This window comes from Bactrocera neohumeralis, chromosome 6 (assembly GCF_024586455.1).
Source record: "Bactrocera neohumeralis isolate Rockhampton chromosome 6, APGP_CSIRO_Bneo_wtdbg2-racon-allhic-juicebox.fasta_v2, whole genome shotgun sequence".
Lineage (NCBI taxonomy): Eukaryota > Metazoa > Arthropoda > Insecta > Diptera > Tephritidae > Bactrocera > Bactrocera neohumeralis.
In genome coordinates, this window is record NC_065923.1 from 32,374,310 (window position 1) to 32,662,667 (window position 288,358).

Consider the following 288,358-nt stretch of genomic DNA (forward strand, 5'->3'; position numbering starts at 1 on the left):
CTACTTGAATACCCAAATCAAATATTACGTATACGCAGTGTTGGCCTCTTGTTTGTTTGCCCTTCGCTGATTGCCTTTAGTGTATTTGTAATGTCGTAGACACACATAGGCGTAACTGAAGTTAAAAATGTATGCATTTATGTAAGTTATAAAGCTATCGCTATCATCATCATGTTTAATAATGGCACTGGGGCAGCAAAATAAAATTTATTACTCATACGCCGTGTACACCGCACGCTCTTATTTCACATCGATTCGTTTGTATGTGCGAAATTAAAAAAACAAAAACGAAATAACTTAATTATGCATAAATCTACTTAGAAACACTTAATTAAAATACATTTACTGCCTTAGCATTATGTACATACATACACTATTGTATAAGTAATGTATAAATTATTATTGTTTAGTTAGTGTCATTTTAAATTATATTGTAATTAAATGTATTGTATTGTATACCGTAATGTATCAAATTTCTATGCTTAAAGACTTAAGTGCGAACGATACAATATTAAATTAAGTATCTATAGCAACAAAATAAATCACAACACAATGAAGATAAAATATATGTATATGTATGTAAATGTGTTAATGTAAGTCAAAAGAGAATAAACGAAAAAAATAAATAAATTTAAATAAAAGCAAGACGGCGAATTCTTATGTATTTCCACACTTTTCACTTTCGACTTTTCGCTTTCATTTACTCCAAATTTCAATTTCAATGCAATTTGAGGAAATTAAACTTAATTTGCATAAGCCGCACCGAAATTCCAATTGGAAAAGTTGTCAGCAAATGACGGTAAAGAGGAAAAGGCATGAGAAAGCAACCAAAGCATAAAACCAACAGAAGGAAAAGCTACACAACAACAACAAGTATTTCATGCTTGTAGCAACTGCAAAAAACAACAACAAGGATTTAATAACAGCACAAATAATAACAACAACAACAATAGCAGCACTGAGAAAGTAAAAACACAACAACACAAATAACAACAGCAACACTACACTACAACAACAACAAATATTTTACGCGTGTAACAACTGAAAACAACAACACAAATAACAACAGCAACACTACACTACAACAACAACAACAACAAAATATTTTACGCTTGTGGCAAATGTAAGAACAAATGACAACAACAAAAATAACAACACTATAATAACAACAAATATTTTCCGCTCGCTTCATTGCTGAAAGCGAAGAAGAAGAACAACAGCAAACATTTTGCACTTGTAACCGCGCTGACAGCAATTGAAAATAGCGAGTTTGCACAGGAAACGCAACAGCAGTGAAAGCACAGCACGCTGTTGCTGTTGCCGTAAGAAAAATCTATAGATCTCAAGCACTTGCAACCGCAAGCGCCACGGCAACGGAGTTGACAACAAGTGAAAAGCAGCCTTAACCGCAAAAAGTCACGATTTGTAGAATATGCAAAAAAACAACAATAAAAAATACAAAATATTTGCATTCCAACCATATCACAGGAACTACACCCACACCAGCATCCAACACATATACATGCATATGTACATATATGTAAATGTCAACAATGTGAACTCTTGCCACACGGCATTCACCAACTATTTTATTTCGCATATTTATGCTGCTTATTTCTATTGTTACCTGTCCTTTCTGCGCCACTTTCACTTCCCAAGCATTCAATTATGTGCGCCCCATCCTCATTGACATGCACTCGAACCCAACACAACTAACAACAAGGTGAACAACTACTTGCTTATAAATGTGTGTATGTATGTATAGTTAACGGTATGTGTTGCTTGGATGCTTTGCCGGCGTGCTCGCATACAAAAGTCGTTAGGGATTGAGCGGTAAACGACGAGGATAAACACTTTTTTAATCTCCCTAACAACGTGCAACGTACAAACAACAATGAAAAGAAAACCTCAGAACAGCAGCCTGACCCATGACAACAACATCCATAACCATAACAACTAAACAAGCATTGTAACAATAATAAAATTCGCCACAATGACCATTTGCCTCCCGAGGGTCAGGCTATCACAGCGCACACCATACTCTGTTACTCACACACACTCAACCAAAGAGTCTCAAATACAAACAACTGATTAAATATATGTGTATATGTATATACTTGCATATATATGTATATATTTACTATATATTTGTACGTATGTGTGTATGTATGTAGGATGCCTTCAGTTGTGTTACGCGTCCGGCATCTCTCAAAAATGTGTCGAACGACAGTTGACGTCTCGAAAATGTTAATCTTCTGTAATGAATGCCATGCACATTTTGGCAAAGGATCAGCCCAAAAATACACTAACTCATAGCGGCTACAATTGTGATATGCGCCAAGTAAGGGTCCGCATATAAACTATACACAAGCTCACAGACAAAAAAAAAAAAATATATATATATATATTAATATATGTATAGCCATATGTATCCACTAAGTATTTAGTAGAGTTCCAAAGTGGAGCATTAAGAGTGCTATCACCACTGCCGCTGTTTGCTGCCTTCAACGCCGAAGCCGACGCCAACACCGCTCACAACGCAAAGCATGTGTTCGCGCATATAAACTTGTCGACTTTTTGGAAAAGAGATTTTTACAACAACTTTGCTGTTGTTGTTGTGATTTCTGCCTTTATTTATCTTTCTTTTATTCACCTTGTTGTTTGTTTTTGTTCTTGCGGGCGAAAGATGCACTGAAAGGATCTGACAGCGCAGCGTCAAATTGTATATACAAACATACATCATTGCATACATACATACATCATTACATACACACATACACACACACATGTAGCTATGTAGCATCCGAAAGCATGAAAACATTGCATCAAATTAGTGAGCAACATTTAAATTGGAGAGTTCCTATGCACTGACATACACGCACACCCTTTTTGTTATTGTTGCTTGAATTCTGTTCCATGTACGCTCTCAGTTTGAGACTTTTTGTTTGCAATTCATACTGCGCATGTTCTATTTTGAAACATATAAAGCATGAATGGGGAGATATGTAGCTAGAGACGCTCTTTATTTGGGAAACAGTGGGATGTTCCGCAAGAAGATGAAAGAAAAATATTTCGAAAATACATGAGGGGTTCAGAAAGTCCAAAAATAAAGTTTAATTTAATTTATATATATTTTATACATACACAATATTTTATTTGCATGTATATTTTGCATGTACATGTAAGCATTATCCCAAGCGGAAATCAAGAAAGAACTCGACATTACTTACAGGCCCGATGAAAGGGAGGGGCCGTTCATGATTCCACTTGCCTGAGACTTCTCGAAGTGACCAGTATTTTCAAAACAATGAAGTGAGTAGTTAAAAACAGATTGTTTTTGATAGGTGATTAATCTGAACATTTATTTAAACATTGCGATTTCCGATTGTAGATTCTGATGACAAAACCGACAAAATATTGCCGCTTTTAATGCGAAACAACTGCTAGAACCGATGTCGTCGTTGCTATTAGCGAAAAATCTTCGCGGATTGATAAAAGCTTTGAAAGAAATTAAAAAAAAATTCAATCTTACGGCAGAAGCTCATCGAGAAGTTGAACGAATTTTGAAATAAATTAGCTAATGTGAAGGCGTTTTGATGAACTTCATATGGTTTAAAATCCCGCAGTCAATCAATGAGAGAAATTTGGTTTTTCAAGAAATCAATGCGACCATCGACGCTGAAGTTAGAAATGTATAAAGAGCTTTCTTGTGGATTTGGAATCTCTGCGCGACCGGATGAATAATGAATATAAGATTGCTGCAAATGAAATTCTAACGAGACACTTTCTACATCATACTTGCCAGCATTTTCTGTGTGATGAAGAAAAGTTTCACCGCAAAATAGTTAGTTATTCATGTATATTTATTTCGTCGCCTTCAGAGTAATCCCCCAGATGTAATACACTTATGCTAATGATTTTTCCAGTTCTCGAAACACTTTTCATAAGCACTTTTTGAAATGGTCTTCAGCTCCTTCAATGAATTTCGTTCTATCTCTTCGATCGAAACGAGGCGAAAACGGATTCCATTGCTATGATTTTTGACTTTTTTGCATGTCAAACTGATAAAGCCATGTCTAATCGGTCATTTGTAATGCTCTCCTTGATTGTGGGATTGGAATTCATCCAATCAAGTATTTCCAAAGAGATCTGTTTAAGGTACTGATATTGAAAAAAAAATACAGCGTTATCGGGACGAGTCGAGCAAGAAGAAGAAATCATTCGAGCGGAATCTGGAGAGATGTCCAGCTCTCTTCCCATCTCTCTAACTAACACTTGGCTGACGATTTCCAAGCACCATATTCTTCACTTTTTTAATATTTTCCTCAGAACGAGACATGTCCTCAACGAACTCTCGAACGTCTTTGAAGTCTAGTGTACCACTTGTAGGCTAGTGCTTCTGATAAAACTGAATTACCATAGGCCTTTTCCAATATTTGCATTATATTTGATTCTGCACATGAAATATGGTTAAAAATACAAAATTTGAGATAAATTCTTTGTTCGTTACTTTTATCCATTGTAAAAATAGCAACGCACTACTGAGATGTACCGACTTAAGCTCGAGCGCTGCTGGTTGATTGACGTAAGCCTTTGATTTAACATACTCTCAGAGAAAATAATCCAAAAAAGGTAAATCACATGATCTTAGCAGCCAAAGTTGCCAAACATTTCCCGTGATGTCTTTATGTTTAGACGTAAAACACAAGGCGGCGCACCGTCTTGTTGTTGTTGAAATAAGCAGTCAACATCGTGTTATAACCTTCGCTCTTGATAATAACGAAATTTCCTGTCCTACATATTTGGAAACAATAAGGCCCGATGATACCGCCATACCAATTATTCGCAACAATTATGTGTTTTGACGAGGTCTTTCAACCAGAAATTGGCCTCATCTAAGAAGATAGTTTTTCAATGATGTGACTCTTACAGCAGCCACTGGACAGTAATAATCTTCGACAATTTCCAAGCGTTTTAACAAAGTGAAACGTGACTTGAAGAAACGACGGACCTTACTGAACACCGAGACAGAATTAGACACAATTCTGTAAACAACTATGGTCACCAAGAGCTGTCAAAATCACATCATCCCTACTTATAGGGATTATTAGTCTGCCAACGTTCTGAATCCGATCGAAACTGCAGAAATAACTGGCAAGTTTCTAGTGATGTTTCATTTAATCAACATTCAAGTCGAATTAAGGATACTTATTTAAGAAACACTTTCTTTTACAAACTTTATCATTTATCAATCAGTTTTCATGACAGCTATATTCGGAAATTCTAGCATTGCCTTGTACAATAATGTAGTCTAATTTCTTGAAGATATCTGGTCAAGTAAAAAAATTTTCCATACAAGAACTTATACTTGATCATTGAGTTTGTATAGCAGCTATATGCTTAAGTGCTCCAATATCGGCGGATACAACAAATACGCACCTTTTTGCGGAGTAAAAAACGAGTTCAGTTCAATACCTCAAAAACTGAATGACTAGTTCGCGTATATAATACTCAGACAGAGCGACCAACGGACAGATGTACGGAGAGATACAAAATATGGCTAAATCGGAACAACTCCTTGCACATATTTTATACTTGTAGGGTATGTGAAGCTTCATTCTGGATGTTAGAAACTTCGTGGCAAATTTAATATTTATTTTTCAGGGTATAATAAATAACTAAAGATAGGTTTGGTAAATTGGCTGATCTTCAAGAAAGAATCTTGGATTAGTATACCAATACGTCCTTCTTGCAGAAATTAAAAGAACCCCTGTAATTCGATCTTATAAGCCCACAAAAATCTTTCAGAATATTATAAATATCTTTATTTCTATTCCCACCAACTCCCTGGATCTCCGAAAGTATGAGTTTCGAGGTGTTGAACCCTGATCTCGCGAAAGTAAGAAAATTAAGTAGGACTGTTGGGATAGTTTTACTTTGCCTTCTTTCAAATAACTTCTATAACGGCATCCTATATATACCCAGAGGGCAGCCACCAATGACACTTACAACTAGAAAACGTTACGATAATGGAAGAACTAATGCTAGCCCAGATCTAGGTAAGTTTTCGTGAAGCACAGTGAAGGTGAGACCTTTTCGCATTCTATTGATAACGAGATTATAGAACGAAATGCATTCATGCTTTTGATTTTAACCATAATTTGATTAGCCTTGAACGCAGAGCTAGGGAGCTACCTCAAGGCTGGTTTTTGTTCGACCTACTATCAGAGTAGACAGTCTCTGTGTTATTCGCAGCAATTTCTGCTTCAAGTCTGGAAGCCTGAAATTAATGTTGGTGAATAAATGCGGTCTCTGCCATCAACTTTCCCCAAGCTTTCACCGGTCCGAGTAATTATCAGTTCCATTACAATAAACAAATACACAGTCATAACTCAGCTCCAACTAAAGTCAACGAAGATTCTAACAACAATCGCCATTCGGTAGGTGATTTCAAACCTCCTTCATTAAAATGTAGGTCTTCCCATATGGCGAAGTTTACACGGATTATGAAAATGTCCGTATAGTAGAAAAGTTTGAAAGCCATAGCATTGTTTTCAATTTAGAATATTTAAGAAAAAAATATTTTTTTTGGAATCTAATATTTATAACCTCCACTGTACCCACTTGGGTCTGTCGGCTGTTAGCATCCCTTATTCAAAGCAACTCTCTTACCCAAGAGAGCATTGCTTAAAGCACATGGCACAACATTGAGTGGACAGAATCGAACGCGTATTAGGCGTCAGCTGCTCGCTGTACTATTTGACCGAGCGTGAAAACTCTCTGTGTACAACCGCCGCACGCATATTTCATATCAAACATGCACCGCCCCGCCCGCACAAAGAAGGTCGGAAGCACTCGTATTGTCAACAGCAACCCCAGCAATGGCAAACCAACGCTTTTTGCCTACCCAAACAGAAAAGCTGGCAGGCTGGGTGGCGCGTTGCCTGATTCACTCCTACGTGCAAATATCTTTTCGCTTTTCTTCTTCTTCTTTTCCCATAGTATATGTGCATATGTATGCCAGTTGTCGGTCAGAGAATGGCTAGAACCGAATTTTCTGTCGCTCATCGCATCAGTTTTTTGTAGACATTTTTACTTTACGGACGTGTTGGCGGATGCAGACAAATGCAGAACGGCATTAGCGGAACACGACCGAACCTTTTCCGTTTACCTAATTTCTAGCAAGCAATAGAAAACTGATTTTCTCACGTTTTAATTTCGCATTCAACTCGAAGAAAGAAGTGAAAAAAATAAATTTTCGTTTTAATTTTGTAAGAAAATAATTTTCAAATTATATAAAAGCCAGTGAATTGTGTGGAAGAAATGGTGAAAGAGTGAATATTCCCTTGAAGGTAAATGTGCGAAAGTGTAGATATGTATGTATGTACATGCGAGAATGTGCAAAAAGTGAGTGTCGAAATGAAAGCAAGCAAAGTAGAGCTCGGTTGAAGAGCAGTAAAATCGAAAGCGATAGTCCGCAGTGGAAATTGGGACGACGAGGACAGTAACGGAAGGAAATTCGCATTCTGTGTATGTGTATAAAAACAAAAACAACAACAACAACAAGAGTGGCTACCTACGCACTGTGACTGCTGCCAGCGCCTAATTAGTGCATTGGGCGGATACTCGATGCAGGCAAAAGTCGTTGCCAACACCAACAACAACAACAATTGCCGCAATAACGGCAACAACAATGTGAAGCTTTAACGAAGTCATTCAGTAAGTGCGTGCGCGTGTGTGTATTGGGCGTATGTGTGCGCTCTCGCATCAAGTAAGTGCCAAATAACAAATGCGTTTGCCAAGTGGGCGCGAAGTGCGTGTTGCAAGTACGGCCAATAAAAATTTAAATCGATTTACTTCATTGCGGTAATAAATTTTGTAAATTCAAGCAGGCGATTTGAAGCATTAGCACATAAATTGTGGTAATTAGTGTTTGTAAAGTTGTTGAAAGCTCATTAAATATAAAATCTATCAAATTTGTATTGCGTGCTAATAAAATTGATTGAAATGTGCTTGTGTTAAACGGTAAAAGTGCTAAACAAAAAGTCTTCAATCTGTAGTAAAATGAAAAATCCAAAATAAATACATACATATGTATATAATAAATATATGTACGTATGTACCATATATTTCAAAAATATTATGTATTTCCTCATCTGGAAATGAAAGCTATATACCATATATAGGAATATTAAAAATTTCGCTAAAAAGTGTTGAAATATAAAACAAAACTTCTTGCGTCCGAGTGAGATCGGTATAATCTAACAACATAGTATTTTACCGGAATATATAGCTGCTACATTTAAAGAAAAATAGTTAAAAGAAGGCTTAAACATATGATAAGAAAGGCATGGTCACTTAAGATGAACTCTATAAGGCATTATGTGACTTGTGGACTCATAATTAATATGTTTTAAAACTTCATATCTTCCTTCTGTTCGAGATCCCATGATGCGAATTTGTTAACCATTAAGTAAACACTATTATACTTTTAATTTATATTATTTATACATATTTTACCTATAGCCAAATGTAGCCAAAAGTCCTGATTAGAAGTATCAAAACCTTTCAAGACTCGTAGCTTCAAATAATTACTTCGCCGCTAATCGTCCGATAAAAATATATTCAAGGGGCAACGTTTAGAACCACATCAAAACAAGAAAAAACGATAATTTTGTTTGCAGCGAAGCACCCTTCACAAATACGAAAGATTCCTTACAAAAACTTGATTTCTATCGGTCAGTTTGTATGACAGCTGTATGCTATGCTGAGCTGAACAATTCGTTGGGATTCAATATCTCAAAAACTGAGGGACTAGTACATATATACAGACAGACAGTCCGTTCCCACGACAGTCGGGTCTACATAACCGAAATTCTGCCGCCACAACAACACAACGAACATGTTTAAATCGACTCACCTTATCACGCTGATCATTTGATATAGATTTTATTGGGTTTCCAACATTCCCTTCTGATTGTGATATTCTTCACGGTAAACTTAATATACCAGGATATAATTACGGTGGAATATGGAAGCAAATTTCGTTTCCAAAATATCCTAATAAAATACGTTTCCTAGCTGATAATGTCAAATTGCACATATTCACGTCCAGATATCTGTCATATTTCAAGGCTCTTTCACTTCAATTCATATCTAATATCAGCTTCAGAAAATTAAAAAAATATAAAAAATATATGTTTTTTAATACAATTTCGAACGAGGAACAAATTTATAATAATACTTTTTTATACAAAAATACAAACAAATTGAGCAACTGCTTTAGAAATGCAATATAATATATTTTCAAATAAGATATTTCCTTTAGTACTCAAATTATTACTAGGTATGGATAACTACTAGATCACAGTGGAATCGCCGTAAACTATAAAGCCGTGAGCTTACAGAAGATGGCACCTTTATTCCAATTCCATTAGATTGGCAACGAGTCAGTACTCAGTTGTCCACTTACACTCTTTCGTTGGATCTTTGAACCTGCTGATAGTCAACAACCAAAACGTATACTGCTGCGAAATTCTTCTGGCTCAAAGTGAAAGCCAGAGGTTCTATGAACTATGAACTATGGTACTTGCTTTTAAAACGGCTTGTCTCGCCGCCATGGCAGGTGTTTTGTCTGTGAGTTTACGTATGTATCTTGTCGGATAGAAATTGGTAAAGCAGTGTGGAAATAGGCGAGGTGGAACTTTTTTCTCAACTCTCCAGCTTTTGCTAGATTGAGTCTGAAACTTCTCGATTTTCGGCGAACCTGGCGAAATGCCTAGAACTTTAATAAATACATATTTGGTAGACTTATAACACATCGTCGTTCTATAAGGGTCTTGCATTCCAAGAGATTATGAAAATCACAAAGATCTATCGTTTACCGCTGTCCAAGTGGCATATTGCGTAACCTTTTTACGAGTTATCAGTCCTACGTCGTACCCTTACCTAACAGCGTCAACTGTTTGCTTAAGAAATGGTATTTGTTATAATTTTTTACAATTTTAATGGGTTCACTCGGTGTTAAACGTTAGTTAGTTTTAAAATCCAGCCAGCTGTTGAAGACGTAAATTCAAATATGTTAAAAATTAAGCATTAGAAATAATTTTGAAAAATTTTCTTAAAAGTTTAATTAAAAAAATAATATTTTTCAGTCCTATGCCTACAGCAAAGCCAAATGAATGATAATAATACCGTCTGAGATCACTTTTCAGTATAAATACAATTCGCTTTACCATCCTTAACATATATTTCCTGTATTTAAGTATGGGATAAATTCACCTCATAAATATTATTAGTATTCGAGGCAAATATAGCATGATACGAAGCTCTCTAAATATTATTTAAAATGCGTTTTCCGATTTTGTAAGTGAAGTTGGCAATAACATACATGCACGTGCATAGGAAAATAATGCAAATAGCTTAAATGTAAGAAGCAAATATTGTTTTGTACTTTACTGGCGAAAAAAACCAATAATCTTAAAACCGACAGCACTCTTATAAGACCAAAAGTTGTGGATCATGTTATCCTTAATCAAGGCTCCAAAGGGAGACTTCATGACTCAGAGCCCACTGAGCTCTGATAGATCACATATCGGAGGAGTGAAGAAATGATTCAAAGTATCCTCAAATACAAGGATGTAACATAGTCAAGACTAAAAATGTGGGAGATTTAATTTTACTAAGATAATAAGGGATAAGAGTTGTAATAATTTACTTTTTTTAACACTTAAGTAATTGATATTTTCTTCTTGCATTCAAATTTCTTCCAAAACCTTCCTAAATTGTTTGAATGAGTTATTCGATAATTAATATTCCTATACCTTGAACTGGGTATATTATGTTTTTCACGATGTTTTTAAAATATCGAAGACTCTATAAAGTATTTATATCAAAGATCAACATGACAAGCTGAGTCGATACACATGATCGTTTGTCTGTCCTTTTGGAAAGGGTAATCCATTTCTGATTCGCAGATATCGAACAACTTTAGCATATATAATATGTAGTGGCCATACAAACTAAGCTCTCGGAATCAAGTAAGGAAAACCTTTTAATTTGACAAGATATTCACAAAATTTGGCACAGACTATTACGTAGAACATCGCTACAATCTCCGAACAAATTGTTTAGATCCGATCAATACAGCTTATAGCTACCATAAAAACTAACCGGTCAATATCAAGTTCTTTAAGAAATCTTTTAAATTTTTAAGGGTATTAAATCTTCAACCAAACATATGAACACTTTTTGTTTCTGCAAAAACAAAAATGTTCTGGCTGTAAAATGTTAGAAATTTTTAAAATATTCAATATTCAAAGTTTCAAGATCACACTCTGTTTATGCTTTCTCTGTAGACAGTAAATATTTTTGCGTGCTTTAAATCAGCCATTCACAGCATGATAGACACGTAGCAATTCCCTGGGCGGTGTTAGCCACCTAATAAAATAATTTAATAACAATTGTCACCTTGAAATTTCACTGTGGCAGCATTAGCGCGAGAATTTATGTAAAATTTAATATGCAACGAGATGCCTTCTTCAATTTAAGTTCATTTAAGTGCTTGAGGATAATGTACTGAAGCATCTTTAATAAGTATGTATATATCTATATGCTGATACATACATACATACATATAAATTTCTCAGTCTGCCGCTGACAGCAATTTTTCGAAGATTTAAACACTTTGGCAATGACCAGCACAACGATGGCCATCGCCCTACGCAAAAATTAAAACAAAATACATATACATACATATTCATATATGCATGGGCCAGAGCCAGCAGAATTTTGTATATAAATAATTTTGAGAACACCGAACAAAAAAACGTCTGCTATATGTAAATATGTATTTACGTGTGAAAATTATAAACATATAGGTATACAAGTGTGTGTATGCTGTGCGCATAGTTTGAATACTCTCTGGTCCAGAATGCGTGTCAGGGTTCTCGGTGGCCCTAAGTGTGCAAAAATAAATCAAATAATTTTGAAGTGCAAAATAAAATTAAAGACCATACAATTTTAATTATGCAGCACAGAAAGCAGAACGTAGAAAAACTGTACAAATTTATATGGTATGTATGTATGTATTTGCAAATGAAATTTGCGCAAAAAAAGTTGTGAAAGTGCTTTTAGAACACAACATGTCTGCTGCCCTTAGAGAGCGCGTAAAAGCATTTCTTCTGCGCCATCCGCATAAAGTATACACACGCTTATATATACATATATATATATATATATATATATGCTATATATATTTTTAGTGGCTTTAAAACGCTTGCTTTTATGCTAATATTTTTTATTGCACAGCGCCGACAGACAGACGCGAATGGCTTGTATGGTGATAATAACATTGCCGGGGGCGTATGCGACAAGTAAGAGCAACGTTTGAGTGTTTGCTTGTTGGTCGCTTGGAAAGTACTAGACGGGGCCAGTATATTAAAGGCTTTACAAAGCGTTTCCTTCTGTCATTGCTGCCCTGTAGGAAAATGTATTGCTTCACTATTGTTTTGGCGCCTTATTGTATAATTAAGGGGTGCGTTATGACGGTTGAGGAAACTGAACAAGAATATATATGGAGTGTACCACGCCGCGATAATCAAAGAAAACTGTCGACATAACCTTGATTTTTGACCTGCTTTGACGGGGTTTTGCGACTTTGACTCACCTTGGCCACAATATTCGGCCGATTGATTGTCTTTCTCCGGGGCGTAAGCATAGCTCCAAGACCAGCGATAATACTTTTCATTACATCCTGGTTGTATTTCGAAAACATTGAGTGATTTTGAAACCAACCATACTTATACTTTTCTTCAGCCTAAATTAAAATTAAAAATTGAAAGTTAATTAAATTAAAAAATGTATCCTTTCGATATTCCAACGTTGCTAGTAAGATCTCTAACTAATAAATAATCGTCAATTCTCAAGCACCAGTTCCTTTATTTTATTGACGTGTTGATCATCAGTTGATGTTGATGGCCGTCCAGGACGTGGTTCGTCGTCAACGCGTTCTAGACCTTCTTTGCTAATTTGTAGCAATCAAAAACACTTGCACGTGAAAAACAATTAACACCGAAAGCCTTTTCCAACATTCTGAATGTTTCGGCACGAGAAATTTGATTCCGCATACTTAAATTTAATTGTGTCCAATACAAGGTAAATCATTTAATTTCTATTCCCACCAGTTCAGTGGAATATCTAACGGTGGTAGCTTCAAGTGTTTAATCCTTCATCTCACAAACTCGCAAGAATCAAGAGGGTAGTGTGGAGATGCTTCCTCCACGCTTTCTTCCACACAGTTTCTGATTCTGAAGATTCTCAACCTTACAGCATGGACGCCGATAAAATGCCCAACTAGAGAGAGGCTAGCCTTAACAAAAAGCTCACTGAGCCAAAACAACCTTACGACAGGGCACGACTTTTCTATTGATACATAGTGGGGCTATGGTGCCTTGCCTTGCCTGATGGTCAGCTTTACAGTTACCTACAGTAGCGCTATGGACTAGCACCCATACTAGTTTTATCACAAAGTGACTCGATGTCATTGATAACGAGGTTTAGCATGCCTTAACTATTTCTGAATGCACGGTTAGTGAGCGCAAGACTAATATCGCCGCCATGATACTCTGAAATATTGCACATAATCTTTTTTCCTAGAGACAGCTTAATGTCATATGTTTATACAAATTTATGGCGTAAGGAAAACTGTTTCATTTGGCGAGATATTTTCACAAAATTCGGCATGGATTATTGCCCAGGAAATGGTCAAATATTTGAACAAATTTTTTTATGAGACCATCTACCATACAGCTGATAAAAATCAAGTTTTAGTATAGAACCTTTTTTATTTGTGAAGAGTAACATAGCTTCGGGGTAAACGAAGTTAACGTTTTCCCTGTTTTTGTTCTGGAATTCTAATTACTACACATATAATTTCAATAGGGTATATTTCAAGATCTCTACTATCCAACACAACGTTTAAGGCCGCTCACTTCTTAAGCTCCGATCGCTTATATCAGAAACATTCATAAACTAATTTAGTAGCTCAATATGGACCAAATTTTGAGTATTCTTTGAATGCTCACAAATAAAATTCCGACACTTTCGTACACATATATGTATATAATATACATATATATAAAATATGTATGTTATATATTAAATTCAAGGCATTTTTGTTGGGTCAATATAAAATGGCCTAATACATCCAAGCGCTGAAAAAGTATTTTTTCCAGCAGAGTCTCTACTGCCTCCTTCTCACACCCACATCTATGACTACACAATTTGCTTGTTTAAGGGTTACGTTGGCGACTCTCCTGCGACATTTGCTATCGCCATCCGCGCACGATTGTGCCCCTGCCACAACATAACCACAAACACTTGCAGCATTTACAGTGAAAACCTTAGGTTTGTATGTATGTATGTATGTACAGCATATAAACCACCTTTGGCCATCACAAACAATTCTGAGTTGCCCCTGTCGCAGCGTAAAAACACGACTGCTTCTTGCATGTGATATTTAACAGATATTTTTATACATTGCACCCCTACACCAACAACGTCTGGGTAGCGCAACCTCCAACTTGATCTCACACAGCTGCAATCAAACGACATTATTTAAGGGTGTGTATATTCATACCACATCTTCATTTCGTCCACCTTCTACGGCATGTATCATAGGCAGGTGGTAACTTGATTCAAACGTGAAAAGTGCACAGTCGACCGTCACAAGTTCGTCAATGTAAATTGAAAACGACTTTCGGCAAACTTACAGCAAAATGTTGCACAATCAGCAATAATAGCTTTGCAAATATGTATGTTTAGTTATGAAGGGTTTTTCATATTTCATTTTTGCTATTGTTTTGTATGCTTCCGCTTGCCTTTTTGTTGGCCTTGATGGCATGTCGTTTTGCGCCAATATTTTTCGTCTCCCACTAAACATACACTCGGTGATAGATTCGCATATCATCGCTGGGTAAGGCTATTTGAGAATGTGACATCTAAAAATAAATAATGTTTTGGCAAATAATAGTGATTTTACTATATTTTCTGGCATCATATTTCCACTCAGGCAGTGTTGCTCGTGAGATATTAGCAAAAAAGTATGAGTGTCTTAAAGATTAAGAAAAAGAATTTTCGATAGCGAACAAAGCTAGCGAGACATATTGCTTAGTACTGAGTTTAACTTCGGGAAATATTATCGTCATATCCTTGAAAATCTGATTTAGATGGTAATTCATTCAGCAGGCTGGAGAAGTGCTCCCACCATAATTTCAGTATGCTCTGGGCATCAGTCACTAAATCAACTTGGGGGGGTTGTACAAGAGTATGCCATGAGCCATCGCAATCTGCAAATATTTGCTTGTGACTCTCAACTGTCTTACTAAAAGTATGCTTAACTGCATATTTAGCACTAAATTGAACATGATACCTTTTTCCCTTACCTCAAAATATTCAAATTCAGCAAAAACAACTAGCAGACAGCTGGCGAACTCCTCCAAGCGCCAAATAGTTGATTATTCTGTCTGTGCTTCTTCTGCTCTGCTATGCATGCACCTATGTGTTTTGGTAGTTCAATGGTGTAGCTGTCATGAAACATGTATAGTTACTCAAAGTAAGGTAAGAACCGAAAATTATAAGCTTCAACCTTGAGTTTGCCCCTGTATTTGTTTGTGATATTGATATTGACAGTATGGTGCAAGTTTGCATGTTGCAAGGACGAAAAGAATGGCTTTCCTTACATATTTATTAAGTTTTCATAACATGAAGCAGCCGAAGCTTGTAATTAACTTTCCCTCTACCATACCTCTATGGGTATGTTTTGGGAAATTGAACAAGTACTCGTTTTAGAGCCGATAAAGGATGTACATACATACATGTATGAGCAGTAATTGGTTTTCCAAAAGAACATAATATCTATATAGGTATTATTTAAGTCTTGGTGGCGGTAGATTGTTTTTTCGGGGTTTGGAAATATATTCCATTACATTCTTTGATACATATGTACAGGGGAAATGGTATGTATATGAAGGAATTTTACTAAATTTAAACGCAATTGTGGCCTTAGAAAGAATTTATTAAACATGCATAAGCGAGATGTGCTAGAGAAATATTAATAATACCACATACTCGTGCCTAGTATAGTATAATGAGTATTTGAAAGACGTCGAAGCTATATTTCTTTCAATTTTTTGTTACCACTTTTGAGGTATCATTGACCTTTTGCTTCAAAATAAGCCTCAATATCGGAGAATGCCTCTTCACTGTCGTTAAATTACTTTCAAGCAGGTATTGACCTTTAGCTACAAAATAAGACTCAGTATCGGAGAATGCCTCTTCACTGTCGTTAAATTACTTTCAAGCAAGTACTTTGTTGAGGGCTGAGCCAGAAAAAAGCCGTTGAGGACCAGATCTGTAAAGTTCGGTCAAGGAATCATTTCTAAAGCCAATTCATTAAACTTCTCCATCGTTTTCATTGTGAACCGGTTCTTCTGATTCAGCTCTAAACATACTCTTGCAACCAGTTGCTACAGAGTATTATAGTTTTGTTCATAACGGTTGTACATATCACCTAAAACTAAGCGAGATAGATATACAGTAGGATTATATACATATATATAAATGATCAGGATGATCAAAAAAAGTTGAAATCCAGATGACTGTTTGTCTGTCCGTCTATCCGTACAAGCTGTAACTTGAGTAAAAATTGAGATATCTCGATGAAACTTGGTAGGTGAGTTCCATAGTACAAAAAAAAATTCGAGTTCGTAGATGGGCGTAATCGGACCACTGTCCGTCCACAAATCGCCATTAACCGAAAACTGTTAAACTGTACTGTTAAAAACTATTAAAAGCGAGATAAATCAGTAACTAAATACGCTAGAGACATTAAATTTTACCATCTAGATAGTATGAGAGAGCCTTATGGGAGCTGGTTGTGAACGAAATCGAACAACAAGCACGCCTACTTCCCATATAGCACAATTTTAAATTCGAATGTGTTTAAATCCAACAAAAATATTTCAAACATCTAGGTACCGAATATTTAGGCCACGGTACCTATAGTTGACTTTTGTTCGAAAATGTCGGTCAATGCATGAAATATATAACTTAAATTAAGGAATTATCTTTCTCTTATAATGGTATGTCTGTATGTCAAAAATTGTTTGAATCGGACTAATACTTCCCTTAGCCACCATATACTTAAAATAAAAATTTTCGAACATCTGGATGACTTTGTACCGCATATATCGGCCAATATGTGAATTATCTCAATGAAAATGAGAGAGCGTGTGTTACACATATCAGTGTATCCTCGTGCCTAAAATAGGTAAGTTTGAGCAAAAACTTGACTTACCCCCCATATAACTAATATCAGGATTTTCGGACCTTCGGTTGACTTTACTCTATATGATTTGCTTTACACCTTAAAATATTTAACTGGCTTTGATCCTTGCAAATTGCAAGAGTATAAAATGTTCGGTTGCATCCGAAGGGCTAACTCTACCATGCTTGTTGGTTCTGCCTTTGTTACATGCCGTTTTAAATTTTTTCAATCTTCCAGCGTTACAATAACGGTATGCAAAATCAATGCTGATAGTTTTTGCACTTTTCAAGATTACTGAAACATTTCCCCGTGCAACCAAAAATAGAGACGCCAGTACTCTACAGCCGACTATTATGGCTGACTCCGATGACCATTGTTTGTACTCTCAAGTTAAACTATAGGGACACGAATGGTTGATTCCTTTTTTCTACGATTGCATGCTCGAACGGCATCCACACTGAATTCATGAACCATAACACGTTTCTCTTAACTCTGATCCAAACAGAAAACAAAGATAGAAGCAAATGTTGGTACGTTCACAATGCCAAATACCAGAGCTAATTCTCTCCCTAGTATGGCCGAAATCGATTTCAGTTTTTTTCCAGCCTGTTTTATCGAATTAAATGAGTTGGATTCTTCCAATTAATTTCACTCCCTGTTATCGGTCATAATATATAGAGATGATATGATTTCTAATTGCCGTTTCGGCGACTTTGAATATGTCATGACACTTAGCAATGTTAACGATTTCATCATGGAGAGATATACGCCTGAAGGACGTTTACAAATTATACAATTTTATTATCCACATAATCGTCCTGAGGTCGCTATTCGACGAATTGTTGAAAATTTCGAGTGTACGTTTTCTTTACGTAATGTTCAAGTGCCAAAGAGATAAAGAACCTCTTGAAGTAATGAAAATATTATTGCCGTTCAGAAAGTGTTTCTAAAGACCGCAATTTGTCAAATTACAACCAGGCTGATTGTATAATTTGTTCTCACTCAAACACTAAAGCCATTAGACCAACGTGAATTTGCCAACAAATCGTGAATTTGCTGATTTTTTCTTGGAAAAACTTGAAAACGACAACGATTTTTTTGAGCAAATAACCTTTTCCGATAAGGCGACCTAAACTGTCAGTTTGCTGTGGTTTTTGGTCTGGTTTTGGTCTGGTGAAATCATCGGCCCATATTTCATTCGAAATGCAGCTATATATAGATCGATGATAACCAACTTTTTATGGCCGCAATTGGAAGATCTACGAAAGTAAAATTTTTGCAAAAATTTCTTGAGATTTTTTAAAGGATATCTCCATTATACATTTCCTCACTTTTTGATACTTATCAACCGCCATAAATATATGTGGTTTTATAACGCTGTATCTCTAAATTATTTTGAGTTATTATACCAAATCTGTGAAATGAAATATGTGTATGCATTACGCCCGCAGATTTCCTTCCACTTAACGCAGGGATAATCTTTTAAGTAGTTTAGCAGCGATTTGTGATTTGAATCATCGCATCACGCCATCACTAAGTACACAACGAAACCGCAAAATCGCAAAACACCACCCACAATGTCACAACAACTCTGACAGCCGTTTTCGATTTAGCCCTCGTCGTCATCGTCGTTGACACCACTAACTTTTCATTTCATTTGACATAAAATTAAGGACCTTATCGCAGCACAACTACAAGGGAAATACCAAATAGGATACATATTGTTGTAGTTAATGCTATTGTTGCTAGGTTGGGTTTTTATTTTTTGGTTTTGTTTACTTTAGTCTTATCGTTCGCTTTGTTGGTTATGAACTGGTTGTGTATCAACTTTTCTGTGTACTTAAATACTAGTAAATATATGTTACAAGTGTGTATATTTTCACGAAATACTTGCTGTTGTTGCTGCTTTGACATTTCATTTAATATATTTGTAAGTTATTTATGTAAATTAAAAGCATTAAAATCTATTATTCCAGCCTAAACTCGACGATTTCAAACGAGTCCCGCATGTCAAGTTCGTTATGTCGCTTTGGAAGTTCGAAACGCTAAGTGAAATAAGGTCACACACCATTTAATCTTTCTAAAGCAATTGTTGCTTTTCTCAACCACAATTAACAATATTTGGTAATGAATTGAATTATTTCACTGCCGGCAACTATGGAAGACGCGTGAGTAGTGACTTTAGGTTGCATATAAGATTGCTTTATGGGGCAGTGATCTCAAAATATATACAAGTGACTATACTCCCACGAAGAAAATTTTCCAGCTGAATTTAGTGTGATAGTTTGCCAGCAAAAATGGTATAATTATCATATATTATATATACATATAATTTATACCAGCTGATGTTTGATGCGGCATTATGCCTAGTTTAACAGCTTTTATAAATTTCGATAACTCATTTGTCAAGATATATTACAACTATGTGTTATAAATAGTAAGACTTTGCTCCTAATTCTAAAATTCTTCAAAATCTCTTTCATCCCCCTCAAATCCCCCTTGGTCCCAATACACTTTTGCCGACAATTTTCCCAATCCTCGAAGTAATTCTCAAAGTCAGTTTCCGGAATAGCCTTCAATGCGAGTAAGGACTCACGATTGATGCCCTCAATTGACTCAAAACAGTTTCCCCGGAGCGGTCGTTTGAGTTTGCTGAATAGCCACGGAGCTAAATCAGGCGAATACGGTGGTAGGGCTCGATATTGGTTGAAAATTTGGCGAAAAAATCACGAAGAATCAATGCAGTGTGTGACGGTGCACTATCGTGGTGCAAAATCCACAGTTGCCGGCCCATAATTCCTGCCTCTTTTTCCGAATACGACGCAAAACACTCGAATAGTAGGCTTTGTTGAAGGTTTGGCCGGTCGGTTCAGCTCGGGTCGGTTCAGAGTGCACCACACCTTGATAATTGAAGAAAACTGTCAACATACCGTTGATTTTTGACCTGCTTTGACGTGATTTTTCGGCTTCGGCTCACCTTTGTCACGATATTCGACCGCTTGGATCAAGGTTGTAAGTATGGACTCAAGACTTATCGTCAGTAATAATGCGTTTCATGGTATCCTGATAGTCAACATTGTTTCACAGACGTTAACGTGATATTGATGTTCTAAAAATTTTGGTGATTTGACCAATCGTGCTTTCACTTTTCTTATGCCCAAATAATATTTCAAAAAAGTTTTCACTTATCCTTCCGATATTTCAACGTTGCCAGTAACATCTATGAGTGTTAATCGTCGATTTTTAAGCACACATTTTTTTATTTTATTCACTTATTGATTATCAGTTTCTGTTGATGGCCGTCCTGGGCGTAGTTCGTCGTTAAAGCGTTCTCGAGTAAAATAATTTTCCAAATAATCCCGAAATGAATAACTTGTACCACTTAAAAGCACTTGCTCGTAACAAACAATTATCACCGAAGTCCTTTTCCAACATTTTGAACGTTTCGGCGCCAGATATTTGTTTCCGCACCCAAAATTTAATGGAACGTCTTTGTTGAATAGTTTTACTCATCGTAAAAATCGCCGAATGCACTTTATGTTCTTTAGAAAGACAAGCATATACAAAACACTAATGATTATTTTGATGTGACATTTGGTGCAGATGTCACTGACAGCCATATCAACTAGAACCAAAATATTTCAACTATTGGGTTTCACGCAATATTTTAATTAAAAGGTCTTACTATTTTTGCACACAGTAGTACGTATATTATTTTAATAGTAGCTAAATCTACTTCACGATAGAGCGTTCGTTTTAAGTTGCTTCTGTTCTACATGAATAATAATATATACTTGTAATAATATAATCCTAAAAACTTCTAGCGTAGGTAGGTTGAGTGGCTCTCTGACGACGCATCTAGACCTTTAGGATTCCCATTGTGAAATCACCTGGACTAAACTACCCTCACTCTATTGTCTCCCCTCTGAACCAAACTATACTTCTATTGTATATTGTTCAAAAACTTGTATCTGTTCAACTTCTTAAACCCCAAACCGATAGTCTATATAGATTTATAAAGATTTCTATATAAAGTCTTGCATTCAGATCAAGGCATTCTTTCGGTAGCTGTGACGAGTCCCTTAAATATTTTAGTAGTTTTAAAACCGCTTGGCTGTCTGTATATATAAATATTTTCTTTATTGTGAGCACATTCCTTGTCAGAACAAGAAAGCTTTCTTGACTGGTCGTTTTCCAAAGAAAAGAAGACAATATTTGGAATCGAATTTAGGTCCAATTCTTTATGATTTCGAATAACCGTGGTATTGGGTAGTAATGTTAGTATCATAGATTACCGTTATTACAGCTGTCTAATACGGAGAACTCCCTCAGAGCTGACTTCGATGCCTTTTTTACAGTCTCTTGGCAGTAAATGTTAAATGATTTGGCTATAATATATTCGAGCTACAAAAAATACTCAAATTGTTCCACCAAAAAATGTATTTCTTGTTTTATAAACAAAATAAAATTCAAAAGAACACATTTTCTTGAATTGTTCCCAATACGAACTCGGTCTGTTTAAAAAATTTTACTTCTCCACTTTCGTTTGAGCCCATGCTAGTCCATTTGAATAAGGTCCTTTTTTGATTTCTCACTTCACAGTCGCAATCTGCCTCCTGCAACATTCCTGATTAGATTTCTCTTTTTTTTTTGCACATTCAATTTGATATTCATACACCATATGTTGATAGTCCTATTTATCAAAAAGAAGGCAAAATTGAAAAAAAGAATCGCTTTGAATGGGAAAAGTGAAAATGGCTACCAAAAGCAACAAACCATGGCAAGGACACCGAAGCACCAGTGCGCGCACCGCCCCGTGGCGAACACCCACACATTTGAGTGACGGCACGTGCTGATGTGGGTGCGTCTACACTACTTTAGGTATACATAGTCTCACATATATATGTATGTACATTTGTAAATGTGTGCTACGTGCTGTATTCTAACTAACTGTCTGTTTGTATTTCCATCGCAGGAGTTTACGCCTTTTGGCCTTAACTTGTTGTTATTTTATTCGTGTACAATTCTACGAACATTTGAATAGAGGTGTTTATTGGAGCGAATGTTTGCATATCCTGCTTATATTTCTACAAAATTACACGAAGGAAATACAGTCGCTGTAATAGTGGTGTAGTTGCTAATATTTCCGCTCACATATTTACGTGAATTGCCTTATGAATTCAATAGGGGAAGACTGGGGGATGTAAATTAAACTTTAGTTTGAATTGTTTGTTTAACTAATGAAGAAAACTTCTTGGATGACGAATTCGAATTTGTAGTTGTTCAATGCTTTTTGTATATGATTCACGTTTGGCTGCACCCTTAAGTTAAAGAATAGTTTTAAGTAGAACCGAGAATTTGTAGGCTGTGCTAATTAGGGATCTAGTTAAGCCCTCTGTCACCACAGTCATTTACAAATAACTTAATGATAAATATTCAAACAAAGTCTTGCGGGAATGAGCTGCCTCATATGATTATATACTCAGAAATTATTTAAAAATTGTAGAGAGCACGAAAATAATACTAAGAATTATTTATTTTAAAATTTACTTTGTGCTACCATTGAGCATACTGGAAGTATTTGACAGCTTTCTCTCAAGCCTCCACCCTTTTGTGGACATTGTAGTTATAATTTCTGAATAATTTTCTAATATAGCAATAAGTCTGCATGACTCCTTAATTGATCCATATCTTAATAACGTACACTTAGAAAATAAATTAAATACAATATATAATACAAGATTAGACCTAAAAATAACCGAAATCTTTGGCTATAGAATAGACTGCCAATTATACTATATTTGAGTGCCATTATTTACTCACAACCTGGTTCCATTAGACTTAATACAAAGATGAAAATGATTTTCTTCAGAACCTCGGTTACGGCTGCTTGAATGGCTAGTCTCTCATCATAAAATAATCCTTTCCTGCTCCGTTCCGACGACAGTCGACAGTTTTCTGACGCTGCAACAACAATAACTACTTTCCTGTTAGTTTTCATTTTTATACTCTTGCAGCATGTCACTACAGATTATAAAAGTTTTTTCACCTAACGGTTGCACGTATCGCCTAAAACTAAGCGAAATAGGTATAGACTTATATATAAATCATCAAAATGACGAGATGAATTAAAATTTGTGCAATTTATGGACCCGAAATCCCCATTTAACGTTATGAGTCAAAAATTCATTTCAATTTCAATAAGAATTAAAAAAATTCAATAAAAGTACCGCAAGACTTTTTTGACAACCCATTATAAATCATCAAATGACGAGATGAATTGAAATCCACATTTAACGTTAGTGATAAAAACTACTAAAAATGCTATAAAGCAATAACTAAATATGCTATCGACATTAATTTTTACTCCCGGGGTGGTATGAGAGAGCTTAAATGGAGCCGGAGTCAAAATTGGACAATAGGCCTGGCACCGCTCATTTTAGGTGAAATCACATATCGCGAAACCCGCCTGACCGATTTCAACCAAATTTGGTATGTGACATTCACTCATGTATTTAACTGACATTTTTATGTCACTGTATGAAAATGAGCGAAATCGGACTACAGCCTCGCCTATTTCCCCTATAACACATTTTTAAATTCCATTCGAATCATTCACTTTCCAGTATACAAATCAAGAACGAATTAATATATCACGATAAAACTTTCCACGAATAGGGCCTTCAAGATGTGCCACCTTATGTTTAATAATTGCGTAAGTCGAACAAAAACTGTTCAAGCTCCTAGGTAGGGAATGTGTGGACCCCAGTATCTATAGTTGACTTATGACCGAAAATATCGGCCAATGTGTGAGATATATAATTGAAATTCTGAGAGAATCCTTTTCTAAGAGTATTATGTCTGTGTGCTACAAATGTGTTGAATCGAGTCAATATATCTCTTTCCGCCCACATACCTAATATAAGGATTTTCGAACTTCCGAGTGACATTATACCGCATATATCGGCCAATATGTGAATTAACTTAATAAAATTGAGAGGGCATGTTTTCCTTATAATCTCTCCAAGAGGAGAGTTTTCCCCAATTCACATATGCAAGCATACTACAACTATTTTCAAAAAGTTGGCAGGGATAACATATTCTTTCATGGACTCTTAAACACTTCAGGAAAGGTTAGTTTCATAAGAGAAAATACGTCATTATTCAAAAGAAAGGTTTCTATAGGATTTTGGGTCACTACTCTATTATTTATAAGGCAAAGATCTTATAAAATAAGAAAAAACGTCTTCTTCGACTGCATCAAAGCTATATTAACCTTCACAAGTGCATTTTATTTACATCATAAAAGCCTATAAAAAGCTTTAGCTTAATTTCGATCGGTCAGTTTGTATGGCAGCTATATGATATAGTTGTCCGCGCCTGTTTAGAGTCGAAGAGAGCTGTAGGGATAGGTGTATAAATAAAGAGCTCGAAATAATATACTTAGAAAAATTGCTTTTATTTGAAGTGAAACACTATTAAACTTTGAAAGCTCGATGACAGCGATAAATAATGCTGTTTTAAATTAATTCAAAATGTTACTCATACGACATGTCACACAAATACTTTTTATCTCTTCTATAAAATATTCGTAACAAATTTATCATACAAATGATTTCCTTCCGAGTTTACAAAATATTTCTAATAAAAGACCATTTCCTTGGAAAAGTTTGGCTAGCTACCCTTATCTGACCATTACTGTACATTTATTATTGCACGCACTTGTATCCAATATGTATCACATTTTCTCTAACCATGTGCGGATATCTGCAGTCTGTCTCGTAAATAGTTTGTGAACGTATGCGTTTTAATAGACAATTTATTATAAAACCCCCTGTGTCATTTATATTCTCTCAGCACCAATTTAATTCCACACGCTTGGCTACATTTCAATATTGCCCGACTACTTTGCGCCATTTCCTTGCTGCTGCCTCCCACTACATACAATATATACGTACATATGTTGGCATTCTCAACACTCCGCAACCGGAAAAGTTTAGTTGCCATTAGGAGGGTATAGCCGATAATCATTTGAACTGCGTAAGGAATGGCATGTGAAGTATGGGAAATAAGGCATATCCAGCAGGAGCTAAAGGAAATGATAAAAGTGAAAATATCGTAATAGTAATGACGTAGAAAACTAAGGAAATGACATAGCAGCAAACCTAACTGGCAAACTACATCAACGATGCGAGAATGAAGGCAACCATATATCGGGTGATTTTTTAAGAGCTTGAAACTATTTTAAAAAAAAACGGAGGCATAAAATTTGCAAAATCTCATCGGTTCTTTATTTGAAACGTTAAATTTGAGTTAAAATAACATTTGTGATAGGCGGGCTTTTTAGATTAGATAATTTCATTTAAATGTTGACTCATGTGGTTTCAACAAGATGGCGATATACATGCCACACAGCTCGCGATTCTATGGCCATTTTGAGGGATTCAAAGAAAATTCATAAACAATGGACCCGTAATATATAAATTTAGATATAAGATATAACGCCTTTAGTCGAAATTTTTAAAGGGGCTACGTCAAGTCTAAAGTCTACAGAAATAAGCCAGCAACTATTCCAGCTTTGGAAGAAGTTTTTTGTACATTTCCGAAACTACTAAATTCGGGCTATTCCGGCCGAAATGCATTTCTATATACAGTTCAAAAATGGAAGAATGGACCATAAGACGCAGCCGCAAAGGTTAACATGTAAATGAAAATATCTAAAAGTAAATGTTGAACCAACTAACGTTTCAAATAAAGAACCGATGACATTTTGCAAATTTTATGGAAGAAAAGTTATCAAGAAAAAATCACCCGATATTTAAAATATATTTACGTATTTACGCAAAAGTGTTTACAAACTATTAAGTGGTCGTCTTATATGGCGGAGGCTTACTTTCAGACTAATTTTCTATATTTTATACCTAGGCATACAAAGATAAGTTTATTGCGGAAAAATATTGAGTAATAAAATAAAACAAACTTTGTGATAACCATTTATGTAGGCAGGCTTACTTAGACTAGTTGAAAGTTATGTTAAACTCCCCAAGGGTTGATTGATCCACTTCTTAATTGAACGATATGTAAACTGTTGCAAATACTCTTGCATGGTAAATAAGGGGAGATTCAAATAGAAATGGTAAACAATGGGCAAATATATAAATTTAGGTGTATAAGTATATATTTTTTTGTAGTCGAAAAAGACTTTTCGTTTTTCTAAACAAACTTCAACTAATTTTTTTATATTTATACTAATAAATAAATAAATAAATATGTACCATTTTGGTCGAACACTTTTTGCAATTTTTCCGCTGGAGACATTATTCCATCAGTGTAAAACTTTCATCAGTGTAAATCGAATTTTCCAGAACGGATCGAGCGAACCATCATTGTGCTACGCAATTTAAAATGTAACGAATTTCTTCATTATTTTCACTAACTTTTGAACAGCTGTAACTTTTTTTCAACTTCCCAAAACCAAACTATTTTTTGGTTAAATGATGCTTAAAATCTCACCTTTCCAACACTATATAGTATGACAAAATTTGATTGCTAGCACTGGAGATATACGACTGCAATGACATCTATAGACAAAATACGAAAAGACCTATTCGACTACCCAATACATTTTATTGTAGAAGGAATTAAAACAAGGAAACCAACTCAGCAAAGCATACCGACCAAAGAAATGTTCGGATACTTTACTGTCATGTATACTACTTCGAGAGCTGATGGTGAGGTTTGAAGACCGATCATCGAAATAGAGACTGTATTTTGTAGGATCTTTGCCAAATACTCTTAAGTATTATCTCTTATTCTATCATATCCTCATATATAAAGCTCTTGCGCTCATTGTAAATCAACTTTGGCGATCGGTGTCGATTTTCAAATGGTTAAGATATGAGATCCAAGGTGTTTCAGCATAAGTCTCGCAAATATGGGACACCGAAAAAAAATACTAACATTATTCTAAATATTCTTCTCTAAATACTTCCGTAATTACAATAAAATTAGAATACCATAAGCTATGATTAAGTTGAGCCGGTATAAATTTAAAATCTCTCGAATGCTGAAAACTCAAATCGAATCTTAAAATTTGAAGTTTCTTTGATTGGTAGTTACGGAAGCGGGATTTTTCTGTAGCAATCCATACGGAGGAGGTAACTTCACACTAAACTAAAATTCAGTCTTTCAGAATTTAAATTCTTAAAATTGTTGGCTTAACAAAAGGCGCCAAGTGGGCTTCTGCTTTAGCCAGCAAGTTCGTTAAACTTCTACAAGCGGCGTTGAGAACATCTCTTGCGCCTACACTAAGTCTCATTACATAAGATTATGCAAAATGGTCGTAACTACATTCTCAGTGGTAAAACCGAAAAAAATCAACTGGATAGCTAGTCATACAGAAATAAGAGGTAATAACAGACAGTCGGGATGTCATTTCCATAAGCTGCCCTAGACCATTCATTTCATTTAGAGAAACACCACAAACATTAGCAACACAGAGCATTCTACAAAGCTACTTTGGGACCGTGTTAATGTTGAACAAGCCAAAAACCACTACTTATAAGCAAGAAGGAACTAAATAACATTTTAGGAGTTATCACAGGACATCCTACTTCTATATCCCACTATTCACAAAATTGGTATAGTGGAATCGGCGAAACGCAAAGCATACGCGTAGTATGATAAGCTTTTTGCCTAGATATATTCCATGGCTCCAAGTTTTCCAACTTAAAAGATATTGAAAGGAAAAAATCCGATATTCCATCAAATCCATTGAGTTTGTGGATAAGACTTAATTGCTCATTACTTGGGAGCTCAATGCGCCTGATGATGACCAAGGTGCGGCCCCTTCGGTTTGGCGCAAGTTTGAAAGTGGAGAAACTGAAAAAACTTGAATGTCTTATTGCGCTATAAGAACCTAAATACCAAATTCTGAAGCTCTTATGTACCACAGGCGGAAGGTTGAGAAAAAGTAATAACCTTGGATATAGTATTTAATAGAGAGTTTTCCCAGACTAAAACTATTGAAGCCATCAGATAACGAATATGGGAAAGCCAGTTCCTTCTTCTTCTTCTTTATTAGCGTAGACACTGCCGAGTTTACAACAGCGCGTCAGACGTTCTTCCCTTTCTCTATTTGCGCCAATGTGATATTCCAAGTGTAACCAAGTCCTTCTCCACCTGGTCCATCCAACGGAGTGGAGGTCTACCTCTTCCTCTGTTTCCACCGGTGGGTACTGTGTCGAATATTTTCAGAGCTGAAGTATTTTCATCCATTCGGACAACATTACCTACCCAACGCAGCCTCTTAATTCGCTGAACTATGTCAATTTCATCTTATATTTCGTACAGCTCATCGTTCCATTGACTGCGGTATTTACCGTTGCCAAGGGGCAATGAAGATACATCTTCCGCAAAACATTTCTCTCAAACACTCCTAAGCCGCCTCTCAGCAGGACCGGAATGATGAGCGACTTGTTTAAGGTGGTTTTTGTTCATCGAGAGAGGACTTTACTTTTCACTTGCCTACTCAATCCAAAGTAGCACTTGTTGGCAGTGCAGTGATTCTGCGTTGGATTTCAAGGCTGAACTTAGAACTAACAGCCCTGATGCAACGGGTTTTTCAATAGGGACGCTACAAAAGTAGACCGATGAAACGACGCCATATTCTTTCCCGCTCTTTTGGCATTTCTCTTCATTAAGGTTTCGGAGACAGTGGCCTCAACTTTAACAGTGCTACGTCCAATTTAGGGTCGTGATAATCGTCCCGTCAGATCAATAATTGGGCGTCTAGTGGAAAAACTTAAATCTACAGGCACAGTACAAAATGTTCCTGTGTCAGTGAGACAAAGAAGTGCCCGTTGTGTCCATAATTATGCTGCTGCTAGCGCATCAATTAAGAAAGACCCAAATCAGCCTCTCTCACGTCGTTCTCAAGCGTTGGGCATCTCTGTGACGTCGTTGTGGCGAATTTTGCGTAAAGATCTTGTTCTACATCCTAACAAGATGAAATTGATGTAAGAATTGAAGCCGCTTGACCACCAGAATTGTCATATGTTCGTGAATTGGGCTGAGCAACAACTTGAAAGTGATCCATGTTTTCATCGAAAAATCATATTCAGCGATGAGGCTCATTTCTGGCTGAGTGACTTCATCAATAAGCAAAATATGCGTTATTGGTCAGGCAGGAATCCACACGTACACCATGAGTCACCATTGCATCCCGAAAAAATTACGGTTAGGTGCGGTTTATGGGCCGACGGCTTCATTGGGCCGTACTTCTTCCGTGATCATGAACTGTCAATGGAAATCGCTACCGCTCAATGATAACCGAATAGTTTTTGCCCGAAATGGATAATATGGACTTGGAAAATATGTGGTTCCACCAGGACGGCACCACAAGCCACACTGCGAATGTCACAATAGATTTAGTGAAAACTAAGTTTGGTGAACATGTTATCTCACGAAATGGCCCAGTCAACTGGCCGCTTCGGTCGTGCGATTTGACGCCGTTAGACTATTTCCTGTAGGGCTATATGAAGTCTACGGCCTATACCAACAAGCCAGCAACGATTGAGGAACGGCAGCAGTAGCGGCCGATTTATATATCGGTATCGGCCGATTTATATATGCATAAAAACCGTCGAACATTGGGTTCAGCGTCTGATGTACTTGCACAGGAATAAAGAATTTCATTGATATCCTAAACCGTTTTTGGTTTATTTAAAAACAAAACCTTTGTAGCGCTCTTATTGAAAAATCTGTTGCCTGAAGGTACTTCCCTAGCTTTAATCCTTGCAAGTTGCAAGAGCATTCATGTTCACCGATACTGTCATATCTTACTACGGCAAAACCGAGTCGCCCGATTTGTGAACTCTACCGTGAGATTGTATACCTATTTAATACATTTATATTTATTATCTCAAATCCATAATCCATCATCGGTTACGATAACTTCCTTGCTCATTGCTTTCTCACACAATAGCGCAGCACTTAGCGGAATCACAGTTGATTCAACCGATTGCTATTTACAAACTATCTAAACTACTATCAAGGCTATACATTTCCACAGCGCTATATACATACATACATAATAGCGTGCAAAGCTTGCACTAAAACGATGATGATGAAGTGCTTTCCCACATTCCTATATATGTATGTATGTATGCAAGTGTGTTTGTACACCCATACTCAATGAGGAAGCGCTGTACGTAGGCCCTGAAACAATGTGATATCCGTGCATAGTACAAAACCAATAAAGCACGCGATTATCCCTTCGTGTGTTGACCTAACCCAAATTTGGTTGTGTGCGACGCAGCGACGCATGCACTTTGATGTCGTACATAAATTATAACGCATTATCCCATTGCCTGTCAGTTTTGTGTGTGTTGTTGTCACATATTCGAAAACAATACATAACATAAACGAAGCCACGATAGGGCTAAACGATTACATGAGTGCGGAAGTGAAAGCAGTGTTGCCACAATGAGAGTCTTTGAAGACACGTCCAGTGCTTTGTACTCGCAACGACCATTCCTAAATAGGTTGACGGGCGGTCGGGACACTTTGTGCGCCTGATGTGTTCGTAGATTTACCGCAACGAAAGTGACAGCAACAACAACAACTAGTATAAAAAATGGAACGTTCCACTTAATCTGCACGCCCACATAATTTCATGTGCATGTCACTTAAAAATCATCGTTATGTGCGAGCATATGAGTACATACATAGGTATGTGCACACGCTTTCAGTTAAGCTGCTCTGAATTAGAGTAGTTTTCAAAGTGCTTAAGCTCGTGTTACCATGTTTGTGTATATCTGTGTGTGTGGTGTGTGTTGAACTGGCAGCGTCATCACTTTCACTTGACTGTCAGTGGCACGAATTGTTTTCTAGCACATATCCACCTGCAGCGGTGCTGAGGTGTTGCCTACACACGTACGCGACAATATGGGTGACCTACCACCGCAGCTGTCATTTCGCTGGCGTTCACCTTGTTTTTTCGGTTTCTTGTTTTCTTTTTTTTTTTTGGTGCACTGTGGCCTCTTGTCTGTTCATTATTGCTGCTTTAATGGCACGAACAGTAAAAAGGAAAAAAAAGAGCAACTAAAGCACTTTTCCAACTCTCTGTAATGGTACGAGGGTTGTTTGATATGTCCATGGATAAAATTTTATATTTTTTGGTCACAAGGTATTATTCACATTACTCGGACTCACAAACTCTTTACAAAATTTAGCTAAAGTCTTTTTTACCTCAAAAACATATTTGGTTTGTAACTATGCGATTTGTTCCTTCAAAATTTTAATGTTTATATAAGAAAAGCATTTAAAATAATAGTAATCGCCTCATCACATGGTCATATGAGGCTAAAACATTTGTCAATCTTTCTGACAATTTGGCGAAAGAACCATCCCGGCTTGGCCTTCTGTCTAGTCGTGAATTCCAGGCGTTTTCGAGCAATCGTTCGTTTCAACTTGATGAGTTGCTGTCGGTATCATCCGCCATTAAAGGTTTCACCCGGATTCAGAAGCTCATAATACAGCATGCCCTTCTAATACCACCAAATATGGGACTGTAAGGTGGCGTCATGAAGTCATCAGGTTTCACATATGCGCTTAGAGTTGTCATAATAAGCCCATTTTTCTTTACCAATCACAATCCAATGCAAAAACAACCATGCACAACATAACGATGATTTTTTTTTTGTAGTGTTCAAGCATCATTTCTGGTATCAAAATCTCTTGGCTCCCATTCATCCAATTTCACTTTTTAATGTATTTGACTTTTCGAAATGCCCACATCATTGAGTAATAATACCAGTTCTTCATCTAAGATAAGGTTCAACCGTACAATTTTCTATTCCCAAAGATTATTTACACTCTACGAAAAACTGCACTTAAATATTCGTCACATATGTATGCAGCTCTTTGGCCTGACCGATAGGTCGAGCTACGAATACAAAATCTTTCCTCCTGTCTTAGAGTATTAATCTTAACCAAACTACTGTAAAGTTTCATGACATTTCATCCAATTGCTCTCAAGATATTGATCACAAAGAGAGACTTCCTATGCTATTTTGGTTTAAAAAAGAGAAAAGAGAGAGAGCATTTAGTGTTTTGGCAAAACATTGTTTTTTTACATTAATTGATTTACGTCCCCAGCAAATACGAGAGTTAAAGAGTAGTTTTGCTGAACTTCGTTTGGAACCTTTATAGCACAAATGATGAACCCTGTTCAGCCAGACTATAACAAAGCCAGAAAACATCGCGAATATTCATGAAATGGAGCTGACGTTCTTACGAACTAACGATCAAAAATCTAACGTTCAAAAGACAATATAGCACTGAACAAAACGAAAAGAACAGTCTTCTGTATAGTTGGTTTTTAGTGAAAGTCGTCCATAATTTCCAAAACCGTAACATTATCGACTGCCTCCCATTGCGCGTTGTTGGATCGATTGGATGTTAAGATCAAAGTCAAGCACTCTTTCAAGAAGAATAAATTTATTTTCCCTAAATCAACCTTCCTTCTTATCCAACTTGTGATACAACCGAAGAATTTAAAAAATTATTTCTTGCAAACACTAAAAGGTAGACATTTAATTTAATTTAAATTTAGAAAATTTAATTTAAAAGATGAGGAGGTAATTGAAAGCTGCTAAAAAGCAAAGCAAAAAAGCAAAAAAGTCGAGTTTTGTCCAGTAAATAGGACAAAACTTTTATTCAACATAGTTCCCTTCACTGTTTATAGCGAACCTTCAACTTTTCGCTACCATTTTTGTAGTACGATTTGTTCTTTGCTTCAAAATAGGCCTCAGATTCGGTTATCACCTCTTCATTCGACGAAAGCTTTTTCCCAGCTTCATTCATTTGAGATTTGAAAACAAGAAACAGTCCCTGGCGACCGGAACTGGAGAATATGATGTATGTATTTGTAGAAGCAAATCGAAGCCCAACTCATTGATTTTTGCCATGGTTTTTACAGACTTGTGATTCGGTGCCTTGTCTTGGTGAAACAGCACTTCCCTTTTCTTCTTTCTTTCGGCGATTTCGTCAAACGGCCCCATAACGCTATGCATTAGTTGCTGTTGATGGTTTTCCCTTTTCAAGGTTATCAATAAAAGTTATTCCATGCTCAGCCCAAAATACAGACGCCATAACCTTGTCAGCCGACCGTTGCGATTGTCCACGCTTTGGAGCGTGTTCATTGTGTGCATTCCACTCGGATGACAGTGGATTGAACTTCTGAATGAAATAGTGGATTCATGTTTTGAACATCTTCAAACACTGGTCCGAATCATCAACTCGTCTTTGATTTTGATCAAAAGTGAGCTCGCGCGAAACCCACTTTGCACAGAGCTTTCTCATACCCAAATATTAGCGAATGATATGATGTACACGTTCAGTTAATATCTATAGAGTGCCTGCTATCTCGAACAACTTCACTTTACGGTCATCCAAAATTATTTTGTGAACTTTTTTGATGTTCTCATCAGTTGCAACCACTTTTAGGCGACCACTATGTTCGTTGTCTTCGTTGCTCATTTCACAACTCTTAAACTTAGGATACCAATACTAGAATGGTTGATTTTCCTTGGGCAGTGTCCGGAAAGTCATCATCGGGCCAAACTTTCGCTTCTACTGTATTTTTTTCCTTCAAAAAGCAATAGTTAATCAACGCGTGAAATTACTTTTTATACATTTTTTTTTCACAATAAAAAAAGTTGCTTTCCTCAAAATGATATAATTAACAGACTAGTGATCCGTCTGCTTCAAAATGTATTTTACTTCTAACATTTGCTTTAAAATTTAATAATAAAAATCAAGTTAATAATTCAAAAATTCATTGACTTATCAAGCCTAAATGCTACACCATATGTAATATGTAAATATGTAGATAAAGTCTACGTAAAATACTAACCACTGTGGTACAGGCTCCAACTGCCCTCCATACGTCGCGCGGCTCCTTCAACTTCCTTCCTTCCTACTTAACATTTCAATCATTTTATTGTGTCAACAAGCTGCGCTCACTAAGCCATCATCAACACCAGCCAGCCAACAACACCAACAATCGCGCGTCCAAGCAGGTTGCATTAACTATCTGCTCCGCGCCGCTTGTGCTCCATTCTAACATATATTTATGCTTCTCCCCATTATAAACATAATTTCAGCGCTCATTTATTTAGCCTGGCGTTGGCGCCACACAACGCAGGCCAAGTCCACGATATGCGAACTAACGACAATGCTGAGCTGGTATTAATCATTGTTGTGCTTTTTTTTACATACTTGCAGAAGGCGGAGGTGGGTTGGAAAAATGTTTGCTTTTATGTACCTTAGTAGGTGCCAGAAATACATACATATATGCAAAATTACATAAATATATATGACATCTATACAGTTTCATATATACTATATGTGTATATATTTGTGTGGCGATTAAAAGTTTTATCCACTGAAGCCACTTGGCCTCATTCCGGCTGAGCTTGACGCTCTGTTAGAACAAATGCTTTATATTTACACTTAGCTTGCATTCACTTATGTAGTATGTAAGTATATATGTGAATATATATGTATGCAATCATATACCTTAAACACACAATGAAACCTTAGCTGGCTTTTGTTGTTACCTGAGCTATAATGTAGTAATAACGCAACGTAATAGCCTCAGGATGAATAATAATCAGAGATTTTTCCTCAATTTTCAGCGGGATAATAAACTTTGTTTTGTACATATGAGGGAACAAATTTATTTATGCGTGTTTACCTATATTTCATCTTTGCAAGTCAAGCTTCGACGGTTCTTAAATGAAAAGTAATAAGTATATAAGATAAAAGGTTGGAGAGTGCAGAGCTCGCACCTAAGCTTTTGCCTGTTCGTGAGCGACACCTGTTAGCTTAACTTTGAATTCATTGTTCAAAATTTTCTCGAAAATAAGCAAAATTAATGTCCTAGCGCTCTTAAGTAAATCAAAACTTTTTTCAAAGTAAAGCTTTTACTACTTGTAATATGAATAATGTTGATAATTTCTTTAACGTTTTCCTCTTTCCGCAATTTTTTAGATCTTCATTTTGACATATGACCTATCCTCATGAGTCCGCAGCAAATTTTTGACATTTCTTATTTTGTAAGAAAACGAAGGAATCACTGTTGAGAGCACATTCAGGCAGTCGTCCATCGAAATTTATTTAAAAGTCTCAGAAATCTTTATTTAAAAAATTGCAGTTATTGTAAATAATTGTTGATTTTCATGATACTGTAAATGGATCACCTTTCCAAATTTCCTACTCTCTTTTTTAAAGAGAAAACACAGAAACTTAAAATTTAATGGGGAATGTTTATTATCATTCGAAAGAATATTCTTTGGTATTTATTTTTTGAAGAATATCTCTTTCAAATTTTGGTTGCGGCTCCGTAGCGGATGGCCAATCCTTTGAGTCCAATTTTCGATTACTCGTTCGAGCATTTCGACTGTTAACTGGCGAAAGACGCGAGTGATGTTTTGCCAAGGCCTGAATCGAAGCGGGACTTTACATATCTTGGTGGCCAATCGACCGGCCCAAAACGTGAAATTATCTGCTCACCGAAGTGTTCTATCAATAAATTCATTAATTGATACAATGTGTGGGAAGTGACGTCGTCTTGTTGAAACGAAATCTCACCGAGATCACGAGCTTCCAATTCGGGCATCAAATAGTCGGTTATCATGGCGCGATGACAGTCGCCATTGACGGTTATGTTCTCACCGTCATCATTGTTGAATAAATATAGATCGATGATTCCACCGGACCACTAATCTCACCAAACCGTTGTTTTTTTCTGTATAAAATGGCAGCTGTTGAGCCTCTTCAGGTTGCTTTTTGTTTCGAATGCGGCAATTTTGCCACATTCATTGACCGAAAAGTGGGCCTCATAGCTGCAAAAAATTTTTCTCTAAAATGTCTGCCTTCTAGACGTGTTATATTCGGTCGAATATTATCCAATAATGAATGCTGGGTCTGAAGATGCGTGATGGTGTTGCGAATAGTATGCTCATTAACCCGATTATGTTGACCATTCAAACGATTTTTAAGCGAATTCAGGCGTAAGTCTTTCCATGATGAAATATCAAACAAAACTGAACCAAAATAACATGGCAGCTTGACACGACTCACGCGTGATCTGTCAAAAAAAAAATATTGGAAAAAGTATCTCTACTTGGCTCTGCCGTTATATTGAAAAGACAAGTCATACAAGTATATTGCTATAGAAGTTTTTTGGAAAGACCCTAAATTCAGAATATTTCTTACCTGTCGCATCACCAAAACAATTTCCATTTTAAAGTAATGGATATTGTTGTAATTAAAATTGTTTGATTATTGTTTAATCCTTAAACCGCCCAGATAATTAACTGAAGTTTTCTCGATTTCCAGTTTTTTGTGATAGCTTTTCGATAGTTCTTCTTATAATTATTAATATAATAAAAGTATATATTTGAGAGAAAATCCTTCATATACCAATTTTATAAAGTATATTAATGTATCTGGAAACTCGATAACCAGTCAATACTCTCATATATCCCAGAATGCAAAAACTAATACTATAGTTCAAAAAATAATGGGGAGACCTCAGGAGGAATAATCTATAACTCTTATCCTTGCTCCTTAAGATTACCTTTCATAAAATATGTACTTACTAAATTTTTGTGTAAATCTTATAAAAATCTTACTAGGTTTCGATTAGTCGCAAAACAGTTCTACATCCTATCCTATGAAAATTGCTAACTCAAATACATATTAATCCTGAAAAATATGTGCGAGTATAATTTTGGTAATCACGGTCATATATAAAGCAAAAGTAAAACCCTCTTCCAGGTTCCAATAGAACGCCATATATTTGGGAGGATCACGCGTTGTATAAGAGCGATTGAGTTACGCTATATGGCGTTGTAAAGATAAAACTTTTAACTAAAAATTATCTTCTCCGAATCCAACTTTTTGTTGGAGCACGCGCTACAGATAAACAGTAGTAAGGAGTTTAAAATGGGGTTTTCAATACGGACGCTACATAATTAGACCGATAGGGAGAGCAAACGACACCATATTTTTCCCGCTCTTTCGACATTTCTCTTCAGTAATGTTGACCATTTCATCATGGAAAGATATACGATCCAAGACACAGTCGAAAGTATTAAAATTTACTACCGAAATTTGGATTTAGTGGTCTCAATTTTAAGAGCTAAATCGCATTTTATAATTTTTCTCAATAAATCCGAAAATATTGGCCCACTCTAAAAGCCATCCCTTAGACATAAAATTGCCAAAAAGTCTTACATTGTCATACAATTTATATAAAATGACACACTGATTGAGTACTGACAGATATTGGAAAAGTAAGGATATAAAAATATGAAAAAATTATTTGTAGTTTTATTGCTTCGATATTTGTTCTACACATCTACAATTTTAGGTGTTTATTTCAGAGATTTGAATGTCGAGCGCTGAGAAAAACGAGATTCCTTATTTTAGGATGATCGTAAAATGTTTTTGAAAATTACTTGCTTTTCTTTCTAGTCACTTAAGCCGTTAGGTAAATGATCTCAAACCAAACCAAAGTTACTCAAAAGTGCCAACAGTTATGCGGAGATAGCTTAAGTATTCTTGATTTGCCTGATATAATCAAATTAACATTACGAAAGAGAAAATAATGTCAGACAAATATTAAAAACTAAATATAAGTTATAGCTTAATATCCGCCTTGTACTACCCGTACATGTGTATCGTATGTAGTCTCTTCGAACCTAAGAACAATTTATTTTATTTTCTGTGAAATATCTTAGAGCCCAGAGAACGACATTCCTTATGGCTCAGAGAAGAATATTCCAAAATCTTCTCGCACTTTCACTGTACCCCTAATACCTTGGACCCCTGCTACCTACTCCTAGCGGCATTTTCTCCGCGCATTTTCCTCCGATAAATATGTGGGTCAAGGGAAGATTGGAGGGAAAATTTCTGCCGGGAGCTCTCAATCAACTCTTGTTTCAGTCTGCCAGACTACTGTAGTGTCTTTCACACAGAAGTGACAGCCAGCAGATGTACTTCCCTAGAGTGTAACTTCTTTTAGCTAGGTATGCATTCACACCGATAGAAGAGTTGCGGTTCAGGTCTTAAACAGTGCTAACAGTGAAGCTTTGCCCGAACTTAGCAAGCGGTGGTCAACATACAGCACTGGTGGAGTAGCGAAAGCCGTTTTTGGTCCAAAACATTGAAATGCTAGCTCTTAGCAAGACTTACTAAAGATTTTGGAAGGCGCAACTTTTTAAAATTCTAATGAGGAAGATGAGGAGGAAGCATCGATACACTTTTTCCTTCACTGTTCAGCTTTTGGAGGCTAAGGCTGAAGCATCTCGGTTGCCATACTTTTTACGAACGCGGCGGATTGGGAGAAATCGATATTAGCCGTCTCAGTTAATTCGTGGCAGACTCTAATCGGTTTGTCGATAGATGACAATCTTTTTGACCCATATCTAGGATATCTAGGAGTTCTGGACATCACAATGGACAGGCTTCTCCGGCCAAGTGGGATTATTAGTGACCTCATTGATAAACGAGGAATGTACCGCGACCTTAGGTTTAATGTGCCCTCTCCTAAATCACAAAGACTCACCTTGCGCCAGCATGTTGATAAAGTCCAATGTACTGCTAGGTGCTAGCGAAACGATATGATTCTTATTTGGCAACATGGATCCAAGGGCCTTCAACCAGCGCCTGCAAACTGCTGTGCACTGTATTAGCAGATGTGGTTCTGGTATTTCAGGCTCCCTGTCGCAGAACTCGTGGCCTCACGAGAATTATTTACCCAACCTAACCCACCTTATAAAAAATATTGACTGTAATTCACACCCATCACCTGTTAAAGGTATACACCATTTGACCTAATCAACGGATATTATTTTGTTGCATTCGCATTTACCTTCTTTTATCGAGTTCGCATTTAGGTGCTTTTGTGTTATTTGTTCTCACATTCTAGTACGCGGTACTTCTTCCTTTTTTTTCTACTTCATACACTCCAACAGTATTGGTATTCGTATTGACCTCATAACCTCGGCCGAGTGGGCAAAAAAACCCATAAAGCGTCCGAACAGTGCCAAACCTCCGACCATTTACGCTGCTCAAGCACCACACTTCAAACGGACGCAGTCGCTTGGACGCCCATCGATTGTTATTTACCCAATTTATGGGTTGCTTTATGTGTTGTTGTTTACTTTTAGACGTTGTCTACGCATACATACAAGTGTGTATAACGGCACATTGTGTGTCAGGTCCAAGTAAGCACGCGGTCTAGTCGCTTAGTTGGGTGCTGCGGTCGTTGGACGGTCATTAGCCTCGCATATTATGACGCATTGATCCAATTATTTGCAAAAATTTGTAGCCAATTTTATTGACTCACGCGCTCGTGAGCCGGCGTAACTAATTTCGTGTGCTTAGTACGGTCGAAGTTAGCAGTTCGTGAGCATCGCGCGACAACGTAATGCCATTAAAGGCGAAAAGGCACGAGACGCAGCACAAAACAGGCTCGTAAATTGTGTTTCTAACATTAGCGCGTGCTGATATTAGCCTATCGCGTTCTAGCCATCAATAAATAATAAGCTTTTTAAGTGAATGACTTCGTTAAAGTTTTAATAAAGTGAACTTTTGTAGGAATTGTACACAAATTCAAATCTTTTTGCAGTTTCTTTTCGCCAGCAATGCACTTCAGAGCGTTCTCCAATCAAAGGATGAACTCGAAATCAACGAGAATGACTTGCGCTGCCGCTAAGTCAGCGAGAAAGTCAAAGCCAGAGTAGGCGTACGCTATTATAAAAAAGGAATTGAAAGCATATACCGTTATATGTGTTTGTATGAGAAGGGGAGAATGTCAAGTAGTAGAAAGCTTGTAAAAAGTACGCCTTGCATTATTAAAATTCCTTTCGTGCGCAGTCAAGAGGAAAACATGACACAAATTGCGGAACTCAAACCCCACAATACGAAGCGCTACCGAAATCAGCAACAACAACAACAACAATAGCAGCAACAGCTAAAGCAGCAACACGGGCGGCAGCAACTTTTAAATACAGCAACCGAGACCAAAAAAAACCAACAACAAAGTAATAGCAAAAAGGCAGACCGAACTGCGCTCAAGCACGCCAACTTGGAAACTTAAGGAAATTCGCAAACACACACACACACTCATGTATGCACACACAAATACGTAAATACGTAATCATAGCAGAAGCTCGCGTCTCACTTTAAAATCGCCTTCAATGCACAACACTCGCTAATAGTGACTGCCAAGCTGAAGTGGGACCTTAGCAGTCGTTCTTTGCGATTTATGTTAAGGACAAGTGGCGCCATTTGTTCAGTGCCTCCATACTCGAGTCACAACTGGCGACGACAACAACACAAGCACAACAGTAGCCAGTGAGCGTACCACAAATGCGGTAAGGCGGCACGGCAACGGCGGTACAAGCGGTTTGTAAACAAACGCAGCCGCAACGATTAACAAGGATTCTTAGTTGCATTGCCAGCCCCCCATCTTGGGCTTGGCGTTTGGTACATCATACTCGCTACGTCATAGCAACGTTTACTACGTCAGCAGGAAAAAATAGTGCCGTAGGTGTTTAGCACAATAGCACAGACGACGACTACGACAACGAAAACGGCAACGAGGACGTCGAGGACGTTGAGGACGACTCGGTACTTGAGGACAGTGACGCTGTGGCATTCGGCTCGGCATGGGTGACCTGCAAGCAACAATTGAATTTTCCGTTGAGCTCTATAAATTCTTCAATGTTGACTTATTTCAAAGAGGGTAAGTTCAAGATGTGTTCTCATTTTCCATTCTTATTCCCATTTCCATTTACATTCTTATTCCCATTAGCATTACTTACTGTCGAAAAAATGTGTGAAGTATACCAGTTATATATGGTATGTGTGAGTACATAACATAACAAGGTGTGGTGTGGGGTAAGCAGTGGACAATAAAGTGGCGGTGTCACATTAAATCAGAATACGCATTGTGCGCACAGTCGTCATGACATTAACATTTGCGCATGTTAATTATATTGCAGTTATACATACATACATACATAAGTTTTATTAATCTTCGCTTGAAAAATAGAAACGGCCAAAGCTCTTTGAAACACTCGAGTATTCGTTTTTAATTGCCCTCGACAGGAACTCGACTAGGAATTTTTATACTCTCGCAACAAAGTTGCTGAGGAGAGTATTATAGTTTTGTTCACACAACGGTTGTTTGTAAGTCCTAAAACTAAAAGAGTCAGATATAGGGTTATATATACCAAAGTGATCAGGGTGACGAGTAGAGTTGAAATCCGGATGTCTGTCTGTCCGTCCGTCCGTCTGTCCGTCCGTCAGTGCAAGCTGTAACTTGAGTAAAAATTGAGATATCATTATGAAACTTGGTACACGTATTTCTTGGCTCCATAAGAAGGTTAAGTTCGAAGATGGGCGAAATCGGCCCACTGCCACGCCCACAAAATGGCGAAAACCGAAAAACCTATAAAGTGTCATAACTAAGCCATAAATAAAGATATTAAAGTGAAATTTGGCACAAAGGATCGCATTAAGGAGGGGCATATTTGGACGTAATTTTTTTGGAAAAGTGGGCGTGGCCCCGCCTCCTACTAAGTTTTTTGTACATATCTCGGAAACTACTATAGCTATGTTAACCAAACTCTATAGAGTCGTTTCCTTCAGGCATTTCCATATACAGTTCAAAAATGGGAAAAATCGGATAATAACCACGCCCACCTCCCATACAAAGGTTATGTTGAAAATCACTAAAACACTAAATTTTACGGAAGAAATGGCAGAAAGAAGCTGCACCCAGGCTTTTTTTTTAATTTAAAATGGGCGTGGCGTCGCCCACTTATGGACCAAAAACCATATCTCAGGAACTACTATTCTAATTAATTTTACAGCAAAATAAAAAAATATGTAAATGACGGATAATGAAATCTCGATTATCACTTTATCATGCGAGAGTATAATATGTTCGGTGACACCCGAACTTAGCCCTTCCTTACTTGTTGTATTTGTAAAAGTGATTTAATGATGATTTTGCTTTGTTGTTCGAACAATAAAATGGCTATAAGTATAATAGAATTACATATTTTTACGTGGATGTACTTCTGTACGAATAACTTATAAAGCAGGAACATGAACTTTAATATGATTTAATATAAAGAGTGCTATTGCAAAAATCTTGGGAAAACGGCTCCTCTCCAGATAAAATACGCATTTCTCACAAAATACTTCAGCAATCGCACTCAATTTACCAACAACAATACTTTTCAGCATTGGTCTATGCTATCAAGCCTAGAATTTAATTGATTAAAGTTCTCTATAACGGCATTTCTCAAATGACTAAAAAGGTAGGGTTGAGGTTCGTTCAAAAAATTGTCGTGAATTTTGTATTTCATAAGAAAGTGTTTATAGTATTCATTAATATCCATTTTATCCCCCTCAAAGTATCACCTTCAGATATATCGCACTTCTGCTAGCGTTATTTCCTATTCTCAAAATCCTGTTTTGTGATCGTGTTTAGCTCCTTCTTCAATGCAGTTTTTATTTCCTCAATCGTAGCGTAGCGACGTCCTTTCATTGATCTTTTTAGTTTTGGAAACAAAAAATTTTACAGGCCATGTCTGGGGAACACTGTGATGCATAACGAGCCGGCTGTTGAAGAAAATTGTTAGTAAAATCTTCACATTCGATGATATTGATATTATTGGCTTCAACAACAGTACCGTTAGTTCTGCTTTCTCCAGACTGGATAAGGAAGCTTTGCGTATGGGTCTGGTTGTTAACGAGAACAAGACGAAATATCTCCAAATAGTCATCGCATTAGCGACTTGGCTTGCACGTCACTATTAGCAGTCTTAACTTTGTAGTTGTAGACAATTTCGTCCATCTTGGAACCAGCATCAACACCAACAACAGTATCAGCCTTGAAATCTAACACACAATCACTCTTGCCAACAGTTGCTACAGTGAACTGAGTAGGTAATTGAGAATTAAAGTCCTCTCTCGACGGAAAAAGATCAAATTCTACAAGTCACTCCTCATCCACGTCCTGCTATATGGTGCAGTGGCGTAGACGATGATAACATCTGATGAGTCGACGTTTACGAGTTTTCGAGAGAAAGGTTTTGGGAAAGATTTATGCTATTTTGCGCATTGGCAACGGCGAATACCGCAGTTGATGAAACGATTACCTGTACGAGATAGACGGCGACATTCTCATACTTCTGCAAATCAAGAGACAGCGGCTGCGCTAGCTAGGTCATGTTGTCCGGATGGAAGGAAACACTCTAGCTTTGAAGGTTTTCGATTCAGTACCCGCCGTGCGAAGCAAAAAAAAGAAGACCTCCACTCCATTAGAGAGATCAGTTGGAGAAGGACCTAGCTACTTGGTATCTCGAACTGGCGCTAAATTGCGAAAAGAACGACTGGCGCGATGTTGTTAACTCGGCTACATTTGTCCAATGAATTGAGCCGGAAGTGCCAGAAGTAATTGATATTTTCGGTAAGACATATGCCATGAGCACTGCAGGTGCTAGGGTGTACCGATTTCGATTATTTTTTGACTTGAGATGGAAGACCTTAATGCCAATATTTGTGAAAAGTTTTATTAAAATAGCTTCATTGAAAGAAGCATATTGAATTAAGGATTGTGATATACAAGCTTTGTCCGGAGTGTAAAAGGATTGAGTCGATTTAAATAAATTTGTTGAACCAATCGTTGTAATTCTTTAAAAACTTTTAAAATAGTCTCCTTCTGCGTCGATGCAGCGCTGACAGCGCAATTTCCAAGCACTGAAGGCGTCACGGAAGGCATTCTCCAGAATAGCTTTGAGAGCCGATATGCATGGTTCTCCTCTGTCGTCTCAAAATTCTTGCCTTTCATCGGCCTTTTCAGGCAAGGAAACTGAAAAGTCCGGGGGCTACATTTAGGCGTTGGAATCACGAACTTGGTTATGTAACTGTTCACAAGAAAGACGGTGTGAGCCGAAGCGTTGTCGTGGTGCAACTTCTCATCGGCTGCGATGTCTTGTCGGGTCCGATTGACCCTTCGTTTGAGTCAATTGAGGACTTCCACGTAAAACTTTATTTTTTTTTTGATAATACTTTTTAATATATAATGCTTAGCCGACGGTCCAAGTTCAAAACTTTGCGCACACGAGTCACATTGTCGGTGTTTGTCGAAGTCGCAGGTCTCTCAGCACGGTATTCATCAGCAAGGCCTGGTTTCCCGAATCACACTACTCTTGCTAAAGCAACATCTGGGTAAGCCTGATCTCTTAACTGATCCAAGTCTCTTAAAGTTATAAGCTATAACAATTCGAAAACATAGCATTGAGAATTGTAAATGTGTACTCATTTTTGTATGAAATCCAACAACAATTTTTTTAAACAAGTGTAAAAATTTATAATTTTACGATGCTTTACGACGGGTTGTGAGTACCCCATATATATTTTAGAATTTTTATTGTTACAAACATACACTAGAAACATACAAAGAAGTTCTGAAATTTTTGAAAAAAAAAAATTTAAACTGTGACGCCATTTTGGTGACCCTTCGGAATGATCATCTAAAGTGAAAAAACTTTTTTTAGTTAAAATCTTAATTTAGAACTTAGACAAAGGAAAAAAACTCAAAATTGGATTTCTGGCAGACAATTCTACAAAAAAATTAAAATTTCAATTTGTAATCGAGAAAAAATCCGTCGTCCGAGTCTTTAAGAATTGTATCTCAGAGTCCTGCATAAAATTTCATGAAGATCCGTTCAGCAGTTCTCGAGAAATCTTGCTAAACGACTTCAAAAACACAGTTTCGAAAAAAACGTGTTTAAACGCGGCGCACTATGTCTAGCTAGCCTCGACACACAAGTTCTCAAGGCTGTATCTTCGAAACTACTTGCATTACTCAGATCAATTTAAAAAGTACAGACAATATGTATTATAAAGGTGTTGTAGAATTTAATAAGACAATAAAAAATTCGATTTTTGAAACCCGTAAACCCATGTACCCCTTAAGGGCTGTCGTTTTACAAAATAGATGAAAATCACTGAAGAAGCTAAAGGCTATCTCAAAAATCAAGTTTGAAATTGGAAGAAGCGTTGTCGTAAGTGCATATTATGAAATGGGGATTGCATTAAAGGCGACAACAATAAAACTCTCACAAAAATGCATATTAAAAAAAAACAATATTTTTATTTTGGTATAGATAGATTCTTATTTCAAGCATAGTTTTTTGTTACTAAAATGTTTATATTGTTGACTCATTATTTAAATATAAAATATTTTTTTACCTGTTTTCTCATATGGTATTTCACACGTAAATCCATTTTTGCACTGTATGGTATGTGAATAAAGAAATTATTTTTTCATAAAAAAAAAACAAAATATTTTAATACAAGTTGAATCGTAAATGAACGCCAATAATAATAATACCTGGTATTTATTAATAACTATTCTTTGTATCATCACGTATGTATGTGTGTACCTAACAAAAACAAATAAATTATACATATTCCGTTTTTATTATTGAAGTTTTTTGTTGATTGCCAATAAAAGCTAAATTTAGAAACGCTTTGAGCACAACTACAATCCAACAGATAAAGAAATAAATAAATAACTGTATTTAAGCGTATGAATGAAGGGCGAGTACACGCAACGGCCTTTCAAATAATACTCGCATGAAATACCTTGGTGTACATATTTGTATACAAATTAATTATTTATTGAGCTATTTCGTGTTCTAAAAATAAACACTTACAAAAAGTGGAAAGCGTTAAAGCGTCAGACTTACATAGGAAAAAATTGCTAGCGGTTGGCTTTGAATTTATGGCAGGTGGAAAAGGTGTACTGATTTTTATACTTCCGCAACATGTTGCACAGAGTAGAATAGTTTACTTCGGTTCTTTGTAGAATCAATAAAATTTGTAAAATTTGAGATATCTTGATAAAACTTTGAATATGTGTATCTTGGCACACTGAGGAGTGCGGTATAAGGGAAGCGTAAAATCGGAACATAAGATTGAGATAACTAAGTCACAAATGATGCAAAAATTAATTTAATACACATGCTTGACACGTCACAGTATCTTCAAAACCGCTAAAGCTATGTCGACGATAAAAAATAGTTTAAATTGGATTATAACCATGTCGATATCCAATACAAGGTTATGTTAAAAATTAGTAAAAGTGTGGAAACTCTCTAAAGAACAAGAAAAAACGTTAACTTCGGCTGCACCGAAGCTAATACACCCTTCACAAGTTAATTTCTTTTAGTAACAATGTGTTCAGTTTGTATGGAAGCTATATGCTATAGTAATCTGATCCAAGCAATATTGCCGGAGATTATATTATTACCTTAAGCAGCAATACATGTAAAATTTCGTAAAGATACCACGTCAAATGCGAAAGTTTTCCATACAAGCTCTTGATTGCGATAGTTCGGTTTGTATGACAGCTATATGCTATATTAATCGGTTCTGAACAATTTTTCCGATATTACATTATTTCTATGAACAATAACTCACACCGAATTTCGTGAAGATATATTGTCAAATGAAGAAGTTTCCCAAGCAAGCAGTTGATTCCGATCATTCAATTTGTATGGCAGCTATATGCTATAGTTAACTGATCTGAACAATTTCTTCGGAGATAACACTATTATTTTAGAAAATAACCTGTGCCATCTTTTGTGAAGATACATTGTCAAATGTGAAAGAAAGTTTTCCATACAAAAACTTAATTCCGATCGTTCAGTTTGTATGTTAGCTATACGTTATAGTGGTCCGATATCGACAGTTCCGACAAATGAGTAGTTTCTTGAAGAAAAAATGGCGTTTTCAAAATTTCAAAACGATATCTTAAAAACTGAGGGACTAGTTCGTATATATGTATACAGACGAACAAACAGACAGACAGACGGACATGGCTAAATCGACTCAGCTCAACATACTGATCATTTATATACAAGTATATACTTTATAGGGTCTGCGACGCTTTCTTCTGGGTGTTACAAATTTCGTGGCAAACTTAATGTACCCGGTTCAGGGTATAAAAATGACAGAAGCATACGATTTCCCATAAATTCAATAGATATCGTAAGTTTGCATGAGAATTAGTAAAAAATTGGACAATAAGCGTGCCACGATCCACTCTTAAGTAAAACCTCATATCTCATTAATGGATTTGAGTTAAATTTGGTACATAACATTGCCTAGACATTCTTCTGTTACAGCAACGAAATCGTCAAATATACAAAATCTGACTACAACCACACCTACTAGACATACGACTCCATTTTTAAATCCACCAGATTATGTGCCTTTTCGTTCGATAATATGTTTCCATCTAGACGGCAAGAACTCGGACAATCACTTTTCACAAGCCTCTTTTGAGTTCAACTTTACACCAACAAGGACATTCGCCATGGACAGGAACAAGTGGTAATCACTTGGCGCTATGTCCGGGCTATATGGTGGAGCCGATAAAACCTCCCATTCGAGCTCCCGTAGCTTCTGACGAGTCATCAACGAAGTGTGGTCCGGCGTTATCCTGCTGGAACATTACACCCTTCCTGTTGGCCAATTCTGGACGCTTCTGGTCGATCGCCTGCTTCAAGCCCAGAAGGTTTTTTTGCGTCAAATCATGCGGCACCCAAACATCAAGCTTTCTTGTGTATCCAGCCTTCTGCAGATGGTTTAAAATGGTTTGGTGGCTAACTCCCATCTTATGGGCGATGTCACGAGATGCCACAAGCCGGTCTAACTCGATGTTTCCCATTATTTGATCGGTATTCGCCGTCAGAGGTCTTCCGCCGGCTGGCTTATCCATGGTGTCGTTTTCACCCGCTCTGAATAGTCGAAATCATTACTCCGCAGTTCGAAGTGTTAGAGTACCATCCCCCAAAACACCATTAATCTCACGGAACGTTTCTCTAACGGATTTGCCTTTAACGAAGGAAAACTTTAAAATAACGCGAATTTCGGCGTTAGTGAACTCCATGTTAACACGTTTATAACTGTTGAACGCAATATCCAAACTAATCATGCATAGCGTCGTTTTGTAGACCTTTAAAAGATGTATAGTATTGCCAAATATGAGCTCTATAGAGCTTTATACATAGCCGCAAAATTTAAAAGACAAAAAGGCGGAAGGGAGATATTTAACAACTTAATATATCCATTTAATAATTATTTCAAAAATTCAGTTAAAAATATATTTCAGCCTGATACTTAAATACTTTTAGTACTGAACAGCTCAAATAAAAAGTATTACAAATATAACAATCGCATTTTGCCGCCAAAATTTCCGGTGCACTTTAGAACACTGATTTCCTTAATTTCAAAGCGAACACTGTTAATTTCCTCAATCTTTTCGATTTCAAAAATAATCCATTAATGTTTAAGGACACTTCGTGCGACGCTAACGAGTATGCCAGCTGCAGGCAATGTCGCTCAAAACTGCTGACAGCGATTTTAACATTCCAGTGACAAACACATAAACTGCCTTATAAAATTAAAAATTAATTAAAGCCAACAAGGAAATTCTTGCGTCACTTTCCTGCCTTCTCCCGCTCACTTTTGTCGGCGTAAGCGACGTTGCACGCTTGTTTGGATTTTCCCACGATGCCAAAACGTTTAATTTTAGCCCATTTCATTTGACATTTACGTGCTTGAACGCTATTTAAAAACAAAAAGCAATAACAACAGTAAATTAAATGGCAGCCAACGCAAGCATAGTGGCTGAGCATCGAACATTAAGTGGAGGCAGCCGTTAGGCGTATGTGTGTGGCATGTACATATACACACGCAATCAGCTGTGCGCTTCACACGTTCACCGCACACCAGCAACACCAGCAGCGAGGCGGCTAAGCACTCAGCAAATCACTTGCTTGTTTATGAAATACACATGTCAGCAACAGCAACCATAACAAATAATTTGACATTTGCAGTTCCCACTCAATGAGTATTGTTGTTGTTGTTATTGTGGTTTTTTTGTGTCTTTACGAAAAGTACACACAGTCGACTGGCTAAGAATGTTTTTCCGGCACAACAGTAGAGTGATTACATACATACATGTGCACACACACACACATATATCTACTCAGTTTGAAATAGGTATATTTGTATGTTGCTCATACGCCATGTACCATCGTCCATCTGTCTACTTATCAGCTGCGCTGTCGTTTCGTTTGACTTTTCGCCGCCTCCGACTGACTGGCAGTCTATTTGTCGGGATCAACGGCGAGTGCTTATGTGGGATTTGCACATCTGACGCGCAGCGACAACATTGCGTTGATGAGATTAAAAACGAAAGCATGTTTTCCGCCGTTAAAAGGCCAAAAATAATCGTAACTCATGCGAGCGCTGAGGGCGTTGAACAGCCAATTGACAAATACGCGACGATTTAAGCGCGCCGTTGCTGATGGCAGATAGAATGGCGCAGAAATTAATGTATGCTGCGGTTAATTCATTCTTATCCACTGGTAGCTGCTTGCCACACACATGTACACACACACACACACCAAAGAGAAAACTCATTTTGAAATACTTGCTTCCACCAATATATATTTTATATATATAAATTTCGCATATAAATTCCTGTTTACTTATATGTTTTGTATTAATTTACGACTCTTCCGCAGACTCTATCAGGTGCGCTGCGGTCTACGTGTTTCTCCACGGCTCCCCGTGCAGGTGGAGACCAGCATAGCAGACACACCGCAGAACAATGCACACACGGCGGAAATACACACACAGGCGCCAGCAACCACAAATGGTTGCAATGGTGGCGATAGCAGTGGCGGTGATGGCGGCGGCGGCGGCGGCGGCAGCAGCGATGGCGATGTGTTGCAAGAGCCGCGTGAACAGCAACAGGATGCATTGCCAAGCATGTTGCAGAACGGCGGCAGCCTATTGTCGGGATCTGCATGCATAATTAACGGTTGTGGCGCATCGCGCGTCTTTCAGATCCTCTACCGGAATGAGGAAGTGACGCTGCGCGATGTTATACACTTTCGCACACACTTGTTGGGTGAGTGATAATTTAAGATTTATTACCATACGGCATGCGGCATGTGCACTTGCAGAGTTTTGATGCCTGTGAAAGGAAATAATTAGGAACTTTATATGGGTATACGCTTGCTATGTAATCAGTGCTATATTCAGCATAAAAATTTCAAATTACAATTTTAATAATGCAAGACTTTATTGTTGATGTATGTGTGTATGAACTATTACTTACTGACAAGGTACCGAATTAATTACACTATGCGACAAATTCTGAGTGTTGAACCAAACCAGTTTTTCGAGAGATTCAGTCATAGGTAAACAACTAAGCACTCAAGTTTTCGAAGTTAAGTTCAGAAAAAGCAATATTTCTTTGGAATTTTAAAATTGGGGTTATTGAAAAACATTATTATTAATTCTGGTGAGAAGTTATTAAAAACGAAAAACAAGAAAAAACGTTGATGCCGATTGCACCGAAATTAGAATACTCTTCACAAATAATAAAGTTTCTAACCAAGAAGTTGATGTGATCGGCTAATTTGAACGGTAGCTATATGCTATAATGCTCCGATTTCGGCGGTTCCGATAAAGGGAGCTTGTTGGAGAGAAAATGAGGTGCGCAAAACTTCAGAACAATATCTCCAAAACTGGGAGACTGGAGACTGACAGACAGACAGACGCGCCGGCGAATATGGCAAGTTTCACAGCAGCCGGTTGTACGTTACCGGAATTGACTCGGTTCTTTTTTTTGTCGTTCTAACTCCGTTTGGATCTGTGAGTTTAGATTAAGTTTGTCATCACTGGAGCAACTCCTTGCAGCAGGGTTGCTTTGCCTCTTACTGGCGTACGAGTATTGAGTCCTACCCGTGCCCGGTGGGCTTTTTCAGCTGCGTTTACGCTAAAAGACTCTATCCAAACTTCATCTCGGCTAGGTAAGGTATCTTAATACCTTTTTGGGCCTAAGGCACATCAAGAAAAAAAGTTACGCATCCCCATGTTGCCAACTCAAAACTGCGACATTCGCCTGAACGGCTTTGCAATATGAACCAAGTTCGGACACTTCGCCACCACTCCATCCGAGTGGCCAACAAAGAACCCTACGGTCAATAGAAGTTCAAACAGGCAACATTGCTCTCCGCCTCCTAGGAATATCAAGAAGAATTTTCTTAACTACGTCGACATAAAACAGTACGCAGTCCAAACTTCGGTCGCAACAAACTTCAGACAAGCGCTGACCGCCATTCATAGTATAGCCACTCTACTAAGTGAATGGAGTACTTGGTGTCAAACCACCACCCATTGCAAACGACGAGTCCGAGTTGCCGCGAGAATCTAGAGTGACCATTGCGCAACTTTGTTCTGGATACTGTAGCAGGATAAACTACTACTTATTCAGAGTCTATCCTGACTTCTTCTTCTTCTTAATTGGCGTAGACACCGCTTACGCGATTATAGCCGAGATAACAACAGCGCGCCAGTCGTTTCTCCTTTTCGCTACGTGGCGCCAATTGGATATTCCAAGCGTAGCCAGGTCCTTCTCCACTTGGTCCTTCCAACGGAGTGGAGGTCTTCCTCTTCCTCTGCATCCCCCGGCGGGTACAGCGTCGAATACTTTCAGAGCTGGAGTGTTTTCGCCCATTCGGACAACATGACCTAGCCAGCGTAGCCGCTGTCGTTTAATTCGCTGAACTATGTCAATGTCGTCGTATATCTCGTACAGCTCATCGTTCTATCGAATGCGATATTCGCCGTGGCCAACGCGCAAAGGACCATAAATCTTTCGCAGAACTTTTCTCTCGAAAACTCGCAACGTCGACTCATCAGTTGTTGACATCGTCCAAGCCTCTGCACCACATAGCAGGACGGGAATTATGAGTGACTTATAGAGTTTGGTTTTTGTTTGTCGAGAGAGGACCTTGCTTCTCAATTGCCTACTCAGTCCAAAGTAGCACCTGTTGACAAGAGTTATCCTGCGTTGGATTTCCAGACTGACATTGTTGGTGGTGTTTACGCTGGTTCCAAGATAGACGAAATTATCTACGACTTCAAAGTTATGACTGTCAACAGTGACGTGAGTGCCAAGTCGCGAGTGCGACGACTGTTTGTTTGATGACAGGAGATATTTCGTCTTGCCCTCGTTCACTGCCAGACCCATTTCTTTTGCTTCCTTGTCCAGTCTGGAGAAAGCAGAACTAACGGCGCGGGTGTTAAGGCCGATGATATCAATATCATCGGCATACGCCAGCAGCTGTACACTCTTATAAAAGATGGTACCTTCTCTATTTAGTTCTGCAGCTCGAACTATTTTCTCCAGAAGAGAATCACCTTGTCTGAAACCTCGTTTGGTATCGAACGGCTCGGAGAGGTCCTTCCCGATTCTGACGGAGCTTTTCGTGTTACTCAACGTCAGTTTACACAGCCGTATTAGTTTTGCGGGGATACCAAATTCAGACATCGTGGCATAAAGGCAGCTCCTTTTCGTGCTGTCGAAAGCAGCTTTGAAATCGACGAAGAGGTGGTGTATGTCTATTCTTCTTTCACGGGTCTTTTCCAAGATTTGGCGCATGGTGAATATCTGGTCGGTTGTTGATTTTCCAGGTCTAAAGCCACACTGATAAGGTCCAATCAGTTTGTTGACGGTGGGCTTTAATCTTTCACACAATACGCTCGATAGAACCTTATATGCGATGTTGAGGAGGCTAATCCCACGGTAGTTGGCGCAGATTGTGGGGTCTCCTTTTTTATGGATTGGGCATAGCACACTCAAATTCCAATCGTTGGGCATGCTTTCGTCCGACCATATTTTACAAAGAAGCTGATGCATGCTCCCTATCAGTTCTTCGCCGCCGTGTTTGAATAGCTCGGCGGGCAATCCGTCGGCCCCTGCTGCTTTGTAGTTCTTCAGGCGGGCAATTGATATTCGAACTTCTTCATGGTCGGGTAATGGAACGTCTGCTCCATCGTCATCGATTGGGGAATTGGGTTCGCCTCTCCTGGTGTTGTGCGTTCACTGCCATTCAGCAGGCTGGAGAAGTGTTCCCTCCATAATTTAATTATGCTCTGGGCATCAGTGACTAGATCACCTTTGGGGATTCTACAAGAGTATGCTGCGGTCTTGAAACCTTCTGTAAGCCGCCGCATTTTTTCGTAAAATTTTCGAGCATTACCCCTGTTGGCCAGCGCATCAAGCTCTTCGTACTCACGCATTTCGGCCTCTTTCTTCTTCTGTTTACAAATGCGTCTCGCTTCCCTCTTCAACTCTCGGTATCTAACCCATCCCGCACGTGTAGTGGTCGATCGTAACGTTGCGAGGTAGGCAGCCTGTTTTCTCTCCGCTGCGACACGGCACTCCTCGTCGTACCAGCTGTTCTTTTGCACTTTCCGAAAACCAATGGTTTAAAAAGTTTAAAAGAAAAATATAATACTATTTGAATGTGACTATGAAATTCCTCGAAGAAAAATTAGGGATCTGTTAATACAAACGTTCCAATCAAAAATCCTTAGAGCTATAACAGGTTCACCATGTATATTCGTCAAGAAAATGTTCACAAAGATCTTGGTATTGCTATAATCCATAATCAAGCCCCTTTATGAAGAAAGACATACCAGCCTTTTAAAAGTATCACAAAGCCGGCTCAACTAAAACCTTGAGGTTTTAAATATACTTGTATTTAAGGATTTTATTACTAATTGGCAGTCTTTGAACAATCAGACTCAATAAATAAAGATATAGTAACTAAAAAAAAGCTGTTCTGGAACTTTCATAGTAGAAGAAATCCGAAGGTATTTAGAAGGTTATCACATAGAAATATTCCGATTATTTTCTTTATAGTTTAGCATGTACGGACGCAGACCACTTACAAGACTTAAGAGTGATCTAAATAGAGAAATTTACGCTTTTTCTGGCAAGGCTTTGGGTCCATCATAAATCGATCCTTCATTGTCATCTGTAACTGTGTGACTCTGACAGGATTCGAACTAAATCTAGGTGAACGTAAAAATAACTAAAGCACCACGCTAATAAAGGAAATGTGTTACAATTGTATCATCTTAAGTGTGTAGACCATTTGATGGGCTTTTGTAACATTATAAATCAACTGAACCAAATTAAATTTAGTCAAAAGCAAACAGGCCCCACACTTAAAGGTGCTCACATACATGTATGTAAATTGGCCGTATGTATATTTTAGCATTTAATAGCATTAAATGTGTGCCAGCAGCGCCGCGTGTGCTGGCACTATATTCAATTTTTCGCCGCCTTTCCGCTGAGGCATGCAGGCATGAGGCAGCAACTTGCAGTGCGTGCCAACTGCCGCATTATTGAAATTACTGCGTCTGACATTCGGCTGTCAAAGCACTGCAGGCTGCCGATTGACGCAGCGAGGCATAAGGGCGTGTGTGCGCGACTTCTGCACTGACTTCGAGCTACAGTGAAATAAGGTGGCAAGCGCCGGCAAGTATATGCAAATTTAATGAATTAAATGATTTGTTGCAAATACGCGCAGCGAAATTTCATCTAATTTTAATTACAAAGAAAGCGAGTTTGTTTTCAAGTACTCGGATTTAATTGTATTTAAATTAGTAAACTGTAAATGACTCTTTAGTAACAGATTGCACACAAAAAGTGTGCGACAAAATTGTCAGCTGAAGGGAATGGAATATTTATATTATATTAAAGAATTCTTATATTACATACCACTGTCAGTGACATCTGTGCCTAACGTCACATCAAAATAATTATTAGCGCTTAGTATACGCTTGTCTTTCTAAAGAACATAAAGTGCATTCGACGATTTTTACCATGAGTGAAATTACTCAACAAAACTATTCCATTTTTTGTGTGCGGAATCAAATTTCTGGTGCTAAAACGTTCACTATGTTGGAAAAGGCCTTCGGTGATAACTGTTTGTCGCATGCAGGTATTTTTGATTGGTACAAATTATTCAAAGAGGGTCGATAACGCGTTGACGACAAACCACGTCCAGCACAGCATTTAACATCAGCTCATGATCAACACGTCAATAAAATAAAGAAATTGGTGCTTGAGAATCGACGATTAACAGTCAGAGATCTTACTGGAATTGTTGGAATATCGGAAAGATTAGTGGAAACCATTTTGAAAGAAGATTTGGGCCTAAGAAAAGTAAATCGAAAAAATGACTCAATTTTTTCGAAAAAACGGCGTCGCGTGAACATCTGTGAAAGAATCCAGTTGTCGATAACTTGTTTTCTTTTGACTTTTGCTTCTGCCGTCAATGGCACTGCCAGTGAACAGCTTTTGCATCTATCTATCAAAAAGTCAATAAGATTTTCCATTTCTTTGATTTTCAAAGCACATACTTTTTTGGAAGCAGCAAACACAGTTGAAATCCATCCAATACTTTTCTAGTAAAGCGCGTCTTCAAATCTTCGCCGATTGTATTCAACAGAGAAATGTACACTGAGAGTACTGAGTATTCTTCACAAGTTCTCACACAGAAATTTTCGCGTTTGGTTTGTCGGCTGCAGATTCTTGGTGGTTTTTCGTAAACTTTCAGTTCTGCCGTAATTTTTTTCGTGTCTGAATAAATGGACCAAAAATGTTCCTCAACTTTTTCTCGATCATTTCGGAACGTTACAACTAGTTTATCTATCATATTTGATGCCTTTGCCTGAACCTTCGATTGTTTCTGAATGTGTTGTGAATGTGTTAGAGATAGAATATCACATAGGCAAAAAATCCCAATTATAAACGCTGGGATGAGTATCGTTGCTTTTCCCTATTTTTCCAGTGACTAATTTTTGTCAGAGCTTTGACGATCAACGACAATTTTGCGGCAAATTGAATAACTGCATCGTGTCATTGCCCCATTTTGTTTCACATAACTGGATAAGGTTGTAGTGCCAAGTATTTTTCCCAATGCGGTCGATGTTCCCCATTTTTCTCCTTTGAATACGCCACTGATACTACTATTACCCTACACCAAGTAATAGATGTGGTTAGAACCGTGATGTGTTTCTACAAAGGTTGAGGTCTTTCTCAGCACTATCTAGTACATGAAATTAAATAAAATTATTTCGTCAACTTAAATAAAATATAAAAATAATTGATATCATTTTATTCATTTTAATTTTATAAACAAATGGCCAACCGTTTTCAAAAATATTATAAACTCAAACATTTCCTCTCTCTTCAGTTCGGGATGCTTCGTTTTCCAATCTTCTGCTTCATATATATTTTTTTACTTGAACATCTTAAACAGGTGGCCTCCCTCTTCAACAAATGCTCTCAATTTTGAACGTTCTTAAACTTCTACAGTTTGTAATGTCTTCTCTTTATACCCTGAACAGGGTATATTAAGCTTGTCACAAAGTTCGTAACACCCAGAATGAAGCGCCGGAGACCCTACGACATCCATATATGTATATAAATGATCAAATTGACCAACTAAGTCGATTTAGCCATGTCTTTCTGTCTCTCTGGATATACGGGAATTACTCCCTCAGTTTTTGAGATGTCGATCTGAAATTTTACAGCTATAATTTTTTTTCATTAAGAAGCTACTCATTTGTCGAAACGGTCAATATTGGACCATTATCAAAATAAAGTGTTTGCATGGAGAACTTTTTCATTTGACGAGATATCTTCACGAAATTTTTATTTTCTACGATAACGGTGCAGTCTGCAAATAATTTTTTTAGATCGGTTTATATGCAAAGCTATGCAGCTGCCATACAAACTGAACGGTCGAAAACAAGATGAATGATTTTTTATAACCTTGCTTTAAAAAATGTACCTGTGAAGGGTATTATAGCTACGGTGCAGCTAAAGTTAACGTTTTTTTTTGTTTTATATTCCTTTTTTACAAGAAAGTTCCAAAAAGTTGGCAACTTTCTAATAATTTCACTTTAAAATATTCGAGTACTATAACGAACAATCACTAAAATATTCAAAACCTTTTATCTTCACTAAGATTGCGCGTGTCAGCGTGACGGAATTTTGTTGCGTTACACGATTTTATTGCATTCGAACAATTCTACTGCCGCAGTTTCACTTTATAAAGTAAAGTCTGAAATATTAAATCATAAAATCTTAAAATCATACAAATCATAAAATGCCTAGCTTCAGAGCATCCAGTCACTAATCACACCACTTTTACAGACCGAAGAAAATCAGTAGATACTCAGACAAGATTTTACAACAGCAACACATTCATAAACATTACTAAAAGTGCTACAAAATTTAATAGGTACTCGCAATGATAACAATATATTCTACATCCACTCACACTGCAATTTAGCAACTCGACCGTAAGTATCAAGAGATACTTCGTCTAACGTTTTTATGCGCTCATAAAATATTAATGGTCATTTCCTCCATTTTCCTTTTTATGCATTTAAAAGCAAGTGAAGGCTTTATGTGAGCGACTTGTGTCTATGGAAGCGAAAAATACGCAAAATTCAAAGTGGCTCAAGTCTTGATTTCATTTGAGGGTACTTATGTTTGAAAACGTTTGACGTGAAGGACCTTAGAATAAGTTTTGCCGACATGAAATGTATAAAAAACGGCGTCGAAATAAAATACTTTTTAATGTGCCACATTTTTAAGTACAACAACAATCATAATTGTAAATTAATACGCAACACGTGCTTTGTAAAAGTGGCATATTTGGGCAAGTGGATTTGGGGCACCTTTTCCGCTAGCACACATTTCATTTCGTATACTTACATTCAACAAGTGCCAGCAAATTTTATTACCTTTGCCCATTTCATCTTTATGGTTGTTATGTATTTGATTTTTTGAGTAAAGTATATATACTTAGTACAATGAAGAAGCAATTTAAATAAGGAACTATTTGATCAGTTGGGAATACTTTGACTATTTCTGACTAATATTTTTGAATCTAGCTTCAGTTATAAAAATTTCATGGTCGCTAATATGATTTTATTCAAATGCGAAAAATCCATAACACAAACATTGCAAAACTAAAATCTCATCAATTACCCTTTATTGAACAACAGCTGGGACACCGACCAACTTTAGGCGAAATCTAATGATTCAGAACGTAAACGAACATATTCAACAAAATTTGGTGATTAATACACTACATTTTTATATTAAATTATAAGAGTTGGCGTTATTGGAATAAAACCACGCCGAGTTCTCTTATAACGCAACTCTAATTTTTCAAACCCGGAATATGTATTCCGAATGCCTATGGATGGCTTTTTGAAGCTGTGAGATCTACGTATTGAAATAGAAAGAATTTCAAATGCAGACCTTCCTCTTAAGACCCATATATCTAATATAATGATTTCCCTCTGATTCACTTTGCTTCAATATTCCATATATTAAGTTTTGTCCCTTTAAGTTGAGTTTATGAAATTTGTTATTTAAAATTTAAACAAATTAGGTTGATTTAAATATGTATACTTATCTCGGCAACGAAGCAAAATTTGGTAAAGCAACTAAATTAGTCTATGACCTATAATATACTACTATGAGCAAATCATAGTAAGCCTTTATTCATGATTTTAAAATTCTTAATTTATTTTCAAAAATCTTTGTCGTGCCCCTCAAAGTAATCTCCATTGATACCAATACACTTGTACCAACGTCTTTTCCAATCCTCGAAACAGTTGTAAATTTCCGGAATAGCCAGAAGTCACCCGGATCTAAATCAGGCGAATACCGTGGTTGTGGTACGTTATTCGTTGAAAATTTGCCAAAAAAAAACTCACGAAGATTCAAGAGTGCGACGGAAAGAGTGCGGTATCACCACCTCGATAATTGAAGGAAACTGTCAACATAATCTTGATATTTGACTAGGTTGATTGATCATCTGTTTCTCGGTCGTTAGCATAGATCCAAGGCTCATCGCCAGTAATAATACGTTTAATGACATCCTGGTGGTTGAAAAGCATTGTTTCCCAGACGTTAATGCGACGATGTTTTTCGAAAAAAATTTAGTGATTTTGGAACCAATCTGCAAATAAATATTTGAAAAAACTCTTGACATTCACTGGTTTCAACAAACAACATGCCTTGTCTCGCTGCGAGACTGTAACAAAAACTCCCTAACGTCTGCTGTCAAAGAGATGTGACATTGGCACAGTTCTCCTCAAAGATTCCCTTCTTGCTTTCCGTTGCCGTCGTCTGACCATTGACGAGCGCAAGAAAAATATTTGTACCAAGCTCATTACTATACTACCCGAGATGGCCGTAAGATTATTTAAAGTGTTACAAACCAGGCTAATTTTTTAAAGAACAACTTGCTCGATTTAAATCAAACGCAAATACCAATCAAACCAGGAACCAGTGTAACAAACGGTATTTTATTAAGTTTGCTACGAAGCTTGTAACACCCCGAAGCAAAAGTCGGAGACCTTATAAAATATGTATATGTCTAAATAATTAGTAGGATGAGCTGAATCGATTTAGCCATGTCCGTCTGTCTGTTTGTATATACGCGAATTTTTCCCTCAGTTTTCGAGATATCGATCTGAAATATTACACACATCTTTTTCTGCCCGGAATCGCTGATATTGGAGCATATAGCTGCCGAATACAACGAAGTTAGTTTTTTCTTTAGTTTTTTTCTAATATGTATTCAACGTTTACATACCGACGATGACACTCAGTATATCTCAAAAGCAAATATATATATAGCTCCTATGCACAGTGCACTGAAATTGCAAAATTTGCATTTACATACAATTATTTGTATAGGTATGTTGGCAACTCCTCTCGAGAAGTGGTTAATTTGTCGTAAACGCTGTAATGTTCGAGTAGAAAGAAAGTTGTACTTAAATTATATGCACTTTGTAGGGGAAACATTAAATGAATTTCATATATTGCAAAACTCATGTGGTACTTGGGCATAACAAGTGCCACCAACTGACTTAAGTGTTGTTACTATTGTTGTTGCACTTCTTATTGCTATTGTGCGAATACAATAGTTGCATGGAATTGTTTGTGACTGCGGTTGATAGCACCGTCCGCACGTTGCCACAGCGCAACGCAATAACATGCTTGTCATAATATATATTTATGTATTATACTAGCATGTGTGTTCTTGTATTATTTGAAGTATAAAATACTCCTTTCTGAGACGCACAGACCGTTTGACAGACAGACACTTTTCATGCAAGTGGCATTTTTCACTTTTTCATCCGCCATTCTAACTTGGAGATTTATTTTCTATACAAATATTTTCCAGCAAACGCACACAGTCGGTTTTATACATATATATATATGTAGATATATAATGCAAAAATGAATTTATTTGAGTACTCTAATGCACATATGAGTGCAGAAATTTGATGCCAGTGCGACGCATTCTTCTTTAAAACATGCGTGGGTGTTCGGATAAGTCCTTAGCCAACTAAAGAAAAAAGAAAATTTTCATGAAAGAAAAATGGTTATTCAAAGCTTTTAGTTCGATCACTTTACCCAGCGATACTTCTTAAACACGTCAGTGTAAGCTTCGTTGCGATCTACAAAGTAGGCTTATAACCTTCAAATTCGATTCAATTTTTGGCCGGCGAGGTAGTTTTTCAGGTTTGAAGGGAAAAAGTCACACGAGGCCATATCTAGAGAATACGGTAGATAAGGTGGAAGTTCGTAACCTAGTTAGGCCAATTTGGAAGTGAAAACAGCGGCACAACAACCGCCAATCTGTTGTCATGTTGGAAGAGTAATTTTCTTTGCCAAATGAGACTGTTTTTTCTATAATTCCGACATCGAATTGAACCAATAATTCGGCAAAGCAAAACTCTGTGACAGTTTTACCAACAACCGTGGAAAGCAACCAGAAAAATACTTTATTTTTGCCAATTAGTACTGTTTTCTCTGTAATTCGGCGTCGAATCGGTGCAATAATTCGTCATAAAGAACGCTATGACAATTTTTTCCTTCTTCAAGTAGTCAGTATGAACCATACCCTTTGAATCTCAGGAAACGGTATTTATCATCTTTCCAGCCGATTTTTACTGTGTTCCTTGGTCTCTGGTGTGTATAAATGGATCCCTGATCCTATGACAGTTCCGAAATGAAGCAGGAGTTCTTTCAAATCGAACTTAAACAGCTTCAAACATTGCGGTGAAGTGATCGCACGGTTGCGCTTGTTGTTCGGAATAAAACACGCGGCACTAAACGCGCCCATCGTTATCATACATTCTCATGTCCAACATATGAAATATGCAAGTAGTTCTTTCTCCTGATTCCTATTTTTGACCGTCCCCACCGAAGGAGATAAGCCATTTTATATGACATCGAAGCGGTTTTTGATTTTACTACGACATTTCCTTTTCAAAAATGAAATTCTAAGCGATCGTTATTGTTCATTCTCAATTTTTGAAATCTGTTGAGGCGTCTGGTTTTGTACGCAGTCAAAATAAAACTTCAGGTCCGATTCGCTTTTACGATATAATAATAAGTAAAGCTAAGTACTTATCGGACCGCTCTCGTACGCATCTCATACACATGCGCGTGGGTGTTGTCTTTGTTCAACTGTGCATAAGTTCGCAAATAACAAATTTATGCATACGGAATATACTGTATATCACATACACACATACATATATACTTGTATTCCGTATAGGGCCTTTATTTAGCTCACCGTGAATGCGCAGTTAAGTGGACTCACATCGTGGTGTGTTGACGTTGCCAAGACAAATCTGTGCAAACCAAATAGTACATTACCCTGAATTGAATGAAATAAAAAATGTGGAAAGACAACTTAAGTCGTCTACAATGCTTCAGTTTCACCAGCCGAAATGAGAACGCTGTTATAAATATTGAAATGTACATTTAAAGTATTTGAGTATTTGCTGAAAGCACTGGGACAATTTCATGGGGATTTAGAGCTTATTTGCATTGGCAAAACCATCAATTTTTTCAAAGAACTTGAATTTTTCTTGAGAAGTGCCTGAAAGTAACATATTTTTCGGAAGAATGCATTTTCATACTGAACAAAAACTAATAGTTTTCATACAAGAATGTAGCCATGATCACGGCCGCGGCGGCATATTTAGTCACTCGCTAATCCATAATTAAAACTTATAGAGAATCTGACTTTAAATGTAGATTAGGATTAGGACTTAGCAGCTACTAAAGTTAGACGTGTTTTTATTGCTTGGCCAAAAACAATACTATAACGATGCCCCAGCCTTCATGTTCGCCAAACATGGCTCCGTCTGACTTTTCCCTACTTCCAAAACTTAAGATAACCTTAAATGGACGTCGTTTTACAAGCATTGGAATTTAAGTATGTCTAATCCACAAAAAAGGACACCAACAATCTGCGCCAACTACCGTGGTATTAGCCTCCTCAACATCGCATATAAGGTTCTATCGAGCGTATTGTGTGAAAGATTAAAGCCCACCGTCAACAAACTGATTGGGCCTTATCAGTGTGGCTTTAGGCCTAGAAAATCAACAACGAACCAGATATTCACCATGCGCCAAATCTTGGAAAACACCCATGAAAAGAGGATCGACACACACCAATTCTTCGTCGATTTTAAAGCCTCCTTCGACGGCACGAAAAGGAACTGCCGCTATGTCTGAATTTGGTATCCCCGCAAAACTTATACGGCTGTGTAAACTGACGTTGAGTAACACGAAAAGCTCCATCAGGATCGGGAAGGACGTCTCCGAGCCGTTCGATACTAAACGAGGTTTCAGACAAGGTGATTCCCTATCGTGCGATTTCTTCAACCTGATTCTGGAGAAAATAGTTCGAGCTGCAGAACTAAATAGAGAAGGTACCATCTTTTGTAAGAGTGTACAGCTGCTGGCGTATTCCGATGACATCGATATCATTGGCCATAACAAGTCTGACTTCTCCATCATTAGCATCCAGCATTAACAACAACAACAACGACAGCATCGAAATCCAACGCAGGATAACTCTTTCCAACAGGTGCTACTTCGGGCTGAGTGGGCAATTGAGAAGTAAAGTCCTCTCTCGACGAACAAAGACTAAACTCTACAACTAACTCGTACCCGTCCTGCTATATTATGCAGAGGCCTGGACGATGACAACTTCTGATGAGTCGACGTTTAAATAAAGGTTCTGCGGAAGATTTGTGGTCCTCTGCGCATTGGCAACGGCAAATACCGCAGTCGATGGAACAATGAGCTGCACGAGATATACGACGTCATTGACATAGTTTAGCGAATTAAGAGACAGCGTCTACGCTGCCTAGGTCACGTCATCCGAATGGATGAAAACACTCCAGTTCTGAGAGTATCCAACGCAGTAACTGCTGAGGGAAGCAGTGGAATAGGAAGACCACCACTCCGTTGAAAAGACCAGGTGGTACACTTGGAATATTCCATTGGCGCCCAACAGCAAAAAGCAAGCAAAGAAGGAAGAACCTCGTAAGCAATATCTACGCCTAAAATTAAGAACGTAATCAACAAGGTTTCAATAGAAAGGATGGAGAACTTTTTATTACAGGTATATGCTCTCCAGCAATATCTGATCTTCATATGCAAACAGTTCTGTATGGTGCCATCGACGGAACTTGAAGTTAGCCGAGGATCTTTTGTTGATATAGCTTTCCAAATGAAGATATCAATCCTAAATGGGCTTTAACGTTAACTGATGCATTTTATTTAGGAAGTTTGCTAGCTATGAGTGCAATAGATCCGGAAATCAATATGACTTGACGTCGACACATAAAAATTCGTTTATATAGCGAGTTAAATCACGTGTGCCAGATATACCTTTGCAATAATTTTCTCCCCACTGTCGTTAAGACGTTAGGTTGTGATATATAGTCAAGTCTTTCACCGCATGAAGAAACATATAAATTAATTTCTATATTAATCAAATGTCATTTGAAGTTTTTGATTTCAGTTGAGTACAACAGCTCTCAGTGTTAAGAAGCTTGTAAATCTAATTCCTCAATTACTGTTAATTACCTCAAAGAAAAAGCATAATTAATTTACTTATAAGCAGCAATACCTTTTCGCATGCAAATCCGCTTTTCTCTTTAGTAAGCATTTAATTTTCGATTTTCTCATTTCTCTTTTGCTCACTTCACTTTTTTCCAGTTGACAGCCGTCACTTGAAGGAATCCATTGAACGTGCGGAATTCTCATTGCAATTGGAGTTGTGGTTTGGCGAACAAAACGGCACCAGCGCATTATCATTGGCCTCCACACGCACCTTACAGCTGAATTTCCATCCAGGTCGAGGGCTCCATTACCATCTGCCGGTGCTGTTCGATTACTTCCACTTGGCCGCCATTAGCGTTGGCATCCACGCCAGTTTAGTGGCTTTGCATCAGCCCTACATAAAGTGAGTATTGCATGGAGTCCGTGTGTGAATGTGTTGAATGTGAAAGCTGGGAGGCAGACTCCTGATCCGGCGGGCTGAAGCGGGGCATGTTGAAGGGTCATGAAAAAAAGAGGTTAAAGGGCAAAACCACGCACATTCCGGTTGTGGCATTAACACACATGCTGCTATGTTTGTTTGAAAATGCGGCAGCTTTTGGCCACATACAAGATCATTATACTCTCTAAACGACCATGCTTGTCGTGGCTGCATACCGCGCACAAACCGCACCGCTGATGGCTGCGAATGAGGCATTTGTGGCTGCATTGCTGCTGACTTGTGCACATTTGCTCATGCACCTGCGTTGTACTTCATGCCTCTTCATATTTATGGATAAATTATGCAAATGAGGTAGATCGAAAAGCTGGATTTAGAAATAATTTGATAAGAGTTGGGAATTGGAATTTCGAATTTCTATAATATAGTTTTTTTCGTACTCCAATCAGGTTTCTATGAGGATAAGAACCACATATTTTTGCAGAAAGCTCGAAAACTTACTAAATTTTTAAAAATATATAGTAGTAGTTTAGTCAGGCTTTCTGAGATAGTTTTTATTTTATAACAGTATGTATATTGGTAAATTCGAAGAATGAAAACACAGTAAATACCGTGCTATCAATCAAAAATATGGCAACATTTCATTAATTTGGCTCCGTATTCCCCGGATGTAGTCCGCAGCGTCTTGTTCCTGCCTTCAGATTCAAGAAATTACACGCTAGAATGAAATTCTGCGAAAAAGAGGAGTTCATCGCCTAACCTATTTTTAAGTGAATATGTATTTTTCTACAAAAATGGTATCGAAAAGTTAGAACATAACTAAAAGCGGATCACTACCCTTGATGGCATCGAAGTTAAATAATAAAATCCAATTTCATAATAAAAATATGTTTTTGTTTAAGGCGAAACAAAGTTTTCAGTCTGTCTGAAACACTGTCCATCTATCTTCCACCACGGCCGCCAAAGAAACATTGCGCCCTAAATTGCAAAGGCCCCCCAATCCCTTGAAAACACTGTGGTCAACGTTTTCCTGTTAGAAATATCTCACTACCGAACAGAGAGCTCTTCTTTATCAGATTAGTTTAGAATTATATCGTATGGTTGATCTAAAATAGATGGATCTTACTTGGACAGATATTTGACCTTTGTGTTACCCTTAAACTCCTAAAAGTTGACGACTAGAACCCCATAAGTCGACAAAGTGTTAATATCAATCCCAGCTATTTCGTTAGGTGTATCTACCGAGATATTGCAATCACAGTGTGGAAAAAGCCGAGCAATAAAGAAGGTAGTGACAAAATGATTCCACTTCACATTCCTCCACACAGCTTTGAAAAAGAGCGTCTGACAGCCACCGACCGATGTTTAGCCGCACCCCATGTAAATCTTTGAAAAGTGTCCAGTCAGGATACCAACACTTGGGACGACATTGGCTTTGCTAAGAGCCAGCAGTTTAGAGGGCCTCTTACGGTTCGCTCTGGGTCAAATTCTGGTTGTTGTTGACCAGCGCTTGCTGAGCACACTGCACGTCCAAAGATCCAACGCCAAACAAGAAGATATCGCTTCCAATCGAATGAAATAGGGGACAGGGTGCCATGCCTAGCAATCTTTGTAGTTTCCGGCGATTTCGCTGTGACCGGGCTCCTATACAAGTCTAATGTGGAAGAAGCTTGAAGCTATTGCTAATGGCGTTATGCACTCCTTGACTAACGCAAGGTCAGCGAGGTCAAAACCAGTATAGCGGCCCGGCTATCGGAGTTAATACGCACCTCTCTGAAGGAAGCTGCATTTCGGAGCAGTACATCTACTGCTACTGTGATGGCAGCCACCTTCGTGTGAAAGACGCTACATTGATCCGGTAGACTGAAACTAGAGTTGATGGAGATCTCCCAACAGATGACACCCCCTCCTACTCTCCCTCTTAACTTCGATTTACCTGTGAAAAAACTCACCCCTTCTTCAACGCAGTCTCTCACAGGAATGTGAGCTTCTTTATCAAGATATCGGCCATTCTCTACATACTTTTATATGATCAAATCAAAGATCTTATAACTTTAACAATTCAGAACTCGGAACGTTCAGTTTTACTTGAACAATACTGTAATGGATTTTCGAACAGAATACCCCGGAGTGACTTTTACAAACCTTTCAGCATTGATCCAAAACTCAACACGTCGTTTCATACAAGTTTTGCCCATCCGATCCAATATAATGCCATACCAAACCTTAAAAGGAATATATTTAATATGCAAAACTATAATCCCGAACATTCTCCAGAAGTCACCTGCAATTGTAAAAATATAATGTTACCAAGCATATAACGGGTGTTTCAATAAGAGCACTACAAAAATTCCTGTGAAAGTACATTCGATGCCATTATGTATGGAACTCGATTTCTTTTGCATGGCCACCACGGCCACGCTTGCAGAAGTCCAGACGCTGAACCCAATTTTCGACGGTTTTCATGCATAAATCGACCGATAATGCTGCATTCTCACGTTCGACATTCGTACGAAGTTCATCAATCGTCACTGGCTTATTGGCATAGACCATAAACTTGACGTAGCTCCACAGGGAATACTTTCAGTTTAACGGCGTCAAATCGCACGACCGAGGCGGCCTATTGACTGGGCCATTTCGTTAGATAACACGTTCACCAAATTGGTTTTCAATAAATCGATTGTGACTGTGTTTCGCTGCTGTGTGGCTATTGAAACCACATATTGTCCAAGCCCATATCATCCAACGAACATACGATGATTCCTGTGGTGAAGCGGCTTCAGTTCTTGCGTCAATTTGATTTTGTAAGGGTGTAGGCCAAGATTTTCTCGCAAAACTTGCCAGAACGATGTCACAGGATCCCCAACATTTGAGAACGACGACGTGTGAGAGACTGATTTGGGTCTTCCTGATGATTATGACGGCCATGAATTAGACGTAGCGCTCTTAAGGTTGAGGCCACTGACTCCGAATTTCGTTAGTAAATTTTTATATTTCGACTCGTTGTTGGATCGTATATCCTTCCATGATGAAATTCACACCTTACTGAAAAGAAATGTCAAAGGTGCGGGTAAAATATGGCGTCGCTGTTCTCCCTTCGGCCTACTTTTGTAGTTCCCTATTGAAAACCCCTTTATATGGTATTTGCATACATGTATGTTCGTTCATCAACATCGAAGATATGTATGTATGTTCATATATATAAGTATAATCCTCCCCACACGTCGGTGACGGCACGTGCACTTATAAAAAATTAACATTCATGCCATGAATGAATTCAAGTGCCGGCTGTTGTGTCTCATCTTATCATCATATACTTATGATCATGAAAAACAGTGCGAGCTAGTGCACGAATGACTGAATGAAGGCTAACAACGCAAAAAAATGGAATAGCGAAGGCATTTGCAACTCATTAAAGCGTTTACACACACGTTTGCCTTGCCATGTGCCACGCATTGACGTTCATTAGCAACGCATGAAGAATGAGCGGCGCATTGCCACAACAGCAAACGTGTCACCACCCACTATCACGTACCACCACCCCTAGTGAGTGGGCAGCTCTCACAGTCGCAGACTCACTTGTAATTTGCAACATGTGTCTACAACTTTCTAACCGAGCATGAATGGCAAGGCGCATCCTTGGCGACGCTCGTGTCCCTAGTCACTTAGCCTCCTCGTCTCCTAGTCTCATGTCTGTCTACACTTCGACCAACTATTGCCCCTCAGTAATCCTATTTGGTATTTCCTTTCCGACCGACATAACGACTCACCGACTTCCTTACTTGTTTTGCAATTAATTTTAATGACTTAAATCAATTGTTGCCGCTGCGCTGCGTTTCATCCTCCAACCGACACACACACACCCATATATACACGCCATTGGATCACATTCACGTGCCTACAACTGTACGCAGACGTCAAACGAGAGCCTTGCCACAGGTTATTCCTTTCAACTTTCCTTGGCGTATACAAATTTTCCGACGTTTGATGCTGAAAAAGTTTGTATTGCAACACACACACAAACATCCATGTACACACCCGCACAACTGAATAATTAAAATCCTTTGCTAATATGAGTATATGTACCATAGCTTGTGTTGTCTGGTATAATATATATAGTTGTACAGCCGCTTCGCCATTTAATACTCTCTTGAATGTATCGCTCACAGAGGAGAATTTAGAAAGTTCATGCTTACAAATAAATGCGATTTGTTGTAAAACCACAAGTGTCTATTTAATCTCTTAAAGTGACTTGAATGCTTTTAATCCCGTATTGAAAATTGGTTAAGTTTATTAAAGTGATAGCTGCGGTTTTCGAGATATACCCACATAAGTGGACATCAATAAATCACCTGATGGATTTGAAAGAGTTTATTAATAAAGGAGTATTACATATTTTCCCTAAGGATGTGGTTTGTTAAGTTAGTTTCTAGTCTGCTGGCATGTTTGCTGATGAGGCAGGGACCTGTTAACAGTTAGAGTTCTTATGTTATTCTTGTTGAATTGATGTGAAATAGATCCAATTAATTAGATACAATCAGAAGCCAAGGAATGCTTTCCCTGTCTTTGACGAAATCTTAAGATATAAGATCTGTATATATAAATAAAGTGTAATCCATTTCGAGATTCCCTACTTTTTCAAAGGAAAAACACAGAAACTTCAAATTTAGTGGGGAATGTTTATTATCATTCGAAAGAATATTCTTTGGCATTTATTTTTTGAAATTATCTCTTTCAAATGTTGGCTGTGGCTACGTCTTAGAGGGTCATTCATTGAGTCCAATTTCGATGACTCGTTCGAGCATTTCGACTGGTAACTGGCCAATGGCACGCGTAATGTTTTGCTCCAAGGCCTGAATCAAAACAGGATTGTCAAAATAGAATTTACACTTTACATATCTCCACTAGAAAAAGTCTAACGGTGTGATATCACACGATCTTGGTGGTCGATCGACCGGCCCAAAACGTGAAATTATCTGTCTCACCGATATTCTCTCAATAAATCCATTGATTGATGCGATGTGTGTGAAATGGCACCGCCTCGTTGAAAACAAACGTCACCGAGATCACGAGCTTCAATTTCAAGCGTCAAATAATAGCGCTAACGGTCGCCATTGACGGTTACGTTCTCACCGGCATCATTTTTGAATAAATATGGACCGATGATTCTACACCAAACCGTTGTTTTTTCTGGATGAAGTTTCAAAAATGTTCAGCTTGTTTACATACCCATTGAGCCAGAAATATGGCTCGAAAACGTCGGATCTTCTAGAACTTTTCAAGAGCCCATAGAGCGAAGGGAAGGTCGAGCGGCTTCAGTTCTTGCAAAAGCTGTATTTTGTCCGCTTTCAATTTAATATCTCGACATAAAATGCGCCAAGTCGTTCCATGCGTGTGTCTAAGTTGCAGCGAATGGCACCGACTCGATTACTAAGGCTGCTAAATTTTCTTCACTGCATGCTGGATGTGGTCGATTCCGTCGAATATTATCCAATAATTAATGTTGGGTCTCAAGATGTGTGATGGTGTTGCGAATAGTACGCTCAATAGGCCGATTATGTTGAACATAAGTTGAGCGAAGCGCGCGAAACACATTTTTTACAGAACGTGAATTTTAGTAATAAGGTTGAACGATTTGTACCACCACCTCCCTCTGGATTATTTAAGTTGTACCAATCCGTAAAGATGCTTATCCCTGCGCCCTGTCCAACTCGCCCCTAAAGTAAGACTAAATTAGGCGCAATTCTGGTTTCGTCAATTCTCTTCCGGTAATTTCGAAAACAAAGATGCGCCACGCTTGGGAAGACCAATTGTCAAGCATTTCGATAAATAATGTAAATCGTTGAATCCGACCAACATGTGTACACCATTTCGATTGCCTAGGAGTTAAACTTGTAAAAAACACGTTTGGAATCATTCAAATAAGTGTCATACGTGTTAACGCCAAAATCTTATGGACCGCCTTTCCATCTGTGAATATCTGCTGAATCGCAACAAAATCGTTTAAATTCTGAAGTGAATGGTGAGCCAGGTTTGACGGTCAGGAAAGATTTTTTTAAGGATTTTTATAGCAGTGAAAATCGTGGGCATTTTCTGCCATTCGGTATAGAATTAGTCCAATGATTCGTGATAGTAAAATAATGACACACATTTTCAATAAGGAAGCCTTCGCCTTCCTCGAAACAGGATCGCAGGGTGAATACCACTGTTTCGACTGTTTCGTGTTTCCTAATGTACATATGTATGTGACCTGGTCTACGAAAAGGGAGATAACGTGCGAAAACTAGTTTTCTGGGAAAAGGGAAAAAAATAATCGTCAGTTTCTCGTTATCTCATTAATTGTTCTCCCTTTTTTTGACACCTAAGCCCCCTTTCCGTAGATCAGGTCACATATATTAAATTATCCTTGTTTCTGCGACCATCACAAAAGAACGAAGAAACTGTTTCGGATTGCACTTAAACAGCGTCGAACATTGCTTGTAGTCTTATGGATCTGTCAACACAAGACCGTGAACTTTTATCCTGTGCTATCACGTTAAAACTCAAGAAACCAAATTTTCAATTTCAATCACCAATGAATTCGACCGAATAGATCACGTTAAGCACGCAGTGAAGAATATTCTGTAGCCGTAGTTGAAAGTGTACACGAAAACCGTGGAGAGACGATTTGCTTTATGGGCTCTTGAAAAGTTCCAAGAAGATCCGACGTTTTCGAGCCAAATTTTGTTCAGCGAAGATATCCATTTATGGCTCAATGAGTATTTACACAATTGCCGGATTTGAGACGAAACATCACACGACTCGTTCGCCAGTTTTCTCTAGAAATACTCGAACCTCGAAATGGATCACCCTTTAGTAATATTACTCCTTTTAATCTCTTGCGCTCAGGCGCCACCGGCGGTAAGGCTAAGTACTTATCGGACCGCCCTCATAATTTAGCGCAGGCTATATTTTCGTTCTGTAAAGGCAAGCATCGCAGTATTTGTCAAAAAATCTCTGGAAGCTTATGGATATTACATACTGCGTATTCATATCGATAATTCGAACAATTTAGTTAAAGCGGGTTAGGGTTTCAAGTAAAAAATACTTTATTTGCGAATTTATTTCTTAAATATGGATTGAGTAATTTTATTCAGACCTTTAGAACATTATTGAGCAAACTTTTGACAATATAGGGTAATTTTTTCGTGCAGAAATATTGAAGCACAAGCCAGTAACAGAGCTTTCCTCAGAACGTCTTGGAAAAAAAAAAACAATTTGCGGTGTTCACCATAACACGACTGGAAATTATCCGAAAATAAAAAACCAAGAAAATTAGTCGAATTATAATCAAATCCTTCCCCCAACATTCTCTAATAATTTTTTTATTTAAAAATCTTGGCGGCCATTTAAAGCGTAAACTGTTATTTTCCACTAAAAATTCCGCCATTTTGTGAGTGGAAAACAGCCTTAATGTAAAAAGTAATAAAAGAATAACTTTAAGAGTATTGCTTCTATTGACCTAAAATTTTAAAAACATATTTTTGAGATGTTCAACAACAAGATAAGAGAAAACAAAAATCGCTTTTTTGAAAGTAAAAACCCTAACCCCCCTTAAAAAAATATAATTCAAGTTAACAATCATTTAGATCAAGCCTGTTTCCAGTAGTTTTTAGCTTCACATAAATAGTTGAGTTTTCAACTTGTTCTGCCCTTTTATTAACTATTTTTATGCTCTCTTCCTACCGAATTGAATTAAAATAGATTTTGTTGATACACATTTAGCATTTATACCCCCGCAACCCATTTACAGTTAATGCAAAAGCAATGATTATTTCTAAAAGCATATTCGACTCATATACATCATATTATATGCCACTGTATTATTACAAATCATTTTACTAATTTATTTTTTACTTCCCAAATTCTTTATCCCACAACATTCGAAATGAAACGAAAAAAAATAATAAAAAAAAACTTAAACCTATCCGGCCCAAAACTTCAACATTTCACATAATCGCCTATTTTTGCTGTAACAATTTTACGACAAACATTGTTTTTGTTTTTATTTGGACCTCCTACTCATGAATGCTTACCATCGATAAATTAAAAAGGAAAACACTTTTCCGTTACATGAAACTCTGGTAAGACTCTCTCCACGTTTAGTATCACAATTTTAGTTGTTTTCTTTCAATTTCACTAGCATTTCTCGTTTTCGTTTCACGTTTTCCGTTTTGATTCATACCTTCTGTTGTTTTTTTAGTTTTGGTTGTTTGGTTTGAATGCAGTTTTAGTACAACTTTGCCTAGTTGAAAATAAAATCATGAAAGTAAAATTAAAGTAGTACAACTAAGAGTTTTGAAAATTCCATATAAATATTTGTTATTGTTGTTTTTTTATTTTTAGTAATTTGGTTTAACTTGTAGCACAAACTTCTCGGCCAGTTTGTTATTATTTTTTTTTTTTGTAATATAACTTAAAGTCTGTAGTCGGCATTGAAGTTGTTCTTAGAGAGCAACAATTAGCGATAATTTTGTGTAAGTGTGTGTGTCCCAAACAAAAATTGAACAAAATCTGAGCTTAAAGCTTCACTTAGTGTAAAAACTGTATTAACATTTTTTTTACCAAAGCTCATAGTCGCTAATACCCACACGTCTCTTTAATGCAGCGCGCCTAAAAGCTCGAAAGCTTGGAGCGGCAAGCTGAACTGCCGTGGCAGTATGTCGCCCGGTCCATTGGAGGCGGTCTTTTTTGGGCCACAAATTGTGGGCACCACCAAGTGCAGTGGCGGTCCCGCTGGACGTTTACTGCAATCGCGTCAAATACATCACGAAGTGTGTAGCCTACTGTTGGGCGCTATTGAGAATCTCAAAGTCACGCTCAACGAGTTCAGCGCAGTGCTTACGAAGAGCATGAATAATCAAATCGGCTCACCACCATTACGCGAGAACGATACCACGGAGCGTTTGCAGCATTTAACCGAAGAGGCGAAGGTAGGTTGCCGGAACATTTAAGCGAGTTTCGGTAAAATTGTAAATTATTTCAACTTTCTTTTACACAGCTTCACGACACCGAAGAAGATTTCGCGATTCGTGCAAATTCCGACATCGCACAGCTGTGCGCCGAGTGTATCATGTACTGGCGGCGTGTCTTGCTCGCCTCCTCACAAACGGCCGTGCATACACTGCTCGCCAAAAAACATCATATACTGCGTGTGCAACGCTTTGCGGAAGGGTTTTTTGTCAACGAGAACCCGCGTCATTCGGCGGCCGGTTGCTATGATAGCAACTATCAGAATTATGTAGCCATCGCAGAAATGGCACGTCGTAGCCGTTATCTACAGTCGCTGCCACCGCTACCGGTACACTGCACGCCGATCGATGGTGATGCGAGCTCTTTACCATTGATATTTGAAGATCGCTATGTCGAACCGCCGAACTATACGCGTCGTCGTACCGGCAGCGATCCGCATTTAAATAGTCACGAGAGTTTGGTGAGCTCTTGTGGCAGCAACACAACGCCCAAACTACCACCACCGCCAGCAGCGAGCATGCTCGATAAGACACACTCCGTTAACAGCCTCAGCGGGCGTAGTACTAATTCCAAAGAATGCTCGTGTACCGTAAATTTTGATTATCAGAATAGTCCCGGCTGTGTGGCTGGCGTGCTGACGCCACGTTTCGCTTTGGGTGGTGAAGTATTGCAAGCAAGTCTCACTATTTCAACCACAGCAGCGGCCAAAGCACCGAGTAATAGCGCGCTAAACCATCGACAGATGTCGCGGCACTCTGTTACCGGTCTACTTGAGGCTGACGATGATTCAGTGACTGCAAAGGAATGCAGTTACAATGCTAATAGCACGCTGCCAGCGCGGCACAGCAAGTCATTGGACCAACTGGATGGCACAGTCCACAGCACGCCCTCCTTGCGCACACACAGCCACACACAACAGCTCAACATGCATGGTTCCTTACAAACGCAATCAGATTCAAATTATAAACACTTTAGTGATGGCGCCAGCGTATCCAGTTTGGCCAACAAGGTCGAACAATCGGCGACGCGCAAGCATAAAGCACAAGCTGAAGATCTCATGCGCAATATTTCCGAGTTCCGTCAGAAGTACAAGAACTGTGAAGATGGTACACGCTGTGAGACCAAACTGCATTTAAATGGACACGCTAAGACCACAAATAATCTAGCTGTAAATGGTTGCAACCGTGCCGACGTAAGCACACTTAATCGGCAGTTAAGTACGGGAAAATTCGATTATTTGCACGAGATACGCATGCTGAACTCACCGAAGCAGCTAACGCTATGCTCACATTACAACTCGTTGCCAAAATACAATGGGAATGGCTTGATACCGCCGCGAAACTCATATCCACCCATTAAGTCCAAGAAAATAAATGGTTGTAAAGAGAACGAAGCCAAAGCCGCCAAGCAGATAGTGACGCCAATACAACAACACACAATACCGCGTAGCAGCTCTTCACAAGCCTTACGTCAGAAGTCCCAAGGCGATGTAAGCAGTCAAGCAGAGTATGCGTCAACCATACCGCGTTCGGTTGAGATCGCACGGGTGCGTGTCTCCGATCTCAAAGAAATGTTGAAGAACGGCACACTCAAGAAGGAGTCAAGTAGTTCTGAAAGTGATATACCCTCGAAAGTGCAGTCCTCGAAAAGTAGTGACAATAAAATGCTCTCTTCTCTTAGTGTACCATTTAAATTAGAGTCGCTGAATACGACTAGCAGCGAACAGAATACTAGTGGCTTTAGCGAATCATTACCGAATCTGGCGCCACCACCGCAATTCGATGCGAACACGGGACAAAAGCGAAAACTTGTGCTAAGCAATTCCACGTCGTCGTTGAGTGAGGAGAGTGGTTGGGTGTCGAGTCGGCGCAGTTCACTCGGTCCATCTAGTCCAGAGACCATTACAAATAACGAAAAAAACGAAAAGAATGAACAAGCACATATCAATGGTATGGAGACTCGCTTAAATGGCGAGCAACTACGTCTTAAATTACAACAACTATTGGATCAGCAAACTCAAAAGAATATTAAAAAGCACAGTACAGCAAAACAGTCGAGTCAAAATCACAAAAACAATGCCGCAAACAATGAAATATCGATACAACGTAAGGTCTCATCCGTAACGCTGAAGATGAAACCAGACTTTAATAGAACCGAATTGCATTTACGACGCCGTCTGCAGCATTTAACGAATGGCGAATCCACGGAAACGGATGATTTAGAAATCCCTGCACGGCGCGAACGTTTAAGACATGGCAAACACGAAAAATCCAAATCAGATTTCGATCTAGCTAGTTTAAAAGAAAACACACCACTAGAGAATGTGCGCGTACCGCCACCACAGCAGTTCCAAGATGATTTGCTGCCACCCGATGAATTTCGTGATCCACCATTACCCGGTACACATGAGAAATTTACGACAGACACAACGATTCCCACAAATACAACAACCATAATCTCAACAAGACATGGTAACAATAAGAAAACTCCTTCCACGCAGTCCGTAACGTCGAAAATACAGTCAAGCAACGAAATCAAGTTGATGCCGACACAAATACCTAAAACAAAGCTAAAGCATCATCAAAGCTTTAATATCAGTCCAAAGAAGAATCAGAGTCGGCCGTCGCATACAACAACAGTGCAGACACAAAATCTATACGCAATGCAAAAATCTTCGCCGACGACGACACTTCTTGCGAAACCGTCCCAAATAAAAGAAATTGCCACCCCGGATCAAAGCCTTTTAAAACTCATGGAGCCCTCGCATGCTATCGACAACCCAGTCTATCACATATACGAATCGTTGAAACCCATCGCCACACCCGCCATATTCACAAACAAACCGTTATTAAAGTCACACAGCATCTTGGAGCTGAAACATAGTCATCAGCCGTCGAGTGAACTCTACAACAACCACTGCAGATCAACACCGCATCATCACATCGCCAACATAAACAATGGTGTTACGAATGTGACCCACAATGGGCACGGCCACAGCCATATGCACAGTCATGAGCATACCAACGATCACACCATACATACGCATGCGGTTGAACTCACCGAGGACGAAGATAAAGAGAATACCAGCAACACACAAAATAAAGCCATAGTGGCGCGAACCGATAGCCAAAAGTCGAACAGTTCCAAGGTGTTGGTTAAACGCACAAAAACCGCTGCCGTCGTCGGTAGTGGTCAAGATTCCAATGTTTCACTCATGGAGTTTGAAAAGTATCGTGAAGAATTTCGCAAACAGATCAAATATACCGGTAGCATTTATTCGGACTTTGCTAAGCTGGCTTCCGAACTGCCATACTTTAGCATTTGCGATGAGTATCGCGCCTTTTCGCCCAACGGTATGCATTTAATTATCTGTGTTCACGGGTTGGATGGAAACGCCGCCGATTTGCGACTCGTGCGTACTTATCTAGAGCTCGGTTTGCCCGGCGCTAATTTGGAGTTTCTAATGTCGGAGCGCAATCAAGGCGATACGTTTTCCGATTTTGAAACAATGACCGATCGGTAAGCGAACTCTATGACTAAAGAGTTTAATAAGGTGTATTTAATATGTATATCTAATCCTTCAGGCTTGTAGCTGAGATACTATATCATATAGAAACATGTGGTCTGAATCCAACACGCATTTCATTCGTCGCACACTCTTTAGGTACGATCATAGTACGTAGCGCTTTGGCGCGTTCGCAAATGCGTCCATTACTACCGCGTCTACACACATTCCTATCGCTGTCTGGACCACATTTGGGTACGCTATACAACACTAGCGGGCTTGTCAATATGGGTAAGTTACCGAAGATGACTAAAGCAGATGAAAAGAAAGAATTAACAATAGAAGTCTGAATCGAAGCGCTTTGAAACATATTTCTTCCTCTTTTTATTCTGAGGAGACTTTCTCATCCTTGAATATCACTTTATAATAGTAATCATAATCGAATTTCAGGCATGTGGTTCATGCAGAAATGGAAGAAATCCGGCTCACTTTTACAGCTTTGTATGCGCGACACATCGGATCTACGCAATACGTTTTTATATCGTCTTAGCCAGCGCAGCACCCTGCATCATTTCAAGAATATACTGCTCTGCGGTTCGAGTCAAGATCGTTATGTGCCAGCGCATTCGGCCCGTCTGGAGCTCTGCAAAGCCGCCATACGTGATAACTCCAATCTGGGCACGGTTTACAGGCAAGTGACATCAGTTCAGTGCTTGATTTATTGAAATATAAAACGAAATATCTTTTCATTTTTTTTTTCAGGGAAATGATACACAACATAATCGCACCGATATTGGCTCGTCCCGAATTGCAGTTAGCGCGTTACGACGTCCATCATGCACTTCCGCATACAGCAAATACGCTCATCGGTAGAGCAGCGCATATTGCTGTACTCGACTCGGAATTATTCATAGAGAAATTTTTACTGATTGCCGGCTTAAAATATTTTAGTTAACCAAGAAATAACTAGAAATTTACCAACTACAAATAGAGGAGATAAAAATTAGGTATTGGCTTAAAAAATACATGGTACGAACACTTGGGTCACATGTTGAAGCCGGTTTAGTTAAAAGCTATTTTGTAGTCGTAGTTGTTGATACACGCTTTAGAGGTAGTTAGGTATATAGCTGGTAACGGAGGAGTCACATGACATAGAAGAGAAAACTATAACGAAGGATTTGAGAATTGGCTCGGCGTACAAATTTTATGTATATTTATTTTGAAAACATAAAAAAAAATATTTTAGTTGTGCGGCTCTCATTGTTTCAGCTATGGGTTTTGAGATCGTAGACCTACGGGAAGGAAAACTCCTATAATTCCAGGCAGTTTTGAAAATGTCAAGCATTTCTGTCGAGTTTTATATAAGTTTTTGTAAAGAGTAGCTTAAGACAGCTGGCTTACCTTGGATCAAAGATAGATGTGGTCTTTGCAGGATCTCGAATGAGATCTGCCCAGCTAAATACTATTGATTATATCAAACAAATTACGCAGTAAAGTAGGACGGTGTAGGACATACATACATTTTAATGAATAGACGAGAGTTGTTTAAGAGAGAGATAGCTGCCGGAGTCAAATTTGAAGAAGCGAAACTGACTGTCAATAAGAAGAACAATTGATGATATTGATGAAGTGTAGATTATAATATTGTATAAGACCGAGAGTTGTTCTACAAATGAAAAGTCGATATTACTCCGATTTGTTTCCGATATGCGGTCCGGTAATTTATAACGAACAGAATAACTATCGAAGAGTTAAGAAAGAGTGTGTGCTATTGTCATCGACCTGATCTAAAGGTACTTAGACTCAGAAAACGAGCTGTTTCGACGGTTTCGGAATATAGCGAAGCACTTTTTCGATATGCTGGCTTGAGTAGGCAAAGGGGTAACTATTAGGTCGTTCACTAAATAAATTTAGTTTTTTAGAGCAATTTAAACATGATTTTTTTATTGAATAAAAAACTATATATTCTCCATTTGGATCCAATACCTCTTGCCGTCTTTCGGGAAAGAGATTGAATACACGCTAAAAAGTTGTGTGATTTTTAACGTCCTGCTTTGAGGTGAAGACTGTCCCATCCAAAAAATTTTGCGAAGACCGGAAAAAATAAGAGTCTATTCATTATTTCTGGTTTCTTCCGTTTGTAATCGTGGTATTGTTGAGCAAAAGCTCAAAATAAACCACCCCTTTGAAATCCCATCATATGCACAACAATTCTTTTTTTTTTTGTAACTATCGGCCTTCGAAGTGGTTTAAGCTGACTCATCATTTTTAGACCGTGATCTCTTGCGCTTTATATTCTTGTGAACAATGCACCTTTCTTTGCCAGTAACAATGCGCTTCCAAAGTGGGTCACTTCTTTGACGTTTGATGAACAAATGATAGTCGTTAATGCGACGAAGCAAATTTCGTTCTGTATGAATATGAGGAACCCATACGCCAAGTTTCAAAATTAATCCTACAAGTTTCATGTGCTTGTGAACGGTCACGTTAGACAAATTTAGTCAGACAAATTTAATCTTTCAGTAATCTCTCGATTCGACGATTTGAATTAACCAACGACTTTATTTTATTCACAAAGGCTTCAAGGTTTTTCCAGGACGTACTGCATTCTCAAGATCTAAATTGCCGTAATGGAATTTTGCATGCCAAATTTGGCATTAGCGTCCGGTCAACACATCTTTTTCGTACACATCACATAATTTTCCCCTTGCTTGAACTGCACTTTTACAATTTTTATAGTAAAATATGCGGCAAATGCTGCTTTCGATCTTTCAACTTCAAAAGGGCACCAAAATAAATTTAAGAGAATTTTTTAAAAATAAGTTTTTATTATATCAGCTGTCAAATATATAACGGCAAAGTGATTGAGTGTGAAATTGGCTGCCAAATTGGTTGTCTTCAAACGAAGTTTCTAAGTGAACGACCTGTAGTATCATATGAAGACTCTAACAGTCGTGACGATTTCAGGGTATAGCTATTCTGGCTGTAGCTTTTAAAAATATCACCATTTAACTACTCCGAGGTTCGTATATTGGCAAAAAAAGATATGGTAGTTTGCCAAACTTGGCGAATGTGAGGGAGCGACTGTATCCGTACAGTGTCGACGTCTTCACGTTAACAATATATGGTGGAAAACAGCCACGACAATCAAGGGACGCCAAAAACTCCTTTAATGCAGCGTTGTATGATGCTTGACTGTCTCCAGGGATGTATGCAGGTTTTGTTAGATGCACCCCCTCTTGACCTGATTGTCATACAGCGTACTGTTGCATTCAGGTTAAGAAGGGGCTTGAGTGTGTGACTGGATTTCCGATGAAATTTTGAGAGGCAGGATATCTAGGGAGCAGGAAGCTTTCAGACGTTAGGGTCAGGTGGTATGACCGTTGGGACAATAGTCCTAATGGTCGAGTGACCTACTCGTACTTCCGGCACGTTGTTGAGGGTAACCCAAACTTCAGATTATGTCTGAGTCTGGGTTTTCTACTTACGTTTTTGCACGGCGGGGGTAAAGAAGACTGGGAGCATGTAATTGCAGAATGCCCGATGTACTTGGTCATTAGGAATCTGGGTGATATGGGGATTAGCTGGACTGATGGACGTTTAGATGTTAGCGGTGTGATCAACACTAGTCAGAATGCAGAACAGTTAGAGTTTAGGCCGCTGAAGGCGTTTAACCGAGAATTAGTTCTGCGTGAATGGTGTGTGCGTGTAATGTGCGTATGAGATCCAACCCCTGGTCACCAGTTCAAAGTAGTATGGAAGATCAACTGGTATTAGTTTCGGCTACGAGGTTTGAGCGTGAACTTAATTCTGGTACCACGGAGAGCAGGAGCCCTTGGAGTTCGCTCCAACCTGCTTATTGCGGACTGACCCCTCGGCGAGTATCGAGGGGATTATAGAAAACACCCGAATGCGGTAAGAACTTACACCTTTTCAGTTGAATGTGGAGTTACATTGCAACCGGGTGCGGAACCCAAAGTACGGCAGAGGTTTTAGATGGGCCCCGAACACTACCAAGGTGTTTAATGGGTCCATTCCACACTGCTCATTGCTATTGAAAATGCTAGGGCGCTGATCAACGCATTGATTTGATCCGCTGTGTTTTTGAGGGCCGTGGGATAAGACTGCAATCAGCAGGTACCCACGTTAAACGCAGTGGACGTTGTGTGTAAAGGCGATCGTCACGGCAAACCTTCGGTCTCTCTTTTTCACCATTGTTGCTATCTGAATATGAGGTCGATTTTAGCAGGGATTTCACTTGGTCAACTTAGAACGCCGGTCTGTTGTGGGTAACTCAAGCTAAAAATGGAGCCAAAATTAGAATTAAATTTAATAAAAATCTTTTTTCCTATACGTGTATGACGAGCAAGTCGTGATTGAGCAGAGTTTGATCACATGTTTTAAAATCGTCGCCGACAATTACTCACACACATGCTAAATATGACAATTGTGTGCTAAGTTGATAAACAAAAAAACTTACTTAAACAAACAAGGAATTTTTCAATGAGATTTGAACTTTTTTACATTAAAATCTATGTATTTAATAATTAATATTAAGGAACAAGCAACACAAACATACATACATACATATATTAAACTATTTAGTATGAGAGTAGTAGTATTAGAGAATCAGTGTTACAAAATCAAAACCAAAGAAACTCTACGCATAGAGAAATGTTAAATTTTTAATCAAAAAGAACAATTTATTGAAGGAAAATATAGTAATAGATTCATGCATACAAACACACATACACACAACTACATATAGTATATAGTATATAGAAACGTTGCGCTATGTGCGTGTGCTAGCAAGCTAGTTAGAAAAGGGTTAAGAAAGAGTGATAGTTGTGAGGAAGGCAGAGATTTGCGATTTGTTTACACTTTAAGACTTTAAATAGCTGAAGACAAGGACAAACAAAGTCGAAAATCACCAAACTGAAACCACGTTTTTCGTTTTGAACATTTGCGCAGCTATTAAAGTAGTTAAATAGAAAATTAAATACCGTTAAAATATGAATCAAAATTTTTCCAAATATCACCGTTGTAGTTAATAAAAAATATACTGAAACGTTCGAAATGCACCGAAAAAAAAGAAAAATTTATTACGTTACATTTTTTATTGATGAATCACATATTCTACTTTCAGCGGTAAGGGTCAATTAGGTCATGCAAGAAAACTTTAATTTAATTTTTTAATTAGTGAAAATAAGATATTAAATAATAAACCATTGTTAGAAATGCAGGGAACATCATTTATAGAACGTAGGAATTGTCTGAGCGAATTTTCCAAATGCTTATTGTAGTTTGTAGTTGCAACAAATGATTGCATAATATAATAACAGTAAATAAAAAAAAACACAAAATTACATATAATAAGTATTTACATTGCCAACTGTCTGATTTTAAACTAGTGATATGCTCTGCATGTAGTTGTTAGCATTTGAAATGGGTTTGCTTGTTAGAAAAAATTCAAAATATCTATTTGTAATTTTCATTCAAGCATATAAGTATAAAAGCATTCAAGCCGTTTCAAAACTTAAGCAGAAATTAATAAAAAAAACGTTAAATTTATTTATGCTAAATTATATTAACATTATTGGGTAGTCGAAAAAGTCTTTTCGTATTTTGTCCATAGATGTCGTTGCAGTCGTATATCTCCAGTGCTACCAATCACATTGTGGCATACCATGTAGTGTTGGAAAGGTGAGATTTTAACAAAAATAAATAAATTAGGGAAAGTTGAAAAAAAAATTACAGCTGCTCAAAAAAGAGTGAAAATAATGAAGAAGTTAGCCTTATTTCGAAATTTTTGTATACGAAAAAGGAAAAAAGCCACGCAAGCCACCAATGAAATTTGTGGAGTTCACGGAGACAGTGCTGTATCAATTCGTGTAGCACAACAATGGTCGCTTCCGTTCTGGAAATTTCGAAATTTCGATTTACACTGATGGAATAATGTCTCTAGCCGAAAAATGGCAAAAAGTGGTCGACCAAAATGGTACATATTTGTTTATTTATTGTGTGAAGTTGTTTACACTTCGAGTGCCGAACCCTGTTGAATACGAAAAAACCTTTTCGACTAACCAATATTAAAATTTTTTTCACTGAGTTCGTATTTTTTTTTTAATTCATAAATAATTTCTTAAAATAAATTCATTTGCCAACATAATGTAATCTTCATTTAACTCCGCAAGCTTCGCACAGCGGAATATTACGCATAAGCACCGACTCATCAATTCGTCCACTCAATTACTTTAATGGCAAACATGTAAGCGAAGAATATTGATATATTGACTGCACACACACCTATTCAAATACCAGAGGATTGGCTTTAGCTTATAATTTTGTAGTAATATTTTTAGCTTTTACTCTATACTTTCGATGTGTGCGTAACCTCATTTAAAACTTTAAGAAATTGTGTTTAAAGTAAATCTTAAATGTAAGAAGAAAACATTTAATAAAGCACTGCGAATTATTTAAGCTGGTTTTATTTATGATTCAGATTTTTGAACATTGCCAACATGTTGGAAAGAAAGTTATAATTTGATTGAGGTGTCGAATTGTAGCAAAGTCACGTCTCTTTCCCAAATAAATCCAAAGTTCTTCAGCTTATTTACCATTGCTAATATATAACATGGATGGAAGACTCATCCTCACGTAAGTGTAGAAAGTTTTCTGAGCGCCATTCACTTAGGAGAGGCCAGAAACAATTCTTTTACATATGTATGGCTCAAGCAGCTTACGACTTCCGGTTTAAGACCAAGTATCCTCCGGGTAGCCAAAAAACATCCGTTTGAAGGCGAGCTAAAGTAAAAAGGAGAAATACACTTTCCGAGGGTTGTGGGCTGGGTTTGGGGTCCACCATGTGAAAAACAACCCCAATAAAAGGAAGAAAACTGCCTCTTTTGATGACGACCACTGCCAACGCATTAAGGATTAGGATTTGATGGCATGCAACTGGAATGTGCGGTGCCTTAATTGGGAAGGTGCCGCTGCCCAGCTGGTTGATGTTCTCGTCACAGTGAAGGCTGACACCACAGCTGAGGCTGTAGATTCTTATAGCATTTACTATAGTGGTCATATAAAGTAGCGCAAATTCGATGTGGGATTCGTGATGGGAGAGAGACTCTGCCACCGAGTCCTGGCATTCACCCCGGTAGATGAACATCTAGCCACAGCAAAGCCAAGTTCTTTAACATAAAGCTGATTTGCACCCTCGCCTCGACGGAAGAGAAGGAAACTTCATCAACCTGTCTGTCTCTGGATCGAAAAGCCACCAACCAGATCGATCATGTTGTGATGGACGGAAGACACGTCTCCAATATTTTAGATCTTGTTGTACCAAAGATACGCACCCACTTCTGTGTAGCAAAATACGCACGTCGACAAACACAAAAAAGGTTCGACGTCGATCATGTTGTGATAGACGGAAGACACGTCTCCAGTGTTTTAGACGTGCGTACGCTCCGACGTCCTAGCATTGACTCAGACCACTTTCTTGTTGCACCAAAACTACGCACCCGCTATTGTACAGCAAAAAACGCACGTCGATAAACACAAGAAATGTTCGACGAACGAGTTTCGACTAGATTTGCACCCCTCCTATCGGAGAGCACTCAGCAGCAACTCGGTATAAGGGAACTGTGGGACGGAATTTCAAGCTCCTTACGTACAGCTGCAAACGAAACCATTGGTTTTCGGAAAAGACAAAAGTACAGCTGGAGAGAAAACAGACTTCGAAACCTTACAATCGACGACAACACGTGCGGTGTGGGATAGATGCCCTGAACAAACAAAAAGAGAAGCCGAAATGCATTGTATAAAGAGCTTGACAAGCTGGTCGACAGGGGTAATGCTCAGAAATTCTAAAGATGCGGCGACTAACAGAAGGTCTCACCGGAGCATATTCTTGTAGAACCCCCAGAGGTGATCTAGTCACTGATACCCAGAGCATACTAAAATTATGGAGGGAATACTTCTCCAGCTTGCTGAATGGCAATGAAGGCATAACATCAGGAGATGGCGAACCAGATTCCCCAATCGATGACGATGGAGCAGATGTCCCATTGCTCGACCATGAAGAAGTTCAAATAGAAATAACTCCAATAACAAAGAAATATTCAAACACGGCAGTGAAGAACTGATAAGGAGTATGCATCAACTTCTTTGTAGAATATTGTCGGACGATTGGAATTTAAGTGTTCTCTGCCCAATCCACAAAAATAATGTATAGTAACCACCGTGGAATAAGCCTCCTCAACATCGCATATAAGGTTCTATCGAGTGTACTGCGTCGTCATAGATAATGTCATCCTCGAAATCCAACGTAGAATAACTCGTGCCAACAGGTGCTACTTCGGACTGAAAAGGCAATTGAGAAGTAAAGTCCTCTCTCGACGAACAAAAACCAGACTCTATAAGTCACTCATTATTTCCGTCCTCCTATATGGTGCAGAGGTATGGACGATGACAACATCTGATAAGTCGTACGGCCGTTCCCACGACAGTCGGGTCTACGGAACCTGAACGGACCCGGACCCGGAATTTTGTCCGACCAAGGACTGTCAACTCGGCAGAATTCTGTCGCTACAACAACAACAACAGTCGACGGTATGAGTTTTCGAAATGAAGAATGACTGGCACGCTGTTGTAAGCTCGGCTACAATTGCGTAAGCTGTGTCTATGCTAATAATGAAGAAGAAGAGGGAAACGTCGGTGAACTTATCCACAAGTGTATACTCTAATATAAGTGATCAACAAGCCCGTTTGTTTTAAAGATATATGTATGTAAATAACTGACCGATCAATGTAGATTCTTATCCAAGGTATCTCTAAGTTATTAGAACAAATTGTTCAGAGCGGACCAGCTCATAGCTCTTATACAAACTGACCTTAGAAAATCAAATAAAGCTATATACAATCCTCTATATATAACCATCTATTTATCTCGATTATAACGAAAATATTATAAAAAAAAAATTCCAAATCCGGAAGTCAACATTGAAGTTCTTACATTTATTTGTAGCCCTATTATTTTATCATTTATTATCTCGCTTCGTGAACACCACTCTCAGTAGGCGCAAAGCAAAACAAAAATGAAAAAAAGGCATACTTATTGTGAATTTGCGAAAATGCTTGTCAAAACAAAATTAATAGGTACGGATTGTGACTGACACGAACATTGATTAATTTTTATAGCCTGAAATTTTTCGCCATAAATATTTGCTTATAATAAACATACCGTTGAAAATTATCTAACCCTTTAATACTCATATAGGAAGTTAAATATGTCACTAGCGCGTGTGCCCCAATTACGAATTGTGCAGCGAGACCTTAAATGCCGTCAAGGCTGTGGATTTTATGGGAATGCCCAATTTGATGGACTCTGCTCCAAATGTTTTCGTGAACGAAACGATAAAAGAAAGAAAGGTTAGCAGTAGCTTTATGAGTTCTAAAAATAAATGTATTATTTTATAATTTGCAATGATTTTTGACATACAGCAGAGCAGAATGCACTTCCTCCTGTTGCAAATTCGCCGAATACCAGTGGCACGAGCACAGCTGGACGATTGTCCCCACAAAACCTCTTAGGGCGTGTACCAAACAAGAGGCAGGACAGCATGCCGGAAATATCGACAGGGACACTTACAAAGAAAAAATCTCTTGTGCCAGCTGTATTTCAAAAAACACTTCAATCGAATACGCTGAAAAGTAAAAAATTAAAACAAGATGGTCATTTAGGTAAGTTTGCAAGCTTTAAGTTTTGTTTGAAATAAAAAGAATTTTTTAATGCAGGACAAAGAGCATATGTGCCCGATCCCACCGAAAGCCAATTTATGCTTCAACTACGCCAACTACGCATACCCGATGATGGCAAACGTAAACTAAAAAGTGAAATTCAACGTTTAGACAATGCCATACGCAGTTATATGAATAATAGTGCTAATAAAAATGTTGATGAATTGTCAGAGATGGTACAAAATGCATACACCAAACTGGCGGATATAGTGCACAATGACCAACGTTTCCAAATAGCCACCAATGAAGACCGTGAGAGTGCAATCGATTTTTTCGAAAAGGTGGTCATGACCCAAAATCACAAGTAATTTCAAAAAAATAACAATTTTTGTTTCAATGTAATTAATTAAATTTGATTTATCTGCATTTCAGATTCCTATTTAGTCCGTATTTCACGCTCGATGAAGAAAACGATGTAAAAATACAAAAACGGATACGCCAACTCAGTTGGATAACGGCAAAACATTTAGTATGTAGCATTGATGAAGTTAATGCGGAATCGCGAGACTTGGTCTATAATGCTATAACAGGCATGTCGAACCTTTATTTCTTAAATGCATAATCTAATTTACAATTTTTAACATTTTAGAGTTGGTAGGCATCGATTCTTATTACTCACCTCAAGAGAAACTGGAATGCACAGTGCGTTGTTGTCGCCATATTTTTGAATTACTCAAGCATTCAGTTGGCGGTCCCGCAAGTGCAGATGAATTTCTTCCGGCTCTTATTTTCGTTGTGCTAAAAGCTAATCCAGTGCGACTGCATAGTAATGTAAACTTTGTAACACGCTTCACCAATGCGTCGCGGCTAATGAGTGGCGAAGGTGGCTATTATTTCACTAATTTGGTAAGTATTTTTGTAATTTTCAAATATTTTAGCGATATTTAGATAATTTCATTGTAAAAAACACAAGTGCTGCGCAATCTCCTTTATTGAGAACTTAAATGGCGAAAGTTTGGGTATCTCGGAAGAAGAATTCGAATTACTGATGTCAGGAGATAAAGCTTTCAGTACTCCTTGGGAAAGCGCTTTGCTGGCTTGTGAGGGATTACATTTGATATCGGAGAATATGAAGCGCATGGAATCATTAAAAAAGCGGAACTCTAGCATTGCTACTGGTATTGATAATTTTCGTAAAGACCTCGAAGAGTTTCAGGTATGAGAACTAATACATATTTTATTACATACATACATTTAACTGAGTATTTTATTTTCTCTTATCAGCGAGAGATCAGCGATAAAGTGGATGCTTGCATTGCCAAAGCACCACTTACTATCCTGCCAATAAAAACGCCATCACATTTAATCAGTAAAGCAAGGGCTCACTTGGCAAATGGTGGTGAAATAGGTTTAGCGGCCTCTGAATCAGTTGGACATTACAGTGCTAATTTGATTGCTGCAATAAGCGCCGATGGAAAAACGAACAAAGAGAGTACAAAAAATACTCAGCCTTTAGTACAAAACAGTACAAATCAAATAATTGATATTCTAGAGGACGCATCACACACATTGGCGCTTAAAGATACTAGTACTACATCGATTGGTCGACTATCGCCCCTACCACCAGCACAACCAAACATAGACTTACAATTTGCATCACCAATTTTTAATTATACGCCTTTCGACGCCATTTCTCTACTAGAAGATCACTCTGACTCCACTGATGATTATTTAATTAACACCAATTTACAAGGCGGACTTACAAATGTAAACTATGACTTCGATTTATCCGACCACAGCGGTGAAAACAGTGTTACTGAGGATTTGAAATTAAATTTAGAAGAATTCGATCCACTTGCACAAAAACCCGTGACAGAAAGTGATCTGCAAGCAACTGAGCAAAATGGAAGTACTGTTGAGCGTAGTTTATTGGACAGTGATTCGCCCACAAATGGAACATTACTTCCATCGCCTTTGAAACCGACAGTAACAGATTATCGTGGCTTCTCGAGTTTCGAAATACCATCTATTTCCTGTAATACAGGTGATTTTGCGTCGTTAAATCATTCTGTTAATGAAAGCGAGATTAACATAAAAACAACTAGCACTGTAATCGAAAATAGCAAAGCTAATTGATTTAAATCAGTCGAATTCCACAATTGTGTGATAAATGTATTAATATAGTTAAATGGATTCTAATTGCGTATAATAAATTAAATGATATTGTAAATTAGTTTGTGTACATAATCAATAATATTTGATTATTTGCTTAAATAATGAGAATATAATTTTTCAAAAATATTGAACATAATGGTCAGATAATTATCAGAGATAAATAATTATTTTATCATATTATTAGGTTTGTTTCTTAACTACTAATTATTACTAGTTAACTAAGTTTCTGCTGGAAAAGCGTTTCGTAACCCAAAAAACTTACAGAAGAGAGTAGAAGTTGAGAGTTGTGAAAATAAAAATTTTATTGATTAATTTTCAAGTGTTGATCGGACATGTTTTCAATAAAAACAACATTTTGATATATTCTTGGTAGTTTTCAGTTTCTTTACTTCTTCGTTATATCACTCTTTGTGAGAGTAACTCGCATTCTCCTTCATATCTAGTACCTACTAGCATTTATGAAACAAACCTTATTACTCATAAAATAGCATCATTGACTGTGAATTCTCTAATACCGCCAGTCACAATAGTATGACAACAAAGCGAAACGCCAAACACAGGCAGACTTCGATTCGATTGGCTTTCGATTTGTCCATCGCTGTGATTTTGTGTGTGGAGGGATTGTGGTATTTTTGAAGGAAGCTGTGAGCGTGATTACATTAAAAACCTTCGGAAATACACAGACAATAGCATAAAAAATGAGGAAAAGTGATGAGGATAGGTTGGTGTCATAGTGAAGTATATGTATTTTGGAATTATGTTAATATTTTAGCATTTTTGTTATGCAATTCAAATGGAGAGTAGAACATATAATAATGAACATCATAATTTGTGTGTGTTGTGTGTGGCTGCGTTGGAAGTACTTTATGTAGCCGGCTGCTATAGATGCAGAGAATGTGCGGGCAGGAGCGCGAGTGAAAATAAATAAATTGTGTGCGAAAGTGTCTAATGCTTTCCTTATGATTATTTCGTTTTTTTTTATGCTGGACATAAAGGTTATTCATATGCTATGAAAGTATTAGTGTATATTATGTTTTATTAACTATGTTTTAGTACAAAAACAATAATATAGAAACAGCTGAGTGTGATGCATAGAGGGTATAGAGATGGGTGAAGTTTTCCTACCCTTCCAGATATTACTTGTATCTACTTTTTGCGTCACGTCTACTACGCAATATTGTGACCGAGACCTTGAACTGCACATATGGTTGTCATATATTCATATATATTCACTGACATATTTTTAGGAGTGCTTATATTCCTAACATAACAAAAATTATTTTACTAACTGCCAAAATGTTACTTATAAAAGCAGCTATGTATATAGATTTTTCAAAAAATACATATAAGATTATTATAATTGCTTGTCTGCGATAAGACGCTCAAATCATTTATACATATCTATATCTTTCAACTATTTATGACAGTTCTACAAGCGCACCAACTTTTCGCATAATACGTGAAGTTTACGAAAGCACTAATGCACATGAACGCTTTGAAGCAGAGCTGGACAAAGCGCTGGAGGCTAAAGTGGATTACATAATTATCGAACCGCCCAGGCTGGGCGATGAAACTGAACGATGGATAACCGTTGGGAACTGCTTACACAAAACAGCCGTAATTTCAGGAGTCGCTTCTCTTATATCTAGTTTGTTATGGCGGGATCGGCCAGTGATTGCAGCGCCGATGTGCGCTGTTTCGCTTTTCTGTGCAGGATTATATACAGTATCTTGGAATTATGATCCATGCTGCCAGTATCAGGTACTAGAATTTTTTGTTAAATGAAAAAAAACTACTGATTATTTCCCTTGTTTATTACTCATTTTTTTTATTAATTTAAGGTGGAGAACGATGAAGAAATTCTAAGCAAATTACCACTCGGTGATGTGTCTGCTCCTATGATACTAGGCTATTCGCCTAATAACAAAACAAAATATTTGCATCGCAGTGTCACTTTATTATCAGCAGCATTCTGTGCATGGCAAATATGGCGGTCGTACAAGTAGCTGAGCATACCAACACCCAGCCGTATTGTCTGAGTGAAGTTGCATGCTTTTGTGATTAGATGAAAAGTAGAATGTCAATGCCACACCAATGTACTACTGAATTTTGTACATTTATCGTTTTTATTGCATGCAACCGCGCCACCACGTACTCGCCACCGTACCACAATCTCCACCAGTAGTACCCAAATGACCACGAACACACACAGGGATACATTAGGCGTCTCAACTGCAGCGATAATAACTGCATTAGCTCAGCGTGGATTAGTAAATACTTGAAAGTTGTTGATGGATAAACATCCCAATTTTTTTTTATTTAATGCAATTAACGAACTTTTATTTTGTATTTTTTTTTTACAAATAGTAAGAATGAAGCTAAAATAAGACGTTAGTGTAAAAGAGTGTGTGGAAATATTTTGACAACGAAATTCACAATTGCAAAAGTTTATCAAAAGACGATTTGTTGGAATACAATACAAATGTAAGGTGAAAAATTATTAAATTAATTGTACGTTTAAATGTTTCGTTTAGCTAAAAGTTTAAGTAAAAATGAACAACAAACTAAATTTATGCATTTCTTTCAATTTTTACTTCATTTTGAGACTGCATTATTATTCGAGTGATATTGCGTACATACCGATCTATATACCACATGTATATCGGCTATCTGCATTGTTCTAAGCCTCTTGTGTGAAAATCTTGGCGTTGAGCAGCAATAAACTACATTCACATTGAAAAGTGTTTAAGCATAAATTGTTTTAATCGTTTAGACATACAAATAAACAAATTGAACTCAAGAGTAATTCAATTATTAAAGTATAATTATAAATGTTTAGCAATAAAACATAAATAAATAATATATTGGAATCGTCTTATGAAGCGTAATTTTGTTTTAGCAAATAATTCAAAATGTAAAACGTTCAAATGTATCTAATACAACGCAAAAAAGCATAAAAACAATAGAAAAAACGCAAACAAAAGTCCAAAAAATAATACGAAATGAAAGAAGTATAGAAATAAATAAATAAAGTTTGAAAAATATTAATTGTTATGTCGTTTACTAAAAGATCAAGCACAATTGTAGGACCAATAACACTTGCCGACTGCCGCATACGACTTTATTTACTGCTGATAACGAAATTTGGCATAGAATTCAGAACGTACGCATACTTACATATGTACATATACAGTTAAATTGTATATACGTATATACAAATATATCATATTCGTATGTGTATGCGTTCATTAACTTCTGAAATCTGTACTTACAATCAATCAATTTATTGCCGAAATTCTACTTATACAATATGCACATCTGTGATAGTGGTTCTATGTACATATTATATAATACTAGGGTCGCCAGTGATCGAAATTCGAAAATACAATTTATTAACAATGTTAATACTAATTGAATACAGAACAGTGACCAAGTGTACTTAAGTATATGACTGTGTTAAGTGTGATGACGCGCAAAAGCGAAATAACATCGACCGATGTAAACGGGCCAACGCGCTTGTAGTTTTGTAATCGCTAAATTTGCGCCAACGCATTTTTACCTGTGTTCCAGTTGAGGCCACCGTGCTTGTACAACGCATTTTTACCTGCGTTCCAGTTGATGTACATGCGGAAAAATTACGTGCCCTTCTGCACGCCTTCTGTTGTTGTTATTGTTGCAGAAATCTGCCGTTAACTTCGGCTGCACCGAAGTCTTTATTCTGATTTTGATCGATCAGTGTTTTATTCTTGTTGTTGTTGTAGCGGCAGAATTCTGCCGAGTTGACAGTCCTTGGCCGGATAAGTGTCCGGGCCGTTCTGGTTACGTACACCCGACTCTCGTGGGAACGGGTCAGTGTGTTGTTCGAATATTGTAGCGATGCTTTTATCTATAAAATTTCCAAACAAAGCCTTGATTTGAATAGTTCAGTTTGTATAACAGCTATTAGTTATGGTGGTCCGATATCAAAAAAATTTTTCGAAGACTAGTAATACTTCTGACAAAAACCCATGTAAAATTTCACGAGGATAAATTGTCAAATGAAAAAGATTTCTATACAAGGACTTGAGTTTGAGCGATCAGTTTATAAGGCAATTGTTTGCTATAGCGGTCCAATATCGACAATTCCGATAAATTTGTCACTTCTTGGTAAGAAAAAGACGTGTGCAAAATTTCAGATCAATATCTCAAAAACCAAGGAACTAAAGTGGGTTATTTTCTTTCCTTCCCCTAAAGCACAATCATAATCAATCGGGAAAGATAGCTTCTTTCTGCCTCTTAAGATATAGGTAGGTATATGTTATTGTTGTCCCCTAGGTATCATTCCTCATAAAAAACAAGGTCGAACTTATAATCGGCTAAGGTCTGTCTCCAGCATTAGACACTTCACTTACTTCAAGCCAGGATCTACTAAAGTGCATTTGAAAAAATCGGATCTCCTGCTGCTTTGATGGTCCCGCACAATTTAAGCCGGCTCCGAAAGGCTAATGAGAATTATTCTCATGACAGCATTGTTCGATTTTGGCACAAAAAGTGATATCACCTAGGCCCAACACTACAATAACTTTATCTAGACGCTCTGTGGCATATTTAATAATCGTATCAACTTCATAAGATAATTAAATAATATCCTCAAATTCGGTCCATACTTTTGACATAATTGTTTACCCTAAAATCTAGTTTACTCCGCCGATGTTCTGTCTTTAGCCAGTAGTAACGAAGATTTCTCAAATCGTTCTACTTGATCGTTTTTGCTGTGACGTTATAGGTTGCGGGATTGAGGGGCATTTACCAGATTATCTAATTCTTGGAGTCATTAACTTTATCATAACAGCATGAAGAAGACATTCCCACCAGACAGTCATGGTAGACTAGTGTCCAAGATAAGCTTATTTGCGTATACACATATAATCGAAGGTATTCTTATATGTAAGTATATAAACATGCGCGTAGTATATAAGACACTGAACTGGCCATGTGTAAATCTCAGCGAGCTGACCTGCAAATCCCCCATTGTAGTACTATGAAATCCTCATGTTTGCGTAGAAGCAGCCTGTGTTATGTCTTCGCGCACATGCTCGAATGCACATGTATACATACACATACACATGTATATACTACGTAGGCATGCATTTTGTTTTTTGTTTTGTCAAAGAACCCTGTGTGAAATCTCACCGATTCCAGAGAGATAAAATTTTTTTGAAAAATATCTTAATAAATAATTAGCCTAACACTATCTATCTCCTATTTAACCATAAGAGAGGCCGTGGGGAATCCGTCATTAATGACTTGGCCGCGATCATGGACCTGTTGTCGGGAATCGTCATATTACATAGAGCCAGGCATTTAAGCTCTAATAAAAGATTCCACTGTTTATTATTGTAAAGGTAGGTCAGTGGATATTGCGCTGCATACTATCGTGCCATAAGGCTTAGGGAACTTGCTGTTCTCACCTTCCTAAATATCGAGAGAGCTTTCAATATCGTCTTGCCGGAAGCAGTTGCAACAGCTCTGGGCAGTTATGGGGTTGAATCGAACCTCAAACACCTTATTTTTAGACTTCCGTGCGACAGAGCGTTCTTGGCGGAATGAGATAGCGCACGTACTCAGCGAAATGTTAGTAGGGGCACCCCACAAGGCAGAGTTCTTTCTCCTCTTCTATGGAACTTTGTTGTCAACGATCTGCCGAAAGACTTAAGTATCGCGGCTGTCGAGCGATTGCCTGCGCAGCCGATTTAGCACTCATGGTCAAAGGAGAGCTCTTAAGTACGGTGAACGATTCGATCCAAGGATACCTCAGTGTCGTAACTATTTGGGCGGCAGAAAGCGGCCTTTCCATTAATTTAAATAAAACCGGTTTCATTTTCGAGTACACACAAGCTCCAGGAGGCACCATTTGTGACTTTGTTCAACTACTGAGGAACCATTGACAAAAGATAGGGTCTCTCACCGAAAGTAGCCGTCTGTCTGTCTCTTTGCGATACCATAACCAAACCCTTTAAGTTCTATGAGGTCTTCGTTTAGTGGAGGGCCCTAGAAAAGACAGAAAATACCCTACTTGCAAGGAAATTCGACAGTGTTTAACGGGCGGCGCTCATCAGCATGTGTGGTACGCTAAGGTCCACCAACCTCGGAATCCTCATACAATTTGACTTAAAACCGGATCTTTTGTTTCATGGAGTTGCTAAATCAAACTCTGGCAGTCTTTTCTCTACCCACATACTTGCGATGGAGATGCAGGTGGGTAAAAGCCATTGGAGAAGAGGGACATTGAGAATCTTTACAGATAAGACAAAGTTAAAACTAATGAGCTGACAAGGAAGGGTACCCTAGCCCCGCTATCGGTAGAATGAGAACGGTTCAGGGCTCCTCTCTACTCGTATGTTCTACTACTGGATAATTGAGCTTACCGGAAACTTGGCTAACGGTGAGTTACCGCTGTCTCTAGATTCTTTTGGGCCCAGATTAATTGTAAGTAATCCAGTGAGCTCTTTGCAAGCAGTAAAGCTAACATCTCAGAAGGACTACTTACACTAGTTCATGTGCGATCTTTGGATCAGCCAACAAACATATTCTTTGCGTTTAGTTCTGCTTATTTATTTAGTTCGGAAAGTTCAATAAATGGTCTGTCGAAGTGGTTCCGATTTCCTGGTAGCATGCAGGCTAAAGTGATCGTGTACACATAAGGGTTGATCATTTATTAGAATATGAAAACAATTTAAATCTAATGTATAATATTGAAATACTCTTCAATGGAAATTTTTATTTATTAAACAGTTCAGCCTCTACGAATATAAGTTTTAAATATATGTACGTTAAAAAAAATTTCTGTAATAACCTAAAAAATTATATTTGTGTTTCTTAAAATCGCAAATCTTTCATAGTTCTTTTTCACAAAGTCTCACTTAGGTCTAGCGCCCTTATAAATTCAAAGATCGTGCTAATTGCTAGAGGTTCGATACGTCCCTGCTAGTATTCGTGGATCCGAGGGCATACTTCGTCAAACACTCTCAGAGCCGACATAACCTAACCAGCATAGCCGCTGTCTCTTAATTCGCCGAACTATGTCAATGTCGTCATATATCTCGTACAGCTCATCGTTCCATCGAATGCGATATTCGCCGTGGCCAATGGACCATAATCTTCCGCAGAACCTTTCTCTCGAAAACTCGTAACGTTGACTCATCAGATGTTGTCTGCAACATATAACAGAACGGATATATTGAGTGACTTATAGAGTTTGGTTTTTGTTCGTCGAGAGAGTTGGCGAGAGTTATTCTGTGTTGGATTTCAAGGCTAACGTTGTTGTTGGTCTTAATTCTGGTTCCAAAATAGACGAAATTATTTACGACTTCAATGTTATGACTGCCAACAGTGATGTGGGAGCCTAGTCGCGAGTGCGACGACTGTTTGTTTGATTACAGAAGATATTTCATCTTGCCCACGTTAACTACCGGACCCAAGTGTTTCGCTTCCTTATACAGCCGCTATACACCCTTATTTTTATTTAGTTCTGCAGCTCGATGTATTTTCTACAGGAGTAGATTGAAGAAGTTGTATGATAAGGAGTTGCCGTGTTTAAAGTCAGCTCCTCTTCGTGCTGTCAAAAGCAGCACCTCTTCGGTGGTGTGTCGATCCTCTTTTCACGGGACTTTTCCAAGATTTGGCGTATGGGGAATATCTGATCAGTTGTCGATTTTTCAGGCCTACAGCCACACTGATAAGTTCTAATCAGTTTGTTGACGGTGGACGGCTTTAATCTTTCACACAGTACGCTCGAAAGAACGTTGTATGCGATGTTGAGAAGGCTTATCCCATTGTAGTTGGCGCTGATTGCATTCTCCTTATCAGTTCATCGCCGCCGTATTTGAATAGCTCGGTCGGCCCGCCACTTTGTTGTTTTTCAGATGGGTAATTGCTTTTCGAACTTCTTCCTGGTCGGGTAATGGAACGTCCTCTCTATCGTCATCGATTGGGTAATCAGGTTGACCATCTCCTGATTGTATGCTTTCACTGCCATTCAACAGGTTGGAGAAGTGTTCCCTCCATAATTTCAGTAAGCTCTGGACATCATAACATTGGTCTTCAAAACAAAATTCCTCATAGGTAAAAATTTTATTAGAACAATTTCATCATTAGAACAATTTATGAGCCAACCTAATGTACAAATGCAATATTTTATGTGTGTGTATGTGTTTGTTATATGCATAAGGAATTTGTTAGTTTGTTTATGTGCGTTTGTTTACATGCATTCCGTAGAATCAGAAGTTGTTGTCAGTCATTGAACGGTATCAATTCATCAGCGTTCCGCATTCAAAACGCTTGTCCGCCAACGCGCTCATTTCAAACTCAGTAAAGTCGCGCTCAGCAACAGTCGCCACAGAAACACAATTGCTTCCAAAAAGTGTGGACTTGACACCCGCGTGTCGTTTCAAATATTTTTTTTATTCCTGCTAACCTACACACAGATAGCCGTGTTAAAACAAAAAAATCGCTGATGAGTGCTTATTCGCTTGTTAAGAGAATGAACAACTTCACAACAATTGGTTTCGCGGATCAGAATTGGCGGTTTGACGTCTGACAGCAAGGACAACAACAACAAACAACAAATTTCAACAACAATAGTCAATATAATTATTTGCCTCTGGACAGCCTTAAAAGGCTAGCAAAGGGCAAGAAAGTGCAAATAACACAATAATTTATTTGAGGATCAAATTTGAAGTTTTGTGGAGACGCGGTTCGAGTTCTACGTCCACGATATGGCAGGTGAGTGTTATCAGAATTATCTGATATACCAGTAGTCTGTAGTATATGTTACATAGTTAATTTTGTGGTTCAGATCGTTTGATTTATGATCATTTGGCCTGCTGATCAGTGTACCTCAAATCAAAAAAGTAACTTTCTTGCGGGTATATACTTAAGTACGTATTATACATACTCGTATATATGTATAATTAGTTTCAGGCTACGCTCCCAGTAGGAAAATTTTGTGATGCATAAGATTTATTCTGAGAAAAAGCGATATACATATAGGAATTTCCGAGATTTGCTTTAAAATATAATTTCGTAAACCAAAATTTCTTCGATCGACGAAGAAAGTGATTCTTCTAACGACAATTGGGTCTACGGAACCGAAACGAAGTCGAAAGTCGTTTGTCAGTCAAAGAACTCTCATCTCGTTTTTCCGCTACAACAATGACAATAGAGGAAGAAACTAAAATTGTAGAAAACTATTCTTTCTACTTAATATTAGTCACGCCTCAGTCGACAATGTCAAACCAACATGACAATGAAAAACTATAAAAGAAAAGCTCTTTCAAATCCTAATGCAGGACTGTGGCTGTTTCCATCCCTTTTCAGATAGCAAAAAAAAGAAAAGAAAATAGCTTAAATATCTAGGAGATCTAGGTATACGCTTTCAGGTGTTTAAGTCTTGACCTCCCAAAGGCGGGATAGTCAAGAAGGAAGTGTTGAGTTGTTTCCATCCTATCTTCAGGCGTCTGGTAGAATTCCCAGCCTTACTTTATGGACGCCAATAGGGCAATGGCCGTTAAAAGTACCAAAAGTAGCGAAAGGCTAGCCTTACTGATGGCAAAGAGATCAATAGATCTCTTGCAATCGATTTTGAGCCAAAAGGCTTTGGCGACAGCGCTTGTACGGATGGTGACCTGGCGCTGGCGGAGCCCATCTAAAAGATAGAACACAAGAAGATACGGGACCGTCGACCCGCTTCTATTCTACTGATACCGGTTCTAGGGTGCCTTTTCTTGCCAACTCATCAGCTTTACAATTTCCTGTGATTCCGTTGTGGCCTGGCGCTCATACCAGTCTTATCATAAAGACACTCATTGCTATTGATAGCGAGGTTAGACACTCTTTGACCAGCCCTGAACGTCCTGTTAATGAGTTCGAGACTAGTATCGCCGCTCTGCTATCTGAGTGGATGGTCTCTTCTCTGTCTTCTTGACAGTAAACCCCTCCACCATCCTTCCTCCTAAGCGTTGACCCATTCGTAAAGAAGCTCACTGCCCCTCTCCTCCAACGGCTTCTTCCCACCCATACACATAACTCCCTCGGCGGTATATGGGTAGAGAAAGAGCCGCCAGAGTTCGGCTTGGCCACTTCATGATCCAAGTGATCTGGTATGAAGTCAAAGTGAGTGAGGGTTTCCGAGTGAATTTTTAAACAATTACAAATACTAAAAAAAATGTTCTAAGTAAATATCGCATTCATAATGATAATGCGGTCATTAGTTAAGTACAGTGTCTATCTATATTTCTTGAACCTTTGTGCATCTTTTCATCAAAAACTGGAACAAATATATACATATGTACATACCATATGTATTTTTGCATTCTTGTGTACATATGTTATACATATGTGTATATTTGTTTACGCTATTATATATACTTATATACATATATGTACCGTATATAAACTCGCACATGAAAGACACAGTGCGAAGATATCTCGCTATCATATGTCTCTAAAGCTCCCATCAAATATTTACAAATTGTATATAGTAGATTGTCGGTCCGTTGTCGGTGTCTGGCGGTAGCGATACGATGTTGTGGGCATAAAGATATTCTCACGCCAAGCAGTGACAATTCTGAGCTCTGTTCGAGTATGCCACTGCAGCTAAGCAATCGCAGTATTGACAATTTCATAAACTATTACGAACACGATCAGAGATATGAGGAACTCTTCGCGCGGCTAGAAACGTTGCTAACCAACTTTTGGCGTCTAATCAAATTAATAACTGGTTTCAATTTACTACGTACTCTACTAATAACTCTTATTCATTTTGACAAAGATGCTGTACGTCAAAACGAGCGATTGGTGATGCCATGGGGTTCATTTTATGCCCCCATCTCGCGTCCATCTCCCGGAGCACAGGCGAAGGTCAAATCAACGTTGATCGCTATGAATGCCAACGAGCGGACACCGCTTCTGAAGAAGGGTCAAAGTTATGGTGGCACATCGTTGGCGACAGCGGCGGCTTTCAGTGATGGCTATGTGAGTGAGACTGCAGCAGACAGCAGCTATGGCAGCGATAATGATAGTTCGAGTGTCAAAGGAGATTATGCTGGACATGAGCACGCCGGGTTGGGAAAGCATAGAAGGGATTGCTGCTCATATTTGCAAATTATGACATTTGTTTTGATACTAGCCGGTGGCTGTGTTATCGCCACTTATCTCTTGATTGCTGAATGTAAGTTTTGAAAATACCAAAAAAATAATTACTTAACATTTGTATACAAATGAATTGTTTGTTTGTTAGATTTGAGTCCGAATGCATGTAGAAATAATGCCTTTGTTTTATTTCATATAATATAAAACGCATTCAGTACATAAGTTTACATATGTTTATTGCAACAGTATATAAGGTACCTAATAGCACTAATCTACACCTATACAAATACATATAGTCCAAGGCAAATACTCGCAGACTGTGCGTTATTTATACTACTAGGTAGGTTCAAGATCCATTATCTTTCGTACGTGCGTTATCTCTTATTCATTGTGATAGGACAGTTCGGATAAAAACTGATAAAAGTAAATGTCGTCTTCAAAGTTTTTTGCAATTTGGTCAGGTTTCTTGTCAACTAATCCAAACAATACAATTGAAAAGTAGAAATATTCGATCACACATGCGCAGCATAGCCTGTATATTCACGACAATAACAGCATATTCGGAAAAAATCATATCCGATATTACTATAGAGTCGATTATAACATTCTTAACGATTATAAAATCAAGCAAACCTCAATCGGACTTTTGATTTTTTAGAAGAAAACTATTGTGTAGTCGGAAAAGTCTTTTCGTATGTCTAATCAAACTTCAACTTAATTTTTTTTTTATTTATATTGAACTTTAATGAACCAAATATGCACCATTCTGGTGGACCAATATTTGCCATTTTTCCGCTAGAGACATTATTTGATCAGTGTAAAACTTTTCTGGTTTCTCGGCGAAAAACTGCGACAAGTCATTTTTGACGGGCTTCTCTTGAAGCCAACTTAAATCCATTAAGGAAGTTCTGCATTGACCGAAACAAATAGTCGTCCAATGGTGCAAGGTCAGGGCTATATGGTGGATGCATCAAAACTTTCCAGCCAAGCTCTCCCAGTTTTTACCGAGTCATCAAAGATGTATGTGGTCTAGCGTTGTCCTGATGGAAGACGAAGCCCTTTCTATTGTTCAGATCTGGCCGTTTTTTTCCATTGCTTGCTTCAATCTCATCAGTTGTTGACAGCAAAATATAGAATCAATCGTTCGACCAGGCTGGAGCAGCTCATAGTGGATGATTCCTCTCCAATCCTACCAAAAACTCAGCATAACCTTTCGAGGCGTCAATCCCGGATTTGCGATCATTTGTTGAGCTTCACTATGCTTGGACCATGATCTTTTTCGCACATCATTGTTGTATTTAAGCCACTTTACGTCTCCTGTTACCATTCGTTTCAGAAATGGTTCGATTTCATTTCGTTTCAGCAAAGAATCACAGATATTAATTCGGTCCATTAAATTTTTCACAGTGTTTTCATGTGGTACCCAAACAACGAGCTTCTTTTTGTAGTCAGCCGTTTTTAAATAGTTCAAAACCGTTTGATGATGATTGTTAAGTTCTTTAGCGATGTCATGGCTGCTTATGTGACGGCGCTGGTCAATCTTTTCCATAATTTCATCTACTTTTTCAACGATAGGTCGACCAGAGAAATTTCCAAAACGGAAGCAAACGAATCATTGTTGTGCTACACGAATTGATACAGCATCGTCTCCGTAAACTTCACAAATATATATATCTTGCATTAAATGATCAGGGTACAAAATATGCCGATAGAAAGGAATTATTTCTTACTGAAAACTCTTCTCAGACCTCTTTGAGATTGCTAGTTCGCTGGTATCCGTACCATTGAAAAGAAACTGATGTATGGCTGGCACGAGTTAACACAAAAAATCTTATGGACCAATTTCCATCTACGAATCACTGCTGCTCGATCCAATTTTGAAGCAGTCGTGGTTGAACGCGGCGAACGGTGTAAATGGTGGCTAAACTATCATTAAAGGTCGGGAAAGTTTAGCTATGTGTTTAGTGAGGCCATTGGATCGTCTGAAGTAAATAGTCGGTCAAAAGATTCGACCGTGTCCAGCACCCAGTAAAGAAAATATAGAGCGTATGGAACGACTTGGCGCATTTTACGTCGATATCTTAAATTAAAAACTTAAAAAATATATTTTGCACAAGAACTGACATCACTCGCTTCAAGGGCGCTCGAAAAGTTTAAAGAAGGTCCGTCGTTTTCGAGCCAAATTTGGTTCAGCAATGAGGCCCATTTCTGGTTCAATGGGCCTGTAAAGAAGTAAAATTGCAGTATTTGGAATGAAGAGTAATCTAAGGAGACCGGTGAAATCATCGGTTCAAATTTCTACAAAAATGATGTCGTTGAGAACGTAACCGTCAATGGCGGCCGCTATTTCGCTATGATAACCGACTATGTGATGCCCGAAATTGAAGCTTCTTTTTCGGCGCCATTTGGTTTCAATAAGAAGGTGCCACTTCCCACACATTGCAACAATCAATGGATTTATTGAGAGAACACTTCGGTGAGCAGATAATTTCGTGTTATATCACACCGTTACACTTTTTCCTGTGGGGATAAGTAAAGTCTAAAGTCTATGCGGACTATACCGCTTGGATTCAGATCTTGGTGCAAAACGTATGTCATTCGCCAGTTAGCAGTCTAAATGCTCGAACAAGTCATCGAAAATTGGACTCAACGGATGTACCATCTGAGACGTAGCCGCAGCCAACATTTGAAAGAGATAAGCTTCAAAAAATAAATTCCAAAAAATATTCTTTCGAATGATAATAAACATTTTACATTAATTTTGAAGATCCAGTGTTTTTTCTTTAAAAAAGTAGGGAACCTCGAAATGGATCACCCTTTAGTTTAACACAATTAGAAACTTTGCTAAAGAAGTTGTATTATTTTACTTTTTATTACTACTAATTACTATTAAAAATGTAATTAACAGCGTTATCAGTTAACAGAAGTCGCCTATAATCTCCTTTTTAGCGCGTATACCGGCCTTGCAATTCTCGTTGGATCTCGTGCATCGTGACATTTGGAGCAATGTTTCCGCGCCACTTGCAGATTTTCTCAACTTTTCCAACGTCATAAATATAGTTATAATGCAGACAGGTGGTTCAGGTTGTGAAAAACTGGACAAATGTCTACAAATACTACAAGGACTACAAAAACAGGTAGAGACTGTAAATAGTAATAATATTTATTTTTTACAAATCTGCTTCTTAACAGTACCAAAAGCAGCTGGGCATGACGCAGGAGGTGCCATTTAACTTCCTGATCGGCGGTGATCGTCAGACTTATGAAGCACGCGGCTGGAACTACGAAAGCGGTCTGAATTGGGTGGCGCAAAATGCAACGCTGGTGATTGCTTTCATAGGTAGGACTGTTTGTCATCTTGTGCCTTCCAAGTTTTTGTAATATTCTATCACACTTAAAGGCAACTATACAACACTGGCGCCCAACGCTTTGCAGCTGCGCTCAACATTATCACTTATTGCGGAGTCGGTGCGGCAAAAGAAGCTGCAGCGTCAGTACAAAATTTACGGCTTACAAAATTTAACAAACAGCGAAGTTGATGGTAAAGCGCTCTTCGGCGCTATTAGCCAGTGGACGCAGTACAAAGGGCTCATACAGGTGCTCTGAGCTTGCCACAACGGTTGTGTGTCCATCTCCAGATATTATGGATTTCAGTTTCAGTTACTCAAGTTATTCTTTCATGCCAGATCAAGCGAAACATATTTAAAACAAATTAATTTACTATTTAAAAAGTAAGCAAATGATTTATTTAGCCATTACGCAGTTACACAAAAGCACGAAGCATTGTATTTGTATTTAAAGTACATATGTATAACACTATACACTCGTATAAATATATGTTTGTACATATATATAATTCAATGTTTTTCACACGTACTATCTATAGTTAATACTAAACAAAGCCACCAAATGGAGCGTTCACTCCACAAGGCGCTTCTCTGACTGCCAGCTAAATCGTTTATAATTGTTTCCTCTTCGAAAACTCTTAAACTTAAACATTAAGTAATGTAAATTAACACAACACGCACATCAACACAGCATCTGTGAGCTTGGCTCAAACGTCTAACACATCACCACTTTCGTTTTGCAACCTATAACCCACTTCCCTTGAAAGCTTAATCGAACTCCAGCTTTCGAAAACTGCCCTCAATTGACTCGATCTGCGACACGAAATTCATGCCGTTGCTGCTTTTCTCGCTACTGTAATTACTTTTGCGCAAGATGCCGCGATCGCTTAAGAGCGCAATCTTATCCAAGTTGAGTATAGTTTCACGCTTGGCGAGCAATTCCGCCTTCCACAGTTCAACTATCGCTTTAAGCGGCATTTGACCGCCCAATTCTTGTGGCAGGCAAGCTGGATCAACATGTTTTGCCAATTCCTTGTCTTGTGTATAGAGTGTGAGGCGATTGCGTATTTTCGAACTGACACGCCCTTTACGAAATCGATCAACCATTTCAGCGTCGCTGGCACATTGACCAAGTGGATTTCTTTGTGTCGCAACGGTAGCGATTGTTCGCTCCACTTGAAGACGCGCGCAAATTCGGTTGGATTCCAATTGGTCACGTGTGTTGTGGTGACACCGGAAAAGTCGCCAACATGAACAAGTCCGCAAATTTGTGTAGCTTGATCTTCCATGAGACACTCGTAGGTGAGAAAATGTGCACGCGCTTGATCGCTACTGTTGTAGATCTTTGGATTGAAGCCTTTGGCGTTGATGACCACAACACGACGTCCGTGCTTGTCACGATTCGGCGTGGCGAAGATGTAGCCGCTGCTGATAATGTCATTCAACTTTTGATCTAGAAAGTCCAACTGTGTGCTCATATGCGGGAAAGTGCGTCGTACATTCAGGTATTTGAGTAGTGTCTGCTGCGCCATAGGCACGCTGAACTTCTTGCAACGCAGGAAACGTAGTAGAAATTGATCGTCGAGTCGTACATTTCGTAAGTCTTCGTGTTTAAGTACCCAGTTGCGCATTTGTTCCAGACTTTGTTCTCGCGAGCATTTATCTTCACGCAGTTCGCGTTTCGCAATCTTCAGCATGTTTTCCGTTAGCTCGGCATCTGCCAATTGTTCGATGGTTTGCTTCATGGTTAGGTGTTCCAAATTAAGCGCTCACCGGAGAAATAGCTGCAAATATAAAAAAAAAACATTTACGTAAATTTAAATGGTTTGTAACTTTATTTCAAATTTATGATGAATATATTTTACAATAAATGATTTGAAGATAAAGGTGAAAAATATCAAGGTATTAGTGGAAGGTTGGAAAATATTATCTGCAAAAAAAGGTGGTCCATTTAAAGGTTCCCTACTTTTTTAAAGAAAAAACACAGAAACTTCAAATTTAATGTGGAATGTTTGTTAATATTCGAAAGATCATTCTTTGGCATTTTTTGAAGATTATCTCTTTCAAATGTTGGTTGTGGCTACGTCCCAGATGGTCCAACCGTTGAGTCCAATTTTCGACTGGCAACTGGGGAATGACACACGTCCAAGGCCTAAATCGAAGCGAGATTGTCCGCATAGACTTTAGACTTTGCATATCCGCACAGGAAAAAGTCGAATGGTGTAATATAACACGATCTTGGTGGCCAATCGACCGGCCCAAAACGTGAAATTATCTGCTCACCGAAGTGTTCTCGCAATAAATCCATTGATTGATGCGATGTGTGGGAAGTGAAGACGTTTTGTTGAAACCAAATGTCGTCAGGACCACCAGCTTCAATTTCGGGCATCAAATAGTTGGTTTTCATTGCGAAATAACGGCCGCCATTAACGATTACCTTCTCACCGGCATTATTTTTGAAGAAAAATTTCAACCGGCCAACACATCACATAAGCCGTTGTTTTTCTGGGTGAAATCGCAGCTCTTGAATCACTTCAGGTCACTCTTCGTCCCAAATACCACAAATTTGTTTATTTACATACCCAACGAGCCAGAAAGAGGCCTCATTTGGGCTCGAAAACGTGGGATCTTCTTGCAACGTTTCAATAGTATATAGCTTGTCGAACGGTTTCAGTCAAGAGCCCATTGAGCGAAAATACGCTTAGTCGTTCTATGGATCTGTCATCAAAAGCCTCGCTTGGAAACGTCGAATAGTTTCAGTTCTTGCACAAGTTGTATTTTGTTCCCTTTCAATTTAAGATCTCGCCGTAAAATGCGCTTAGTCGTTCTATGGATCAGTCTGAGTTGCTAAGAACGGCGTCGTATCGACTCTCCACCGTCTTCGTGTACACTCTCAGCTAAGGCTGCGATATTTTCTTCACTGCATGCTAGACGTTCTGTGGGTCTCTGGATGGGTGATGGTATTGGGAATAGTACGCTCAGTAGGTCGATTATGTTCACCATAAGTTGAGCAAAGCGTGCGAAACACATTCTTTACAGAATGTGAATTTTGTAAACGATTTGTAAACATTGTTAAGGCGTAAGTCTTTTCATGATGAAAAGCCGAACAATACTGAACAAAAATAACATGACAGCTTGACACGACTCACTCGTGATCTGTCAAAAAAGGTTATTGAAAAAAATACCTTCATTTGGATCACCCGTTAAAAGGAACTACAGTAGCTTTCGCCCTCCAACCGGTAAATATATAGATAAGATAGTTTTCGCTTGCTTGTTGTTATATATATATACCTTATATACCAGTATTATATTTATAAAGCATATTTATAACATTTTAGAATTTGCATAACCATTCTAAATATTATCTCATATATGTAAGTTCTATTATATTTTTTTTTATAATTGAAATTTGATGATTTCCTGATGAGATAATTTACGCTCAATTTTTTTCCGTCATCCGTGAAACACACCAATGGGATCATAATTGCGCAAATTTTTTCTCCTCTAATTTTTGCGTAAAAAGTGTAATATATATTGTACAATATAATTGAGGAAGTGACAAGATGTGAACAAAATAAAGTTATTTTTTCATAAGTTGAAAATCTTTGTTTTATTTGTGTGTCTCTATTACTTTGTATATTAGTGATTGTAGTATGCAACTCTTAGTGAATCGAACAAACAACTAGTATAATTCAGATACACAGCCATAAGCAAGTGGATACAAATAATAATAAAGTCAACAATTTCAACAAGAGAGAAAAAATAGCGAGCTGTGAATGGACAAATTGAGTTAAAAGCCGGCAACAACTTTATTCCATATTTTATACAATTGCGACATGTTGCTACAGATTATATTAGTTTTGTGCCCCTAACGGTTGTATGTATCACCTAAACCTAATCGAGATAGATATAGGATTATATACATATGTATATATAAATGATCAGGATGACGAGAGAAGTTGAAATCCGAGTGACTGCCTGTCTGTCCATTCGTGCAAGCTGTAACTTGAGTAAAAATTGAGATATCTTGACGGAACTTGGTGTACGAGTTGCATACATACAAGTATAAAATTGCTTGGATTCCGAACTTCTGGTTTACGTTTTGTACTTTCGGTTATTTCCCTGGCTTTGGTGCTGGCAAGTTGCAAGAGTATGACATGTTCGACTACAGCCGAACATAGTGCTTCCTTACTTGATTGCAGAACTTTTTTTACACTTGATATGCTCTTTCAAGATTTTTCTACATGCAGTGAGAATACTAATTAATTTGATTTATTTTAGCCCAGATTGAATAGTATTTTTATATGTTTATATGTATGGTATATTATGGTATACAGTAAGAAATCTAATTGGTTATAAAAATATTGTATTTCTAACTTCTACTAGTCAGAAAATATTACTGTAGAAGTTGAGTTTTCCAACTGAAAATAAACTATTAGGTGTGCAACTAAGTTATCGCTGTTTTTTAATGAAAATGTGTTTTTATTGTAAGGAAATGGTTACAAATAAATTATGCGACGTATTGCCCATCGCTAGTCAACCCATGTGCCATCGATCCACCTCACGTTTAGCAACGTCATGCAGCAGAATCGCATTTTCATGCATCGCCTGGTACTAAGGACATAAGAAAGACCAGTGCTGAAGCAAAACCTTCTTGCATTTAACAGGGGTTCTCATGGCAACGTCTTCAACTCACCGTCTTCGAAGGTTTTTGGCCTTCCTTCACGCGGACAATGACAATATCGAAATTGCCGTCTTTGAAGTGACGAAATTAACTATGGTATGTAGTTTCACTTGGGCCTCCGTGACTTTTCCGATATGCTTCAGCAAACGGTTATTTTGACTGAAAGACGATTATTTGGTAAAAAAAATCGGACATATTCGCACAACCAAAAAGTATATGACACATAAACAAAGTCTCTAATGTGTAATGCGTTTCTTTTTCAAAGGTCTACATCTGGCATTTGTCGCACGTTATTAAAGACAGCAAGATTCTAAGAAATACCCGGAAAAGAAGTTCGCTGACTAGTTTGCCACGTTACTAGTTTCAAAGTAACTAATAACTAGTTCTAGGCCGCAAGGTACATACTGTACATATGTGTACGAGTATACGTATGAGAACAAATGCAATTCCATGCTTATTTTGTGTTAATAATTTATAAGAATTTAATTGTTGTTCTTTTAGCAAATACAAATAATCGAATTATCCAAAGTAGGACAAGCATTAATTGCCCATTCGTTGTTGCGTTGTGTCTATAAATGTATGTATATCCAAATGAATTCACACAGTGGCCGTTTAAAACTTAAATTGCAGTATACTGTACATATATATACACACATAGTATACAATATACAACAGCCACTGTGCGAGTTCACTTCCAAAATACTTAAAATGTCAAACAGTAGCTTCAAGAGCAAAAGGCTTAAGGCATCAAGCCGAATAAATCTCAATAAATATCTTCAAAATCGTGCTACAATTAGGTGTTCAACCATTTTGTTATTTACTCCTATTTAAATATATATCTACGTATATATTTTTATGCACTATTTATCTTAACGATTTGTGTTTTATACTCAGCATTCACGTCCGGCGGCAAAATGTGACCTTGTATTGGAACACCATAAATGCCCTTGTCGCTGCACAAGGTAGCTAGCAATCATGTATACAAACATATGAATTATTCTTACATATTTACATATACATATGTAAGTATGTAATGTAGCAGATATGTATGTACATAGGTACACAAAAAATAAATTGAATAAAATAATATATATAAATTATGAGCCACTTCAACTGTTGGTCCACCTGACTCATAATGGGTGATATACATATGTACATATCATATTGAATTATCGCTGAATATGAAGCTAATGTTTGTAAATGCAGTACTTTAAGATCCATTTTTTATTTAAATTTGCTTTAGAATCAGTAAAGGTAAAGAGAATAATAACCATCACATATTCAGAAAGTTAATTTTTCAAACTTTGGTAATTCTCAGAAACTTTTTTTATTTTTATTGAAAACATTCCAAATTTCAAATCACTATGTTTAATCGCCTAATTGAGATAATCAAACTTTGTCGCAGAAATTTTTAAAATTTGAAAAGTGAACTTTCTGAATATGTGATGGTTATTTTTGAGAAACGAAAATTAGTTGGTGAAATTTTAGTTTGAATGAAAAAACGAAAATTCCTATGTAAAATGTATGGGAACCTAAACAAAAAATAGCGACCCCTTAGAGTTAAGCTACAGCGCCTGGCTTGAGGGAGGATTTTTTGTTTGTCAATCACTAACATTTGAGGGGGCAAGAGTTGAAAAAAAAATTCAAAATTTTTTTTTGAAGCACCCTAGTACATATGTAAATTTGTGAGGGCATCGATAGTGAGGCCGCAGAGTCTGTTAAAACTCGCGGCATACTAGAGGATAATTACTCCTCGGACCTAATAACTGAACTCCATCTGGTATCACAAAGGATCAAAATTGCTCTATGCTTATTGGCCTACCAGATTAACCTAACTTAACCTAATAGATATGGACAGCTGCCATGGACGAATTTCCAAAATTTTTTTATAAAAAATACACAAAATACTTATTATTCAAATGTTGCTTTTTGAAATCTTGGAAGGTTTTAATAAATTAATTGATTTTTTATATGAACAAAATGGTGAAAATAATCAATTTTTCGGCCGTCAAAAACCCACATTCTCTACTTGAAAGTGGTCCATATTTTTTCTAGCTGTTAAATACGGAATGTCATGAAGGCCGTACAAATGACGGACTTCATATTGAAAATATAGGTTAATATATTATTTCATAAAACATATATCAGCGTTTTCCCTTCCGCCTATATATCGGATTTAAAACACAGGAAATAGTTTAACGGCGTCAAGTCACACGACCGAGCCGGCCAATTGACTGGGCCATTTTGCGAGATAACACGTTCACCAAACTTGGTTTTCACTAAATCTATTGTGACATTCGCAGTGTGGCTTGTGGTGCCGTCCTGGTGGAACCACATATTGTCCAAGCCCATATCATCCAATTCAGGGCAAAAATATTCGGTTATAATTGAGCGATAGCGACTCCCATTCACAGTAACGTGCCAATCTTGATCATCACGGAAGAAGTACGGCCCAACGACACCGCCGGCCCATAAACCGCACCAAACTGTAATTTTTTCGGGATGCAATGGTGACTCATGGAGTACGTGTGGATTGCTGCCTGCTCAATAACGCAAATTTTGCTTATTGACGTAGCCATTCAGCCAGAAATGAGCCTCACTCTGAAGATGATTTTTCGATGAAAATCCGGATTATTCTCAAGTTGTTGCTCGGCCCAATTCACGAAGATGTGACGATTCTGGTCATCAAGCGGCTTCAGTTCTTGCGTTAATTTGATCTTGTAAGGATTTAGGTCAAGATATTTTCGAAAAAACCTGTAGATTCAATATTTTCCACTAGTCGTTCAATTGTTGATCTGAATTGTAATAATTTCGACTCGTTGCTGTGTCGTATACCTTTCTGTGATGAAATGGCAAACCTTACTGAAGAGAAATGTCAAAAGAGCGGGAAAAAAGTGGCGTCGTTTGCTGTTCTTAATGATCTACTTTTGCAGCGTCCCTATTGAAAACCCCGTTATAAAAATTCCTTCAATTCTCACAAATTACTAGAGCAACTCAAATTAAGCCCTTTTTTATTTGTTTGTTAATACATATGTATGTATGTATGTATGTGTATAATGGGGTTATATGAATATTAATTTACTCATGTCGCAATTAAATGCTTTTAGTTAAAATTGTATCCAAACCATTCAGTTTTGAATCGAAATTTAAAAATAGAAATTTAGGTTTCAACGTTAAATTTTTCATTAATTAAATTTTAGTTTAAAAGAAATTGCTAAATATTTTACAACCCGTCAGATATCGAAGCATTTGTGTGCACACCTTTATTTGCAACGCAAATTGAATAAAATCGAATTTGTAAAACAAATGCGTCAAGCCTGCTAAGTGATAGCTGAGCATATACCCATATATTTATATACATATATACATATGTGTATATGTACATATTTACAAAAGTAAAGATATCTTTAAAGCACTAAAGATTTAAATTCCGATGCTTAATTTATTATTATTAGAAAATATGATTTTCTTTACTTGTATAAACAAATTTAGTTAATTTTGCCATAATTATCAGCGCAAAATTGAAATAATTCCCATGACAAATATGGTATAAATAGATAAACGAGGCATTTTACACGAAGAAATTTGCATAGTTTACAATGTAAGCTTGCTAGCACACTTAAATATATATTTTTTGCTCATACATATGTATATTTACTATAGAGAAACGTAAATATATAAGTATGTATACACAGTAGGCAATTTCAGTATGCTGCTTTTGTATGTATGTATGCATGATTTCTTTTGTAATTCTGCGCGGTATGTTAATTAAGCTTCAACGCCGTTGTTGACTACTCTCAACTACAACAACAACAATAACAATTATAGATTTCTCATCAAAGAAGCAAAATTTAATGCGAAAAAAGCCACGGGCACATCTCCCATCAACCATTGAAAGGTACAAAGTAGTTACGTACACACGTTTGTAATCACTGGCAGTGAGTTTTTGCTTGCTCCAATACCTTTTAGCAAGGTTTGACGTTGATTGTTGTGCCATTTTTTTTACCCACAGTGTAGTTTTGTTTTATTTTTCCGCAACATGCGGTTTTTCCTTCTCATGTGCTATTTTCAAGTCAGCGTGAACTAAAGTTAATGGAATACGATTTTTATGCCCTGAACAGGCTATATTATTGTAAGTTTGACTTGAAGTTTGTAACCTCCAGAAGAAAACGCCAGAGACTCTATAAATTATATCCATACTTAAATGATCGGCATGATGAGTCGATTTAGCCATATGCGAAATAATTCCTAAATTTTCGAGATATCGATATGAAATTTCGCATACATCCTTTTCTCTCCAAAAAGTTGCCCATTTTGCCATACCAACTAACCGATCAAAATCCAGTTCTTGTAGGAGAAACTTTTTATTTGACGAGATATCTTTATGAAATTCGGCGCGGGCTGTTATCCAAACCAACAGCTTACTCACGGAAGAAATTGTTCAGATAGGACCACTATAGCATAGAGCTGCCACGCAAACTGAACAATCAAAATCAAGATAAACATTGTATTCTATAAGAAATGTACCTGTGAAGGGTATTATAGCATCGGTATAGCCGACGTTAAAAAATTTTTCTCGTTTATTGTTAGCTATATTAGATATATACAGCTTCTTAAATGTACATTAAGATATTGTATTGCATGAATGTAAATAAGATATATGGAGGATGAAACATGACAAGAAACGTTTTTATTCAAGGCGAGCTAAAGTAAGAAGGCGAAAACATCCCCTCCACAGACCTGTGCGCTGGGTTTGGGACCCGCCACGTAAAAAACGGCCCCAATGAAAAAGTACAAACAGCCTCGGATGAAAGTCTCCCCTTTTGGGGACGACCATGGCAAACGCACTAAGGATAACGACTTAAGGGCATGCACCTGGAATGTCCGGTCCTCGTTCGAGTGAAAGCTGACATTACCGTCTTCCAAGAAATACAATGGACGGGACAAGGACTGAGGCGAGTAGGTCTTTGTGGCCTTTACTACAGTGGCCCTATAAAGGAGCGCAAATTCGTTGTGGGAATCCGCATCAAAGCGAAGTTCTTCAACATATCGCTGATTTGAGCCCAAGCCCCAACGGAAGAGAAGGACAATATGACCAAAGATGCCTTCTATAAGCGCAAGGAGCCCACCTATGAGAGCTGCCCCCGCCACGATGCCAAAATCGTGATTGGTCTTTAACGCCAGTACTAAATTCTTCAGCATACGAAAAATTCAGCCTCCATAAGACGGAAAAAAATGTCGGCTCACATCTGCGATGTTACAAAGTAGACAATGTTGAGAAATAAACGTCCTTTTTTCCAAATTTTCGATTTTTTGCTTATCGGACCGAACTCGTATTGCATAAAAAACTATATCTATATACATATATGATCAAATGATAGTAAGTATATACACAGGTACATATGTTTGCAAGCTCATCTTATCTGATGCGAAAATAATTATAATATTTTTGCTTAAATCTCCCAATGAGTTTCATTGCCTTTCGGCTTTTTGGGTTTGGCTTCAGTTTTTGCTTCATTAGCCAGGGTTTATTTTCTTTTTATCTAGCCACACGTACTCGCAAATATACAACGTATCTATTGTTTAAGTATGTGTGTTGGAATGTATCTTTTCTTTTTGCATAAATTTGCATTGAACGCACGTCATCGAAGGCACACTGGGCGCACAGCGACAGATCTTGGCAAAACCATCGCTTGTATATTTTCTTAACCACCGAATTTTTGTGTTACAAATACATAGGCACATACATATGCACAAGCTAACATATTGACCCGCTTTCTGTAAATAAATTTGAACTTGAGCCGATTTTGCACTTACAAAAGACAACGACACAAAATTTCTTAATAAAACACAGACGAGTACAATGCCTGACCCTCGAGTTGCAGACTTTGCAATGATTTTATATTTTAAATTCTGCTTTTAAGTAGTTAACAAAAGGTTTGTTTATATATGTCACTTTTTTAAAGCGAGTGGCAAAAGAATGCTCAACTTTTATAAAAATTCGCTGAAGGTCTCCTAAAACTACAGTGACAGTTGAGCTGTTACGCACATGCTCCATTAAGTTTGTTTATTATTCTCTTTAAAAATTCAATAATCATTATGGAATTAACGTTGTAGTGCTGTACATATTTATACTCTTAACATATTTCGATCGTTCAGATCTAATGATATAGTATATCTCTACGATATAGTACTTCGATCTGAACAAGTTTATGGTTATTGTAGCGCCGCCTTCAGAATAATCTATGCCAAATTTCGTGAAAAAATTTTGACCCATCAATTTGTGTGCAAAATTTCAGAACGATATCTCAAAAACTGAGAGACTATTTCGGGTATATAAAGACAGCCAGACGGGTGGACATAGTTAAATCGGCTTAGTTCGCCACGCTGATCATTTATATACATATGTATATATACTTTATACCGACGTTTCTTTATGGGTGTTACAACAAACAAACTTAATATACCCTGTTCAGTTAACTATCTAGTCATATAGTTTAAAGTTATCGGTCGTCAACTAATTTTTGTTTTATAGTTAAGAAATCTTTTTAGTATAAACTCACTCTTATTATGGGCATATCCCAATATGGAAAGGATCAGTTCCGATTTTTCCACGGAATTATGTTTCTCAAACATAGCGATTTTGGCCTCTGACTATTTTATAGCAAATAAAATTTCCGACAACTTTGTCATGTATATTTTTTCTATAGCTCCTGTCATTTACGAGATACTATATATATAAAAAAATGCGAAATTCTTGGAAAAATCAGGTTACCGTTCTGCGTTATTCTAGTTGCGATATATCCAGCTGTTCCAAAAAAAGGCAACCATTTGCTTGGGAGTGCGAACAACTTTTGTTGGATACGACTCATCTTGAAACACCCATGCAGTCGACTGATCTTTAATTTTGGGTCTTACGCCTAAATCTACTATTCATCATCTCTCACGATTTCATGGACGTGTTTCCATGACACAGCTGTCGTATTTCTCTCGATCAATCGACACGAGCCTTTTTTTTTTGAGAGATTGACAACTTTTGTGGGATCCAAGGTTAAAACAATTTTTCATGGTCAAATGTCCTTGCAATATTGAATGTATGCTGGTCGCACTAATGCCTACAAAGATAAGGTCACATGACGATTTTGCAATATCAGTTTGCGCACAGCGTCAATAGCTTCCGAAACAAGAACTGAATCTTGTGAAGCTTCACGAAATCCGTCTTGAAGTGATCTACGACCTCGATTGAATGCGCCATACCTTCGACAAACCCTCACCCTTGATGGAGCTTCATCGCCAAAAACTGAATTAAGTTTATCGATGCACTGTTGTTGAGTTAATCCACGTAGACAATTGAAAATATAACCTCGCGATTTAATTTAATTTTTTGAGGTAGAGAAGAATATTTTAAGTTACTGTCAGCAACACAAATGAACGGTCGCATGTCAAAACATTCTGAGTATGTATAACGTCAAAACTATCAAACTTTATGGTAAAGTTGTGAGTTGCCACATTGCAATACTAGGGTTTCTAAACCCCAAAATCTAAAAGGCAACCTACGTAGTGTTTGGAACCATTTTCAATTATCGAAAGCGGATTTCACTTTTAAATATACTTCTGACAACCATTGTTCCTAAGAGCGAGATTTAAACGGTGACAATGTGCCGATTCTGGTTCCTAGATATATATCTTTTCATTAATTTCTAATATCTGGCACATTATGAATATGTGCTTAACAGAATTCTGTGTCTAAAGAACGAACGAAAAGTGCAGGAAGAATGGATTATAGCATACTGTACTGTTTTCTTAAAGTTTTGTGTTTCCAGTGAAAATACTACTATATTTTGGACACTCTACTTTATTACGCAGACAAATCCTTGAGAGCACAAAGCATTCAGTGACGTCATCGAAAACTTTCCCTATGCGAATTCAACAACTACTTCTTTTATTATCGTCATTAAATTGAAAAAGTTAAGGAAAAAATGCTTGAAAATCATCTTGTTGGCATCAGCGAAATAGCCAAAGACCTTAACGTCTCTTATGGATCAATTCAACACATTTTGGTTAATGTTCTTCAACACACTTCAAGCTCTTCTGTATCAAAGACAGTTGCAGATAGTAAGGCGAAAGTTACATCACTAGCGGGTTTTTCGGTCAAATTTCGAGCTGGGCTTAAGAAATTTCGCAATTTTCGCTACAAACTTGTCTGCATAACTTTTAGTTTTTCTGTGAGTAGAAACGTAGTAAAAGCATTCTCTTGGCTGCCTGCTGTTTCTTGATACATATTAATAAACAACTCGAAGTGTAGCGAGTGGTGAAACTACCAGGCAACAACAATATAACTATTCCTATCTTTGACAGCGGTGGTAAGAAATCATAGTGAGCATCTATGTACCATACATACATAGGTATGTATATAGTGTCTGGAGCACTCCAGGCCTGAACAAGTTTTCGCTTGGGCTAAAGAAATCACCGTCTTCAGCATGCAGACTAGTTGGTTTGGCGAGAGTGTATGGATGTATAAATGTCTATGAATAGCCAAGTCCCGCCGCTTATTGCAGCACAATCATTTATCAACGCCGTAAACAATTTACAAACTAATCGAACAACAGAAAAGCCGCACACACAATTGAGTAAATATTATGTGTACGCATGCGCATGCTCATAAACATACATACATATACATATGTAAGTATTTTGTATGTATGTATGTATGTAATTTGGCGCTTTGTTTTTTGCTGCAGCCAACCGACCATTAAAGGTACTTACTGGCTTTGTGACAGCCACCGTCCGTCATACGATCGGTCACTAATCGTTGATTATGTGTTTGTGAACGCCGCACAAAGTCCGAAAATAATTCAGTCTAGATTCGAAAAATGCAGTTGGGCAATTGTTTTTCGAATCAAAGCTTACACACAGCCAGAAAGCAGGTTATTGGACGATAGCAGCCGAGCAAAGGCAGTAGTTCGCGGTGTATTAGATAAGTGTTTATGTGCATGTAAATATAATATATGTATGTATGTGGGTAAACGCAAAATGTTATAGAAAAACACATCAGAGACTCCGAAAATGATTCAAAAACAGGAAATATGTGTAAGCAATTGCAGTATTAAATGGCTGAGGTACCGGTTTCTCATAAGTGGCGATCAATATCGAAGATGACAATCGATGGTGTGGGCATTTAACCTCTGTCAAAAAGACATAAGTGTAATGATTGTAAAGCAGTTGCAATGAGCATTAACTACTCTAAAATCGATTCGAAACTCAGAGAAAAGAAGATTATAAGAAAATTATCATACTCTAGTAGTGGAAAAGTTCAATGCTTTTAAGAGTTCTTGTTGTTCCAAAGCATAGACTTTAGAGTCTACAGGTAATTTCTGTCTCTTTCGATATTCACTTAAGATTTTTGAGACCACAGCTATTTTAGACACTCAGCCAAGCTTCTCCTTTTATTTGTGGTGGGTGTCTTGCTAAAGAGCTGACAAATTTTATATACTCGAGGAAGAGTTTTTGCATTCACAAGACCTTGTAGTAGTGAGCTTCTCCGACTACTATTCGCAGGTAGCCGCCAAGATACTTATTTATTGATAATCCACGATTGCTTTTTAATACTCGTCACGGATTTTTTTTTATTCTTTTGTGTTGGGTATATCATGCGAGGACTGGTAAGCTCTTCGAACTCAGCAAAGAAGTTCTAACGTAGAACTAGACTCTATCCAATCGCGATTGTTGCGATAAGATAGAAAATTTGGCCGGATGTCAGTTGCATAAGCTGCAACTAGAAAAAGAAAATGAGATAGAGTCAGCTCAAGGCTAAAATATCTCGGATCGCACACTTTTAGACATCCAGGTGAAATAGCAGATATTGAAATAAAGTACCAAAGTAGATTTACTAAGCTCTCAAAATACTAGATTTAGCAGTCTGTGTTTGATACCAACACTTCTCCAACCTGCTGAGTGGCAGTGAACGTACAACGCCAGGAGAAGGCCAATCGATCGAATAGCAATTACCCGTCTGAAGAACAACAAAGCAGCGGGGGCTGATGGATTGCCGGCCGAGCTATTCAAACACAGCGGCGAAGAACTGATAAGGAGCAAGCATCAACTTCTTTGTAAAATATGGTCGGATGAAAACATGTCCAACGATTGGAATTTAAGTGTGCTCTGCCCAATGCACAAAAAGGGAGACCCCACAATCTGCGCCAACTACCGTGGGATAAGCCTCCTTAACATCGCGTATAAGGTTCTATTGAGCGTATTGTGTGAAAGATTAAAGCCCACCGTCATCAAACTGATTGTACCTTATCAGTGTGGCTTTAGACCTGGCAAATCAACAACCGACTAGATATTCACCATCCGCCAAATTTTGGAAAATACCCGTGAAAAGAGAATCGACACTTACACACTTACACTTACCACCTCTTCGTCGATCTCAAAACTGCTTGCGACAGCACGAAAAGGAGCTGCCTTTATGCCACGATGTCTGAATTTGGTATCCCCGCAAAACTAATATGGCTGTGTAAACTGACGTTGAGCAGCACGAAAAGCTCCATCAGGATCGGGAAGGACCTCTCCGAGCCGTTCGATACCAAGACAAGGCGACTCCCTATCGTGCGACTTCTTTAACCTGCTGCTGGATAAAATAATTCGAGCTGCAGAACGTAATCGAGCAGGTACAATCTTTTATAAGAGTATGCCGATGATATTGATATCATCGGTCTCAACAGCCGCGCCGTTAGTTCTGATTTCTCCAGACTGGACAAGGAAGCAAAGCAAATGGGTCTAGAAGTGAACGAGGGCAAGACGAAATATCTCCTGTCACCAAACAAACAGTCGTCGCACTCGCGACTTGGCTCTTACGTCACTGTTGACAGAGTCCGTTGTGATTTACGTGAGTACTTGCCTGCGAAGGCCTAACCTCACGGTGCTTTCTATTGCTAGAAAACGTAGATCAATACAATGCGTTGATCAGCGCCCAAAGCATAAATGCATTCAGTATTCATACCTCGGAGAACCAAAGTGTGAATGCATTCTCATAATTCCTTGTTTCTAATTGGTTCGGAACAGAAAAGAAACACCCTGAGCCGCCTTGGTCGGGTTCGAGGAAAACCTCTGCCGTACTTATGAGTCCGGCACTCCACATTGGACAAATGCCCTGCCTGCATTTAGGTTTAAACTACAGCCACCACGAGTCTCCACAAAGGGCCAAACCCAATGAGCAGATTGGAGTTACCTCCAAGGGCTAACTGCTCCTCGTGGTACCAGGTTATAGTCTTTGGTGTAACTTGGTCGCTTGAATATTATAGCACTATTCTGACTCTAGACCATGCGACATTTAAACCAAGACCTGAAATGTCAGACACAGTGCATGTGAATTTTAGTCACCTCTTACGACAGCCATGCCTTACCACGGGTATATTCGTCTCCTCCTGCAAGCAGGGGGCCCACCTACCCACAGGGGGGTCACTGTTGACAGTCATAACTTTGAAGTCGTAGATAATTTCTTCTATCTTGGAACCAGTGTAAACACCATCAACCGCGTAAACGGTTGATACGCCAATAAAGAAGTGTTTTTGAAGTCGGTTGAAACGATTTCTCGAGAACTACACAACCGATTTTAATGAAATCTTACGCAAGTCTTTTAAAATTTTTTGGTCAAAATGTATGCCAAAAATCAAATTTTCAGTTTTTTTCTTTTGTCCAGGTTCTAAGTTTAGGTTTTAACTGAAACACGTATTTTTTCATTTTAGATGATCCCGTAAGGAGTTATCTTGCCAATGCAGGCGCATCTTTTTTCCGAGGAATCACCGGAAATAAACGAGTTGCAAATATTTTTTTCCAAACATTTCAGAATTTCTTAGTTAATAGTGTATGTTTGTAACAAAAAAAAATTGTAATAAAATAAATATTTCAATTTATATATAAGAAGTCTGTTTTTTACCCGAGAAAACCCATGTAACCCCTTATCCTTCCGTACTTAGATTCATAGATATGTTCCGTGTCCTGATATCACCAAATATTCAAAACCTTTTCAAATATTTGAATAATAATATGATTATTTGACCAGATAATGGCAATCCATTTTCTTAAATTCATAATTTTTTTTTTAAATTTTGCTTCAAGATAGTCTTTATTTTGTATATGTTCTGAAAATTGGAAATGATAAGACTATGCTTCATTAATAATTAACAAAAACCTTGTTATACATATGTATATACACATGATTGTAAAAACAAAAGCAAATACCAGAAAATAAAAATCGGTGCAATCAATTTCTCAACTGAAACGCTGAATACTCATGCATACATATTCATTTACATATACAACGAAAATAATATGCATTTATACCACATGTCTACGCACTGCCAACATCACGATAGCATTTTCGGCAACATGCGCATGCGCAGTGACGATATCTTTTACGGATACGCTGATGACCTTGAAAATCCAGCGACGCTGTAAAACTTACTCAAACGTTAACGTTTATCAGTGAGCTCGATTTTGAAAAATGCGTCGTATATATTAAATACATAGGTATGTAATTAAGAGCCAGCGCATGGGGTGCCCTTTTGCGTTTTGTGTGAGCGTTTATACAATAACACAGGTGTAAACAGATGTTAAATGCATTTACATGAAACAAACAAGATTTAAGTTATTTACAAGTGTGCGTATGTAGATATGTTTTATATAGCATTCAAAGTAATTAAAATACGCCTTACAACATATACATATTATGAGTATATAAATTTATGTATATATATAATTTTAGTTTGGTTTAATTTTTTTTTTTTAATATTAATAATGAAAATTTTTCACGTTAATTACTCGCCAGTGTTTGATTTATTTTATTTTTGTACGCTACTCATTAGCTTTAGTAGATTTAGTACGCTAAACAATCTACTAGAGCTAATGAGTAGCGTAAGCGTGACAAAACAGAAAATAAAATCGAAGTTCAATTTGTTGTTGGTTTTGGGGAAATACTAATATTTCCACTACTCCACTATTTGTGAAGCAATCGCCGGTGACCTTTGCCTTGGTAACTAAATGGGGCTTAAGGGACCGTAAAGTTGCAATGAGAAAAAAATATTAAATAACTAAATGCGCAAGGTGTGCGAAATGCATTCGTACTTAATTATGTGTGTCTTGGGACATGTATGTATGTATTTAATTTTTATTTATTTTTTTTTTTTTCAAAGTGACAGTTGTTAGCAGCTTTACTAATAGCATCTGCATTCTAGCACCAACGCAACGTTTACCATATATGGAGCCGTACATATTTAATATGCATAGTACAAAAGCCTTCATTAGCAAAGAAGAAGCAGATTTTCCGTTATAAAAAATATAATCACCTCATAGTATCTTCTATAATTGACACAATTTTATTGTTGAAGCATTTGCATTCGAATTTTTAATTGTTTTATGTAGGCGTTATAGGCAAAACGGAGTATATTACCACAAGAAATAAAAAGTTGGCATCTTAGCAATTAAACTTCAACAGGCATTTTTGCAGTATTCCACAAAACAATTCGAAATTAATTTTGCTACAATGACAACTCTGTAAATTTTATGGACAATTAATAGGATCGAGTTGAAAATTGTAATTTTATCGTTAAACTTCTGGTTCCTCTATCGAGTCTCGCATAAGCCGGTGGCAATAAATAAAATATTAACCCTTACCTTACTTTACATAGAAAATAATAATAAATTTTTTTTCAATTTTAAAACTTCATTAAAACTGTTCGGAGGACAGTTTTGTAATATTGGTAGTCGAAAAAATATTATCGTATTTAAATGCTACCACTCACACTGTGTCTTACCATTTAGTGTTGAAAAGGTGAGATTTTAAGCTTAATTTAACCAAAAAAAAATTAAATTCGGGGAAGTTGAAAAAAAGTTACAGCTGTTCAAAAATGAGTGAAAATAATGAAGAAATTCGCTATACTTTGAAATTTTTGTATGAAAAAGAGAAGAATGCTACGCAAGCCACCAATGAAATTTGTGAAGTTTACGGAGACGATGCTGTATCAGTTCGTGTAGCACAATAATGGTTCGCTCCTTCCGTTCTGGAAGTTGAAATTATAGAAAAGATTGGCGAGGACCGTCACAAAAGTCGCCACTACATTTCTAAGGAACTTAACATTCATCATCAAACGGTTTTGAACCATTTAAAAAAGGCTGGCTACAAAAAGAAGCTCGATGTTTGGGTACCACATGAATTGTCTGTGGAAAATTTAATGGACCGAATTAATATCTGCGATTCTTTGCTGAAACGAAATGAAATCGAACCATTTCTGAAGCGAATGGTAACAGGAGATGAAAAGTGGATCAAATACGACAATAACGAGCAAAAAAGATCATGGTCCAAGCGTGGTCAAGCTAGACAAATGGTCGCCAAGCCAGAATTGACGCCTCGAAAAGTTATGCTGAGTGTTTTTGTTGGGATTGGAAAGAAATTATCCACTATGAGCTGCTCCAGCCTGGTCGAACGATCGATTCTATATTTTGCTGTCAACAACTGATGAGATTGAAGCAAGCAATCGAAAAAACCAGCCAGAACAGATCAACAGAAATGGGTTCGTCTTCCATCAGGACATAGACCACACACATGATGACTCGGCAAAGGGTGGGAGAGCTTGGCTGGGAAGTTTTGATGCATCCACCCTGACCTTGCACCATCGGACTATCATTTATTTCGGTCAATGCAGAACTCCCTCAATGGACTAAAGCTGTAAAAGCCAACATATAACTTACTTAAAGAATATGTTCTTTTTAATATCAATAGTGCCAATTTTTATGATTCGCTCGAAAATCTCTTTTTTAGTTCCTCATTGGCTACATTTAAAGACATTATGGGAATACAACTCATAAAAAATAGTCTCTTATAGGTAATCTACTATTTGGTTCGTTTGGCAAACGTAAAATCAACTATATTTGCACAATATGGTAACCTCGCGTCATTTTAAAATCAATAAAGCTCGAAACATTGACCTCGCTTTTCTTGAGCAGACTTGAGAACTGCAAATAATAGTCTTCCACATGGTTTTGTAAGGCGTCTGTCCCACATATTAAAATTAATAAGAATTGATTTAACTCTTTTTCTTTTATTATTTTGTGTTTGGTCACAAGGGGGGTCTAGACATACGACATATAATATAAGCTGTGTTCGTTCTCTTTCCGAAGAAAATAAGAAATTTAATCCTAAATAACTTCCATGAAAAGGCTTCGAACAATTTGTTCACTGCCATAGCTTCAAGCCGGTGTTCTCAAGTGAGAACAAGCAGCCAGTAGCGAAAAGTTTCTCACGGTAGTAGTTGAAGTACAAAATAACTAATATTTTAAAGAAGGCATGCTTATTGTAGAAATAGGTAGAAAAACATATCGCGTAACTTCGAAGACAGACAAACAACGCTTAACTTTCCGAAAGTTAATCACAAGCTTACAGAGCTTTTAACTCTGTATCTTTACATTTCCCTTTAACTTCTAAAATCCTGAAATCGCTTCGTAGAAAATAGTAGAATACCACTGACGTTAATAGATGAATTTTACCCCATGGTAATGATTCAGCAAAATTATACTATTTTAATCTATCGATTAGAGAACCAAGATGTATAAGAATCAAACAGGTTGTAATATGTGTATATACATAAGTATTTTCGTATCTTCCTTATTAATGTTTGTATATGTATAATATGTATACACAAATAGAAGCATAAATTAGCATATTTATAGAAAACCGCCTTTACTAAGCCTCTGGCTAAGACATGTTCTAGTTAAAGTCAATATGCCATTAAACATATAGCATACGAAAAAGTGCGTGCCAAAATTGTTGTTGCTATTTATATGGTATTTTGGGAAAGGTAACTTCAATACAAGTCTCCTTTGTCACATCTGCAATCAAATTAAGTTACGAGAAGAATCTTATAAATAGAGACTAGCCAAGAGTTAGCTAGAAAAAGATGACCAAAAGCAAGTCGAACAAGAATTTTACATAGAATACGGATTTCTAAGAGATACAATTTTAGAATGTTAGATGATATATGATTTGTATGTGTGTGTAATTTGATTTAGGCACGTACACATTTGGGCCGCCTTTAACCCTTCCAGTTGTTAAAACATTTATTTAGAATTCAAGCGCAAACTTATAAATGAATTTCGATGATTTGCAGATTGGCACGTGCTTAGTTTTGAATTATTAACCATTACGTATTTAACAGTTATGTATTACATATATATATATACACTAAAATGGCATTTATGGAATCGCTGGAGGCTGAATAGAACAGCTTTCATACAACCTAACTTTTGCCTAGAATTTTTCTAGCGCCAACGAATGCTGATAACATTTACTTATATACCATAGATGCGTTTTTGATAGCAGAATAAGTTTGCCATTACCCGTAAAATGAAGACGGAATATAGAAACCCGTGAAGATTTGCTTCCAAAACTCGCGGACTACAGACCAAGACAACGCATATCCAAAGATTTTAGAAAAATGGTAACAGAGCAATATAAATTGAATAGACTTTTATTTTTGAAAGGCTTAGAAGAGTATACATTAACAAAACATGGACCCTCTGGTATGCACCAGATACTAAGGAACAGTCAAAACAGTGCACCACACTAACGAACTCCGAAGAAAGCGAAGGCTATGATATCTCCGGGAAAGGTGATGGCATCTGTTTTCTGGGATTCACAATGTGTGATCTAAATTGACCACTTGGAGAAAGATAGTAAAACGGTCACAGGACTCTACTATAATGAATTATCGGACCGATTCAACGACACCGAGTTCTCATTCGCCGTAGAAAAACATCGCAATGGTTTAATTGGTCGCATTAGCTAGGAACTGTTATTGCATCCACCGTAGTCTTCAAAATTGATTTAGCGAGTTTCAACGAGATCTCAAAACGGTTTTTAACATAAGTGCACGATCTCGTATTGACAGACTGCCAAGTGAAGATGCTCGAAATAGCTGAGATCGTAAGTATCTCAAAAGACCTCGTCAGTGATATCAATTTAATGCATGATATTGCACATGAGACAGCTTTCGGTCCCATTAATGCCTTATTTGCTCACTCCGGACAATGATAGCAAACGTGAGACCATTTTATAGCAGTTTTTGACAGTGTTTAAGCGCAATCTGAATAGGTTTCTGCATCGTTATGTCGCCGTTTAAGATCACCGTTTACTAGAATACACAAATAGTAATCTACATCGGCTACCAGGAGAAGGGCTCTACCAAACTGAGTTTCTGTACTGAGTCGACGCTGAATTTGCGAAAGAATGGTAAGTCGTGAAGGTCTTGATAACCCACCTACGATGTCGCCACGGCTAAATTGGTTGTATTAGGCTACGGTCTGTTCCCTCATCCATCCTTGTTTCCATACCAGAAAGTAATAGGACGGATTTTCTTCGCGACTGTACTTCGGAGCGTACGCGCACCGACTTGATTCTGTTGAGGGCGTTCCTAGCCAACGAATGAGCGGCTGGTCAGTTATGTCCAAGCACCTGGAGAGCACAAACATTTTCGCTCGACGTGTTTCTGCGAGTGTTGCAAGTCGAAAATGCAGCGTTCGTTAGAGCAGAGGTACGCGGTTAAATTCTGTGTGAAACTCGGTAAATCTACGACAGAGACGTGATCAAGCAGGTTAACCAGATGTTGCTTTAGCACGGCTTTTTGAATCGCCAGGAAGAGGTTGTTCATGAAGACCGTGCTGGGAGACCTACGACTTCGACAAACACCGACAATGTGGCTCGTGTGCTCAAAGTTTTGAACTCAGACCGTCGACGAAGTATTCGTTTATTTGCCCAGATGTTGAATTTATCAAAATCTGTGGTTCCTGACATTGTGACGGCTATAGAAACTGTACCATTACGTGGTTAAATGCGTCGAGATAAAAGAAAAAAACTAAATTGCCAGTTTTTCAAATAATTAGCTGATGAGATCGCACAAGTACCAACCGTCTGGCTACCGAATCATTACAGGATATACGGAAGTCACTAAAAACTATATACAATATGGTAAAGTCATTTACGAAAGAGCTGACAGACGAATCAGGGCGATATGGGCATGCAGGAGTGCCATGTTTGTGTGTAAGACCCAAAAATAAAACGCATGCTTTGTACTCATAAGGGTCTCGAAAAATTGCAGGACGGTAGTTGGCCTAATGACAGGTCACAACCTATTGGCTCCAGATACCCATCTGGGGCATAAGTAACAACAATACAATCAGAAAGGGCTGAGAAGTAGGCATTAGAGAGACGCCGGCGGTGTTAAAGTTCGTCAAAAGCATTGACGTCCTGTATGACGAATACTTCAGCTCAAATTAAACTAAACCTCTATCTGGCATTACTAAGAACCAGTAGGTCTATACATGGCGTGACAGCCAGCCAGTATAACCTAACCTAATCAGATAAGATAAGCACTGATCGCACTGGCTTCGTTTATTTGCCCAAATGCTGTAATCACAACAAAATTCCCCAACAAAGTTTTAGCAAAGGGAATCATTTGCTGTACTCTCGCAATAAACTGCTCCGAGTTTCATAGTTTTCACACATATAAAAGCGGTAATTGACACAATTAGAAACAGGAATGAGACAGTAGAAGCAATTTTCTGACGCAGACGCAATTCACTAACAATATTGAAATATAGCTCTCTCGATCTCTAATCTAATTTTGTTCATATTTAATTGAAATTCATTACAACGCGCATTGGCTACTCATAAAATTTGCTCACAAACACAACAACAACCGATTCTTTCACTTGCTTGCAGTCTAATTTGTGAGCATAAATATAAATTAATTTGCAACAAGTTGACACTTTGATTTTGTTTGCAACTTTGCATTAATATTTGTATTTATTGCACAGCTGTGTGTTTACATTTCGCCTCTTCTGCTCGCTTGAATCAATCCAACGGCCACAAAGTAACGTTTTTTATATACATATGTACATATATGTGCTACATTTTTTCGCTGCTGTGCGCCGAGTCAGGTTGTTGCCGCAATACCAAAACTCGAAATAGAAATTTCATAGAAAATAGCTGGCAAGCAGCGGAGCGATCGAGCAGCAATTACATAAGCCAGCAATGCAGTGGAGCATGCGCCGTTGCAACGGCTGCCGTCGCATGCAATTGCATCTGATGGCTGAGTGCATGCATACATACATACAAGCGAGTGTATATGGTTAATGTTTGTATATATAAAAACGATGTTTGCTTGCAAATGCTATAAATTTCTCAACGAGGTCCTGCGCAAAGAGCGTTGCATAAGAAAATAATTATGAAAAAAAGTGAAAAAAGTCACATGATATGCATTATTAAAAAGGCGTATATGACACAACAAATATTTTTATTGATTGTTGTAAGTGATTTTCTTAATGGCGTTCACTAATTATATTTTTTAATGATTTTCATAAATTTTTTTTTCATATTTCTTTGAGGTGTTCATTAAATGCTACTGCATTCAGCGCAGCGCAATTATTAATTAAGCAATTGTATAAACTAAAATTAACACACTTTTTGAACAATTAAAAAGTTGTTATAAAATTTTTCATAAAAATAATATTTTTTTTTAGATTTTTATAATATTTTTTTTTCATTTTTATGATAAAAATAATATTGTTTTAATTTTTTATAATAAAAAAAAATAGTTTTTTAAATATTTTATTGCTTTTATTATTTTTTATAATAAAAATATGTTTTTTTTATATTTTTTTAACGCTTTTGTTATTATTATTTTTTAACATTTATTACATTACATTATTTTTTTTTGTTTTTGTTGTATTTTTAATTTTTTGCACACTTTTACCTACCTCGTTTAATTATTTTCAAATTCAAAATCACCAGTAAATTGAAATTTTTTTCAATTAACAAAACTGAAAAAAGCTCACTAACTTCGTTAGCTCACTCGGTCGGTCGGTAAATTGGATAAATACACTTTGTGCACAATTTTATTCAACAAACTGCAAGTAACTATCCGAATTGAGCGCTTTTGTTTGAATCAAAATCAACGAAACGTCTGTGTCGCCCGACAGCCAAGTGCGGAATGAATTGCGGCTGCTGCGCAAGCGCTTCGATGGCACGAAACCTCCCGCAGCAACAAGTCACCCCAGCAAAGAAAAATAACTACGAATATACCATAGATAACTGTCTATGTATATATGTATGTATGCAGGCTTTACAACCAACCAACTAATCAAGCATCTTGAGTAAAGAAACGCCAAAAAGCACATGTCGACGCGTCAACGTAATTATACACACACACATACGCACATTTAAAGGCATCATGTATATAAAAATGTCGGTATATGTAAATTTTGTATCGTTCAATCGCCAAAGCGAAAATATTTCGAAGCTTTCTTGTGCGAATATTTCTCTTTAGGAGTGTCTGGCAGATAAGCCCATGCAAGAGACAACGCTAGCTTTCTTATCCTTTACAGCTTTTCGGCAGACAAACTTTTTTACATACATGCATATATACGCATATTAAATGTTGAGTTGAATTTTTCAAAGCAGAACTTGGCTGAGCACAGTGGTGTAGTCAAAATTTTTCGATGGAGGATATTAAAGATATTGTGCGATATCGGAAAGGTGAGAAATAAATGGAGATTAAATATTATCTATATAAAGTACATTATATTCACGTACATATGTACATACATATACATGTACGTATACCATATAAGTATATGCATATACATACATATATAGGGGTAGTCGAAAAAGTCTTTTCGTATTTTTAATCAAAATTCAACTTTTTTATATTTATAATGAATTTTAATGAACCAAATGTGTACCATTTTGATCGACCACTTTTTGCCATTTTTCCGCTGGAGACATTATTCCATCAGTGTAAAACTTTTTTGGTTTCTCGGCGAAAAACTGCGACAAGTAATTTTCACAGGCTTCTCTTGAAGCCAACTTTACTCCACTAAGGGAGTTCTGCATTGACCGAAACAAATGGTAGTCCGATGGTGCAAGATCAGGGCTATATGGTGGATGCATCAAAACTTCCCAGCCAAGCTCTCCCAGTTTTTGGCGAGTCATCAAAGATGTGTGTGGTATAGCGTTGTCCTGATGGAAGACGAAGCCCTTTCTGTTGATCAGTTCCGGCCGTTTTTTCGATTTCTTGCTTCAATCTCAACAGTTGTTGACAGTAAAATGTAGAATCAATCGTTCGACCAAGCTGGAGCAGCTCATAGTGAATGATGCCTTTTCAATCCCACCAAACACTCAACAAAACCTTTCGTTGCCACAACAGTTGGGCCTACGTAGCTGGAACGAACCACGATTTTTAACCGGCAAAGGACTGTCAACTCGATAGAATTCTGCCGCTACAACAACGAAAACAAGGCGAAGTTTGTTTGAAATTTAATACGTAGGTGTATTTTGACTGTGTATTGATAATTTTTCGGAATTGTTCAGATCGGTCAACTATACCACACATCTCACATACCGATTATTCAAATTTTCGCCGAAAAAATCCTTGCTCGAAACCGGTTTTATATATTCTCTTAAGTAAAGTTGCACAGAGTAAGCCGTAGAACATTTTCCGCAAGCGCGATTTTATAGAAAAAAAAGCGACCCGCTCTAATATACAAATAGGTACATATGTATGTATATATCTTCGATATTCGAATCATGACGTGTTAAATTATTTTTATAACTATTCTGAAACTCAATACACCGCTAAGAAAAAACTCTTAAATTAAAGGCCAAAATACTAATTGTTAACTAATGTTATATGCCAATTCTCTGTCGCTCGAGTTTGTTGCTTAAGTCTTTTGTAAAGTATGTGTGTAACCAAAATGAGCTTATTTTATCGTTTTTTTTTTGGAAACTACATATATTCTTTTATTTAAGAAGCAAATATATTCGACAATGATAATTTAACAGCACTGCACTGTGTACTAGTACTACAACAACAATGCTCATAATTCTTAAATCACTGTTGGGCCCGGACGCCGGAACAGCCTCAAATTTAGACAAGAAACTAAATTATAAAAAAAACTATAAACACAAATTATAAAAAAATCCAAAAAAAAATTTGTAAAAAAATATAAATAATTATAAAAGAAAGTTATAAAAAATATATAAATATAAAAAAAAAAATTTTAAATAAATATTAAAAAATTATAAATGAAATATAAAAATATTATAAAACAAAATTCTAAAAAAATATTAAAAAAATTATTATTAAAAAATATAAAAAAAGGTTATAAAACAAACTATAAAAAAAGTTATAAAAAAATTATAAAAAATGTATAAAAAAATATAAAAGATTTATAAAAAAAATTTAAGAAAATTATAAATAAATTATAAATAAATAAATTATAAAACAAGTTAATTATAAAAATTATAAAAAAATAAAATATAAATAAAAATTATAAAAAAAAATGATAAATAAAAATTTAAAGAAAATTATAAATAAATTATAAAAAATTAAAAAATGTTATTAAAGAATTTATAAAAAATATTATTAAAAAACTATAAAAAATATGATTATTAAAAAAATTATAAAAAAATTATAAAAAAATATTATTAAAAAAATTATAAAAAAATATTATTAAAAAAATTATAAAAAATATTATTAAAAAAATTATAAAAAAATATTATTAAAAAATTATAAAAAAATATAATTAAAAAAATTAAAAAATATTATTAAAAAAATTATAAAAAAAGACACGAAAAAAAATGTTATTAAAAAAATTATAAAAAATATTATTAAAAAAATTATAAAAAAATATTATTAAAAAAATTATAAAAAAATATTATTATTAAAAAAATTATAAAAAAATATTATTAAAAAAATTATAAAAAATATTATTAAAAAAATATAAAAAAAATATGATTAAAAAAATTATAAAAAAAGACACGATTAAAAAAAATATAAAAAAAAAAATTTAAAAAAATTATTAAAAAAATTATAAAAAAAATTATTAAAAAAAATATTATAAAAAAATATTATTAAAAAAATTATAAAAAAAATATTATTAAAAAAATTATAAAAAAATATTATCAAAAAAATTATAAAAAAATATTATCAGAAAAATTATAAAAAAATATTATCAAAAAAATTAAAAAAAAATATAAAAAATATTATCAAAAAAATTATTAAAAAAAAACTATAAAAAAGACATGAAAACGATTATATTGCTTTGGTTGTATGGCATATTTATTTCGTGCAGCAATTTACTTTCGTACGCATTTATATTTATGTTTAGTAAAAGCATGTACACAAATACCCTTCACACGAAAGCAACGTAAGCGCCAAAAATGGTAGTTTTTACCCAAATCAAATCTTAAGACTTAAATCTTATAATATTGGTTATATAGTATAAGATCTTAAATAAACTTTATTTCGAGTTGCACTGAAATCCGCCAATCCACATTTAAATTAACTATAAAAAAAACCTTCTTTAAAATTTCATTTTTGGCACTAACGTCATTTTTGCGAGAATAGCAGAATATATATGTACGTATGTATAGATACACGAAAATATTATTGTACATACATATAATACAAAAGGAATTACATATAAGAATACATATATTTTCTTAAAAATATATTGGAAACTATGCTTTCGCCTTAATTCTCCTCGATGATGTCAAGCAAAATTGACTCCTCTATATCATTAACATTATTAGACTCCTCCTAATAAAAAAAAATATATAAATAAATACAAAACTTTGTAATAAACATAAGTTACTTACTTCAAAACCGAAACATTCATCCACATCTAGTTTGGATGGAGCATCAGCTTTCTCATCTAAAAGCAAAAACATATGAAAACACAATGTAGGCGATTTAGCATTAAATAATGTTATATAGCAGCAATACCTGTAATGTTCTCTAAACTCGTTAAAATGACACATTCACCGTCACCGTCATCGTCATCCAATTCATCGTCAGTTTCTAGAACTTTCACCACCATATAGCTAGGCAAACCACTCACATCATCCTCTGCGCTGTTTTCGTCTCCATTTCCTGTGGTTTCTACGTTAATTTCTATATTTTTCCCCTTCCCTTTGCCTTTAGATATCGCTGTCGCTGCTGTACTTTTGTTCGATACGTGCGGCTTACTAGTGGTTGGTTCAACCGTTTCTATAGTGAAACCGTTTTCACTCCTTTCGACCTCTTCTATAACACCAAATACTTCGAAATTTTCATCGTTAGTCGCTTCGTCGTCGTTGTCGTCGTTGTTGTCGTCGTTCTCGTCGGACACATATGGATCTACTATATCGAATAAATTCTCATCGCCGAGTTTGACAATTCTGTCGGTTTTCGATTCTTTATCTGCGTCATGTAATTTCATGTGTCGCACCAAATTGCCCTTGTGCGCAAATGCTCTATTACAATATGGGCAATTATGTGTCTTTTTGAGCTTTGGTGGCGGTGTATAATTTTCATTATGATAAAGATTTGTATGACGACTTAGCAGTTGCCTCTGTCGGAATGTTTGTCCGCATTCACCACACCCAAATGGCTTGACATCGCTGTGTATTTGCTTGTGCATCTCCAAATTACGCATGGAAATCGATTTGTAATTACACTGATCGCAACTGTTTAGTAAAGAATATTTAATTGTTATTGCTTTTCTGTATTTACTTTGTTAAGTGCGTTTGCTTACCTGTAACAGCGTTCTCCTTCGTGTGTTTTTATATGCATCTTATAGCTATAACGATCGGGCAATTCTTTGCCGCATCTGGTGCATGGTATAGGATGATCCGAATAATGCAGCTTTTGAACGTGTATCCGCAAATCCGATTTGCGGCTGCAAGTCGTTGGGCATAATGCACATTGAAAGACTGGTTTATCATCCACACTGTGTATGAGTTTGTGCGATTTCAAGGAGTTTGATTGCGTAAAACGTGCTTTACAAATATCACATTCATATGGTTTTTCACCTGTGTGTGTGCGCAAGTGTCGTTTCAATTTAAAGCTATCCGGTGAAGCGTAAGTGCAATGTGGACACTGATATGGACGTTCACCTGTGTGGGCGCGCATGTGCCGCTGCAGCTTACTCATCTCAACCGTTGCGTAGTCGCATTCGCTGCACTTGTGACGTTTCTCATGCGTGTGTTTATAGCGTACATGCCGTGCCAAATCGCCGGGTGTCGTGAAACGACTTTCACATGACAAACAAGCATGTGGCCTCTTGCCCAGATGCACGTTAATATGATTTTGTAAGGTATGATTCGTCTTGAAACCCCGATCGCATACAGAACAAATAAATGGACGATCGTCTGAATGCCGCTTCATGTGTCGGGATAACAAAAATCGTTTATCGAATTTATTATCACAATGTGGACATGAGTATTGGACTGAACCACCAGCGGAGGAATCTTTATTTTTTACCGGAAACACTTTCAATAGCGACAACTGTACACCTTCTTCCTCTTGAGATCCACTTTGCTCTTCCAATTCATCGAATTCATAGATTTCATCAATCGCAGCAGGATCGTCAACAGTTTGCTCATTTTCTGCTTTAATATTCTCAGACGGAATATAAACCATATATTTTTCTTCAATAGTACACTTGGCATTGCTGACAGTCGTACTGCTTTTAACAGCTAAAAAAATACTTTCGTGCAATTAACATTATGAAAATCTCTTGTTGAATAAGCAACTTACCCTTTCGCTTGGTTTGCATTCCCAGTAAAGGCTTTGCTTTTCTTTTGGTGCTGCTCGGCACATTATCCGACTTGCTTGACGTTAATGTTAAAAACAAATTTCCACTCTCATCCAGGTAGTATTGTTTGTCTACACCTTCTTTATTTTCTCCATCTTGAGATAATTTTACTGACTCTTCATCCTCCTCATCACCACCTAACCCATCAGTTAAGCAAAGCGTTACTTCTTCAATTTCTTTATTTATTGAGTGTATGATGGTGTCCAAATCTTGTCCATCTGAATCTTCATCTATTGTTGCAGACATCCTTCAATTTTTATTGACGATCTTGTATGTTTTCGAAAACTTTCTTCACAGAGGTCGCCCGGAGTTTGGCGCGATATTAAGTACTTTTATAGACTTTGAGCCGACTTTTCAGGCGACACACAGCGGTCAGCAGCAAAGATCCCTAGAAAGACGCTCGACTTTGGTTAATCGGTCGGGATGACTGCCTTATATTGATTTCAATGGAGATTACGATGCGTAATTAATAACTGGTAGCCACATTAAAATCAATATGCGATTTAATACAGTTTACACAAATTTTAATGAAGATGAAAAATAGATCTTATATTTTTGCCGTCAGAGGAAAAATGAGTGTTGCCTTCATTTGACAGCTGTAGTTAAATTTCAATAAAAGATGGCGTACGAAGGCTACATGGTTGCATGCGGATACATTTAAATTTCAGATTTTCTTTAACTACAACTTTGATCCTTCTGTACTTGTTCACATTTGTCTATTTTTTAAAATGTATTATTTTAATAATAATTTTTGGTAAAGCTTTCAAAATGCCATATACTTTGCAATATTTTATTAAATTTTCCGAATGTAGCTCATATCACTCTATTACAATCTTTAATAATTTGTAATAGAAACTTTTGAGACAACACATTGACAACCCCGACTGTCGAAAGTACCTGTGTACGGCTGTGTATGAAAAACAACAGCAGCCGCATTCCGAATTTTTTTGCAACACCCGGCCGTTTTCCGTTTTTCCCGCGCGTGTAGACTTAACGTTGAAATTTAGAAATACCTAAATTGCAGTCTGCCGAGATCGCCGCAAGAAGTTGTTTCTAGTTTTAAAATATTTGCTTGATATAAAATACCAATACACCACTCTGATATATCAAATAACCATTTAACAAAATTATCTGATTCATTGCGGTGTCAACTTCAACTTTTTTTTTATTACTAAGGGACAAAATTTGTAAGTAGATTGGTTAGAATGTGTTATACATGCTGTTTTATCTTTAAATGGGAATATTTGATCGTGTCTAACCTTTAAAGTGTTTTAACTTTGTTTCAGTAAAGTCTTAATCCAAGATTTGGTTTAGTAAAATCTGCAAGGCCACACACCTGGTAACAGCGAAAGAAATAAATTACCCATAAAAATGCCGCGAATCGCAGTACGTCGGAAGGCCTCCACACCAATTGGCAACAATAACAATGAAGAATTAGATGCTCCAAAACGTAAACTACAGCGTACCGCTTACCAATTGCCATTACCTGAGAGACCACACGTGGTGGGACGGGCTTTGGTATGTGGACAAGGAGATATGGGCCAGTTAGGTCTAGGTGATGATGAGTCGAAATTCGAGCGTAAAAGACCGGCTTTGGTGGATTCTATAGAAAATGTTGTTGATGTCAGAGCTGGTGGCATGCATAATCTTGTATTGACACTCGAAGGGACAGTTTACTCTTTCGGCTGTAATGACGAAGGTGCATTGGGACGTGATAGCAGTGAAGATGGTTCAGAATTTGAACCGCATCCAGTTGAATTACCAGGAAAAGTGCTAAAAATATCAACGGGCGATTCACATTCGGCCAGCCTGTTGGAAGATGGTCGTGTTTTTGCATGGGGTTCATTCCGCGACTCGCATGGAAATATGGGTCTGACATTAGAAGGAAATAAAAGACTTCCCATCAACGTTTTACCTGACATGGTATGTTGCGACATTGCTTCCGGAGCAGATCACTTAGTTATACTTACATGCAGCGGGAAAGTATTCACCGTAGGCTGTGCTGAACAAGGTCAATTGGGCCGTGTGTCTTTGCGGTCGGCGACTGGAGAAAGTAAGTATTTATAATGAGCTGCATTATGTATCAATTATAATTTCGTTATTGACATAAAATGAAATATTTTATAGGTCGTCGTGGCAAAACAGAGCTGCTGCGCCCAGGTGAGGTCGTAATCAAACGTGGTAAGCCCGTCGAAGCTATTTGGGCCACGAATTACTGTACATTTTTGCGCGAGTCACAGACGGGTAAAATTTGGGCTTTCGGTCTGAACAATTACAAGCAGTTGGCCTATGCCAAAGATCTTGCAACAATTATAAATCCAGTAGATACGAAATTCGAGAACGTTAAACAAATTGCCGGTGGACAGCATCACACATTAGTACTTAAAAATGATGGTTCTTGCTATTCTATTGGACGCAGTGACTACGGTCGTCTTGGACTGGGAACCTTAAATGGTGATATCACAGAACTGCAATCAATCAAAGGATTGTCCGATAAGTTCGTAGTTTGTGTGTCATGCGGTGAAGCGCAATCATTTGCGCTAACCGATGATGGTAAACTGTATTCATGGGGCATGGGCTCGAATTACCAATTGGGTACGGGATCAGATGATGACGCATTGGAGCCTGTACAAATCATTAGCAAACAAACTGAAGGCAAACGAATCATACGTGTATCCAGTGGAGGCCAACATAGTATATTTCTGGCTGAAAGCGACGTACAGCCAGCAAAAGATTCTAACGCAGATGTTGAAACAAATGGCGACACTAAAATGGAGGAAACCAACGAAACCGAAAGTACCAAGGAGGTGGAGCAAAAGGAGATTGCCGAAAACAATGAAACTGGGAAAGTTGCTGCAAAGCGTGGACGTAAAAAGAAATAAGAAACTATTTAAAAAGACTCCCAAGAATACAAATCATTTTATAAGTAATTTGTTTCTTGTATATTTTTTGTTTAATTATTAATATTTCGTCTGTTGACTGTTAATAAAATAGAACGTAAATTAATTAGTTATTGACTAGAGCGCACACACACGTACGTACTGGTGTGCCTCTACATTATTGTTTTTTAAATCGGTATATAAATTGATTGATTCTCTTACAATTATGCAATTGAACATAATATATTTCGAAGAACAATATACACTTTTTGTACTACACGTACATCATCTCATATGTAAGTTCATTTGGGATTCTTAATAAAGCATGAATAAAAAAATGAGTAATTAGTATATTTGTTTCTCATTATTTGTAAAGATTGCATTTATTTTAGCTTATTTTTTCGATTTACTATTCATTTGGCTTCTTCATTGTTGTTGTTTGTCTCCGTAGCTGGAGAATTTCGCAAAATAAACCCCCCTAAAAAACATATGTATGTGTATGTACATATGTTATAAACCATAGTGGTGTGACAAGTTCGATTTTAGGCAAAATGTTCATTTATATGTATGTATGTATTTATAAAATTTTGTATATATTGGCATTTTGTATGTACAATGTATTGTATAGTTATTAAATAGTCAATAATATGAGTAATTCCAGCAGTTAATATGTGTATATATTATATATATGAACGTGTGTATATAAAATTGGCTGCCGGTATTTTGGATTTTCCATAATTAGATTTAAAATAGCAATCCTTTGCGTTGATTTTAAGGGTGAACGCATGTAAGCACACCTTAAACATGAAACTAAGTTAAACATTAGTCTATTGTCTGGGGACATAAAATAATCTAAAGAATTTTATAAATTTTAATATTATTATTTAATTTAAAATATTTGTGCATGATTTCGCTCCACTTTATATTAAAATGCAAAAGAGCTACCCCTCGATGACTTTTGTGTTTGTGGCACAATACTAAATACATACATATGTAATGTTTACATACGCATGTCAGTTTTGCACACATTTTGACGGCATTTATAAAATCTTTCCACGTACTACACTTAACATACATAGACATATTTACATATATTGCCGCGTTAAATATTTAGGTTAGTGCATTATATATAAATATGTATTCAAAAAGGTTGTGAGCTCGTTCATTATTATATCAATTTGTTGGCCAACTTCTGTGTGCTTGCTGCGCGTGTGTCCTCATATGTACCTCAATGGTTGTTGCTGGAGGTGTCATTGGTGGCGCTAAAGCGGTAATTGTTGTCCTTGACTCGGAGCAGCAATAGAACGAGATGAATATAATACAGAAGAGCATCGAAATTGTAATTATGATACGCGCAAATTTACGTGCAAATGCGATTAGACCAAGCAGGTAGCCACCACCAGCCACACCGCCCTTATCAAAAGCAGCTTCGTCATAATCCATGGCATCGCCATCGATGACAAAATCACCGCAGTCAATGTCGCCATCAGCTGCTGTATTGCAGTCGCAAGCAGTTGTCTGCTCGCCACTACTACCACCATGACCTCGTCTACGTAGCTTCTCAGCGGCAGTGGGTACCAGTAGGTGCTGCTTGGTCAAATTGCATTTTGAAAGTAAATATTATAGATTTCGGCTTTGACAATTGGCTGAAACACTGCATTCCTCATCACCGATGCAGCCGGGCAGGTGATTTAGTTGTGTCTTCAGTAGATAAACAACTGCGACACAGAGTCCCAGTAAAAATACGAGCGTAATACATTGTAGAATTTGTGTAAATCTCAATTGACTCTCCAAGTGTTTAGCTTGTGTTGACAGCTGTTGGGAAAATTAAGATGCATGACATTAGTACATCTATATGTAAAATGCAGAAGTAATCTTATATTATATTTACAAAAGTTCTACTCACATCCGAAGTGTTGGTACTCTTCGTGGAGGAAAAGCCCTCATCCGGACCACCGTTGAACACGGTAGTTTTTCCACAGGCGCAAGTACCCGGTGTACTTGCTGCACTTGCACTGCTTCTATAGTTGCAGGTTAAGCGATGTTGCTCCACATCATTGCCATTTTGAGGTTTCATTTTCCAAGCTTCACTCATACTTTGCTGTGACGGCTCTATACCCACAGGTGCTGGCATACACATCACGAGAAATTTATCCTTCGGCGACTCACCCAAATGATAGTCCTGCTTCAACATAAGGTTCACCGAAACCGTCTCAGACGGCGCTAAATAGCCACAACGTGGACGCACTCGAAATTTTTCTGGCGAAGTTGTTTGAATCTGTGTGTACATGAGTGTGTATATAATTAAGGACGGTTGATTCGTCAATGGAGAAGAAACTTACCTTATAAGTTATAGCCTGTTTTCCGATGCATGTGAGTTCTATTATGCTCTCGCTATTTTCGCCCCGATTGAAGTATATATTATCGTTTGGAGAAATTCGCAGCATTGTGCCTAAACGTTAAGAATTTTTGTTGAATTTTAATAAATGAAGAAATTCTAAATTGTATGTTCAATTTTGACAAATTGTATGTATGTATATTTTTTGATGATTTGAAGTTACAGGCAATGGCCTATTAATCAAATTTAAGTGTAATATTCGCTGTAAAAATAATACTTTAACTATTTTATGGAATTGCATAAGCATTTAATATAAAAAATATAAAAGTCAGCAGAATTTATTATAATTCATGTATTTTTTTTTTAATTTAATGGGTTATATACTAAAAATATATATACTATTTTATAAGTAAAATTGGCTACACTTACTCATTGGGTCCACGGTTTGATAGCCTCGCTCACATTCCGGCATTTCAGATCCCGCGTACATCCGGTTGTTGTTGGCAAAGTGTACCTAATGAAAACAGTTTTGTTTTAATAATTTTAATTAATTTTTAGGCAGCTGTTGTAATTATTGCAAAATATTGTTCCATTCGGTATTACTAAAATACTCTGTTAACCGTATTAACTTTCCATTACCCACAACTGTCGGCGATTGAATGGTAAAAGATCGACCATTTACTAAAGCTTTGGGTTCGATTCAATGTATAAAGACAAACATACTTATGTTCATATAATTATAAGATTATATGTGCATAATGTTGTACGTTGTAACACTTTTTAAAGGACTTTGCTTGAGGAGCAAAACAGCGCAAAGACTTGCAATTCGTTAAATGTATATGTAAGTAGGTTTTTATCTACAAATTTGTGCATTGTCGTTCTTAGTCTTTTTAGTTCAATTTCAATGAACCCTTCATCATTGTGTTAAGAGCTCTCAAACGTTTCGTTTAAATGCTTACACTTTCTATTTTTGTATTAGGCATCGTTTGCTTTTTTTAATTTTATTACAAGTATAAAATACACATAAGCATGTATAAATGGATACACCAATACTAAACACAACAACGGCTATGTATGGTATCCCTGCAAGGAAATACTTGCAAGTTTAAGTTTATTTAAAGCAGATATCATAATATTGTATTTGGATATAAGTATTATCACACCAATGTCATAATGTAGTTCAGGTTATTCCTTTATATAGAAAATATAATAAAATCGCTATTTGTTTGGTTGCATCACAGATTCATTTCTATAAAATATGTTTCAATGTAGTTGAAAACATGATATTCAGTTGCTATTAAAGGGGGTTAACAGCAAATTAATAAGGTATTAATAACACTACCGTTCCCTTCCATTCATTATCTTCATTGCCAAAAATCCAAAACGGCTGGAAATTGTTTGTGTTTTTATTCTTTTTTCTATTCCGGTTCCTAATAAAATGTACATTGGTAATATCACAGCGAGAGGACGCCATACGTTTAAGTGAAATCATTATTATAATGACTTTTTCTTATTGTATTTTTTACACGAAATTGTGTTTTGTTCTTATTTATATTTTTTCAATTTTTTTATTTTTTTGTAAATTGTAATAGAAAATATTCGCAAAAATTTTGAAAATGTTGAAACGGTTGAAAATTTTAAAAGAAACAAAGAAACTATATATATGTCAAAAACATTTTAAATGCTGTAATGTAATTGTGTTTACACTTTTTTCGACAAATTCACAGCTGCACTTGGTCACCTTATTGAATTTCCTATGAATTGGTGAATTGATTTTCATCATTTTTATACAGAAATATATGTATATGTATATATGTATTTTAATCAAACTTGATTGTTAAAAACAACACATTTTTTTAAAGAAAAATAACTTTTTTATTTTAGTATATCAGTTACTTTTGATATTTCTACGCACCGGTATTAAATTAACTTTCAATAAACGCCCTGCAAAGTTTGAGCAGTCAGGATAGCGAAACACTTGTAAATGCAATAGAAATATATCTTTCTACATAAATTGGTCTGATTTGATAAAATATGGTTTGATTGTCGTGAGCTTTCTCTATTTAACTTTTAATTACAAATTATTTAACAAACATTTTTCCAAAAAACGACAAATTATTATACTAAAAACTACACACATATGTTTGTTGAGAAAATTTTACAGCTCTAATATTCACCTCAATAGTTGTGGTTAGTAAAGCAAACAGCTGTTAGTAATTCGAATTTTAACAGAATGCCAGATGTGCGAAAGTTATTTGAGTTATTTAATTTAAACTTTATTGCAAAGGAATGAAACGAGATTAAAAGTTTTATATACGTTATATATGTACAGCGTTTGCTTTTTATTGAAAATAACAGTTCGATAAAAGATTACTGTTAACATTTATGGATATTTTCATGTTAAATTTGGGTCTGGTATATTTTTAAGTCTTCAACTGTCAATTTTTTCACATCAGCTGTTCCTTAATTTTGTTTTATTTCCAAATCAAAATATGAGATTAGTGAACTTCTTCAGTTAGAGAATTGTACTTGTTATTGTTGATACAGCATAAAATATGCTTATGCTAATTTTAAGGGATCCTGCATAAGTAAAAATATCGGTTGTGGCGAGGGAAATGTAAGCTTGGGCTAGCTCTGGTTGTGGCAGGCCAGACAGTTTTGGGAGTGTTGTAACATATTGGCATAGCTTTTTATGGCGAGCGATTTCTTAAAACCGATCAGTTGCTGTTAAAATTTTATGCTCTCAATTTATTTAATTATTGGGATCCAAAAAATGTCTAAATTTTAAGTTCTAATGATCTTAATCCTTCCATGATTTATACCTACAAATATATGTACGTAAATTTGTAAGGAAATATGTACTTATATCTCCAAATAAATACATACATACATATACATAAACAAATACTATGTCGACATGTATGTATGTATGTACATAAGCTCCCAAGGTCAGCATAATTAAGCCGTACTTATTGCTAATCTAAAAAGTTAGCATATACGTGATCACATACCCTGGGCATCTTGACAGAATATTAATTTTTTGCTGTTTCTCGTTTCCTTATTCTATACACGCTGCCTGGATACTTCGCACAACAGTTGGTTGTCTGCTTGCTTATTCCTCTTATGTTTGTATGTGCTTTTATTTACTGCAGAACACTTTGTATAGAAGCGTTTAAATAATTTCTTTATTTCTTAACACTTCACAAATTCATGCGATCGCGTTTCGAACACTGGCCCGCACCTTACTTTTTACTAAAATAAAATTTAATGAAGGCGAATGCTTACTTTCATTACACGAAACTCGTTCTATCACTCAAAGCTATGAATTTGTTTAAAAAATTATTCATATAAAATTATAAAAAAACATGCGTTGGTACATAAATACTAAGGCACAAACCACTCACGAGTAACTAATGAAAGCGGCGCGGCAACCGAGAATCAACTGAAAACAACCGACAAACGACAACCAGAGCGTTGGCATTAGGGTCGCCAGTGGCCAACATGTTGAGTAAATGCTAGATACCTACATATGTATGCACATATTTTTAAACACAAAATGTATACAATACATACACACATCTATTCATTGATATAGCTATGTGAAAATGAAGCAATAAAAACAAAAGACAAGAAGCCTCAAATGCCAATACAACAACTAAACCACTAGCAGCTATACGCGCACCAACAATACTAAACACTTCAGTAGAATTAATGCCAATAACAAGAACAATTCATACATATCTCATAATGTGTGTGCATGTGCACACACAGAACCAGCATTGCCTAGCAGAGAAATGGGCAGGTGCATTTTCAACCAGGTACAAATGGATTCAGGTAAACAATAGATAGGTAGGGAGTGTCACTTGAAACCGCAGTTATTCCATTGTGTTATCTGGGATTTCATTTAAAGTAATTATTTGAAAAAAAAAAGTTTTTTTGTCACGAAAATATAATTTCTAATATTTAGTTTATATCGTCTAATCAAAAATCAATCGGACTAGTAAAAAAAAAAAAACACTTTCATGTATTTTAATACAAATCTTTCTTAACGACTTCAAAATATACTACTTTTACCCCAATACAACCATGTCCACGCTTAATCTAATTAACCCTACACTCGTTATAGAGTCCCGGCTGAGATGACCTTCAGCGTCTTCAGCGAATAATAGTTATTGCGGTTTCGCCTCAATTTCGGAACGCCATTCGCTTCGTTGTTGTACGCTTTCGACGTCATATTCATAAACCCACGTCTCGTCACCAGTAATGATACGTTTGAGAAATGTAGGGTACTCAGCTAACTGTCAAGCATCTCTTTTGCGACTTCTACTCGACGTCATTTTTGGGAAATATTCAGGTCTTTTGGTACGAGTCTGGCATAGAAATGCTTCATACCCAAAACACTAAGCAAAATTATCATTAGGGCATGTTGAGATCCTCTGCTATCTCCTTGGTATTCAAAATGACGATTTTCAAGCACTGTTTCTTTAGCTTTTTCGATACTATCGTCATTAACAGAGGTGGATGCACAACCCACATTGTTCGATGATTTCACGATCTTATGTTAATGATAAAGTAGAGTCCTCAAAACACTTCTGAAACATTTTCAATGGGAGCCGTGTTTAAAGATTGCTATACTAACTTTTCGCGTGGTAAACACAATACCAATTGGCATATGGAAATCAAGCTTCGAACATTAAAAAGGTTGTAGCACAAAAAGCAAACTGGTATATTGTTAAGCTTGTCCTCACAGATTGTCGACTGGGTTAGCTTACATACATATGTACATATCAAGCTTAAACCAGTAACTCAACGCAATCCAACGCAAACGACGATCAAAAGATATAATAAACAAAACAATAAAGAATTTCATACGGAGTGAAAAGCTCACACAAAGAAATAGATGAATAAATGGGAATGATATGGAGGCAGATTGTAGGGTTTGACATACAAAGCCAGTATTACGAACATATACACATACTCGCATAAATACATTTATGCATTCTATTAGGCGAATATGCTTGAAGGAGAACTAGAAATTGGCGCGCCGCACAATTGAATATACATATGTATGTATATGTGTGTGTGTGTATGTTCGTATGTAACTGTGTAAGCTAAATTTGCAAATACATTGATATTTCTGCAAACATATAGTATGTATGAACAAATGTACAGATTATATCACATTTTGTTGCGGCAACTCTGGTATGTATGTGTGTGTTCTTATTCGTAGCAGTTCGCTGCGACGTTTTTCGGCATTCGTGTTCTTTCTTTCGTAGTACATAGTTGCAACGTGTATTTTTTCGAAATTAAATATTTTGAATATATTGCAAAATTGATAATTTCATCTTTTATATAGTATTTGAACAAATATGTATACAAATATACATAATATAATATAAATATTTTAGAAAATAGAGTATGATGAAAAAATCGAATTAATTAAAGATATTGTGAAATGTATGGAGGAAGCCATACAAATTGATTCAGACGTTAGTAAAAAGGGTGATATATCTTTGTTTTAATAAATAAAATGTATTTCTTAATTGACAGGGCTGATTAATATATGTGATAGAGTGGCCCAAATTAAAAAAAAGAAACGACAATGGGTTAAAGTAAAGAGTGAATAAGATATATTTATGTAGGTACATATACACATGTACATATGTTAAATTATACTTAATTGTGAATTGTAGTTCGATGTAAAAAAATTATGAATAAGATATATTTATGTAGGTACATATACACATGTACATACATACATATGTATATGTTAAATTATCTAGGAATTTTTCTGCAGCTCACCAACTGTTGAACTACAAAGCTTCAATGCGATTGGCATCAATAAATTTTGAAATCATTTTTGTATACATTGCAGATATGGTGTGCATATACATATATACATATGTATGTAAATACGTTTAATATGTTTATCTTTAGGCATGAGCAGATACAAAAATAGGTCCGTATATTTTATATAAACATTTAATGGCATCATTAACATAAATTTCTAGAATTTTAAGTTACTTTTGAGTTGAGTTTCGAAAAAAATAATAAATTTCAACATATGCATACATACATACTACTGTGATCAAATTGAAAGGTGAATTTTGTTCATTTCATTTCCTTCCCCTCCCGCTGCAATACACTTGTGCTAGCGAATTTTCCAGTCGTCATAATACTTGGAAAAATCCTCCGTCGTGATGGCTATCAGAGACTTCTTCGATCGATTCAGCTTTTATATTCTCAATTGAGTCAAAACGGTGTTCTCGGAGTGGTCATGTGAATTTGTTGAATAGCCAGAAGTTATACAAAGGTTTCCAATGAGCTCGCGGCTAAAGAATTGTAGAAAATGTTGCAGGAACGGTTTTGGGTGTCTACTTTATCGCGTACACAAGCATTTAAGTGGCATAAAGCATTCAGTGAAGTTGAAGGTCAAAATTTTCAAGTTAATCCGAGTAATAGTTTCGGAGATACAGACTTGAGAACTTGTGCACTTGTTTCCCACTTTTATTGCCACTCAAATCTTTGCACGCGTTTTTCTCGAAACTGTGTTTTTGAAGCCCGTTGGCAAGGTTTCTCGAGAACTGCTTAACCGATCTTCATGCAATTTTACAAAAGTCTTTGAGATACAATTCTTAAAGACTTTGACGAAGATTTTTTTCGATACAATTATTTGAAAAAAAAAATAATTCCGGGAAATTTTAATTTTTTTGTAAAATTGTCTGCCAAAAATCCAATTTTCAGTTTTTCTTCCTTCGTCCAAGTACTAAGTTAAGCTTTTAACTAAAACACGTATTTTTTCACTTCAAATGATCCTGTAAGGAGTTATCCTGCCAACCTGGGTTCTTTTTCTCGAGGAGTCAACGGAAATGTTATCGAAATGTCGCAATGGTGGAGTTTACAATATTTTTTTCCAAAAAGTTCAAATATTTCATTTTTTTATATGAGAAAAAAATTGTTCAGAAAGGGCTGTTTTTTTAACCGATGAAATCCCATGTAACCCCTTAAAGAAAAAGTGTTTTTCAATCGGCGTGTTGGTATCAGCAAGATAGCCAAAGATCCCAACTTCTTATACACATTCATGCAACACATTTCGGTTAACGTTTTAGATGCGAAACGTGTCAATGCCACACTCGTGCCGAAAGATCTGAATCTTTTGCAAAAACCGGTCAAATACATAGATGTTTTAATACACGAAATACGAAACGTAGTTTTATGAATATAACGGCGAAACTGTCCAACAATCTAGCGATATACACTCTCAAAATGGACCGACATCCAAAATTCGCAGAAGGCACTGAAGAGCATCCCAGCCGATGCTTATAAGAAGTATATGGATAATTGTATTAAGCGTTGGTTGGTTGCATTGGCTTAGGAGCCTATTTTGAAAGCGATAATAATGATTTGTATGAAAATAAAAGAAAATGTAGTTTTTGTCAGTCCGGGTCAATTTTGATCACATGGTATATTGTACTCTGGCAAATTTTTATTTTCTCAAAGTGAGCCCGCTCTATTAGTAAAATTGGTCTCTATTGAAATATATTTTCGATCATCAAGTGACTGTCCTAGACTAAACACGTGCGGTTGTGAAGTAACCGCATACACTAGTGAGTTTTGAGAAATTTTTTAACAAAATTTTAACAAAACTTTGTATGCATACACAGTATATACATTTTAACGTCTCCTTCCAATACCAATAGGATCCTCAAATGGCTTAAAATTGCCATTAAATAGTGGTAAATAAATGCTTACAGAAATGATTTTCATAATTCACTTCCTTATACTTATATCCGTTAATTAGCAATGATAATTGCAGTGTCACATGCTCCACAATTGTTATCGAAAAAAGAGCAATGCCACAGCAGTTGAAAATTAATTCATATGGATTGCAAAAAGCTCTCACTTCTTACTGAATCGTTATCCGCTCCAACAATTACACAAGAGTTCTCTGATACACCATGCTCCAAGCCCTTATCAAGCTATCGTGTCATGCTGAGGTTGAATATAAGCTCAGCTGACCAATATATAAATTAGTTATATGCAAGCATATATGTATTTACAAACATATACAATTGCAATTACTCTATCTTCAACTCAAACCACTTCATTGCAAAGAATCTATACAAGTTAAGCTCAATGCCAAAAATCAATTAGAAAACGAAAACGACTGCAATGCGTGTCAAAAATAGTTAAGTCAACTTTACGCCAACAACAACAAAAATTATGGATTCCATTGTATATATTGTCGATAATTGCCGAGCTGTGTGCTCAAATGGAGTCACTATCTCGTGGCTTGCGATAGTCGCTGCTCTCATCCCCGCAATCAGCGGTCATTTGGCATTAGAGCTGAGCAATATTTGCAGTTATACACAGACATATGTATGTATATATCTATGTATATTACTTCGTGGCACACGATAGCGACAAGCATGCCCTCAATTTGCTTTGAAAATAACTTTTCAATATATTTCTCTTTGTACTAATCTATGTAGAACATGCAACACACAGCTACGCATAAAATATTGTCCCCTTCCGGTTTTTGCTTCTTGCTTGTTGTCAATATACCGCACACAATCCGATAGTGTTTAGTTAATGCTTTGCGTTGATAGCTTTTAGGCGCGGTCAGTGCACGCGCTTCTCCAACTACTAATATTGATAGTAAAGGATGACCAGTAGGAAAAATTGAGCTCAATGTGAAATGTTAGGTAGTCGAAAAAGTTTTTTCGTATTTCTAGTCAAACTTCAACTTATTTTTTTTTATATTTATAATAATAAATAAATAAACAAATAATGGCACATATTATTGGCCGACCACAAATTTCATTGGTGGCTTGCGTAGCATTCTTCCCTTTTTTATACAAAAATGTCAAAATATATTCATTCTCCATTTTTTGAACAGCTGTAACTTTTTTTCAACTTCCTCGAATTTAATTTTTTTTGATTAAATGAGCTTAAAATCTGCACATACGAAAAGACTTTTTCGACTACCCAATATATGTATAGATTTGCTCTTGCTCTTGGACGGAATATAATTATTAACTTTATAAAAAGTAATTTTTGAAAATTTGCGTCAAAGAAAAGCATATTTTTTTGGGAAATTTATAGTGTTATTTCAGCTTTTTGATATCATTGAGTACGAAGCTTCGGTCTTAGGTTAAAAATGCGGCTCTGTTTCGGTGATTCCTTTCCAGAGACCATTTCTTTGAGGTATGAGGACAGAAAAAAGGTGATGGGTGCCAGATTCTATTTTCATTTTTATGTTTTTAAAGCTCATATTTGACTGAAAAATTGCTAATTTAGTTCCAGTTCTTCAGATAGCACCTATATGAAGTTTTAGCATGTCTGGTATATCATCGAATGAACTTGGGGTTATTTGTATGATATGAATATACATACAGTAGAGCGGGTCGATTACTTTCTATAATGAAATGTTCTACGGATCATTCTAAACAACTTTGCCTAAGAGACTATGTGTCTAAAAACGGTTTTGAGCCAGCGATTTTAATGATGAAGTTTAAGAAATCTGAATAATCGGTTGTATGGGAGATATGTGATATAGCTGTCTGATCAGATTCCAAAAAGAGCGGATATCTCAAAAAAAAAAAAACATCGCCGACTCTAAACAGCTTCTAGACCTATAGTCTTTTGAGTGAAGTTCTTCAGATACGTAGAATATTTCCTGCATACACAATTTTTCCATGTTTTTGGCTCTCTGTGAATCTATACCCACTAATGTCAAAGTCTAATAAAGATATGTTGTGCAACTGGACATAAACATTGTTACCATCTTTAGTTAAATATTTAGATTTTTATTTACAATTTTCTGGTACTTTTTTGTCACAATGTTTTTCAGTTTAACACAACAACAACAACTAATGAAAAAAATTGCTGAAAATATAACTGAAATATCTTCATATAAAATTTATCAATATATGTACATCACTTGAAAAGCTCGGAGTCCCTGTTGTTTTTCCAACAGGCCATTCAAATTCAACTTTAAGCGTGTTTTTTATCGTTGATTTGACCAGCACGGCATTTAACTTTCGTGTTTACAATCAACACACAACTAAAATAGAGTTATAACTGTTTATGGAATGATATAAAAGTATACGTAATAAAGTTTTTAGTTTTTTAAAAAGTACTAGACTGATCCAACCTAACCAAGCAATGAATTTCAATTTGTCACCCTAAAAGTATGCTATAATTTGCTAAACCACTTTGCTTTGGTCATGCCTATGCACATACATTTTTAATTACAATCAATTGTGATGACATATACACGTACATACATATATGCTTATACACATACAAACTAAATATGTGATTTCTTATCTAAAATAGTTTTTTTTTTAAGTTTGCTAATATAATTTTGCAAGCACGTCTTAGTTCATATGACATAAACTTTAGAGTCTTACTCACCTTCTTTTCATACGACGAATCGGGGCTGCTTGGCTCGCTTGGCAGCGCGCCATTACTTATCACAGTCAGTGTAGTAGGTCTCTGTTTCTTCAACTGTTCTGGCACAAATTTGAATTCGTACAGGTCATTGCCACCCCAACTGGCAAGGCAATTGGCTTTGTCGATATACTGATTTATGTCCTTCTTCGATATCATTTTGAGTATTTCCAGCGCTTTGGCTGGCAGAAAACCCTTTATGATTTTGAAAGCCGCTGTAAAAAGCAAAATTTAGTATTATGAACTTGAGTACTTTAAAAAATGAAGTAAAACATAAACATTGCCGCCTACCATTCAGTACCCAAGCCATTTCGAAAATCAATATATAATTCAGCGCATTCGGATAATACAGTTTGAATGTCTCGATGATGCGTTTGACAAACTCCATATCCATGCTGGATACGCCGGTGCCGGCCATGTCGAAGAAAATCGTCATTTGGTCCAAATCCGTCTCGCGTTGTATTCGCTCGATCCAATAGACTACAACGCGAATTACTTCATCCATATTCTTTGTGCCCTTCACGTGTAGCTTGGTTCGGAATATGAGCAACGTTTTGCCATCCAAGTCTTTGTTGTGTGCAAATATTACTCCATCGTGTAAGTATTCCTTAACCAAATTATTTTCGCTTAGTTCATTTGTGCCAAACTGTTGCCGCCATATGCAAGTATCCCAGAGCTTCTCTATTGATGTCTGCATGTTCAAATCGTACATCTCGAGGAATCGTGTTAGCCACATATCTCCATCGCGTATCCGTTCGAGATCCAGGTAATGGAAGGGTACTGAGAAATAAATTAAGGAAGACAATAAGTTTTAATGAAGAAGGCGATGAAGAAGATTTGTCTGCTTAAAATTATCTAAATCCTAAATCCAAATGTTCTTACAAATCATAAAATAGCTTCACAAAAAAATATATAAATTAATTAATTTTACACTTTAGTGTGCTTTAAAAAACCTAAATTATTATAATAAATTTCATTCTTTCGGCCCTTACCAAACAAATATATCAAAGAAGGTCATATGATTGGTCCAGACGTTTGGTAGAAAATGAACGATGGGCGTGGCACCTCTCACATTTCGGTGAAAAGCCATATCTCAGGACCTACTCAACCAATATCGACCAAATTTGCTATATGTATGTGGTATTGATACCTTGATATTTCCAAAGGGTGAACCATTTCCAAGCTCCTTACTTTTTTTTAAAGAAAAAACACAGAAACTTCAAAGCGGATACAGAAATAGTTGTTGGGGAGGGAGGGGGGAAACATTTACTTGAAACATGAAGATTATTATATTAAATATACCTTATAGAGCGCTCCAGCTCTGAAAGTATTCGACGCAGTACCCGCCGGGGGAAGCAGAGGAGGAGAAAGACCTCCACTCCGTTGGAAGGACCAAGTGGAGGAGGACCTGGCTTCGCTTGGAATATCCAATTGGCGCCATGTAGCGAAAAGAAGAAACGACTGGCGCGCTGTTGTTAACTCGGCTATAATCGCGTAAGCGGTGTCTACGCCAATTAAGAAGAAGAAGATATCTTATAGAGTTTAATATCATAGTGGAAAAATTTTAAACGATCTTCTAATACCAAATCACATAATAAATCGTTAACGTGCGTAGAAGAAGAAGTGTCGCAAAAGAGCGTTCAGAACTTGCATTCGGCACAGGAAATGTGCAGAACATACAAAGAAAACAATGAATTAAGGGGTATAGGTCTATACCGCAGTTCTTCAATGCTTCCAATGCAGTGGTCGATAACTTGTTGTCTTTTGACTTTTGCCCCCAATGGCACTGCCAGTGATCAAGTTCACCTTTGAATTTCAAATGTCGCTGGACGTTGTCTTTATTCAAAAGGCTTTTGAATCTATCTATGAAGAAGTCAATGAGATTTTCCTTTTCTTTGCTTTTCAAAGCACATACTTGTTTGGAAGCAGCAAACTCAGTTGAAATCCATCCAATACTTTTCTAGAAAAGTGCGTCTTCAAATCTTCGCCGATTGTATCCAACAGAGGAATGTACACTGAGACCTTGTAGTATTCTTCGCAAGTTCTCACGCAGAAATTTTTTGCTTTTTGTTTGTCAGCCGCAGGTTCTTGGTTTTTCTTCGTCAACTTTCAGTTCTGCCGCCATTTTTTTCGTGCCTGGATAAATGGATCGAAAATGTTCCTCAGCTTTTTGTTTTCGATTACGGAATACTACAAGCAGCACATGTATTATGTTTGATGCCTTTGCCAGATCGATCGATTCTTTCTGAGGAATCACGTTGAGTGAATGAGTTAGAGATAGAATATCAAATAGGCAAAAAATCCCAATTATAAATTCAAATTTGCATTTTCCGCTGTTTCATTATTTCTCCAGTTACTAATTTTTCTATGAAATTTCCCCTATTTCCCCCTCTGAATCCGCCACTGGATGATTCACTGGCCCACAAACTATACCAAATCATTGTTTTTTCTGTATGAAATGGTAGCTCTTGAATCTCTTCAAATGCGCAGTTTTGTTTGTTTACATTCCCATTGAGCCAGAAATGGACCGCATCTCTGAACAAAATTTAGCACTAAGACTACAAGTCGAATATTTCAACAGATAATAATTTTTTCGACCAATGAGTAAAACAGCTCTACTCTCTCATTCAAATTACGCAATTTGCATTTTGAAAATAAAAAGCTTCAACACTGTATCTCGATAATTTACAATGCCAATTAGTGGCAATAACAATGCAAAGTCCATCAAAACTGAAATAATAGCTGTATGCCACTTTCAATCACCTGTTAATCTTATCTACTATACATCTATCTACATATGTACAAATGTATGTGTGAAAATACGATAATAAAAAGCGTATAAACTAATGTCACAACTGAGCACTTGCTGAACAATAAGTTCCTTAATGACAGAATTTAAACACTCATAAATTGAATACACAGCCATTACTAGCCACACACCTACATATATACTCGTACATATGCACTTTAGTTCATAATTTGTTTGCTTGAAATATCATCAAGGTAATGAATGTGTTGGAGATCACACAAAGTTTAGGGGGTTAGACGACAAACCCATAAAGCAAGTGTGATTGACTTTTAAACTGCCCGCAAATTGCTTATTTGAGCACAAATGGAACAAACATAAATATTCCATTAGGGGTGTGCCGTCTAGCTAACTATTGTAATCATAAAATAAATGTATAATATATGGATAGATTATCAACTTACTTGTGAGAGCCTTCATGGATGATTTTGAGTGCAATAGCTTTATTCAATGATTCGTCATGAGTAATGTGTTAAGAGCACTTAGTTTTCAATAGAAACGCCTATGTTTACGAGAAGGTTTGATTGCCTATCGATTGTTTATGATGGTACATAAGAATCTATCTACATACTTAGTACATGGATAAATAAAGAATTTGATTTTTTTTGGATTTAAGGGGGTAATCCGGTCTAAGATTTTGAAAAAATCGATTTTTTTTGCATATTTTCAAATTTTAGACTTTCAAAAATATGACCCACTGAACCGATTCCTTTGAAATTTGGTACATGTGTATCTTCATGCCTTGGATTTCCAAAAACTTTGATTTGAAGTATTTTTAAAAAATTCGAAAAGGTCGAAAAAATCGGTTAAAAAAAAATTTTTTTTAAGTCGACGTCAGTTTGTTATTTTTTTTTTGTTTTATTTTTGAAAATGGTCAACTTGATAACGACATTCTTACTAATGAAGAATCTTCTTGTTTTTTGTGTTCTAGATCTCTACAAGGGTTGAAATCACGCCAACCAAGACGCACCGTTTTTTTTGAAGCCCCCACTCCACCGGCCGGTATCTCGACGAATTTTGGTTTTTTTTCTTGAAATTTTTTTTTATATTATTAAAATGTCAATAAAAACATATAAAAAAAATGGATAATAAAAATGGTTAAAAATGTTTTTTTTTTTTTAAAATGCCTAAAATTCATGCGTCTAGACCAGAATACCCCTTAAAGAGACATACTATGCTTCTCCGTATTATTTGTCCTTGGATTTAATTTCATGTCATGCTGTTTCTTCTTAAATGATGAGAGATTAGATTTGTATTGCTTTCACATATCACTTTAGGTTTGATATGAGTCGGTAATAAATTTTACTTGAATTACTTTTAGATGTACTTCATCATATCGCTTTCTGAAAAAAAGTATGTAAAAATTTTCAAATTATATGCTTGCCCCTAACAAAGAAAGTACAACAGGTTAGCAAAGATAAGCTTGTTAATAGCTATGTGGTCGCATCTGCTTTGACTCACACTCAAATAATCAACTTTACAGTGGTATCAAAAATTAATTTATTATTAAATAAAATTACATTTCATGACAGTCAGAAGAATGAAGAGAGTAAGGAATCGTTTATGCAACCACCCTGTTTGCTTAGAGGTACGCTAAAGCTTTTACAGAAGATAAAATGAGAACTTAATAAGAAACGGATCAATATATAATTCTGGAATATTTGGAAATGGTCAGTGTTCATATTGTAATTCTTAAGTAAACACTCACCACTTGCCATTTATCATTTATTCATAATATAATTAAATAAAGCTTAAAGAATAGAGTCATTAGGTTTCATTAAATGCTTCACATTTTTTTAGTGGTTTTTAATTCTCATATACTAAGCTTTACTTTTTTTTATAAATGGCAACTTTTTACCTAAACGTGCAAATTTTTAGAGACTCTATACCTTAACTTCCAAAATGTATTTAAATTGGGCCCCCTGAGAAATTTTCTTATGGCATGTAAAGACGTACGTGTTTTATAGTTAGACATAACCTCCAAAAGATACGTGAAAAAAATTATGAATAAAAGAAGTGAGGAAAGGCTAAATTAGCGGAATATTTCATATTCTCACAATTTGCCAGGATTAAAGGCGAGGTAATACCTTCAGGTACATAAGACTTGTTAGTTATATGTGGTCTAGAGCAAATATACTCTCGATTTTATTCACCTTAGGCAAAGATGCTCCCTCTCTCCATAACTAACATGTTTGCCGATATAGACGGTATAAAATCAACCGGAAGTTCGAAAATCTTTATATTAGGTATTTGTGGGCTAAGGGAATTATTGATCCCATTAAAACCATTTATACTATATTAGAATAGGATTTTCTCTGAAATTATACAATAAATCTCACAGAAAGAGAGATATTTTCGATAAAATTTTTGGAATTAGAAATTTGATCTACATATTCGATATTTGGGGGATTGAATAGTTTTAGTCCGATTTGGATAATTTTTGTTTCCATACGTTTATTGAAATATGTATTATTGCTTGATTTCCATATTGGAGAGTGAAAAGTGTTATAAGTAAAGTAGAAGTGGTTGTAGTCCGATTTTGAGCATTTTTGCAAAAGTCCGAAAAATGGTATGTATCGAATTCGGTTAAATTCAGTCGGGTGGCTCTTGAGCTATATGATTAGATTTAGGTGATATAAACAACCTTTAGGTGAATAAAATCAAAACTAGAACTGCTCCAATTGCCAAAACAGACAAAGCTTAAACAAGACTAAGTATAGTGTTCTTTTTTTCTGTTCTCAAACCATAAGAGTATAATCGCTAGAAATAAATTTCGTAACACTGAGAAAGGTTATCGCCGAGACTACGGTCTCTTTTCAAACAAAATGCGATCGTATCACAAATTCACAATGTATTGAAAAGTTCGAAAATCATAATAATCGTTTTAATCGCACTCGATTGCAACTATAGTAAATAATAAAATCGGAGTTTGCAAACATTTGTTTCTTTAGCCTTTTTTAGGGTACGTACAAACAAACATTAATTTTTTGCGTATATAGATCTTTAGTCTACACTTCAAAATATTATAATTTCTAAAGCAAAAAAAAAAAATGAAATTCTGATTATTTGAAATACCTCCTCTTGAGTAAAATACCTTTTCATACCTTTTTCCGAATTTCAAAGTTTTTATTTTTTTCAATTTTGTCAGCACAAACCTACTGTGCAGTGAGCGAAATTGTTCCTTACTTAGAAATATAAACATGCTGCAGTATTTGTATTACAAAGTAAATACCTAATAATTAATAAGTATCGGCAAATAGTTTATTACTCATTTAAACACAAATAAAGGGTCTACCAATGAGAACGACATGATGTTTAAATAAAACAAAACATTCAAATTCGGTTAAAATCGGATCTTTTTTTTTGTTATGCAAATAATTTTATGCCAATTATGATTTGAACAAAACTGTCGGCCAAATAGGCAACACGCCACACTTTGGATATATCCGTTTACGCCAATTTTCGATGACCCGGTGCAGCATGGAGTTATGTGTAGAAGTTCACGCGAGTGAGGAAAATTCTCTCAGCGCCATTCGCTTGGGAGTGGCCAGAATCGATTCTTTTACATATGGCTCAAGCAGCTCAAGCAGCTCACAACTTCCGGTCTTCGACAAATTATCCTTCTTCTTCTTCTTCTTCTTCTTATTCTTAATTGGCGTAGACACCGCTTACGCGATTATAGCCGAGTTAACAACAGCGCGCCAGTCGTTTTTTCTTTTCGCTAGGTGGCGCCAATTGGATATTCCAAGCGAAGCCAGGTCCTTCTCCACTTGGTCCTTCCAACGGAGAGGAGGTCTTCCTTATCCTCTGGGTAACCAAAAAACATCCGTTTGAAGGCAAATCACTTCTCCCCACTGTTATGTGCTGTTTTTGGGACCCGCCATGAAAAGGACAAAACAGTCTCGTATGAGAACCCCCCGAGGTGATCTAATGACTGTTGCCCAGAGCATACTGAAATTATGGAGGGAACACTTCGCCAGCCTGCTGAATAACAGTGAAAGCATAATACCAGGAGATGGTCAACCTGATTCCCCAATCGATGACGATGGAGCAGTCGTTTCATTCCCGTGCTAATTTAATTTTTTTTTTCTTTAGAAATTATAATATTTTGAAGTGTAGAATTAAGATCTATATACACAAAAAATTAATGTTTGTTTGATAAGAAGCATGCATCAGCTTCTTTGTAGAATATGGTCAGACGAAAGCATGCCCGACCACTCGAATTTAAGTTTGTTTTGCCCAATCCACAAAAACGGTGATCCCGCCAACTACCGTGGAGTAAAGCCTCCTCATCATCGCATACCTGTATAAGGTTCTATCAAGCGTGTGAAAGATTAAAGCCCACCGCCCACTTTAGTGGTTTAGACATGTAAAACATTTTTTTCACCATTCGACTAATTGAATATTTCAGCTTTATTTGAAAAAATATCGATGTTTTGAAAATCCTAGACTGAAATTACCTCTTAAGACGTTTTTGAAAGGCTGTTTGACTTTTGTGAGAAGCTTTTTCGAGCCCCAAATTCATATCTATACTTAAAGGTTTTATATCATCTAGGCAATATAATTATTCTAAATAAATTTTAGATATATTTTAGTCTCACGTGCGGGATTCGAACCGAGAAGGTATCCAGTAACATTCACACACTTAAGTAACTTTTCAACTGTGTGGCTGGCTACTTGTCATATAAAAAAATTAAAATTTATGATGAATAAAAATAATGCATTATTATATTTATCTGTTTACAGTATGACTTATAAGGGGAAAGACCCCTCGCGACAAGGTGGTATTTGATAAAAAAATCCGCTTATGCTATTGTTGTTGGCATATGTAAACAAATCTCTTTAGCTGAATAATGGAAGTGACCTTACAATTTAATGCAACAAAAGTGTACTTATTCGATTTATTTTCTAGACTTTTATAAAATTCAGCACGTGAAAACATTTTCTTACAACAAAAGCTCGATGCTCAGTCATGAAATTTTGTCAAGCCGACAAGCGCAGTGCAAGCTAATTAAGTCATTGCATTGTTGCTTACCTGCGGGTGGACTTTGCTCGTATTTTTCGTTGAATAAATTTCGCAGCTCGTCGATCTGGCTTTTGGTGGGTGTTTGCACTTTGACTGGCATTTTTAATTTTGTTTTATTTTTTCCACTAACTAAGCAAGCAAGCACTATAAATTATAATTAATCACTACAATTTGCGGATTTAGCGCTTAATTTTGTATGATAAATGAGCACAACGAATAATTAGGCGATCATAAAAAAAAACGAATTTCACTGCACTTCCGTTACTCGTATCCGTACCGTTTCAGCGCCGAAATTGTACTGGGGCGTCGAGCAGTACGCGGTGTCGACTTACAATCGCCACAACTCAATTGTATTCTCCATTCTATTTGATTGTAAAGAGTGTTTACTGCATAAAACAAATTTGTATATTGCACAAACATATGCTCATACATATGTAAGGGCGTAAAACATTCTCACATGTATGTATACATGTATGCACTAACGAAATTCACTCAAAGGTTTCAGTTTGACGGCGAAAAGCGCGCGCTTATCAATGGGCGATAATAGACCGCTTCGAAATCTAATCGAAAATTAATTTAGCATATGTCGGTATGTACTTGCATGTATATGGACATATGTATACATATACCAAATACATATGTATGTGTGTACATGTGCATTAAATTTGCCTTTGCATTAAATCGTTAAAGAAATCACTTTTTGATAAGATCGCACTACTGATATGGTGAGCTTCAATATACATGCATATGCATATATGTATGTATGAGAGCATATATGTATACATATTTATACATATAAACTTGTATGTAAAGTGCAACTGCACGGACGCCTGATCGCGCTGCTCACCGTTTGCTGCCAAGAACCGAACTGCCGACAAATTGGATTTTGATTAATACAATGCAATGCGAATGCGGTAGACACCAAATGAAGAAGCTATATGCGTATGTATGTATGTATGTATACATTTATAAATGCAAACTATAAAATATGGACAAGAAAAAAACAAAAGCTTAAGCGTATACCAAATCCATTCTCGAGGTCGCCGGCATTGGCAGATGCGCTACAATAATGTATAATCAAAAGTTAAAAAACAATTAAGGAGAATCCAAAGGCCAAACAAGCGTTCGAAGAAAAAATCAAAAAAAAATGAAAAAACAAAAAAATGAAAATAAAATATTAAAAAAAATACTAGAAAATAGTAAAACAAAGCATGCGCTCGACGACCCACATACACAAGCAATATATGGCAAGCTAGCTGATATGGCCTGCGAAGCTTCGAAAATAGATCAAACGGCAAAATGCGTAAAACATGTTTTGAATTTTCAATTAGAATCGGTACAGCGACCCGCTTCCGAGCACGCCATTTGTATGCGACTGCCACACGCATATAATCACACACTCTCCCTTACATATGTACGAGATATATTTATATATTTACAACCTGCGCTCCCACTGAGTCGTGTTCTATACAGTTGATGGTGTTGATGGTGTTGTTCGCTTGCGCTTGCTCTCCGGCTGGCCTTCACGGCTATCAACATGATGATCGCTTTACCGGTTTACCATATAAGAGTCACAGCAAAGCTGACGCGCTGTCTCAGCGGTTGAGTATATTCTCATAATATAACTGTTTGTTTGTTTGTATGCAAGTATTTTGCGATAACTGTTGCAGCCGAAGCGGTTGCTTGTCAGTAATCAGCCGGTTGTCTATGAAGCGCCGTCACTGCTGAGCGTTTCTGCGCGCCCAGTGAGCGCCCGTTGCATTTGTGAATGCGCCGAGTTGCTTGCTCGCTCACATGGCTTGATTAGTTGGACGCCGCATCCATCGCGTGTTTCCACTGGTACGCTTTCATGCTAAACAATCAGCAGGTGTGTTAATGGTTGCATGAGGTTCGTTTCGAAGGTTTTATTGATAAATTTATATGTAAGTATGTGTACAAATATATATAATCATATCAATGCCGGCTGTCTGCTTTGTTTACGTTTTTAATGATATGCAATAAAAGCGGACAAATCACGTTTATGAACTTTTATTTTCACATTGAGTGACTTGAGGTGATGTGTTGATGATACTCAAGAGATTACGATAACTAAATTTTAATAAATGATGGTTTGATATTATTCAATGTAAAATCTTCTCAGGTATATACATACAAAATTTTATATCTAATCAATTAGCCAAAGATCGTTTTTCATTCGCTATTCTTCTTTATTTGAGCACTGTTCTCTTGTGAAAAAACAAAGAAATGAAAACAACAATAAAGTTATTCGAATAATTCAAAACAAGCGAGAGTGTAAATGGTTTTCTGACTCTATTTTATTATGCCAATTTATTGCATTTATACTAGTTGTTTGTGCGATTCGCCACTGTCCACTTTTGGTGAGCAAAGCTACATATGTACATATGTCGTAGTAGGTTGAGTCTAAAAAATGAATTATTTTTTTCGCTCGGTACTCTGAGAATTAGGTTCTTAAACACCTCTACAAAAATTTCTCCAAGTATGAGCTCTTAATTGTAATGGAAAGGTTTTCCGCCTTACAGTTTTCTATTTTTTCGTATTATCAGATATAAGAATTCATATCTCGCTTTTAACTACTTGAAAAAATATCTCGTTTCATAGATTTGGTAGTAAATTGTTACACAAAAATATCTCTTACGATTTAACGGTTGAAATTTGTCAATTCTTATTTCTTAAATTTTATAAATCAATGAAAAAAAAATAATTTTATTACTGATGATTTGCCCTTAGCATTTCTTCATATACTGGAACTGAGTAAAATCAGATAATAACCACGCACACCATATAACGGTTATGTTGAGCACTACTAAAAATGAGATAACTTGATGAACGAAGGCGCCACACAACTAAATTTTTAGAAAATGATTTTATAGGTTTCCTTGTAAAAATTGTACAAGTGGCGTGGTTCTGTCCACCTTTTAGGTGAAATCCTATGCCTCAGGAATTATTTAAGACGTATGACCACTGTAGAATTTTCAATTAGCAATTTTTGGGGTTTATTATATTTTTGCGCTTACCATAAACTATGCTTTATGGTCATAACGGGTGATCCAAGTAGAGGAACTTTTTTTCAATCGGTTTTTTTTGACAGGTCATCGTAAGTCGTGTCAAATAGTCATATCATTTTTTCTCAGTATTGTTTGGAAAATCATCATGGAAGATTCAGACTTACGCCTGAATAACGTTTACAAATCGATCAACTTTATTACGAAAATTCACGTTCTGTAAAGAATGTGTTGCGCGGTTCGCAACACCATCTCCCATCTTGAGACCAAGCAGTCATTATTCGATAATATTCGACCGAATAGACCACATCCAGCACGCAGCTAAGAAAATATAGCAGCCGAGCTGAGAATGTACTTATGTACATGTAGACCGTGGAGATTTTATTCGGCGCCGTTCGGAGCAACTTGGACTGACATACTTATGGAATGACTTGGCGGATTTTACGTCAGATCTCGAAATTAAATTTAAATTGAAAGCGTACAAAAAACAGGATGTGCACAAACTGAATCGATCCGACGTTTCAAGAGCTGTCATGTCATCCAGAAAAAAAGAGTTAGGTGTGGTTTGGAGGCCGATGGAATCATCGGCCCATATTTCTTCAAAATTTAACCGTCAATGGCGACCATTATCGCGTCATGATAACCTACTGATCTCGACGACATTTGGTTGCCACACACCGCATGCATCAACGGATTTATTGAGAGAACACTTCGGTGAGCAGGTAATTTCACGTTTTGGGCTGGTCGATTAGTTATCAAGATCATGTAATATTACACTGTTAGACTTTTTCCTGTGGGTCTAAAGTCTAGTCTATGCGAATGGTCCTTGGACGCTATCGAACATTTGAAAGAGATAATTTAAATAAATTCTTTCGATTTAAAGTTGATTAAATTTGAGTAACATTTTTTTAAAAAGAGGGAACCTCGAAATGGATCACCCTTTAGAAAAAATTTAAAGTTGATTTGTTGTGAGGAAATTTTTTTCGAACGACTTAAAATATATATAGAAGCCCACTACCGCGTTTTTTTCAAAACAACTTTTTTTCCATTTTTCTAGACAAATAACTTCGACAATTTTTATCCGATAAACTTCAAATTTTGAGTTTACTGTTAACCAGTGTTTTTTTTTTACAATTTTATAAACGAGTATATATCCAGGATTCGAAACTCGTAATTACACCAAATGAATATTTTTCACATTTAAAACCAAATTTGTTGTTTTCCAAAAGCTTCAACGCCACTAAAAAGCCATGCAAGTTTGCCATACGAAGCACAAAAGCTCTGTCCTGACCATATGTTTTCGACAGTTTTCACTTTTCATCTATTTTGGACTCACTGTGTGTATTTGTATTGAATGTGATTGTGAAAATGATTCGTGTGCAGCGTTTGCTGTTGAATTATTTAGTGAAATTATAGTGAATTAACACGCTGCGGTTGTTAAAATGAAATTTGCCGAACACTTGAGCGCGCATATAACACCGGAATGGCGAAAACAGTACATAAACTACGAGGTAGGTTTGGCAATCGCGACGCGTTTTATTTGCGTTTTCGGTATGTTGGCCAGTGAAAAGTGAAAATCTTGTAGATACTGCTGCAGCGGGTGGGTGCTCGCTGACAGCTGTTGTCAGTTGGGTGGGTGACGTCACAAAAAGCTCGTTGGGCAGCTGTCAAAGTGAGGAGCTTTTATTTTGGCGGGAAAAAGTGGTGGGCGTATTGCGCATGATCGTAAACAGACACCTGTTGCAGAATGTTTAGAAGCTGGAGATGTAAACAAAATGAAAAACATGTGTTGTGTGGTGTGGATTGTTTACAAACAATCAATGTAAACAGAGAGAGCTTTCAAGTTGAAGAGGAAATGAGAGAGAGAGAGGTTTTTTGGTTTTATTTTACATATGCATTTATGTATATAATGAGAGCTGTATAATAAGTGGATTTCACATATACTTATAAAAACTTTATTGCTGATAAAAAAAAGTACAGTCATGTGTGTTATAAAAGCACTGTTTGGTACTATATATAAAGCTTTTATACCTTAGAAGTAATTTATGTTAGATTTACCAAAAAATATTTACTGTTTCTGCAGGAAATGAAGGCAATGCTGTACGCGGCCGTGGAGCAGGCGCCGTCCGCTGAGCTCGTCGATCCAGAGGTGCTCTCACGTTACTTTGCCAAATTTGACGAACAATTCTTCCATTACTGCGACAAAGAGTTGGCAAAAATCAACACATTCTACTCTGAAAAGATGGCTGAGGCTACACGAAAATATGGCAACCTCCGCAGTGAACTTAGCGAAACGCTTGAGATGGGCGCGGTCAAGAAGCAACCCGCTTGGAAGTCGAAAACACCCTTGGGCAAGAAGAATGTACCAGCGCGTAAAATACAGGATCTCAAATTAGCATTTAGTGAATTTTATTTGGGTCTCATTCTACTACAAAACTACCAGAATTTGAACTTCACCGGCTTCCGCAAGATACTCAAGAAACACGATAAGCTCTTGAGTGTTTGCGATGGTGTTAAGTGGCGTGAGGAGTATGTGGAGGCGGCACATTTCTATGTTAACAAAGATATTGATCGTTTGATACAGGAAACCGAGCGCGCTTTTACCAACGACATTGAGGGCGGCGATCGGCAGAAGGCCATGAAGCGCTTGCGCGTACCGCCTTTGGGTGAACAACAAAGCCCGTGGACCACTTTCAAAGTTGGGCTTTTCTCGGGTGCTTTTGTCGTACTCTTCCTTACGGTCATTTTGTCGGCAATATTTCATGGTTTTGGTGATGATTGGCGCGTGGGTCTGCGTATGTTTCGTGGGCCCTTCCTCATTATTGAGTTTCTCTTCTTGTGGGGCGTCAATGTGTATGGCTGGCGTTCGTCTGGCGTTAATCATGTGCTCATCTTTGAACTGGATCCACGTAATCACTTGTCCGAGCAGAATATCATGGAAGTGGCGTCCGTATTTGGCGTAATTTGGGCTATTTGTGTGCTCTGTTATATTTATTGTGACCCTTTGGGCATACCACAATATTCGGCGCCTATTTTTCTTTACACCTTGTTGCTTGCATTTTTGCTCAATCCAACGAAGACATTTCATCACGAGGCACGGTACTGGGCCGTGCGTGTGCTTAGTCGTGTTGTGATGGCACCATTCTTTTTTGTGACTTTTGCCGACTTTTGGCTTGCCGACCAGTTGAACAGTATTGTGCCTGCCTTCCTCGATATACCCTTCATTATATGTTTTTTCGGTGAGAATCCCAGTTGGCACAAAACCAGTGATGGTGAGTTGGGTGTCCTGTTCTCAAAAAAATCAGTTTTTATTTTATATTATTATTTAATTTCAAACAGGTGGCAGCACTTGTGTGCGGGACATCTCTATGGTGCGTCCAATTGTTGCTATCTTGCCGGCTTATTGGCGCTTCGGTCAGTGTATTCGTCGCTATCGTGACACACGTGAAGCTTTTCCGCATCTGGTTAATGCTGCTAAGTACGCAACATCCTTTTTTGTGGTGATATTCTCATACAAATTTCAGATAACCTCAGGTGAGTGGAAGCCATTATTGAATTTGAAATATTTCAGAACTTTTAAAGGGTTTGAAATTTAGATATGTATGTATGTATGTGTGTACGTTTTATCTGAACTCCAACAAAGCTATATATTTGAAACATGTATCATAGGAAAGTTTGTTAATCTCTTGAGATCGAATAAGTTATATATAAATTTCTTTGAAATGTATAACGTCCCTAAAGGGTCTCGCTCTGGTACGTGTGTTACTAGAAAGGGATTTCTTTGGAATTAACAGAGTTGTGGTGAAACTCATAGTACGTCTCTAAAATTTCCTATATGAATGTGCGAGCTTTTAGGAGGAAAGCTTGTAATACTATATGAAGTACATGAAATGGTTTAAAGCAGATTGTTTATGAGAACCAAACAATGACATAGTTCAACGTAGTATCTAAAATACTACCTGATCAAACTTCGATTATGAATGTATGTATATGTAAACATTTTCCCTTTTGATATATACATACATGAAACCAAATAGTTGTATTTTTGTAAAGATACGGATAAACCAAAATACCAAACAGAGTTGCAAATATATTCTATACAAATTGAAACACCCTGTAAGTATATAAATATTTATATACGTTTCTAGTTAGAAGAATTCTTTGAAAAAAAAACACCTGCTGACTTTCACAGCAGTACTTAATTGCCTTAAGGGGTCGGTAGGGTAATCTGGAAGTTTTTGATGACATCTGTCGCAGAAATGGCTGGGTGAATGAGATGCGTTTTTTCATCTGAAACACAAAAACCTAATATATTCTTAAAAAGCACGTGAATGGTTATCGTCCCTAGAATCATGAAAAAATTTTGATAAATAAAAAAGTAATTAACGTTTTTTTTTAATTTTTCTCCATGTTTTTTTACATAAATTTCGTTATAACATTGTCAAGAAATTATAAAAAATTATGAATGCAGAAGGGACGATATCCAGGCATTTTGGGGACATTAAAAAAAAAAACAAGAAAAAACGTTAACTTCGGCTGCACCGAAGCTAATATACCCTTTACAGGTGCATTTCTTTTAGTAACTATGTGTTCAGTTTATATGGAAGCTATGTGCTATAGTAATCCGAGCTGAACAATTTTTTCGGAGATTACATTGTTGTCCTAGAAAATAATCTATACCAAATTTTGATCTGAACAATTTCTTCGTAGCCTTAGAAAATAATCTGTACCAAATTTCGTAAATGTATCTTGTCAAATGTGAATGTTTTCCATACAAGAACTTGATTCCGATCATTCAGTTTGTATGGCAGCTATATGTTATAGTGGTCCGATATCGACAGTTCCGACAAATGAGCAGCTTCTTGAAGAGAAAATGACGTTAGCAAAATTTCAAATCGATATCTTAAAAACTGAGGGACTAGTTCGTATATATACAGACAGACGGATAGACAGACAGACATGGCTAAATCGACTCAGCTCAACATACTGATCATGTATATATATACTTTATAGGGTCTCCGACGCTTCCTTCTGGGTGTTACAAACTTCGTGACAAACTTAATATACCCTGCTCAGGGTATAATTAAGCAAATCGGTTAAGTAGTTCGACCGGAATCACATCCGCCATTTTAAAAAAGTGTGTGTTTGAGAAAAAAACGTTTAAAGTTTGAGGTGAGGTGATTATTATGTTTGGTCCTTTTTCGAAACCTTCCTATGGTAAAGTGTGTTTCTACATTAATTCTAAGGGTATAAGGGAACAGAAAATGCAAAAAAAAAAGAAATTTTAAAAAGTAGATCACCCTACTGACCCCTTAAAAGTTAAAATGTAAAAGGCGAGAAAATATATATAAATAAGAAATGTTCAGGAAATTAAACATTTCATTTCTAACTGAAAGGTGGCTTCTTAAATTCACCGTTTTCCCCATTTTTAATTCAATACATACAAACAAAACTTAAATAAAAATGTTAATTAACTGAAATAATATCCCCCAACCGTTATGCATATTTAAAAATACACCTTAAAATGATAACAAAGCATAGCTATAAAGAAAGATGTACCATTGGGATTAGGAAATATATGGAAATGTTGAACAAAATATTGAAATGAAAAGTTCAAAGGGTTCGTGTGTTCCATCTCGTTGCCTTAGTTGCAATAATTGAAGCTGGGAAACCCACATACTTTGTGTACACTTACTTATAAATGTATGTATGTATGTGTGCAAAATTAAGTACTACCGGCAACGAGTGCGTAAAATATGTTTTAGTAGGTTGTATGTTGTTCTTCCCAATGAAGGTCATCCCTCGACAGGAAATGCTGAATAACCGAGCAAGTGTATAGCGTGAGACGGCTGCCCGTAAAATCACTCACCTATCGAAGGGACTTAAAATTTGTAGGTATGAGTTGGAATTTTAAATTGCGCACGATATTGACGAGAAAAGGCGAGCTAGTTTGGAAAAAGCATTGTAATAACTATTACACTAAATGTCTGATAAATAATAATTAAATATGATTATTTCTTATATAGTTAAAATATGATAATTTTATTAAATTGTCTGTTCTGTGTTGGAAAAAAGCTTTATAACTCTCAAAAATATCCTATAAATATGAATGGATGGTATGCCACCTGTATACCTCTAAACGCGTTTGAACTATTTTAGTTGAAAAATTTTGAACAACTTTATCGCAATTAGTAGAAAGTTACTGCGAATTATGGATATTTTTGGGATTTATAACAAATGCAAGAAACTTAATGTGTTAAAAGCACTTGGGTCTCAAATGTCAAATGATACAGTTAACGTACTGTTAACCAAGGAACATTAACTGTTAAAGTATTTATTTCGCATCAAACTCTACAATGTGGTTTCCGAGGAGCAAACATACTTACGGTATATACTATACATATACTGTGACAAAAAAGTACCGGAAATTGTAAATAAAACGCAAAACATTTATTATTCATCAATATTTATTATTTCGCCTTCAAAGTAATCACCACCAGTTGTAATACACTTATGCCAACGATTTTTCCAGTCCTCGAAACATCATCGTGTAAAATCCATGAACTGTTGTTCCACAGTTTCGGCCGTTTTCGACAGATGTTCTCATGCAAATGCCTCAATGCGGTCAAATAGAACTCCTTATTGACCGTCTGTCTCTACGGAACAAATTTATAATGCATCAACCTACGAATATTGAAAAAAGCAATGAGCATCAACTTGATATTTGTTCGGCATTGGCGTGTTTTTCTTTTGATTCCGGCTCGTTTTTTCCCTCCATTCCAGTATTTGTTGACTTGTTCGCTTGTCAAACTCATAAACGCATGTCTCATCGACAGTTATAATGCTGCCTATGAATGTGGAGTCGGAATTCGTACGATCAAGCACGTCCAAAGAGACCTGTTTACAGTACTCTTTTTGAAAAAAAAAAAAAAATTTATCGAGATGGGTTGAGCAAGAACGCGTTTCATACCCAAAATATATCCCTAAGTCATTCGAACGGACTTGCGAGAGATGCATGTACATAGATGTAGGCTCTGTTACCATCCCTTTAACACTTGACTGACGATTTTCAAATACCATATCCTTCACTTTTTTAATATCATCATCAGTTGAAAAGGTCAAAGGTCGTCCAGACCGAGGCATGTCTTCGAATATCGCTCGACCGTCTTTCAAGGCTTTGTACCACTCGTAGGCTTATGTTTTTGACAACACTGAAACACCGTAAAACTTAAATAATTTTTTTAATAAAACACTTTTTTTTGAAATATCATTTACCCGGGACTTTAAATACAATTTTCGGGTGCTTTTTGTCACAATGTATGCCTCTGTTTAGTCAATGGAGTTACTTTTGTCACAAATAATCCAACACAAACTGCTTTTACATATTTTCTAGTAAATTGTTAAGTCTACTTTAACTTCGCAATGAACAAAATAAATACAATTGACCTCTCCAGTACTAAGCTTAATTGACTGTTAATAACATTTCTGCACAAACATTCCCCAATGTCTGCATAATTCAGTTAAGGTTTAGCACCTCTCTCATTTCTTCACTTTCTCTATCCCTTTTTCTCTTTTTTTACAGACGGCTACTTCACATCGAAGGATAATCCTTGGTTTTATTGCTGGATAGTGGCGGCCATTGTGTCCTCATGTTATGCTTACACGTGGGACATTAAAATGGATTGGGGCCTCTTTGATGCCAAGGCTGGTGATAATCGCTTTTTGCGTGAAGAAATTGTCTACTCGTCGACGGTAAGTGCTTGTCGGCATTACAGTTTTCTCACACACACGCACACTCATATAAAAATATGCAGAGATATTTCAAGTTGGAGTATTTTGCTGGCAACAGCTCGTTGGTTACGCCCCAAACACTTTACAGTTGTAAATTGACATGATTTTTTGCCCAATTAGGCAGCTATTTACTTATTGTTTATGTATTGTACGTTCCTTTGTTTCTAACGGTGTATTTTCTACTTATTTATCTCGCACAGTGGTTCTACTACTTTGGCATTGTGGAAGATTTAGTGCTGCGTTTCGGTTGGACCGTATCGATGAGCTTAATTGAAGCGGGTTATATGGAGGGTGACGTAATGATGACCATACTCAGCCCATTGGAGGTGTTTCGTCGTTTTATTTGGAACTATTTTCGCTTGGAAAACGAACACCTGAATAATTGCGGTAAATTTCGTGCAGTACGTGATATTTCGGTGGCGCCCATGGATTGCTCGGATCAGGTGAGTGCTTCTTGGCTTTGTGCGTTAATTGCATAATTTATTATATGCAGGGAACGACAATAAATTACGGTTGAAAAAGTACTTTGTTACTCAGATTGAGAAAAGAGAAATATATGAAGAATCATTTTAAGTTAGGTGTAGGGATTTGCAATGCTGTTCTGATAAGTCAATATTGAGAGGTACATATCCTCAGTGGTCAATGATGTAAGATATGTATACTATGGTGACCCTTACTATAAAAACTTTAGCCGAAGCAGAACCTAATTTTGGTTTGACAGCCTGTGGAAGAGGTTGTGTCTGCTGATTTTGGAAAACCGGTGTAAGAGCAACATCTGTCGGCGTTTCGATCTGGAAAATTAATGAAATCGTATGTTGGTTTTTGCTGACAAACATCATCTCGTATTGGCAAACTGTAAGTGCGATATCACAGAGATAGTAAGCCGTTTCTAAAGACCACGTCGGCTAAATTCTGCGTGAAATATTGGGAGAGCTATCATGCGGATTCGACGTCAGAAAACGAAACCCCTTAAGCTCTGGAAAAAGTAGTAGAAAGTAAAGAAAAGTCTAACAAGGCAACGTACTGTTTTCCATCTCCGCCGTCACTATGACCAAAGAAGTCAAATTAGACTATGAATGCTACCACAAACGCCGTATCCTCCGAATTTCTCTCCTTCCGATTTATTGCTGTTTGTACACTTGAAAAGGTCGCTCACTGGGCAGAAATTTTTTACTTTGCAGGCCTCCCGAAGAAAACGTATTTTTCAAGATTGTTTGAGAAGTCATGCAGTTAAGAGTATTAGTAGTAGTAGAGCAGAGGTACGGGATTAAATTCTGTGTGAAACTCGGTAAATCTGCGACAGAGACGTTATATATGATCGAAGGCCAGAAGAATGAGCAAATCCAGAGTGAAAACCATGCTCATTTTTTTTTGACATCAAAGGCATCGTCCACCACAAACCGTTAACGCCAAGTTTTACGTGGAAGATTTCAAGAGACTCAAACGAAGAGTCAATCGGGTCTGACAAGACATCGCAGCCGATTCGAAGTTGCACCAAGGCAATGCCCCGCCTCACACCGCCTTTCTTGTAAACAACTGCCTAACCAAGGCCGGCATCTCAACGCTTCCGCAGCCGATGTGGTCCCCCCGGACTTTTTGGTTTCCTTGCCTGAAAAGGTTGTTGAAAGGCAAGCATTTTGAGACGACAGAGGGGATACCAGCATGCACCTCGTCTTTCAAGGCTCTCCGGAATCCCTCCGTGATGCCTTCAATGCTTGAAAATCGCGCTCGCAGCGCTGCATCGACGCAGAAGGAGCCTATTTCGAAAGTTGTTAAAGAATTGTTACAATTGGTTCAATAATTTTTTTTAAATCGACTCAGTCTTATAAATTTCCAAACAAACCCTTAAATTAAATACTTTAAGGAGAGCACATTATCAATTTCGGCATCTACTTATATCTTTTTCCTAAGCTGTCATCCCCAAATTTGTATACAATATTGAACTTTCTCTTGAACTTATTATATACTATAGTGTAGATATGTATGCATATATATACAAATATTTTTTGTTGTTTTTTTTGCTAGACGACAATTTTACGCATGATGGACGAGGAGGACGGCGTTGTCAACCGACGTGGCAAGACTAAAGGCCTATCGAAGAAGAAGGAGCAGCAACGCTTGTTGCTTTTACAAGGCGAATCTGTCGAAGATTTATGCTCTTAAATGGACAAAGGCTTTGCATTTTGTTTTAAATTTAATTATATATACATATGTAGTTGCCATATCATTGCAGCAGCATAAACGTTTTGTTAAAGTATATATATATAGCTATATATATATAATAAGTGTAGAAAATAACAAGGAGCTCAGCAATTGGGTAGCGAAGTTGTAATATTAGAGATGCCATTAATTTCAATTAATGTGGCAACCAAATATTTATATACATACATATAATATGTCTATGTAATGTGAAGCGAAAATGGAAGCAAGAAAGTGAATTTCATGCTTCAGCCACGAGTAACGTATAAAGCCATATTTATATACATATATTAAAATATCCTTACATATTTATATGTATGTACAAATATTTATTTAAGTTTATGTACTTATATAAATTTCTTATATGCCAAAATTACAGTATAGTCAAATTTTAAATACTGTTCACTTAACAGTGCAACAAACAAAAAAAATAAGTCGCACAGGAAATACATATCCTCATAAGTGCTCCATCTGCTATTTTTAAATAATTTTAATAAAGGAAGTCATAGCAATTAATACAACAAAAGTTATAATACTCATGCCCAACTTTTAAGAACATTTACAGTGTATATATATATATGTGTGTATTGATACATTCATAAGTCTGTGACTGTCTAAATTTGTGTCCTCATGGGCCTTTATATCGAAAGGTGCGCACAAATTTAACTTTTATATATTGTATTTTTATATTTTTCTATAATTTGCATTTCTTTGTACTCGCAAAACGATTTCTATTTTCTTTGTTTGTTTTTCTTCCTTTTTTATATTGTTTGTGTAAACCAATTTAATGTAATAGAATTTTACATGTTAAATAAATGCTTAACCAAATGTTGTTCACAGAGTTTGACTCTTCTTTTCGCTTCAATGAGCGCCGGTAAAAGGTAAGCAAATACTAATTTTATGTCATGTACAAGTACGTATTTATCTTCGTCTTCTTGACTGGCGTAGACCCCGCTTACGCGATTATAGCCCAGTTAACAACAGCGCGCCAGTCGTTTCTTCTTTTCGCAACGTGGTGCCAATTGGAAATTCCAAGCGAAGCCAGGTTCTTTTCCATCTGGCCTTTCCAACAGAGTGGAGGTCTACCTCTTCCTCTGCTTCCACCGGTGGGCACTACATCAAATACTTTCAGAGCTAGAGTGTTTTCGTCCATTCGGACGACATGACCTAGTCAGCGTAGCCGATGTCTTTTAATTCGCTGAACTATGTCAATGTCGTCGTATAACTCATACAGCTCATCGTTCCATCGAATGCGATATTCGCTGTGGCCAATGAGGAAAGGACCATACGTTTTTCGCAGAACCTTACTCTCGAAAGCCAAGTTGCAAGTGCGACGATTGTTTGTTTGATGACAGGAGATATTTCGTCTTGCCCTCGTTCACCACCATACCCATTTGCTTCGCTGCCTTATCCATTCTGGAGAAAGCAGAAGTAACTGCGTGGTTGTTAAGGCCGATGATATCAATATCATCAGCATACACCAGCAGCTGTACACTCTGAGAGAAAATTGTACCTTCTCTGTTTAGTTCTGCAGCTCGAACTATTTTCTCCAGGAGCAGGTTGAAGAAGTCGCACGATAGGGAGTCGCCTTGTCTGAAACCTCGTTTGCTATCGAACGGCTCGGAGAGGTCCTTCCCGATCCTGACGGAGCTTTTGGTGTGGCTCAACGTCATTTTACACAGCCGTATTAGTTTTGTGAGGATAGCCTAATCAAACATGGCGGCATAAAGGCGGCTCCATTTCATGTTGTCATAAGCAGCTTTAAAATCGGCGAAGAGATGATGAGTGTCGATTCTCTTTTCACTATCTTTTCCAAGATTTGGCGCAATGTGAATATCTGGTCGGTTGTTGATTTTCCAGGTCTGAAGCCACACTGATAAGGTAATCAGTTTGTTGACGGTGGGCTTTAATCTTTCACACAACACGCTCGATAGAACCTTATATGCCATGTTGAGGAGGCTTATTTCACGGTAGTTGGCGCAGATTGTGGGGTCTCTCTTTTTGTGGATTGGGCAGAGCACACTTAAATTCCAATCGTTGGGCATGATTTCCTCCGATCATATTTTACAAAGAAGCTGATGCTTGCACCTTATCAGTTCTTCGTCTCCTTATTCGAATAGCTGGGCCGACAATTTCTCAGACTACGCCGCTTTGTTCTTATTCAGACGGGTAATTGCTATTTGAACTTCTTCATGGTCGGGCAATGGAACGTCTGCTTCATTGTCAATCGATTGGGGCATCGGGTTCGCCTTCTCCTGGCTTTATACTCTCACTGCCATTCAGCAGGCTGGGGAGGTGTTTCCTCCTAAATTTTAGTATAATCTGGGCATCAGACACTAGATCAACTTATGGGGTTCTACAAGAGTATGCTCCGATCTTAAAACCTTTTGTTAGTCTTCGTATCTTTTTCGTAAAATTTTCGAGCATTACCCCTATCGGCGAGCTTGTCAAGCTCTTCATACATACTCATTTCGGCCTCTGCCTTTTACAGTTCTATGTAGTCCTAATAAAATATGTTTATTAAATTAGTTATGATATCGATGAATATTTACGGCATATGGTAAGATCAATAGTAAGTTATATTGAGTATACGAGTGCTAGAAGAAGAACTGTACTAACCATTTCTAAGAAATGCTTTTCACCTATTTTTACTATGGCATCTTAAAATCTCTTTCTGAAAAGTTTTATTCCTAAAACAGACATTCTGTGAGTGTGTGAGCCAATACATAATGTCACTAGGGTAATATGTAATACTCGTATAAGCAGAATAGTTAGCGATTTTTTGATAGTATAAATATCGGATGTCGACCTAGCCAGCGTAGCCACAGTATTTTAGTTCGCTAAATTATGTCAATATCGTATTATATCCCGTACGGCTCATCGATATTCGTAGAGGCCAATGCGCAAGGACCATAAATCTTCCGCAGAACCTTTCTCTCGAAAAATCGTAACGTCCACTCATCAGATGTTGCCATCGTCCATGCCTCTGCACCATATATCAGGACGGGGATGATGAGTGACTTGTAGAGTTTGGTTTTTGTTCGTCGAGAGAGAACTTTACTTCTCAATTGCTTACTCAGCCCGAAGTACCATCTGTTGGCAAGAGTTAATCGGCGAGCATGTGGACTACTGCGCCTACCGTGTCTTACCAATTGCTCAGTGCATACTGTTGGCGGTCGGACACAATCAGGAATGTACATTCCAACGCAATGTGGAAACAAAGTGTTATGAAAACTTCAAATGCGCTCAGCTAGGCATTTCTACAATATTTCCGCAACTTTCAATATTTCACTTACAAACCAACAAAATGGTGCACCGAAATTGTATAATTACTATTTGTGCGGTGTGTAGGGCATTTTTGAGCAAATCCAGCAAGCGAACAGTGGTGAAACTATGCGGTATCGGCATGCACATCGCGTTGAGCGGCAACATACCACCTGCTTCGGGCTTGAACAGCTCTGGCGCGCTGCTCAGCGCTGCAATGTTGGCCACGGTATACGTGTACCAATTGCCCTTGGAACGCAAACAGTTAGCCGCCATATCGGCACGTTGTGAACGCTACATTGGTACACAGGGTGGCGGAATCGATCAGGCCATCACCTACCTAGCCAAAGCTGGTTGCGCACAATTTATCGAATTCCATCCGGAGCTGAACGCCACACCCATACGGCTGCCGGCTGGTGGAACAAAGCAGCCTCGTCGGATTGCAATGAACGCGTAGTGGAATGCCGCTTGGCTGCGCGCATTATTGCCAAGCATATGAAGTTCAGAAATTGGCGTGGCATGTTGCGCTTTGTGCAGTTGAAAGAGGCGCTGCATTGCGCGATCGGTGAACTGGAAGAGCTAGTGTTGACATGCATGCCAAAGGATATTTACACACGGACAAGGCTGTGAGGGCACGAGCTGGAGGTCGACGCAAAGGAATTCGAGAGGAAGTTTCTCACCGTCAATACGCGTCACATGACACAATTCGAACTGAAGCAACTTCCGCGGCACTACTACTTATACACCACCATCTATAATTCACTTATTTTGTATCACTTTTTACCTTAACTTTCAGTTGGGGTGGCTGCGTGGTCGCCTGCTGTGACTCTCTGGAATTCTCTAAAAAATACGTAGAAATGCTTAAAACGAATTACTTTAAGCTGTTGTCAATAATTTCGACGCCATTCTGCTTGGAGAAGAGTTCAGTATACTCCTTAACTGAGAGCACATAAGTACAGATGTTCCATAGGAGACATCCCGAGGTACCCCGTTCTTGTCCGGAGTGCAGAGTTTTGATAAGTCTAAAGCGTTGTCGTCTGCGTTTTACTGCACCCAGGCGACCATATTGGTGCGGCGTAGTTGTTGTTGATAACAACGTTTCTTTAGTTTTCCTCATGTGCTACTGGCTAGCGGCTTGAGGTTTTTTTTCCGACTCTCTGCTTTGGCGATAATCGCGGTTGTGTGAGGAGTAAAGGAGCACAAGCTGTAGGGTTTAACGCTCAAAATTTTAGGGTTTTTGACAGTCGGAATTCTAGCGTCATCGATTAAGTACAATATTAAGGTGAAGTGTGTACTCCTTTGTCCAGTTTGTGTATATGGTCGATGTCGGTTTTGTGGGGGAGAGTATTAGGTTCTGTGCAGCGAGAAAACGAGAAAGGTGGGAGAGATAGCCGTTTACTTTTGAGCACATGCCATCGAACCCATTGTTTCATTCCTGTTAATTGGGAGTTTTTACTTCGAAACATTACGGATTTTTGTCGACCGTTCAGGTATTTCATAGTCAACCTCTTTAACCCTGGAGAAAGCGTAGTTTTTTTCGATGCCCTCAAGTAGCGTTGTGTGGTTGACTGTGTCAAAAGCTTTTGACAAGTCTAACGATACGAGGTGCGTTAAGGTCGGGAGTAGCCAGGCCTCAAGTGTCTTCACTACTGGAGAGAGAAGAGTTATCGGACCACAGAACTCCCCATTATTAGCGTTTTCCAGGTTTCAGTAGTGGGGCCACTCTTCCGATTTTCCACACATCGGGTATTTGAAGAAAGGTCAGCGACAGGTTGGGAGCCTTGGTTTTTTTATTTTCAAATAATTCATAAATAAATCACAACTAAGAATATTTGTGTTTCCATTTTACAGTTCAGTTCATAGTGTAAATGATAAGCCTGGCCAGCGGAGTCGATTTAGCCATATTCGTCTGTATGTACGCGAACTAGTTCCTCACACCTTTTCTACGCAAGAATCTGCGCAGTTGCCTCATAACCTAAGGCAGCACTTTATATTTTATATCTTCGATCAAACTATTCAGATCGCCACAGCATAAGGCTACTGCTCGAAGTGACCGTTTGCCGGTTGGATAATAACACATATAGGTTTGAGAATAGAGCCTGCGCAAATACGATTTCTAATAATTTTATTGACAAAACATGGATATAAACGTCTAGCTATTTAAAAGAAGAGGCCAAATCTCTTTATAACACATTGACTCAGCAAAAAGTAAGAAAGCGGGCAATGAAAATAAAGATAAACGAATAATTAACCAAATCTCTTTATAACACATTGACTCAGCAAAAAGTAAGAATGTGGGCAACGGAAATATGAGAGAAACGAATAATTAACCAAAAATGGATAAATAAAAGAATAGTAAAAGAACATTTCCAAATTATGAAATATATTTGTGATTTCATTAGTTTCTACAAGTATATTTTCAGTACTTTAGTTTTAACCTTATGTACGTGGACCGCTTAAAGCGAGGCTCACACAAATGCACCAATCGTGGTATAGTAAGAGTAAAATTCGATTAGTAAAAAATGTTTGTATGAACATATATTTCCTTTTAAACTAGGTGTTGGGTGCTTTGACATCAAATAGATTTCAAGGCCATTATATTAATTTATAGTGTAGCCGCAAGAGCAACAGTAACAAGTACATGTTAAATTTATTTCAAATCCCTCAACACTGAACATCACTCACAGGTAATGCAACAATTTACTTGTCTGGAAGCAAAATAATGACCCTGTCAGAAATGCATTACAATAAATACCAAATTTATATGTAGCTCACCCAACAACCAGAACTAAGTTGTCACTTGATAGGAAAGCTGGCAGACGAACATAAATTCAGAAATCAATTGTTCTGTTGCTAACCTTTTATTAATCTCGATGTTTTTTAGATTTTACAAACAGCTGTTAAGTTAGACTGGGTTTACACACGAGAGACACGACTTTGGCAACTTGAGTGGTACAATTTTCTGGATTCCTTTTCATAACACACACAAATGCTTGTACGCTTCATGTATCCGGTGCACAAAAATATTTTTGATTAGCTAATTTTTCTCCTTATTTACCCTTTTATAAAATATTTTAATCATGTTATAAAAACCGCTGTGCCCAAAAAATAAGGTGACATTGTATTTATTTTGAAAATTCTTTATTTATTCTTCCAAATCAATTTTATCCCCTTCAAAGTAATCCCCTCCCGATGCAATGCACTTATGCCAACGGATTTTCCAATCTTCGAAACACTGGTTGTAGTCACTTTCCGGGATGGCCTTCAGTTCCGTCTTCGCTGCGGCTTGAATCTCCTCTATCGTATAAAAACGGTGTCCCCGGAGCGGTCTTTTGAGCTTGGTGAACAGCCAGAAGTCGCACGGCGCCAGATCAGGTGAATACGGTGGTTGCGGAACGATATGGGTTGAGTTTTTGGCGAAATGATCACGAAATACGAGGGCAGTATGGGATGGTGCATTATCGTGGTGTAAAAATCAAGAATTGTCTTTCCACAATTCCGGCCTTTTTAGGCGGATAGCGTTACGCAAACGACGCATAACGTTCAAATAATATTCCTTGTTGACTGTTTGACCGGTTGGAAGGAATTCATAATGCACAACACTACGATAATCGAAGAAAACAGTCAACGTGACCTTGATTTTTGAGCGACTTGGCGCGATTTTTTTGGTCTCGGCTCTTTTTTGGCACGATATTCGCTCGATTGATCGGTTGTTTCGGGGTCGTAAGCATAGATCCAAGTCTCATCGCCAGTTATAATGCGTTTCATGACACCCTGGTAGTCGGAAAGCATCGTTTCACACACTTCAACGCGACGCCTTTTTTCCACAAAATTCAATGTTTTCGGTACCAGTCGAGATTTGACGAGCTTGCCAACTTCATCAGCAAGGTCTCTAATTGTTAATCGACGGTTTTCCAACACCAAATCTTTGATTTGTTGAACGTGAGCTTCGTCGGTTAAGGTTGAACGCTCTTCGTCTTCGACACGTTTACGGCCGACTTGGAACTCACTATACCACTTGTAAACTTTTTTTTTTTGACATAGCCTCATCACCAAGGGCTTTCCGCACCATCCTCAACATACCCGCAGCAGAAAATTGATTCCGTAAACAAAATTTAATGTAAATTCTTTGCTCAATAAATTTCGACATCGCAAAAAACGAAAAACTCACTTTTAGCAGCTCACAAAACGACACGGATCGCAAACACTAATGAATATTTTGACATGAAATTTGACATAAATGTGACTGACAGTACTACCAACCTAAAAAAAAAGTAATTTTCCAAATCCTTCGACGGGCGCAGTTTAAATTCAAATGTCACCTTATTTTTTGGGCAAATTACATATATACTGGACTTATTTGCCATTGCTTAGCTACGCAAAAGTACTTGTATATGTAATGTAAGAGGATTTTTTTGTGTACAAAATATTTCATATTATGTAACACGCAACGCCTGAAGTGGAATATCTATGAAGGTCATTCTAGTTATTCAACAACTTGAGGCACTTGAATTTAACATTGAATTGATATGAATAAATTGTTTGAAATTTCGTAATATGAGTTTTAGTATTATGATACTTTAAAGTAATGAGCTTGTCACTATAAAATTTTCTAAACTATAACAGGAAGTTTGAATATACCTATGTAGGATGAATATTCGAACATTTTTTGCAGTTATTGTGGTCTTATAACAGCAACAACACGCCCTTAATGCTCTTTAAAGCATCACTCGTTTCGAAGTACATAAGTGACTTCACACAATTCCACACGAAATAGTGCAGCGATGTTAAATCCCACGATTTTGGAAGCCACGCCATTGGCCCACGACGCAAGATAATGCGACCAACAAAAGCTAGTCTTTCTCCAATTCAGGCATGATAAAATAATTCATGAAGGCTCTACAGCATTCCCCATTAAATTTATGATTGGCTTGGTTTTTGAAGAAAAAAGGACCAATGATTCCCTCTGCTCATAGCGCAAACCTTTTGACTTTTTGAGCACGTAACGGCGCCTCAGCAATAGTTTGTAGATTATAATTTTGTGAGAGCATCACCGTTGAACAAAATTTTCTTGTGAATATCATGATTGTTGGCCATCTCACGAGTCTTCCATATAGTAGACGGACACAGTTCCAATTGTTGCTCGCTATAGCGAATGGATGCATTTGGTTTTGCTTCAATACCCTGCTTCACAATATTGCTCCTTTGAAAACCCCAAGTCTAAAGAACACCCGTTATTTATTCATGTGGGGCGTAGAATACAAATCGTACCAAATTCACTATTTTATTAGATATAATTTAATGACAGTCATAATCAAAGTGAAAACTGTTTTAATTTTATTTTAAAAGCATTTAATGACAACTCTTTCCCATGTTAATTACTAATCCAGTGGAAAACTTAAATCATATATCTCAGGGCAAACGTCATCAAAGGGTCATTGAATTTGGCATAATGAAAGCCGCAAAATGCAGTGGCCATACACGATATACATGTATGTTTGTTGGATATACTTGTTTGTGCAACTCAGATATACTCTTGAATTGGCTTGTGTGCATAGGAAATCATTCGAAAATTTTCGAGCTTTTGGGATCGGTATGGGCAAAAGTACATCCTGTATAACCTTATGTGCACACAATTGCTCATTGTGAAAACAAAAAGTATTAAGGTTGAAAAAACAGAAATGTTATTATAATTTTATGGTCTAAATGCAGTTATATACTTAAGAATATTAATAAAATAAATTTATACGAGATTTACAAGAATTATAAAATTAAATTATAGATTTTATTCTGGCAAAAGGGGAGTCTAGTATAGCTAATTTCAGTCTGTAAACCCATTATTCCACTTTAGTAGGTAATTCCAAACACAAATGAATATGAGTTAATAAGTTCGGAGAATCTCAGCCTGATCTCCCGTGTCATTACCTAGTATACAGTTTTTAAAATTGCACTATCAGCAAAAATTGACCTTTCAGTCAAGTGAAATCCTAACTCTGCTGCGGGGTGCATAAGTTATTCAATTTTCAATTTTGACAGATGATTGATAGCTGCTGCTAAAAGTTTAGTTAAACGTATTTTGTTGTCAGTTCTATTGCTGTAGATGCTAGTCAATTTACCGGAGATCTATTGTATTTAATAAGTGTTTGTTAATGAACTTAGTCGTTTTGGTTTTCAATAAGGTGAAGCCGCTCAAACTATCAAAGTTACCCAGAAAACAAAATCAAAAAGTCAAATTTCGATTAAATTAGTAAGAAAGGGTTAATTTGGCTTGCGAATAAAATTTTTAAAATTTGGAGGTCGGCCCACAAGTTATTAAATTATCATATATTTTGAGCGATATATACGTAAAATTAGCCGGACTTCAAATTTGGTAAAACTAGGTGTTTGGGAAATGGAACTGATTTTATAAATTTCTTGCACAAATGCCAGAATAATTAGTTATCTTCTCATATTCTAAATTTTTCTATATATAAAAATATGTACTAAAAGAATGTATTTACTAAATCTTTACTTTTATTTTAAAAGATTGATGTACACAATATTTGCCCAATATAGCATACATACATGAGTAAATGTATATTTTCGATAGAAAAGGTAAGGGAAATATGCTTGAAACAGATGTGAAAGTCTTGAAGACTCTACTTGTATGTAGATGAATTTAAGCTGGGTTGTCCCTTATACGAATACAAACATACCTACGTTTGAAAGGACGTGTCGTCCACTTAAAAATTTCAAAGGTCAAGGCATTTCAATATTTCAACGAATTTTTAATCATGTGTGCTTATATTTGACTACAAAAGCCCCTTAGGTGCTTAGCAAGAATTTATAACAGATGTTGGGCGATATGCAAACAAAAATGTAACAAACATAGAATATTTCATATGTCAAAGTAGTGTGTAAACATCTGTTGGGAGCTTTTTTGCCATACTGAGTGATAAAGTTTGTAAAGAAATATGCGTTCAGGCAATACATTTCAGGCCTTACAATACACTCGTATTTACTCGTATACAGCATATTTATTGAGTCTAATGCCTTAGCAGTACAAGCCCTAAAGTAAGCTTTAGTACACTTCGAAATTTAATTACTGTTGTTTGCATGTGTACTTACATATCTACATGAAATTTTTTCGCATTTTTTTCAAGATATTGTAACCACACCTTTTGTAAGTGCTCAGTCGTGCTTCTGCTTAAAAATGCAATAAGCTAATGCAGTTTGACACATCATGACAGTTTAATAGACTCAGTTAATGTAAACACCGTGAAAGGTTTTGAAAGGCTTGAATATTTAGTGACTCTAGGTTACATATATTCGTGATTAATAAAGACTTAGAAGCCCTCATAACGGTTGCTTCTATAAATTGGTAACAACACTAGTCAGGTTGCTGAAAAGATAATGTCAAGTTACGTAAAGAAAGTGGCACAGAAGTTTAGAAAGCCTTTAGAAACTATTTTAGTAGCAAAGTATTGCCTAATTCGTAAATATTTTATATGAAATAAAAGGTCCATGCCGCTAAACAATTTTTTCCTCTAATTGATAGATGTGTCCTATATGCTGGCCAGGCCCTAACTTTTGTCAGTAGCGTGCGCTCTTATTTCTCTTAAATCTTTAAGTTTTAAGAATAATATAAAATGATCTTAACACTTGGAAGTTAAACTGTGGTGTGTCTTTTGGAAAATTGGAGCTTATGTGTAAAAAGTTGTTTTGCCATTTTTTGCTTTGAAAAGATCTAAGCCGCTGAAGGTCAAGCAGACAAATGCAATTGCAGATTACTCTTGATTCAGTGGAAACAAGAAAAAACGTTAACTTCGGTTGCACCGAAGCTAAATACCCTTCACAGGTGCATTTCTGTTAGTAACTATGTGTTCCGTTTGTATGGAAGCTATATGCTATAGTTAACCGATCTGAACATTTTCTTCGGAGATTACATTGTTGCCTTAGAAAATAACATGTACCAAATTTCGTGAATATATCTTGTCAAATGTGAAAGTTGTCCATACAAGAACTTGATTCCGATCGTTCAGTTTGTATAGCAGCTATATGTTATAGTGGTCCGATATCGGCCGTTCTGACAAATGAGCAGCTTCTTGAAGAGAAAATGACGTTTGCAAAATTTCAAAACGATATCTTAAAAACTGAGGGACTAGTTCGTATATATACAGACAGACAGACGGACAGAAGGACAGACAGACAGACGGACATGGCTAAATCGACTCAGCTCGACATACTGATCATTTATATATATACTTTATAGGGTTTCCGACGATTCCTTCTGGGTGTTACAAACTTCATGACAAACTTAATATACCCTGTTCAGGGTATAAAAAGAAAAGTTGGCATAATCTTCGAACTTTATTACAACAAAAAACAATAACAACATTCGTAAACAGTATTCTCAGCATTTCAGCGAACTGTATATGGATTAAATTTCATAGCTGGCAACATAACCGTTCAGTGACCTAAAATTTCCTTTGAATTGTTTATGCAACAGATTGTCTGCATATTTTCGATTGAGCTCTTTTCGCATACCACAAAATATACATATTTGTGCACACATACAAATGTAGGTGTGTATTCGAAACTGGATGCTCACTTGCATTCAACCATACAATGACCGTCGTCTATTGTGTCGCGTATACGCTATGTTGCACGTTCAATTCTGTTCACTGAACATTTTCGCTTAAAATCAGCTAAAAGCTTCGTGCGTGAAAGAGCATATTCATAATTTATTGCACGTATTTTATTTAACATAAATAAGCCGTCGCTGATTTGTGTCAGCCCGATTTGCCAAACTAGTTATCTACCACAGCCACAAAAGCCACGGCAGGTCAGTCGTTGACCACCAGGGCGTATGAGTGCTGGCCAAACAAAGGCAACAGGTGTTGAGTGAGATTGCGCCAAAAAAAAATATGTGTTTGCAGGTGTGCTACTGGGCAGCTGATTTCACTCGCCTTTCAATTTTCGACCCATGGTCAATTTAGAAGTTTGAAAATGCGATTCGTTTGTACTTTAAATCATTAGACCTTTTCAACTATATCAAAGCATACCATTTAAATAAACAAATCAGTAGAAGTTGAGAAAGAATTTCGCTTTATTTATTTCGTAATAAGTGTTGACTGTCGGAAGGTCGATTTATTTTAATGCAAGTCAAATGAGGTGGCAAAAAACTGCCAATATTATAAGTTTTAGCTCAAACCAAAATGTATATTAACTCAAAAGCTGGAGGAGATGATGATTTTGATGGATAATAGGGGGATGGTAAACTTATCTTTGTTTTTGGATAATGATGATATTAAAGAAGTTAATAGCGATGTCGACCATCACAAAATGCCGTCATAAAAGGATAGACTAGTAGGTGCACAGAGGTAGTTTACAAACAAGTTAGAAAGGGCTAACTTCTTGCAACTTATAAGAATCAAAGCCAGGGAAATACCTTAACCCTTAAACGCATGGCGGTTCCTCCAGGCACCTGATGATTCTCAAGGGACCATTTAAGTTTAATATCATAAAATTTAAATTTAAATTTGTAAACTTTTTGTCAACACTTACATCAAATTAAATTGTAATAACGATGCATTTTCCAACTTTTCAGCATCATTTAATTATCATTACTTACACAATAGTCACTTGAAAATACAAAAATTTCTTGAAATATTTTTTTCGATTTACTCCTGCTCAAGTACAAAATCGATTTTTTTTGCTTAAATCTCTTTAAAAAGAATATATGAATATGTCTTCAAAGTTATAGATGAAAGCTCGAAATTTTTGCGAAGCTTGAAAGGAAATAGTGACCGAGCGTCTAGCAGATATATTAGCGCTTGGGAAGAAAGCGAAAACTTTGACGCGCGATTTCTCGGTTTTTAATTTTTACGATTTTTCTTAATTGGCGGGCAGGATAGAAAAAAAACTAAACGTCGTATAGAATTGGGGCAGAGTTTATTACCTTTGGCATTAAATTATCTTCTATTTAAACTAAAAAAAACTAAGAAATTCAAGTTTGAACATATATTTAAACAACATAAAGTAAAATTTTTTTTGTTCAAAAACTACTTTTTTCAATTTTTAAATTTTTTTTTCAATATCAGATTTTTTTTTGGAATTTCCTTGGTTTAAATATAAGGTAAATTATTAAAAAATATGAATCTCTTAGAATTTTTTTGTTTCCGATAGAAATTGCGACTTGCATCCTGCCCGCAGTCCGACAAATGCACATGCGAGACTTCTGGCTTGCCGGAATCGCTGATATCGAACCACTATAGTATATAGATCCACTACAAACTGAACGATCATGTTCAAGTTCTTTTATGGCAAACTTTTTTGTTTGTCTGGATATCTTTATGAAATTTGGAACGGACTACTGTGCAAAGCAACGCTCTGTGAACAAGTTTTTTATATTAGGTCACTCACGCTGCCTTGCAAAGTGATCGATCAAAGATAAGCATATTTTTATATCCTTTTGTGTTTTATAAAATGAGAATTTCAACCTGTTTTTTCAGATAAACCGAATGCGAGGGAGAAATATTTATGCTCTTCTTCTCCCTTCCTCCGTTTAATATATTTTTATATCGAAAACTGATAATCCATGGTAAAAATAGTCAACAGTAGTTGATTAGATTTCGCACTTGCTTATAATAAATAAATTAAGAACCAACACAAATTCTTATTAGTAAAATACGCAAAATTTACGCAACACAATCTTAATGTCAGATTTATTTAAATTAGTTTCTATAGAGAAATCTAATTACCAAAACAACTAATTTTCTTTCAATTATACATTTTATATAAAAATTTCTAATAGTTAGTATGAAAATTAGCATATAACATGGTTTTATTACTTAGGTAAGCAATAATAATTACACTTCTAGCTTTTTTACACTCTACTTTGTTTTCATACAAAACCGCATAACCACCCACGGAAGCATATGTGTTTATTTGTGCACCGGCGGGCGCATAAAACATAATTGTCGTGGAAATTCGGTGAAGTCGGAGAGTTATTCAGCCATACGAACACACAAAATTTGTATGCAAATTAAACTTGTTTCCATTAGTTTAGCTTGTATTTGCACACACACACACATTTACAAGTAATTAATATGCGTTACATAATATTGGCAATGCGGAAAGGGTTTCAAAGCTTAAATTGGAAATTAGTGTGGGTTTCATTGCGGATTTTCATTGAAATTTATACTAGTTAATAGCTTACAAAATTCACAATTTCATACCACTGAAATTATATTTGTGCCTTACAACCCAGCAAGCGAAATATCTATGGTTGAAATACAATTGTTGGCAAAAAATAGTAAGACTTTTCAATATACTTAAATGTCGTCCGAAAATTCCATTCGTCGAACTATTTTTTTTAGGTTGGTGTGACTGTTAGTATGCGCTTGTCTTTTTGAAATACATAAAGTGCATTCGGCGATTGAACTACGATGAGTGAAATTATTCAACAGAGAAGTTCGATTAGATTTTGTGAGCGGAATTAAATTTCTTGTGTCATAGAAAGTTGGAAAAGGCCATTAGTGATAATTGTTTGTCGCGAGCAAGGGTTTTTGGTACAATTTCGGAACAAATTATTCAAAGAGGGTCGAGAACGCATTGAAGATGAGATCAACTGGTGATCAACACGTCAATAATATAAAGAAATTGGCGCTTGAGAATCGACGATTAACAGTCAGCAGACTTACTGGCAACGTTGGAATATCGAAAGAATCAGTGAAACCCATTTTGAAAGATCGTTGGGATCTCCATTAAAAAGAGTGTTGCTCAATTGCTTTACCACGCCTTCTAAACTATCCTGTTTGTACATTTTTGTTCAAGTTTTAATTTCTATTTCACAGAAGTGCAACGTTATGCCAGCGATTCCAACTTTGGTAGAAAATGAGACAAATTTCGGAATTATATCTCAAAAACTGAGGGATATACAGGCAAACAGACAAACGGACATGACTAAATCAACTGAGCTTGTCATGCTGACATTTTTTATATGGTTGCCGACCTTTCTTACCGAATGTTACCCTATTTATGGTATACAAACTTTAGCGTCTAGTTCAGATACATTACACTCATATTTGTTTGGGCATTAAAATCACAGAAAACAATGAAAAATGTCTGTTCTCAAACACAAGTTTGACGATGTTTATCCGCTTTTCGACACGAAAATGTTCACCAATTCTACATAGGTATATCACTGAAAGTACAACGAGTATATCAATACTCGCAGCAGTAGAATGGTAAATGTACGCCGATAAGCGTAACTTTAAAAGTCATTATCACTAAGAGTCAAAGGATCTATAAACTTATTATTGAGCTATTTTACAAATGTGATGCTTAACTTTTAGAATGCTGTCAACGCCAAGTTGTAATAGTTTTTTTCATGAGAAGATGCATGAAGCACATATAACAATAATATTGCTTTTTGGCGATATAAATCATATAGTTACAACTTTGTCAAAACTTTTATGAAGTTAGTTTAGCAAATTTAGTACCCACCCACAACATAATTTTGGTTTTATTGAAATGTATGGCAAAAAAACAGTGTCAAACATCCTAATTTCTTACTTTCAATGTAAACAGAGAGCATTATAAGTAGTTTGTGGTTGAATTGGTCATTTACGTACATATGTAGGTAGCATAAACAGAGGGAGGGAGGGAGAGAGACAATAGTTCTGACCATAACTGTTTACATTAATTTCTAAGCTATTTTGCTTGAGAAGCATATCCAAAACACAAATTTATCCGTAAAATCAGGAGGCACTTTTTCCAAGACTTTACAAGAGTATTCCATATTTTTATATTTCTATAATATACTATATAATAAATATTTAGGAGTACTTACCTCTTAAAAAAGACTTTTCGAAATTGGAGTTATTTCAAAACTTTAATCTTGTGGCAATCTAATTTCAAACTTTAAACGCATTTTAAGCTTTTTTCTCGAAGCAACTTTCCTCAAAGCATTGGTTCAAAAATTTCTACATCTACTGAACTGATTTATTTCAAATTTGGCATCAAATAACAAAAATTAAGTCGGGTTGTTGACTTGGCTAAGTGTAAACAAAAGAGTCATTGATATCAAGAGTTATTGCTGACTTGGCTAAATGTAAACAAAGGTTGTGGACCTGGCTTAATATAAACAAAGGGATAATTGACGTTATGAAATGTAAACAAAGCGGTCATTGACCTCAGATTGTTGACTAGGTGACTAAAGATTGTTGACTAGACTCAGACTCAGTCAAACAATTGACTGAAATATCGTTATTAAGTAAGAGCAGCCATTTTACGATAAACTTTCTATAGTTTCTTCCGCCATAATGACTTTTGTACTAATTGAAAATCTCCTGAACAGGGTATAGAACATTTTTTAAATATTATCATTCTTTATGTTTACGCTTGATGTACAGAAATTATGTCTTCTCGATTAGAATACCTTCTTATTTGATAAATAATACTAGTATATTATTTAAAATATGCAAATATAAAGCAAATAATCTGATTTACCGCGAAACTTGATACAGATTTATTCGGACGAATGAAAATAGAGACATATGTACATATGTAAATAAGCACACAAACTTTTTCTACCGAGTGTATGCACTTAAAATCCCAACAATATTTGTGGGGAAATCGCAACATCGCTAGATTAGAGTTTAAGGACTTACATTCATTGGTATATGTACAAGAGCCATTAGTACAAGTATATATGAAGATACTTAGACGCAACGGTATATATATATACACCTTCATGCAATTAATTAAGTGAAAGCTCCAAACAGCGATGGACGACAACTCACGAGCATCCCACGATCGGAGAGCTTTTACGCATTTGTTTACATTTGCTCGTTTCAGAACGAAAGATTTCATTCACAAAAATCCACGGCGACAATAACAACCCGGCTTGTATAAAACAACGCTGTTGCAAGTCACCGAAAGTTAGTCCTGTTGGGGATTTCGTGCAATTTAGATGTACCGCGTGATAGTCGGAAGCGCGCAGAATATTCGCTAGCATTGTCGTATAGTTTTTTTACGAATTTCTTTTTGTTCTCTTGCAAAGAGGTAGACGAAAGTAGCGGAACGGTTTTTGCTAGAGTGATTTATTCAAACGTTGCGACTATGACGTCTATTAGCCTTGTTACTCTTTTATGAAAAAGTGCCGTTGAAGTCTGTGTATGCGAGTGTTTTTTGCTTGTTTCTTCAGTGTTTTTGTTGAAAGTGACACGCGGCAACAGTTAACTGAAAACGCAGTGTCTGTGCCAGGCACTACATGTGAATGTGTTAAAACATAAGGCTACAAAAATTATATTGCCACATAAATTGTGGCAACAACAACAATAAAAATGTAAACTAACATTGCTTTAAATGCTGTTTGGGAGTGATATATGGCTAATGGTTCCAGCTGTGTAATTTTAGATCTTTATAATTTTTGTGTAAATAAACAAAGTTCGAAAAGTGCGGAAAAAATGTAGAAATATAAATTTTGTTTAAAATATTCAAGAAATTATTTAGTAACATACCAAAAATGTGATATTTTTACGTACCTCGCGAACCGTTTCCCTGCTGATTTTGTTGTAATTATTCTTTGTTAACAGAAACTGAGCTTAGTACGTCCTTTGCTTAATCCAAAAGTTCATAAGCGCGTATTTAGTGTTTGACAAGCTTGTTAGATTAAACAGCGTACACAAAGCGTAATTAGTTTAATAATTAATTAGTTTTCTCTCCCTCTGGCTTTAATTATTTTTTGTGTAAAACTGAAAGTATTAAATTTTCTCTTTTTATGCTTTCCCGAAATTTTGTACTAAAAAAGGATTTGTTCACCCAAAAAATATTTGTGGCTCATAAAATAAGTTGAGATAGGTATTCATCTCCAAATGATCAAAATGAGAAAAGCATATTTGTCAATTGGACACAAGAAAATGATTTCATTCGGTATGTGGAGGCAAAGATATTGACCGATTTCGACTGCTTTTTAAACAGAGCTCTCAAATATTAGAATATTTTGTTGAAATATCTTTCATAATGCCGGAGGTATTTATTGAAAAGTCAAGGAAGGTGGTAGTCTACAAGAAAAGCGTTCCATTGGTACGAGACATGTTTATGGATTTTGGATAGCCTGAATTGATTTCTATTAAGATTGGTAAATCGGTTCAGAAGCCGTGATATATTTTTTCTGTCACTGACATGGTCAAGATTTAGTTTTGATAGAAAATTAAACCAGGCAGTTTGTGAAAAATGTAGTTAAGCCTCTAGATGACGATATGAAATGAATTGTAATAAGGAATTGAAAAAATAAACAAGTAAAGAATAGCTAAGTTCAGATGTAACCGAAAATTGTATACTTTTGCTAGTTGGTAGGATCAAAGCCAGGTAATACCTTAAGGTACAAAATGGGTCTAGGGCAACAACAAACTCTCTTTACATATTTTATTAATGTAACTCACATACAGTATAATGTCGAGCGGAAGTTCGAAAAAGTTACTATTAGGTATAAAGGAATTATCCACTTCAACCAATTTTTGACAAACAGGCATGCTATTGTATAAAAATTATGTAATATTTATCACAGATTGACCGCTATTTTCGATAAAAAGATCGCAATTGGAATTTTGATGCACATATTCGGTATTTGGGGACTTGAATTGTTTTGATCCCATTTGGACACTTTTTATTCATAAGGTGGCCTACTTTAAGCACACTATTTGGGCAAAGTTTCATACCGATCAAATTATGGCATACCATGAAGCATACTGGAAAGTGAAAGAATCAAATGATATTTAAAATTGGCGTCGTTATCGATTTCGCTTATTTTCGAACTGCAAGATAGGAAATCAATTGTTCTGAGATAAAATATCACATCTTTTGAAATATTATACTCACAGTGGCGTAGAAATCATCTCATTTTTTTATAGTTCGATGGGTTATCTTCAAAAAATATGAATATTGTACCTAACGTGATTCAGGAGATTTGTGTACTCTTAGTGGCCGGGGCAATACCCATCTTTTTTTCAAAACTTTTAAACCACATGGGTCAGTTCTTTATCTTAATTTGGTGCTTACATAGTTATGGCACTTTATAAATTTTTGTTGAATGTTGTCTTGTGGGCGTTTTCGAACCTGTTCTAATTTTTTTTTTGCCAAGAAACACGTGTAATCTTCGTTAAGATATCTTAATTTTTCTTCAAGTTATAGCTAGACGGACGGATGTGTACTGCGTCGAATACTTTCAGAGCTGGAGTGTTTTCGTCCATTCGGACAACATGACCTAGCCAGCGTAGCCGCTGTCTTTTAATTCGCTGTACCATGTCAATGTCGTCATATATCTCGTACAGCTAATCGTTCCATCGAATGCGATATTCGCCGTGGCCAATGCGCCAAGGACTATAAATCCACTCATCAGTAACTTATAGAGTTTGGTTTTTGCTCGTCGAGAAAGGACTTTACTTTTCAATTGCCTACTCAGTCCGAAGTAGCACCCGTTGGCAAGAGATACAAAAACAACAGTTAGGTAAACAAAAATTTTATAGTCTGTAGCAAGATGTTGCAAGAATATAAAAACTTTAAAAACTGCACCGAAACTATAATACCCTTCACAGGTGCTTTTCTTGTAGCGTAAAAGGGTGTAACCGATTTTATACTCTCGCAACAAAGTTACTAAGGAGAGTAATATAGTTTTGTTCACATATCGGTTGTTTGTAAGTCCTTAAAAGAGTCAGTAGAGTCGAAATCCGGATGTCTGTCTGTCCGTCCGTCTGTCCGTCCGTCCGTCCGTGCAAGCTGTAACTTGAGTAAAAATTTATATCATGATGAAACTCAACGTATTCCTTCCATAAGAAGAAGTTCGAAGATGGGCATGAGCCACGACTGGCGGAATCCGATAGAAAGTTTGGTTTATTAAAGTGAAATCGTTTTGTAGAAGTGGGCGTGGCCCCGCCCCTACTAAGTTTTTGTACTATTTCGTACTATGCTATGCCACAGTGAGTCGAATCAGGCATTTCCATATACTAAAAATCGGATATTAACCACGCCCATCCCATACAAAGGCTATGCACTAAAACTGCGTTAACGGACTAACAAAAACGTCAGACACTTACGGTAGAAATTGCAAAAATTTTTTTGAAAAATAAATCTCAGGAACTAAGATGTTTCAAGAAATTCGGTATAAATATTTTCTTTACGCTATTTTGAATTCCATCTGAATAATATATATACCAATGACAATAAAACACAAAAATACGTGCTTTTCTTGTATCATGCGTATAAAATGTTCGGTGACACCCGTTTTTTATATTGATTTTGATCGATCAGTTTGTGTGAGCACTATACGCTATAGCAGCCCGACCTTAGCAATATATTCGGAAGTCGTAAGTCAGACTTGCCTTGGGTAAAAAGCTTTACAAAACTTCTTGAAATTATCCTGTCAAATAGAAAAGTTTATAAGAACTGTATTTTGATTAATCAGTTTGTGTGGCAGCTATATGCAACAGTGATGCGATATCAGAGGTTCCGCCATTTACCCACACGTTTTGTTTGACACATTTAACATTTTACAGCAGTTTATGATGTCACTAATTTTAAAAATTTGTTTTTATGTTAAATACAGACGAACGGACGAACATACGGCAATCAATACCTATCTGCCCTTAAAACGCCTACTGTGAGTAATATTCAGGCTTAATGTATTCCCTTAAAATGAGGACTTTCAAGTGACTGATCTGTTCACATTGATTGCATTCATTTGTGTGCCATAAAGACGCCGTCCACTTTCTGAAAAGTGGATTTAAAGTTGTGCGTATGCACAACAATAGGTAACGAACACGAGAAACCACACGAAGATGGCTATACTGCAGTCTTGTTGCTTTTGGAAGACGGTGCGTACCGGCAGCATGGCAAGCGCCGCATACACTTTGGTAAGTACTTAAGTACCTATTTAATACATATAAAGTATCTCTGGTCTCTGGCGTATTTACTTACATATACAAGTTGTACATACATATATGTATATGTAGAAGTATATGAATATTTGTGTGGCGACGAATATTATTATATCTTAGATATGTTAAGAATGACAAGCGAATCACATAACTTTCTTTTTGATGTCCATAACGAGAAGCAAATATTTTTATGGTTAGACATTTTGCGATTTTACGTAGTATTTCAAAGAATCTAAAGCTTATAGTAGTTGGTAATGTGCGAAGCGAGCCATTCTTATCAACACTACATTTTTTATACATACAAGTATTATTGCCAGTGTGTGTTTAAACATACATTTATATATACACATACATATCTGAGTTTAAGCTTCCCTAAAAGAAAAAATACCGTTATAAGAGGTTTTTATGCTGTCTTTTCGCTAGAAACTTTCAACAATCACTTGAGTGCTATTTAATTCTACATTAGAGGATCATTGTAAGATATGAATTCTGCCGAAAAAAAGCAACCCCAACAATGGTTGGCTTTGTGGTTTTCACTTCGGTTAAATTTACCAAGGAAACACTTCTTTCTTAGCATTTCAATATATGGTACATAGTACAATAAAACAAGTAAGGAAGAGCAAAGTTCAAGGATTTAACCGAATATTTTATATTCTTGCACCTTGCTAGGACTAAAGCCGGGGAAGTACCTTCAGGCACATAAGGCTTGTTAGTTATACGAGTATGGGCTCTAGGACGCGTTTTCACTCAATTTCATTTATTATAAGCACAAAGATGCACCGTTATAAGAAAAACACCATTTCTTAATTTTATTAAGATAACTCAAATATTGGCCGATATACAAGTATGCGGTAAAAAATCGACTATAGGTAGTGGGGTCCACATATTCGAGTCACAAGATGGCTCACCTTAAAAGCACTATTTGTGTATAGCTTTATCCTGTTATATTAAATATTTCCTGATTTGTAAACTAGAAAGTGAAAGATGCAAATGGAATTTAAAACTGTGTTTTAGTGGAAGTGGGCGTGGTTGTAGTCCAATTTTCGCATATGACATAGGAGTAAGAGAACAATGCCACGTACTACATTACAAAACCAAAATCGGTCGGCCGGGTCCCGAGATATGGGATTTCATAAACAAGTAAACGGTGCCGCGCCCTTCTCATACCATTTACTTATTGATTTATTGCGATTTTAGTAGTTTTTAATACCGTTATAAGGTGAATGAGCGGGGTTACCATTCGATTTCATCCATTTTTCCACTGCCATTATACGTTAAACTTATTAGAAGGCGGAATCATGCCTACCTTTTCAAAAACTTTTGCCCACAAGCGTCTCTTGCTGTTACGAGGCTCCATGCCAAATTTGAGTTTTATGTCTTAATTTAGTGCTTAGTTGTGGTACTTTATATTATATTCGTTAATAGCGATTTGTGGGCGTGGCAGTGGTCCGATTACGCCCATCTATGCATTCCAAATTTTTTTGTATGGAGAAACCCGCATACCAAGTTTCATCAAGATATCTCAATTTTGACTCAAGGCCAAACGAACGGACGAACAGACAGTCACACGAATTTCAACTTTTCTCGTCATCACGATCATTTAAACATACATAACTCTTTAGCTATCTCGCTTAGTTTTAGGTATTACGTACAACCATTATGCGAACAAAACTATAATACTCTATAGCAACTGGTTGCAAGAGTATAAAAATACATAAATAAATACGAGTTTTCCTATTCTTTCGTTGGTTATTGTTTTTAGGAGTCATTTAAAACACTATTATATTTTAAATTTTATCTGAGGGTATGTAATGGCACGTCTAATGTAAAAATAATGTCCACAAGGCATAAATTACTGACCTTCGATATTTCTCCTATTTCGATTGTGTGTCGAATATATCACGGAATTTGTCAGATATTTGTATGGTACCCTAGAAATATTGTATTTTTGATGCTAAAGATTCATGAAAAAAATCCCTGTCATGCTCAGAAAACCTTAAACTCAGTATTTATATGTACTCTTGAAACCTGGAAAATGCCACACAACCAATTCAAGTTACCAACCACCAAAAAACATAAACAGTTACAATACATATCACTATACACACAACATTGTTAATCGCCTGAATTTTATTCAGCTTTTAACCAAAGCAGTAATAAAGATCTCCTTGGAGATATTTTTTATGGAATAATAGATTTTATGTTAATCTAACTCCCTGAGGTAATCAGCAAATTTTACTACAGATGCTTTGATGTTGTTTACGAGTGAATTAACATACTCATACATACGTATATGTATATTAACTGGTGAGATTTTTGTGGCTACCCAATGCGTAATAATTTTGTAATAAAACCTCTTTCATTTTAGTATAAGGAATGCCGACGTGAACTGAGAACGCAGTCTCGAATAGATTTAGATGAAGTTTTTCGTCTCACAAATTCTTTAACAAATTAAAACTGATTTACTTCTATGAGCAAAAAATAATTATACTTTGTTCATAATTTTAATATTCTTGCGATGTTGCTTACCGTGGTTCAAAAACTGAGAATTACTGGTCCATAATTCCGGCCGCTTTCTACGAATAGCTTCGCGAACACAACGCATAGCACTCAAATAGTATTCCTTGTTGACAGTTTCGCCGGACGGAAGGAATTCGGGGTCACCACACCTCCATAATCCAAGAAAACTGTCAACATAAACTTGATTTTTTACCTCCTTTAACGTGATTTTTTCGTCTTCGGCTCACCATTGATCGTCTGTTTCCGGGTTGCTAACATAAATCCAAGAGTCATCGCCACTAATGATAATACATTTTATAACATTCTGGTAGTCGGAAAACATTGTTTCATAGACGTTAACGCGACGTTGTTTTTCTAAAAAATTAGTGAATTTGGAGCCAATCGTGATCTCACTTTTCTTAGGTCAAAATGATTGTACAAAATGGTTTTTACTAATTTTACCGATATTCCAACTATACTAGTAAGATCTCTGTTTATTAATCGTCGAATCTCAGGCATTAATTCCTTTATTTTATTGAAGTGTCGATCATCACAAGAAACAAAAATATTTCGACGAACGAGTTTTCGCGCGAAATTAGAATTAAAAAATCGTTGTTGGCGCTAATAACATGAAATAACAATCACATCCAAGTTCTATATATAGTAAATATATACTTTGTAGCCCTAACAACAAAAGTAAGAAAATTGCCTCTTATATCATATATACATATGTTTCAAAGATATAAGGTGACTTACTAATAAACAGACTAAAATTTTTGTTCTGATAACCAAATAATATTCAGGTTTCCAATATTCAGTGATCGTGGAACTCAAACTCCTTACAAATACTGGCATTTTTCCGGCAATTATTCCAGAATATTTTGGCTCAATGAGTCCCAGACATAGAAATAGAGGTAAAAATTCAAGATGGTCTAAATTCGTGCTACTTGTGTCAAATATTAGAATCGAACAAGCGCTTTGAAGACTTGGCCAACACAAATCTAGTTAGATTTAGTTTAGTTTTAGTCTCTAAAATTCATCGACTGTTATTAGATATCATTTTAGTTCGTCATGTGGCTTAACTAGCTAAGGCGTTAAATTAACCATTTCCTTGTTACGTCTTCTTCTTCTTTCACCACTAACATCTATCAGGCTTCAAGTGTGCTCCCAATCAGCATTTTCATGCGTATTTAGCTGCATATACTTGAACATAGACGTAGGAGTCCTTAGGACAACCAGAAAAGCCCATTTAATGTTCTTAGAAAATCAATGCTGAGCATGTGAAAAGCTCTTAAAATACACTCCTTACACCGTGTAAGCCAATACAGAATGTTGTTAGGGTCATAGGTAATGCAATCAACAAAACAATAAGCAACTTTTTGTCAGTATAATTATCAGATGTTCATAAATAATTCCATATTCAGAGATTTAAGACAAAAAATTTAGTTTAGACTAAAAAAAGTTAAACTCTATTCTCCGGAAGTGAAGGATGGACATTTTCTTTGGTATCTCAGTAATTAAAGATAAGATATTCTTCATTTAATACCTAAAAAGGAAGAGTTTGGTTCAGCTTATACTTGTAAGATAGAAATTCAGATTTATATTAAAGACGATTAAGTTCTAAAAAGCCAGATTTCTGTATTTAGAGTAAAAATTATGTGTGTTTTCTGTGGGAAGAAAAATGTGTAAGTAATATTTTGATGATAGTACTGGCGAAGAAAACTTTAATATTAAATATTTTTTATTATTCATAGCATGAACTGGACTAAATCCCCTATGTGACGCATGTTAATCATATTTACAGAACCGACTGCTTATGAAACGTTCTGTTACGAATAATATTGACCATCCTGTTGCAAAAGATTGAAGTAAAATTGCAATGCTTTCAGCGACAAACGCAAAACCATTATAATCGCCTCAAAAAATGTGAAATTACAAAATCATTGTACACATCTGTCAGTTTCACTCCATCCTTCGGAATAGCTTCTCTCTGGTGAGTATTTTGCTTTTAGGCCTTCTACAAAAATAGGCTGTCAACACGTCCATTTTTATATCACTTTCTTTATTTATGTTTTTTTTGTCTACGCCAGACTAGCAACGTGCAGTTGTGCATAATTTGGCACTCATACGCAGTGTACAACAGTTGCATGCATTCACGTATATTGATTTAAAATAAACGAGAAAGTATATATGTTGGTATTCAAGTACTAAATTTTTGGCGTATAAAGAAGCTCAAAAATACATGTTTCGTGGAAGTTGCCTAGCGTGGCATGGATGCCTAAAATTGGAAAACAAGAACATGATGTGTAATAATAGGGCAATATTACGATTCTTGCGGCGGTATTTGTCATGACATGTAAAGAATAACAACAACAAAACAAAAAAAGAGTGAATTGCATGTAAAATTGTGGAACTTCCTGAATAATAGCAAACATGTCTCGCTAAAATTAGCTCCAACGAAACAGCTCTTGGAAAGTCAGCTGAACTCAATGACAAGTAACTGAATTGCTTAGTTTCGCTACCAAAATGTCTACGTGTGCATAATTTTAAATACAAAATGATTATTGATTTGTATACTGGAAAGTGAAAGTTTCAAGTGGTGTTTGAAATTGTGTTATATGCGATGTAGGCGTGGCTGTAGTCCATTTTATCCCTTGTTTTTGGGGTATATGCATTAAACCTGTTAAAGGTTACTTATCCAACATTTTTTGGCCACAGGGCTCCTTACTATTGCGATCAACTATACCAAATTACACTTTCATATCTTAATTTATTGCTTAATTACGTTACTTTTTATGTTTTCGGTTAATGACGATTTGTGGGCGGACTTTTGTGGACTTTTTTTGTACCAAGGAACCCACATACCAAGTTTCATCGAGATCAATTTTTACTCAAGTTACATCTTTTATGGATGGACGGATGGGCGAACAGACAGACGGTCAAACGAATTTCAACTTTTTCCATCATCCTGATCATTTTTTTTTATATATATGTATATAACCCTATAACTATCTCGATTAGTTGTTGGTGATACGTACAACCGTCGTCATTGATTCTCTTTCAATTAGGGGCATTTAGGTTTTGGCTTCTATTCATTAGTAGTTGAAGTCATGCTTATACGAGTACACATAATGTCCTACAGATTGCTATCTAAACATATGTCATACTTAATGTATAGTTACTGTACACGCTACAGTAATTTTATTGATTATTTTATTACAACACAGAAGTCCAAATCACCTCTCATTTATAAGTAACAGTTGCTCTGAAATACTTCTTATTAATCATGTCGGTGCCAGGATATTAATTAATATTTTATAATACAGGTGTACTTTGGTTTCTCCACCGTTGTTATGCTCATTACCGTTTACGATGAACAGGAGTTTCTGGCTGGTAGCAGCGAGCAGCCATTAGGGGAAAGCATCTTGGCTAAGGGAGAGATAACTCCGGGTGAGTGTGTGTTTAGAATTAGTTAAACAGTTTAGCAATATCAAAATTTAAATATTTTTATTTTTATTATATTGGAAATATGCTTTTGTTCTTTCAGCTATTGTTGTATTTAATATTCTCTTTCTGATTTGCTCGCTCTTCATCGTCATGTCGTCGCTCTTAATGTTCGTGGGGCTAAAGCAGGTAAATGTGAACTGAGTGTGACTTAAATTTTTAACAGCCACTAACAAAAACACACGAATGTATGAAACATATTTTTTCTTTGCATAGAATCGTCGTCAACTGCTGTTACCCTGGATTATTTTCATGCTTTGCGATGTGCTCATTGAAATTCTTCACTTAATCTATTTGTCATTTACGCAAATCGTGAACTTCGATCCAGTAGTCGGCTTTATATTCACCATCGACTTTTTTATAATGTGTCTAAATGTGAGTATTTAAAGAATTGAATATTATTTAATATATATTTATGAATTTTATATGTTGCCACATATTTTTGATACTTCGAGCGAGAATTTTCAAAGGCTTTTGAATAGTTTTTAAATTAATTTCTACTTTATTATTTGGATTCGTTGTTTGGTTTAGATCAGTATTAAGTTTTTTTTTTGAAAGTGTTCTTGCCTACTAACATCTATCATAAAAATACTCAAATTTATTAACATCGTGGGGGGTCATAAGCGTTAGCATTATTTTAATTTATGCAAAATCCTCTTTCGTCGAAAATTAAAAGCGGAAATATTTCGCTGTGATTATTTTTATGATCCTAGCATCATAAGGAGGAAAACCTGAAACGGCTTTTTCCCAAAAGTTCCCGAGATTAGACTGTTCGACTAACTACGCGTTAATCTAACCGTAAAGAAGATCACTGCCACCCTCATTCAGCGGCTTCTTCCTACCCACATCCTCTTACGGATGGAAAAGGCCACCAATACTTCGTTCGATAAAATTGCAGAATGAAAAATATAACCAATGAACATTTTAAAATTAATTTAAAGGAAATACTACTTTTTTGGCGCACATGTTAGTTCTATCCGATATTTGAGGAATCACTTCTTTATATAAGAAATTCATTTGTGTTACTTCTAGATCAGTTTGTAATTTCAGATAAGCTTCGAAGAAGAAATTAAGATAGAATATACTTTTTGCTGTGCCAGACTCGAGTAATTTCAACATAACATAATTCACAAATTTTGTATAAATATTCATAGCTGCCGATTATGAATCTTTGAGAGACAAAACTAAAATAAAGCACCTACTATGCCTGCTATTCTCAATTACATAACTCCAAAATATGAATAATAAGTGGGATAATTTTGCGGCAGATTTCATATTTAGCAATATAAAACTTCATATAAAAACAACCTGCCTGAGGAATTGAAAAATCTTGCTGTTGACAACCTTTACCAACTTTTAGCATAGCTTAGGTTAGAATATGTTACTCTGGTAGGCTTGTAAGCCGCACATATAGTAGATTAGTTTTGGTCCTTAGCGATGGCAGATAGAGTGCCGTTACGTTAGCGCCCCAAATATTTTAAACATTGTCCATCGACCGAGGACAAATGCATAAGAGATGTTCCATTGCTTATTTGTGCATTGCTCTTGGCATTTTGTGTAGACATCTTCATCTGACAGCCGCATTCTGAAGGCATGGTGTAGTGTAAAATAGTGTGTGTTACAACACAAAATGTAATTTGTTGTTGTCATTACACGACAAAATGAAAACGAATAAATCATCTGGTATATATCTACATGTAAGTAAGAATATTAGTAAAATTGCTTATTAACTTACATAAGTAAATAATCAACTATAATTATAATGTCTCTGGTAGATAAGCAAAATTGATGTATACAATTTCAATTATATTTTTATTATTTTATGGGTTAACATTTTTACTACAAATTTTATTCGTTTAAATAATATATAATAATTATTGGTTAGTTGAATTTTGCAATTTTTTATTTGCACAATAAATGGAGGCAGTGAAATTTTGAAGCTAATCTATCATTACAAAAGCAACTGAATATCCAATAAAACAAACAAAATTAATAAAGAACTGCTTATTTTGGATTTTAGTTTGCAATAATTTTTCAATTTAATATTTTAGACAGTATATAATTTCATGTTTTTGGTGACGGGGATTGGTTTCTGACCCCATTTTTTCTAAAATAATACACCAAATTTGCTGAAAGCTCATTCACATCAGTTATTGCCTCAAAGAGTAGTCTACAATTTTAATTTTTTGTCGATTCGAACTAACAGTTAGAGTATTAATATTGAAAAGCAAATGAAAATCAAAATGTCACAAATTATTTCCTTATTACGCTCACCATTAACGACAACGTAACTTTTGTCTTCAGTTTGAGAAAAGTATAGACCAATAAAGCTTCCGAGATCTAATATATACAATATACATTTTGGGATGCAAGAGTGCCTGGAGAATATCTTAAAGACTATTCGTTTAACAAATATTTCAATTCTGCTCACTTCCGGACCCGCCAAGCCAGAAAAGTATACAATATAGTACATACCATATCTCTTTTGTTAATTTTCTTCCTTTTAAATTTGTTCCACAAATTTTTAAATGCAGAACTTTGCATAAATATATATACTATACATACATACACTGCACGTGACAGTCACGAATGTGCTCTGAGATTTACCATAGCTTTGGCAACAGAAAACAAACACACATTTAATATGTGTTCACGCATTACTTTTGTTAATGCTTAGTGCTTGCTTGCTTCGTTTGGCCTCTTGAACTACCAGCTGTTCGGCATCGGCTGACTGCTTTCCTTAGGATAATATTAAATACATTTCTTAAACACCCACATATAGATTATATTGTATATAGTAAATCTATGTCGCCAGCAGCATTGCACTCATGAGCACACAAATACATAAATCATAAGTATAAGTAAACTGTCTGCTGTCATTACTTTACTATATCTTCTTGCCTTTTCTTTTCCATTTTAACCTTATTCATATTGTTTCTTCTTTATTTTATCGCCACTTAGTCTTACTGTCTGCTGTGCGTGATATCGCAATATCAAAATTACCTGCAAGGACTGGGTTGCGGGAATCAACAGATACGGGTAAGTATTAGCAATTTTCCGCTGGTCATATTTCCAACTCAATAAAAACGAACGTAAAATGTTTGTATATATTATATTAGTGTTCATACACATATATATTACATACATGCCTATAAGCATATATATACCATACCACCAAAATAATTAAAAGTCATTAAACTAAAGATATGAAGTTTAGTTCAAAGGTCTAGATCAATTTAATCTATATTCAGCGCTAAACCAAATTAAGAACATAAAAGTTGGAAATTCAGAAATTCATAAATATATGTAGCATATAAGTAGTAACGTGCGTCATTGTGATTTCAGTGAAATCATTTAAAAGCTAATTCATTAGGGTTATAAATTATAAAAATGGAATGGTACTAATTAAATGCAATTAAGACACTTGTGGGAGAGATAATTTGTGATATATAGGACGTGTAGACGAAGTAGCAAATACGAGAATACGAAGGCGTGTAAAAGAAAATATAAAATTAAATTTTTTATATTTACTGATTTCACTGCTATGCGTTGCCCACAAACAAAAGCATTTAAAGTAAAGTTAAATTATTTTCCTTTCTTTTCACAGACCGAAGTGGTGATACAATCAGCTGATGGTGGAGCTGGCTCAAGTCAGAATTACCTGTGTGCAACGAAAATACAAAAATCTATCGCTAGTCCTTACATAACAACAAATCCACACACGCATATTTCGACGATACACGAGGAGATGGACCAAAATCATAAAATTTCTACGGATTCAGGTAATAAAGCGTTTTTTCCTTAAACTTAATCAAGTTATATACATATGCACTTATATGTAGACATCGAAGTGATCGGGAAGATGTTGAGAATTGGGTTGTTTGAGGTTTAATGTTTTTGATATATACAAATTTATATTATATATGAGCTGTAAGTATCACCGATTTAAGAGTTTAAAACCATTAATTTCCCAAATATGTTTTGCGGCTGTCATTTATCGTATTAAAATTAAGCAATTCGTCCGCTTCTCACATAATTGATTTACGCTGATAAAAGGTCTCGTTAATCACATCATAGCGAAGGTCGAAACGCTTAAGCGCTAAAGCAACAACAAATAGTATAATATAATCGTATAATCGAAATTATATATAAATTTACGTATAAACGTCCGTCAACAAAAGTTGGCCGCATCCCTTGCCGCAAACTATTTGCCACTTTTGCAGTGATTTGCTTTGTTGTTTGGGAAAAAGTTGTGTGCGAAAGAGGCACGTACCAAATCGCCCGCAGAAATCCAGAGTGTGGGCATGACAGATTGCCAGTATCCTTCCGAAGTATTAACAAGGCAATTTTCAAATATGTTGTTGCCTTTGGGCTTGTAAATATGTATTAGTATTTATTTTGCGAAAATTTAATGGCTAAAGTTTAAGTTGTTGTTTTTTTACAGCCAACGTTAAAAATTTATATAAAAGCAAGTGAGGGGAAAACCTGCAAATCGTGCTGAATATGCGAACTACAAATGCGAGTTTATTTTATGAAAGTATATTAGTATATATATTGATATTAATACTGCAATAACAAAATAGACCTATTAATGAGCGCAGTGCCTCACTTCAATATGACGATATCTGTTCAATAGTTAGATTAAGTCAGTCCATAATCTTATAAAATTTTATTTTTTCAAAAATCATTGACTGCTTTGTTTGTCATTGGTTATATTTTGGCAAAACTAAAATATACATACAAATTAGGTTAGGTCATTCCAAGTTTTAACTTAATTAAAAACCCTTAAAAATCGCTGACTTGTTGCTTGCATTTTGGTATTGTGCTTATTGTGAATTCGGTGAACCATAAAGAAGAAGTTGATACCTAAAACTCCTCAAAGCAAAGAAAAAACGAAGAAATTATAAAATCCCTCAAAATTCTCGAATCAGCACTGATTATATCGCTAGTAGGTATTAATAATTTAACAAACATTTAATAAAAGCTTTAGTACTGCGATCTTTATGAACTTTCTGTTTTATTAACTACAACCTACAATAAAATTAATCTTCAGACTATTTCACTGGTTTCGAAACACAGTGACATTGGTCACTGAGAATACAACTTTTTTTGCCGTATATGAGTTTAATTAAGGTTAATTCACTTAGTGTAATTTTAATCCTCATCACAATAATGTTCTATGTTTTCCTTCATCTAAGCTCTTTTTAAGTGAAAACATAATAATATGTGTCATTTAACGTCATCATTTCTCACGCTCAAATTACGTCACGATGCATAAATATATATAAATACTTCTTTGTGTATGTAATTTTAAAAAGGCTCAAGGCATTTTATAGTAGAAATTTTAATTGTGGATTATCGCCATTTGTTTGAAAATTATATTCAATATTTTAATTTAAATTATGAAACGATACATATCAAATTAAATAGTTTTAGTTAAGAAGATTTGCAATTGAGTTTTGTTGCTTAGGGTCTCCGCTTATTTCATAAAATTATATTCAATGGAAAATGTAAACATATTTGATTTTGCATTTTATTAGACCCCAAACAAATTTGATAAAAAAGATGTATGCAAGATATGTTTCTGAGGTTTCTAACCACCAGTTAAACAAAAATAATTCGAGCAAACTGTTCAACTAAACGCAATATCATAATGGCTGTAATATAAAAGGCTTTTAAAAATCTTTAACATTAATTTGTTTGAAGTTACAAGAAAGTTTTCTGTATCTGACAATAAGGATTTTCTTATAATTCCGTCGTTAACTTGGAGGCGGTATAAAATTGGTGGCAAGTCCAATTGTACCTTTTTATTCTTCTAAGAGATTCTTAAAATACATGAAAATGCATTTTTGTCAGTTCTGGTCAACTATGGGCAGATGGTACTTCGAGATGTCATAAAAAGCTTCCTTATATTATTATGTTTTAACATGTGTATTGAAATAATAATATTAATTGGAAATTATTGAGTTCTATTAATCGCTATAATTATACACAAAGTTCGCTTGGTCTATGCTGATCATCCCTTAGCGCTCTTCACTTCCCAACAATATCTGCGTAAAGTGGAAAACAACTGCTGTTAGTTATAATCAAGCGTGTAAATTATTACATATTCTTAGCCATCGACTGTAGAATTTCTGAGTTAATTCCAATAAACTCTCTTGAAACCAAATGAATCACTCACATAAAATTAAAATTAATTTACGACCAAGCGTTATATACTTACTCCACGTGTGGAGAAGTTGAGGAAAAAGCAAAAGCAAACGCTCTTAATGCAAACTGAAAATTTCGCAGCTGACATATTTTTGGAATGGAATAACTCCGTAATAATTTCTTCGTAATCACTTAATAGATGTAATTCCTTTATTAAATAAATTACTTTGCTGTCCATGTGTACATGTTAGATATGTGTAATATTCTAATTCTGTTTGACTATGTCTTTACTCCAAATAATTATGAGAACAAAAACAAGAAAAAACGTTAACTTCGGCTGCACCGAAGCTAATATACCCTTCACAGATTACATTGGTGCCTTAGAAAATAATTTGTACCAAATTTCGTAAATATATCTTGTCAAATGCAAAAGTTTTCCATACAAGAACTTGATTCCGATCGTTCAGTTTGTATGGTAGCTATATGCTATAGTTAACCGATCTGACCAATAGTTAACCGATCTGACCAATTTCTTCGGAGATTACATTGTTGCCTTAGAAAATAATCTGTACCAAATTTGGTGAAGATACATTGTCAAATGTGAAAGTTTTCCATACAAGAACTTGATTGCGATCGTTCAGTTTGTATGGCAGCTATATGTTATAGTGGTCCGATATCGGCCGTTCCGACAAATGAGCAGCTTCTTGAAGAGAAAATGACGTTTGCAAAATTTCAAAACGATATCTTAAAAACTGAGAGACTAGTTCGTATATATACATACAGACGGACAGACGGACAGACGGACATGGCTAAATCGACTCAGCTCGACATACTGATCATTTATATATATACTTTATAGGGTCTCCGACGATTCCTTCTGGGTGTTACAAACTTCGTGACAAACTTAATATACCCTGTTCAGGGTATAAAAATAATTCATAAAGCTACCAATAATATAAAAAATGGTTTTAGTAAAATATTTTGAAACGATTATCCGTTGATACTTATAGTTTTAGTGCATAAAAAATTGAATAAGCACCCGAAATTTATGAATAATTCCACAGAAAATAATTTTTGCAAAATATACCTTTGGTGTCTTACGGCATGTAGACATATACTATATATATTTGTTAATATGTATATATACTGCTATATGAGTTTATTCTTATAATATTAATATTATATTCAAAACTACAACACACATGTGCCTCAAGCCGATTTTAAATATTCGCGATTAAATGAAACGACCGTCAAATAATCCCTTTTTTGTCCCTCTGCCCTCAAGGTCAATTTTATTTACTTCTGTATGGACTCATGTACATAGTAGGGGTATGTTTGTACTTGTAGGCAATGAAAAATGATATATTCGCAAAAACATGACAAGCAAATAAGTTTCTCCACATGGAGTGTTTATGCAAAAGTGCGTATACGCAGTGGCGTACACCTTAAGAAAACATTAAAGTAAATTTTGGGAATACAACGAATGAATGCTACATGTCACTCATATAATTTGGTAAAATAAGCACAAAAAAATAAAAAAGCCGAAGTTTTACCCATGTCAAAAGGGGCTACATACTTTTTATCACATATTTATCACAAAAATTTAGAACTTCGGTCTTAAAATGAATCATATATGTTGCGCTGAAAATTAGATTTGTATCATTTATATTGTTTACCATCCAATTTAGTTGATATCTGAATTATCTAGTATATCGTTGTATCCAGGAATTGATTATACATAATTATCAAAAAGAAATTCAGAAGGGTAAATATATTTCTTAATATTTCTCTGAAATTTCTCTTAGATAAATAACTTAGTATAGAAGCCAGGCTTTGCTTACATAGTTTGTTATATATTTTTTATACTTTCATTCAGCAGATCAACACTTATTCTTTATAATAATATTTTCTGCATAAAATTATTCAAATTATATTTATTTTATGTCTTCTTAGAACCCCATTAAGTGAGTAACTATTAAACTATACTATTTTGTAGACAAATTTACATATGTGTAAATGTGGGGTTATTCTCCAAGATTTTCACGCTGGTTGGATTTTCCTGTTTCCGGTTGCCGACTTTGTTTTGTTTGGTTAGGTCATGTGTTGGCAACAAAACGCATGTGTTACTGTACATTCCTATGTACATATGTCAATATGTCGGTTGCGAGCAATGTAAAGTACAATATATACTAAATACATTATGTGTAGTATCAGGGACAAATATTTCTACGCAAAAAATATATACGCATTTTTTTTGCTGGACTTGTTGTGATTAATATTTGTCCAACATTGCAGATATCAGATGGAAAAGGTGTTTCATTGCCACGGCCATAAAATACAAATAACACAGTACAACAGCTAATCTGGGGGGTGAGAAATTCCATGTCAGGGTGATGGTACTAGGTCAGTATGGTAAAACCTTCAAAGGGTTTGGCGTTATGACCTTTTAAATTTTTCCATATCTTGATGTTTTTTCGCTTAGTTGTAACATTTTGGCAAAAACGTAGTTTAACATAAAAAAAACTACTATACAACTTAAAGAAATGTAGTCGGTATCTTTACCAAGAAGTAGTCTAATCTTATACATAAAAATGGCTAAAATATCCTTTGTCCCATTCTGAGATATTCTCTATATCTTTCAGTCCACCATACAATCAGTCAATATGTAAGGAATCTTCATGATACAAAGAAAACAAGTTATTCATCTAACAAAATCTCATCTTTATATGGGCACAATACATTTGCGATCTATTATCGAGAAATGCCTTTGAGGTCATTAAAAACAGCTGATTGACTTTGTGTATTGGAAAGAGAGTATGTTCTATCTGAACTTTCCCGTACGCAAATAAGTCTCCCTCCGCATAAATATGCTTCCAAATACATATACCAAATTGTCAATATTAGCGCTGATAAATGTTTAATTCTGTCATCTTTTCGAAAAAAGCTATTTTATTTTATGTTGATGCATCTTTTTCACATTAACCCACAAAAGTACGAATACCAGCATCCCCATTTGTGAATCGCGCTCCATAAGCCAATAATCTTCTTAACGTTCTACGTATACATATGCCATTGGAATGGCAAGAAATTGAAAGATAAGAAATTTAAAAATAAATCACGCCCAAAACCAACTTTAAAGGCTTTCCTTTAAACTTGCATATCTTTAAACATGCAGGTACCGTTTCTAATTTTTTAGCGGCTCTTAGACTGAGCAGTACTTTCTTGTCAAAGAAGGCACAACAGCTTTGTCCTAATTTTTGGATGTAACGTTATCACGTCCTCTTCCTTATTTGTCATTTACGTTTCCTGTTTTTTCAGAATGGTCAGCCAATCAAATGCGACATTCAGGATGTCTCATTAGAAAAGCGGCTTCAAAACGTTTTTTATGAAATTTTTTTTTATTTCTTACCGCGACAATACGCGTTCATTTACAATACAATAAAAACAGTTTTTAACGAATCGATCGCGCAAATGAAAAACGTGAATTTTGAACGAATATGCGAATATATCGAGCATAAGTTGAGAGTTTATAATTTTATTTCCATTCTATTTATTTTCAGCGGAAGTGCCGGGCGAACTGGTTGAGGACAACTGCTTACACATAACTGTCAACATTCCGTCTCCGTTATAAATGTGACATTATCAGCCTTTTCTTCTCCAGCGAAACCAGCAACGCGTAACTGAGAGTATAAACAGTAGCAGAAGCTGCATCAGGATTTATAACGAATGCATGCAACGATTGTTTGCAGAATAAATGGAGAAATTGTTGTTGCAGCTCAGCCTATACAAGTAGCATGCATTTAAAGCTACTTTAGTGCTGCGAAGGTGCCGTGTGAGATAAAAAAGCAGGCAGCATTTCAGTGAAAAAAGAAAAGGAAGAATATTTTTCGAAGTTGCACATAAACATGGCAGAATAAGCGATATGGCTGACGCAGGAATTATATCAAGTGCATACTCCCTTGACAATTTAAGAACAGAATTGGTAATATACGAAAAGTTTCGCTGCTCCTTTTCCCGGTCTACATGTGTATGTCTGTGCATGTATATAGTATATTATTTTACTAAAAACAAATTTCACGGTTTCAAAAGGTGCAAATATATGTATATGTATATAAATTACTTACGAAAGCATTGTACAATAAATATGATTTGAAAAGCGTGTTTATTTTGAGGAATAAAAGTGTTGATGTAAATAAAATGCAAAAAAATCAAAGAAAACTTCAAGATTTTGGCTTCATAATTTTCTAACAAAAAAGGATGCTTAAAGGTCATATTGATAAAAATTTACACGAGTTCTCGGCAATAATGCGCCGAACTTTAATTTCTTATTGTCATTGATCTGACATAGTTTGCAAAAAGTCAAATAATATGATCTAAGTTGATTTACTAAAAGTTTCTTCCAATAAGGTGATGATTTCAATTGCCGTATGGGTTGCTGCATGGTTTTCCCGGAACCATTTAGCTTTTAGGCGAATGAAATTGTCGGGGAAACTTAAAAACTCCGCGCCCATTTTGGACGCTGAAGCTGACTTCACATTCGGTTTTGAAAAACCATAAACAAATAATGCCTTTAATATGAAAGCCACATCATGCGGTTCATTTTGAAATCTGGAGAATATATTTATATATTCTACACATTTCAAATACTACAGTTTGGCTAATTCACGCAACAATTAAGCCATAAATGTGCCTAATCAATGAAGCGTGCGAAGTGTTTCGAATCTATGCCACATAAGACAGTTTTAGAAGTAAATTTTCATTTTATATCAAACGGCATAGGAGTTTGCATAATAATATTCCAAAGGATACTCAAAATAAATATCGATATGGTGGGCTTCTAAACCCTAAAAAACACCCTTTATACTATTGCTGTGCCCAAAAAATAAGGTGACATTGTGTTTATTTTGAAAATTCTTTATTTATTCTTCTATATCAATTTCATTCCCTTCAAAGTAATCCCCTCCCGATGCAATGCACTTATGCCAACGGATTTTCCAATCTCCGAAACACTGGTTGTAGTCACTTTCCGGGATGGGGGGATCCGGGATACTTCAACGCGACGCCTTTTTTCAAAAAAATTCAATGTTTTCGGTACCAGTCGAGATTTGACGCGCTTGAGGCCTAAAACATCCTTCAAAATGGTATTGGCTAAGCCTTTCGATATGCCAACTTCATCAGCAAGGTGTCTAATTGTTAATGGACGGGTTTTCAACACCAAATATTTGATTTGCTGAACGTGAGCTTCGTCGGTTGAGGTTCAAAACGCTCTTCGCTTTCGACACGTTCACGGCTGGCTTGGAACTCACTATACCACTTGTAAACATTTTTTTTTAGAGATAGCCGCAGCAGAAAATTGATTCCGTAAACAAAATTTAATGCAAATTCTTTGCTCAACAAATTTCGACATCTCAAAAAACGAAAAACTCATTTTTAGCAGCTCGCAAAACGACACGTATCGCAAACACTAATGAATATTTTCACATGAAATTTGACATAAATGTGACTGATAGTACTACGAACCTAATTCTCCAAATCCTTCAACGCGTGCAGTTTAAATTCAAATGTCACTTTATTTTTTGGGCATACAAAAATGTAAATACAATTTAATTCCGAAAATTTACAAGATGGGAAACAAAATTTTTCGAATGTAAATATTGTATTAACATTATAATTCATTTCGAATGTGAAAAAAATTAAAATAAATCTAAAGTTTTCATATTATCTAAAATTAAATAATTTAAAACTAGTCGACTAAGAACTTCCCGAACATCGTTAAAAGTTTTAAGAACTAATAGTAGTTACCTTGTTTCACCTTAAAGAAAATCATTCGAAAAGAAATTGGTAAATTCATTGCATAAGGACTCGGCGAAGATATGACCCGGACATCAATATTTATTTCTTTGCCCAATAAATCTATAGACATTTTCTCAATTGTTTAATTGTGTAATACTTATTTACTTTTACTTATTTTTCGATTCATTTTGTTTCAAGCTTTGGAGTGCAAGATATTTTAGTTTTTACAGTTATATTCTAGAAAAATTGGTTAGTGAGTGCCACTATTTTTTCATGAGGGGAATGCTACCGATATCAAAAACAGGCACAATAAGTGTTTTTCGGCGCCAAGTGTTACAATCATTCGAATGAGGTTTGCTAAAGTCGGCACACCGAAAACAATGTACGCTGAATACATTCAAAATATACTTTTACGGACGAATAAGATTGAGTTGATTCCGTTAATTAACATAAAGTATGCGAAAATATTACCTAAGGTGGGTGTAAAACGAGCTTACAATGCAGACAAAGTCTCCGGTTACAAATTAATGAAACCAACGTCAATGAGGTAGGCTTCGAATTACCGCATTCACCGTACCTGGCTTCTAGGAATTTTTTCCTGTTTTCAGCTTGCAAGTTAATACTCATTAGAAGGAAATTCAGTGACAATGAAGACGTTATCGCCGACCGTTTTCAAGATAGTCCGAATTAGGAAACCGTAACGAATACTCTTAGGCTCTCAAATCGTCAGAGTTCCTCAAAATTATTTGTCGAATTATATACAATATATAATGAACAACAATAACACGCTAATCGTGGAAGCTCAGGAAATTTTTTGAGTATTAGGTCTACAACTTTGCTTCCGCCGTTTTTTTTTTGTAAATTTAAGGCTTTATTGTATAAAAACGGTCCAAAAGTGTTTTCCCTTATTCCCTCAAAAAGCAGTGCTTAATTAACACACGAAATGCTTTATGATCCATTTTTTTGTAAACTAACACAAGTTGCTTTACAAAAATTCTATATTTTTTAATACCTAATAGAAATCATATAGATGGTAGTAGTAGAGTAATAGTATTATCTATGTATGTGTCAGCCTCAGTAAAGCGTGGACGGGTCCTCAGCCGCACTTTTCTTGGAATTAAAAAAGTAAAGCAAAATTTTCTGCAAATGTCGAGAATTCGGCTCAAAAGTGACATTTTCAGTTGAGAATAAGTTTGGGATGCAAACAGATCTCTATAAATACTTTTGTTGGGTTAATGTTGACACAAATGTCCAAGATCGATATAAAACGATTTAATCGATTTAATCAACCAGTGCTTGACCCTAGAGAAAATTATACTACAAAATTTTATCGAAAAGTTGTAAGACCGTTATAACCGGTAATCCGCTTTCAAAGCAAATATTTTAAAGTAAAAAATCAAATTTGGCTATAAAACTTTATTTTACTTTAAAATGATATGAACTTCAAGCTTATCTATTGAGTAAATTTTTTTCAAGTTCCAGTAAATATTTTGATTAAAAAAATTGGAAAATTCCCAACATATTGCTCAAATAACTTTGCTAAACTCATAATTAGATTTGCTAAGTGAAGTGAATGAAATCATTTTAATTGCTGACCATTACACACTAAAGTAGCCACCAGCTGTTAGCGTGTGCTATAAACGTATAATGTTGTCTCATTAAAGCCTTTTTCTGATGACATTGCGTGGGTTATGGGAATTGTTCATTACTACTAAGTGAAAAAGTCACTTTAAATTGTTTCAAATGCCTATTGCACAATAATGTTTACCTATTTTAGTGTATATTTCTTGCGGTCGGACTAAAAATATTTATAAAATTTATTAACTTTTAAATTATTTTTTTTTTAATTCACAAAAACTATTAAATCCAAAAGCAGAACTGGCGAGGGAAACGCACTTTATTTTTTGTTATATGTATTATGCCCATATATTCAATTATATAATATAAATGAGTTAAATCTTTTTTGCGAAAACGATCGCCATAGTAACAATTTAATTAATTAAACAGCAAAGTTTTTGTTGTCGATAACACAAACACGGTTGTCTGTGTTTTATATTATATTTACTCAATCCAATTACACCTTCCTACATGGCGTATGATTAACCTCAGCGCTGCCATGTCGCAACCAATATGTTATAGGCACGAGCACGTGCTCGGTCCGAAAATGGCAGATTAACAAACCACTTTATACTTGGTATTGCTGACTTATGGATTTATTTCACATGAGCTTTCAATATTCTTCTTGGATGTCTGGGTTGTTCTGCTAACATTCTATATTTACATATATGTATGTATATATGTGTACGCTCAAAATGTCTCAATATTGTAATTTTGAAAGCAGAAAGCTTTCAGCAATAAGCAAATATGAGCACTTTTATTTCATGGTAGCAGCATTACTATACTAGTAATTAGAAGAGACTAAGAGCGGCAAGAAGGAAAATATTTATTTTTCCACAACCCATTTAACTCACAATATAAGGTTGTATAGTTTATATTAAAACTACAATTTAAGCTTATTCACTTCCAGCTATATAACTTCTAATAATTCCATAAATAAACGAATTTATATAAATATATCTATAATAACCATTGAACTATAAAATTATATTGCTTAATTAATAATTTATTATTTTAAGATAAGTTGCTCATTCCCAGTGATTTAAGAGTTTCTCAACCTAAAACAAATAGAGCTTGTTTTGAAAACTTTTACAAAATTTTCAAGTTTAAAATTTATTAAGCTACTTTGGAAATATTTGTGTGATTGTTTTTAAATTTCAAAATTATTAAATTTTTTGCTAAAAATTTACTGTTTTCCAAAGAGTAACATCGTATGAGAATTGGAATGTGATGTATCTAAATTTCAATCAATTCATTCAGTTTTTTCACCAACATCGACAGCTAACTCGAAAAGTTAATCAAATATTCTAAAGCAATTATGTGCGCTTTTATTCAGCGATTAGTAAAATTCAACAAAATGAAAAAGTCTGAGCAAGTTTGTCTAATGCTATGGGCGAAATCTACAAAGACTTAATTGTCATCCCATAAAAAATACTTTGTTAGTGGCAGCCGTTATTTGGATGTTTAAGTTTCAAAATTGTACAATTAAACAAAATTTAGCTATAAACTGAAATGCATGGGATTTTGGATATAGTAATGATAACCTCATTTTTTTCCCTTAGCCGATTTAAGTTTTTGAATTAAAATAGCGTTCCCAAATAGAATTTGTATGGCTCAAGATGAGACCCTAAGTATTATTGGCATCTTTTCTTTAAAATTGGTTTTCAGATGTTCAACATTAAGTTAAGTTCTAAAATGCAAGCTCAGCAAGCAATAACTGGAATATATATTTATTAGTTTTTAACGTTTAGTTATTGTTTAAGTCTACTTCACTATTTTACACAATTTTTACGTTTTTATTTACGGTTTACAGGCAAATTGGCAGTTTCTCTGCATTGTCTCTTCACCCTCTCTAATATCGTCATCATTAGCGTGTACGTTTTCATCATGATATTGTTTTTACTTATCTACAGTTGAGTGATATATAAATACATAATCCGTTTCACTTTAAGTATAAACTTTGGTATATATAACCCTATATCTATATTTGTTTTAATAAATAATTATGTGAAATTTTCAAAATAGATATGTAAAAAAGAAACTTATATTTTTGCATATTCATATATAATAATTCTCATAACCTCAAATGCAGTTCAACAAACAATTACAAAATAATTTCGTCTAAAATCTCAGGTGTAAAACGCAAGCAATTGGCTAACTACAGAAAATTTAATTTCCAAAGTTTAAAAGGAAAATCCCAAACCAAACATCACTTTGGTTTCACCTATGTCAGTTAAGTGAAAGCAAACATTGACGATGATTTTGAGCAGACACAATTGAAATTATAAGCGCACATGTGTAGATTTCTGAATGAAGATGCAAATATACGATACGTATACATATGTATATGTTTTTAATGTTATGTTATCAAATAGACGGCTTAAAATTTATTTCTGGATTTACTTGTTTGAAGTGGATTACATTGAAAACTGGAACTAAAATAAAAAGAAAGGCAATTGAATTAATTTTCTGTTGATAGCATAAACACCAACCAGTTTGCATAGTTTATATAGTACATTTTTGGGAAGATCTCATATGGTGATTAAGGGTAAGGGCAGGTGAAGTTGTAAATATGCTTGTTAGCGATCTGCAATATTCATATTCAAACTGGTTCTGTCAAATTGCAGTTGTTAAATTATATATATATTACTAATACATATTCCTTTAATTTACATTCTAATATAATTGTTTAATTCTTTTTTCGATAACATTTACACATTCTATTATTTTTTTGCCGCTAACGAAAATTATTCAGTGCCGGAATATAGCGCAATGAGAGTGTTAATCCATTCGGTCAAATTGAAACTCTCTTAAGCATTAATCATATTATTTTGAAATACTGTCACATCGGCCAACCATTATTGAACCAAAATGATTGTACAACTAATAACGTTACTCATCCGCCATGATATGCTTTATTTTACTAGACTGTGAGGCAAATATGTTGATGAATAATGGATAATATTATTGAAAAAATAGTAATTAATTTAAATAAATAAAATAAGCTCTTTTATTTATAAAATGATGTTGTGAATATAATTTTAAATTTGTGTTTGAAAGAGGGTTCTGTACTAACTTCAATAAATCTAATGATTCAATAAAACAATACTCAACTACTACTACTACTACTTTATTTTGAATTTGAATTTGAATCAGTCCTGTTGAATGGGTACTATTGAATGGAATATATATTTGACTAATGACAACGTGAAGTGTCCGATAAGAATAAATGTATTAGTATGAGAACAAATGAAATTATAAACGGGAAATAAAACTTCAAAAAAAAGTTTTCTAATAGCAGTCTACCCTTGACAAACAAATCTCTGAGTTCATTTTCACCAAGAAAAAGTTTCTCGGAAGAATTTCAATTATCTGGCATGGAATTTTATTATAGCTAAGTAAAAAGAGAATATTTAGAGGTATGAAAAGTGTGGATTTTTTCATCTACAATTCAAATTCAGACAACTAGGTAGCCTATTTGAAAGACTGTCTTAATTTGACAATCAATATCAAATCAGAATTCTTTAATTATTATATATCAGGGCAAATATACTTCTTTTAAAATCTTAAAATATTTTCAATCCACGCGAAATCCATTGAGTAAGGTTAGCGAAACATAAAAGCATATAGAGAATCGAAATTATTATTATTTACTAAAGACTTATTCAAAATACCTATATACTATACATATGTATATGTATGTTGCAGCCGATGTATAAAACCTGAACTCATTTTAATTAGTAAAGTATGTTATACATAAAGGAAATAATATTTGCCTTTAGGCAAACAAAAATAACATGCTGCATTTCCTTTGCAAATCAAAAACTTTCTGAACTTTCCGCGCATAAGTGACGCCGCCGTAAATACATTTTGAAAGTTGCCAAAGTCCTGCCAACGTCAGAACAAGATTGAATGCTCAACGCTAAGGTAAATGTTTGATAAAAATATTGTTTACATAATGCACCTATATTTTGGCATTATGTAAGCAATATTTTTATCAAAAGTCTCGCAATAACTTTCACATTTCTTTGGTTCACAAAAAACCTCTGGAAAAATTTTTAGTAATCGCCACGACAGACAAAACGTTACTAATATAAATTGTTAATTCCGTCTCCACTCAGCACTTCCATTGAGTTACCGAACTCAGCCATTCCGGTAAATATAGCGGGACTTTCATGGCATACTTATGCAGTGGTGCAAAACTATCAAAATGACTTGTAAATGGAATTTATCGTACATTTTCGTTCAAGAATAAAAAAAAAAACTATTCTGTTTCTATTTTTAATAAATTGAATTATTATCTTTATTTTGGTGTATGAATGTTGCCGATACTGCTAGTAGAAAAAAAGTTATAAGGACCTTTGGTCACATTCAGTAAACATGTTGACGGTTTTGCTCCCCACTGTAAGTGCCTATGAGAATACAAATTTAGACAGTATATCGATATCGTCGGCATACGCCAGCAGCTGTACACTCTTATAGAAGATGGTACCTTCTCTATTTAGTTCTGCAGCTCGAACTATTTTCTCCAGAAGCAGGTTGAAGAAGTCGCACGATAGGGAGTCGCCTTGTCTGAAACCTCGTTTGGTATCGAACGGCTCGGAGAGGTCTTTAACGATCCTGACGGAGCTTTTCGTGTTGCTCAACGTCAGTTTACACAGCCGTATTAGTTTTGCGGGGATACCAAATTCAGACATCGCGGCATAAAGGCAGATCCTTTTCGTGCTGTCGAAAGCAGCTTTGAAATCGACGAAGAGGTGGTGTGTGTCGATTCTTCTTTCACGGGTCTTTTCCAAGATTTGGCGCATGGTGAATATCTGGTCGGTTGTTGATTTTCCAGGTCTGAAGCCACACTAATAAGGTCCAATCAGTTTGTTGACGGTGGGCTTTAATCTTTCACACAATACGCTCGATAGAACCTTATATGCGATGTTGAGCAGGCTAATCCCACGGTAGTTGGCGCAGATTGTGGGGTCTCCTTTCTTATGGATTGGGCATAGCACACTTAAATTCCAATCGTTGGGCATGCTTTCGTCCGACCATATTTTACAAAGAAGATGATGCATGCTCCTTATCAGTTCTTCGCCGCAATGTTTGAATAGCTCGGCCGGCAATCCGTCGGCCCCTGCCGCTTTGTTGTTCTTCAGGCGGGCAATTGCTATTCGAACTTCTTCATGGTCGGGTAATGGAACGTCTGCTCCATCGTCATCGATTGGGGAATCGGGTTCGCCTTCTCCTGGCGTTGTGCGTTCACTGCCATTCAGCAGGCTGGAGAAGTGTTCCCTCCATTATTTAAGTATGCTCTGGGCATCGGTCACTAGATAATCTTTGGGGGTTCTACAAGAGTATGCTCCGGTCCTGAAACCTTCTGTAAGCCGCCGCATTTTTTCGTAGAATTTTCGAGCATTACCCCTGTCGGCCAGCTTGTCAAACTCTTTATACACACGCATTTCGGCTTCTCTTTTTTTTTTGTTTGCAAAACACGGCATCTATCCCACACCGAACGTGTTGTCGTCGATTGGAACGTTTCGAGGTCTGTTTTCTCTCCAGCTGTACTTTTGTCTTTTCCGAAAATCAATGGTTTCGTTTGCAGCTGTACGTAAGGAGCTTGAAATTCCGTCCCACAGTTCCCTTATACCGAGTTGCTGCTGAGTGCTCTCCGATAGGAGGGGTGCAAATCTAGTCGAAACTCGCTCGTCGAACCTTTCTTGTGTTCGTCGACGTGCGAATTTTGCTGTACAGTAGCGGGTGCGTAGTTTTGGCGCAACAAGAAAGTGGTCTGAGTCAATGCTAGGACGTCGGAGCGTACGCACGTCTAAAACACTGGAGACGTGTCTTCCGTCTATCACAACATGATCGACGTCGAACCTTTCTTGTGTTTGTCGACGTGCGCATTTTGCTGCACAAAAGTGGGTGCGTATCTTTGGTGCAACAAGATCTAAAATAATGGAGACGTGTCTTCCGTCCATCACAACATGATCGATCTGGCTGGTGGCTTTTCGATCCAGAGACAGAAAGGTTGATGAAGTTTCCTTCTCTTCCGTCGAGGCGAGGGTGCAAATCAGCTTTATGTTAAAGAACTTCGCTTTGCTGTGGCTAGATGTTCATCTACTGGGGTGAATGCCAGGACTCGGTGGCAGAGTCTGTCTCCCATCACGAATCCCACATCGAATTTGCGCTACTTTATATGGCCACTATAGTAAATGCCACAAGAATCTACTTGCCTCAGTCCTTGTCCCATCCATCGCATTTCTTGGGCAGCGGTGGTGTCAGCCTTCACTGTGACGAGGACATCAACCAGCTGCGCAGCGGCACCTTCCCAATTAAGGCACCGCACATTCCAGGTGCATGCCATCAAATCATAATCCTTAATGCGAGGCCGTTTTCTTCCTTTTATTGGGGTTGTTTTTTCACATGGTGGACCCCAAACCCAGCCCACAACCCTGGGAAAGTGTATTTCTCCTTTTTACTTTAGCTCGCCTTCGAACGGATGTTCTTAGGCTACCCAGAGGATACTTGGTTAAAGACCGGAAGTAGTGAGCTGCTTGAGCCATGTGTAAAAGAATCGTTTCTGGCCACTCCCAAGTGAATGGCGATCAGAGAACTTTCCTCACTTGCGTGAACTTCTTCGCATGAGTCCATCCTCCAATTTATAATCGTTACCTAAATTTAATTAATGATGCAATTAATGCACATTGCCAAGAAACACTTACCTGATCCGAGCAATCCATGGGCGCCACCGAAATATCACATACTCTACGAAATTTACCGCAATTATTCAAGTGTTCTTTTTTACGGATACGGTTCAAACGAAACGCAGCACTAAATCCTCCACAATGCCAAAATAGTAGAACCACTGTGCATGATAAATAAGAGGAAAATACACCGTTAGACACAAATGAACACTACATTACAAAAACAATAAGTGAACTGGTGCCTAATTGGGCAAAAAATCATGTCAATTTACAACTATAAAGTATTTGGGATGGTGTAACCAACGAGCTGTTGCCAGCAAAATACTCCAACTTGAAATATCTCTGCATATTTTTATATGAGTGTGCGTGTGTGTGAGAAAACTGTAATGCCGACAAGCACTTACCGTCGACGAGTAGACAATTTCTTCACGCAAAAAGCGATTATCACCAGCCTTGGCATCAAAGAGGCCCCAATCCATTTTAATGTCCCACGTGTAAGCATAACATGAGGACACAATGGCCGCCACTCTCCAGAAATAAAACCAAGGATTATCCTTCGATGTGAAGTAGCCGTCTGTATATAGAAAGAAAAACAGATAAATAGAGTGTGGAAATGAGAGAGCTGGTAAACCGTAAGTGAATTATGTATGAAAAAATAAACTGTTGCTGCAGACACTGTGGAATGTTTATGCAGAAATGTTATTAACAGCCAATTAAACTTAGCTGTCGAGATGTTAATTATGTTTATTCTATTTAATACGTACACATGGACCTGCGAAGCCAGCCAGGTCATAGCAATCAAGTGGTGTTACCTAAATACTTAACAATACGTAAATAAACATTGTGTTGGGTTATTTGTGAGACATTAGTTGCCTTAGCAAAGGCAAATGAACATACCATACGTATGCCTCCCCTCTCTTTGTTAAGATGATGGCAATTCTAACTTTAACATTGCGATTTAAGTAGTCTTATATGTATATATTTTATATGTAAATTGTTTTTTTCTATGAAATAAGCGGTGAGCCTGCTTTAGAAGCTTAAAAAAATTATATTTTCTGTTTGCTTAAATCTCTTTAGAAATTATCAAGAATATGTTCCCAAAGCTAAAGATAGGAATTTGAAATATTGTCGAAGCTAGAAGGGAAATAGTGGCCGCAGATCGAACAGATTGATAGCGATTGATTTCTCGGTTGTTCATTTTTACGATTTTTCTTAATTAGCGGACAAGATCGAAAAAAACTAACATTTAGCCTTAGTTATTGGTATGATTGTCGTAAATCACTTGAACTTAGTCCCCTTAACGAGGGAATAATGAGTGACCTATAGGGTTTTGGTTTTTGTTCGTCGAGAGAGCAGCAGCAGCTGGTCACTCTTATAGAAGATGGTACCTTCTATATTTAGTTCTGCAGCTCGAATAATATTTTCCAGGAATAGGTTGAAGAAGTCGCACGAAAGAAAGTCACCTTGTCGGAATCCTCGTTTGGTATCGAATGGCTCGGAGACGTTCTTTCCGATCCTAATGGAACTTTTGATATTGCTACACGTTAGATTACATAGTCGTATTAGTTCTGCGGAGATACCACATACAGACGTAGCGGCTTAAAAGCACCTTCTTTTCATGCTGTCAACAAAATATAACTTACTCACAAATATTTGACTTTCTCGTAGTCGTTTCCTACACCATACCTACATTTGTAAATGAGTATGACACAAATTAAGTGGTTTTTGCCAGCTTGAATTATTGTTACCAAGGCAACTTGATGGGACACCCAAACTCTTTGAACTTTTCATTTCAATATTTCGTTTAACATTTGCATACATTTCCTAATCCCAGAGGAGCATCTTTCTTCCAAAGCTATGCTTTGTTTTCATTTTAGGTATGTTTTTAAATATGCATAACGGTTGAGGAATATTGCTTCAGTGAATTCGTTATTTAAAGACATTTTGGGGTATATGTACTTATAAGGAACTCAAAAAAAAAAAAAAAAATAAAATAAAAAGGATGAACTTAAGAACCAACATTTCGATTACAAATCAAATGTTTAATTTCGAGAAAGTTTTTTATTTATAAATTTTTTGCCTTTCGTATTTTAAGGTAGTGAGGTACTGAGTTTGCGTGAAAGTCAGCAGGGGAATTATTTGTAAAGAATAACTTCACATCCTCTAACTAGAAGAGTGCATAAATATTTATATACGTAACGGGTGCTTTAATTAGGATGTAACTATTATGGTAATTTTTCTCTGTCATTTTGGTTTGACTGCGTCTTCACGAAGAAACGATGCTTTGATGATTATGTGTTTATACATTAAACGGCGAAACTTTGATATATGCACCTATAAGGCCATCTAATAGTGTTATCACGTCGTATATATATGAATAATATCTTGAAGTGATCATAACCGATTTTCTGTTATTGTACAGAAATTGAAATATGCTATTTTTGCCTCCTTATAAATAGCCTTTTAAAGCCATTTCATATTAATGAACCCTTTACAAACATATATTGCATATGATTTTCTCACGAGCGCTTTCATTTTTGGAAGTATTTTAGAAATAAATAGTTTTTATGCTTTGCCATATATAATATAAAAGTACACTTGAGAATAAACATATCTGAGGATTACCTCAATTTTGACAAATTCATTGAAGTAGTATTAGAGAAACACATACATACATATATAAACATACACACGTAGAGAAGTATTTGGTATTGTCAAGTTAAAGCGTTTTCGGTTTTTGCTCTTTGCTATTCGTGGCAAGAGCTACGGATGGGACTTAATAAACGTCACTTTATAAATAACCCTATATGTTTTTTTTTTTCTTTTTTTATTACAAACATTTTTAAAACATTAACAATGTTTGATATCACTACAACTAGTTTCAAAAACTAACGAGCAGTTTGATTGGAATAACTTAAAAACAAATATAGCATTAGAAATTAATAGTAATATTCTGTCTATAATATATAACTTAGTAAAAATATTTTATATTTCTCGCTATGTGGTTTTTATACCACATAATCGATTTGTAGAGAGGAGTGTGTCTAAAAGAAGATTTTCGCCTCCTCATTCATGTGCATTAAGCCTTTTGTATGGGACATCCCGACTCCTTTGAACGGCGACTGAATTCATCCCTATATGTATCTCGCATAGTTTTAGATGGTACATACAACAGTTGGGTGAACAAAACTATTACAATTTGTTACAACATGTTGCAAGAGTATAACAACTGAAAAACCCTGAAGTAAAGATCGAGCATTGTAGCTTATTAATTTATGTATACTTTATTAACTAGCAACATTTTGTGTGCAGAAATCAGGCGCATATCACTAATCATTTTGATATTCATAATTCTTTGTCGTTTGTTATATGCTAGCAGACAATTTTGCGTGAAGAATTATTCTCTACGAAATACTTCACAGCTTCTAACAGATAATCATAGAGACACTGTATACAAAAGGAGTGTTAAAAACACAAGTAATTTGTTAGTATTTATACATGTTTCCTAGAAGCTTAGTTCTCCCTACAAAACTTATGGATTTTAGTAACGCCTTCTTATAGAAGAGCTATAAAAATTTCAGCAAGTTATCTTAGATATTTAAAAACTGGAAAAGTGTACTCTTTTTTTCTCTCTCTCTATATTATACATAAAATTTAGACTAATGCTAAAAATCGATCCAAATTTGATTTATTATGAAAATATTTTTTAATTATAATAAACATCCATTCAAAGTATTCATATTGTCAAATATCTTCCTTCCGCTTTTTTCTCTTTATTCAATGCTTTATAAAAAGTGTTACAGTGATCGGATTTAGTGCAAATATGTGCCGTTTCGTTCGATAATCTGTTTCCATCTAGACGGCAACTTCATAATCCCCCCTCGTAGAAGCTTCCCTCCTTATTTGCGTAGAACTCAGACAGCCACTTCTCACAAGCCTCTTTTGAGTTCACCTTTACTACAACCAACAAGGTCGTTCGCCATGGACAGGAACAGGTGGTAATCACTTGGCGCTATGTCCGGGCTATATGGTGGATGCAATAAAGCCTTCCATCCGAGCTTCTGTAGCTTCTGACGAGTTATCAACAAAGTGTATGGTCTGGCGTTGTCCTGGTGGAACATTACACCCTTCCTGTTGGCCAATTTTGGACGCTTCTGGTCGATCGCCTGTATCAAGCAGTCCAGTTGTTCGCAGTAGATGGTATAATTAAGCGTCTGGTTATATGGGAGCAGCTCATAGTGGATGATTCCCTTCCAATCCCACTAGACACACAGCAAAACCTTCCTCGCCGTCAAACCCGGCTTGGCCACTGTTTGGGATGATTCACCGTCCTTCGACCACTACCGTTTTCTATTGATATTGTCGTATGTGGTCCATTTTTTGTCGCCAGTCATCATCCGCTTCAAAAATGGGCCGAGTTCGTTCCGTTTCAGTAGCATATCACAGGCGTTGATTCGGTCCAGAAGGGTTTTTTGCGTCAAATCATGCGGCACCCAAACATTAAACTTCTTTGTGTATTCAGCCTTCTGCAGATATTTTAAAATGGTTTGGTGACTAATTCACATCTTCTGGGCGATGCCACGAAATGCGACATGCCGGTCTAACTCGATGTTTTCTATGATTTAATCGGTATTCGTCGTCACAGGTCTTTCGCCGGCTGGCTTATCCATGGTGCTGTTTTCAGCCGCTCTGAATCATCGAAACCATTCCTTCGCAGTCTGAAGTAATAGAGTACCATCCCCCAAAACACCATTAATCTCACGGAACGTTTCTCTACCGGATTTGCCTTTAATCAAGGAAAACTTTAAAATACCGCGAATTTCGGCATTAGTGAACTCCATGTTTACACGTCTAAAACTGTTGAACGCAATATCCAAACTAATCCTGCATAGCGTCGTTTTGTAGGTTATGTCAAGGTTAGTATGAAAATTAGCATATAATAAAGTTTAATTATTCACGTAAGCAATAATAATCACACAGTAGTTTTGTGAGAACTTTGTTTTCCTACACAGCTATACATAAGCACTAGCACATATATGTTATTTTTACACATACACAGGCGGATAAAATATACCACAATTGTTGTTGATATTCGGTGAATTCGGCGAACTATTCAGCCATGTACACACACAATTTTCATTCAAATTAAACTTGTTTGTTTTAGTTTAGCTTTTATTTGCACACACACATACTTGAGCAACGCTTCACATTTACAAGCATTTAATATGCGTCACATACAATTTGAAATGTAAAAAGGGTTTCGAGGCTTCAATTTGAAAATATTAGCGGATGCATGGCAGATTTATGTTGAATCCAATAAAATTTTATTTAAACTATTTAAAAGGTATATTTGCATACAACTGAAGGCATATTTGTGCCTTGCATCCCAACCTAATAGCTGTGATTATGCGAAATAAAAAATACATTACTTTTTTATGAAACGAATATAAATATTGGTTGCAACAAAAAAATGGATTTTGAGTATAACTCAGATTTTCCACAAGGCAAAGGAACCAATCATAAAAGCTTTAATAACTTCTATATATCTAGGTAATATTAACACCGAATACACTAGTCCAGTGGAGTTCCATAGAGTCTTTTAGGGGAAAAACATAAAAAAAAACAACTAAGAACCAAACAAGCGCGTTTCTACAAATGAACACCTTCTTGAAAAGAAAAAAGGGTGTGCAAACCTTCAGATATATATCTCAAAAACAGATGAAGTGGCTAAATCGACTCAGTATGTTAATGTATTACGTTCCTTCTGAATATTACAAACTTCGTTGAAAACTTAGTATAGTGCAACAGTTTGGAATAGCTGATACTTTAAAGATATAAGAGAAAAGTGCTTTACATAACATAGTGACTTGTTCTTGTTTACTGACCTCAAACAAATAATACCTTAAAAGGAATTTTTGAATAGTGAAGAGTTAACCGTTGAGACTGTAACAACGGTATCGAAAAGTAGAAAGGTAGCTATAATAAGGGTATAGAAGCTATGTTGGAGAATAAAATGGAATTTTCCCAAAAAATGTGTATAATGATGAAAACCTGCTCAGGGGGCTTAAGCTAATTAATGAAATTGTTGTTTTCTTTTGTATTCCTTCTTTTGTTATTCTCTAAAATCTATGAGACACTTTTACCAGCTCTAGGCTATGAAGATCTCCATATTTCCTATAAACTTTATTCATAGCACAAATTCAAATAATACAACTATGCTATGGGTCCAACAATATGATTTATAGCACAACGATAATTTATTCTCCGGTTAAAACGAAAATTAGTTTAGCAAAAATCAATTAGATAGAAAAACATTGATAATTATGTATACACCTTTTTCTGCTCTGAAAATATCCTAAACAAGTAGTATGTATAAGATAAAATTTTAGCAATGAATGAGACACTCGTTGCCAAATCAGCAATTTTATATTAAAGTATTTGGAGTTCTCAATATATTTTACACCCTCTACATTTTCATAACTTAAGAGTATAATTAAAGTTTGATCTTTGTCTGAACTGTTTAGATATTTATACCCATTTCACCCTGCTTAATTTTTAACAATTTTCTAGATTACTCATGCATTTTCTCCCTTAAGTAATCTTCCTTATTTGCTGAAGATGAAACACTGTGGAAAGATATATCAGTTTGTTATGTGATATCCGATCAGAGCCGTGTTTAAATCCATTTGCTGATTACCAAAGCCCTGCAGTGAAAAAGTACGGTATTTTATTCATCTGCATCTCTCTAGTAAAAATGTACGATCTTCTGTGAAATAGTAAAACTACTAACCCTGCAGGGCATGGCTACCGAAACTTACCCATGCAAAGAATTTTCATAAAATCCAATACGTACATATGCAACAGATGGTCAATTACGAATATATTCTACAAACATTTATCCAAGCTCTTTAGCCTCTTATTAAACGCTCAATGAGAGAAAAAAAAAAAACAGTTTCATGTTTGAACTATATATGGCTGGTTATTATAGCTTGCATTTGTATAAAAATCGGCATTTTTTATGGGAAATTGCACAGAACATTAAGGAAGACAAGATAAATTGAATCAGTCTAAGCTATGAATACTTTATATACGACACGTACATTGATTGCATCTCACCGGCATTTTGAGCTTTTGTGATCAGAATCGTTTTGAAACGTTGCAATTTTGTTATAATGTGGGTATTATAGTATATCATGGTGTTAATGATACTGCTGGTTAATAATATAATTGAATTTTTCGGATATGCTGACATTTTTAAATAATTTCGTGGATATAAAATATGATTTCTAGCACAATTTTTTACATTTAACTTATTTTCAGAATATAGTAATGTTCCTATTACAAGGTTATAAACTTACTAAAACAGTAAGCTATCAAAAAGAAAAAAACTGTAATACATGTAGGATTTATGGTAGCACTATCCGTATTATGTGGCAGGACTACTAAAATAATAGCTAAAGTTACAGTATTTTCTGCGAAGTTTAACAGTGTCCATGTTTTTTGGTTTGGTCGATCCGATTTATACGGTTGCTGCCTAAGTAATTATTTTTTTTATTCACAAAGAGCATTACCCAAATTACGCGAGAGTCCTATAGACATGCATTGTCAAATGCTGAAAGCCGTGAGTAATAAAGAGTTAAAGGACTACCTGACCACAGCAGTTTCAGTTAGAATTATGTATTGAATTTTAAGAAACTTAAGCAGAAATATCTGAAAGCCCTCTATAATACTTAACAGGTCAAAAATTTAACTGATAATTGATAATTTGCAGTTTTGTACCCCTATTCAAATAATTTTAGGTTATGTGGGTAATGTATATAAGAACACACACGTCTCCTCGTATAATTAAAAATCTAGATGGACCATTGTCAGGTTGGTAAATATGTTTGCCGAATGTGGAAGTACCGAAAGAACATCATTACGTTTCGACTCGTAACTTATCACTGCAACTTGGAGTAGACGGCCATTATAACGGATAATTTATGACGAATTTAACCTGTTTCCTTGCAAGGCTTAAATAAAAATTGGTTAAATCCTCTAGAATTGCCTACAGTTAGAGAGATTGCTCAAAAACATAAAATTTAATTTTGTGTCATCAGCAAAATAAAAAACAAGACAAAATTAACACACCACACAAAAATATAGGTAGGCCTAAAAAGCCACTCCTGAAATAGAAAGGACTTTACGGCGTCTTATCATGACTGAATCAGCTAAAAACGCTGTGGAGGCTAAGAAAGTGTTATTGTCGTCTTTAGGCACTAGAGTACGCAACAATACCATTCGAAATTCGCTGAAAAGTTCCAATATGCCTGCAAGACTAATGATTAAAAACCGTACATGTCAGCGAAGAACAAAGCGGCTAGTATGAAATTTGTAAAAGAACACAAAACCTGGATAAGCGAACAGTTCAAACTAGTAATTTGGTCTGACGAAACGAAAATTAATCATATTAATTCAAACAGACGCATTTGGACATGTATGACAAGCGATGGGGTCATAGGAATATGCTGCGCACACTTAAACATCATTTACTTATGATGTGAGGTTGTTTCTGTTGAGGAAAGGTAGGAAAATTGCGTCGAATTAACGGAATAATGGAGGCTACGGACTATTTTAGCATTCTAAAGGATTCACTTATTTCTAGCTTCGAGATTTTTGGATGTGAACCCTGTGATTTGTTACACATGCAAGACAAAGACCCTAAACATACCGCCCGTATTACAAAATCTTTGATGAAAAAAAATGGAATTCGGGTGGTGGAGTGTCCAGCTTAGGCACCCGATAGAAAGCTATTTAAAATTTATGGGCTATTGTTAAAAAACGGTTAATTGTTCAAAGAGAAACACCAAAAACCATAGATGAACTGTGGACTCAAGTTGAACGAGTTTTGAATAGCTTTTCTCCGGAAATTTTAGATAATCTAATTAATTCTATACCTGACCGTATTAAAGCAGTCATAAAAGCTAAAGGCGGTTCCACAAGTTATTAGTTATTGAACTTCAATCGTTTCTTTACCTCTAAGTTCAAATAGTGTTCACATGAATTGTATTACTTTATAGCCAAAAGAGATTATTAAATGAAGTGCTTGTTTATGTTAAAAAGTTTTTGATCAAATATATTTTACTTTTCGTAAAACATAATTTAATTTGAATATTAAATTTTCTAAAGATCAGCTGCAATGCACTATTTTTTACTATACGTGAACACTTTTTGAACTCACTGTATATCGCAAGCCGTATTGTATTCGCGTAGACATGAATACGAGTACCCCATGAGTATAATGAAACCATTTCTCCGCTGCCACTAATTTATTATATCTTATTGGCTTTTCCTTCCCATTTTAATCTTATTCATATCGTTTCTTTCCATTGTATCGCCACTTAGTATTGCTGTCTGTTGTGCGTGATATCGCAATATCAAAATTACCGGAAAGGACTTGCGGGAATCCACAGATACGGGTAAGAATTAGCAATTTTCTGCGGGTCATATTTCCAACTCAATATACACACATACGTATACTATGTAAATGTATATAAATATGTGTATAGATTTCAATTATGATATTAAAATCAGTTAGCTTGGGACAATGGTTTTTATTTAATGTCGAAGTATTGTAGAATGAGTAAATTTGATATGTAAATTTTAATAAATCTGTAAAATTCTAAAGAGGACGGTAATTGGTTTGGATAGTTAGGTTAAGCGGCGAGAGTTTTAAGGCTTTTATCTGTTTGAAAATTATAAGAAGTAAGGAAGCGCTAAGTTCAGGTGTAGCCGAACAATTTAAACTTTGCAATTAGAAAGAACAAAAACGGCGATGTTAGCGAAACTTTATTTTATAAAATATTGTGATTTATTGTTATTTGGTATTTTATTAATTTATATTATAGATAATGGACTCACTTAGTTTCATTACTCTATTTTCCTTCGTTTCCAGGACATTTATGAAAATAAAATATTTGCGATAATAATAAGAGAGTGGGAAGTCAGTAAATTAAAGTTATGAAGCTTAGATCACAGATTCTGATCAAATTAAGAACAAATCGCTTGGAAGGTCAGAGCTAGTAGAAGATCTAGGAGTAGATCTGAACTGATTGAAATTAACTTTTGATTTTACACAAATATACTCAAGAATGTGTTTCCACGCCGTTTTTTGATGATAACTGATACACTGACCGGTATATTATATTTCACCATTTTCGGCAATCTAGTATTATATGCATGTCTTAATTCTCCTAAGATGTCCTACATAAAGACCGATATATAAGGCATGAAGCCTCACATACATACTATATTCGTGCTATTTTAATTTCTTTAAAACATCTCACATATTGAACGACATATATACACCTTTGTTAATATGCATATATAGTAAAATGCTATGTGAGTTTATTCTTATAATATTAATATTGAAAACTTTAACACTCTTTTGCCCTAAATCGATTTTAAATATCTGCGATTAAATGAAACAACCGTGAAATAATTCTTTTTTTGTCCCTCTGCCCTCAAGTTATTTTTTTATTTACGTATATATGGACTTTGTAGACAATGAAAAATGATATATTCGCAAAAACATGACAAGCAAATAAGCTTCTCCGCATGTAGTGTTTATGCAAAAGTACGTATACGCAGTGGCGTACCCAATTTCATGGAGACAGTCCATTAACAACTGTTCGTGTTAATAAAATCGAGGTAGGTTTTTGGTATCGGTCCCTCTTTAATTTAACAATTTGAGCAGTATTTTAGTACAAAATCTATACCAGAGATGTTTTTGAAATTATTTTAGGGAGAGTTCTAGAGTTGTCAATTCCGTATGTATCATATAATATGTATGCATGACCGATTATATAGTCCCGTCTTTCTCAATGACAGCTCAGGTACTATACATACATTGCAATAGTTGATTGAATCTTTCCATTCACAAAGAGAATACGAAAAAAATGAAATTTTGATAAACTTTCCTAACAACCTAACCAAGTCGAAAATCTGCTTAATTAAAACCTTTATTTAACACCAACCAACAAAAACACCATTTGACTTTTTTGATGACCATCTGCATTCCGTCAAAAACTTTCTGTTATTTCTTTTTGAATCACTGCCACCCTCCCTCATTGAGGTACGAGTATGGTATAATCGTACCACAGAATGTGAATCACATCACATAAACCCATAATCTTCTTAACGTTTTACAATTTGTTTTTTTTTTTAATTAGTAAAATTGAAATATCTATCAACTTTGGTGGCTTCCGTTTAAGTCTACGTTTTTCGATCATAAGCTGATATTTCATAACTTATTTTTACCACTTTCATATGCTTTATACCACTTCGTTTTTTTTTAGAAGGAGTGCCGAACAAACTGGTAGAGGAGAACCGCTTGCACATAAATGTGAACATTTCATCTCCATTGTAAATGTAGCATCACGAGCATTTTCTCCTCTACTGGAATCAGCAACGCATGGTGGAGAATATAAATAGTAGCAGGGGAAGCATCAGAATTTGTAACGAATAAATGCAACAGCTGCGCGAATGTAGATGAAACGGAAAAATTGTTGGTGCAACTATACACATGTTAAGCTACAAATCCATGCGATGGCTGTGTACAGTAAAATGCAGGCAGCAGGGCGAGGAAAGAGGAAGAATGGTATTTTTCGAAATCGATGTAAACGATGTGGCTGACTGAGAACAGTCTTTTTGAGAAAATAAAAGCCATTTCGCTGGTCAAAATTTCATTGTCTACATATGTACTGTTTAACTAAAAGCAAATTCATGGCTTTGAGAGGTCCACATACGTATATATAAATTACTAGCGAAAGAATTGTGAAACGAATATTATTTGTAAAAAATGACCCTTTAGAGGTATAAATTTATAATTTTAAATAATATACAGAAAAATCGATAAAAGCGTCGATATTTTTGCTGCATAAGTTTTCTACAAAACAAGGATTTGAAGCTTAATAAAGCTCTTGGCTTAAATTTATACCTTCAATAATGCGCCGAATATTAATTTCTAACTCCTTTTGACCTGAGATAGTATTGAAAAAGTGGAATAAAATGATCGAAGTGGATTGATCAAATGTTCCTTCCAATTAGGTGACGATTTAAAATGCCGTTTAGCGTGCTGCATTGTCCTTCCAGAACCACTTACCCTTTAAGTGAATGAATTTGTTGCGACAAACCGAAAAACTTTCGCATTATCTGTATGTCGCATTCACCTTTGAAGTTGATGTTGACTCTACGTATGGTTTTAAAAAGTTCGGACCAATAATGCCCTTGACATGCAAACCACAACATACGGTAACTTTTTAGAGATTTAAGAAAGTCTGGACAATAATTTTGCCCACACAAAAAGTAATTAATTGAGACTTTTAAAAAGTAATTTTAAAGCATTAAGCAATATAAACTAGAGGATTAAAAAATTATTGAAATCATAATAAATCAGGAGTTTTATACGCTTAAAATTGGCTACTCCGCAGCGTTCTTAAAATTATTTAACGATTAGCGCTGAAATTTGTACTACAAAAATTGTATCGAGAAGTTACAAGACCGTTATAATCAGTAATTCGCCTTAACAGCAGCTATGTTAAAGTAAAATATCAAATTTTTCCTTTTCAAATCTATTTTCCATGGTACCAGCTTCCATTTTGTCCGTTCATATTTTTTTTGAAGTTCAGCTAATATTCTGGTTGAAAACAGAATAGATAATTCTCCAATATATTGAATAAATAACTAGATTATTAGAGTTGTTAAGTGAAATGAATAAAATCGATTTAATTACTAACCATTGCACACTACAGGAGCAACCAGATGTAAATGAGTGCTATAAATGCATAATGTTGTCTCATTAAACACTTTTTCTGATGATATTGCGCGGATTATTGGAATTATCCATTACTACTAAGTGAAAATGTCAATTTAAATTGTTTTAAATGCCTACAGCAGGATGATATTTACCCATTTTTGTGTTTATTTCTTCCGGTTGGACCAAAAATATTTATCAACTTGATTAATTTTTTAAATTTTTTTTTTGTTTTTTTTTTATTATTTTTATTATTTTTTTTTAATGCATACAAACTATAAAAATCAAATGGCTAAGCTGGCCAGTCAAACGTATTTTCTTTTGTGTTATAATAATAAATCTCATATAAGCAATTATATAATATAAATGAGTTAAATTTTTTTTGCAAAGGCGGCCGTCATAGTAACAATTTATTTAATTAAACCACACGGTTTATATTTCCAACAAAATCGGCTTGACAACAATTGTTAACAAAAGCGTTACCGAATTAGATTTAACTCCCAAACACTTTTACAGTTGGGTGTGTGAGTGTGCATGGTATTATATTTGTTCAATCCAATTACACCTACGTACATGGCGTATGAGTAACCTCAGGGTTGCCATGTCGCAACCAATAGGTTACATGCACGTCTTTTGATCTCACAAAGCACAAGCACGTGCTCGGCCCGAGAATAGCGGATTAACAAAACCACTTTATACTTGGTTTTTTTTGACTTTACGAGTTTATTTCACATGAGAGTTCAAAGGTTGTATTTGCTTCCTGTTTAGTTGTACTAACTTACTTACATGCATAATTTTCGATGCCGTATTTTTGAAAGTAGAAAGCTTCTACCATTAAACACATATGTGTTTCTTTATTGTTGGTTACAGCACGACCATACTAGCAATTAGCGAAGGTTAAGTGCTGCAAGCAAGAAAATATTTGTATTTCCACAACCCATTTAACTTACAAATAAATATTATATTGTTTAAATGAAAATTAAAATTTAACGTTATTTACTTTCGGTTATAAAAATTCGAATAATTCCATTAATACGAGGGCTGCTATATATATTCTGGCCTAGGGCAACACTAAGTGTTGCCAGGTGCAATCTGACATTTCCATTGGAAAGTTTAACATTTTTTAGCATAACATCACTCAGAACGTTTTGTCATTTAATCGTGAATTGTTTTATTTGCAGGGAATTAAAAAATTCATCTCGGCCATGAAATGGAATTAACTCGTGAACATTTTCGTACGATTATTTTTCACAACTTTTGACGTGGATTATCACGACAAGAGTGCATCGATGAACTAAAATCTTTGTATGGCTATGAAGCACCATCCTATAGCACTGCGAAAAACTGGTACAACGAATTCAATCGTGGCCGACGCTCGCTCAAAGACGAATTCCGTGAAGGTCGTCCAAAAACAGCCGTTGTGCCAGAAAATATCGATGCCGTACGTGAACTGATAATGCAAGACCGTCTGTAACATACCTTCAGATAGAGGCATGCCTATGCATTTCTCCCACCAGCATACATTCGATATTGCATGAACACCTGGCCGTAAAAAAAGTTTGTTCTCGTTGGATCCCGCACAATTTGACAATCGCTCAAAAAAAGGCTCGTGTGGATTGGTGTAAAGAAATGCTGAAAAAATACGATCGCGGTGCTTCAAAAGACGTTTATAAGATCGTCACAGGTGACGAATCATGGATCTATGCGTATAAGCCCGAAACAAAACAGCAATCGACAAAAAAAAAAAAAAAAAAAAAAAAAAAAAAAAAAAAAACCAATTTCGTTGATAAATATGCCTATTTACATTATTAGGCCAGAAATATATATAGCAACCTACGTAAAATGAATTAGGGCAAATATATAAACCTACCATTGAACTTTTGAATTATATTGCTTTAATTCTAATATATTATGCTAAGATATATTGTTTATTATTAGCCTTAATAAGTAAAAAGTCAACTAACAAATGGAATAAATGTTCGTTTTGAAAAATTGTACATAATTTACAACTTAACGATTTTTTAAGAAACTTTCAAAATATTTGTTTTAAAATTTCATTGTGATTAAAAATATTAAACTTTTTGCTTTACATTTACTGTTGACTTCTATGAAGAACTGCTATCTATCCAGAAATCTCAAATTCACTTTAGACACTATAACTTATATAACAATAACTTGCTTACTTGAAAAAGGTATAAGCTTTAGAAAAGTTGTATTAATTATCTGACGTTCTTGACGTTTTTCTAAAAGATAATCTGTGAACTTTTTTGTTTCAAAAATAACGATCAGAACTTACCGATTACATGACATGTCATACAAAGACCTGGACTTTTCGGGTGTGAATGCACCACTAAAAATTTAAAGGCGTTGCATTTTTAAGAGCAACAATGAGGAAATATCCACCGAAGTACAGAAAGAACTGCTTATTGTCCCGCAAAAGCAGAATTCGTTCATGATAATAATATGCATATATTTCAAAAATTGGGTTGAATTGGGTAAGAACTTATTTTAGTCCCCTATACCTAGTTTAAAGCTTCCGGGTGACTTTATACCACATATAACGTTCAATATATGAGTTACCTTATTGAAATTGAGAGAAAGTGTTTTTCAAATAACAGTGTATTTAATGAAAATAACGCTGTAACCTTTTTATTTGGATAAAAACTGAAACTTCAGAGGGCGTTTGCAATAAAAAATTAATTTGGTAAATAACGGACACGTTAATGTAGAGGACATGTAAGTATATATTATATTAATCCGCATATCCTCAAATGCAGTTCAAAAACAATTACAAGACATTTTCGTCTAAAATATCTGGTGTTAAACGCAAGTAATTTGCTAACTATTAAATTTCCAAAGTTTGAACGGATAACCCCAAACCAAACTTCACATCGGTGCCATTTATTCTGTTAACTGAACGCAAACATTGACAATGATTTTCAGCAGATGTAATTGAATTTTCATGCGCACATATCTAGATGGAGATAGAAACATATCGCACATATATGTATATGTTTTTAATGTTATGTTACCGAATGGACAGTTTAAAATATATTTCTTTAATTAACATTGAAAATTGGAATTTAATTAATTTCCCTTTCATAGGATGAACATCACGCATAGTTTACGTAAGAAATTTTTGGTAAGAAGTTATATATTGACTAGGGGTGCCGCGAACTATGAAAAGAAATATGCAATATTCACTAAACTCATATTCAAACTTGTTTTTTCAAATTGCAATTTTAAATTTATTTATTTATATTAATATTATTCATACATTTGCTTTAATTTTAATTTTTTTCTTAATTATAGAATTTGGAATATAGCGTAATAGCAGATCTCATTAGAGTTCAACTATTTGGTTAAAATTGTAATTTTTTCTTACTAATTTGCTAATAACAGAGGACAATTGAAAGACGAAGAGATAGGCACAACATTACTCGAGCAAATTGATTGCTACAGGAAATGAAGTTGCTCATCCGCAATGGCTGGCATGCTATATTTTACTGGACTATGATACAAATGTATTAAGAATAATGACAAAAAAAGTTATATAAGCTCATTTATTAATGGTTTCGCAAAGTTTATTTGTGAAGTTGTATAAAAATTTGAAAGATCGTTCTATGTTAGCTACTGGATTTTCAAATAGGAATGATTAATGATTTCTAAGTGCCGTTTGGGCCATTTTTAATATGGCGTGATCTGTAAATTTATTAAACAAAACAATCGTTCTTCAATTGCAAATTTCGTGCGCCTTCGACATTTTATGATCGCAATAGTCGTTCATCTGTGCTCACTGTTCCTAGAATCGTAGAAAATTTTTAGTGTACATTTTCTTTACATAATGTTCAAGTTCCAATAAGACAAAAAACCGCCCGAAGTAACTGCATACTGTCATTCAAGCAAGTGTTTCTGAAGACCGCAATTAGTCGATTTCAAAACATTTTAAAGAATTGGGACTGTCTTAAACCAAAACTTGGCGAATTTTGAGAAAGTATTTGGGCTTGCATCCATATAAATTGTTCTCATTAAAGAGCTGAAACGACTCGACCACCGTAAACGTCGTGAATTTGCTGACTTTGCCTTAGAACAACTTGAAAACGTAAATGATTTTTTTAAGGAAATCATCTTCTCCGATGAGGCTCACTTTCAACTGAGTGGTGCGGTTAATAAACAATACTGTTAACTTTGGTGCGAAGAAAATATACAAATTATTCATGCACAACCATTATATTTACCTAAATGGACGGTTTTGTGGAGTTTTTGGTCTGATTCGAAAAATGAAGTTAATGACACCGGCAATAGAGGACGGTATAGATCTATGATAACAAATTTTTTATGGCCACAATTGGAAGAAGTTGTTTTTGATAACACTTGGTTTCAAAAAGCTGGGGCTACGTGCCACAAAGCACGTGCAAAAACCCAATTATAGAGGGAAAAGTTTGAAGACTCGATTATTTCAAGAAATATTGAATAACATTGAATGGCCCCCAATTTGTTGTAATTTAACGCCATAACACTACTTCTTGAGGGGTAATTTGAAGTCATTGGTCTTTAGCAATTAACCAGACGAGCAAACTTTAAAAGTCAATGTGGAACGTTATATTCATGACATGCGATTTGATTTAGTGGAAAAAGTGCTAAAAAAAATTGGGTTCATCGAAGTCGTTCCTGCATAAGATTTCGTGGAGGCAATTGGAATGATGTTATATTCAAAACTTAATGGTATGAGTTGTACTTAAAATTAGTGTATACAATTTCAGAGCGATATGTCAAAAATTGAGGAACTAGTTCGCAAAGACGCACAGACCGACGAACATAGCTAAATCGCCTCAATTCGTCAGGCTGGTATATATATATTTTGAATGGTCTCCTACGTTTCTCTCTGGTTATTACACATTTCGTAGAAACTTAGTAAACCCTCCTAATATATTTCAAAGCTGTGAAAGACTTTTGGCTCATCCTAATTCATACATATTCTGATAGATGTTCAACTTTACGTACATATATCAACAAAAGTGGCATATACATAAATACATGTTTAATAGAATTCTTAACTTCCTTCCTTTTTTCGCCTTTGCGCGAATATCAATCAATTAGGCGACAGGAAGGCTGACATTTGTAGAGGATAGGCGTGGGAACAATCTGCCACAATTCCCTTTAGCACACACATCCTGCTTGCCAAACTGACATGGTAACTTCAGCACAACGGACCGTTGATTAGTCGCCTACGTGAGCTGTGGCCTTCTTAGTAACTTGGCTCATACTAGTGTGACTTTTGGCGCAACAACTTAGCTGGAGATTAGCCCATGGCAAAATGTTGTTTCTAGGCAACTATGTGTCACTTAGCCGTTGTTATCCTTGACATAATAATGAGAGGTGTTCTTTATTCAACTAACGGTAATTGGCAAACACTTGGCGCTATAGACACTGTTTATATTATGGAAATCAAGAATATTTTTTTTATCGTTGAGTATATTAGTATATACTAAATTAAAACAGAGTATGTAACATAAATTCATATATGATAATAATAACTTATTTTTCTCTCTTTATTAGTTTTAGTATCGTATTTGAAAATCTAAACGAATACACAATGATTTTTTATAATTATTTATTGGGTGTATTATAGTTAAATATATTGTTGAAATGACACGTAAAAAAAGGTACGATGTCCATGATTGCGGCCGCAATTTCGGTCTAAAACAAAAATTTCAAAAAGATCAAAAATTAATCTGTTGGAAAGTCGCTATCACGCTATGGAAGGTTTTTGAAATTTATAAAAATCAAGTATGCTTTAAAGTATGCCACTGTAGACTTAAAATTGTCCAAATCCAAAAAAAACTGTTCAAGACTCCAGGTACCGAATATGAGGGCCCCAGTATCTACAGTCTACTACTTTTGAAAGAAAATATCGGTCAATGCTTGAGATATACAAGGTGTGTTCCAAAGTAAACAGGACTTAAAAAAAAGAACTAATGGTTTTATTTTATTCAAAATAGTTTCCTTCTGCTTCGAACGAGTGTTTTAGCTCGTTGGCTAGTATGGCTGCCATTATGCCGGTGCAAGCCTTCTGAATGGCTTCTACATCTGCATAACGCTTTTCTTTCATGGAGAAATACATTTTTCCGAAAAGGACGAAGTCGCACGGTGCTATATCAGGTGAATACGGGGAGTTGCTAATGGTTTAAATGTGATTTTGGTCAAATAATCGAACAAGCGGTGATCGATGAGAATACTTTTGGTCGTCAGTCAATTTGTGTAGAACAAACCGTGCACACACACCTTTCGTAAGCCCAAATGTTCGGCCGAAATGCGATAAATCGATATTTTGGAGATGTTCAATTTCATTTCCACGAATTTCAATGATGATTTCGGCAGATTTTTGATGAACACGTTTTGATGAATTTCCGATGATCACGGATTTTGATTGGCCCACATGTTGATCGTCATTTATGTCCTCGCGACCACTTTGAAAACGTTGAAACCACTGTTTCGGTCATCGCCAAGTTTTATCAATTGAAATGTTTCGAATTTAAAAACAAATTTAATGTTGGCTCTTTGTTCGAAGCTTATTTTCGCACCGATAACACAAACATACTGACACTTAAAACGCAATAACTTCACTTCCAATCAATGAAATGTCATGAAATTCTCACTGGACAATCGATAAAGATAGCACATTCTAACGCACCAGTCGACATATAGATGGCGCCACGAGGGGGCGCTAGATTCAAAAAGTCCTGTTTACTTTGGAATGCACCTTGTAAATAAGATGGTACGCCATTGCTGAGACACCTTAACATTGTTAAAATAAAGTTTAATGACCTACTTCCATCTTAGACTCATTAGTAGTATATACTTGTATATATGCTTGAGCTATTAGTGTGAGTGTATTTGAAAGTACTTATTAGCATACATGTCTACATATAGTACAAGTAATATGGTGAAAGTTGCAACTTGTAGGAGCATCGAACGAGCACAGAGCTGTTACGCCTTTATTTACATTTGCTCGTTTCACAACATAAGACTTAATTTACAAAAATCCACTGCGACAATAACAACTCGAGTTGAATACAAACGCTGTAGCGAGGCATCGTCCTGTTGGTGATTTCGTGCGATTTAGACACATCACGCGAAAATCGGAAACACGAAAAATATTCGCCAGCTATTTCGTAAAGTTTCTCGCTTTTGTTGGCAGAGAAGACAAAAGCAGAAAAAAGTGTGGATTTTGCTTGAGTGATTTATTGGACCATTGCGACTTTGACGACCATTACTCATGTTACTGTTCTATGACAATGGACCGTTGAGGTCTGGGTATGAGTGTCTTTTTTGCCGCCGTTTATTTAAATGCTGTTTAGAAAGATATATACGCTATTTGTGAATGGCGAATATTCCCTGCTGTGTGATTTTAGAATTTCATAATTTTTTTTGTAAATAAATAAAGGTCGAGTTCTTCTAAAAAAATATACCTATATACATTTTATTTAACATAGTTAAGAAACAATTTAGTAACATGCTGTAAATTAAATATTTTTTATGTTTTTTGCGGAAATCGTTTCTGTTGTCAGTTTAATGAAAGCTTCTTTGTCTAGAATTAGTTAGTTGTAGACAACTTGAAGCGATCATATGATCTATATTCATGCATTTTGGTCTGATATTAGAATCGAAAAAGCGCTTTGAAGACTTGGCTACCACGTATGTTTATTAGATAATCCCTACCAATGGTAAGCATTTGAGTTCAGGGTTGTGATATTTAAACTAAAATTCTAATGTGGATAATTTCGTCAGTTGTTGAACCAGTGCTAACACCAACAACAATGTCAGCCTTAAAATCCAGCGCAGAAGGTGCTACTTCGGACTGAGTAGGCAATTGAGAAGTAAAGACCTCGCTCGATGAACAAAGTCTAAATTCTACAAGTCACTCATGATCCCCATCCTGCTGTATGGCGCAGAGGTATGGACGATGACAACATCTGATGAGTCGGCTTTACGAGTTTTCGAGAGAAATATTCTGAGGAAACAAAGATTTATGGTCCTTTGCGCATTTTCAACGGCGAATACCGCAGTCGAAGGAATAGTTAGCTCTATGAGATATAAGGCGACATTGACATAATTGAGGACAGCGGCTAAGTTGGCTAGGATATGCCATTCGAAAGGGTGAAAACGCTCCAGCTCTGAAAGTACTCGACGTAGTACCCGCCAGTGGAAGCAGCGTAAGACTTCCACTCCGTTGAAAAAACCAAGTGGAGAAGGACTTGGCTACATTTTGCATATGCAATTGACGGCAAACTACGGCTGGAGCGCCGTTGCAGACTCGGCTATAACCATATATATAGAAGACGTAGGTATATAGAATAATATTTAAAAATATTAACTTATTTTAAATTGTACATTATAATTTAATTTAGTTAACACTTATATATTCAGCTTGATAACGAGGAACACTAAACCAACAAACTCTTTTAAACATACATATCCTTCATATCCATATTATAACCACTGTAAATAGCGCCCAGAGTTTACCTATCAATACCGTTAGTTGAATAAATAACTCAACACATTTCGATGTCAAGAATAGCACCGGCTAAGTGACACACAGTTATCTAGAAAGTGAACAACACTTTGCCATGGCCAATCTCCAACTAAGTTGTTGTGTTACAAGTCACACCAATATGAAGCAAGTTACTAAGAAGGCCACAGCTCACGTAGCTGTTGTGTTGAAGTTACTTAACCCATGCCAGTGGGGTCAACAGGATATTTGTGTTAAAGGGAATTATCGAATATTGGTTGACAATATTCCTAGCCAATGCTAGGCTTCCGGTCGTTCAATTGTTTGATACTAGTGTCAAAAGGAAGGAAGGAAGTTAAGAATGCAATTATATATATAAGTATGTACATGCTACATGTATATGTCGATAATGTCACTTTTGTTGCGAGTACATAAGTATGCTTATAAAGATTGAAACAAAATCGGTAAAAGCACAAAATCTTACGTGAGTATTTTCTGGAGCAAAAATTTGCGGTTGACAAATTTCAAACACACAATAGCTTAACTTTTTTATCACTCTTTACGGGCATACCATAAACAGGTACATAATTATATATGTACCTATAAAAACAACGTAAAATAATTTTTTTTATTAAAACAAGCATAGCGTTTGAATTCTTTAGAACACAAGTTTTTACATTGCCATGCCATTAAATACATTACATTCTTGGAAAAAAAAATAGGTTGTCAAAAAAGCCTTGCGGTATTTTCGCTAGTTGGCGCTGAAAGCGCGTAGTTCTAGTTTTAATCGTCGCATCGTCATGCTATACCTTTTTGGAAAGCTCGCGCGCTAACACGTGTTTGATTGATCGTCGTTCGTGAGTTATAGCGTCGCAAACATGGAGCAAAATAAAGAGAAAATACGGCATATTTTACAGTACTACTACGATAAAGGCAAAAATGCATCTCCAGCCGCCAATAAAATTTGTGCAGTTAATGGACCCGATACAGTTTCCATTTCCACCGCACAACGATGGTTTCAACGTTTTCGTTCTGGTGTAGAGGTGGTCGAAGATGCACCACGCTCCGGAAGGCCTGTCGTCGAAAATTGCGATAAAATAGCTGAATTGGTCGAAAGAGACCGGCATAGTAGCAGCGTAGCATCGGTCAAGAGTTGGGCATGAGTCATCAAAAATTCATTTCAATTTCAATAAAAAAAAAAATTCAATGAAAATACCTCAAGACTTTTTTGACAACCCATTATATCTAAGCGTAATTTTTTAAATTCAAAAATCCGTATATTTGAAAGTTTGAAGCTTCTTGCTTTACCATAAATTGTAGTTTGGCTCACCCTATAAATTTGTGTATATTTCAAAGTCTTACTCTGCACTTAGTATTAATAAAATAAAATATTCATTGCGGCAAATTCTTATTTATTGTAATTTGATTATTTTTATCTTAAGTTAAATACATCAATTTAAGGAAGCATTAAATAACAGCACGTGAATGCACACACTTGCACAAATATACATATATAGCATAGGTAACACTGTATTTACATATGCATATAAACATACATATGTGCTCACATATAACGGTAAACTCATCTATCTTATATAAGCAAATATAAACGGACCTGTCCTTCATCTTTGTGTTGTGTAAACATTTACATTAGTTCTGTATTCAATCTTACTCTGATGTTGGCACGACTTTGGCAACTTTCAAAACTTATTTATGGTAGTGTCACTTATGCGCAGAAAGTTCCCGAAGTTTTTGATTTGCAAAGGAAGTGAAGTGAAATGACATGTCAGCGTGTTGTTGTTTACCCAAGAACAAACATAATTTCCTTTAAATATAACACATTAATAATTGTTGTCTAGAGGTTTTATATCGCTCATGAGTGTTGCATAATATATTTTGGACGTAAGTAAAATAAAAAAAATAAGAAATAATAACTTTTAAGATTTTTTATTTTTCCTAATTGAATCGTATGCCTTATTAAATAGGATTGGTGTGAATTCCAAATATTTTAATATTTATTGCCTTTGATTTCCTATGAGGTTTCTTTTCCATGGTTTAGGTATAATAATTTGGGAATTTTCTTTTGGCTTGGTTTCGATCTTCCAATTAAGACAGTCCTTCAAATTGGCTAACTCGTTGGTTGAATTTGAAAATTTGCTGAAACGTATGATATTTCCTCGTACCTTATGTTATTCTTATAGCTATAACAAAACCCTCTGCCATGTTGAAATTTTTATGGGAAGCTTTTTCATGGCAGCAATACACTTGGAGATTCATATTAGAAAACACTCTTTTAAAGTTTAGCGCCGAGATATTTTTAGATCGCGAATACCGTTTTTACTATCTATACTCATGCATGTGTTCTTTTTGGAAATTTCAAAGTTATAATTATCCAAATATATATGCCATACAATAGAAGTTGTTTTAAATAAAATGGGTACTTATATTTTTAGTTTGGATCAATTGGTTTAATACTATTTCAAATTCATAAACTGCTTTAAAAACCAACCTTTATTAAATAATTTCATAAATAAAAAATCTTTTACTATTTTTAATTTTTTTTTTTTGTACTAATAATTTTAATCATTATTCATTAATACATTTGCACACTCCAGTAAAATATAGCATGCCATGGCGGCTGAGCAACCTTATTTCCTGTAGCGATCAATTTGCTTGAGTAATGTAGTGCCTGTCTCTTCATCTTTCAATTGACTTCCGTTACGATAAAAGCAATGAAATCAACTCTAAAGGGGGTTTTAATTGGACCCATTGGATTAACATTCTCGTTGCGCTATATTCCGCCACTGAATAAATTTTTTCAATAGCGTCAATTAAGAACGTATGGAGATGTAATTGAAAAAGTAACTAAGAAATTACATTTAAAAGTCTCGTTCGTACGTGGATATTGATTTCTAGCTGTTGTTGCACATACCTACAGAAATTCTAAACACGTGCGCTGGAATTTACATAGAAGACGCCTGGCAGTTATAATGGTATTGTAGGAAGGAGTAGACAGTTTTTATAAATATTTAAATTGATTGAAATATATGGATTTTGCTTTGCAATTTGCAATATTGAAAAAATTAGACAAGAATGAGTTTAGAAAGTTTTCTATTCATTCCATTATCAGTTTAGGTAAGGCCCTACGGCAAATTGTTAAAATTTCCTGAAATAAAAAAAGAACAAGAAAAAACGTTAACTTCGGTTGCACCGGAGCTAAATACCCTACACAGGTGCATTTCTGTTAGTAACTATGTGTTCAGTTTGTATGGAGGCTATATGCTATAATCATCCGTTCCGAACAAGTTTTTTAGAGATTACATTGTTGTCCTAGAAAATAATCTCGTGAATATATCTTGTCAAATGTGAAAGTTTTCCATACAAGCATTTGATTTCGATCGTTCAGTTTGTATGTCAGCTATATGTTATAGTGGTCCGATATCGGCCGTTCCGACAAATGAGCAGCTACTTGAAGAGAAAATGACGTTTGCAAAATTTCAAAAGGATATCTTAAAAACTGAGGGACTAGTTCGTATAAATACAGACAGACAGACAGACGGACAGACAGATGGACATGGCTAAATCGACTCAGCTCGACATACTGATCATTTATATATATACTTTATAGGGTCTCCGACGATTCCTTCTTGGTGTTACAAACTTCGTGACAAACTTAATATACCCTGTTCAGGGAAAGCTTCCACAGCACGATAGCGATTTACGTATGCAAGTTTACGTTAAAAAATTTCTCCACTCTGTTCTTTTTCTACAAGAAACGCTGTAGCGACCGTAATAATTGGAATATCGATTTCAAAATTTGAAGGAATGTTAATTATATTGCAGAGCATCCGTTAATGCAAAAAAAAAAATCTAATTCTCGATCTTTTTACTCTGAGACAATCCCTTAAGTGATTCACGAAGTCAATAAAATATGTAGATTTCTATTTTAAATATTCCATTATATTGCTATAATGATATCCTTGACTTTCGACAAATTCGAAAGTTGTATGCAAGTTTGCAGAAGGATTAGTCTGTGTTTTATGTCAATTAACTCTTTACTTTTCCTTTAAATGGATGAAAAGAAGCAACTTACCTTAGAATAGTATTTTAGGAATTCAGTAATATAATTCAATAGTTCAATAAGTTACACACATTTACTCAATTCACTTTATTTATGGACTAATTAGAATTTTTATAGCCAAAAGAGAATAAGCTTATGTGAATTTTAATTTTCAATTAAACAATATAATTTTTAGTTGTATATCAAATAGGTCTCATATGAAATAATAATTAACAGCAAATGTAATATTGTTAATATTGCCCATCGAAAAAAATGTCAAATACCTTGGTTGTCAGATCAACGAAAATTGGGATTGTTTAAAAACATACTTGGTTTGCCCAGAAACAAATAGGATTGAGTCGATTTAAAGAAATGTATTGAACCAATCAAATTCAATTAAAATTCTATAAAAACTTTCAAAATAGGCACCTTCAGCGTCGTTGCAGCGCTGCCAGCGCGATTTCCAAGCATTGAAGCCGTCAAGGAAGGGGTTCTCCGGAATAGCCTTGAGAGCCGAAGTGCATCGGTTTCTGAAATGCCGGCTTTGGTTAGGTAGCTGTTTACAAGAAAGGCGGTGTGAGCATTGCCGTGGTGCAACTTCCAATCGGCTGTGGTGTCTTGTCGGACCCGATTGACCCTTCGTTTGAGTCTCTTGAGGACTTCCACGTAAAACTTGTCGTTGACGGTTTGTTCAGTAGGAAAAATTCTTGGTGAACGATGCCTTTGATGTCAAAAAGGACAATGAGCATCGTTTTCACTTTGCATTTGCTCATTCTTCCCTTTTTTGGGCGAGGAGACGCCGGCATGTGCCACTCGGAAGATTGTCTCCTTGTCTTGCGATGATACTCAAAGATCCATGACTCGTCACCTGTGATTACGTTGTCCAAAAATTGGTGGTCACTTTCACACATGTTCAAATTTTTTTTTTTACCTAGCGAATCGGATTCGCTATCTCCTGGTGTTATGTTTTCACTGCCATGCTCCGATCTTGAAACTTCCTGTTAGTCGGCGCAGAACTTTCGTGAAATTTTTGCCCAATGTACCATGTGTAAAATATATATTGTCAGTAGAAAAGGTAAGAGAGAGGTGCTTGAAATAGCTGAAAAATTTAAACGCTGTATGTATATTTACATGCATAAATGTTGTATCGAATTTTTAGGAAATCTACGCACATGGTTAGACGCAGTTAAGCTGTTTGACCTTTATAAGTAAGCGTACATACATACCTATAGTTTACGCTTTGTCCACTTACAATTTTAAAGGTCATGGCATTTCAATATTTGACTACAAAAGCACCTAAGTGATAACAAGAATATACTTATATGAAATTATAAGACTATATGAAAAAAAAATGTAACACACACATAGAATATTTCATATGTCAAAGTAGTGTGTAAACATCTGTTGAGGGCTTTTTTCGCATACTGAGCAATAAAGTTTGTAAACAAATATGCTTTCAGGCAAAAATGTTAGACCTCGCAATATACTCGAAATGTACTGTATATTTATTGAAGCTAATGCCTTAGCAACACAAGCCCTAAAGTAAGCGTTAGTTTACTTCGAAATTTAATTACTGGTGTTTGCATACCTATTTACATGCAATTTTTTCGTATTATTTTTCATTAGATTGTAACCACACCTTTGATAAATATTCAGTCTCGCTTTTGCTAACGTTACTTAAAAATACATTAAGCTAATGCATTTTGACACATCATAACTGTTTAATAGACTCAGTTAATATAAACACTGTGAAAGCTTTTGAAAAATTTGAATATTTAGTGAAGGGTGATTCTGGTTTAAATATATTTGTGGTTAATATAGACGTATACAAGTACATATAAAAAGATACTCGGATCCTGCCATAAATTGATAACAACTCTAGTCGGGTTGTTGCAAAGATAATGTCGGTTATGTAGAAAAAGTGGCGCAGTAGCTTAGAAAGTCTTCAGAAACCATTCTAGTAGCGAAGTATTGGCTAATTCGTAAATATTTTATGTGAAATAAAAAGTCCATGCCGCTAAACAATGTTTTCCTCTAACTGATAGATGTGTCCTAGAACTTCTGTCAGTAGAGTGCGCTCTTATTTCACTAAAACCTTTAAGTTTCCCTACCTCGCATGAGGAATTATATTAAATGATCTTAACACTTGGAAGTTAACCTGTTGTGTGTCTTTTGAATAATGGGAGCTTATATGTAAAAAAGTTGTTTTGCCATTTTTTGCATTGAAAAGATCTAAATTGCTGATGGTCAAGCCAAATGCAATTTCTGATTCCTCCTAATTCAGTGGAAAAACAGTGGAAAAAGGAACAGTCGGCTTTATTACAACAAAAAACAACAGCACCATTCGTAATCAGTATTTTCAGCGAACTGCATATGGATTCAATTTCACTGGCAACATAACCGTTCAGTAAACTAAAATTTCCTTTGAATTGTTTATGCAACAGATTGTCCACATATTTTCGAATGCGCTGCTTAGACATACCACAAAATATACATATTTGTGCACCCATGCAAATTTGGCTCTAATGTGGATACTCACAAACATTCAATCAATTCATTAAATTTTACTTAAAATAAATAAAAGTAATTTTCCAAACCGAATTTATTGCTTTTTTAATTGGTCAGACAACAACTTTACAAATGTGTCCGGTAGGTATTGACGACTTGACGCGTTAATTTGCAATTAAACAAAAACCATTTTCCGTGAATTGATCGCGCAAATGAAAAACGTGATTTTTGAATGCAATGCATGCAATGAATATGCGAGTATATAAGCATAAGTTGACAGTTTATAATTTTATTCCATTTTACTTATTTTCAGCGGAAGTGCCGAGGGAACTGGTTGAGGACAACTGCTTACACATAACTGTCAGCATTCCGTCTCCGTTATAAATGTGACATTACCAGCGTTTTCTTTTTTAGTGCAACTGGCTACGCGTAGCGGAGAGTACAAACAGTAGCAGGAGCTGCATCAGGATTTATAACGAATGCGTGCGAACAATTGCTTGCAGATTAAATGGAGAAATTGTTGTTGCAGCTGTAGTATAAGTATTTAAAGCTACTTTAGTGCTGCGAAAATACACGTAAAGGCCGTGTGCGGTAAAAATGCAGGCAGCATTTCAGTGAAAAAAGAAAAGGAAGAATATTTTTCGTAGTCGCACATAAAGATGGCAGAATAAGCGATATGGCTGACGCAGAAATTATATCAAGTGCATACTCCTTTGCCAATTTAAGAACAGAATTGGTAATATACGAAAAGTTTCGCTGCTCCTTTTCCCGGTCTACATGTGTCTGTATATAGTATATTATTTTACTAAGAACAAATTTCACGGTTTCAAAAGGTGCCAATATACGTATATGTATATAAATTACTTACGAAAGCATTGTACAATAAATATGATTTGAAAAACGTGTTTATTTTGAGGAATAAAAGTGTTGATGTAAATAAAATGCAAAAAAATCAAAGAAAACGTCAAGATTTTGGCTTCATAATTTTTTAACAAAAAAGGATGCTTAAAGGTCATATTGGTACAAATTTACACGAGTTCTCGCCAATAATGCGCCGAACTTTAATTTCTAATTGTCATTGATCTGACATAGTTTGCAAAAAGTCAAATAATATGATCTAAGTTGACTTACCGGAAGTTTCTTCCAATAAGGTGATGATTTCAATTGTCGTATGGGTTGCTGCATGGTTCTCCCGGAATCATTTAGCTTTGAGGCAAATGAAATTGTCGGGGAAACCTAAAAACTCTGGCGCCCATTTTGGACGCTGAAGCTGACTTCACATTTGGTTTTAAAAAACCATGAACAAATAATGCCTTTAATATGAAAGCCACATCATGCGGTTCATTTTGAAGTCTGGAGAATATATTTATATATTCTACACACTTCAAATACTACAGTTTGGCTAATTCACGCAACAATTAAGCCATAAATGTGCCTAATCAATGAAGTGTTTTGAATCTATGCCACATAAGACACGAGTTTTAGAGTAAATTTTCATTTTATATCAACCGGCGTAGGAGTTTGCATAGTAATATCCCAAACGATACTCAAAATAAATATCGAAGACATACAGTGGGTTTCTAAACCCTAAAAAACACCCTTTATACTATTACTGTGCCCAAAAAATAAGGTGACATTGTATTTATTTTGAAAATTCTTTATTTATTCTTCCAAATCAATTTCATTCCCTTCAAAGTAATCCCCTCCCGATGCAATGCACTTATGCCAACGGATTTTCCAATCTTCGAAACACTGGTTGTAGTCACTTTCCGGGATGGACTTCAGTTCCGTCTTCGCTGCGGCTTGAATCTCCTCTATCGTATAAAAACGGTGTCCCCGGAGCGGTCTTTTGAGCTTGGTGAACAGCCAGAAGTCGCACGGCGCCAGATCAGGTGAATACGGTAGTTGCGGAACGATATGGGTTGAGTTTTTGGCAAAATGATCACGAATTACGAGGGCAGTATGGGATGGTGCATTATCGAGGTGCAAAAACCAAGAATTGTCTTTCCACAATTCCGGCCTTTTTAGGCGGATAGCGTTACGCAAACGGCGCACAACGTTCAAATAATATTTCTTGTTGACTGTTTGATCGGTTCGAACACCACGATAATCGAAGAAAACAGTCAACATGACCCTGATTTTTTTGGTCTCGGCTCTTTTTTGGCACGATATTCGCTCGATTGATCGGTTGTTTCGGGGTCGTAAGCGTAGATCCAAGTCTCATCGCCAGTTATAATGCGTTTCAGGACACCCTGGTAGTTGGAAAGCATCGTTTCACACACTTCAACGCGACGTCTTTTTTCCAAAAAATTCAATGTTTTCGGTACCAGTCGAGATTTGACGCGCTTGAGGCCCAAAACATCCTTCAAAATGGTATTGGCTGAGCCTTTCGATATGCCAACTTCATCAGCAAGGTCTCTAATTGTTAATCGACGGTTTTCCAACACCAAATCTTTGATTTGTTGAACGTGAGCTTCGTCGGTTAAGTTTGAACGCTCTTCGTCTTCGACACGTTTACGGCCGACTTGGAACTCACTATACCACTTGTAAACTTTTTTTTTGGACATAGCACCATCACCAAAGGCTTTCTGCACCATCCTCAACGTATCCGCAGCAGAAAATTGATTCCGCAAACAAAATTTAATGCAAATTCTTTGCTCAGCAAATTTCGACATCGCAAAAAACGAAACACTCACTTTTAGCAGCTCACAAAACGACACGTATCTCAAACACTAATGAATATTTTGACATGAAATTTGACATAAATGTGACTGACAGTACTACCAACCTAAAAAATAATAATTCTCCAAATCCTTCAACGCGCGCAGTTTAAATTCAAATGTCACTTTATTTTTTGGGCATACAAAAATGTAAATACAATTTAATTCCGAAAATTTACAAGATGGGAAACAAAATTTTTCGAAGGTAAATATTGTAATAACATTATAATTCATTACGAAAATGAAAAGATTAAAATAAATCTTAGGCTTTCATATTATCTAAAATTAATATAAAACCTAATATCTTTAATTTTATTTTTATCTGTACAAAATGTAATTAATTTAGACCTTTAAATTTATAATTTTGAAGAATTAGACGATAGAGATTTGAAGCAGTTTGCAGAAAAAGGTTGAAATATTAATAATAATAATATAGTAAGAAAACAATATTATGAGTTTTAAATCATTTTAAATCTGTGTTTGGACTCTTAAGCTTTTACAAGAATAAGCCTGAAAGCAATAAAACTAGTGTTAAATGTATACCTTGGAATATTTTCGAAATAAAATTCTTGCCAAATAACTTAAAACTAGTCGACTAAGAACTTCCCGAACATCGTTCAAAGTTTTAAGAACTAATAGTAGTTACCTTGTTTCACCTTAAAGAAAATCATTCGAAAAGAAATTAGTAAATTCATTACATAAGGTCGCGGCGTAGATATGACCCGGACATCAATATTTATTTCTTTGCCCAATAAAACTATAGACATTTTCTCAATTGCTTAATTGTGTAATACTTATTCACTGCACAAATTGATATTAATATTTTTGGATACATTTTGTTTCAAGCTTTGAGTGATACCAAAAGGAGAGGTTTCAAATTATTTTCACATGTACCACATTCTCCGTACATGATTTTTAGCAATTTTTTGCTGTTATTTGCAATATGATAAAATACTCATCAGAAAAAAACTCAGTGACAATGAAGACCGTTCCCAAGAAAGTCCGAACTAGGAAACCATTACGAATACACTTAAAGCTCTCAACTCGTCAGCGTTCCTCAAAATTATTTGTCGAAATTTTGCTACAAACAATAAGAGCTAATCGTGAAAACTCTGAAAATTTTTGAAGAAAAAAAATTATATTACAAATTTGTATCGAAAAGTTGTAAAACCGTTATAACCGGTAATTCACCTTGAAATCAACTGTGTTAAAGTATTTTGCTATTAAAATATATTTTTCTTTAAAATGATATGAACTTTCAGCTTATATGTTGAATAAATGTTTTCAAGTACCAGTACATACTCCGATTAAAAAAATTAGATAATTTCCAACATATTGCTTAAATAACTTTGCTAAACTCATAATTAGATTTGCTAAGTGAAGTGAATGAAATCATTTTAATTGCTGACCATTACACACTAAAGTAGCTACTAGCTATAAACGAGTGCTATAAATGTATAATGTTGTCTCTTAAAAAAATTTTTCTGAAGACATTGCGTGGGTTATGGGAATTGTTCATTACAACTAAATGAGAAAATCAATTTAAATTGTTTTAATTGCCTACACCACGATAAAATTTACCAATTTTTGTGTATAGTTTTTGCGGTTGGACGAAATATATTTGTAAAATTGATTAACTTTTGAAATTTTTTTTTCAAAGTACACAAATAATAAAAAGCAAATGGCCAAGCTGGCAAGTGAAACGTATTTTATTTTATATTTGCTTATTATGTTCATATAATCAATTATATAATTTAAGTGAGTTAACCTTTTTTTGCGAAGGCGGTCGCCATAGTAATAATTTAATAAATTAAACCGCACAACTTTTTTCCCGACAACAAAAAATATCAACAAAAGCATTACCGAATTAGATTAAAACACCAAACACAGTTGTGTGTGTCTTTTGTATTATATTTGCTCAATTCTATTACACCTACGCCCATGGCGTATGAGTAACCTCAGCGCTGCCGTGTCGCTTTGTATAGGTTAATAGATAAGTTCCCTGATCACACAATGCACAAGCATATGCTCGGTCCGAGAATAGCGGCTTAACCAAAACCACTTTATACTTGGTATTGTTGACTTTATGAGATTCTTCTACTTCTGCTTACAATGTTCTTCTTGACTGCCTGCGTTGTTCTGCTAACATACTAGTTATGTGTAAAAATATACATGTGTGCGCTTAAAGTTGCTCGTTACTGTAATTTTAAAAGCAGAAAGCTTTCAGCATTAAACACATATGGTTTTATTTCATGGTTGCAGCATTACTATACCAGTAATTAGAAGAGACTAAGAGCGGCAAAAAGGAAAATATTTATTATTCCACAACCCATTTAACAAATAAATAAAAACTATATAGTTTAAATTAAAACTTCAATTTAAGCTTATTTACTTTTAGCTATAAAACTTCTAATAATTCCTTACCAACCAATTTGTGAACTACAGAAAATTTAATTTCAGAAATTTAAACGGAAAATCCCAAACCAAACATCACTTTGGTTTCACCTGTGTCAGTTAAGTGAAAGCAAACATTGACGATGATTTTGCTCAGACATAATTGAGATTTTAAGCGCACATGTGTAAGTTTCTGAATAGAGATGCAAGCGTATCATACGTATGTGTTTATGTTATTAATGTTATGTCACCAAATAAATGGTTTAGAATATACATATTTCTGGAATCATCAATCAGACTGTATAGTTTATATAACATATTTTTGCTAAGATCTCATATGATGATTAGTGGTATTCTGTTGAATTGCAGTTTTAATTTAGTTATACATATATACTAACTTTACTCATATATTTTCCGCTAATTTCCATTCTAATAGAATTTTTTATTTCCTTTTTCAATAATATTTACACATTCTATTATTTTTTTGCCGTTATAGAAAATTATTCAGTGACGGAATATAGCGCAACGAGAGTGTTAATCCAACTGGCCGAATTGAAACTAGCTTAAGCATTAATCATTATATTTATACCCTGAACAGGGTATATTAAGTTTGTCACGAAGTTTGTAACACCTAGGAGGAATCGTCGGAGACCCTATAAAGTATATATATAAATGATCAGCATGTCGAGCTGAGTTGATTTAGCCATGTCCGTCTGTCTATCCGTCTGTCCGTCTGTCTGTCTGTATATATACGAACTAGTCCCTCAGTTTTTAAGATATCGTTTTGAAATTTTGCTAACGTCATTTTCTCTTCAAGAAGCTGCTCATTTGTCGGAACGGCCGATATCGGACCACTATAACATATAGCTGCCATACAAACCGAACGATCGGAATCAAGTTCTTGTATGGACAACTTTCACATTTGACAAGATATATTCACGAAATTTGGTATATATTATTTCCTAAAGCAACAATGTAATCTCCGAAGAAATTGATAAGATCGGTTGACTATAGCATATAGCTTCCATACAAATTGAATACATAGTTACTAACAGAAATGCACCTGTGAAGGGTATTTAGCTTCGGTGCAACCGAAGTTAACGTTTTTTCTGGTTTTATCATAAAGGTGACCATTTGAAATTATGTCCCATCGGCAAACCATTATTGAAGCAAAATGTTTGCTGTAGTAAATAATGTTACTCAGCCGCCATGGCTCGCTTTATGTTACTGGACTGTGCAGCACATTTGTTAATGAATAGTGATTAAAATTGTTGCAAGAAAAAATAATTGATTTGAATTAACAATGTAAGCTCTTTTATTTGAAAAATGAAGTCGTAAAGTTTAGTTTTATATTTGTGTTTGAAAGAAAAATCTAATAATCCAAGAAAAAATACTCACTCATTATATTTTGAATCAGTCGTGTTGAATGGGTTCTATTGAATCGAATATACATTTGAATAAAGACAACATTGAAGTATCCGAAGAGAGAAAAGTGATGAGGATGAGACGAAATAAAAGACGGGACCCATTACTTAAGAAACTTCAAATAAGTTTAAAAAAAATAGTCTTATCTTGACAAACAAATTTCCGAGAGCATTTACACCAAGAAAAGCTTCACAAAAGCATTTAAAATCTCTAGCAGACATTTTTGTTTTAGCTAAACAAGTAAGGCTATGAGAAAGTGTGAATTTTTTCACACAGAATTCAAATTCTGCCAACTAGATAGCCAATTTGAAAGACTGACATGATTGGACGACCAAAATCAAACCAAAATATAAATTCCTAAATTATTATAAATCAAGGCAGACAACTTTTTATGGAATCAAAAACAGTTATAAAGGTTCTTAAAATATTTAGAATGCACCTGAAATCCACTGAGTAAGGTTAGCGAAACATATAAACGTACATATAATTAAAATTGTCATTACTTTTTAGAGACTTTTCTAAAATAACTTATATAAATGTTGCAGCCGATGTATAAAACCTGAACTGATATTAAAGAGTGAAGTATGTTATATGTACTTAAAGAAAATAACGCTTGCTCTGAGGTAAATAAAAATGTCATGCTGTTGTGTCATTTCACTCCACTTCCGTTGCAAATCCAAAACTTTGCGAACTTTCCTCGCATATGTGACTCCGCCGTAAATAAGTTTTACCAAAATCTCGCCAACATCAGAAATTGAAAGGCTCGCTTATATTTGTTTATATAAAGACAGATGTGCTTGCCGTTATTTATGAGAATATATGTACGTATGTATAAGTAGTTTGTAAATAAAATGGCACTTGCAATATGTATGTTTATTTGTGCGAGTGTGTTTATGTATGTGCTGTTATTTAAGACTTTCTTAACTTGATTTATTTAACTTAAGATAAAAATAATTAAACCGCAATAAATCAGTATTTGCCGCGATCAATATTTTATGTTATTGACAATACGAGCACAACAAGACTTTGCAATATATATACACACACATAATAGGGTGAGTCAAAAACTAACCTGTCGAATTTATTAGAAAAATGTGACCTACATATATAAGGAGAAAATAGGAAAACAGTATAACTTTGGCTGCACTGAATAAAGGGGACTACAAAGATATATGCTGACTTGGCGATATGTACATCTTAAAAAGAAGTAACATACAAGTATTGATAGGTAAACACTTGGTGCTATTGACACTGTTTATTTTATTTAAATGAAGTTTATTTTTTCACTATTAAATTAGTTTAGTTTCTAGTTTAGTGTTAACTAAATTAACTCAGAATGTGTACAATATACGGATACAATATACGGATGAAGTCTAAATACATAAATAATTATCATTCTTTATATGCGAATCCTTACAAACTTTCGAAGTGTCTAATGTTCATTTTGATCTAGACTTAGCGTATTCTAACGTATTCCTCATATTTTGAGACTAGTAAAAAATCAGCCATTATTGCTATAGATGGCTTCGGTAATGTACATATCATGTTGTAAAAGTGTGATTGAGTTACGCAATTGGTCGTTTGAAAGAAATGTGCTGCTAAGAAATGCCTTCAGTCAATTTTTTGGTGACTCAGTAATGCTAGGTCAAAGATAACCGCCACATAATGTTTTATAAATTTTCTTCGATAAAAGCGAAAACGCAATAGTCTTTATGGTCCTAATATTGCTAGTATCATTCATGCACAATTTTGCTTTCATCGACTCCGTTCCAGTAATCTTAATGTTAAAGATCTATTACACTCTGCAAGACCAAATGTTGGAAATATTGAGAATTTAATGGAAAAGTAATACAAAAAGCGTTTGGTAGGATTTATATAAGGTTGGATGTAAAACGAAGTTCGCAGTAAGAATCACAAACGGTACAACACTCACTCTATCTCCCACAGCTAAATACTTGGGGGTGGAGATTGACACCAAACTGTCCTGGAAAGTAAATATAGAAAAAAGAATAAATAAAGCACACATGGCCTACTATACTTACAAGAGCATCGTCAGCAGGAATTGGGGCCTCAAACCTAGTAATAGGTTGTCAAAAAAGTCTTGCGGAATTTTCGCTAGTTGGCGCTGAAAGCGCGTATTTCTAGTTTTATTCGTCGCATCGGGTCATATACCTATACCTTTTTGGAAAGCTCATTTCACGCGCTAACACGTGTTTGATTGATTGTTGTTTCTTTTAAGTTTTCGATACATCTTTGGTCGGATTGCCATGGAGCAAAATTTACTGTCGGCATATCTTTATGGTGAAACTTACATAAATCGGACTTATACTATCATCATTGATTGCAATGTTTTTATGCAACCACCTTTTTGTTTAAGCGTGGTTATTATGGTGAAAATTTCAACTCAAGAGAAGTTTTTGAAAATCGATTGTATCATTTATGGATTAAAAAATTATATAAAATACTATCCCTTTTATATTGGTATATTTGGATTATATTTTTGAAAAAAAAAAAAATAGTGGCCTAAATTTTGCTAATAAAATATTATGAAATACTCAGACCCGTTGAACGTACTTTAGAGGGCGTTTGCTAAAACAATTAAATAAATAAAATTAGTTGGGAAATAATGGACCCTTAATGCATATGCAGATCAAATAACATTCGTATTTGTTTATCTTTTAGCAGCGACTTGACATAATGTAATAATAAACAAGAAGTAATAAATCCAAACTACATTCTGTGAACAACTGGATTTGAATTAACTTCTTGAACATCTAGAAAGTTCTATTGCATAAAAGTGGGAAGGATACCATTTAGAAGAACTTTGTAAAAAAGAAAACAACAAACATGGGGGTATTCTCCGCTGATCTAAAATATCTCTCTTTTGTATAGTCTACCGAAGAAAATTCCAAGCAGAAGTACTGGGCATAGAAAAAGCCTGCGAAGTTCTATTGGAAAACCACGAGAATAATCAAAATGGCACATCAAGTGCGAATTAAGCCCGATAGATAACAGGGTTGCACTCCTACCTACCTATCTACCTACCTATGAATCATTCATGAGTTAACATAAAAACTTCAAGAACAAAATTTCCATTTGCTAATCACAACAAATCGATCTACATATGAAGCGGATGTTTACTGGTGAAGAACACTAGTTGAACCTATAAGATCAAAATGCCGTGAGGCGGTTAAAACATTAGGCCAAGATATATACCAAGCACATTTTACACATATCTATGTATGAATACCAACTGCAAATGTTCTTAGAAGTTGAATTTATATATTTTTTTAATTTCTATGACTTCCTTTATTAAATTTCATTAAAAGTAGCAGAGAGAGTTTTAATTCTCTACGTTCCTGCAATGATATGGCAACTACATACATAAATTAGATCGAAAACAAAATGCAAAACCTTTGGCCATTTAAAAGCATAAATTTTCCACAGATTCGCCTTGTAAAAGCAACAGGCGTTGTTGCTCCTTTTTCCTTGATAAAGTAGAGTAGTAGAGCTTCAGTCTACGACGTCCTCCTTCTCCAACATGCGTAAAATTGTCGCCTAACAAAAATAAACAAATTAGAGATTAGAAAATATGTATATACCCACACTACGGTAAGTTGTTAATGTGAAAAGCCAATATTTTATACAATTTGGGGATGACAGTTTAAGTAAAGAAATAATGAAATGGCAACATTATTAACTGCCGTTATGTAGTGAACTTCATAAATTGTGTTAAAGTCAAACAGTGAGCGGTACAAGGATGTTCCTTGAAGTATTTCGATCACACATTCATAACCTATCAAAAGCTTTGTTTGGAAAAATCTCCTTTTTATAAGCGATACTCTTGACTCAATGACATATTCAAAAGATGTATTCTTCAGGAGGCCTGCATAGTAGAAAATTTGTGCCCACTAAGCGACCTTCTTTAGTGTGGAAACAGAAATAAGTCGGAAGGAGAGAAGTTCGGAGGATACGGCGATTGTGGTAGCACTCATAGTATAATTTGACTGCTTTGACTGCAGCGACGGCGGAGGTGTAAGCCAGTGCGTTATCTTGTTGGAAGAACACTTATTTCTTCGCTTATTGGGGTTTATTTATTTGGCTTCAATTTGGCTCAATAATGCAGCCCTGTGATCGTTTTGATTTTTTTAGATAGTCACATCATGTGAATCCAGAAAACAGTCTCAGCCATCTCGGTTACCTTCAATGAGCAGCTTGTCAAAAGGCTATTGTAAATTTGGTCCCACTTTCCTCTGGGAAAAATATTTTCGGGATACCTTGGTTTGGCTTATCGAAAACCAGTGCTTACTTTCACTTCACAATTTTTCTTTCAAAAAACTGCATCGAATCATGGACCGATATGGCTCTTTTTCCATTTTTCAAAGATCAGCAGACACGACTTATCTTCTACCGTCGAATGGTGAGTATATGTACATACCTATCAGTATTAACTTATCACAACACCCTCGTAAATCCCTACACCTAACTTAAAATGATTCTTCATATTTTTTTGCAATTATTGTAATTTAAATTAATATTTCTCCATAATTTATAATTGTTCCCTACATTTAATAAATGATGCAATTAACGCACAAAGCCATGCAGCGATTACCTGCCCAACCAATCCACGTACTGCACGAAATTTAAGCAATTATTCAAGTGTACGTTTTCCAAGTGAAAATAGTTCCAAATAAAACGACGAAACACCTCCAACGGGCTGAGTATGGTCATCATTACGTCACCCTCCATATAACCCGCTTCAATTAAGCTCATCGATACGGTCCAACCGAAAAGCAGTACTAAATCCTCCACAATGTCAAAGTAGTAGAACCACTGTGCATGATAAATAAGTGGATAAAATACCGTTACACACAAAGGAACGGTACAATACATAAACAATAAGTAAAGTGGTGCCTAATTGGGCAAAAAATCATGTCAATTTACAACTGTAAAGTAGTTGGGGCGTAACCAACGAGCTGTTGCCAGCAAAATACTCAAACTTGAAATATCTTTGCATATTTTTATATGAGTGTGAGTGTGTGTGAGAAAACTGTAATGCCGACAAGCACTTACTGTCGACGAGTAGACAATTTCTTCACGCAAAAAGCGATTATCGCCAGCCTTGGCATCAAAGAGGCCCCAATCCACTTTAATGGTCCACGTGTAAGTATAAAATGAGGAAACAATGACCGCCACTAGCCAGCAATAAAACCAGGGATTATCCAACGATGTGAAATAACCGTCTGTATATAAAAAGAAAAACAGATATATAGAGTGTGGAAATGAGAGAGCTGGTAAACCGTAAGTGAATTATGTATGAAAAAATAAACTGTTGCTGCAGACAATGGGGAATGTTTATGCAGAAATGTTATTAACAGCCAATTAAACTTATTTTTCGAGATGTCAATTATGTTTATTGTGTTTATTACGTACACATTGACCTGCGAAGCCAGCCAGGTCATACAAGTCAAGTGGCCTTAATACCATAATACTTAACAATACGTAAATAAACTTTTTGTTGAATTATTTGTGAGATAAAAGTAATCCTATTACCTAAGCAAAGACATATGCAAAACTGTGCTTTCCTTTTCTTTGATAATAATATGGCAATTCTAAGTATAATATTGCGATTTAAGTATTCTTATATGTATATGTTTTATAAGTTAATTGTTTGTTTTTATGACTTAAAGTATAAAATATTTTTAAACAGTTGGTAACACTTCCAAAAATATTCAAACTTTGCAGTAATTTTCTATTAATTGCGATAAAGCAGTTCATAATTTTTCAGCAAAAACGGTTGAGACGTCTTTGGGGATCTACAAGTCAATTATATGTATAAGATGTATTTGAGAGTTGTAACTCTTTAATTCAACAAAATATATCGAAAGCTTAACAAATGTTAAAATATATTTATTAGCTTAAACAGGAGTAGCTCCATTTTTGACTTGATTCTTCACCCGATAAATTATAATAATATTTTCGCATATAATATGGCTTGTTGTGACGTTATATCAACGCCATTGAGCCTTAGTTATTGACATGATGGTCGTTAATCACCTGTCCGTAGTCACCTTAACGATGGCACCATCTTCACTTTAACATTTTAAAGAAGGTCAATCATGGCTCATGCTGATATCATAACGTTTTTTGAAAATAAGGAATCCGGTGTTGTGTTCTCGATATTGGAATTCAAAACGAAGTTTAAAGATAAAGTTTTCAAACGATGTCCTATTTGTCAAAGTATCCTAAAGCATATATTTGTACTACGTTGGCAGCTGGCTTGGCAGCTACCTCTCATGGAAATATATTTAGCACCCTGCACATGTATTGAAATACAGATTACTCGAAACTGAAACGGAACTGGTTGGGAAGCCTCGAGTTAACTCTCTTGACATCAATTTGTGGAATCCATAAGAACATTGAAAGAGAGCTCATTCTTGTATCTTGGCTGAAAGCAAATTAAAAGTTCTCCTTTTGCACCCCTCCCACTGTTCCTGTCTAAAATGGCAGTACTACATATCCATCATTCGTGTATTTTCGTAGTATTTGTTCTTATTATTACTCTGTCTGGGTCATATTACATAGTCCGGAAATGAGGCTCGGCAAACTTTCGGAATATCTCTAATAAACATTCATCTACATTTGATATATTGAAAAAACTTCGGGACCTATTTGTCTCCCTAATTCTAAACCTCTCCGATAGGTGAAAAGCTTCATTAGCACACTCTCTAGTCATGCTTCTTTGAAAATGCGGTATATACTAACGAAGGATGACTGTTATTGGGAAGAATAGCATACAACTTACTAATAAATATTTGACGCGCTCATATTCGGTAGTCGTTTTATACACATACATACATACATACATTTGTAAATATAGTATAAAGTATATATGACATAAAGTGAGTGTTTTTGCCAACTTCCGTTACCGTAACCAAGTCAACGTGATGGGACACGCGAACCCTTTGAATTTTTCATTTCAGTATTTCGTTAACATTTGCATACATTTCCTAATCCCAATGGAGCATCTTTCTTCCAAAGATATGTTTTGTTTTCATTTTAGGTTTGTTTTTAAATATGCATAACGGTTGGGGAATATTATTTCAGTTAATTTGTATTCGTTATTTAAATACATTTTGTTGTCTATGAAGAACCTAAAGGAAGAAAAACGATGAATTTAGGAACCAACCTTGATTTTGCGTGAAAGTCAGCAGGTGAATTCTTTGTATAGAATAACTTCACATTATCTAACTAGAAGCATGCATAAATATTTGTATACGAAACGGGTGTTTTAATTGGGATGGGACTATTTTAGTAATTCCTCACTGGCATTTTGATTTGACTGTGTCTTCACGAACAAACGATGATTTGATGATTATGTGTTTATAAATTAAACAGCAAAACTTTTGATATACCAATATCGATCAATGTTTGGCCCAATAGTGCAATCTCTCCATCAAATATGTATAATATCTCGAAAGCGATTATAACCGACCTTTTGTTATTGTATCAAATTGATATACGGTATTTTCTGCTCCTTATAAATAGCCTTTTTAAGCCACCCTTGTATTGCACACGATTTCTTTACCGACGCTTTCATTTTCGGGAAAGTATTAGAGACGTATAGTATTTATGTTTTGGTGGATATAATTAAAGTACACTTGAGAACTTCACTGAGGTTCACCTCAATTTTCACAATTTCATTGAAGTAACATTAGAGAAACACATACATATATAAATATAGACATGTAGAGATGCTTTTTGCATTAACAAGTTGAAACGTTTTCAGCTTTTGCTGTTTGGTATTCTTTTGTGACAAGAGTTTTGCGTTTGACTAAATAAGCATCAATTTACTCATAGCCTCACAAAACCAAAGGCAAAGAAAAGTCTGAATAGTAATATTTTTCTTGTATTTATTTGAAATGTTCTTCAGTAAATTTTTGTGGAAAATCTCTTTCAAACTAAGGTAATTTAACTTTTGGAGCATTAGCATTAAGAATTAACGAATGTACTTATAACTGATTACTTCGGATAATCGAAATTGATAATATTTTATGTATTCGTCAATGGCACAATTAAGTAAAATGTTGCGAAAGCCGCTTTAAAGCAAGCTTGAAACATCAAATTTAACAATTATTGATGTAATTTATGTTTATTTTCCGATTGCTTTTAGCGTTTAGATTTGCACATTTAGTTTCTTAGTCTACAGGTTGCTCCGCACGAATTTTGGGTATGCTAAAATTAATTACGGAGGCTGCTTTATATATTTCTGGCCTAGGCAACACTAAGTGTTGCCAGGTGCAATCTGACATTTCCATTGGAAAGTTTGACATTTTTTAGCATATTCGTAACATCACTCAGAACGTTTTGTCATTTAATCGTGAATTGTTTTATTTACAGGGAATTAAAAAATTCATCTCGTGCGATCATTTTTCACAACTTTCGACGTGGATTGATAAATATTCCTATTTTCATTATTAGGCCAGAAATATATATAGCAGCCCTCGTATGCGGAACCTTTGATATATTTAATTTTATATTATTTATTATTATTACTAATTGAGGGTACAAAGAAACTGAACTATTGGTATTAAACGAAGTGATTTTAAATAAACTAGCATTTTGGCATATAACTATATTGCAGAATAACCGTAATATCTAACATCATAAAGCCTATCAGAACGGTAGGGCCTGTTGCTGTTGGCGCGATCTAATATAAAAGAAACTAACTCTTGCCACTCAAATTGTATTATATTTGAATAGGACATAGACCGCTTTTCCATGAGGTCGAAAATGTTATAAAGAGAACTTGGGGTAAATCACTCAAGTAGTTTGTGAGATATACAATTTAACTCAAAATAACAAAATTCAAATTACTCAATGATATGAGGTAACTTACATACCAAACTGCTATATTTTGAAAATACCTTATTGCACTTTAATCCATGTGTTAGTGAAAATTTGTTTTAATATTCAAGCAGCATTCAGGTCTCCAATATCAATTGATAATGCGGCCCAAATTCATGAGAAACACCGGAATCCATTAGGCGTTTTCCTCCAAATTATTTTGGCCTTATGAGTTCTAAATATAGAAATAGAAGTAACAATTTGCAGCGGTCACAGCAGAGATCACCTAACAGCGTGGTATTTTCGTCTGAGATTGGATTCGAACAAGCTCTTTCACAAATTGGCCAAAAAGGCATATTTGAGGCCACGATTGTGATAGTTAAGCTGGAATACTAATGCTTTTTTAGTATAATATCACTTGCTGAAAGAAATACTGGTTGTCTATGACCTGTCTAAAAATTACGAGTTTCAGATAGCTAACTTATTAAGATAGCTTTTTTCCTACAAATTACAGTTCCACATTTCCTTTTTATTCAATGACCTACAGTTATCAGATTTCAAGTGTGCTGCTATTCAGTCTTTTCAAACGAATTTAGCTGCATACATACATATGTCAGTAGACAAATGGTTTCATTTTAAGGGGGTATTTTCATGTAATCACTACGAAAAATCCAATTTTTTTATATTTTGACAGTAAAACCTATTGAAAACATGCCGTGAAAAATTCCGACCGAAATTCATAGTATTTGATAAGTTAAAGCTCATAGTCGCCGACGTGTCGTAGGCGACTGTCTACCAAGCGCCATGACATGTAGACTTGTCTACGTCTTGTGCTACGTTCTAAACGCATTTATCTCGAATCATCATTTTCTGAAACTGTCATGGTCCTAAAAAAAAAAAATTCAACCGATTAGTTTAAAATTTACATATGTTCTTCGACTCATTTCTAGTTATCGTATACCAGAATTGTTTATTTTCGAAAATTTTTCATATTTTTTTAAACTGATTTTTCATAAAAAAAAAAACAAGATTTTTGCTTTTTTTTTAAGATATTTTTTTAAATGAAATTAATTATATTTGGTAGGACGATAGTTTATTTACTGAATAATAATCCATTCATTTTTTTATTAACAACATGAACAGCCGCTATCACCATGACCAGTGAACTATTTTTTTGTTGGGGACTACTTGGATTTAAAAAAAAAAAATATATTAAAAATGTAAAAAACGAAAAAAAAAAATTTTTGTACATTTCAAAATACAAATAAAAATATGTATATTAAAAAATTAAAATAATTGTATTTTGTTGTCGCATAAAAAAAATTTTCCTAAAAAGTAGTAAAATGTATGCGTTCACATGAGAGTACCCCCTTAACCAGAAAATTTCGCTTATGGTTCTTAGAAAAACAATGCAAAGTAATAGGAATGAAATAAGTTATGAAAAAAGTATTAAGCTCTTTACATAAACTATATAAAGTGTGTGACAACACATAAAGTCATCAGGGTGATACGGAAACTAATTCATAAAACAGTGAGCAATTTTTATGCCCCTATGACCATCGCATGTTCATAATGAATACTAATCTAGTCAGAGATATCAGATACATAGTTTTGTTAGAACTAGAGTTGCTCCAGCTTTATCGCCCGACGACCAAGAATCGAACTTTTCTATGGAGTCTCAAAAAATGCAGCCCATATTTTTCAATCTACTGGCCACAAATGAAAACAAAGTATGGCCCAACATTTAAGATATAATGATAGATACCTATTAAGAACGTTTAAGCTCTAAAATTAAAATTTTAGTAAGAAGAGTAGAAATTATATTTGTTTTCTGTCGGGAGCATAATGTGTAGATAATATTTTAACTATAGTCCCTACAGTTCTAGGCATGCAAAGAAATCTTTAATATTATTTTTATTATCCCTAGAAGAAAATAAAAGTCACCTCGTTGGGACGCCTATTAACTATATTTAGCCAAGGCGAAAGTATTAGATTGTCAATTCCGCTTTTTTGCTCTTTATTTAATGTTTTGTAAACAGTGTTACAGTTATCGGATTTGGTTCAAATATGCGCCGTTTCGTTCGATAATCTGTTTCCATCTAGACGGCAACTTCAAAATACCCCCTCGTAGAAGCCCCCTTCCTTATTTGCAAAGAACTCGGACAGCCAATTTTCATAAGCCTTTACACCAACAAGGGCGTTCGAAGAAACAGGTGATAATCACTTGGCGCTATGTCCGGGCTATATGGTGTATGCGATAAAACCTCCCATCCGATATTGTCGTATGTGATCGATTTTTCGTCGTCAGTTAGCATCTGCTTCAAAAATAGGTCGAGTTGATTTGATCGGTATTCGTCGTCACAGGTCTTTCGCCGGCTGGCTTATTCATGGTGTCGTTTTTACCCGCTCTGAAACGTCGAAACCATTCCTCCGCAGTTCGAAATGATAGAGTACCATACCCCAAAACACCATTAATCTCACGGAACTTCAGCGGATTGGCCTTTAACGAAGGAAAACTTTAAAATAGCGCGAATATCCAAGCCCTTTACGTTTTGATACGGTTCATATTGACCTTTCTGTTACAAGGGAGTGAAATGAAATTGTAAAGCTTGCATCCAAAGACGCAAATCCGCATTTAATCACCTCAAAAATGCTAAATTGCAATATCAATGCACACATCTGCGAATTTCACTTCATTCTTCGGAATAGTTTCTCTTTGGTGAGAGTATTTTGCTTCTGACGTCAAATCTGGTAGAGAAATAAGGTCCAAAAAATTCCGATTCCACAGAAATTTTCTCTGTTCGATGTTAAATTCTAGACATTTTAAAAACAATTCAAATGTGAAGGATAAATTCCGTTTAAGAACAATGATGAAGAGGATTGCAAGAAACTACGTTAAAGACAAACTAAAATTATGAAAAACTTAGGAAAATTAATTTATATATGCAACATCAATAACAATTATATAATAGTTACTCACAGATGTTGCTACTAGAGTTAAAACCATATGATTTTTAGTTAGCACAAACCTTCAACAGGTGCGTGTATAAATGACAAATGTAGGATCATAACTTTGTGAATTTCAAATAGCAAGTCGGTTAAGGCCTCTAAGCCTCTAGAACTGCCTTTTCGACAGAAATTTTGCCAATTAGCGATTGAAGTGGCCGAAGAATTGTCGTATATGGAGTATATCAAAGGCAGAAATGATCCACGAGACGGAATTTTATCCAGGAGTCACTGTGTTCAACAATGATTCATCAAGGTGTATTGTATTGTCTTTGAAGAAAACGGTGAAATAGTAGCTGTGAATGGGCACCGTTATTTAAAGATGTTGAATGCGGTTTATTATCCTCAAAGTACAAATAACGAACACACATTTAATATTTGTTGATGTATTAGTTTAATTGTCTAACTCAAATTTTCTTCATTTGACCTCTTGAACCACCAGCTGTTCTCCAGCGGTTGACTGCTCTCGTTAGCCAAATAATAAACACATTTGTTCTGTGTTGTTGAACAAAAGTGTGAGCATAAATATATCACATATATTTGTACATACATATATCGCAAGCAGCATTGTATTAACGTAGCCATAGGTACATAAATACGAGTACCACATAAGTGTAATGAAACAATTTCTCCGCTGCCACTAATTTATTATATCTTATTGGCGTTTCCTTTCCATTTTAACCTTATTCATATCATTTCTTCTCCATTTTATCGCCACTTAGTCTCGCTGTCTGCTGTGCGTGATATCGCAATATCAAAGTTACCTGCAAGCACTTGGTTGCGGGAATCAACAGACACGGGTAAGAATTAGCAATTTTCCACTGGTCATATTTCCAACTCAATATACACACACATACAATGTTAATGCATATAAATATGGGTATTGATTTCAATTATGACATTAATTATATTATCTTGGTACTATTTTTTTATTTAATGTCGACGTACAAGTAGAAAGAGTAAATTTAATTTCCAAATAATTTAGATATGTAAATTTTAATAAATCTACAAACTTTTGAACAGGACGGTAATTGATTTGGATGGTTAAGTTAAGCGTGAGTTTCTACCTGTTTGAAAATTATAAGAAGTAAGGAAGGGCTAAGTTCGGGTGTAGCCGAACAATTTAAACTTTGCAATTAGAAAGAACAAAGCCGGCGAAATACTTTCAGGTGTTGGCGAAACTTTATTCAGCATTCAATGGTCGATGAAACCGTCAAAGGATTGCAATCAAATTTGGTATTTTAGTAATTTATATTATAGATAATTGACTCACGTAGTTGTATTACTCTATTTTCCTTCGTTTCCAGGGCATTTATATTAAAGTCAACATAGTGAATTAATAAAATAAAATATTTGCAATAAGTTTTGTTTTCATACGAGGTTTGACAATTAAGTAATGAGACTGATTTTATTGCCGCGCTTGTGGTAAACCTGTGACCTTGAAATTCCCTTTCTCTTTTTCCGGCATCCCTTCCCTCTCCATTGATATATGTACCATCGCTCTAGCTTGTTTAGTTCGCCTGCTGCGTCAAGTTGAGTAGACGAGTGTTTGTAGTGCTCGTCACGAAAATGGAAAAACGAAATCAAGAGCAACGCGTCGCGATAAAATTTTGCGCCAGATTGGGTGAAACAGCTTCGGAAACGTACGCTAAAATTGTAAGAGTGTATGGTGATAGTGCTCTTATTCGTGCCCAGGTGTTTCGATGGCACAATGGTTGTCTCCTTACTATCGTCATAAGTTATAAAAATGGAAAGGTACTAATTGAATGCAATTAAGATTATTGCATGAGCGATGATTAGTGAGATGAGGGAAAGTAATCGAAGTAACAAATACGAGAACACGAAGGCGTATAGAAGAAAACATAAAATAGTATTCCTTATCTTTATTGCTTTCACTGTTATGCATTGCCCGCAAATACAAGCGTTCAAAGTAAAGCTAAAATTTCTTTCATCACACAGACGGAAGTGGCGATACAAGCTAATGGTGGAGCTAGCTGGAGTCAGAGTTATCTGCGATCAACAAAAACACAGAAATCCATTGCCAGGTCATTCATCACAAAAAATCTGCACACGCACAGTTCGCCGATACACGAGGAGATGGACAAAATTCATAAAATTCCTGCAAGTTCCATTTATTTTTGGAAAAATAATCGACTGCTCTGTTCGTTCTTGGTTATATTATTGTAAAATTGAAAATACATTGATATCTTTAAAAAACATAAGGTGAATAAGACACTATTAAAATTTATCAAATCAATATTTTTCAAAAATCGCTGATTTGCTGCTTGCTTTTTGGTAATTTTTTGCATCGCAAAGAAGAAATAGTTTTAAAATTTTAAATTTAAACAAACTGTTCAACTAAATGCAGTATCACAATACTTGTATAATATACACAAGGTATTTAAGAAATTGTCAACATTAATTTATATGAAGTTGATCATTTGATATACTGCGACATGTCATAAAAAGCTTTCTTTCGTTTCCATTAGTAAAACAGTGATAACATTGGAAAATAATTGAAAATCATTAAGTTCGATTAAACACGCTTATTCACATTCCAACATTATGTTTTTTACCGTAGAAGATAACTGTTGTTAGTTATAATCAAGCGTGTACATTATTATATATTCCTCGCAATCAATTCTACAGTTTCTGAGTGAATTCGAATGAACTCACTTGAAACCAAATAGATAAGTTATATATTTTTTCACGTGTGGAGAAGTTGAGAAAAAAGAAAAAATAAAAGCTTTTAAGGTAAACTGGAAATTTTGCAGCTGACGTATTTTAGGAATGGTGTTGTACCACTGAAGATATTCAATCTACTATAAATAATGTTAATCCAATTTTATTGAAATACGTATGTATTAACTCAGTATTTCTCTACTTCCAAATAATTAAAAGAGCAAACAAAATTACTGCAACACTATTAAGAAGGGTAAAAAATAATTTTTTTTGACAAATATGTTGAAACGATTACCTGTTGAAAATAGTACTCATAATATATAAATTAGTATGTTCTATAAAAAATATTTAAAATCAACCCGACATTTATGAAAATAATTTTTGCGTATTATAAGATATTTTTGGTGTTTAAGAATATACATTATATGTGGGTTTATTCATATAAAATTAATATTCAAAACTATAACGGCAATGTGCCCGAAATCGATTTTAAATATTTGCGATTAAGGGGGTAAAGGGGTTTTTTTTCATAGAAATTTTTATTCAACAATAGAACTTTTTTCACATATCATGAGGTTTTTCGGAATTTTTTGATGACATCTCTCGGAGAAATGACTGGGTAAATAAGATGCGTTTTTCACGGGCAGACACTATTTCTCATCTTTGCATCATCTGAAACAGAAAACCCCAATTTATTCTTAAAAAGTACGTGAATAGTTATCATCCCTACTAGAGTCATGAAAAAATGTTGATAAATAAAGCAGTAATTCACTCTTTTTTTTGTAATTTTTCCTCATGTTTTTTTATATAAATTTTTTTATAACATTGTCAATAAATTATAAAAAAAATATTAGGGACGATAGCCAGGTGTTTTGAGAACATTTAAAAAAAAAATAAGCAAATCGGTTGAGTAGTTCGATCGAAATCATGTCCGCCAGTTTAAAAAATTGTGTTTTGAGAAAAACGCGCTTAAAGTTTGAGGTGTGTAATCCGAGCGCTCCGACGCTTGCGCTTGCAATGGTAAAGTGGGTTTGTACATTAATTCTAGGGGTATAAGTAAACAGAAAATACACAAAAAAAAAATTGAAGAAAGATTACCCTACTGACCCAAAGAATCCCTTTCCCATCCCTCTGCCGCAAGGTTAACTTTATTTACATCTGTATATGTACATAATATGCTTAAGTTTATACTTTTTGGCAATGAAAAATGATATATTCGCAAAAACATGAAAAGCAAATAAGCTTCTCCACATGGAGTGTTTATTCAAAAGTGCGTATACGCAGTGGCGTACCCAGCCTTAAGGCGTTGCTTCTATTAACAACTGAAGATATACATATGAATCTATTTAAAGCATTATTTCGGAATTTTATTCAGTTCATTTGTATCAGAAATTTAAAACGAAGCTGAAGACGAAGCTATAACTTGTCCCCCACATAATTTCGTTATTTAAGCAAAGAATAACAATACTACGCGTGTTTATAACATATAACAAATTTTCAAACAAAATAAAACATTTGGACTCGAAATGCAACCAATATATGGCACTGAAAATTGAATTTCTATTGTTTTTAATATTTATAATCGCATTTAGTTGATATTTTCAATTCATATGAATTAACATATCGCGATCAAAAATATACATCCATCCACCTCTGTATGACAACCATTTTCTTTAGTTTGATTAGGACTGGCATTGTATTTCGCAGAACTAAGTCGCATATGTTAATAAATATTCAAAAACTACAGAACTACTTAGGTATGTAAAGTGATAAACTCGATAGAAATACTGACAGAATTATGACACTTTGTTAACAGATTTACCATACTCGTATATACGCACATTTTTTTAAAAACAGAGACAATTACAGTTGGAGTATAGTAGCTTTTTCAGGTCACTAATTACAGGTGAGACTAATCAGTGACTACCATAGCTAATCATTAAAGCAGCAGGAAATTGCAACAAAGTTGTCAATAAAAATATCTTAAGATTTTTTTATATTTCTGTTTAGTCGAGTGAAACTCATCAAAGAACGTCTATAATATTATATTAAAATAACAAGATCAAATTCTACTTTTTTGTGCTAGTTTAGCAGTTAATACCATTTTTATTATAGACATATCTTTAAAATTATGACAATATTAATATGTGATAGCCAAGATACGAGTTCCGTAAGCCATTTTACAGGAAGTATATCGTTTCTCGGGAAAGTGTAACGAGTAATAAAATATTTAGTTCAATATTATCTATATATGTATATGGATATATTATAGAAACCAGCATCAATCAATTCTGAATGAAGTACTGGTTTTGCTCAAAATTTGCTTAGGCAAACAAATTGTTCAGTTACTAAACTGGATTTTAATATTTTTCACAATATTCTCTAGGGAACCGTACATAAATTACAGAAAATATTCTTGTGGTTGATGCAGATTGTGAAAATTCATAGTGAACTGATTAAGAAAGCTAAATTAATTTCTTATTATTTCGCTAAATAATCTTATATTAGAAGGCGTAACGCAAAAACATCGCTTTTATTAGAAAGTTTGTCTTTTTTTTCTGAACACTTCCACTGCCACTTCCATTCGGCATATCTACACCTCTGTGATCAGTATGAGTGCATTTTGTACGCAAAAATAATGGAAGTACATTTATTTTAGGTCTTCTTAGAACTCCCTGAATTGAGTACTCACTAAACTATACTATGTTATATTTTACATATGTGCAACTATGTGATTATTCCCTGTTTAGGGCTTTTTTTTTTTGTTTGGTTCGTTTTTAATACATACATACATACATTATGTGTAGTTCGTAGCAAACATTTCTGCGCAAAAAATGTGTCCTTTGCTGGAATTATTGTGATTAATATGAGATTGGAAATTGGTTTTGCTGACGGAAAGAGAAGATACACATAGATAAGTGGACATACAAATGCAAATTTTTTTTTGCAATATCTTTCTTATTTATTGAATCTGCTTTTTTCTTTAAAAGCCTAACAATAAGTTATAAAATCTTAAATCTATTTAAAAACTAGACAAGCTCAAGCAACTGACTGTGATGCAAATTGACCAAAGTTGGCTTCAGAACTTAAATAATGTCACCGAAAACAGAACACATAGTAAACAGGAGACAGGTCAGGGCTAATGAAAACTTCTTAATGAGCTCCCAAAAGTTTGATCTATTCACCATCGATATTTGTGGCTCACTGCTATCTACCATGACAACTCTCGTTGGAGGTTGTCGTTCGTGGTCCGCTTTTCACCACGAGTAGCCAATTTTTCGATCAATAAAGCTTTTTTGTGTCAACAAGGGTACCATTCAAACGATGGCGCTAAAACAATCAAATTATTTAAAAAGTTGTGTAGGTACAAAATTTTTAATAGAGACATTTTAAGAGATTATTTTCAGGAATGTTTCAAAGTGTAAATAATTTCCATATGCAGACAAAAAATCCAACAAGATTACAAATATTACTCAAAAACCACCCTTTTTCACCTTTTGTGGTGATCATCTACATCCAGTCAAAAACTTCCCGTTATTTCATTTTGAATCGCAGCCACTCTCCCTCACTGACCCACAAAAGTACGAGTACACACCTTAGAAATTATGCTTATCTTACATTTACCTTTAAGAAACTCGTTGGAAAAGAAGTGAGCATATTCATTGCATAAAGTCTGTGTAAAAATATGAGCCAGTCTTTGATTCTTAGACTGGAAAATTCGTTGGCTTAAGTATATTGCAGCGGGAGGGGATTACTTTGAAGTCGGACATCGAGAGAAAATTTAAGCAGATTCAGATATCAACGCTCTGATGATATCAAAGAAACTTTCAGGAATATGTGGATATACCAAAATTTTGACCAAATTGGGATGCAAAACAAGCTTGCAATCCAGACAATGTCTTCGAAATCCAAATTAATGAAAACAATCCCAATAAATTGGGCTTCGAATTGCTTTTATGTGCACAATATATTCCGCACCTGGCTTCTACGGACTTTCTGTTGTTACTAGCCTTCAAGTAAATACTCATTAGAAAGGACAATCCAAAATACGTAAACACAACTTATCAGGGGTTTTACCCACTGAAAACCACTATCAATATATCAACAGCAATAACAAGGTAATCACAGAAAATCGTGCTACAAAAATTGTATCGAAAAGTTATAACCGGTTATTCGCCTTAAAAGCAACTATGTTAGAGGTGAAAAATCAAATTTTTATATAAAAAATCTATTTGAGTTTAGAATAGAACGAACTTTCAGTTTGTCTGTTAAGTAATATTTTTTCAAATTTCAGTAAATATTTCGAATAAAAAAATGAGACAATTCGGTACATATTGCATAAATGACTTTGCCATACTAATAATTAAATTTTCTAAATGAAGTGAATAAAATCGATCGAATTACTTACTACTACCATATAAACTACATGGATAACGAGTGCTATAAATGTATGATTGTCTTATTAAAAACTGTTTCAGATGATAATGCGTGTGTTATGGGAATTTTCCATTACTACTAAGCAACAAAGTCAATTTAAAATATGTTATTGCCCTCATAAAATCAGAAAAAAATTGCAATCGTTATCATGGATAATGGATATGTGTATTTGCTGCTTTTGAGCTGTAACTTAACATAGTTGCGTACTATTTAGCTAAAACACCGACTTGTTTATTGTGTACATGTCTTTACTGCAATTCAATCAAGCGAGCGGTTAGGCCAAAAATATTTTTAAATTTATTAAGAAAAAATTGTAATCCGCACAAACTATAAAAATCCAATTGTGAACCAGCCAAAAAAAACTTATTTTATTTTGTATTATATTAATTAAATAAATATTGCTCGTACAATCAATTATATAATATAAATGAGTTACACTTTTTTGAAAAAACGGTCGTCAATTTATATTTCCAACAAAGTCGTCGACAACAAAAATTTTTAACAAAAGCATTACCGAATTAGATTAAACGCTTACAACATATGGCGTATGAGTTACCTCAGCGCTGCCTTGTCGCAACCTATAGGTTATAGGTAAGTTTTTTGGACGCACAATGCACAAGCACGTGATCGATCCGAAAATAGCAGATTAACAAAACCACTTTATACTTGACTTTATGGATTCATTCCACATGCGCATTCAATGTACTTGTTGTCTGTTTGTGTAGTTCTGCTATAATATATATGTACATACATGTATACATAGATGTGTACGCTCAAAATTTCTGGATACTGTAAATTTGAAAACAGAAAGCATTAAGTCTGTGTTGTTTTATTATTGGTTGCAGAACGATCATACAAGCAATTAGAACAGGGTAAGTGTTGCAAACAAGAACAAGCCATTTCCAATATAAATAATGCTAATATTGTTTAAATGAAAACTACAATTTAAGCTTATATATTTTTGGTTCTAAAAATTCTAATCACTCCATAACTAAAGTGAATTTAAGTAAATATATCTAACTGTTAATGAACTATTGAATTATATTACTGAATTCCTATTATATTTTTCTAATTTAAGTTGCTTATTCTCAGTGATTTAAGGGGTTATACCAGTGTGACACTTCCAAAAAAAATATATGTTTTTTGCTTTTTCGATAGTTTATATTTCCAAAAATATTCTGTAAAATCGGCAAGGTCGTATCTTGAATAGGTTTTGGATGGCAGCGTTCTAAAGAGCGACCGCTCGGAGGTACGAACATATAAAAGTGAAACTTTAAAGGCGTTTTTCTCGAAACGACATTTTTCATAATTGCTGATATTATAACTCAACGAGAAAGTAACCGATCGTCTTCAAATTAAAACTGAGTATTGCTGAATACATTTACTACACAATGATTAAAAATGATCGTAGTGATTGGTTGAAAATTGTCAATTTGGCATTAAAAAACGACCATTTTCAACCTAAAAAAACGATTTTTTTTTCAAAATTACGCCATTTTGTTAATTTTTGATATTTTTCAAACATCGTAGGCCATTGTATAGGAAATGTATTTAAATTTAATAAACTTTTTGAGTTTTTTGTTTCAGCTAATCGTTCGGCCGGAATCATGTCAGCAGTTAGGGCACGTTTTTTTGGCACCTTCGAAGACAGTACAAATATAGCTGACAATATACCTTATTACGTGGAAAAACATTACAAAATGCGTCATAACTAAACAATTATGGCCAACATATGACAGGAAAAGAACCAATGACTTATTAAATAGGTTAAGAAAAAGTATTTACAGAATAACAGCTACCACAACAGGGCACTGGCCATTTGGGGAACACGCGTCCAAATGGGATTGCCCTACAACGACATCTGCCGTGGCTGCGGAGTAGCAGGGAACAAGGAAACAATCTTCCACTTTCTCTGCGAATGCCCAGCTCTAGCACAGATCCGACACAAAACACTCGGAATCCACCAAGCACCAAACCTTGAATGGATTTCCACCAAAAGCATATCGGACATAAGTAGTTTCATCGAAACCTCAAAATGGTTTGAGAGAGAAGGTGAAACGTAATAGCAGATACAGGAGGTTCTACGAATAGTGTATCAAAATGGCACATCAAGTGCTAATTGAGCCCGATAGGGCTGCACTCCTACCTACCTACCTTATTACGTTAAAAGAAGTTCGAAACTTTCAATAGAGTACTTTCTTTGAAAAAAACTCACGAAAATTGCTTAACTTTTTATGCGTTACAGTGGTATAGCCCCTTAAAGAAAAAATAAATACTGTGATCAAATTGAAAGGTGAATTTTTAGTTCATACTTCGCGTGTTTTTGAAAACGGTAAGCTTTTTCTGCAAGTTGGTAGTACTGTTAGTGACATCTATGCTAAATTTCATGTCAAAATATTCATATACGCGTCGTTTTGTGTGGCTCTAAAAGTGAGTTCTTCGATTTTTAGTATGTCTGAGTTTATTGGACAAAGAAGTGTGATAATGCAACATCTTATACTGCATTGGTTATTCGTGATCATTTCTCCAAATTTTCAGCTAATATCGTGCCGCAACCACCGCATTCGCCTGATTTACCTTCGTGTAACTTCTGGCTATTCAGCAAATTCACGTGACCATTCTGAGGACACCGTTTTGACTCAATTGAGGATATGAAGCGGAATCGAAGAAGGCTCTGATGGCCATCAAGACAGAGGATTTTTTCAAGTGCTACGATGACGGAAAAATTTCAGTTGCATAAGTGTATTGCAGCTGGAGGGGATTACTTTAAAGGAGATGAAATGGACAAAATTAACCTTTCCATTTGATTACTAATTTAAACATTTTCAAACTTCCATTTTAATTTATGATATATAATATGTGAGTAATCTCAATAAACTTGTTTGTAAATAACATCATATCTAATGAAAGATTTAAATTAACGCTAGATCCCTTTATTAGCACCTAACCCGAAACTTCAGTTGGCGTTTGGAATAAAAAAGGCAACTTGTTAAATGAAGAACACCCTAATGTATAGTATATGTATACAAATAATAATTCTCATAACCTCAAAAGCAGTTCAACAAACAATTACCTATAATTTTCGGCTGAAATCTCTGGTGTAAAACGTAAGCAATTTGCGAACTGCCGAAAATTTAATTTCCAAAGTTTCAGCGAAAAATCCCGAGTTAAGCGTCACCTTGGTGCCATGTGTGTCATCATCAAACATTGATGATGATTTTGAGCATTCATAATTGAATTTTGAAGCGCATATGTGTACATTTTTGAATGGAGATGACATGCGTATATGTATATGTTTTTAATGTTATGTTGCCAAATAGACCGTTTAAAATATATTTTTGGATATACTTGTTTGAAATGGATTACATTGAAAACTGGAACAAAAATAAATAGAAGAACCATTTAACTAATTTTCCATTGATAATATCATAATAATGAATTTGTATCGATTTAAATAACAAATGTTTGGTATGAACTCATATTGTAAATGGAGTTATCGTGTAATATGAATATAAGTTTGCTTAAAAACGAACTGCAAAATCGCAAAATTCATAATAAAATTATTTATCATGAATTGAAGTTTTAAACGTTTTAAATTTATAGATATACGTAACTAATATTAATCATATATTGTGTAGTCGAAAAAGTCTTTTCGTATTTCTAATCAAATTTCAAATTATTTTTTTATATTTATACTAATAAATAAATAAACAAATATGTACAATTTGGTAGATCACCTTTCGCCCTTTATCCGCTGGAGACATTATTCCATCATTGTAAAACTTTTATCAATGTAAATCGAAATATCGAAATTTTCCAGAATGGAAGCGAAAAGCGAACGAGCCATTGTTCGCAAATTCACAAATTTCATTGATGGCTTGCATTCTTCCTTTTTTATATAAAATTTTCAAAATATAGCGAATTTCTGCATTATTTTCATTCATTTTTGAACAGCTGTAACTTTTCGTCAACTTCCACGAATTTAATTTCAATCTCACCTTTCCAATACCGTATGGTATAATACAATGTTGTTGGTAGCATTGGAGATACAATATTTTCTCTTAACATTGATACTAAATACAAAAAAATCAATTATTTGAGATAAAGAAATTTTTCTTGTGTTTTTTTTTCAAAAAATTTTAACTCTTTTCCGAAAGACCTTACTTAAGACGATAATGGAATGAATAAAAAACTATAACTAAACCTATTCTTGCCTCATTTTCTACACATTTCAGTGCCATTCCAAATTCATATACTATGTTTCAATAAATTTGAATATTTATAAAAGCTTTGTGCAAAAAATAATATTCGCAGTTCTACCATTGAATTTTTAACAACATATAACCCTGCCTTTTCCCTCCTACTGTATCTATATAGCTGCGTTTCCTTTGTAAATTCTTGCTCACGTGCTTAGAATTTTTGTAGCTACCTAAGGTGTGACAACAAATTGAAATCAGTATCCACGTACGAGACGTTTAAATGTCATTGCTTAGTTCCTTTTTCAATTACATTCACATATGCTCTTAATTGATGGTCCAATTAAAACACCCTTTAGCACTTATTAGATTACTTTATATCGTAGCGGAGGTCAATTGAATGACAAGGCACAACATTACTCGAGCAAATTGATTGCCACTAGAAATAAGATTGCTCATCCGCTATGGCGTGCTATATTACACTGGACTGTGATGCAAATGTATTAATGAATAATGAATAAAATAAGTAGTACACAAAAACAAATTAAAATCTCTTTTATTTATAAAATTATTTTATAAAGGTTAGTTTTAAAAGCATTTTATGAATTTGAAATAGGATTAACCTATCGATCCAACAAACTTTCGACTGTATTTCTACCATGAAAAAGCATGCCATAAAATTTAAATCTGGATTTTGCTATAGCTAGGTAAGAATAAGATAATGTGTGAGGTAATATGCATTACATGTTTCACCAAAATTTTAAATTCAGACAACAAGATAGATAGATTTGAAAACTGTCATAATTGAACTATCAAGACCCAGCCAGAACAAATTATTAAACCGAAATTATGGAAAAGAAACCTTTTAGGAAATCAACAGCAGTTACAAGACGTTTTAAAAAATTTAGGATTCACACCGATCCTACTAAATTAAACTAACGAATCATTTAGAACAAAGTACAAAATCCCCAAACACAAAATCCCCATTTTGTTTATTTTTATTAAATATTGTTAGAGATCATATAAAAAATAGTAAAACCATATATGACAATATATAGATATAGACGAGAACGCATGACGGATTTAGAGGAAAAAAATTATTATTTCATCAATTTAGCGACTAAAAAGCTAAAAAAATAGTATTTAAAAAAGCGGCCCAGACCCGGATTTGGACCCAAAACCCTTGCATGACAGCTGCAGACTCTAACCACTGAGCTATTGCCGCATGTAACAAAGGTTGGCAAAATTAACAATATATGCAAGGGACAAGAAAACTTTGGTTTTCAGCAGCATTGTTATGGAGTAGAAAACAAAAGAATATAGAAAATCAGAGCATAATATAACATTGTCATCCATTAAAAAATATATGTACATACATACATATGTATGACTAAAAATACAAATAGTACCGTTTTAATTTACCTATTAAATATTCGTGAAACCATTAAACATAAAATATCTCGTGAACTTCAACTTTAGATTTAATATTGAGTATAGAATTCTTTTTTCTGTGTGAAATAAAGTAAAATATTGATTGGGCAAATACTGATTTATTGCAATTTGATTATTCTTAAGTTAAATAAATCAAATTAAGGAAATCCTAAATAACAGCACATACATACATACACGCACAGAAATTTACATATATAGCGTAGGTACCATTATATTTACATACACATTCATACAAATGTGCTCACATATAACGGTAAAAATGGTCTTTGTTTAAGTAAATATAAGCGGGCTGGGCTTGTCCTATATTTTGACAATATTCCCTTTCAATAGCTTGCATTAGCGCTGAGCATTCAATCTTATTTTGATGCCGGCACTACTTTGACAACTTGCAAAACTTATGTACGGCAGTGTCACTTATGTGCAGAAAGTTCACAAATATTTTGATTTACAAAAGAAGTGAATTGAAATGACAAGTCTGTATTATGTCGTTTACCTAAGACCAAAAATCGCGGCGACACTACGAGCACAACAAGACTTTGAAATATATACATATGTTTATACTAGGGAGAGCCTAAAACTAGCTTATGTTATCAGAAACCGATATAGAAAGAAGCATAAACTTTTTACGTGGCATTTATATGTCTATGGAAATCTTAATATTCGAATGCTCACCGACGCCTTTTTAAAATTAAACTACAAATCCAGTTTCGTTTTAACCCATAAATTCAATCGGTTTTTGGCCCACCCTAATATATAGATGTACTTATATATAGTATGTTCATAGAGAGTGATACAAAAGCTGTTGTGTGCATGAAATTTGTCAACCGCAAATTTTTGCTCCAGCAAACGTTTGCGAAAGATTTTGTGCTTGTGCTGATTTTGTTTTCATCTTTTTATATTTGTTCGCAACAAAAGTGGCATGGTCGATATATACATATAGTATATATATATATATATATATATTAATTGTTTTCTCAACTTCCTTCCTTAATCTTGACACAAGTATCAATCAATTGAGCAACCGGAAGCCTAGCATTGGCTGGGGATATTGTCAAGGCGTATAAACAATCTTCGGCAATTCCCTTTAGCACACATATTCTGTTTACCCAACTGACATGGGTTAAGTGATTTCAACACAATAGACCATTGATGAGTCACCTACGTGAGCTGTGGCCTTCTTAGTAACTTGCCTCATATTGATGTGACTTGTAATACAACAATTCAGCTGGAGATTAGCCCAAGGCAAAATGTTATTCATCTTATAGGTAAGTGTGCCCCATTTAACCGTTGTTATCCTTTACATTGTATTGAGTGGGGTACTTATTTAACTAACGTTATTGATAGGTAAACACTTGGCGCAGTTGACACGGATTATATTAAGAAAACAAGTAAGGAAGGGCTAAGTTCGGGTGTTACCGAACATTTTATACTCTCGCATGATAAAGTGATAATCAAGATTTCATTATCCGTCATTTACATACTTTTCAAATGCCGTATTTGTGTAAAGTTTTATTCCGCTATCATCATTGGTTCCTAATGTATATATTATACAGAGAAAGCTTCAGATGGAATTCAAAATAGCGTTATATTGGAAGAAGGCGTGGTTGTGAACCGATTTCACCCATATTTCGTACATGTCATCGGGGTGTTAAGAAAATAGATTACCGAATTTCATTGAAATCGGTCTAGTAGTTCCTGAGATATGGTTTTTGGTCCATAAGTGCGCGACGCCACACCCATTTTCAATTTTTAAAAAAAGCCTGGGTGCAGCTTCCTTCTGCCATTTTTTCCGTAAAATTTAGTGTTTCTGACATTTTTTGTTAGTCGGTTAACGCACTTTTAGTGATTTTCAACATAACCTTTGTATGGGAGGTGGGCGAGGTTATTATCCGATTTCTTCCATTTTTGAACTGTATATGGAAATGTTTGAAGGAAACGACTCTATAGAAATTGGTTGACATAGCTATAGTAGTTTCCGAGATATGTACAAAAAACTTAGTAGGGGGCGGGGCCACGCCCAGTTTTCCAAACAGATTACGTCCAAATATTCCCCACCCTAATGCGATCCTTTGTGCCAAATTTCACTTTAATATCTTTATTTCTGGCTTAGTTATGACACTTTATAGGTTTTTGGTTTTCGCCATTTTGTGGGCGTGGCAGTGGGCCGATTTTGCCCATCTTCGAACTTAACCTTCTTATGGAGCCAAGAAATACGTGTACCAAGCTTCATCATGATAATTCAATTTTTACTCAAGTTACAGCTTGCACGTATGGACGGACGGAAGTTCTTCAACATATCGCTGATCGGCGTCCGTGTCTCGACGAAAGAGAAGGACGATGTGACCAAAGATGCCTCCTATGAGCGCGTGAATCGCACCTATCAGAGCTTCCCCCGCCACGATATAAAAAGCGTGCTTGGCGAATTTAACGCCAGGGTGGGCAAACAAGCTATCTTCGGCACAACGGTAGGGAAATTCAGCCTCTATGAGGAAACATCCCCAAATGAGCTGAGGCTGTTCGACTTCGCCGGAGCCCGAAATATGGTTATTCCAGCTTGAAAAAATTTATAAAGCTATCTGGTTGTCTCCAGATCGAAAAGCCACCAACCAGATCGATCATGTTGTGATAGATGAAAGACACGTCTCCAGTATTCAAGACGTGTGTACACTTCGAGGTCCTAACATCGACTCGGACCACTATCTTGTTGCAGCCAAGATTCGCACCCGCCTGTGTGCAGCACAAAATGCACGTCAACAAACACAAGGAAGGTTCGACGTCGAAGAGCTGCAATCACAACAGAAGGCCGAACGATTTGCTACTCGGCTTGCACTCCTGCTCTCTGAGAGCACTCGTCAACAACTCGGTATAAGGGAACTGTGGGACCGCATTTCAAACTTCTTACGTACAGCTGCAACCGAAACCATTGGTTTTCGGAAAGTGCAAAAGAACAGCTGGTACGACGAGGAGTACCGTGTCGCAGCGGAGAGAAAGCAGACTGCCTACCTAGCAACGTTACGATCGAAGACAACACGTTCGGGATACCAAGAGTTGAAGTCTTGACCCTTTTGCAGACAATAAAAGAGAGAGGCCGAAATGCGCGAGCAAGAAGAGCTTGACAATTTATGTAGCCTCATAAATTGTAACAACAACAACAACAAAAGTGCATATTATTATTGCTTTAAGTGGTGTTTGGAATGATATATGGCGCATAGTCCCTACTGTGCAATTTTAAAACTTCATGATTTCTGTGTAAATAAAGTTGGAGCTCTTCGGTATTTGTTAAAAATATTTAAGAAATAATTTAGCCATATGCTGAAAATGTAATATTTTCGCTAAAACTCTTCCTGCTGATTTTATTTTAATGACTTTGACACAAAGCTTCTGCAAACGGTGGTCCGTTTAATATTACAGAAGTTAATAAGAGCGTATTTGGTTTTAGGGGCAAGCTTGTTAGATTATACAGCATACACATGGCGTAATTAGTTTAATAGTTAACTAGTTTTCTCTCTAGTGATTATAATAGCTAGCAAAGATATAATTAGTTTACATTGCTCTTTCTATGCTCTTGCATAATTTCGGACTAAAAGACGGTTTTATTAATATAAAGGATAAATTAAGTGAGAGGTACAGACATCAGGATGAAGGGATTCCTTTTTAATACGACAGGAGGCCAATATTTTGACCGTCTTTGTCGAATGAATTAATTTTTATTAACATTAGTGAATCAGTTTAGAATACGAAACATTTCTTCTCAAATGAATCGTCGTCAAATATATATTTACTCGTAGTTCCTAGGTGGAACATAGGGCCACAATAAACAAATTATAATTAATTTTATTTAAAGCTATGAATTTAATTTCTCACCAAGAATAACCACTTCTCTGTGCTTCTGCTTCCCGGCTCCAGATGTTGGCTGGTCTTCGGCTTCCTTGCGAATTCCAATCTATCGCTGTTCTACTAATGTCATCGTGAGGCTTTCGCAGAGTGTGGCCGCTACATTTTCATTTACGACATCGAATTTCGATATGGATCGGTAGCTGTTTGGTTACGGTCCAGTGGTTAGTATTGCTAATAACGTTAGGCCAGAATATCCGCATAATTTTTCGAAGACATCGGTTAAGAAAGGATTGCAGTGATTGTAAAACATTCGCTGCAATATTCCACGTCTAGCAGCCATATAATACAACGGATTTCACGCTTGAATCGAATATTTTTAGCTTCGTACGTATGGATATATGTGTTGATCTCCAGACTTTATCCAATATTCCAAAGGCAGCGCGACCTTTGGATACACGATTTCGTATATCGGTTGCTGATCCACCATTTTTAGTTATGATGCTACCTAAATAGCAAAACTCGTCGACTTTTTCGAGACATGTTCCAGCGATCCTTCTTCTCGTCTTAGCTCGTCTGGCATCTTTTCTGAGACCCAAATATCCTTGACATAAGGAGGAAACAGTGTCCGCGCAGTCGTCTGAGGATCAGGTTTTAGGAGTTCTGAGTTGATGTTATCCGGTCCAGGAGTTTTGTTGCTCTTTAATGTTCTGATAGCAGTCATTATCTCCGTCTCATCTGGGTACGAGGTGTGAATGTCACGTCTTGGTGTGTGACGTTGGCAACCGCGTGGCTGAATAGCCTCCGACGAAGTTGGTGATAGCAATTTTTCATAATAACGCTCCCAGATGGTAGTCTGATTATCTTTGGCCGTTGTCAATTTGCCGTCTTCATCTTTTAGTGGTTTGGTGTTTTTGAGTGTTGCGTTTGTCAGTTGCCGTATCGTTTGATACAAGTCACGAGCCTCCTGCGCTTTTCAAGCTAAACTGTCACCCCAGAATCGTTTATCCCTTCTAGCGCTTTTCTTTATCAGCAATGTGGGAACAAAGCGCTATCAAAACTTCAAATGCGATTTGAGTAAGCTCAGGTAGGAATATCTGAAATATCTCCGCAACTTTCATTATTTCACTTACAAACCAACATTCTCACACCTAACGCGCATAGCATTGATTTGCCGCAAAATGGTGCACCGAAATGGTATAAATACTATCTGTGCGGTGTGAAGGGCATCTATGAGCAAATCCAACAAGCGAACAGTGGTGAAACAATGCGGCCCATCGGCATGGACGTCGCGTTGAGCGTTAACATACCGCCAGCTTCGGGTTTGAGCAGCTCCAGTGCATTGGTTAGCGCCGCTGTGTTGGCCACGGCATATGTATGTGCACCAATTGCCCTTGGAACGCAAACAGTTGGTCGCCATATCAGCACGTTGTGAACGCTATATTGGCACAAAGGGTGGCAGCATCGATCAGGCCATCGCCTACCTGGCCAAAACTGGTTGCGCACAATTCATCGAATTCCATCCGGAGCTGAATGCCACACACATACAGTTGCCGGCTGGTGTGTGCTTCATGGCCAACAGTCTGGCGGCAAAGAACAAAGCAGCCTCGTCGGATTTCAATGAACGCGTAGTGGAATGCCGCTTGGCTGCGCGCATTATTGCCAAGCATATGAAGTTCAGCAATTGGCGTGGCATGTTGCGCTTTGTGCAGTTGCAAGAGGCGCTGCATTGCACGCTCGGCGAACTGGAAGAGCTAGTGTTGAAATGGCTGCCAAAGGATATTTACACACGCGCAGAGTTGTGTGCGCGCGAGTTGGAGGTCGACGCTGAGGAATTCGAGAGGGAATTTCTCACCGTCAATACGCGGCACATGACACAATTCTAATTTAAGCAACGCGCTCTATACGTCATACAAGGTACGTGGAATTTTGGGGGACAAGGCGGCAAACAATGGTTGCGTTGCAAGTAATTGCTAATCTCTGCTTCTTCTTAATCGTATTACAGAGTCACTGCGTGTGGCGAAATTTCGCCAAATATGCGAGCGCCACCATAACGAACCGCAATACATCTGCAATGGCGTGAGCGGAAAGTCAAACAGTAACGGTGTCAATGATGCCGCAAAGGCATTTACGCTGCTGTCACAATTGATGCGTCAATCACACCAAAGTCTTAAGGAGCTCTACGAGTGTTCGTACACCGATCTGGATCGTTTTATTGGCTTATCTGATACGGTTGATGTGGGCGCTAGACTTACCAGTGCAGAGTAAGATCATTATTAATAGACCGTCAACCCACAGTGCACCTATGCTTACACATATATATTTACATAATTCACCTATCTTGTATCACTTCTTCCTTCTTTTTACCTTAACTTTCAGTTGGGGTGGCTGCGTGGTCGCCTGCTGTGACTCTCTGGAATCCTCTAAGCAATACATAAAAATGCTTAAAGCGAATTACTTTAAGCTGCTGCCACAAGATTTGCTCGAGCGGTATGGCGCCAATGACTTCGATGATGTTGTGTTCGCAACATTTCCGGGAAATGGCGCAGAAATCTTTCAACTCAGCTTTGTGTCTTGTTAATTGACAAACGCGTCGTTTTCTGTTGCAAACAATTGCCAAAATATTACTAGTTGAAATATATAAACATTTTTTACATAATCCTCCATCCAATACAAGGTGATCAATCAAATATGTAATGAACTGCAAACAAATCTTTAATTCTCTTTTACAAGAAATAGCTTAAATGTTAAGAGGAAAGTAAGTATTCCATAACTCTTTACGACACTTGTTTTCAAGAGATTTGGTAAAAAAGTGATTTCTCCGATTTAGGAAGTCAAAATATTTGACCGGGCCGGACCATAGGGAGAGGGGTCTCAGATGTGTAGGCTCGCATAGTCGTTGCAGCAGGTGACTGCAGGGATGATTTTTACGAAAATACCCCTGCAGAAACTGGTTGGATTGGGAATTCATTATACCCCTTTACTGGTAGCATACGGGCCTTATGTGCAGGTGTTCGATAGGAGACATAAAGAGGCATCCCGTTCTTGTCCGGAGTACAGTGATCCGACGTTTCTGAAGCTTCCTCGTCTGCGTTTCACTGCATCCAGGCGACCATATAGGTGCGGCGTAGTTAAGGACCGTTCGGCCGATTATCTTGTATGTTGGCAACAACGTTTCTTTGTCCTTTGCCCCTGTGCTGCCGGCTAGGGACTTTAGGATTTTGTTGCGGCTCTTTACATTGAGAATAATCGCGGAGGTGTGAGAAGGGAAGGAGCACAGGCTTTCGAGTGTCACCCCTAAAACCATAGGAATATTGACAGACGGAATTGTAACGCTATCGACTGCAATTGAGATGTAGAAATTAAAGAGCAACAAGGAGTGGATTATTTTCAAGTTAGAGTTTTTACCACATAACAGTACGGATGATTGTCTACCGCCCAGGCAGTTCATAGTACACCTCTTCAATATTGGAGGGAGGGAAATTTCGCGATGTCCTCAAGTAGCGTTGTGTGGTTGACTGTGTGAAGAGCTTTTGACAAGTCCAACGCTACAAGGATCGTTCTCCCGCATGGTGGTTTTTGGTTGAGGCTAGAACTATGTGGTGATGCTGTGCACTTTTCGGAAGCCATGTTGGTGGTTTGCTAGACTCAGGTGGTGCGTGAAGGTCAGGAGTACTATGACCACATGTGTCTCCTCTACTGAGGAGAGGAGAGTTATTGGACGATAGGACTCTCCTTTGTTGGCGGGTTCTCCAGGTTTCAGTAGGTCTGTCCTCTAATTTTCCACACCTTGGGTATTTAAACAAAGGTCAGGGACAGGGACAGGTTGAGGACCTTGCATAGAATAAAATAGACAAAAACTATAAAAGGAAATATTCACATCCATATAAAGCATTATATATGCACGTGTATTATTTTGATGCTAATGACTCCAAAATGGCGGCACAAAGGGATATTATAAAGAGTGATCGAAAGAACATTCTTTGGCATTTATTTTTTGAAAATTATCTCTTTCAAATGTTGGCCGCGGCTACGTTTCAGATGGTTTTTCCATGGCTCGTTCGAACATTTCGACTGGTAACTGACGCATGACGCGTGCCAAGGCTTGAAACGTAGCGGAATTGTCCGCATAGAATTTAGATTTACATATATCCACAGTAAAAAGTCTAACAGTATGATATCACACGATCTTGATGGCCAATTGACCGGTTCGAAACGTTAAATTATCTGCTCACCGAAGTGTTCTCTCAATAAATCCAGTGATTGATGCAATGTGTGGAAAATAGCGTTATCTTATTGAAACTAAATGTCACCGAGATCACGAGCTTCAATTTAAGACATCAAATAGTCGGTTATCACGGCGCAATAATGGTCGCCATTGACGGTTACATTCTTACTGTCATCATTTTTGAAGAAATATGGACCGATGATTCCACCGACGATCAAACGATGTCGCTGGGAAAGGTCGAGGGGCTTCAGCTCTTGCACAGTGTGTATTTTTTACTGTCAATTTAAGATTCCCACGTAAAATACGCCAAGTCGTTCCCTACGTCAGTCCGAGTTGTTGCGAACGGCGCCGAATCGACTCTCCACAGTCTTCGTGTACACTTCTAGCTGCAGCTGCATTATTTTCTTCACTGTGTGCTGGACGTGGTCTATTCGGTCGAATATTAGCGAATAATGAATGCTTGGTCTCGAGTTACTACGAATAGTACGCACAGTAGGCCGATTATGTTGACCATAAGTTTAGCGAAGCGCGCGAAACAAATTCTTTTCAAAACGTAAGTTTTCATAATAAGGTTGTAAACATTGTTCAGGCGTAACTCTTTCCAGGATGAAATGGCAAACAATACTGAAAAAATAACATGCAAATAACTCACGCGTGATCTGTCAAAAAACGCTACTGAAAAAGTAGCTCTACTTGGATCACCCGTTATAATAATTTTTCCGAACGGATATAGACATAGCATATAGCTGTCATTACTTACACATTGATTCCGCAGAAAGTAAGAAAGTTGGTAATGAAAATATGAGAGAAACAAGTAATTGACTAAAAATGGCCAAATAAGAGAATAGTAACAAAAAGCATTTGTAAATTTTATTAATTTTTTTTTCATTTTGTTTGTATTTCATTAGTTTCAACTTTCTTCAATCTTTTAGTTTTAACCTCATGTACATGGACCGCTTAAAGAGGGACTCACACTAATGCACCAAACGTAGTATAGTAGGAGTAAAATAGTAATTAAATTAGTAAACATGCAATATGTACATATGTATATTTCTGTTAAACTAAGTGTTGGGTGGTTTTGACATCAAATTGATTTCAAGGCGGCCGTTATATTAATTTATAGTTTAGCCGCAAGAGCAAGAGCAACAGTAACAAGTACTCGTTCAATTTATTGCAAACCCCTGAACACTGCACATCACTCACAAATAATGTAACAATTTACTTGTCTGGAGGCAAAATAATGACCCTGTCGGAAATGCATTACAGTAAATTCCAAATTTATATATAGCTCACCCACCAGCCAGAACTAAGTTGTCACTTGAAAGGAAAGCTGGAAAACGAACATAAATTCATAAATCATACTTCCTACTGGACTTTATTGCCATTGCTTAGCTAAGGAAAAGTACTTGTATATGTAATATGCGCATTTTATTGTGTATAAACTATTTGATTTTATGTAACATCAACATATCTATGAAGGACCCTCTAGTTATTCAACAACTTTAGGCACTTGTATTAAACATTGCGTTGATATGAATAAAATTTCGTATTATGAGCTTTACTATTTTATTACTTTGAAGCAATGAGTTTGCCACAACAAAATTTGAAAAGCTCTCTTATTAAGTTTGGTAAAAATGGCATACATAATTTGAAAATACTTGCTTAAGTTTCACTACCAAATCAAGTCGAATATTCTCAAGTAATTTACAAAGTGCCAGTAACTGCTGTAGGATCTTTTAAACTCCGTACGGCCCGGGGATAATTAATTAAACAGCTATGTGAAATAAAGATGAATATTTGATCACTTAATGACGTAATTGGTGCCGTATAACAGCAATAACATATCGAGTATTCTCTTTTGAGGCATCAATCGTCTGGAGCTTATCTGCGTACAAGTTAATGACAGCCTCCGCAACTGTAAATAAAATTGAATCTTTGCATTTTGCAATTACACAGTCTCATAAATTAAAAATCTTAATTAACGTTTTTGATTATTTAAGAATTCGATATGCTTTTTATGTTCTGAATCCAATAATCCATTCTTATCAAAACAATATCGCTCACCCTCACAAGAAGGCATAACAATAATAATTGTAAAGAAAACAGAACGCTTAACGTTCCGCCGAAATATGCTGAAACAGCTAACATTGTAATTGACACTTTCTTAGTTCTGGATCAATCTCTAGCTGATGCTTACACTTCAGCTTTAGCTTTAACTTAAAGTAAATAAGAACAAAATGTATAAATATTAGTATTTTGGAAAAAAAGTTTTGATTTGTCTCTGCCAATCCACTAGAACCACATGTGTTCTCAAAATATATTTTTTTTTTAAAACTCCCTCGTCGCGGGAATTAGTTTACACAAGTTACTTCACATAACTCCAAAAGAAATAGTTCAGCGGTGTTAAATCGCACGATTTTGGAAGCCATGGCATTAGCCCAAGATGCGATATATGCGGGCACCAAAAGGTTTTTTCAATAAATTGATTGTTTCGATGGCTGTATGGAACCAAAGGTGGTCCTCGTCAACAATCTCCAATTCAGGCATGAAAAAGTAATTATTAAAGGCTCTACGGCACCCCCCATTAACATTATTCCCGATTTCGTTTTTGAAGAAATGTAGCCAATTCCTTCTGTACATAGCGCAAGCCAAACAGCGACTTTTTGAGGATGTAACTGAAGTAAGTGGACACAGCTCCAATTCTTGTTCGCTATAGGAATAGACTCATTCGGCTTGTCTATACTCTGCTCCACACGTCTAAAAAACATCCGTTATACACTAATGTGGGGGTGTAGATACATATGTGACTTTTACAGGGTTTGTCCGGAAAGTAGTAGGACTGAGTCGATTTAAAAAAATTTATTGAACCAATCGTTACAATTCTTTAAAAACTTTCCAAATAGGCTCCTTCTGCGCTGATGAAGCGCTGCCAGCGCGATTTCCAAGCATTAAAGGCGTCACGGAAGGCATTCTGCGAATAGCCTTGAGAACTGAGGAGCATGCTGCGTGGATTATCTTTCATCGGCTTTCAGGCCAGAAAACAAAAAAGTTCGGGGGGCCACATCTGGACTGTAGGGTGGCGGCGGAAGCGTGAGGATGCCGGCTTTGGTTAGGTAGCTGTTCTATAGAAAGGCAGTGTGAGCTGGGGCCTTGTCGTGGTGCAACTTCCAATCGGCTGTGATATCTTGTCGGACCCGATTAATCCTTTGTTTGAGTCTCTTGCGGCCTCCCACGTAAAACTTGGCGTTAACGGTTTGTCCAGGAGGAACAATTTTCACTAATGGACGATGCCTTTGATGTCAAAAAAGGCA

The 288,358-nt window shown here is 35.9% G+C and overlaps 10 protein-coding genes and 2 pseudogenes across 16 annotated transcripts; 9 read left to right on the plus strand and 3 right to left on the minus strand.

The window, feature by feature from the left end:
• The first annotated feature begins 7,096 nt into the window (after positions 1–7,096).
• LOC126763285 (protein FAM135B) lies at positions 7,097–78,449 on the plus strand. Of its 3 annotated transcripts, none has more exons than XM_050480613.1 (10): positions 7,097–7,352; positions 40,032–41,150; positions 50,026–50,414; positions 64,434–64,680; positions 72,807–72,836; positions 73,361–73,685; positions 73,754–77,244; positions 77,310–77,521; positions 77,681–77,921; positions 77,993–78,449. In XM_050480613.1, the coding sequence occupies exons 2-10, from the start codon at positions 41,074–41,076 to the stop codon at positions 78,183–78,185; spliced, it is 5,205 nt and encodes a 1,734-aa protein (XP_050336570.1). In that variant the 5' UTR covers positions 7,097–7,352; positions 40,032–41,073; the 3' UTR covers positions 78,186–78,449. The 3 variants fall into 3 exon arrangements, with proteins under 3 accessions (XP_050336570.1, XP_050336572.1, XP_050336571.1); XM_050480614.1 differs by lacking the exon at positions 7,097–7,352 and adding an exon at positions 7,378–7,719; XM_050480615.1 differs by lacking the exon at positions 72,807–72,836.
• A 7,925-nt stretch (positions 78,450–86,374) lies between these two features.
• LOC126763286 (rab5 GDP/GTP exchange factor) lies at positions 86,375–89,506 on the plus strand. 2 transcript variants are annotated; one of them, XM_050480616.1, is made up of 7 exons: positions 86,375–86,659; positions 86,732–86,971; positions 87,026–87,332; positions 87,401–87,558; positions 87,618–87,874; positions 87,942–88,184; positions 88,253–89,506. In XM_050480616.1, exons 1-7 carry the CDS (start codon positions 86,518–86,520, stop codon positions 89,102–89,104), a joined length of 2,199 nt encoding a protein of 732 aa, XP_050336573.1. In that variant the 5' UTR covers positions 86,375–86,517; the 3' UTR covers positions 89,105–89,506. The 2 variants fall into 2 exon arrangements, with proteins under 2 accessions (XP_050336573.1, XP_050336574.1); XM_050480617.1 differs by having other exon boundaries at positions 86,735–86,971.
• A 182-nt stretch (positions 89,507–89,688) lies between these two features.
• LOC126763289 (transmembrane protein 11 homolog, mitochondrial) lies at positions 89,689–92,191 on the plus strand. Of its 2 annotated transcripts, none has more exons than XM_050480621.1 (3): positions 89,689–89,864; positions 90,571–90,904; positions 90,985–92,191. In XM_050480621.1, the coding sequence occupies exons 1-3, from the start codon at positions 89,842–89,844 to the stop codon at positions 91,147–91,149; spliced, it is 522 nt and encodes a 173-aa protein (XP_050336578.1). In that variant the 5' UTR covers positions 89,689–89,841; the 3' UTR covers positions 91,150–92,191. The 2 variants fall into 2 exon arrangements, with proteins under 2 accessions (XP_050336578.1, XP_050336579.1); XM_050480622.1 differs by lacking the exon at positions 89,689–89,864 and adding an exon at positions 89,922–90,038 and having other exon boundaries at positions 90,569–90,904.
• Positions 92,192–97,425: 5,234 nt separating this feature from the next.
• On the plus strand, positions 97,426–104,129 carry LOC126763288 (peptidoglycan recognition protein 1-like). Its single transcript, XM_050480620.1, has 5 exons — positions 97,426–97,906; positions 99,954–100,352; positions 103,223–103,410; positions 103,466–103,613; positions 103,674–104,129. Exons 1-5 carry the CDS (start codon positions 97,900–97,902, stop codon positions 103,877–103,879), a joined length of 948 nt encoding a protein of 315 aa, XP_050336577.1. The 5' UTR covers positions 97,426–97,899; the 3' UTR covers positions 103,880–104,129.
• On the minus strand, positions 103,990–128,395 carry LOC126763287 (alpha-tocopherol transfer protein-like). The gene is given in 3 exon segments (XM_050480619.1): positions 103,990–104,705; positions 104,708–105,404; positions 128,114–128,395. Coding segments are annotated over 2 exon segments (975 nt in total). The 5' UTR covers positions 105,366–105,404; positions 128,114–128,395; the 3' UTR covers positions 103,990–104,388.
• A 3,053-nt stretch (positions 128,396–131,448) lies between these two features.
• On the minus strand, positions 131,449–134,581 carry LOC126761877 (transcriptional repressor CTCFL). The gene is made up of 5 exons (XM_050478309.1): positions 133,936–134,581; positions 132,932–133,874; positions 132,142–132,863; positions 132,015–132,070; positions 131,449–131,955 (listed from the first exon to the last, which is right to left on the minus strand). The coding sequence occupies exons 1-5, from the start codon at positions 134,237–134,239 to the stop codon at positions 131,890–131,892; spliced, it is 2,091 nt and encodes a 696-aa protein (XP_050334266.1). The 5' UTR covers positions 134,240–134,581; the 3' UTR covers positions 131,449–131,889.
• A 329-nt stretch (positions 134,582–134,910) lies between these two features.
• On the plus strand, positions 134,911–137,223 carry LOC126763771 (regulator of chromosome condensation). Of its 2 annotated transcripts, none has more exons than XM_050481548.1 (3): positions 134,911–135,180; positions 135,280–136,046; positions 136,121–137,223. In XM_050481548.1, the coding sequence occupies exons 2-3, from the start codon at positions 135,365–135,367 to the stop codon at positions 136,873–136,875; spliced, it is 1,437 nt and encodes a 478-aa protein (XP_050337505.1). In that variant the 5' UTR covers positions 134,911–135,180; positions 135,280–135,364; the 3' UTR covers positions 136,876–137,223. The 2 variants fall into 2 exon arrangements, with proteins under 2 accessions (XP_050337505.1, XP_050337506.1); XM_050481549.1 differs by having other exon boundaries at positions 135,285–136,046.
• A 1,096-nt stretch (positions 137,224–138,319) lies between these two features.
• Positions 138,320–157,811, minus strand: LOC126763770 (motile sperm domain-containing protein 2-like). The gene is made up of 7 exons (XM_050481547.1): positions 157,507–157,811; positions 149,957–150,445; positions 149,630–149,880; positions 139,640–139,724; positions 139,215–139,324; positions 138,779–139,150; positions 138,320–138,687 (listed from the first exon to the last, which is right to left on the minus strand). Exons 1-7 carry the CDS (start codon positions 157,595–157,597, stop codon positions 138,493–138,495), a joined length of 1,593 nt encoding a protein of 530 aa, XP_050337504.1. The 5' UTR covers positions 157,598–157,811; the 3' UTR covers positions 138,320–138,492.
• Positions 157,812–161,857: 4,046 nt separating this feature from the next.
• Positions 161,858–171,352, plus strand: LOC126761874 (xenotropic and polytropic retrovirus receptor 1). Its single transcript, XM_050478300.1, has 6 exons — positions 161,858–162,031; positions 162,604–163,792; positions 163,860–164,054; positions 168,103–168,272; positions 168,512–168,754; positions 170,337–171,352. Exons 1-6 carry the CDS (start codon positions 161,963–161,965, stop codon positions 170,472–170,474), a joined length of 2,004 nt encoding a protein of 667 aa, XP_050334257.1. The 5' UTR covers positions 161,858–161,962; the 3' UTR covers positions 170,475–171,352.
• A 1,887-nt stretch (positions 171,353–173,239) lies between these two features.
• Positions 173,240–174,563, plus strand: LOC126761890 (N-acetylgalactosamine kinase-like; annotated as a pseudogene).
• Positions 174,564–187,721: 13,158 nt separating this feature from the next.
• On the plus strand, positions 187,722–246,616 carry LOC126761708 (uncharacterized). 2 transcript variants are annotated; one of them, XM_050478076.1, is made up of 8 exons: positions 187,722–187,928; positions 191,365–191,671; positions 197,521–197,644; positions 197,742–197,827; positions 197,915–198,073; positions 200,660–200,737; positions 201,306–201,480; positions 246,140–246,616. In XM_050478076.1, the coding sequence occupies exons 2-8, from the start codon at positions 191,597–191,599 to the stop codon at positions 246,208–246,210; spliced, it is 768 nt and encodes a 255-aa protein (XP_050334033.1). In that variant the 5' UTR covers positions 187,722–187,928; positions 191,365–191,596; the 3' UTR covers positions 246,211–246,616. The 2 variants fall into 2 exon arrangements, with proteins under 2 accessions (XP_050334033.1, XP_050334032.1); XM_050478075.1 differs by lacking the exon at positions 246,140–246,616 and adding an exon at positions 207,409–208,036.
• A 32,639-nt stretch (positions 246,617–279,255) lies between these two features.
• LOC126761892 (N-acetylgalactosamine kinase-like) lies at positions 279,256–283,518 on the plus strand (annotated as a pseudogene).
• The last annotated feature ends 4,840 nt before the right edge of the window (positions 283,519–288,358 follow it).

What these genes read in the sequence shown, in the direction of transcription:
- LOC126763770 (XM_050481547.1), bottom strand. Translation starts at nt 157,597, where the DNA reads ATGCCAGTCAAAGTGCAAACACCCACCAAAAGCCAGATCGACGAGCTG. An exon ending in ATTCGTCGTATGAAAAGAAG is followed by an intron (nt 139,725 to 149,629) that starts GTGAGTAAGACT and finishes TGTTTTCATTAG; the next exon opens with GTACACTTTGCCAACAACAA. An exon ending in AGAGTACCAACACTTCGGAT is followed by an intron (nt 138,688 to 138,778) that starts GTGAGTAGAACT and finishes TTTTCCCAACAG; the next exon opens with CTGTCAACACAAGCTAAACA.
- LOC126761708 (XM_050478076.1), top strand. Translation starts at nt 191,597, where the DNA reads ATGGCTATACTGCAGTCTTGTTGCTTTTGGAAGACGGTGCGTACCGGC. An exon ending in TGTTCGTGGGGCTAAAGCAG is followed by an intron (nt 197,828 to 197,914) that starts GTAAATGTGAAC and finishes TTCTTTGCATAG; the next exon opens with AATCGTCGTCAACTGCTGTT. An exon ending in GCGGGAATCAACAGATACGG is followed by an intron (nt 200,738 to 201,305) that starts GTAAGTATTAGC and finishes TTCTTTTCACAG; the next exon opens with ACCGAAGTGGTGATACAATC.
- LOC126763288 (XM_050480620.1), top strand. An exon ending in TTATCTCTTGATTGCTGAAT is followed by an intron (nt 100,353 to 103,222) that starts GTAAGTTTTGAA and finishes TCTCCTTTTTAG; the next exon opens with CGCGTATACCGGCCTTGCAA. An exon ending in TACAAGGACTACAAAAACAG is followed by an intron (nt 103,411 to 103,465) that starts GTAGAGACTGTA and finishes GCTTCTTAACAG; the next exon opens with TACCAAAAGCAGCTGGGCAT.
- LOC126763289 (XM_050480622.1), top strand. Translation starts at nt 89,937, where the DNA reads ATGGAGAGTAGAACATATAATAATGAACATCATAATTTGTGTGTGTTG. An exon ending in GCTGCTATAGATGCAGAGAA is followed by an intron (nt 90,039 to 90,568) that starts TGTGCGGGCAGG and finishes ACTATTTATGAC; the next exon opens with AGTTCTACAAGCGCACCAAC. An exon ending in ATCCATGCTGCCAGTATCAG is followed by an intron (nt 90,905 to 90,984) that starts GTACTAGAATTT and finishes TATTAATTTAAG; the next exon opens with GTGGAGAACGATGAAGAAAT.
- LOC126763771 (XM_050481548.1), top strand. Translation starts at nt 135,365, where the DNA reads ATGCCGCGAATCGCAGTACGTCGGAAGGCCTCCACACCAATTGGCAAC. An exon ending in GCGGTCGGCGACTGGAGAAA is followed by an intron (nt 136,047 to 136,120) that starts GTAAGTATTTAT and finishes AATATTTTATAG; the next exon opens with GTCGTCGTGGCAAAACAGAG.
- LOC126763286 (XM_050480616.1), top strand. Translation starts at nt 86,518, where the DNA reads ATGTCACTAGCGCGTGTGCCCCAATTACGAATTGTGCAGCGAGACCTT. An exon ending in AAACGATAAAAGAAAGAAAG is followed by an intron (nt 86,660 to 86,731) that starts GTTAGCAGTAGC and finishes TTTGACATACAG; the next exon opens with CAGAGCAGAATGCACTTCCT. An exon ending in GTCATGACCCAAAATCACAA is followed by an intron (nt 87,333 to 87,400) that starts GTAATTTCAAAA and finishes TCTGCATTTCAG; the next exon opens with ATTCCTATTTAGTCCGTATT.
- LOC126763285 (XM_050480613.1), top strand. Translation starts at nt 41,074, where the DNA reads ATGGGTGACCTGCAAGCAACAATTGAATTTTCCGTTGAGCTCTATAAA. An exon ending in TTTGAAACAATGACCGATCG is followed by an intron (nt 77,245 to 77,309) that starts GTAAGCGAACTC and finishes CTAATCCTTCAG; the next exon opens with GCTTGTAGCTGAGATACTAT. An exon ending in TAGCGGGCTTGTCAATATGG is followed by an intron (nt 77,522 to 77,680) that starts GTAAGTTACCGA and finishes ATCGAATTTCAG; the next exon opens with GCATGTGGTTCATGCAGAAA.
- LOC126761874 (XM_050478300.1), top strand. Translation starts at nt 161,963, where the DNA reads ATGAAATTTGCCGAACACTTGAGCGCGCATATAACACCGGAATGGCGA. An exon ending in AACAGTACATAAACTACGAG is followed by an intron (nt 162,032 to 162,603) that starts GTAGGTTTGGCA and finishes CTGTTTCTGCAG; the next exon opens with GAAATGAAGGCAATGCTGTA. An exon ending in CCATGGATTGCTCGGATCAG is followed by an intron (nt 168,755 to 170,336) that starts GTGAGTGCTTCT and finishes TTTTTTTGCTAG; the next exon opens with ACGACAATTTTACGCATGAT.
- LOC126761877 (XM_050478309.1), bottom strand. Translation starts at nt 134,239, where the DNA reads ATGTCTGCAACAATAGATGAAGATTCAGATGGACAAGATTTGGACACC. An exon ending in GAAGGAGAACGCTGTTACAG is followed by an intron (nt 132,864 to 132,931) that starts GTAAGCAAACGC and finishes TTTACTAAACAG; the next exon opens with TTGCGATCAGTGTAATTACA. An exon ending in ATGAATGTTTCGGTTTTGAA is followed by an intron (nt 131,956 to 132,014) that starts GTAAGTAACTTA and finishes TTTTTTTATTAG; the next exon opens with GAGGAGTCTAATAATGTTAA.